The sequence below is a fragment of the Anopheles arabiensis genome, chromosome 2, assembly GCF_016920715.1.
Source record: "Anopheles arabiensis isolate DONGOLA chromosome 2, AaraD3, whole genome shotgun sequence".
In the NCBI taxonomy this organism is placed as follows: domain Eukaryota; kingdom Metazoa; phylum Arthropoda; class Insecta; order Diptera; family Culicidae; genus Anopheles; species Anopheles arabiensis.
Window position 1 is genome coordinate 7,868,900 of NC_053517.1, and position 243,793 is coordinate 8,112,692.

General features: G+C 46.9%; 5 protein-coding genes across 17 annotated transcripts; 2 read left to right on the forward strand and 3 right to left on the reverse strand.

Annotated features, from left to right (window-relative positions):
- Positions 1-17,323: 17,323 nt before the first annotated feature.
- LOC120895664 (actin, muscle-type A2-like) lies at positions 17,324-19,065 on the reverse strand. Of its 2 annotated transcripts, none has more exons than XM_040299200.1 (3): positions 18,944-19,065; positions 17,868-18,846; positions 17,324-17,777 (listed from the first exon to the last, which is right to left on the reverse strand). In XM_040299200.1, exons 2-3 carry the CDS (start codon positions 18,790-18,792, stop codon positions 17,572-17,574), a joined length of 1,131 nt encoding a protein of 376 aa, XP_040155134.1. In that variant the 5' UTR covers positions 18,793-18,846; positions 18,944-19,065; the 3' UTR covers positions 17,324-17,571. The 2 variants fall into 2 exon arrangements, with proteins under 2 accessions (XP_040155134.1, XP_040155135.1); XM_040299201.1 differs by having other exon boundaries at positions 17,868-18,842; positions 18,944-19,050.
- A 48,824-nt stretch (positions 19,066-67,889) lies between these two features.
- Positions 67,890-73,305, forward strand: LOC120908516 (cyclin-L2-like). 2 transcript variants are annotated; one of them, XM_040319586.1, is made up of 4 exons: positions 67,890-68,301; positions 68,704-68,888; positions 71,037-72,161; positions 72,256-73,305. In XM_040319586.1, the coding sequence occupies exons 1-4, from the start codon at positions 68,014-68,016 to the stop codon at positions 72,623-72,625; spliced, it is 1,968 nt and encodes a 655-aa protein (XP_040175520.1). In that variant the 5' UTR covers positions 67,890-68,013; the 3' UTR covers positions 72,626-73,305. The 2 variants fall into 2 exon arrangements, with proteins under 2 accessions (XP_040175520.1, XP_040175521.1); XM_040319587.1 differs by lacking the exons at positions 67,890-68,301; positions 68,704-68,888 and adding an exon at positions 69,288-70,452.
- A 719-nt stretch (positions 73,306-74,024) lies between these two features.
- LOC120908515 (tensin-1) lies at positions 74,025-231,424 on the reverse strand. 11 transcript variants are annotated; one of them, XM_040319575.1, is made up of 23 exons: positions 231,350-231,424; positions 230,368-230,598; positions 180,584-181,028; positions 175,541-176,590; positions 112,911-112,958; positions 109,789-110,169; positions 109,272-109,399; positions 106,045-106,269; positions 105,406-105,956; positions 97,310-97,849; positions 97,094-97,156; positions 92,376-93,513; positions 82,219-82,308; positions 81,938-82,136; positions 81,158-81,550; positions 79,471-80,655; positions 78,919-79,094; positions 78,084-78,200; positions 77,311-77,803; positions 77,131-77,239; positions 76,921-77,053; positions 76,733-76,831; positions 74,025-76,659 (listed from the first exon to the last, which is right to left on the reverse strand). In XM_040319575.1, the coding sequence occupies exons 3-23, from the start codon at positions 180,647-180,649 to the stop codon at positions 76,494-76,496; spliced, it is 7,350 nt and encodes a 2,449-aa protein (XP_040175509.1). In that variant the 5' UTR covers positions 180,650-181,028; positions 230,368-230,598; positions 231,350-231,424; the 3' UTR covers positions 74,025-76,493. The 11 variants fall into 11 exon arrangements, with proteins under 11 accessions (XP_040175509.1, XP_040175508.1, XP_040175510.1 ...); XM_040319574.1 differs by lacking the exon at positions 231,350-231,424 and having other exon boundaries at positions 230,368-230,710; XM_040319576.1 differs by lacking the exons at positions 78,084-78,200; positions 231,350-231,424 and adding an exon at positions 78,638-78,700 and having other exon boundaries at positions 230,368-230,707.
- Positions 231,425-233,139: 1,715 nt separating this feature from the next.
- On the forward strand, positions 233,140-237,083 carry LOC120894035 (ubiquitin conjugation factor E4 A). Its single transcript, XM_040296370.1, has 3 exons — positions 233,140-233,400; positions 233,489-236,184; positions 236,259-237,083. Exons 2-3 carry the CDS (start codon positions 233,517-233,519, stop codon positions 236,708-236,710), a joined length of 3,120 nt encoding a protein of 1,039 aa, XP_040152304.1. The 5' UTR covers positions 233,140-233,400; positions 233,489-233,516; the 3' UTR covers positions 236,711-237,083.
- A 21-nt stretch (positions 237,084-237,104) lies between these two features.
- LOC120894036 (mitochondrial inner membrane protease subunit 1) lies at positions 237,105-238,183 on the reverse strand. Its single transcript, XM_040296371.1, has 2 exons — positions 237,954-238,183; positions 237,105-237,873 (listed from the first exon to the last, which is right to left on the reverse strand). The coding sequence occupies exons 1-2, from the start codon at positions 238,053-238,055 to the stop codon at positions 237,220-237,222; spliced, it is 756 nt and encodes a 251-aa protein (XP_040152305.1). The 5' UTR covers positions 238,056-238,183; the 3' UTR covers positions 237,105-237,219.
- Positions 238,184-243,793: the final 5,610 nt, after the last annotated feature.

The following is a 243,793-nucleotide window of genomic DNA, read 5'->3' on the forward strand; positions in this document are numbered from 1 at the left end:
GCACATATTAGCGAACCTTAAGCAGTTGCGTAAACAGTGCAAACGATCGGCAAACCGCAGAGAATGCTCCCACAATGTTCCAGTACGCACAGGTACGCACATTGCTGCCAGCCTGTTGGTTTAAGCTTATTGCTCGAGTGAAGCAGCAACAAAGTAGCGGTTGCTATGACAATCATGATGAGAGTGTGTGCAATGATACGAAATTCCAGCTGCAAATGTTATTCGTACGCCACACATCAAACGACCAAACGGCTCAACTTAAAGTGTGTCTCGGTTCGAAATTGCTGTGGGCAGGCGTAGCAACAGCAGTAGCAGCAACAACAAAAAACGTACGTGATCAATAACGAGTGGGTGCGGGAAATGTCGCACAAAAACAAAACAACACCAGATGCTGCCCAAGCATGGTAGGAAGGCGCAGGGAGGGAAAAATTCGCATCATGTACATCAAGCCGCGGTAGAAAGCCGGTGAAAAGGCATCATGTGTGATGCAGAACACATGTACGGCCTGAAGATTCTCATCGAAAGGTAAACTTCGGATACCACATCAATGAGCCACCGACGCGACGCGTACTTGAGGAATAGACACACACACTCGGTATTTCTCGGTGCATACTCTGTTTCGTCAAACACTCCCACGCCATGCCGATTCGGTGCACTAGATCAGATCGACAATGGCAATATGCTGTAGGATAAACCTCTTTCTCCCACAAAGGAAGGCAGCGAACCCATTGGAGAAAGCGTTGAATCGAAGTTAGTATTCTACCGTACCGCCGGGACGCTTATGAACGGGATACACATGTTTTGCTCCAAAAGTACTGCACCCAGTCTGGGGAAGATAGTTATGTGCAATAGCAAACGAGCACCGAGTCGGCGTTGCCACGCCACTGAGATTGTTTTCTTTTTGTGTTTGCTCTCTACCAATCATTGGTGTGGCTGGTAATGTTGAAGCCTGTTTTCGCTCACAGTCATATCGGTGCCTTCTATAGGAAGCTTCCTTCCGTGGACAGAGCTTCTCCTGATACTTCTGCGGCTTTGATTAGGGGAAAGTAACGGCTGAGACTGAGACGTACACGTACATATCGCAATTGTGCACCATCATTGCTTTGATTTTCGACCCAAGAAGCATCGAATTCGAAACGAACGAGCATCGGAGGCATCGTATTTCGATTCGCAAGAGTTAGAGGAAAATGATCGAATTTATTCGATGAGTTTTAGAGCTCGCTGCTGAGAACAAACGACAAAAGCTAAGGTTTTGCGTTGAGGTAGGCTTGTGGTGAATAATGTATGACTGCATTACCTAGAAATCATTGTTCGTTTCAATCTGTTTGCTTCATTCCAAGAGTTTTCCTAAAATCCTCGATGAAGTTTGCTGTATGTTTTTGCTTTGTAAAGGAACGACAAGAATGTGTCATATATTTTTCTTAGAAAACTGCACCTATGACACTTTTCCAAACATCCATCCAATATGTATAATACATAGAATGCATAAGAGTTTAATAAAAAAAAAAAATCACTCCACTTTTGCCCTGTATGAAATATCCATTTTCTGTTCCTAGTAATAATTTCTCTTTTGGCTTCTTGAAGCATTGCTACCTGAAACAATCGTTAGTGTGAGCAATTTTCATTTTACCGAGAAAGGCCTCCTAAAGATTCTTGTCCATTGATGATTACACAATACATATATTTAAAGTAAACAATCCGATTCAGTAAACTCATAAGGCATTGGCAAAATGGTTACCAATTTCTAATGAATGACGGCAGGGATACTTATCGATTTTGGGTTTAATCTCCCTTTATACCATCACTAACCGGACCGATAGACGTATCAGCCGCCCACTGGATCTCACACTTTAGTACAAGGGTTTGATTCTGTGAAAGATTGCAAAAAGAATATCCCCAAGGTACAGGAACACCCTGATGCACGTCATACTTGAAGCCAAAAAACCGAATTCTTCAACCACTGAAGATCCTTCCAGGCTCTAGCACAACGCTAACGATGTTGGGAAACCTCTCGAGTTCGCACAAGCAAACAGAAAACATGTTTTCGTTCATGATCGAGCAAAATCAATTCGCACGATTGAGTGAAACATTGCTTCTCGGCTTGCAGTGTGTCTAAAGAAAAGTGCATGGAAAAAATGCAATCTCCCGTTTGATTCAGTAAATCCGGCCAGCCATATATTGCACACTTTCGCTAGAATCAGCGCGCTCACTTGCGATGGAGCAGCAATCCGCACGAAGGATGGTATGGATTCGCAGTAGCAACTTTTAACCGTGCTCTTGTAGTTTGGGGCGCAGCGATGTGTGCAAACCCCTTTCCTGCCAACTACATTATACCGGAGCGAAACGTTGAAGCGTAAAATGAGTCAACGCTGTCGTCGTCGCGTGGTAAAGGGATGAATAAATTATCACGCCCGGCAGCAAAGCAACCGGGTATGAATAATCACCTTCATTCGGTTGGTAAAGAACTTGTCAGCCCTGCGCCAGACAAACCCACGGCGAGGCAGCACATATGATGTGGCAAACTGTACGTTCCACCATAACTTTACAGTGTTTAAAATCGCGCTGCTAAAATTTGCTCACTGCCGCCCTTACCCGGGCTCGCTATTCTTATCAGACATTCCGGCTCGCTGCCGACACAATTAGGGGCAAGTTTTTGGGGAAGGCCCCCCACCTGCAGCTCAGGCACCAACAGCAGGTGGAACAGGTGCGCCTGGTAAATGGTGGTAAAAATTCATTGATAATTAAACTACTACAATGAAACGCTGGAAAACGGTCGGGGGTGAAAAAAGGACGCAAAACCGCACTAGCCACTCACGCGTTTCGCCTTGTGGTCGAATCGTGAATCGGAATAAATTAGCAGCCCAACGTACGACCATCGCGAACCCCGCCCGCCCGGCGCAGCGGTGTAATATTCTCAAGTTGTTTTGGAAATTAAAAGCAATTCTCAAAATACCGGCAGCAAATGAACGGCGGAGTGTGCAGGGATAAACTCACCGCTTTCACCTCGAAGGATTGTTCCCTCGGGTGTAGCAGGTGTGCAGGCACACAAAAAGCTGCACAAAACACTGACCACAACACTCTTTCGGGCTCAAGAATTACCACGCTGAATGTAAGATTAAATTACAGTCGGAGACTAACACTCCGGACCGTCGTGCTTGCTGCTCTCCACCCGCGCTACATCGTGAGTTCATTATAATAATCTACAAAACAAATTGGTCACTAAACAAGCGCAATCACCACTCCAAAAAATACGTCCCACCTCCCCACGTTAGGGTCAAGACTTAGGTAGGATTAAGACCCGTTTTTAGGGAGCATAGCACAGCAGAGGTGCCAACTGTGCCGGTACAGATGTTTACAACACGATGGGGCGTGCTGTGCTGCTGGATGCTGCGAAAGTAGCAGAAAGAAAGGGAGAGGCACACTAGGAAGAACAAAGCACAAACCACACTACTCGCTGTACAACCACTCGGTCTTAACACTAACAAGATAGGAAAAAACAGTCCGATAAAGTACCAAACACATAACATAGTGAATGTTCGTTCCGTTTCCGACATTATTTCCATTTGGAATTTGGAATCCGTGTTGCTCTGTAAGTGCTCTCGGCTCTTTGCGTTTCCTTGCTGCACAGTTTGCTCACTGTTTCATTAATTTTCCACCCATTCGTAAGGATTGAATTTTCTAGTTACTCGCCTCTGCTACCACCACCACAAACACTCCAATTTATAGGATTACAGGGGAGCCTATTGCGTGGGATGGAGAGGGTGGAAAAACGCTTCCTACAAAAATGTGGTAATCACGGGCCGCAATGTCTACGCACAAATTTCGTTAATTCTAGTCACATTTTAAGCGGTTAGTAGTGGAATTAAATTAACTTTGGGCGCTTTGCTTTCCAATCTCAAGTGAAGCTAGTTTTGTCGATCATTAGCGTGTTACAAATTGACTGCTGTGTGCGATTCTTGGAGAAACGTTAAGCACTGCTAGAATCAAGCAACAAAAAACGAAGAGCGAAGTTGAAGTATGTTAAAATGAAATCCGGAACCGGAAAGCCACGCCGTCGATGCTTGACCAGTGGATGAGAGTTCCGATCTTTCGACCGATCCTAAATCTGGGACGATGGGTGAGTGTGTGTGTGTGTTGTTTTAATTATTGCAACCAATTTAATCAGTTCAACTGAGCATGACTAGAATATCATGTGAAACGCTCTCGAACGGCCTGCCCTGTCCGCTGCAAGGCACGAGCATTTCGCGATAGCCACAGCAACCCGTACAAAACAGGGAAAATACACCAATACACTCAACACACACACACTCACACAACCACACACATTCATTTATCGGTATTTGTATGCATACAATGTGTGCACAACTTAGCCCCGGCGCTCACCTTCACACTGATAATTAAACCTAATTGTTTGCTCTATTTTAATTAACTGAAAGCAGTTATCCTTGCCAGAAAAGCACTGCCGGGCTGGCCCGGTGGCTTGCGGATGCGCGATTCCAACACTCGGAAGGCACTGTCTCTCACTCGCTGTCGCTCTCAACCTTTCACTGACATTGCCCCATCAACCTCATCAACCTTTCCCGCAGTGCTTGAATTCAAACACAGAAACACAGGTAGCGATGGAAAACCACCGACTCCGAGACGGACTCGGCATGGCACTGGTTGCGTGAGCAGTGCGGTGCAAGTGGATTTAATCTCACACGCCCGGGACACACCGCACCGTTTATGACGGACACAACGGAACAGGGCGGCACAGGACAGGACCACTTTTCTTATTTGCATACAAATTTCCACACCTCGTCCAGTGTGAGGAAAATTTCGTGTCGAATGTTTATTCTAACCGAAGGATACAGTCCTGGGATGGAGAGGTGGCACAACGGGATGGGGAGGTGTGACGGGGAGCGACCGTTTATTTGCAGCAGGTGGCCCAGCTGGGTGTTGCGGAACCGCTGCTCGAAACAATCAGCAAACGGACATGACATGGCGTCCGAAACTAACGCCTTCGCTTGCCGCCGAAGAATGGTTAATTAACTCCTGTCAGCAGCTATTTACATGTGTCAGCTAAACGGTTTCCTCCTTCATGGCGAGTGTAGTACGTGTTGGTGGTGGTGGTGTTGTTGTACCGTCTCTTGAAGACCTGAAAGGGTCGGATCAGCTGGACAACTGTTTGCCGGCAAACCAAACCAACGGGTCAGGTGAATGCGGTGTGTTTGAGATAATTCCACCTAAACCTATACACAATTAGGATTTTGTTTAAAGAGCTGACACAAGGGCGTAAATTGCTCATCGCACAGAGACTATCCTCTCATTATATAAGCTGGTGCGTAGTAGTAAGGTTTGGACGTGGGAGAAAGTTTGACACGTTTAGTCATTGCTAGATATGTTTGTTCCGAGAGTTCTAGTAAGTTTAAAATTAAAATAGTTGATGCACAAAAACTACAGATTCGCTGTTCAACTTCAGCAATACAATGCACCCAATTCCTAGAGATTTGTGAAATGTTGTTTTGAGAGTACAAACAACTGCAGTCATCAAAGTTTACAAACAGCCCGATTCACTTTCGAACCGCATTGCGCCAGACAACAAAGTTACACAAAACCTGTTCTTTCAATGTCCTTCCAATGCTCTATAATTGTGCAAAGTAAAGCTCCTATCCGATAGCTTCTCCTAATCGTGCTTCAATAAAAAAAAACCAAGAATATTTCCACACGTGTGCCGCAATATCTGACAAAAATTGAGAGCTTTGAAAAACGATAAACACATCTGATCACCTGATTAAAAAAGTTTTGCTTCGATTCTGTGCCATTTCCCAAGCTGCAGACAAACAGCGCTCGGGTGCGGAACAGATTGTGTACGGATTTAATTGAAACGGTATGTACTGGCTCTGTTATGACGATACGCAAATTTGCTGCTATTTCTAATGCAAAGCAAGTCGATTAAAAAGCGCCTATTTAAAGAAATTCAAAGTTGCAGCTGCTACAGTTCTCTCATGTGTGCATAATGTGCAAAAATTGACTTAACCATCACAAAGAAAACATACCGCCAATAATCCCTACTGTTATTTCACTTCACTATCTACCTTAGCAAAAAAATATGCCACTGAACTACCTTACACAAGCAGCATTTTAATCTCCACTGAGCATATGCTGCCAATTTAATCCTCGGAAAAGTAAAAAGAAACTTCTAGCATGAAATGAGGAAATAACGCGTCATTTTTGTGTGCCCGAGGGAAAATTCGATTTGCGTACTCATTATGGTTCATTTCAATGGGGAAAGAAATTGGCAAGTCGGCAGTTGAGAAATGTTGTGCCCAAGTACAGGTGGGAATCACTACCTTCCGCCCAATAACGTGTGGGTGTGGGAAAAATTTAGACAGCAGCAAATAATTCACCAGATTCGCCCTGACCGGCACGACTAATCACTTTCCTCCCATCTGCGCTAGGAAGAAGAAAGAGAACACAACGATGACGACGATCTAGCAAACGATTTATCGGTAGCAATAAAGGCTGTACCGGTGGGAAAGATTAAGTTCATGAAACTGTATGCGGGGAAGCAGTATCCCTGGAAGGTAAGAAAGCGAGCTTCGAGGTCGTGGCGTCTCAAAGGAGTGATACGATTTTAAAATGAATATTAATAGACTGGCAAAATCTCTAATCTCGTTGGATTGAAACGATCCACCGGTCGGTGGGCTGGAATGAAATTCATCGAAATTGAAGCAAACGAAGCCGCCGTGCAGTGGGGCGATTCAAGGTCAGCAGCATCAGGGCGACTACCATGGCGAAGGGCACCGGAAGTGCACCGTAAACACAGCGCAGTTGCTCTTAAAATAATACCGAAATGATTGCTCCTGAAGTGATATTGCCCCCATACTGCCGAACGGCCCCGATGGGGAGCGAGCTCACTCCAGTATCCCCGAAAGATAGCTCATTAAAACGCAATGAAATGCAGCGATATCGATACGTTCTCCTGACCGCGCATTGTGGTCAATGTTTATTAATTCTCGGTTAACCGTACGGTAAGCTCATTCCGACCCATATTATTCCACTTTGCCCGAAAACTCCAAACCTGCACAGACACAAATATTTATTCAAATTCACCTGACAGGCTCTTTTTCCTCGCTGGATATTTCTCTCTCACTCTCCCCCTCTCTCTCTCTCTCGCTCTCTCTCTCTCTCTCTCTCTCTGTCTTTCTCTTGCTCTCTCTATCTATTTCCCAGGGAACATCGGAACTGTGTGCGGTTATTTATTATCGAGCACCAAATTATCCTATCGTTTTCTCCGCCCCCGTCACCACTTGTACGATGTGTGTGTGTGTGTGTGTGTGTGTGTGTGTGTGTGTGTGTGTGTGTGTGTGTGTGTGTGTGTGTGTGTGTGTGTGTGAATCTGCCTGCTTCATTGCATCATGTTTGGAGGTCATCCATTCAAGCTAGCAGGCTTGGTCGGGGAAATGACCAACCGATCCGGGCAAGTTGGTTGCATTTATTCGCCCGGAATGGGAACTGACCGACGGTGGGAAGGTCGCAAACGTGTGCCGTTGCATTTGACGGTGGCGATCAATAATGATGTACAGCGTGCTGTGGTGGTGGTCGGTGCATTGCGTGATGTGGCTACCGAATGTTGTTGCCGATGTGGCTTGCGGGTGGTGCCCAAACCGGCGGCAACGGGTTTGCCCAGCTCCGACGGGTGTGGGAATTAATAAACGATTGTTAAATTATTTTATATTTATTCAGGTGCGTCCCCTAGCCTTTCTTCCTGCGGAAGTAGCAACGGAGGAAACCTGCGGAAAACCTCAGCACGATGATGAGCTTTCGCTAAAGCAAACAGTACCAGCGCATCCCGGCCTGCTGTTGTACAATTCAATGTTGCATTTTTAATTTAATTTATACCAAATGGCAACAAATAATCCATGCAGGTTTAAATAATGTTTGTGTTTGTGCGGTATGCGATTGATATTCCTGTTTTTATTTTTTTATTATTATTCTGCGTTGTTGTTGTTGTTGTTGTTGCAAGGTCAATGCCGCGCATAAAATGACAGCCACCTGAAGAATAAACAATACAGAAAAAAGCATTATAAGTGTTGCAGGATTGTGTGGCAGGGAAAACACTTACATGATCTTCCAAACTACCCGTGACCAACCGAAGGCTTTCTACCTCATTAAAACATAATCGCCATCGCTGCTAACTAAACTCCAACCACTACAATCCCTTTTCCATTTCCTTTGCCTCAAGAACATGCGCTTCATTCCACTAGAGGATGGTTCTGGGCAGGGCACTGTCAAAGCAGATTTGCATAATCTACACGAAATAATTCCATTATAACTAAAATCACGTTACACACTCGCATTCAGTTTTTGTCATACAGTCACGGGAATGGGGATACCGTTGTCTGCGAACCGGAACGGGCGACAACGTCCAACGAAAGCTTCCCGAGCGCCTGCAGATGAAGAATGAAGCTAGGCTGAAGACCTGCAAAAAGCCTTAGGCATCTTGCGCTGCTTGTTCTCGGTGCAGTGCCGGGCATACGGCCAGCACAATGATGATTGCAGGCATCCAGACTACCAGGCATAGGACTTGCGAGGAGGGACAAAAAATCAACCAGGCATTTCTCCAAAGCTGCAGTAATGCTTTTCAATGTGCCATGCATTCTTCGGAGTTGGGGAAACGTTGGCTGGGAGCTTGTGGACATGGTTAACTTGCCCGGTAGAAGTGATGTAGAAATAAACACATGTTAATCTATAGAGGAATCCCCTATTTCAACTTTTTTATCAACTGGTGTAAGAGAAACTAGAAGAAATGTTTAAAGTGCCCGTCACAGATCAAGTTGCTGGTTTTAAGAATGCAATCACAAAAGCATACATTGAAGATGACTTAAAACTCTGCTAGTTTTTTGTTAGTTTCTCTTGATGTTGTGCATTGCACTTTGTGGCAAAAGTGGTTAAATATTTAAGAAGCTAACCCCTCCAACATTGTCATCTAATACTTGAAACTTTCGGTTTGCATCAATTAAGTTTTGTATAAACAATGATAAAACCTTTTTTAAATATGGATATTACAAGGTCGAAGTATTAAAGAAATGCTACCAACATTGTTTAGCACTTTGTAGATTTGTATAAATTTAAAACAGATTGTAAATTCATGTTGAGCTCTCGTCAACTCATCAATGAATAGTTTAAAAATGACATGCTCCTTACAGATTGTAGGGGACACCTTCAAGATACAACCATCAGATACAACCAGCGATAAATGTGCTATCTTAACCCAAATTAAACCCATTACTTCTAGCCCAAGCTAAGAAAATCCCATTACTTCCCGGTGCACAACCACAAATCAAACAAAAGCAATCATGCTCAAAATTGGCTCGATGTAGATATTACAGCAAAAAAAAACGAAACTTTGATGATATAGCACTATTAATTTCAGCTCCAAATGCTTCCCCAGAGATGTTTGGCGAAAACGCTTCTAGTCTCTTATCAAACACACGCCTGCGAATGGGTGGCGCATCGGTCCGACCTACTTCCAAGTTTTACCTCCATCGTTAGGCAAACTATTAAAAAATAAAGTCCCTTTATCTCGCTGGATCAAAGGCAGCAACACACGAGCGTATGAAAATGCCGGCAGAATGGTTTCGTTCTGCAAGCGGTTTGCACAACTTAATTAATCCGCTTTAAGTTCCGTTACATACTTGGCTACTTGGTTTCCGGCACGGGCAACAGACACACTCGTCCGCCGCAAAACCATGGGCGTGCCGGGACGAGTCGATAAGTTTCGCAAACTTTATCTACGGACGATGCTCCCGGCCAAGTGTTCACTCAAAGCTCTGCTGTGGTCAAGAAGCCTACCGATGGGGCCATTAAAACTTATCAATGATGACACGGAGTCGGGACCTTTTGGGGGGGCACAAGGTATTTTAACTCTGCTCGTAAACAGGCGCATAAAACATTCGGCAAAGGGAAGTGAACATCAAACAAGCGCTACTGTATTGTATTGTGTTGTGTTTGAATGTTGGTATCTTTTTAATTAAATAGTAATAGTTAAGAAAAAAGGAACATCTACGAGGAGAAGCTAATCTACCAACAACATTAACGGGAACCAGAAATGGTAGGATTTTTCCAACATACTAAAGCTTTCTATTAACATACTAACAAGTGCCCTGCATGCTGCACCACACTCCGAGTGATTAGGTAAGCTGTATTGCTGCCACCGCTTACCTATACGCCAATTAGAGTCCACAATGGACGGTGTCGCGTGCCTTGTTGATGAATATGCAATCAGGCAATTAAGTAATAATTTGCGGTAAGTACGTCAAATTAATTGAACATTAATGCACCATTATGCTAAGTTCGCGCTCGTGTGATGATTAGTCAACACGCAATTTGTCAGAGGTCATTGTAAATGATTTTGTACACACGCGCGCACACACACACTTTGGACAAGGTGTTTACAGCTGTTGCAGTGATCAATCGGTCAACTTTTTGCAGACCGCATCGCAGAGCATCGAATGCATTATTGATTTTTTCAATAAACGTTACTAATGCATAAACCGTTTGACAGAGCGTTTAGGGGTTGAACACTGAAAATGTGATGCATTTATCGCTATCTGCTGCTCCACGGTAGTTGACACAATGTTGACCGGCAGCATTGCACCGCAGTCCGTCAAACAACCCGCCCGTTCATCCTCCCGTTCATCAATAAACGAAACGCATTGCGAAATCGAGTTTCGCTGACCAGTTCCAGTTCGCTTTGCCGAAATTCAATAGATTATGCAAAACTTGCCACACTTCCTGGCCATGCGGACTCAACGTCCGCTGTCGATACATTATAGAAGCGTAAAAAGAGAGTGAGGGCGTAGGCAGCGAACGACTGGCACGCGGCAGTTGTATTTTATTTGTGTGCGAATTAAAATATTAAATTTTCATCCAACGCGCTTGGATTAAATCACGCGCCAAGATGAGTTTTCCTACCGCCTGCTACACTAGTTTGGGCAAACAAAGCCAGCGAGAAAATCATGCCGGGAAACAAATTCCACCACGCGTTTTCCAGTGTGCGCGAACCATCGAACGAAGATGTTTGCTGATTGCGTTTTACGGGGAAAGTTTTGGGGGGGTGGTTCGCGTTATTGGCGATCTTCGCTCTTCTCTTTCACCTTCCTGTTCGTTGGCTGAGGCGAGCTTTCGGCTGAACGCGCGACCGTTGGAAAGGCGTATCGAACGGCGTGAATGTTTGATGCAATTTTCCTGCGCAGCAGTTCACTGTTTATGATAGCAAGAAGCAACAAACGAATATTCGTAGAATAAGCTTATCGTGTTGTTTGACTTAGAATCGAAAATATGTGCAGAATGTTTTATGCATTGCGAACGAAATTGTGTTTTAGTTGAAGTGTTGCAAAGGTTTATTATGACGAAACGCATTCTGGCAAAACAATCAGTCTAGAATCAAGTCGCATAATAGTTTTTTTCAAATGTTCTCAGGCCTTTGAAGTTTTGGAAGCGCTTTCAGTTTATGTCGCAAAATTTTCCTTTCCGGAACGGCTCGGTATTCTGTTATCCTTGTTGTATAGGTATTTCAAATATATTGCATATTACACAGGTCATCATCAATTAAAACTAACGATAATTTGCAGTTAAAACTAATCCCGTGTCCTGCGGGTAAAGTGTCGGAATTTTAAAACCAGCTCAGCAAAACATACTCACTTTACAATAACATCATTCATTTTTCAGCCCTCTTATCGCACAGCCAGAGGTATCCACAGCCACAAACTTGCCCTACTAATTCCCTTCCCTCGCCGAGTGTAAAACAAAACAACAAATTTGTTTACATCGTCAGTGCCAGTGCTAACGAGCGGTCGCTGGTACTGCCGCGTTCCAAAACTTCTGCCACCAGCCAACTACTAATCTGCTATTTTTGTGTGCTGCTCGTGCTGCAGCGCTGGCCGGCATTAACGCTCTGTAGGCTTGTCCTCTGTCCACCTGCACACCCGCCCACAAGGATGATGATTATGTTTTAAGAATTTTTAAACAACTCTCTGCTACAACGAGGTTTGTTAGGAGCTTCCTGTGCTAAACAAAAACGGTACCGCAAATTTGGTACTTGATCGAGCAAAAAGAAAACAACTTGCGAGCTCCTTCTTTCCTTCTTGTGGACTGCTACCCCCGGGGGGGAGATGTGCCTACCCGGAGAAGCTCCTACTATCCATCCTGCGGCCAGCCGGGCGATTCTGGTCAACTGGCTTGTCGTTCGATCGCAAGAAAAACCCTTCTACGCGAGGCGACACACGCCCAGTGCACTGGTGCCGGGCACTAACAGCTGCTCATAAAGAATGTCTGTTTATTTTGCATTATGCAAAAGATTTTTCGCCATCCGTTCGCTGGCGCTGGCAAAGGGTGGCATGAAAATATTCTTTACGGCTAAAGCTCAAAGACGCTTGCCGGCGAAAAGCTTTCCCCTCTTGCAGCGCTGCTCGCTCGTACCGTTCGCCTTGTCGCCGCGCGCTTCATGCTCATCCCACTATCGTGCGCGCAACACTCGCGTCCAGCCGGGGAGAGTTTTGCAAGAAAATCTATTTTAGGGAGGGTTCCTTGTTCGAGCTTTTGTGCTGCGTCTTGTATGATTTTGGTTGCATTGGTTCCACGCTCCACTACCTCCCCTCTTTTTGAAGCGTCGGGGTGGGGGGAATGGGTATGGGGGTTGAGATGAATCCACCAGCCCCCCACCACGCTAAGCCAAATGTCTGTCCCGAGATGAGCCGGGTCTAGCAGCGTGTCTTTAGCAAGCTCTCCCCTCGCCTTTTGCCACCACGGCGACACAGCCAATGTCAGTTCGCTATCTTGTCAGCGCGTAAGCCGGCAGCATGAAGTCCTTTCCAGAGCCCCGCGTGCTACACCCGGCACTGCTGCTGACGGGCGAACGTGTTGCAGTGGCACGCAACACGCGGAAGAAGCGTAGCAGCAGCACCACCAAAACCGAGCGCTATGCCAACGCCACGATAATTGAGCTGCCTTTCAGCTTTGAATGTTTGCGAAATTGAGAAAAATGGTAAGCGTAGTGTTCCATAAAGAGTGGGTTTATGCTGATGCTCTACAGCACCCCGTCTTCTATTCCGTCCGCCCGCGACACATTTCCATTTTTGCTCTTACCCGGAGCGCTAGCCGGAGACTAGCCGGAACACATCACCCAACACGCTCCAAGGAGTGGTTATCCCGGGAAGTGAACACAGAAACAAAAGCAACAAAAAAACTAACGTACAGCGAAACAAAATGGGTCGGTTTTTCCTTCCCTACCCAAGCTCATTTGCAAACTGTCACAGGCGTCGCTCCTAATGAGCAGATTATGTTTTCCGGTTGTTTTATTTAAGCAATTTAACATTAGTTTCAATCTGAATTAAAACACAACCCCGTAGCATAAATAAGGTCAACGGGCAATGCGTTGCCACCTCCATGGGTGCTGGGTGTGTGTGTGTGTCGAGGTACCAGAATGACTGGCAGTTGAAGTGCAAGGACACTCACAATGGCGAACTGATGCACCGAGCTAGACATTATTGCAACCCATGCACAAAATGCATTTGTCAGCTGTGGCCAACGATGACTGCCCAAGCCGGCGATCCCTACCCCTAATGACTCACAGGCACAGGGTGTAGCACACGCCGGAGCAGGAAAGCAAGCGGACGGACCGCAGTGTGCTGCTGATGAATTGCGTAGGGAAATTGTGCTGCAGAAGAGCGCAGCACCATACTTAATTTATGAATCATTTTACTACATTATGTATTGTTTTTTTCCACCAAGGGAGCGGGCAAGAGGATTTAGTAAATAAAACTCAAGACACCATTAAATAAATTAGGAAACGAAAACGAGTTCCCGTGCCGTGGAGCAGCAATGCAAACAATTCTTGACGGAGTGCTTCCTACTCGGGGGTTTGCGTTAACTTCACCGCTCAAACAGTCCGAACCGGGCCCGACTCGAATCAAAAGTCTAATTATGATAAATTACATTAAGCAACACGTAGCGGACGCGCTGGGTACGGGGCCCAGCGCTGATGATTTATGGTTGCCGGTAGCAAAATGGTTCAGTTTTCGGCGCTTGATGAATGTTTTACCGCCCTGTCCTCCGCTTTGAACTTTCCAGCTGTCCTTGGCGTCGGTTTCGTGTTTTTTTCTCCAATCTTGCCAGAGTCTTGCCAAACCGGATAACGCTACAAATAAACAAGCAAACAGCAGCAAAAAATCAATATCGCAAATTGTGCAGTACAATTGCTCCTCAGTGGACCCTCGCTACCGCTGCTACTGCTGTTTTCCCATGGTTTAATAGGTTAGCGACTTGGTGAGGTAAAAATAGACCATCCTGACAAAGAAAGAACGTGTTAAAAAAACACACACACACACAGGAGAAAATTGTTAAAGTTTAATTCAACAGTCTCGCGTACACCTTTCCAAATTGCCCTCCTTTACCATCCCCCGATCCACCCCCTCGATGGTCCCGAGGCGTAAATCTTAAGTGCTTTCGGTTGGAAAATGAATGCAAAAGCGAACCCGAGCGAAAAGCACTCCGCAATAGCTCCAAAGGGCTGCGATTCCTGCTAGCATCTCTGTTCTTTTCAGGCTGTTTTCTTCACTCTGTCTCTTTCTCCCTTTCTCTCTCTCTCCCTCTGCTCTTCAGCTTCTTTGGGGGTGTTGGAGAAATACTGCTGCTCAGAGGTTTGCATAATTCAAGCACAGGTTCATTGATTAAGCAATCGTCTAGCTAAAGTGACGGCTGATCGGTGGCAGTCGGTGGTACGGTACGGTGGTGTGCAATTTCTCCCGGCTCCATCGAAAAAGGTTATCTTTTATTTTAGTTCGCACGCGCATCCCCAAGTAAATGATGAAGGACATTCCCATTTCCGTTGCGGTGGCAGCCGGCCACGGTCTTCTTGCAATCCGTGCTCCCGATTGTGGGCACATCGTGGCACAGTAAACATGTCCTGGTGGAAATGGGAAATATTATAATAAAAAATGCATTCGCTGATTGGAGTTGGGAACTGCGGCGACGACTCGGTTGGTTTTTAGTATGTCTGCGGGCGCCCATTCATTATTTGATTTGTTTTCATTTCATTGTGCTGAGTGGCTCGGTGGCTTTTGTGCAACAACACGGCACGGGGCAGTAGTACGAAGGTTTTTGTACTACTTGTGTTTTTTTTAGTAATATTAGTGTTTTAAATATTTCTTTTACTTCATAAAGATCCCTCGTGACGTTTGCTATAAATAAACAAAGGGGAAAAAACAACTCTCTGAAGACACGTAATAAAGTCAAGTTTCAAGAGCATACAAAAGCTATAACACGAAGAAAACAACACTTTTCTATTATCTAGCACTCCAACAACGGACTGCACGCACCTCGTACGAACGGATCATCGTTTTCTGGGACCAAACAGTGTAATCCCCAAGTATCCCCCGGTTTTTGGCTCGAATTTCGTGCACAATAACCGCTAGCACCACACTGCCCTTAGTATCATTATAATCGTCTATTCACTATTATGGCACACGTTTCTTAACAGCGTACGAGAGTGCCAAACGCTCGAGTGCTGCCCGCCGCAGAGAACAGTAAAGCTAAATGGAGTCACTTTTTCTTATTACCGGCGGGACTTGGCGCCACGGCGAAAAAGGATTACCTTTGTTGATCAAGCGCTGAAGCGCCGTTTGCAGAACGCTCCCATGAGCTTGGCAGATAAGGGGGCATCGTTTATACTGAAGCACCGAGGCATCCCTTTGTATATTACCAACCTCCAAAAAAAACCCACAAAAACTAAAACGAAATCTAAAAGAGTTTATGAAAAAGGTCATGAGAAAGTCGTTAAAAATGAAAATTATTTTACTTCTGACAATCATCATCCCCGCTTGACGTCCTAGTCTGGCACGGATGATGGGTACACAAACGTTAATCAGAACTGACAAACCGATATTGGGTTTGAAGTTGTTCCATTGCGATGAATGGCAAAGTTTTTCGGTGCATCTCTCTGACACACACACACACACACACACACACACACACACACACACACACACACACACACACACACACACACACACACACACACACACAGACAAAAGCTGAACCGAGAGCATCAGAAATCGAAACGATTGCTTGCTCTGAAGAAACGATTGTCCAACCGATTCGATTACTTTCAAATCTGCCACCTCCGATTGTTGTCATGGCGAACGTCGCCGAGACGAACAAGGGGAATTTTGATAGCATTTTGAGCAGGTTAACTTGCAGTTTGAATAGTTTGTGTGCTCGGCAAGCAAACTTGTCACTGGTTCAAAGGTCTATGTTCGCCCCTTCGCCACAGTCAGCGGTTTTGATTTGTTTGATTAAAATGTTTGAACGGTGGAGTTTTATCTTTTCAGGTTTAGGACAGTTTTGGCTTTCAAACAACCGCTTCAATTCGTCGGACTTTCAACAAGCATCAGAATGTCCGAATCACACAAGTTACCCCGAGACAAGTGCATCGGTAAAGTGCAGCCCGTGAAACATCGCTTTGTGGTGCCCCGCTCATCAGTGCGTACGCGCACCCCGTTCTATAAATGTAATGTGGCAGATTATTTTTTTCTCGCTCTCGAAGGCCCCGAACCTGGTAATGGTAAAGAGGCGAACGTAAACATTCCACAGCTCCCGGTGATGAAATGCCACATCGTGCACACCGCAGCTGTATCTGTATTGTTTTGTTTGGCAGCTAAGGCGAGAAGAGAACGTGGAAGCAAACGGGCTGTACACTTCCATTCCCGAAGGCACACGGCTCCCGACAGCCCGATGTCTTGGCTGAGAGCAACAAGGAAAACAAATGCAATGCAAAGTGCGCAATGGCACACGACACAGACGCACACGGCGGCGGAAAAGTCATCTACATGAAATTAGCATTATTCGGTGCAAAACGAGATCTATCGGCGGCATCCACACCCGAACTTGTGGTGTGGTTCGGCAACTGTGCCATCGCGCTAGCCTTGTCTCGTCGCAGTGAGGTATTGTTTCACGTAGAACCAGCCGCCCAGCCACCCGATAGAAGAGCCAATTTTCATTGACGAGTAGCGCAAAAATAACACTATGAAGTACAGCGACTACCAAGCTGAGGGACTCGATTGCATATGGATGAAAGCCCTGGAAACAGTTGTTCGTCACTTCGTCACTTCCAGCGGCTGCTGTTCAACCGACAGGGTGTACCCTTGCTTCTAAGCTGAACTCGACGGTGGTGATATAATTTACATACCTTCACTCTCCCAATGCGTTCCATCCACCGAGTCCGGGTTCCAATTGAATTCCTCCTTTTCCCCCTTTCCCCCCCCCCGCAAGAACAGTATGATGTAATCAAAAAAGATATATTTACTTCGCTAGCTACTCCCGAGATGTTACAATTTCAAGCTTTAAAAAAATATAATGATGTAATGTAAAAAGAAACAGAGACGCCACACCGCACACGAGCATCGTTTCGCGCGAGTAGAAAATAAATTGAACGGCGGGGAGGTTTTTGGTTTTTTCTTGGTGAGTTTTTGTTTGGTTTGGGTGGGGGGATTTGGGCTAGGGTTTGGTGAGCCCAGATGTTTTGTTTGCTTAGAAGCACTTGCGGTGGACAATTCCTGGGCCGCCCTCGTCGTACTCGTGCTTCGAGATCCACATCGTCTGGAAGGTGGACAGCGAGGCAAGGATGGAACCACCGATCCACACGGAGTACTTACGCTCCGGCGGGGCAATGATCTTGATCTTGATGGTCGACGGTGCGAGCGAGGTAATTTCCTTCTGCATACGATCGGCAATACCTAGAAGCGGGTACATACAGAGCGGAGAATGGTTAGCAAGGGGCAGAGCTCGATACGCACCAAGAGGCTAAAAAGCTAGAGGACACCTACCCGGGTACATGGTGGTACCGCCCGACAGGACACTGTTGGCGTACAGATCCTTACGGATGTCGACGTCGCACCGCATGATCGAGTTGTACACCGTCTCGTGGATGCCGGTCGACTCCATGCCGAGGAAGGACGGCTGGAACAGGGCCTCCGGGGCGCGGAAGCGCTCATTGCCAATGGTGATGACCTGTCCGTCCGGCAGCTCGTACGACTTCTCCGACGAGGACGAGGCGGCGGCCGCCTGCATTTCCTGCTCAAAGTCGAGCGCAACGTAGCACAGCTTCTCCTTGATGTCGCGCACAATCTCCCGCTCGGCCGTGGTCGTGAACGAGTAGCCACGCTCGGTCAGGATCTTCATCAGGTAGTCGGTCAGATCGCGACCGGCCAGATCCATGCGCAGGATCGCGTGGGGCAGCGCGTATCCCTCGTAGATCGGCACGGTATGTGAAACACCATCGCCCGAGTCGAGCACCACACCGGTGGTACGGCCGGACGCGTACAGCGACAGCACGGCCTGGATCGCCACGTACACGGCCGGTGCGGCGAACGTCTCGAACATGATCTGTGTCATCTTCTCGCGGTTCGATTTCGGGTTGAGCGGGGCCTCCGTCAGCAGGACCGGATGCTCCTCGGGCGCCACGCGCAGCTCGTTGTAGAACGTGTGGTGCCAGATCTTCTCCATGTCGTCCCAGTTCGTGATGATGCCGTGCTCGATCGGATACTTGAGCGTCAGTATACCGCGCTTGGACTGTGCCTCGTCGCCCACGTACGCATCCTTGTTGCCCATGCCGACCATCACACCCTGGTGGCGCGGACGGCCAACGATGGACGGGAAGACGGCGCGCGGCGCATCATCACCGGCGAAGCCCGCCTTGCACATTCCGGATCCATTGTCCACGACCAGTGCTCCCGCATCATCGTCACACATCTTGAGGCTTGCTGTTGAGTGCTGGTGCTGCTACACAAAAACGGCCAAGGCTGGCTGGGCCAATCGAAAACAAAAAAAAGATGTAAGCTTTCCGCACTGCGTATTTGCACTGCACCAAGAACCGAAGAACAATCCGCGCAAACCAACTCACCTCAACTGAAACTGATACTGCACGCGATATAAACCGACAGCTACAAGGCGGTGACTGAGGGCCAAAACTGACGCGTGCCAACTTATATACTGCGGTAGTAAAGATCGAACGCCATATCACCATTAAAGGATCGCACCCGATCGGGCGGAGCCAAGAGACCCGAACCTCGGTGTTTGGGTGGGTGGCGCGGAGGGCCATCGGAAGAAGGCCGCCGGGGACAGCCCCGGGATGCGTTTGTCTCTTGCGAAAATCGCACCGCATCCACACTCGCATCCGCCGCACATACTCAGCGCCCCAAAAATAGCTCCAAAATAGCAGAAGCGGTGCGCGCCGTCGATTGCGGCGTCTGCCGCAAGATGGGTGCGTTCGGATGCGGATGATAGTGCAGATAAGAGCGGGGTTGGCAGCAGGACGGCAGGATGGTAAGGCACATACATTGCAGGACGGGGTGGCAACATGCCGAGGAAACAGATTAATGAAAAACGTCACGAAAATAGCATTATAATAGTGTGCAGCGAGAAAGAGTGTATCGATCAATCGAATCGATGTGTTTGTAGCAGCAGCATTATCGACTGCCAGTGCATTCAAGGCACAGGTTTTCCACCACAAGCTCAGCTATGTGTGTATGTGTGAGAGAGAAGGTTTGCACTAGGAAAAACACAATCGATCTATCATCGAAGGGGCCCCGATATGGCTCGAATCGATTGTCTGATCGATCGGCGTGCCAAGCGCCGCCAAATCGGTCAGCTGTTTGGCTCCTTGAATGCCTTTTATGGTGCGAACTCGAACGGTGAGCGATCGAAAGACATCACTATTTCACTTACACAACTACGCCAGCTAGCAAAGGCACTATTCTGCGCAAACCCGGCTGGCCAAATTGGCGTGTTTGCAATTTGCTACACAACTTGCTGCTAACAACATCGCTCGTTGCGCCGCCATGAATAAGCGTCGTTGTTGCGATTGAGTATACTCTAGTTAGGTTGTTTTTAATTTGGATGAAAGCAGCGAAAGCCCCGTTTCATACCGTGCAAACATAGTTTGTTCTGGCAGTGAGTGTGTTCCGTTCCAGCCAAAAACACAACGCTTTTCTCCAAAGCGCCAGTGAATATAATAGAATTCAATTTCACCAGTGTAACCGAAATCGCTCAATATCCGAATACTTTATAATCATTCGTAACGAGACGCTGTTGAATATTTTGCTCGGGCGGGGAGGGAGGGGGTCAGAGGCTCCCCCTTTGTGGCACAGCGCAGCACGGAATAAAAAAAAAGGATGCACCAAAAAGTTGAAGCTATGTTGTCATACATATTCAAATTCCTTTCCGCCCGGTGGTCGTGCCCGACCCGTGTCCCCAGTCCCAGCCCGGGCTGTGGGCTACCGGGAATGCGCATTAAAGCGTGGCGGCAAGTGTTGTACCCGCGTGTGTGCGTTTGAATATATATGTGTGTGTGTTTATACGTGCTACCAGCTACCCCACCAAACTAATAAGCACTGGCGGTAGAATGGAACCCTTTCCCCGAAGGGTTTTTGCTTTGATGGAATCTTATGAATCACTCAGCATTCCGAAATAACATGTCAACCCTTTTCATCCAACCGTTTGCTGGAGCGGCGGACAGGCGGACCCCCGCGATAGCGCTTGGGAAGCAGGGGAAGCAATCGCAGACCAACCAGACACACTAGCAGCGCCATTGAATGGGAAGCGTGTTGATGGTTGCCCGGGGTATTCCTTTCCCTTCATTTTGTTCGGTTTTTGTTTTCGTTTCTTTCTATTTCCAAAGATCCAAAACGGACGCTAAGCTACCCGAGCTCTCGTTTCGTGGTGGTTCTTCACGCTTAAAGCCCTTTTTAATATGGCTTCGACTTTTAATTTGCATTCATTTGGTGGGTTTGTGTAGCACAGTTTTGTTGCAAAGTTTGCTCGAGTAAATGACGGAATGTGATGATGGGAAAAGGGTTTTTTTTTTTTTAAATTAATCGCTCAATGGTGACCGGTGGTTGTGGCGATGCAGGCAAATGTTCGAACTACAGTAAATTAACATTTCGCTGTAGCACATCATTTCATAGATCCTTCATCCTTTCAAGTCGATTTAGTATCAATCATATCGATTCAATGCAGTTACTGATCAAACTGATGGCTGATAGCGTTTTATAAAAATAGCAAAAGTATATCAAGTTTCATTTAAAATGCGATGAGCATTAGACTGCGAACTGCAATGGGAACAATGAGGCGAGTTTGCTGCTACTCTCTAGTTGTCGATTTGTTCCAGCAGCATGCTTCAGCTGCAAGGTTAAGGTTATGGTCAACATGTTTGTGAAGTTGGTGGATATTCGAGTAAAATCTGTAAACCCACAGCTGGCAAGGTGTCAGCTTGCAAATACAATCGCTAACGGGGAGGGGGACAGTGTGCCAATGTTCGCACTACTTTTAACACGTAAAGAGAATTTCACGAACGCCGGGCGAGCTTTCAGCATGAAACTAATTAAGAGCCCCCTGGCTGGCGAGCAAATCCAAACCCCTGCCAGGCATGGGTACGTCCGACGGGAGACAACCGTCCGACAGGGTCCCGCTTTTGTCCCCGGCTATAAACGATACTGTAATAATAATGAAATTCACAGTTCATTTATCACCCTGCCAACAATATCTACATCATGCATGATGACCATTTTTGAATGCGCTTTAAAGAGCTGTACACAAGTGTGTTTGTGCTGCCTGCCAGCTCGTGGCACATAATTTATCGTCTTCACTCTCACCCGTCCCTTTTTGCGGCTTTCCGGCGACGGACGAAATTCGGTGTGCCGTTGCGTCGAGCAACACGGGGACAGTTCTGACCGGCCAGCGCTTCCCGTTCCAGCGCTCACCCTCCACTCACCCTCGTTTCCTGCAACTGCCGTGCGCTCGCCCTGCGTTTGCGTTAACTCGCTCTCCGCCGTCCGTTCGCTTTAATTAAAATGATAATTTTATTTTGTCGGTCAACCGTTGCATGATTCATGCTGCGTATCCTTGCGTCCTGCCCCACGATAACATAGATCGTTCCTGCCCGACAAGGTCAGAGACCGTCGGGCCCTGGGCTGGAAAGCTTTCTTCTCTCCCACAGCAAAAAACCAAACAAACAATCCAGCCCAGTTCCGGTCCGGTTGGTCGTAGCTGTCGTGCTGTCAAAATCACCGAATCAAACAACAAGTCCGTGCCCTTAACCGGGCCCGGGCGGCTGTAAGTGAGCCGCACTCACACACACACACAAAAAGGTGGCGAAAAATGGTCCTCAACCGACTCTCACTTAGCCTGCCGACACCTACCGCAACCAAAACGATCGTCACATCGTGTGATTGTGTGTGTGTATGTGTGTGAACGTGGCAAGGAGGACGGGGAGGCGCGGACGTAAAAGAACAACAAAAAAAAGGATACTCACGGAAAATACAATATCTGGCCACTGTCGGGACCAGGCCGATGGGCAAAAGGTAGATGTGCCATTTCTTTGGCACGTAGCGCTGTTTGTTTTCGCTTCAACACCCCTTCTTTCCGCTCGCTGCAGGCTCAAGGTATGGTGGGTACGGGTGGACAGGGGGTCGTGAGCGGGCACGCAGGTATTTACCGTGGCCTGTCAGTCAAGCCGTTAATTAAAAACATATTTCTATGCCAGCTTGTTTTAGCAATGCTCATTTGGGAAGCGAGCGTATTACCCCGCACGAAAGACACACCGCGTTGGTCGTTTGTGTTGCTTTCCTTTTCCTGTTTTGCCTGAACGGACTGACGTAGGCTACTTTACCGTTATTTGTATGAAGTGTTGGGGTATACCTTTTTTGCCAGTGTCCCGGTTACTTTCTTACTACCTTTCAAACCACTGGGAGATTTTTTTTTTTTTTTGGGACGGCCTCCCTTCGTTTCACGGGGCCCAAATTATCGCCCAACCTACGCAAGGGTTAAAGCGAACTTTTCACCTGTCATGCTGAAGCGAGCGGCTTCGGAAACAGCAGTGAAGCAAGCAAGGTGAGCAAGTCCTTCCAAGCTCTCTCTCCTACCCAAGAAGGGAAAACCGCACACAATCACATCGCGCCCGTTACGCGCACAAACGGAGCTCCTTTAACGCGCTCGGTTACTTCAGCTGTATGTGTTTGCAGAATGAAGAATGGATGGCAGTGAATACTTTATTCTGCACAAAATTTATTGTACTCGTACTCCATACCCAAGTGTTCCAGGCGGATGATGGATGGTTGCGGGAGGCACCGAGTGGCTCCCCGCCGTTGCCGGGCGGGAATAACGGAATGGAATTTAACAACAGCATAATTTGAACTGATAGAATGTGCATATTTCAGCAGCATCGCTCTACGGAGCCGACTCTACGGGCACGTGCCACGCACGAAGTAAATATTATTTGATTTTGTTATTTATGGCTCCTGCCGGTGGATTCTGATGGATTCACGGTCTAGGCGATGCCTGGACGAGCGGTGGTATAGGAAGGTGTAAATCAGTGCCCATCCCGTGCCACCGTAGGCTTTTTATTTATGCATTTTATCTTCTTTCCATCCCCCGAGCAAGAGTGCTGATATGGGTGGGAGTGTGTGAGTGTGTGTGTTGAAAAATGTCTTCATTTAACTCGAGCAATGCATGGTAAAGTAGCCGTTTTATTAGTGGTTTATTTATGTGCTGGTTTGAGTGGAATCCTACGATATGTAACACTTTGCGGTTAAGTAACCCACCACTGCTGCGCCGAAGACGTAAATGCTGTGCTGTGTGAGAACTATTCAAGCACATTTAAAGGTAAAAGTGAGACTTAACACATGAAAGTATAGAAAAAGACTTCATTCACTTGAAACAACTCTTAAAAAGAATAAACTATCAATTATTTAATAAATAGATTTTTCCTATTTTCATCGAAATGATTCAAAAGTTTAAACTCAAATTAAACCAATTCGACAGAAATGTATTGACCATTTTGGTTATTACACGCATGCTGATTATTTCATCCTCTATCCCAACCACACATCCCGTACTTTACAACATGATCAAAGACACTTGCTGCTACACAATACGGTGAACTAGAAATTCCCATTCTTGTTACCCGAACCATTTATTTCCATTCTCCGAAAGCCACCATTCGGCACCACGATTTGCGCTGACAATGATAATGATGACATGTCTTCCGCATCGTTGCTCCACCGCCCTTCCGACATTTACCAACCTCGGCGTGCTGCGTGTGGAATGTAGGAAGCGCCACCAACCACACATTAGCGAGTCGAGAGGATGGAGATTTGTTGCCGATCGCATGGAACCAACACACGCACCCATCTCAACACTCAAATGCCCCGTGGCCGATAGATACCGGCGCGCAAATAAATCACATTATGCAGCGTTAGATCAACCGGAGCACCGGATAAAGGCGGCGGCAGCGAGCTGATCGGGGAGGGTAATGGTTTGCGATGCAGCGCGAAATATGAGGTGCATTATTTGACTAAATACGGCAACAGCCTGGCAGCAATGGTGGCACGATAACTTCCACCGAACTGTTGGGGTCCACCTCTTTTTTTGTCTCCACCCTCACGCACATTTTGTATACCTCGGCATAATTAGATCTCGCGTGATGGTGGTTTCGGGGCTGCAAAAGGTGCTGCCGCGTTTAAAATGCGCTCTTTGTTGCCAGGGCGCCTGGGCCACTCCGTCCCTTCAGTGTGCCGGATTGAGTGTGTCAATATGCGTGACGCTACGAGTAATGAAATTATTATCGCTTAGCCACAACTATTTTCCTATAATTAGCTCTAGCGACGGTGCGTAGCAGGCTGGCGGTTTTTTTGGGGTGGGGAAGGTTTTAGGCGGAGGGCAGTGGTTCGGTGACCAACATGCACCGATCGCCGCAACAATGACAGCACGCGATACCGCAAAACCGCTTCGCTCCGAACCGGCGAGAGGCGAGTGGACGACGGTTGCTCAATTTATTATCGTCAACTAATGGGAAAGGCAAATGGTTGCAGCGTAGCTATAACAGCATTATGAATAAGCTAAGAGCATCCATCAGATGCTGCATTATTTCAACAGAAAAAGCTTCCAGTGTCTTGTACTCAATTTAATATCAAGTCTATGGATTTATGATTTTATGCCATTCCCTTTTTTAATGCTCCAGGCGGCACAATGTGCACTCTAAACAATTTCATTTCGTCAAACTGCTGGCCTCAGATCCCGTGCACGTTGCAACGCTGGCTTACCTTTTTCAATACCTTTTTAATCGAGTTTTTATGCACCCTCTGTCTCTCTAGATCGCTAGAGGCTTTTGGCGCTTCAGGTTGGTCGCCGTCGAAGTCGGAGTGGCGGTGCATCGTTTCGCAGCCTCACACACTGTGTGCTAATTTTAGCAGAGTCGCGTGTCAATTGCATTCGTGTTTTGCGTTAGACGTCCGCACCGCTACTGCCCACCGTTCCCGTGCGCGCCTGACAGTGCTTGACGATCTCGTTCGAAAGCGATCGATCGTACGGAGTCAAGCGCCGCCACACGACCGGCGCGTGCTGATCGATGCCAGAACAATCAGACACATTTGCTTCGGGCGAAACCGGTGGATGCATTCTCATGTCGTTTGTGAGTGTGTGTGTGTGTGTGTGAGTCTACGTGTCTACGTGCGTGTGAAGGGAACGTGTGCAACAACCACGGGCAATGCTATGCTGACCCTTTCGAAGGCGATGGCAGGCGCGCAGACAAATCGCACGCTAACGATTAATCTTTGATCGGGCGTCTTGGGAGCGAAACTGTGTTGGCGAGAGCAAAGTCAGCAAATATTGACGTTTCAGCTGATTTGGATGTTGGTGCCTACTTATTCAGACAGGTCTTTCCAAAGGATAGCCAAAAGAATCTATAAAATATGTAAAAAAAACAACAACAACAAAATCATGGATTTGTCACAAATTCCATCCCATCAATCGTTTTATGATGAAGGATGCGAAGATTCGTTGTGATGTTGATACTTACAGTCTGCTCCAAAGGTCCAGTATTTGATCAAATTAGATACGAAGTCTTTTGAATCTTTCAATTCTGGGTCAAATATATCGCAGGTTATGATTCTTTAGCTTACCAACACACAATTTAAGGATTCCTTTTGATTCTCATCATCCAATCGTTCTGCCCTTGCGTTCAACATCGCAACTAAAGCCTTTATAAACCTCAAGAAATGAGACGAGCACTCAATCATTCTCACCTAGAGTCAGGAACTTCAACCAGCCTAGAGAGTACCTTCAAAGACATTCATTATTAACCGCCTAATACTTATCAATGTGTGCGCTTCACTTCCGGATACTATTTGCCAAACACTCTACATTGTTGCCATTGAATCAAATTGCTCACTTCCGATCGAACGCGGCCTGCACGTACAGTACCCGAGCACCAGAGTGTCTACATCCCGCTCGCCGCCCGTACGTTCGACAAATAATATCAATCGTCATGAAAACTTTATCAACCATGCAAATCGTTGCACAAATTGCTCTTGTTGCATTGTTTGCATCCGTACGTTCACCTCTGGCAGGGTGAACTGGGGCACTCCATCCCATCTTACACAGGCAGCCGAAAGATGGCCTGAGCTGCGGCCTGAACGAAAATTATGTGGCCATCATTTTCCACCACTATACACACACACTGGACAGGGTCAACACATCAACCGCCGGGCCGGCTTGACCGGTGACTCATTGACATACCGGCAACACTCCATTTAGGGTGTACGTGATTGCAATTTCCGGGTGCCGAGAGCGAGAGGGGTGTGCAGCGAGCACCGTCAGGAACGATTTCCTACCCCGGCGGGGTCGATTTACACTTGTCAGGCAGGCGCACGATGATGACTCATGTTAGCACGTCGTCGGCATTGCTGTTATGTGTCCTAACCGGCGGCGCATCGTGTACCATTTTTGCTACGTGTGAGGTCGCAGCACATCGCCCCCCGCTTCTTCTGCCCGAGGGTCGTTATGGGCGGTTGTATTGAAACAACAATAACGTCTCAGTACCGGTACGCACCATCTCTCAACAGACGGCAAGATTTTGATATTCCAAGCATCGATGTGCCAGCCTCACATTCGAATATGCCTCCGAAAACCTACCGTAGTTGACAACGGAAGCGACACGATGATGACGATGATTATGGGACAGCTTGAGCCCAACCTCACTTACATGCACACACACATGCACGCAAACACACAAACGGTTTCTGTTTTTCGTCCACCAGCATGTTCCTGCTACCGGCGAATCCGGCTGACAGTACCTCAAAAACTAACCTCCCCCAAGAACGGGTCAACGGTCCGGTCCGGTACGTGGATCTATTTATTTACCCATCCCCATCGCTCGCTGGTACCACCACTTTCGAACGGCGTCCGTCATGAATAATCACACAATGTCACGGGTATTTGGAGCGGTGATTAATGACCGACCATTCATTTTCATTTGTATCCGGTGACCACTCCGATGCGCTGCAGCTCATAACTTCAGGTTCGCCGGGACTTCAATTTTCAAGGCCCATCAACACCGAACGACTGCACGTTTATGACCAGAACGCCAGTGAGAGGCCTGCTGAATTGAATTAGCTTTCTTGACAGCTTCTTTTGCCCCGTGGCACGGGTGGACAGTAGCAGCAGCAGCAGCTCCCTGTCCCGGAATGTTGGGAAAACTTTAATTGTTCAAACAAATAGCCGCCGCTGCGTGCACGCACACGCCGGGCTGGGCAGCGTGGGAAGCAAACGTACCACAACGAACCACCCCCTTGAGAAGTGGAGGGGAGCCCGTTCCCGTTAATATACAGCATCTTTCCGGTTTGCCAAACTGCTACCGAACTCCGAAACACTCCGAGCCGGCCAGCGTTTATGGAGCGTCGTAATGATTTTCCACACAATTTAGTTTCTCGCCACGTTGAGCATAAGTGAAAGCATACACATACACACCGATACCGATACCGATGTCGATGGTGTTTGATGCACTGACTGGCATTCTGGCTCGTTCCTCTCCTTCTCTTTCTCTCTCATTTTTCGAATAATCCACTAGCACGGTTTGGTTCGTCAAATTGAGTCCCGTTTTCGTCGCGCTGTGTCGGCGTGCCGGAAAAAGGTGATGAAATTTCCGCTCCGGTCCGTGCCGCTTTGGGTTTTTTTACGGCTCATTTTCCATTTATTGCACCAGCCGGAAGCAAACGCAACTATTTTCCATATTTAATTAATCACGTTCAATTACACCATGATAATTTGATCGTTCACACCAATGGGGAGAATTTGCCTCTTCCCTCCCATTAGTCGGCATAGATTGGTCTGCCCTAGAAGGTACTTTCATGCACCATTTTCCATCGCTGGTTTTGCTTCTTTGCTGGTTTGTTTGCTCGTGTTTACACTTGAACTAGCGTAACGTAGCTATCCCAAAAATGCTGCCTCAACAAGATTCACTCTGCCTGGCGCTGCTTTACTGCTTTTACCGCTGAATGAAGGAAGCTCGGCTACTGTTTGCTGATGGAACGGAACAGATCGTCGTCCCATGGTGTGCGTGTCTTAATCCTAGCTAACCCTTAATCAAAGCTGTAGAATCGGAACGATTTGAAACGGTTCCGGTGGTAGCTAACGTGCTAGTGTTTGTCTTCCTTTCGTCGATCGTAAAAAGGTGTGAACAGAGTATGTGTGAGTGGGTGTTTGTTTTAGTGGGTTGGTTAGGTGTCCAAAGGGAAAAACCATCTATCTTTCGGTAATAAAGCAGCATGATGATGAACATCCATCTGCTATGGTAAAGAAACATTAAGTGTCCAATGGTGTTTAGCCTTGAAGACACAATTCTACCCCTAAGTAATAGTTGCTCTACATCCCAATGCAGTTTCGTGTGTAATGGACTTATTTCTGATATTTGTTTTGCCTCTAACACAGAAAAATTGTAATGTACACACTCCCACACAGGCCACCAGTTAATAAGTTTATTGCCACCGATGTAATACGAACCATAAACAACTACACCCTTTATCCTATATTGGACTGAACACGATTGGAAAAACAAACCTGCCGCTGGTACAGCTTTATTCCCTGTGTACATACAAGCACCAAAACCCGTTTAGCAGAAACGGGCCCAGCGTCGAGCGGCCCAGCAAAGACGCCTGCCACAAGGAAATGTGTCACAAACAACAGGCCCGACCAGCTCGAACGTCCGCAACCCGCGCAGCACCGGCGTGTCAGCCCGAAGTAGGCCTCATCAAAAGTTCAATAAACTCAGACATCTTTGACTGGCGTTGTTTTTCGTTCCGCCGGCCAGTCGATTGGATTGGACTGGATTAGAAAGAATAACAGCGTGCGTTACAACAACCCTCTCCGTGTGCGCTTGAACGGGTTTTTTTTCTCGCCCGCTGCGGAAAAGCAAAAGCGATTGGAAGCGAGGACCAATTTTCCCCGCATATATCCGGTTAACGATTTGACATGCACAACCTTCCAGCCGTGCAAGACGAACGATGACGACGACGACGGCGGCGATCCACCTTACACGGTATGCAAAACCGAACGAACGTTAGTTTTCAATTTTGCCAGTTTTTCCTTTCGACCAAACCCCACTTCCCGCTTCAGTTTCAATCCCCGAAGCCCGTCCCGTCCTAAACAAGCAGGAAAAGGTTCTCCCGGCCCAGCTCGCTCAACCCGTTCTCCCGTTCATCGTCGGTCCATCCACACCCACAAGACGTTCCATTTGGCCATTCCCGCTGCAAACTACCGACGTTGGATTGGCGCCATTTTTTTTTTTGCTTCCTTTCCACTCCACTCCACGACAACCCTTCGATGGCATTCTTTCCCGATGCGTAGACCTGACGATGGCGATGCCGTACCGCGAATCTTGCGTCTTACGGCGGTGCAAAGCCACCGTTTGGCTGGAATGTAAAGCGGATTTGCCCGATAACCCAATATTGCTTATTTGTGTTGATTTACTCAAGGCTCATCCGGTTGTTGGAGCTTGGTCGGTTGGTTGGTTGGTTGGTTTGGTGCTTTGGGTTTGGCTTTTTCGTACGCAGCAGGGCTGTGCAAAATGGTCCATCCACACACACACAGCACTCTGCTCTGAAGGCGGGACGGTAGCCGGAACCGTTCAATTGATTCCTGATTCCCGAATTTATTCATTTATATGCATATTTGTCTCACGGTGCTTCATGCACGCTGATGAATGAGGCATTGGCAGGGAAATTGTAATGGCGGAATGTTGGGACACGGTTTGGGGTTGTTGTTGCCTCGGCACAGGTCACGCTGCCCCAGCACAGTCACAGTGTACCGGGAAGGCCCCACCATTCCATTACCACGGTCCATGGGCAAACGATGGAGCACTGGAAATGATTCGCAATGTGAGTTAACTTAGCAATAACTTTATTAAATATGAACCAATCAATCACGGGCGTGGGCTGCAGCGTTTGGGAAATGGGAAACAGTTGCGAGTAGAAAGGAAGAACGAAAAAAAAAACACACAAAACAGGCATGTCATTAGCATTATTTACCTCTGATTGATTTGATTGGAAGCATTTTGATTTACAGATTGAACGCTTTACATCTTGTTCGACACAGTTTGAGTAATTGATGAGGTCACTGTTTAAGGCTGCTAAGCTGGGATGAGCCGATCTTGGTTAATCGTCACTCCAATTGCATTAACTCTCGCCTTTTTTATTATTAATCAACTAATTAATAATTACAGATACATCATGCGCGTCCGTTTCAAAACAACATTGCCCGCAAGCTTTGAATGTTTGAACAAGATCGAGCTCAATCGAGTAACCCTGTACTTGACGTCAATAGTCCCGTATCGTAATGAAATACAAATCCGAATGCTAAAACACCCATGCGTCTGGATCATCCGGAGCTAATTTGAGTGCTTCTAATTCCACTTCAATTAATCGCACCAAACATCCTCCAGCAAGTGATTAACTCTCACACTTAAAAATCACAAACACACACATGCACGACAAACATTTCAGCTAACACAGAAGAAGTGCTACTTGTGCCGGGTAGCAGCTCCCATAAATAACGCTGACGCCTTCAAACCTGTCGATATTTGTCACCACGCCCGGCTGGAAGCATACCCATACCCGGCCACCCCGCCGGAAGGAAGACAAAAGACATAAGCGAAAGCGAAAGACAAAAGAACCTTTCCTAAATTAAGATCGTACCATAAATCTTCTCGCCGCCTGCCCTCTGCATGCATGCTGGATGATTGTTTTCTGTTTCATTTCAAACAAAAGTGATACATTCCATGTACAAACATGGGATCATCTAATGCGTCGCCCAACACCTACTACACCATCCACTCACCCACACATACACACACACGTCCCCCTGCACCCACCTGATTGCCAGTGTACCGTCAGATTATCATCATCGTTTGCCACCGGTTGTGTCTGACACGAGAGCAGATGCACACCACGTACAACTCATCCCCTGAAACAAGAGAATCTCTCATACAAACATACACACAGACACACACAGAGGCTCTGGATGGGTCGGGAAAATATAATCCTGCTAAATGTGATCGATTGTGTCTGCTCTAATCACACGTTCGTGAGCGGAATGATGATATTAAATCCATTAAAAGTCTATTTCCGTGCGCCTTTCTGCTCGGTCTGCCTGTGCGTACATCATTGGGAAGTGGCCCGGGGGAAGGTGCTGCGAGCAGATGCGACATTCGATGGAAAACCTGAGCACCGCAACAGCACACCATCTTGTTGGGCCCGTAAAAGGTCTGAAAACCTGGGGCAGCTTCTTTTTTTTTACAGCGTTAAAGACCATCAAACTAAACTCCCCGTGCCGGTTTGGAGCGGGAAGAATACGCCACGGGGCCAGGCAATTGAGATAACATGCCAACGGCGAGCGCGTGCACGTGTATGTGTGTGTGGCATGAAAAGTGGAAAACCAAATTCAAAACAACGGTTCAGTGGGGGTGAGCAACACCATCGCCCCTCCATATTTCCCTTGTGGTGCCGCGTGTGAAACCGTGAACAGCTACACCACCACCGTAAACACATCCCACATCCATCCATCCAAAACCTGGTAAGAAAATAAAATAACAAATGAAGTTGAGCAAACGTTGCTGGCTGGTAGAAGTGCTTGCTTTGAGGTTTGGAGGTGGAAAAAAGGCTAAACCCAGCTCAGCATAAATCATCTGGGCCTACGAGGGAGCGTAGGTGAGAGAGCGAGGCGGCGAGAGGTAAACAAACTCGCCCGTACCTCGGTTTGGAAAATGACGGGTTTGGAAAACCGCCGTGAAAACGATGTGTTTCCATCCATTTTCCGTGGTCTTTGTTTAACGTCAAACGCCTCCATTTGCGGGCCTTGCATCCGGGGGGTTTTCCATTCATCGTTTCACTGCTGCAAGGGAGAATGGGGAAAAGGGCGTGAAGGTTTCTAATGCACTTTCTGCTCGAAACCGTTCCCGTCGTAAGTTGCATAACGGCGCGGTAGGTCAAAGGCGTGTACAACAATGTACGATGAAACAGATCATGATGCGAACGATGATGATGATGCTGCTGCTGCTCCTGACGATGGTTTCGCTTCCAATCGCCCCACGGAACAACCACGGAATCAGCAGCAGCAGCAGCAACAGCATCACAAACTCATAACAATCACGTTGACGAGCATTTATTTATTTGTCTTCTCGCCTTGCCTGCAGCTCGTTTTAATCTATGCAGTCACTAATTTATTATCTTTCTCGCCTTTGGATTGGTTGAACCATCTACCAATACACACATACAGGAATGCAAACACACACACACACACACACACACACACACACACACACACACACACACACACACACACACACACACACACACACACACACACACACACACACACACACACGATGAACCATTGTCATTTGCTGCAAAGGAAAAGCAACTCCCTGCTCGTTCTCGATTTACGATAATAATCATGATTCATCGCGAGGCGGCCCCAAACGAGAACATCCAACACTAACCGACGCGTTGATTTGCTGACGTGCGTTAAAGAGCAGTTTAAATGGAAGAATCCCAAACAAAGCCAGACCAAGCAGCGGTGGAGGGAGATATGCAACTGTGGCCATATTTTCTGACCAATGCACATTGGGCAAACGCCTGTATAAAAATCGAAAAACCAACTTCATCGCAGGTTAACACCATCAAAGTGGCCATCAAAGTGTAAACTTTGTGTTTTAGTCCCAAATTTGAGCAATTTTTCGACCGAACATAAACCATCATATTTTAGTATATGATGGTTAGAGTTTGATAATTAATGTGTCGTTGGAAAGGTTTTTTGTCATACTTTGATGTTATGTCAGAATATTTTGCAAAAACTTGTTTTTAAAGTTCATAAATGATTGAAAATCAAACATCATTGTCGAATTTTTGGATATTTTCATGTTGGAGAGCAAATTTTTTTATGATTCGACTCGATTTTACTCGTGAGTCGTATATCATAGGAAAGATCAACATTTTTCCTACGTATTGACGTTGAAGTTAGCTGCGACCATCCCCGAAAATTATTGAACTTTTTCTTGAGAATAGCACGAGCGATTTTGACGTGTTGTTGTATGAGCCAAACACCACAAGTATCGAACTACCTGTCATAAACGGGCATTTGAAACAAACAGACATAAGAAACAAAGCTGAACAGAGAAAAACAGTTTAAAAAAGGTCGTAAGATAGGAATCAGCTCTTTTCAAAACTAACCATGGAACACTCGGCTTTTTTAGCGCGTAATACTTAAAAAATTGTTTTTAGTAAGGAACTTACTCCGCCTTTGTTTAAATTCTTAACAATAATTGTTGATGCTGTTAAGTACTACACAATAATGCAATGTTGTGAGTGATAATTATTAAGTTTTTTTTGCTGTCTTGCGATTTTAGTATAGGACTGCCCTGTATCATAAGAGCAATGGTATTGAATGAAGAAAAACTGCAAAAGCACGAGGAATTGATTTTCATCCCGGCGTTTGTATGGCCGTTGCCCACTGTGCAATGGTAGGAGAACACTTCTAGCGGTGAGGCATAAAACTCGACTTTTTATGGACTGGACGAGATTTTTATTGGAAACAAATTTTGCCTTTGATGGCGCAACGATTCCGAGCGCTGTCGCCGGGAATGCAAGGAAACGATGGATCCGGAAATAAGCTCTTTTGGGCAGAGGAATCTAGGCTGAGTCTAGTAAGCGCCCGTAGCGGAAATGTAAAGCAGCAACAAGTTACAAAAACCACCGTAAATAATCGCACTCTTCAAGATGGTTCAGCTCACTAGCAACGTGGTGCTTGCTTGCGTTTACACTGAGTGCATGGTGTAAAGTATATCGGTTTCTTGTTTTCACCTTTCCGTATCGTTCGTCCGGGAATAGCGATAAGCAACAGCATTATTTAATATCTCAATCAATCCCTTCTGCCCCGCCTAATGGCATTAATTCGCTTTGTTTTACACCAGGTAAGCAATCGAACCCGGTTTTAAATTGCTTATTACAACCGGTGCCAACGGGGCAATCACGGCTTTTTGATGCTTCGATCCCCGCCACCGTTCAATTAAACCGAACCCACGGGGATTGGATCTAATGCAATCTCACGGTGGCTCAAGGGTACGCCCCGGGACGACATGCAATACGCTTTTATTTGCAAATGACACTTCAAGGCAACACGCGAGCTCAACTCGAGCCTTTGCCATCACCATCACCGCCTCCCTTCCTGCTGCACAGTGCAGTGCAATCTCGGTACCGTGTTTTTCCAACACTAGCTAGAGCATGAGCTGACACACACACACACGCAGCCAGCTTCACTGGACGAGAGGCAAACCATCAGCCGGGCCACTTATGATGGGTGAGTGACAGGGAGTTGCATTCTGTCAGTTTCAGCAGCAGGCGCCGCGTACGTTTCGGTAAGTGGTCCACTGTTCTATCCGGCCAACGGCGTTCCATGCGCCTGGGTCGAGCATTCCACCGCCCGCTGCTCATGTCATGACGCGTACTACACCCCCTTTCGGGCTAGGTGGTACAAGAGGATCTCCAACACACACACTCACGTTGTCTTACAACGTGCACGCACAGCAGAAACCGGATCATGGGAGGCATCACATGCTGCTGCTACTGCATCCCGCACAACGATCCTCTTGTGCACCTCCAACAGCCACCATGCAACAGCAGCTTGTTTAGCAACAGCAATACCGGGCTGACCAGCGCTCGCAACGCTCGTCTGCCGGCGGGATCGCAGCAAAAGGCGAGACGATATTTAAATTTCCAACGATAATAATGCACACGCCGTACACCAACACGCCGTGCTAACGCGCTGGCAGCGCTGCAACAACGAACATCCCACGGCGCACGTACGAAGCGACGTCGCCTGTTGGGCGTGGAGCAAAAAATAGCTCGAAACCTTTAAAAACCGAACCTACATAAACCAAACGCTCGAAATTGTGTTACTCACTCCGGTTTTTCCAATACCCAGGTAGGTAGCTGGTAGGTCCCCTGCCAAGAGGGGGGTTTTGGATCGCTTTTATGTTGTGTGCTTTTATGATGCACCATCGCCACCCACCGCCATTGCCTCCATTCGGCCGTGGGATGATAAATAATTCAGTAGCCAAGCTAGTAGCGGCAGCAGCACCAACACTAGGGATGCATCATCCGTGCACTCTTTGCTTGCTGCGCTCGGGATGCAAATGGTACCGCAAGCCGTTTAACAGCAGCGCGGGGCGTGAGATTGGTGATGCAGAGAGGGGCAGACAGTCGGACCGAACCAGCTATGGGTGACTATCCGTCATCTCAAGCTAAGCTCACTCGAACCTGCCGCTGCTTGTGCTGCTACTGTCAGGGCTTTGGCGCCAGTTGTCCGAACATATTGAGTGATGTTTTAATTGAAGCTCTGCTCGATTGTGCGTTTGCTGAATGCAGCCCTGCGCTAATCCACCGCCCGGCCCGGCTACGGGTTTTGAATGACTAGCTCGCTGGCAGACTGACTGCGGATGACTGATACTTTAAGAACCTTCTACACACCGCCACCACCCTTTGGCAAACGCGCGCACGCCACTCTCGAGCCACTTAAGCGCAAACACTCGAGCAGGATCCACCAGAAAGGATCCCTTACCTTCTCCCCCACCCTCACCGGAGGGTGAAATGATGGACGCAAGACCTCGCAGCGCGACAGCGACGCGAATGCTCGAGACGGGCACGCTCAAGTGGTCACTGTGTCTTTCATCTCACAAACACACACACACACACACACACACACACACACACACACACACACACACACACACACACACACACACACACACACACACACACACACACACACACACACACACACACACACACACACACACACACACACACACACACACACACACACACACACACACACACACACACACACACACACACACACACACACACACACACACACACACACACACACACACACACACACACACACACACACACACACACACACAAAGACCGAGCAGACCGAGGGGTTGTGGCTTTTCCCGGCTAAGAGATCTCACTAATTAGCTCGTCCCCCTCCGTACCCGCGCCAGTGTGATTTTGATTGCACCATGGGATCGCCCAAACCAACCTGCCGACTGCTCCATCAAGTGGCTCCAGCCGTCGGCAAGGCATCAGCGGAAGGCATAATTTAATAAATTATTTCTCCACGATTAATCAACCTGACGGCCGATTGAACGGCTGAGCGAATGATCCTGCTCTTGCCATGCGAAGTTGGGTCGGTCGGAATGGGATAAAGTTGTACGCAGCAGGACTTTGCACAATGCTCGTGTGAGCTGTTATGCGCGAAATGATAGGGCACCGCTCCGCGATGCAGTGCCATTTGGCATGCCCGAAGGCAAAGTAACCAGAAATAAAAGCTTACTTTGCCTGCTGGGGGTTCGCGAGCGCACAGAAACAATCACGCTACCGGTATCATTTCAGCAAATTGCAAACTGCATTGTAAACATTGTGCCACAAGTAGGTACCGTCACGCAACGCCCCGCGGTAGAGTATTGAAATGTTGGCCGCATTCTTTGCTGAAGAAAACAAACACACACACACAGCCCAATTATCTAAACAAACAGTTTAAATAGGTGAGCCCTGGCAGCACTCGGAATTAAGCAGCACCGAATTAAACAAATTGCTGCTTCCCTTTCTGGAGGGATAAAGAAATAAAAGAACGTGTTTTTCCTTCGAAACGCACGGCAAAAGTGGTGCGGATTCAAACCTTCTCCGTCTAGCCGCAACTAAAGCTGAAGTAGGTCACTGCTCCCACCGGTGCACTGGTGTGTAAGGCGGCCCCCTATTGACGATGATTTGCAGCCCAGCGCTATGGTACAATAATTATTGCATGGGAGTGTGTGTGTGTTTGTTGCACTATCAAACAATAGCTAATGATAATGGATGCACTGTGAGGCACTCGCACAGCATGCACTTCCGTTCGCGTCCTGGGACGAGTGCGCCGAGTGGCTGCTTTTGCCACGCGACAACGAACGTTGTTTCCAATGTGTGAACGAACCAGATGGGGATACCATTGTGTTGTTGGGGTGGTTTAACGGAAACAAAAAAAAAGATTAACAGGAAACATTCCAATTCAAAAGCGAAAAACACGAGAAAGAAATATAGCGAAACGCAGCACCATTAACAAAATGAAAATGCTTCTTTTTATTTGTTTTTTTTTTTCTGGTAAAAATATGTATATCCAATATAATTTATTATTCTTTTCTTGTTGATCAAAACGTGAATAAATACTGCCGATAAAAATGAACCCCGTGTTTCACGCACAAAGAAATCGAAACCATGGTCACCGGTGGAAAATCCTTCGGGATACGACGCAAAGGAGATCGTTTCCGTTTTGTTGCGGAAGCGGGATGCGTCCTCTACTGCCGATTCCAATCACCGCACAGCACTCGTAAAACAAACAGCAAAGAACGCCACACACACACACACACACACACACACACACACACACACACACACACACACACACACACACACACACACACACACACACACACACACACACACACACACACACACACACACACACACACACACACACACACACACACACACACACACACACACACACAGAACAGCACTGGGCAATTAGATAAGAAATAAATTCCAATTTTATATCGACCAATTAGAATCAAGATCAACGGGCTGGTGTAATGACACGCGGACCACCAGCAGCAGCAGCAGCAGCGGAAGCAATTAAACCCTATCTTCATCGCGAGCAAACGTGATAGAATGAAAAACGTGCAGCTTTGCCCGGTTTCGCACGAATTCTACTGGGCCACACACACCGTCCCACGCCAGCCCGCCCGTCGCTTTCCGCGAAACGGAAAAGGGTTTGAATTCCCCAGCAGCGGTGCACCCCAAAAAAATGCGCAAAAAAGAGAGAGAGAACACCACACTGGAAATGGAACGTTTTTACTTTTGTGTGTTTTTTTAAATGGATTCTTCCTTTAACTATTCTGCTGCAATGCAATGGTTGATGTTTTGCACAACGAGTTCGATTCTTGTGATGCCGAGGAGTGCAACGGATCGGTCCCGCTGCCACCATATGCCAAATTGTGGAGCTTCCTGTGACCTCTCTGGAAGGAGGACACAGCCTTGCGCAAGGTGGCCCCACAGCTCCGCACTCGCTGTCGCATGAGAATAAGCGATAATCCAAAGTCTATAATAAAATGGAATTTAATCTAATGTAAATGTTATCGGGCAAAATGAAAACGCAGCACATCGCGCAGACCTGCATAGGGCGGCTCGGGAGTGGGACGGCCGGGGGGCGCGCGAGGTTATTGCGCTGTCGGGTGCGCTGTGGCTGTTTGCTTATCGGGTTGGCATAAAAGTCAGCGGGATTATGGATAAAAACCGTTGCGAGCTGGGCTTCGTGTGTGGGTGGGTGTGCTGGTGGCTATCCAGCGCGTGATGGTAAGCGGTACGATATGCGGTGAGCAAACCTGCCAATGTAACTACGGGGCATTTGCTGGATGCGTCTCTCTTTTTGTGCCTTTTTTCGCTGCTTCCTCCCGCCCGACCGTCCGAAGAACGTATTGAGGATATCGAAATGATTGGTAAGGGTTAGAAGAGCAAAAAAAAAGAACACCGATTGCTGTGAAATATATAATATTTGTCCTCGGTCGCTCTCTCCCCGCACCGCAGCGGCACCGTTATCGTGGATTTTACAATATGATCTCGGCAAGTGTTTCGCTGAAAGGTGAATTTGCCCAACCGGGCAATAACGGTGGCAATAAAACATTCCTCCGCCTCGTTTTCACCTCGTTCGTTCGGACCGATGGGTGGCGTTTGCATATCACCGAAACGAGAACGCTCCGCTCGGGATGGGTTAAACATTGGAGCCAAATCCTGTACGGTAATCTGTTGCACGTTTTGTCCACTGGTAGGGTTGCTGGTTTGCTAGTTCTCCTGCCACTGGCCAGTGAAAAATAAAAAGGTCTTTTTGTGTTAACAATAAATCCCCACCGAATTGGTGTTGTGTGCATGCATGTTTAGCAGGACTTTAAATCGTTTCTTTAGAGAGACGTTATGCTTTTTTCCACCCCGCTTGTAATGGTGGCAATAACAAGAGTGCTCACGAGTAGATTCAGGTAGCAACCGATGTATAAAAAAACGGCATAAAACAGTTTAAAAGATTGTGTTCTTTGTGGTCTTTATTTGTCTAAATGGTACAAATAAATTCAACAAGAAGTAACATTTTCCCGAATTCATTCACTAAAGGGCCTTCGACTCGTCGCTTTCTTCGAAACGACGGGGCGTGCCTGAGCCGTTGTCACTCGGCGACAGTTGACTAGAACTTTTCAAGAACGCATTCGAACAGTAACCATGTTCCGGAACCTGGAAAGTGTCGAGATGTCGACTGTCATGCACCTCAAACACAGGTGTTCACTGGAAGTTAAGCACGCGGAAGTTTCCACCTTTCTAGTTAATACCGAGACGACACATTCTTCAAAGAGGGACGGAGTGTTCTTCCTAAAACTTTGCCACAGTTGTGATGTAAAGATTTTCCTGGAACTTCTACTAGCTGACTAGTCATCTGAATAGCATATTAATTGCTAGGAATTTAATAGCGTAGCACGTCTCTATGGATTGATGGAAAAGCGGCTAGTTTTCAGTAAAAGTAATTAATTTTACTGTGCTGAATTGTATCCTAAAAAATAATATGTTTTTAAAGGAATTTCAATCCAAATATGCAGCGTAGTTGGAGGAAATGTGCTAGCTATTAAGCTAAAATTGCTCTTTTATTCCGGTTCAATTCCTCGAGGGCATCTGGTGCAAACTGTTACATAGTTGTAAGACAAGCTTTTCCAAATTATTCAAATAGCAAGAGAAGAACCTGTGAGATGCTGCATTAACGCTCACCGTATGATTCACATCGTCTGCCATAATGATGATGCAAATGGATCGACATTTTAATTAACGATCTCAATTCTTTCGCCGTAAAAGGTGCACCAAGTGTGCGCTCACCTCCGTTTCGCATCATGCTTATCAAAACATTAATTATTTTTACCTCATTTCATCCCTCTGCTGAACCCGCGATCTTTTGATGATGTTACGAAAAGAAACAAACTCTCTGTCGATTCTTTTAGCTGCCTCTTAAGCCCCTTGAGTTGCTTCCTACCGCAATGCACATCACTTTACCTTCCTTTTATCTGTTATTTCGGAAAACTAAAAAAAAAAAAACATAAAAAGTAGCAATCTTGGCAAATATGATAATGAGTAAAGTATGTTGTCATCGTGACGTGAAAAGAATACGGCTAATTGAAAAGACAAAACAAGACAGAATGGAACACGGGGCGAAGAAAACAAGCATGAACCAGTGTAATTAATGAGGTAACTTTCCATTAGTGAAGCTTTGCTGCACATTTTTCCACCTTGCAGTGGACCGCTTTTGCCGTCCACTTGCCACGCCTTTGATGGTGACGTGTGCCGATGCCGCGTAGTGGAAGCAGCGTTTCGCGAATTTATTCTACAATCTCCGCGCTGCTGTGCGGCAATGACTTGCACGTCCCTACGGCTAGGAGCAATTATTTTCGCTAAATTTATAAATTCCTTTTTTACTGCCCTGGGTGGGTGAAGGAAGGAAAAATGCACAAAAAAACACACACACACTGATTCGATTCCCATTCCGCTGTCTGTCGACGAAAACGCCTCTCCCAACGGAAAACGGAAGAAAAGGAAAGGATGATATCGATACCTACAATTAGAATGGGCAAAAGCAGCAAAAAAAGAACCCTCAATCTGACGCCCTTCAAGATGTGCAAGTCGATCACGGTTTGCTAAATGCGATTTTTTCCCTCCTTTACCTCGCACTTCTGGGGCTTGTGCTTGACTGGTGTCCGTAGGAAAGTTTAGCAAGCAGCAAACCTAAGAAAACTCTTTGAGAAGTTTGCGTTCTTTTTTCCACCTGCGCCTCCGTTCTCGCCCGCCACCCGCCCGTGAGTGGGTAATTATCCCTTTTTTCCCCGTGATTTTCGTCTTCCGTGGTTGCACAAATACAATCGGGGCCCACCGGTTCCGAGCGAACCGGACTGGATAGGACAGCACAGCAGCACTCGATGTAAAGTATTATTAATTATGCTTCCTGGATGGCTTCTGAATATTTCACCCGCAGACATTCGCAGTGGTGCTGGGCGAAGCTGGTTCGATTCGCATCCTGCTGCCCGGTTTCTTCCGGCCTGCCTGCCCTTGCTCGAGTCGATCGGGAAATCTTACCGATGCAAAAACCGATGCGGGGTGTTTTACGGTGCACGTATTCCGATCACACTGCTTCACCCGTAACGGTGGTGGCATTAAAATTTCCAACAATGGATTTCCGGACAGTCTCGGGATTCTCTTCACTCAATTAACCTTCAACAAGTCAAACCGATTGAACTAGTTTGGCATCGGACGGGTAGAGCCTGACACCCGGTTCGGCTTCTTAAGAAAGGGCTCACGAAATGCTGGCCATTCCATTCAGTTCCATTTAGTGCCCGGGTGGGAAGGTGTGCCGTGTACGTGCTTCCGCCTTTTTTCTTCTCCTTATGACACACATCTTCCTGACAAGACACATCCTACCGGGGACACCGATATTACCGATGCCATCTACATCTGGCACCTAGTTCCGGGGCAGCCACCGACCGAAGCAATGTAAAACAGCTCAAGCATGAAACCAACCTTTTACTGATTCGTTCTTCATTTGCTCATCCCTTTGTGTGTAGTTGTGTCTGTATGTGTGCGGGTATGTAACGCTTCGACCATCTGGGAACTATTCTGGGTGAAATCCCCTTTCAATTTACAACACTCGAAACCATTTGTTCTACAGCATCTAATTTGGTATTCAATTCCCATCGGAAACCACTGTCCCGAAGTTTTCCACTACTTTCGGGCACATTCCCTGCCTTTCACTTTGTATTTTTTTGCTGCTTCTCTGCGAAGATGGCACCTCATGTATGCTGCCCATTCGTTCGTTTCATTACACACACACACACACACACGCACGCTGGTCGAAAGAATCCTGATCAAGCAAAACCTGTTCGGTCCGCACGACCAGCAACAACATCAAACAATAAGCTTTCCACCCAACGCTTGTTTGCTTGCTGTGGGACCATCTTTCTCAACCGCTTTCGTGGGTTAGACGATGCGCATCACCCAATCTATCTCTCTCTATCTCAATTGGTTCGTATGTTTCCAGTGCTGTGTTGCTGTATTGATGAATTCTTCCGTATGTCCTTAACCTACCTGCTCCTTATTAAACTACCCCTGGCTGCTATGAAGCTTCCTTTACCGTTCCTGTACTGCAAGCATTTTCCGACCACTTTCTCTTCCATCTGCTTGTTTGACCAAACGAAAGCAACCCTCAAGGAAAAATCCATCACAGATCGAACTGTTTGTTTGGGAAAGTTTCCCCTCCCCTCCCTCCTCCATTACCGCCATCTACGTTCTGGGCTTTATTCTGGAGTAGTTTGTTTTGGTAAGCAAGTGGGAAGAAAAGAAGCAGTAGTATATACTACGTACTACGTACGTTACAAGCATCAGTTTCTTTTAACTTTTCCAAAGCGGTGCGCAGATGGGTCCGTTCCCGGAGGGTGAGAGTTGGCCGAGTTCACGAGCAACCAACACGTGTGTACTTTTTTGGGGCACATCAAATAAGACCAGGAGCTGTGGGAAAAAGTCAATTGTTGGACCTTTCGTGTCATCCCGTAGTTTGAGTTTATTTAAATTCTGGACAGGTAAGAAGCGAAGATAAAGGTTCCGTGTAGAGTACGATGGGAGGATAAAAGAAATATTAAAGATGATATTTCGTCGATTCATTCTAAGAGACTTCTTTCAAATACTTTTGCTTGACATTTTTTAAATCTTCCTTCTAAGACCTTAGCATTCCTGCGTATCAGTAACAATTTTGACGATTCGAACTGTTTATGCTCTTTCTGTCTGACTGTCTTATCAGATAATGAATTTCTACGTCGAAAATTTATATTATTGTTCCAATAGAAACATACAAAACCACATCATCTTGCTTCCCCAAACAAGTCATACCGTCCCAATGCTCGATGTTCCACAAAAACTAACTTCTTCGGCAGTCGTAATCGTACAGAAGATAAAAATCACTTGAAAAAATATCTCCTACACGCAAAGAAAACACTTCTTGACAATCGAACCAAGCGCTCAGACCAGCAAACTGCTCGGCTCGAGTGGCTCGAAAGGTGCTTCTAAGCCCATTCTTTCGGAACCGGGTTCAATTGATTCGAAAAAATCATCATGCCAACGCCGCCACGGCCCTCTGCACCTTCCGAGACCTTTCGAATCAGTTCAATATTTGGTAATAACGTTATGATTTCATTTACCATAAGCACTACGTGAGTTTTTTATTTGATAGACTCACGCTAAGATTGCAATTTCTGCTTCAACTTGCAGACTTCGGTCATCGAAGTGGCAACATTTTACCGGTTCGTTGGTAACACTTTCGCTTCACGTAGCTTCAAAGCGGGGAGCGTGAATAAGTGAGCGAAGAAAAGAACGAAAGCAAGAGCAGAGTACGACCCAACCCGATTGCAATGTGGCCAATTACTACCGAACAGCTAACCATCGTGCTTTAATCAGTTTAAGAACTTTGTCTCCACTGCTTCTTCTCCTTCTTCTTCTTCTCTTTGCCAAGGAAGGTGCACCATCTTGCATCATGGCATCAACGGGTGGCCACAACCCAGACCCACACCTACATACACACGTACCATTCCTTCGGTCTCTCCATCGCTCCATAACCAGTCAAACTTTAGTCATCTGGTGCGAGCGGTGTACACACCCGCGGTACACGCCTGCCCACCCATCGATGGATGGGCATCTTGAGATTTGAATTAATTAAACTTTTACGCCACGAAAGATAAGCACTTCGCATTCACAAGTGGTTGGAAAACTTTCGCCTCTTCCGGGCGGCACCTGGCCGCAATGACTTGCCGGACTGGTGTTTGACAATGCGCCAGCTGTCGGTGGGTGGGGAAACAGGGTCCGACAGGCACGGTGCTGCACGGTGGCACTTATTTTATTGACAATTACCAGTTCCCCTTTGGTTTGGCTTCGTTAGCATAACGTCAGCTTCCCCTGTTTTGGACCTGTGTGGTTTGGGCCGTTTGCGAAGAGTAGAAGAACCCGTACGCGTCATTTAAAAAAAAAAATACATACAAATTATTATTTTATTCAAACACACGTGAAGGTGGATGAAATTTGGTGCACAGCAAACGTCGTGACGCTCTTTGGCAACGGTGCTCGGGACGATAACGTTAAACAAATGAGATTGCTTTTCAATTATCTTGGCCGTCGCAGTCAAAGAGGCAGGCACGTGCGCTACACTGCAAGAACGTTGCGTTTCGAGGAAAGTTTTTGCCCAATTTTTAATAGAAACGTTCAACGCCGGTCTAGCTGGAGGCAATTGTTTGTGTTCCTTTGATATAGCAAAACTGAATTCTTTGAGTCAGCACGAGGTAGAGAGAGAGGGAGAAAGAAAACCGCACAACTAATTCTGAACTATTTGCAATCGGAATTGTTTGCCTGCTGGAGTCGAATGCACATACTAATTGGAAACAATCCTTTTTTTTGTTTACTTAAAAAAGTAAGTTGATCATGAAATGTGCATACAAAGACTTTTGCTTTAGATACTTTTGGTGTTAAATAATGTTGAGGCACAATGCTACTTTTTTTGTAAATAATTCCGTCAAACTACTATAAACCACCAGGCTTCTCCATTGTGTTTATAGTTCTTGTTGAAGGCGTTGTTGAGCGTTTTGTTGTTATATTTTTAATTGAATCAGCAATATGTATTAGTATATACCACGAAAGAACCTACGAAGGTCCAGTTTGTCCAGTTTGGTAAATATCCTCTATTGAAATCCAACAGCCACCAGGCTTCTCCATCGGTACACGTGGCAAGGGCTTAAAAAATTTCAATTTTTTTTATTTCTTGATCTCATTGCTAACATGGTGACGTTTTTTGTTTACTGTTTCTATACATTCTGCTTGACAAAATCTACTTTAAATGCAGTTTGTTTTTCCATCTAGTCAGATTCAAATCTGCGAACGATCCTGCGCAACGTGCCTTATTAGTTGTACACATAAACAGTCTAATCAGAAGGCAAGCACTTATGAACACACTTACCCGTAGAGCCATTAGTAACACTTACTCACACCGTCTGCTGCTTAGCTACTGTTGTGGAGCGGTGTTTCCGTACTAGGCGCGACACCGCCTAATGGACTTTACATGTTTGGGCTACGCTAAGATTCTCCACTCCGCCATCTTTGAAGGACAGCCCGCTTGCAGCGACTCAAGAGCTTATACAGGCATTTCCCAAACAAAACAGGTGCTGAATGATAACGAATCGCTTGCATTAGCAGGTTGTGTACAATGTTTCATCGGATGGAACACGTGCTTTACGCGAGCAGCAAAATACACAACGGTTAACTGGGCCCGAAAAAAAGCTTACCCCGTGCAAATGCTGCTGTGCCTGCGCAAACAAACAGCGCGCACGGATTCGTCACAGCCATGCAAATATGCTTCCAGCTTGATCCATTTCCGACTAACAAGATCCACAAATATGCTCACTGTAAATCAAACATCTCTAGCCCCTGACAACGCCACACACTAAAACCAATAACTATTAATCAACACAGATAAAACGCACACACGCAAACATCTATGGATACAGTACAGTCTGCAGACTGAAGTCGACAAGAGTCCCCAACGCGCGCTCAACGTACGACAATTTATCTAACTTTGCGATCTTGCGTCTCACAGGCACTCACCAAAAAAAAGGAAAAGCAACAACAACAACAACAAAAACAACTAAGCAACACAAATGGCTGCAAAAAAACGACACCACAACAACCAGTGTTTTCATAAGTGTTTTCACTCCCCCCCCCCTCCCCCCGTTCCGAAAATGATACAAGTTTGGCTCACGAGCAACCGAACCTATCGTATCATATCAGTCATCATCAGCGTCACTTTCTCGGAGCGGCAGTAGCAGCGGCAGATACGGTTGTCATCTTATCTGATTACAGCGGCGAGCCAGTTCCGTCGCTAGGAGTTGTACCGACACATCAACGCTCTTATGCCCTCGCTCGCTAGCTCTCTCTCTGTTTCATTCCCCCTGTGTTCTGTGTGACAGCATCAGTGTGCCATATCGGAGAAGGTTTCGTTTTGCGCGCGCGGTATGTTCGCCAACCAGCCTTGCGACATCGTTCGTGTCGAGTGACATGATATCTGTGCTTTAGCGTGCGTCTCCTCGCGATGCGGACGAAAGGGAAGAAAGCACAGAGGAGAATTTATATGGCGCGGAGTATTAGCACTGTAGATGAATTTACAAAATCCCTTGTCAGTTTGGCTGAGCCACTGAGGCTGACGTTGTAGCCTGACGACCTCCCGGTTCGGTTTTGTGGGGCAGATGGCGGCGGGCTTTTGCCCTGGCTCCGAGCGTGCTGATGAAAGCTACAACTTCACAAACGAAAGTTCAATCTTGCCTAATTGTGTACCTTAAGCCTAGTTTAGCAAAACGTTTGCTGTAGTGGGACTATTTTGTCACGCTTGACGATAGGCCGTATCTTTCTGCGAGCGATCAAATACTGTGGGATCAAGCAGCGATTTTAAACAAACAAGTGTCAGCTCATTAAAAAACATGTTGCGCTAAGACCGCAACCAGAGCCAATTATCCCAGCAAGCAACTTAAATAAAGCTGTTCTGTTTTGTAGCTTTAACAACAATGCCCTTATGGTCAAGCACCGAGCGCCCAGCACCAAACAGTAAGTAAGCATGCATTATTCAACAGCGGGCACTGACTGGCAGGTTAGTCGACGGTAATTACTATTCCATTTTCTCTCACGCTCCAGCAAGGAACTGCCCCCAAACATCCACAGTGCCATGTTTCGTTACTCAATACTGGGAAAAAGGACACACACACACACACGCAAAAAAACAAACAAACGTACCATCAACGTGTATATTCATTATTTCCCTATCAAAACCGGCACGGACAGCCGGGACAGCGTTCGAGCTTGAACGCACAAGCGGACAAACAGCACTTATCTTTCATACATGCGAGCTTTGCATTGCATTGTGCCACTCCCACCGCACCGCAAAAGGGGTTGATAAAGCTTATTTATGAAAACTGCAGCCCGACAGTTGGCAAACGTCTTTTGCTGCTCGTTGAATCGTGCAGCATGAATGCATCTCCGGGCTCCGGGCGCAAGAGGAACGTTTCTATTTGAACCGTTCCTTGCCTTCATTTAGCTCAAAGATACTCATTTTCTTTACTCCCTCTCTCCGCCGAAAGGCGCAACCCCGGGCAACAAGGGCAGCAAGAAGCGTGTGTGCAAAAGTTTTGCTTTAATTTTTGGGATCCCCGTTCCCATTGGTGTGTCGTTTGTGTTTATCTCACCACTGTATGTGAGTTCCGGGAATGACCTCTTGCTTGCCGCTTTGGAGAGGCGGGATGGGAGTGAGACATTCGATGAATTTCACTCGCTTTCTCTCCTTTCACATACAAGGGCGAGAAAACAGGGCATTCCCATCGCACAGGAAACCCCCGCTCAGCAGCTGCCATCTTTTTCGGTATGTCGATTTCATAAGTTTTAAGTGCTTTTCAAAGTGATTTTAAAAGCTTCCGGGAGTTTATGCACTTCCAACTTTTGGCCACCGGCTTTCGGCACATGTGTGTGTTTGTTCGCCGTAAGCTAATAGAATAGTTTTATCAGCTCTAGCGTAATCTGCCCAACCAACACGATTTCCAGCACGGCGTCGCGGCGCTTTTTGATGCCGGAAGTCGGACGGCAGCCGAGCGTCCGAGGTGGCGCACACACACGTACCCATATGAGGTCTGCTCGATTGCGTTGCGACTCGAGCCGTCTAGATTCAAGCACGATTTTTGCGCGCACGATTGAAAGAAAATCCTTCCCCGAGAGAGTGTGGCTCGGCTAGGGATGCTGCAGGGCCTGCCGCCGTTGGCTATAATATACCTCGCGTATTAAATGCTATTGCTCATTAGCTAATGGATAATTTCGGCTTTGCGGGAGCCAGCACGCGAGGTGCACCGTGTCGCCGGTGTGTGTGGGCAAACGGCATATTCATTTCATTTCAGCCGCAGCACCAGCAAAATGGCCGCAAGCGAAACGCAATATTCAAAATTAATTTCACTCACCAGCGGGCGAACGATGGAAAAAAGCGTGCAAGACGCAGGCAAAGGAGAGATAATTCCATAAATGATGATTTTGCATGCTGCTGCTGCTGGTGTATGTGTGTGTATGTAAAGAGAGAAAGTTCACCGCTGCACGGTGGCAAATTAGTGCCTTACACAAAAGGCTCTTCGAATAATTGTGCCCGCTCAGCTGTGCCGAGGGTGCCACGTGCTGCCGTTTTTCCGCTTCTCTTCGCGCATCAACCGGAACGATTTTTGTAATGAATTTCTATTGAATATACGATCTGCTGGAACCATGCGCGCAGGTGAGACGCAGGCGAAAGCAATAATCCTAATGCCAAACGTCCAATGGACTGATAAAGACACAGAAACGCACCCGACCAAACAGGCTTCTTGCGCCGGAAAATGGCTTTCCTTGTGCTTGTAATCTCATCACCAGCTCCCACAAACCACACTCACACATGTTTGAACATGGCCCGCTTAGTACGGTGACTACTGACGCTTCCCCTGCCCCTCTCTCCTACCAGTGGCGGTTTTATACTCATTTTAGTGCCGCTCCTGCTACTGCGATGATCGTAAACAATTTCACCAAGGTAATTGCGTTATCGTGATGTGCTTACTGGCAAACAGCTTTCGGACCCCGCGGTGGGAACGGTGGACCCCTACAAGCGAATCGCACTACACGCTAGCCTCCAAACAGTTTTGTTAAGCCCACATTATTGCTGCCTGCTGCTGGAGCGCTGATTCCAGCAAACACAGCATCACACAGCAGCGCCTCCCCGGCCACCAAACATTCTTATCAACTCGCCAAACCCTCCCCCCCAAAACGGACGTCCCGTCACGACGAAAAACCGTAACATGCTTGTGCAGTGTGCGAGATGTAATCTGAATACGAGCATACCTCGCCCGAGACCACCCCGGCAAGAAAGCACGTGTTCTTGTCGTCGCCTATCTAACCGTTCGCAGCCATGTTAGAGCCACTCGCCGGTACAAGCGTGCTGCAAAGTTTGGCCTGCCTGCTGGTCCTGTCCCGGGGACGCTGCTCCTTCCCAGTAGCCGGTTTGCCGGTATTGATGGAAGCTGCCGGAGCCCCGTTCACAAGATGCTAAACGGGTGAGTTTGCACCATCAAGCAGCCAGCTACCATCGTTCGTGTGTCGGTCAACTTCGCTCCTTGTTCTTGAGCTAGCGACCTTGAGCTCTTGCTTCCCCGGGAGCAAGAGCTGTTACCCCTCCGCCCCCGGGAGCAAGCGTGTGAAGAAAAATAGCACCACATACATCTAATAATTTACAATAGAAAGAGTTTAAAAGCTTTATCTTGTTATCCGTACGGTGCACGGAAGGCGACCCGGGCACCGGTGCGGTACTGCCGGTGCGATGCGGGGCAAACAAAGTTTAATTTTTATTTCATCGATTTTTCCCAACTAGCTGCCGGCTTTCTGACTTTTGCCAGGGTTGGGAGTCGGCCTGCCACGCAAAAGAACTTTCCCCCGTGCCCCGTTTTGGCGCAGGCGAGCGAGATCCCCCAGGCAATCCTTTCCCTCCCTGGGCGAGACACACCCAAGTGCTGGGCGCTTATCGTACCGTACCCCGTTCCAACTACCCATTCGCGTCTCCGCCGGGCAGGTTCACTTTGTGCTCCACCCAAAACCATCATCATTACCGATCGGAAACTGGCATTTTCCGACTTGTTCCTCTTTCATTCGCACCAATCTTTTACTTGCTCTATTTTCTCCCGGATTTGTTCCCGGGGTTTGCGACGGACTGGTGCAAAAAAGTTTCCTTAATCCCCGAGCACCATCCCTTTCGCTTGGTGTGCGCTCTCTTTCCTGTACTCAACGTACAAAGAAGGGAAGAAATCCTTCCCAACCCCGAAAAAAATACACGATAAAACGAGCAAACGAGTAAGACAATAACGGATTACAATTTTTCAACAGCTTTCGCTGGTGCGATTTGCCGTGCAATACACACTGGAAACGGAAAATTGGAACTTTTGCGGAAGGTGGAAATTTTCCACCAACGAAACGTACCAAAAGGATTTGAAAAGCAAAACATCGAAAGTCATAAAGCGTTCGCTCGTGCCATGGGCCGCCCCCGCGTACTTGCGACTGTGAATCTATCGACGAAGCAATTTCGATTGAAGCGATGGCAAGCGGGGGTTAAAAACATTTTAAATAACTTTAGGTAATCTTTTTAACATGTTTGAAAAAAAAGGTGAGTAAAAAATGCACGAGCTAAATGCTGCTGCCCGGTGCAAATATCAGAAGAACGTAATCCTTTTCCCTTACTTTCGGTTTTGCGTTGTTTGTGTTTGGCTTCTGGTAATGATTTTTTTTTTGCACTTCCCGGAAGGTAAAACAAAAGCTGCGAAGCTCTTTAATGCCGGTAACAGGTGAAGCAATTGTTGGGATAAAACTTCGCAGTAATAAATACACACAATAAAAACATGTTTTTTAATAGATTACGCAATTTCGAAAACAATCATCAGGTGCTTTAATCGAATCAATTCATTTTTAAACGGAAACCAATATAACCAAAGAAAAACAAACAATGTTACGACACACGCAAACAACAAATTGGAGTTGATACAATCTGTCAACAACCAGTACACCACACCGCGCAAATTACCCGAGGCCGTCAAATTGTATAATCGTTAACAAATCTGCTCGCCCCATCTCTCGTCGCACATTGCTCCACATCATACGAATTTATGCGTTATCATCAACACGGGCAGCGGTGTTTGTCTGGTAATAAGGCGTCGTAAAGCGATTTCTCGCGCGGTGCTAGCAAGAACTCACAAAACAAAACCCCAAAAAAAACACACACAACAACACTCTCCTCTCCAAATTCTAATTATGAAATCATGTTTCTGTCGAACCCCACATGAACTCGTCCACCGGCACACAGCGATGTAAGCTAGTGCTGGAGGTGCGAGCGCAACAAGAGTAAAGCCATCTGCGTAAATTTACAACCATTAAAGCGATCGCTCGACGCGCCAGAGCAATTCATAACGTCAGGAAGCGTATGTGCGTCATGGCGCCGCGCCACTCTAAGACCGACATCACCTTTTGCCGCAGTTCTGCCATCGTTGTACAGTATAAACGCGCGCACACACACACACACACAGCCTCGCAGGAACCAATTTAACTCGGTGTGGTACGCCTCCCCTGGCGTGGCACAGCCCGCACTCCCCGAAGCAGCACGATCGGGAGGGCTTTTCATCATTGTCACACATAAAACGTAACATGCGTTCAACCGGAAAACTCATAAAATATTCAAACAACATCAATCAACCAGTAAACACACTAAATCAAATCGATATACCGAAAAGCTAGGGGCCGGGGGGTGGGCTGACGCAACCGGGCTCGGGTGGCTTTGCTTCACTTCATTATAAAACATGCCCACATTCTTGCCGCGCTCCTGCCACCCCCACCCGTTGGTGGAGCTTCTCGTTGACTTTGCTTCTTTGCCAAAGTTCATCCCCCACCGGGAGCGAGACCTCTCATAAAAGCGGGTTGAGAAAATCAAGGAAACAACACACAAAAAAAACGCAACTCACCGAACCGTATCAAAAGACGAGAACGTTTGGGTGGGACACGAAGAGTGAGAGTGATTTTCCCGACCCGCACCACACTGCACCGGCCCCGTTTTCCTGTTGATTGCTCGAAGGGAAACTGAATTCCTTTTGTTTGCTCATCCCACAAACCTTCCGCTCTGCGTGACGCTCGTGCAGTCGACGAATCAATCGAAGGAATGTAAATTATTGAATCCTATCCACGTTCGGTGTACTGTGGGGTACTGGGCCGAAACAACCCTCCCAGCACCGCACACGATTGAAGTGCCTTAAATCCTGGCGTGGTTGTTTCTGTGTGTGTGTGTGTTTTTTTTTTCATTCCGTTGGCGTATGTTATTAAAAGTTCAAGCCCACACTTGAAACCAATTAAGAAGCACTACGACCGTGCATTAATTTCACATCGTGCCGACCGCTCACGTGGGTCACGGATCCCCTTTAACGAAATCAATTAATCAACACCGAAGCGTTTGTGGCGTACACTTTAATGCGCTCCCGGTGCGATTGTGGTGGAATGTTTCCGACGATCTGACGATTGTTTCCTCGCTCGAACGTCGGCCATTCCTTCCGGGGCGGGCGGAAATGGAACGTTCTCACACGTAACGCCTTATTGCGATGCGCATTTTCCTCACACCAAAGCGCCAAAGCCGTAGAGTAGTGTAATGGATGTAAAACAGTCCACTCAAACGTCACTTTCCTGTGTGTGTTTTTTTCTTCTTTGCCTTTTCTCCCGTGCTTCCTTTCCGAAGCCAATGCACTGCCGCTTTATGTTCCCCATTTGTGCACAACTCGCAAACCCATTGCTGGCGAAATTAAAATCAATTCACTTTGAATTCTTTCCCCTTCTCAGCGCACACAAACACCCCGGTCCATATGCGCCAGCCAACCAACCGTGAACCATAATTGTCCATTAGGCATCGTTAAAAGATGGAGTTGAAAATGGGTTCTACCCGGGCACCGCCTGCAAAGGGCAGGGACGGGAACAGGAATCCCGTGCATAATGATACCCGTTAGCCGTCTCTGTGTTTCGTTCGCCCTTCTTTTCGCTTTCTTGCGAATCGTGCGCGTATGCACAATCGCTACATTTTTATTCAAATCGTATTCATTTCATACCAACGCGGGAAGACAATATGCTAGCGCTAAAAGGTAAAAGCATCGCATTTAACGACGTTGGGGGACGACATTCGGATCGAGCTGAGCGCGCACATTGCACACTGCGTGCGAAGAAAGCGTCTCTTTGCGCTTGTGATTTTCACCTCAAGTAGCCCAATGAAAGCATCAAGAGTCGGTTTCGGTACGGCTGTACGCTATAAGGAAAGTGGCAGAAGAACAGATCCGTCCGTACCAGTCCGGCAACTTCGTGAGGGCAAATAAAGAGGGACGGGTGCCCCTTTTTTTTAAGCTTAACCACTACCCGGCTTGCCTTCTCCAAAAAAGACCCACCGGGGAAAGATTGGCAAGCAATAACTGCTTTTCTTCCCTCACTCACACACACACACACACACACACAAACCTAGAGTGTAGCGCTGGCGAAAAGGAAACGATCCATTCCCCATTATCTACCCATCCTTAAGCGCTAGTTGCGCCGGGAAGGAAATGTTTGATGGTGAGCCAGTGAAAGGCCGTTTTCCCCAACCTCCCCAAAACTATCAGTTTCTCTAGCCGTGTGAAGCTGTGTGTGTGTGTGTGTGGCGAGGCCACTACTGCATCGTCTTTGAGTGGGTAGAGAACGTTTTGCCTCTTTCTTTCTTTTTTAATGTGTCGCACTCACTACGCTATTCCCGGGAGCAAATTCTCTCGACTCCTATTGAACGAACCGTAAGGCACCACCGGCTTGTACCGCCAGTACTCGTACTCGTGTGCAGCATCAGGAGAAAGAAAAATATTTATAAAACCAACTGCACCTATCCTGGAAAATCACACCAACAGTGTGGCGCTTTTAGGGTAGTGCTTGCTCGGTCGACTTGGCAACTCCGGGGTTAGAGCGAATCTTGTTTATTGGAAAATAACGATGGATGTTAATAATAATGTGCATGTACATGTGGAAAGGCCACCCAAAGCCGCACACAGAGCCGTACACGGTAGGGAGAGAGCCAGAGAGTGCAGCTCCTCAGATATGACATCAGTTCTGGGTGTTTGTGTTGCTGTGTTCATCTCGCACCATTCGTGTCTCATGTTGCATTTGCAAGTCGTATCCTCGTACCCGGCACTCCAGCACATGTTATACAGAAGGTTACAAAGCAAAATAAATAAAACACACAACTAGACTTTCTACTCGTTCTTCAAGTGAAACCGTCAATTAATGTCAACACAGCACCACAAACAACATATGCTCAACATGGCGATGAAGAGAGCGCCCGCGTAATGTGGTCTTGTAACGAAAATGAAGTACTTTTTTGAGCTCTTTTGTATGTTACATACGGTTACACAGCGCTTTTCTGATCGATTTCGTCATATTTGCATTTAATTTCAACATTATCGCTTTTGATGTTTTGCTGTTGCTGCTGTATGTACGTCATGCATCAATACACAGGCCTGCGGGAAGCTAAGGCTTACATTTATGCTGTGAGTTTGAACATGGAGTTTTTGTCTAACATATATGGGTTCCTACCTGATGAAAGCGTTATGAAAACTAATGTCGAGCTTGTTTAAACAGTATTCGAGAACTATTCAACTTTGAGAAGCTTTAACAAGGTAAAGAATTATTATTTTAACCAGTAAGTTGTTCTCTAAGTTGCCATACATTGAATTGTTGACCAATATTGTTGCAATGTATCAAAATGTGCCTTCATCTATTTTTTGTTTGTCCTGTCAACCATGTAAAAGAAACATTTTATTTAACTTTGTAGGGTTTTTCCTAAGAATCGTCCTGTTTTTGTTGTTTGTTCCACACTTCCATCACCATAATAACAACCCTTGTTTCTAATTAAAAGGCTAGGCCGAAAGTAAAAGAAACTAAACGAAAGCCAAACCCTTCCTGTTCATCGTGAAGCTCCGTAGAAAAATAAAAACCCATCCCACCCGTGTTCGATTGGAAGTTTTTGAATGTTTCGGGGCGGAAAAATGCTTTCCCTTCAGGCCAGCATGTGTGGGAAATGGGCCCGGGCCGGGCTGAGCCCTCGGCCTCGGGAGACAAAGTTATAAACATATTAACAACCTCATTTCGCAACTGGGATAATGGCGGTGACTAAGTGGGATGTCGGATCCGGTTGTTTTCTGGTGTTGCGTTATTGCGTTGCCGCCACTCTCTTGCTGTCCCTCGCTTCCCACTATCGACAGGGAAACAGCGTCTTCCACGGGTTTGGTGAAAATAGCTTGGAATTGAAAATCGCATACCATTTTCGCGCCGTTGCGCCGCACGTGTGTAGGCTTAAACGATCGCGATGTCGTCGAGCGCGTGGTGCTGCTTATCGAGACCGGGCGAGCGAGGGAGAGAGAGAGAGATCTCATCGTTGACACCTTCGCGTAGAGCAAATTGCAATATGTTTGGGTATGCGGCAAAATACACAAACATGCCACACACACACAAAAGCTCCCCAAAATAACTACTTATCTGGCGTGTTTTGCGAATGGTACCGCACGAAATGAAATAAGTTGATCCGTAAGACAACAGCTCGCCGCAGCTTTTCTTACCCGTAGGCGGGCACAACAATTCATCATTGCACAAAATGGCGCACTCCTCTGCACTTATTATGTGCCTAGAATGCGGCGCGGGAAAAGCGAACCGAGCGAGCAGTTGCTACAGCTGTGATGGCAACGGCACCGGTTTGCGATGGATGGGAAAGCATTTGCATGGCAAAGACGACACTATGCCGATATCACTTGTGTATGCAGGTGTGTGTGTGTGTGAGTGTGCATGTGCTTTTGCGTTGGCTAATTGCTTTATCGAAAGCAAACAACTTATGCTAATGGCGCTTAAGCATGAGTTTTGCTTTGCCTCTTCCCCTTTTCCATTCATTTCTTTCGCAAGGAAGGATTTGCATTTCACGGTGGCACGAGTTGTGCGTTCTTGTGGTGCTTTGTGCGAGCCTAAAACAGGGTTTATTAATTTTCAAACTCTCCTGCAAACAGTTCCTACCCAACATTAAAGCATTAAACTACTTGCATGTCTTTGCTCCAAAACGTAATTTAAAGTATTTCCACCGGATGCAGCGCGGCCACAGCATTTATCGGCATCAGGATTGCAATCGACATCGCAACCGTACCCCAATGCCCATTACTCATGCCTTTGATTTATCCTCATCAATTAAGTTTCGCCGGAAATCGACCAACCGCGGGTGAGCTTATGCGCCGTGATGCCCATTTAAAAAAAAAACGAAGTCTGACGCACACAAATCGATTCGAAACGTCAGAGGTTAAAATCGAACTCGGAGCCGCGCTGGCACACACACACATTTCGCCAAATTGTCACGATAAAGTTTAACCCACCTTCCTCCGAACGCACACGTTGCAACAAAAAAAAGGAACGGGCGAAACGGGATACAAACCCGACGAGCGTGGCCGCCTACTGTAGCACCCCAACTTCGCACCGAGCAGCACGTAAGCCGAAACTTTCTTACCCATTAATTTATTCCATGTCATATTTAAACTTATCTCGTATTTCAATCGTGAAAATCAGCATGTATTATTCATTCCCATCCATGCAAGCGGGCGCGTGTGTGTGTGCCCGCGTGAGGCAAGGGGCGGTGACCGCGCCAGCATACGTGGGGTAAAGATTTCCATCACTTCCCACCGTCTGCATCTCTGCGGCACGCAAAAGCCGAAAAACTTTTTGATTCGTGTAATTATTGTTTAAATAATTTAAGTTGATTTCTGAACATCACGTGAAAATCCGACCCGGCAGCTCCGGTTGAGTGAGGGAAAAGTGTGGCGAACGTTGCCCTGGGGAACACGCCCAGCCCAGCCAGAACGTAAAGCACAAACACATTGCGAGACACACAAAAATCGGACACAAAAAGGATCCGCCAACAAAAAAATGAGCCGCTGAAATATTGTCCCGCGGAAAAAGAGAATCGAAACGCGGACATAAAAATTACGAGCCAAGGGCACACACACACACAAAAAGCGATGATGGAAAACGTGAATGCTGGGCACACTGATTCCTTCCCCCAATCAGCCTTCTGGCCACGCTCCGCGCCATTGTTCCGCGGAATTCGAGCCGGCAAGGGTGCGCCACGAAGCGACAAGTGAGCTTACACTTTTTAATATATATATATTTTGTGATATTTTTTTCCCGTCCATTTTCCTTGCGCCTTACTTCGTTCGCTTTTTCGCTACTCCATTTTTTTGTTTCGTTGTTGTGTTAATAGGCTTCATTCACCTCATCTCATTGCACGTGCACACGTGCAGGCGAATGGTAAAGGGACGCGCATTATTTATTGGAAATTAAATGTTTCATAATTGACTTATAATATGTGTCGCTTTTATTTTATGCTCGCGCTACGTTTTGTGAGTTTCATTCTTTTTTTTATTCTTTTCGCCCTTTCATTTTATTATTCTTCCCTCACTCTTCTGCAAATGGTAAATCCACTCATCCAGGTCGTAATTTTTGTGTTGTTCCTGGTGCAAACCAATTGGACCGAAGAAGCGGGTGGTCAGGGGCAAGCAAGCAAGTGAGCAGGCAACTCAGTCGTGCTTTTTTACGGCACACTTATTGGTCATATTTCCATCCCCAAATTTGTACGCCCGTCGCGCGGCTTCGCCACCAACGGTTCGGCTTGTTGCGTTGAAGTTTTTGTGATGATCCGAAGGGCGAGAAAAAGAGATGGGGGGGACTTTTTTGCAGCTGCACTTTACCAGATGTACTTCATGATTATTTCTGTTCTGGCGGGCGCGCTTTGCACGAATTTTGCTTGCTTCCGTTTTAATAAGCTCAAGCCTTGTGCTTGTGGAAAGCCGAGTACATTTTTCCCCGTACCATTGCCATTCTCTTTCATTTCAAATTTACCGTTACCGTATTGTGGAAAGTTTTTGTATCGTAAAAGCTGTGCCATTCGCATCGCCCGTGTTCATTACAGCGTTTTATGCCCGCCTGCCTGCCTGCCGCACGGGGTTCCGCCACGAGTGAAGTTTTGCGCTGTTGCGCTGACGGTTTGCCACCGGTATTTGGGGGGGCCGATCGTACGGTTTTGGTGAAATTTTGTGTTTCAACATTATCTGACCGATTGGGTGGATATAAAATATGTGTTGCGTCTCCTGCACGCCCCACCAATGGCACGGTACGCCGGTTGCATCGCGGGAAGCAAATTTGTTTCTCCCTTGCCCATTTATTTTCACAGTGACGACAGGTTTTTCCTGGTGCAATTTTTGTGTTTTTTTGTTGTTGTTGTTTTGGTTGTGTTTTACCTTCCCTGCACTGTATGCACTGTTTCATTCTCAATCATCGCGACACGTTTGACTGCCCGCGTTTTCGAGGAATGGGAAGGGCGCGCGCGAGATAGAGAGAGACAGAGTGAGAATGCTCGGAAATGATACGAAAATGGGTGCCCGGCGCAAGCGAAATGAAAATTATTTATTATTAAAAATTTATATTTATTGCTAGCTCAATGGTTCGCAAATTAATTCGATTCAAATAACGCTCATAAAACGTACGTACCGTTCGCGGTCGGCACAGATGCTTCAGCCGGTTGCCCACTACCACTGCTGCATCTTTTACTGGGGAAGCCGCATTCTGTGAGTGAAACGGGCTTATACTTTTATTTAATTTGCTACTGAGCTTTTTATTCGCCATTGGATCATTGGCCGTTTGCGTATCATTGATTTAATTTCGAGACAATTGTGTTTGTTTACTTTATAGGTTTTTTTATGCAAAAATGTATATTCATTTCGTTGACAGTGTTATTTGAAAAGTTGTTTCTTCTTCTTCTTCTTCTTCTTCTTCTTCTTCTTCTTCTTCTTCTATGAGCGAGGTTGTATACTCCTATGCCTTCAGTCTCTCTTTCGGGAGGTTGGGACATAATCAGAGTCATACCCACTCTGGCTAAACACTAGCCTTAAGCTGTGCTTAGAGATCTGAAGTACAGTATTCCACACTTCCTATGATCTCCAACCGCAGCTTAACTTTTAACCTGACAGACTCTGTCATATGGTTTGTACTTTCAGGTTTGTTCATGTCTCATCTTCAAATACTGTTGTCATCCCCCAGGAGCGGCTCTCACGCCACAATACTGCCGCCAACACCCCTGACCCACCACACGACTCCCAGGCCGAGCACAGTTGTTGTGTCAATAGTTCACAGAGAAGTTGTTTTAATAGTTAAACACGGTAGAAATAGTTGATTTGATTAGGATCGGTATCAGGATAAATGTATGATATTAAACGTCAATTGTTAAATAAATGTTCATTTTTATGTTCTTGATTGGCGCTGCATTAGCTAACTTATTTCTAAAGAATCTGGCCTTACAATGAAAATTACTAGGGAAACAGTACAGGTGTCGATTGACTTAGTCGATAGCGACAGCAAATAAGAGAAAGCTGTGACATTACAATGGAATGCTATATTTTCGTTCCTAGAAAAAGAATTTACTTCAAATTTACCAGTAATTTGAAAGTAACTAAATGGTAGATTAGCTGCTGTTAATCAACCGTAAAACAGATAAAAACGAAGAGCGATAATCTCATGGACTTTTCATGAGCATGGACGAAGACATGCGTGCAGAAATGTTTTTGTAAGAATTAAATCAATTTCGAAGAATTCCTTCTCAGTTTTCGCGACAAAACTGTTGGAGTAGAGCGTTTTGCATTATATTGGTTTAGAAACCAATAGCAACAGTTGATCCAGCTCCCGGCCTAGGTAACGCCGCAATGTAGCCAAATATCCCTCGGTCTTCATTTTCAGCTTCCGTTGGAATCTCAACTCGCCCAGAGTCGTCGGAACCGAGCTTTTATTCGATGCTCTGATTGTTGTCTTATAATGGCAAGAAGTTGCAGATGATGGAAAGGACTTATCCGACGTCCACAAACTGAATCACGCAGTCCGTTTCAGACACTACGGGATGCAGTTTTTCGATCGCACACGCTTCTAAACAAAGTTGCTTTACCTTTTTGGCCATCACGGCTAGAGTTCGACTAATAGAGATATGAAATTTTGTTTACTGACTCATGGAATACTGTTATTGAAAACGTTATTCCCGTTTAAATAGTGCGGGTTAAGATAAACCCATGAAAAATTGACTAGTATTCTCCATTTTTTTAATGCAAACGTTATTTGTGAGCTTCTCTCTGGGACATCAAACGTCAACATCAAGTTCCAAACATCAGCATAACATTGCGCATAATCGAAGCTTGTAATGCATTCCCAGAAAATGTATGAACATTCAACAAAGCTTTCAGCTACAATAAACACTCATTGTAATTGTTTCTATCACCATATCAAATGTCATTCGTAGAATCGTTACCGCATAGTAACAAAAGCACTATTCTCTGCAAAACTAAAATAAACACCCTTAACACCACCACTCAACTTTAAAGTGCGTGCCCGTTACCTAAGCCTCGCCAGGTCGTACTGGACGGGTAGTGAAAAGAAAAAAGGGGTATCAATAGAGTTTTATTTATTAATTTTACAATACCGGCCTCCATCGAGCGGACTACGAAGCGTACCGTAATTCAATCGTGCTCACAACAATAGCTAAAAAAACTTTTCTCTCTCTCTCTCTCTCTGCAGTCGCCCCAGTTGGATGCTTGATGCAAACAGCAAACCCATGCTGAGGCTATTGGCTGCTACCCACACGTCCCGTGCAGCGTGTCCCGAGACCGGGGGGTAAAAAAGAAAACCAGGCGACTCCATGGTGACATTTCAAAAGCGATCGTTGTTGTTACCTTTTGTCGTGCGCCATTGTCGAACGGTAGCTACTAGCTAGTATCATTCCGGCGCACTCTGTTTGTGTCTGGCGGGTTTGGGGCGGTTGGTGGCAACAGGTACGGGGACGGGGATTTGCCGATGTATACCGACCCGACAATCATATCACGAAAAGCTCCACGTACAGCAGGAACAACCGGGAACATGGGGAGAGCGAGGTGAGACTGAACACCGTTCCATCCCGAATGGGTGCCAACATTTCACTACACAAACACTCCAACTAACCGTAAAAGTACGCGCGTTCGCTACCACACACACACACACACACACACACACACACACACAAGGTGGCGCAGGGTGATGCCTGCCAGGCTTTCTGCCCCGGAGGCGACTTCGGGTCGAGATTGCAGAGGACAAAGTGTGCGACAGTAATCGAAGACACGGCCAGGAGCCAGGGCCGCACTTCAAGGCAAACTCTTTGGCAAGGCGACCGTGTGGCGGGCGGCTAGTATTGGGGCGAGGATGTTTAAGGAACGAATCGACAGCATTTCAATAAACAGAAACCGTGAATGCAAATTTCAATTTCCAGCCATTCGTTGAGCGTGAGCTCGCGTCCCTTAACCGTCCCTGCATGCGCCTACGACCTGGCTCGATTTGTTTGTGTTTCCTTTTTCGGGACGCCAACATTGTTTGGCCAACACTGGGATGATGCTTTGGGCATCCCAAGCGGTGGACTATTGTTCGCCCCCAGTGTTCCGATTCGGGTGATGCCTGTATAGAGTTGCACGGGACTCGAACCACAAGTACGGCACGGCCCTTGTCTTCCCCCCAGTCGGTACGACCTCTTTGCGGCAGGTTAAAAGGAAAATGAATTCCGTCCATTCGGACGGTGGCATTGGCACGGGTGGGCCGTGTTTTGTGTGGCGCTGTTTTGCCACACACACACACACCACCTTAAGTCAACAGCTAATGATGATGATGATGATGCTGAAAGCTGGGGTTAGGGTGGGAAGGAGAAATTCAATCATCACAGTGAACACAAGCTGAGGTGTACCGTGTTTCAAGCATGAAATTGAACTGAGATTGTATGTGTTCCTACGATCAGGGTCGTTTTTCTTTTTTTGCAGGCTTCTCAAGGAATTCCTTTGATCGCTACTGGGGCGTTCAAGTCAATTGTGCTAATTGTGCAACCGGGCTGGTGATGAACCGGACAGATCGGAAACGCAACGAGACCGTGCAATTGGAGCGTCAAATTTAAACAAACGAGACAACCTGTTTGCCAACAAGTAACAAGTTGGCTGGTGTCAACCACCAACCTTACGTACTCCATATCCACTAGCAGCTAGTGATGGAGAGTTTGTTGCAAAATTTCTCGGAAAATTTCCCACTCAAACAACGTTGGGTACGAGTGTATCTGACAGCTTACCTGCTTATAAACATTCACTATTTCTCGAGCAAACCTTTCTTACTGCCCCAGCATTGCATTCGCTGCAAGACGGACTTTCGATGCATCCGACAATGCAACAGTCAATGAGACGTCTTTACCCGGAAACGAGCAACATTCGGTCAACTTTCTCTGGAGGGAAAAGATGATTGCGTCTTATAATATTTTCATTTTAATATGTTACACAAACGTTGCCCTCACAGCAATAGATGGTAGTTTGTCACACAAGGCCACACAAGCCTTTTCTGTGTGACTTGTCGCATAATATAATTCCTGTACTAAGACTACATTGTTCGCCAGGGTTTCTTATGCTGAAAAATAATACAGCTCGGTGGAAAATGCTTAAAAACTAAATCGATTTCTGCTAACCGTACCTCAGGCACAGATCGAAGCCCGGTTGATTGCTTTCATTTGCAGATAAATTCACCTGGCCCGGTAATGCTAACCATCCCAGAATCCTCTCCGTCCATGGCTCCGTAGTGCGCTCAGCTCAATAGCTCGAAGCAGTTCACCCGGAGCTGGTGGAATATTGGCAAAATTAATGAAAATACATTTTCAAATCGAATGAAGTACGGAAAGCGATGAGAAGCAGTAGAAGGTGAAAAAAAACTCTCACACACACAAAAATCCTACCTTTACCACGAAGTGTATTTCTTTTTCTATTGCCAAGTTCTGCCAGCCGACGAGTCCGTGTGCCTGTGTTTCCGTTTCCGGGCGGAGCGCAAATTAAGCAGCGATCGTTTAAAGGTATCAGCAAGTAAGGCGAAGTAAATGGGGACTCAATAGGAAAGAAAACCTTTTAATCCCCAACGGTGTAGCCGTGCGCCTGTGCGCCGGGCCTTTCTACCCGAGTTTGATGAGCAGCGGTAGGGTTTTTTTTCTTCTTCTTCTTCTTCTTGTTCGTCCTGACGCCTGGCCGCTGTACGAGCGGTGTCGCGTAAAAGCCGTCCAACCTGCTAGCACCCGGCATACACAGCTAAGCGGGAGCTCATTTAAAGGCACTATTGTCAATCGACACAAACGGGGCGTTGGGCCTCCCCCCCGGGTGCTCGCAAAAGGCGGCACCAAATTGGAGCCAAATTTGGCCTAAGGGCTGCCTTTCAATCCTGCCTGCCTGTGCCTTTACAGCTCTCCTTTATCCAGCCTCTTTCTGTTTTCTTCCCCCCGCATCACAATCGCACCACAATCGCACCAGGATGATCCGGGAGTGAATGTTGAAGATTATTTGCCAAAGATACAATCATATAATGGAGACAAGAAAGCGAATTTCGGGCTAGAGAGCCACACACACACGCGCGGGTGTACAAGTGAAAAAGAAAAACGAAACGAAAATCAAAACGTTCTTCAAAACGGCTTTGCGAATGATGTCGAGAGTATTATTTCTTTCCGTTTTCGTCCGTGTTTTTTTCGTTCTTCTAACCCCTCTACCCCCCCCCCAACCCCCCTCCGGTGGCCCATTCGGAATCCACTGCCCGCCCACACGACGTCAACAGTTGGGTGGGCTTAAAAACTCATTCATTACATCGCGGAGTTTTGCCAACGATGCTGCTGCTCTAGGCCAATGTGGCGTAAGACAGCAAGTGCTTCAATTGCGTTTGCTTTTTCATTTAAATAATATTAAGCTAAGCTGGATCCCGTTGAAGCTCCCGGAGGCTGCTGATACGTGTGTACGTGTACGTGTAATGTTCGCTTTTGCTGCAACAGAGCTTTTCCGAAGGCTGGTTCCACCAAAGTCAAAACCAATCGACTCCGACGCCCACAGAATCGACTTTTCCTTCGGTCGCCGTCTATCGCTGGTACGCATTTTACGTTTAATTAATACTTTAACACGCACTAGTTCTTCCGAACGAATGGATCAGTCAATATTTTAGCAACCCATTTTCTGTGTGCATTGACTTTTTTCCACAAAATACAGCACCAAGCCAGCCACAAAGAGAAATGAAAAGTTTCATAGAATTGCGCAAGAAATTTTAACATTAACTACGATTTTCTGTCCGAATTTAATCACTCGCGCTCAAACATTCCGGAATCAATTAGTGTCCAATATTTCCATCGAATCGAGACGACCCCTCCCGGGCTCAGCGTGTGTTCATTTTCGGGAAGTTCGCTTTGGTGCCTTTGCTCTCTATTATCGCTTTTTATTCGTATAAGCTGATTAATTTGACTGAATTAATTCGTTTCGGTGGTTTTTCGCTGAAACTGCTTCCTCTAACGCTTACTCTCCTGCGGTCCCTGTATTCCCCCTCCATGTCGTGTAAAGTATTTATCGTTTATGTGTATTGTTGATTATAGGTCGCACTGTGTTGCTTTAAATTTCTTCGTCAGCATCGTTAGCCGCTTGTCTTACTGCGACCGTTTTGTACTGTTTCCATTCCGACGTGGGGGGGATTTTCCAAACCACAAAGCTTCAGGCTGTCACGGCTGCCCCACCCCCACGCTCCCATTAGCTTTCCCTAGGGAAAGAGCACCAACCCCTAGGAACAACGAGTTAAATGTAGCACCACCCACCACCACCACCATCAATACCACCAAATTATGATGAGCTCAGGCAACACCAGAACACCAGCAGAACCGCCAAAGCCAAAGCTGAAAAGAATTAATCCCAAACTTACGAGGCGCAAATAATTGGACTGGTGACAAAAATCGAAAAAACGTCCGCCAAAAATAACCCACCACCCTCCGCGGGTGGCTTGAAACGATCCATTAGGTTATAAAATCAGTTTCCCGGGTTTAACCGAAACCGTTTTGCGTCTCCGTGGGGTTAATTTGCATGCCAGTGGTATGCTCGCCTTGGGTGGGGGAGGGATTGGGAAGGAGCAGTGGGCCTCGATGGGCAGAGCAACTGATCCAAATCATTATGAATGGGAGCCCGTTCTTCAGCATAAGTAGCTCTCTAATTTGTTTCCCTCGCTCCGTGTCGCTGAGCTGGGGGAGAGTTTTATTTGTCCTCTTCTCTTTATTGTGAGTCCATCGCCCTTGGCAATAATCAAAGATTTCCCGGTGACTCCCTAACCCCCCACACAGTAGTGTCGCTCATTCGACACGTATATTTGTGTCTGTGAAATTGTTTTTTTTTTTTCGTTCTTACCTTCCACCCCACTGGGAATGTGATTAAACGATAAGGGAAAAGAGTCCTGCCCGGAAGAAAGATGATGAACAGGAATCCCGGCCGAGCCATTTACTCACTAATACTCTTCCCGATGGGGAAAACTCCCATTCCGTCGCGTTCAACACTTATCGGTCTTCTGGTTTGGATGCTTCTCCTCCATTCGGTATTTAGGTTTGTTTTTCCCTTCTTTTCTTTATTCTAGCAAGGTCCTACCTACCTACTTCACGGATGTGCCCCTTGATGTCAACGCTCGGTCGGAATGCCCTGGCTCTCTTGCTGTCTCCAGTGTACACCGTGTTCTGATTTAATTTGTTACCCGTACCCTTTCGCAACCCAACCGACCGACGGGCCATCAGAGGCAGCTGCCCTTTTTCTCAAGTAAGCCATCTTGCCCATGCCATCCACCTAGTGCCGTCTGCACCAGCCTGGCGAGGACACAAACCGTTCTAACGGGTCGGCACATCTTAAGCACACTCTTCGACCAATCGAACCGGTTGAGCTCGATTCAGCATCCCGCGTCTCCGTCTCCGGTACGATGACGGTACGGACTAAATAAAAATGAGTTTTAATTAAAATGCTGCTGCATCCTGGGCCCCCCTGGTTCGGGTGCAGAGCTCGCTGCTGCTATGCAAAATGATCACTGTTACTGGCACCTCCGGTAGTCTTTCCCGCCGTGTCTCGGGTGTCATGTCACCTGTGGAGAGGCGCCGGAAGTTGGAACCTGAATGAATGAACGTCTCCACCTTATCGATTACACACCGTGTGCCGCGTGAAGTGAGGAGATAGAGTCGAGTTCCGACACACAAAAAAAGTCTTCCTTTTGTGGAACTATCACAATACCCACCGAACCCTGCGGGATGCTGGGCAGACTGAATCAGAAGGACGAGGTAAGAGTATGCGATAGAGCAAAGATGTCTCCTGCCACCATCGCCATCGCCTGCTGTGATGTGCTTCCACGCTTTTTGTTGCCATTCTTCTGCTTTCTTCTTTGAACTTGTTTGGTTCACGCGGTTGGTGGGTATGCAAAACGGGCGCCCGAGGGCTTACATAGGTGAAAACTAATTAATTTGTTCGGAAGGCATTAGGAGGCAGGGTGCTGTTTGGTCGGTGTGCTGCAGCATATCGTTAGCTGTTGGAGCGTTCATAGTAGTGATAGATGTGTGTGATTGCACTAGACAGTTGAATATCGATAGTAATGGATGCATTGAGGGAAACGTAAACGTTGCAACTGCACTTAGGCACAATTTGAATATGTTCCTTCGAGGTTTTGTAGAATAAACACATCGTTGGATCTTCTAATACATCTATATGGATTATTTTTATTATACTTTTTATGTGAAAACTATTTTGGATTTTTCGAAATTAGCAGTTAAGAAGTAAAGCCGGTAAGGATGGAGGAAGGATGGAGGATGGAGGAAACCGGCAAGGATACAAAATTTCAAAGTACTTTTACTACTTTTTCATAGATGGCGCTACCAATTCGAGAGATGCACAAATATCTCTCGATTTTTTCCCAAAAATGTGCTACATTAAATGGAAAAACTAGTTTCATACTACTTTAGTAATCATAAAGACTACCAACGTTGAAGTAAGCAAAAGAAAAGATGGAAAGCGCAAATGAATTATCAAAAAATAATCAATATAGCAAATTAACAGAATTGATCTAACGTGGTCTGCTAGGTAAATATGTTAAACGAGATAAAACATAAGCAGAAAATACAAATAACAATCAGAAATAACTCTCTTGTGAATTTTTCAAAAATCTCAACGTTTAAATATGAATTTCTTTCCCTTTCTGTTTAAAATCAATCCGATCTAATCACTGCAATATGCAACTGTTGTAAGGCTCCGCGTGAAAATGCACGCCTTTTCTATTTTTATCGATAGCAAAAAGCAGATTTACGGTTGCTTAATTTTTATTATGTATTAATGCTGCTTTGTTTGCTCGAGAATCGCAAAAAATTAGACAAAAATGCATTTTCGGTGTGTTTTTCGTATTTATTGCAGTTCCACACTGTACGCGAGCTCTGTAATGTCAACAGCAACTGTCACATTACGTCTGTCACCGGGAGGCACGACAAACAGAGTGACCAGAAATACCGATTTATCTGTATTCCTACCGATTTTTTATATGCCTACCGGTTCACAGATGACCGCCCTAAAATTTCCGATCTTCCATTTATCCAAATCCAAAGCTGAACCAAATCTAATCCATATCTTAGATAAAGGATGCATATTCTCGTGAGATGGAACTTTCATTTTGCGCATTAGCACACCCCCACCCCATCCCTCTTAAAACTTCGTGTTAAGTTTCGTGTTTTAACCTACCGAAAACTACCGATAAAATTTAGATGCGCCTACCGAAAACCGCCAAAATAATCTGGCCACACTGCCAACACCACCAAACGTGACAGCTCGCTCAATCGTTGGATTTTCGCGAAGAAGCGAGTCAGGCCTGTTCCCGTCGTTTCGGAATTGTTTTCCCCCGCTTGATGCGTAGTTAAGGTGTGTGGAAAGTGCACGTTACAATCATGAGCGTGAGTAAAACAATCACTGAAACGGTTACCGCCACCGGCAAGGCGGCGTCCGCCGTGATAGGAACCACCCAGTCCGCGCCAGCGACGGCCGCAGCACCGCAGCCCGTCCAGCGCCCATATGGGAAAATCGTGCTCACGCTCGAAAACTGTCTGCTTCCGGAAGTGAAGCTGGACCAAACCCCGTCCCAGAACGATGGGCTCGATCGGGAGACGGAGACGGATCTGCGTATCCTCGGGTGTGAGCTGATCCAGACGGCAGGAATATTGCTAAAATTGCCCCAGGTAAGCAGCGCTCGCTAGGGGTGAAGTTTCATAAGCGCTTCTGACGCCATCTTGTCTTGTTCGTATGTGTGTGTGTGCGTGCGTGTGAGTGCGAATGTGAATTTCAGCTGCTAATGAAATGATGCATTTTAATGCTGTGAATGGGATGAAATTCATGCAAACCTCTCTTTTTTCCTGTGCCTCGACTGAGTAGGAAAGAAAATTTCTTGCCAAAAAGAACTGAACGCTGCTTGCCGAATGACTTTGTGGTTTCATTGTTTGCACTTTTTTTGTGTGTGATTCACCCAAATGCCAGCTACCGTCCCCACAACCAACAACCCCCATCCTTGACTCCGCACCATGCGAAGTGTCCTCCACAAGCTCGGCACGGTTGAATAAAGCATTTCCTTTTTTACATTTTAGGTTGCCATGGCGACCGGGCAGGTCCTATTTCAGCGATTCTTCTACTCAAAGTCCTTCGTGCGCCACAGCATGGAGGCGACGGCGATGAGCTGCATCTGCCTGGCGTCGAAGATCGAGGAAGCCCCGCGCCGGATCCGTGACGTCATAAATGTGTTTCACCATATCAAACAAGTCCGCAGCCAAAAGTAAGTATGCCGGGTGCCGATCCGTAACCGATCCGCTCACCCCTGTCACTGTTTCCGCAAGCAACACGTCTGCTGCTGCTGGCCCCTACCGCAAAGCGACTTCTATTAACTTATTTCACTTATAGTTTTGTAGGTAAGACGCAATCTTACTCAAAACTCTATCTCCTTCTCAAAGCAACGCTAAGCGCGCAAAGCTTTAGAGTACAAAAAAAAACAAACAAAACAAAACAAAAAAAATCCAAATTAAACATACAAAAACAAAACATGGTCTGAACAGAACAAAACAAAACAAAATCCATCTCTGAACACACGTGTGTGCGGCGCTGCGCAGCGACGAGTATCCAACTGCAATGCAATCGGTTGCGAGCCAGCACGCTCCCAGGTTAGTTTAACGGAATCCGCGCGCGCGTTCGTGTGTGTACGGGACCTTAGCACCCCAACCGAGCCGAATCGAACCGTAAAAGCAATGATGGGCTTCCAATGGAAGATGGGTGCCGAAGAACAACGAGAAGAATCACTGACTGTGCGTGCATCCACTGACTGATCGTCCGTTAATATCGTTGATATGTACCATATGCCGCAAAATGTGGTGGTGAACAAGGTAAAACATTCCTAAGTTGCATCCACGTTTCAGCAGCATTAAAGCGTTCCCAAGCCGCCTTGGAAGAGAGCCTTCAGCATGCTGCAGGAAGACATGCGGGACAGGCTGGAAATATCGATCGATCTCGTCCATGCACGCGCGCGCCACCTTCCCACCCGGGAGCACATCGAGCTGCTGAACCACGCTTGCACTGGCGGATCAAGATTCTTCCCCTACCCCACTGGAACACGGTGCTTGCCTAGATGGTCTATTCATACGGGAAAAGGAGAGGAATTGGGAGGAAAGCAAAGAAACAGAAACCAACATCAACCCAACGGACGCGCGTGCACCCGCCTGGGAGAGTGACAAATAGTAGCAGTTGCCTACCTCTACTACTGTTGTGTGGCCACGACGATTGTTTGTGTTTCTTTCTAACTTCTCTCTCTCTCTTTCTCTGTATTACCCATTCTCGAAGCATGTTCTCGAATGTTCTCTTTTTCTTTTTTTCTTTATGTTTTTTCTTATCACTGATCCGTCTCCGTAAGTAAGAGAACCGTCTAGCAGCAGCACCGCACGGATATGGGAGCGATCTTGCGAAGCTCATCCCTTGCGACAGTGGTGGCAGTTGCGATGACGCTCAGCTTGGGCAGGGTGAAGTGCGCTGGTTTGTTGGAAGAGTTTGAGCTCGTGAGACGGAAACGGTAGATCGGTATTTCCGGTCGTCGTAACCATTAGCGGAACAGCTGATGCTTATCAACAGACAGAGATGCTCATCGAAGAGAGCTCGCCCAAAGAAGAAGCGATCAAGAAGACCGGAACGGCTTGGCAGGATTGAAGATACTATCGGTGCGGCTGGTGTATTGTAATAATGTTGTTTTTAAGATATTTTTTAGTATTTTTTGGGCTCCACATGCCGCCAACACGATTCCGACTGGGGGACAATCGGTTTGTAGTGGGAGGAAAGTGTGTAGTCGGGTGCTGTTGGTAAGTTGGCAGGTAAATGTATCGCATCCCGAAGATCACTGTGTGCTATTTATCTGAAAAAAAAGAAGAAAAACATGTTCTATTCCCTCGACACGATTACATCAACTTTCTTCGCACGAGACTTCCCCATCGAAATGTGGTTTAACTTCGGGATCGTGTTAATGATTCCCTTTAAAATTCCCCATTACAATTGCCTGTTTTTGATTTAGAAGAATTGTTTTTTGAAGCTTATAGTATATCATAACCGTGAACAAACTGCATGCAAGGCCCAATTCCAACCGTTTGATAGCTCTAAAGCAGCCGCAAAAGCGCGTGTAACGAGATGATATTTTTGTTTTGTTTTGTTTTGTTCATAGCAAATTTTGAAATCCACCACATCAGAGGGGGGTAAATTTCAAAATTGAAGCGCTTAAAATGCGAACCAGCTGGAGGAAAACCAATCACAAAAAAGAAGAAGCAAAATCGCTAACGGATCAGAGCGGTGGCGGTTTCTTTCTTCCCCTTTTTTCTTTCTCTCCTTACCCGAATGTGTTTTTTTTTCTTCTTGCTCTGCTATCTTTCTTCCTGTGCGCGACACTAACTAGGCCACTGCTACCGATGATACTGGACCAGCACTACATCAACCTGAAGTCGCAGGTCATCAAGGCGGAGCGGCGCGTGCTGAAGGAGCTCGGGTTCTGCGTGCACGTGAAGCACCCGCACAAGCTGATCGTGATGTACCTGAAGTACCTCGAGCTGGAAAAGCACCAGAACATGATGCAGATGGCGTGGAACTTCATGAACGACTCGTTCCGGACGGACGTGTTCGTGCGCTACCAGCCGGAAACGATCGCGTGCGCGTGCATCTATCTGACCGCGCGCAAGCACAACATTCCGCTGCCGAACAATCCGCCGTGGTTCGTGATATTTCGCGTCAGCGAGGACGACATGCTGGACGTCTGCTACCGCATCATGGCCCTGTACAAGCGGGGCAAACCGAACGCCGAGCTGCTGGAGGAAGCGGTCGAAGCGCTGAAGAAAAAGTACCAAGAGCAGCGCAAGAAGGACCGGCCCGAGGCGGCGCCGGCTCCGGCCCCGACCGTCATTACGGTAGACCGGAACAACGGGTCGCACAACGCTTGGGGCGGGTTCATTCAACGGGCCATCCCACTGCCCCTGAATCCAACTGGAGCGGCGGGCACTACGAACAGCAGCGCCAACAGTGGGACAGGCGGCGGAACTGCAGCGCCCACCAGTGGCAGCAATGCGAACAGCACCGCCGGACTGAACAACAACGAGCCCGACACTGCCGGAGGAGGGACGGTGGGCGATGGGAAGAAGCGCTCTTCGCGTTCGCGGTCTAAATCGCTGTCGAAATCATCCCGCTCGAAATCGCGCTCGTTGTCCCGCTCGGTGTCGCGGTCGCGATCGCGCGGCTCCCGGTCCCGCTCCCGCACATCACAGTCGCGCTCGCGCTCCAAAACGCGCACGTCCCGGTCGCGTTCGCGCAGTCCCACTTCCCGCTCGCGGTCACGTTCGCGCTCGCCTCACTCGCCGCACTATTCCACCGACAAGAGTGGCGGCGGCGGCGGCACCAGAAGGACGTCGAAGAAGACGCGCCATCGCTCGCGCTCGCCGGCGAAGGTGTCGTCCTCGGGCAAGAAGAAATCCTCCCGCCACTACTCGTCCCGTTCGCCATCGCCCGACTCGCCGCAAAAGTACAAAAAGAGGTAAGAAGGAATTGATTTTTGTAAGCTGCCGAAGGAAAAGTACTGTTCTGTACGGTAAAACTAATGTTTTTTTTCTTAATCTTTTCGTTTTTAGTGACAAAAAATACGATCGTCGCTCGGGCAAGGAGGACCGAAACAATGACAATCGCTACACTAACGGCGCAGATCGTGATCGCGGCGATCGCTCGAAGGGAATGAACCACACCAACTCGTTCGTGGTGGAACACTCTCGCCGGGACCGCGATCGCGACCGTGATCGAATGCGATCGGACAGTGGCAAGGTAGGTGGCGGTGGTGGTGGGTACGATCGAGACGACTACAGGCGTACCGAGAAGGATTACCGGGGCAATGGAAAGCACGACAAGTATGGCTCTAGTCGCCATAGCGATAGCAGCAGTCGACATCGGTCATCCAAGCACGAACGCGATCGATCACGCGACCGTGATCGAGACCGTCGGCGATAGAAACAATTGAAAGAGAAAGATAGAGAGAGAGAGAGCAAGAATTAGACAGAAGTTATTACATGCTGCCATGTCTGTACGAGTAAATTATACACAGTTGCATTCACAACTCTCCAGTGTGATGGAATTACAAAGACAAAATACACAAACACACTCATCCCCCACTTAAACATGTCCGGCACACACTCAAAATCGAGCCGAAAGGATGTGTGCCGAAGTAGCTTTAATTTTTCTGGCCCTCGGGTGGCCATTTACAGAATACCGGTATTCAATCGTGCATCGACTCTGTTCTTCTTCTTTTAGTTTTTAGAAATTTTAGTTGTTTTTTTTTGTACAATTTTTACCAACACACCACGATCTGATGTGGGATAGTTAGAGGCAAAGTCAGACACACCGTGGTGTAAGGATGATAATGATTCATTCATTAGCCAACGCTGACACGAGAACTGAAAATGGAAAGCGTTAGTGTGTGTGTGTAGCATTATTATCACGACGATTGGTGAAATTTACTAAAAGAAAGTAATAGAGCAAGGAGTGTAAAAATAGATTTTAAACTAAATAATGATAACGACCAGCAAGGAGTTAAAATGAAATCGGAATTGGAGAAAGAACAGTCCTTCCTATATGGCAGCGGACACGTGATGGGTTCAAATAAAGAAGTTAAAACTGTTATTTACAATCTACGTTAACGTTAACATGTCATTTGCGATTGGAAAAATATCCGAATAGCGAGGAATTCGATGACAGTATTGCAAGTTTATTGTTTCTTTTAGTGGTGAGAGCTCAGAATTGTGCCTACCCGATTCCGATTCCGGAGTTGACTTCGGAGCCGATTTCGGCATCAGCATCAGCTCTGGGATCGGAATCGACCTGGGAATCGCAATTTGCTTCGATAGCGGAATTGACTCGAGAATTGGAATTAGCTCTGGAATGAGAATCAGTTCTTGAATTGAAATAAGAAGTTTCAGAAGCAAAATCAGTCTGGGAATCTCAATAAGAATGGATCGTTTACTAGTAAATTTTGAGTCTTTGCGGTTATCAATACGTAGCATCGTTATTATTAGGATGACGAAACCGACTCCCATTTCGGAGCCAATTCTGGAGCTGATTCCGGAACCATGTCCTGATCTACTATCCGGAATCGATTCCAGATAACTTCGGAGCTAGCTGGAATTGATTCTGACGAAAACCCATTCATTCATTTTCCCCATCACTACGTCTTTTGCTGCCTGACTTGACATGGAATTAGGCTTGAATAAATCCATATTGTATCAACAAGGTTACAGTTAATTACAAGGAATGTCATCCTTGATTTGGTCCTCATAATCTAGCGCCTTTCCGGCCATACTCTGAATGCCGTTTCTTTCATCAACTCACTGTTTCAAAGGAAAAGAACGTCCCGTTTTTTCGTAGTGTTTCGTTTATTATTTCATGAAAATCACTGTACCTATATACAATTACAGTATTAATCGAATCATGCATGTTTGAATGTGTTAATAATGGGTTGAGTGGGGTTTTGTCGCATTTTGCGCGCTCCTGGAGGCAAAGGGAAGCCTCTCAGCAAACATCAATAACACGTCATACTGTTGCGATAGAATAATTTAAGTTTGATTACATTAGAAATAATTTAGGAAAGCTCTTAGTGTGCTCCTAGTTAGCCGCCCTTGCAGCTTCTGTGCTATGCTTGCGAGAGCGGCCACGGGAAAGCTACCGATAGACGGAGAATGGAGCAACAAAACATAATAGATTTTTCATGCTTTTTTAACTGTATAAAAACAAAACGTGTAGAACGATTTTTTTTGCGTTGTGCGTGTTACATTGTATTATACTTGCAGGCGCACGAGAGCTGCGTTACCTATTGCTTCTGATTTCCTTACACTTCCTATAAACAACGACTAGTGGTGAATGTGTGTGTGTGTTTTTTTTTTGTTTGCTTTTTTGCATTTTCCTCCAATTGCCACTTATTGTGGGTGTAATGGGATTGTATTTTTTTAATATTATTTCGTTTCTTTCTGTTTTTAGTACCGTTTTAGAAACCTTTTGCATTATCTTGTAACTTGCTTGTAGCCTTTGTCACTGTTGTTATGTTCCGTGCTTAGTACAAAATGATTCAAACCGTTCTCTACACGTGAGGTTGTGTTATGTTGTAGCCTTATTGCTAGACGCTTTGTTTATTTTAGTACCTGTTGTTGTTGTGCTGTCGACATAAATATATTGCTGTGTTACTGTCTCTCATTAATCTCACTGGTTCAACGTACACTTTTTTTGTTTATTTGCTGCATGTTTCGTTAGCGATGAGGCACGCGGGTTTCGTGATCTGCTTTTGTTTCCTTCCATCTACGCGCTTTTCTTCCATCAGATTCATGATACAGTTCCGAGTGTGTTAGATGCTTTCGGGTCAGTTTTGCTTCGTTTTTATCATCATTAAGTGTGATCGTAAATAAGCTACTTACGCGTTCATACGATAAGCACTTAGTCGTTCGTTTGTTCTAAAAGTTATCTGTCCTTCTTTTTCCTACCTTTGCCAGCGAAAGCACGCAAAGCGAAAAAAAAAATCATACAACGATCAATCGTGTACGTTCAGAATTGTAAAATAATCTGTCAATTATCGCTTTTAAAAGGATAAACAAATGTTTCTTAACGAAAAGTAGAAATATAATTTTGCCGCGGGCAAGACGTGTGATAAGCAATGGGAAAATGGAAAACACTTAAAGTGAAACGTATGATCAAAGCTTTGTGCGCTGGACTCTATCAAAGGCCAAAAGGAGAGGACCGACCGAAATAACGTTCGATTCGTTGTTAATGAGCGCTGGTGCTAGTAGTAGTTGCAGTAGTAGTAGCATGATGTGTGTTATGTACTTGTTGCATTAGTTTAAGGCGCTGTGCACATTCGAACAACTAGAGCAATAGGTGCGTTCGGATGGACGATGGAACACAAAAAGCAGAAAAGAAAAACATCGAACCGCGTCCCTGCCAGGGGGAGCAAACAAAAAGCTTTGCTCGGCCGATATTTAAAGATGTTATTGTGTGGTGCACCTTCTTTATCATACGCTCGAAGTGGGGGAGTTGGTTTGATTTCTTCGTTACTATATTTCAGATTATCGCACCCACTACACACTATCTAAAACAACGCGTGTATTAGTAGTTGGCGTGTGGCTCTCACGAAAGCACTCCACTGTACAAAAGGCTAACAATTTGTTTAACTATTATTATTATTGATTTTTTTTTGTTCTCACGAAGGAAACGCAACGGAAAAGGACAGCAAAGAAGTAGTGTATACAACCGTGTGGGAGATAGTCTGTTAGTGTAGGGCGTTTGCTATCGTTTAACACATACACAGCGAAACTAATGGGGAGAGACTGGGTGAGATGATGGGGTTACATGGATGCTGCCCTACGCATATGGCTAAATTATAGTAAGTAATAATTACACAATTACACAATAAAATGGTAGTTGGCGGTTGTTCTTTTTTGCTGTTGTTGTTGTGTGTCGTGAGTAACAATGGGCGCGCCACGTGGCACACGTTCAAAACGCACCGTGTTAAGTATGGTTGTTTTAGTATGCTGCTCATTCGCCTGTGTGCACATATATGCGTGTGCCGTCGTGTACTACAACGGGTGTGCAGTGTTAAAACGTTTACATCCTGCCGTGGTTTAATTAATGCGCGTTTCGTGCGTTTTCGATCCTTGCGGTTTGCGGGTTTGTTTAAGTTTTATTAGTACAACAATATGCGCTTTTCCACTGTTCTGTACGCTTTCTCTGTTGTATTGTTTGCCATACGACGACAGTGGATGCTGTGTTGTGCATGCGTTAGCGGCTCTGTATAATTGTGCCTAGGGCGTACATCCCGGATATATGCTGCTCATTCTGCTCAGATTGCTCTGGTAACTGCGGGCTGCTGACTGGTACCGCTGAGCACCTTGTTGGCAAACTGTATGATGGCCGCCGCCGGTTGCGTTGGTTCCAGCTCGCAGAACACGTGACACTGATTGTCGGCCGACGAGGGTGACCGCTTGGCGACGAACGCGAACATACGTCTGGAAAACAAATCGATAGATAGTTGGGTGTTACTGTAGGGTCAGTTTTGGAATGTTGAAGCGGGACTCTTACTTGGAAGCGGGAATATCTCCCGTAGTCGACTGGATGCTCCATCGACGATCATCTGGATCGAGCGCACAGAATGACACATTGTTTGATGGGTAGTGTCGCCTATAAAGAGAGAGAGAGGAAAAGATTGTCGAGTTAGGTCAGCTGTCGTTTCTATGAAGAATATTACGACTTCTGGACGAGGGACTAACCTAAAGAACAATTGTCGCGTGTTGTCTGTCAGTGTGATACCCTGCAACGAGGCCTTGAAGTGCACTTGCGTCGGTTTGGGAAGAGGCCGTAGTGCAAGCAACGAACTGACCGCCTTCCTTATTGCTTGAGGTCCTGTAGAAACGAGAGAAATGAGGAGTTATACAATGTAGACATTAGCTAAACCCCTAAACCGACATCCTCAGGCCTACCTGTAAGTGACTCTGTGTCGCAGGTGAACAGGTACAGTACGTTACAGGCTGCACCCTGCTGTAGTAACTGCTGCTGCGCCGGTGTCTGATGCTCCATCTGTTGAAGTTCCTGTTAAACGAGATCGCGGCGCGATTAGAATGTGTTGTCAAGAAGATCGGCCGTGTATGTAGCACACTCACCATATCGGGGATGATCAACCGGCACGGTAGGGCTAGCGGCGTAATCGAATGCTGGTACACCAGCGCCGACAGTGAGGTGAAGACGGGCTCGTTGGCGCAGCCCTTCAACCGGACGCCCCGGATCGTCGGCTCGACCAGAAAGTGGCGCACCAGCTCCTCACTGTTCGGGCCGGTGTACTGGACGCCCGGTGGCGGATGGTTCACCTTCACCACCAAACCGTACGCGTTGGCGAAGGTGGTCGAATCGCGCACGATGAACGTGCCCGGCGCCGCATTGCGCAGCAGGGCGATCGCTTCCTCCCGGCTAATGTTCGGCTTGTACCAGTACTTGGAGGAGTCGCGGGCAAACTTCACGAACTGGGGGGCCACCTCCTGCGGTTCGCTGTTCGCGTTCGAGGTGGTCGAGTTGCGGCGCGACGTGTAGCAGGAGAGGGTTTCGTTCTGGTTGACGAGCTCCTGGGTCCGCTGCTGGTTGCCACTGAACAGGTCCTTGCTGCAATGGTGATCGGAGCAAAGGATATTAGAGAAGGAGATATTCGGAGCCAGCATTATTGTAAACCACTCGGCATCGAGTTCCCGATGCAACGAGCGCTTGACGCGAGAAACGAAACGACACTGAACAAGATCACACACACGTAGTAGTAGTAGTTGCAGTTCCCGAACTTATTTTGGGGGTTATGTTTGGGTTAGTAGTGCTACTTCAACGCCCAGTTGTAGTGTTAGCAGAAGGGTTAGCACGCAATCAGCAACAATGATGCTTCACTACTACTCACTCATAGGAAAATGTACAACCCTGCGCCCGTTTTTCAAGGACCGGTGCAACGCACTGAAACAAGGATGCTTTGGCAAGCGCAAGCTTCTCGAGCTGTTTAAGGAGGACATTTTTTCGGCTGTCAGGTGCAGACGCACGTGGGAAAGAGTTTAGAAAGATCGGAAGAGAAAGCGGTTATAGGTGTGGTAGGCATGTTATGGAGGTCAGTGCGTGGACATGATCGTGTTAGTGAGCGATCCAGAGTAGTTTTGTTTTGTGTTAGAAGTGATGGTTGGCAGTATCTAGCCAGATATGATAAACCCATTGTAAGCGTGTTAGAGCTGGCGGCCATGACGCCTCCCTGGGTACTACACAAGATGGCGACGGTTAACGGTGCAAATCTCGGTCTCAGTAGAGCAGTGGGGATCCTCGGGTTCTCCTGTTCATTCCCGTGCACAATACAATCTAAACTATTGAACCACAACGGAGCGCTGTGGAGCACAACACAACGACACACACACACACATACGCAATCCTCTACTGTGCAGTAGATTGAAAGGAAGTAGGAAGGCTAACCTCACGTCGTACGTTGATACGCTGGATTTCTGGCTTCGTAGCGACCAGGCAGAGTTATATCTTCTGGAAAGCCCCAACATTAGCGCCAACACCCTCCCAACACCACCAATATACCGTAGATGTGAGTTGTGAGTGTAATGGGAGAAATAAAAACGAGTTTTGTAGCAGAGTGTAGTGTTTGAGGTTGTGTCGTCGGAGTAGCTTGTTGACACTGTGTTGTGTTGAGGCAGTTCTCAACGGTGTTGTCCCCTCTTTCCCGAGAAAGTCAACCCTACACTTACCGTTGTGATGTCGGACTCTTGGGTGGCAGAGCGGGACTGGAGGTACCATTGCTCAGCCCGTACGGTGTGCGTGGCGTGACAGGGAAGGCCGGCGTTTCTGGCCGCGGTGATCCACCCATCGGTGAGTTGTCCGGCTCCGTTTCCGAGCGGTACGACGAGAAGGATTCTTCTCGAGCCTGGTGGAAAAGAACGGAAGTAGAAGCGTTATTTAGGGGCAGATTGTGTATCCTATCCAGGAGTTCAGACTTCAGACAGCCCTTGGAGGATGCTTAGCTCTTCCTATGTTTCGAATCAATCTTGAATTGTGCACTCTGTTAATCATTAAACGCGTTAGTATGAGTCGCTCTATGGATGATGTAAAACAAAAAAACACATAGCCATATACTGCAGAAGGTAGTACATTGAAAGCATGCTACAGAGCAGAATGAGAATGAGATAGTACGCGTAATTGGGATGGATGAGCAAAACCTTTGTGCCGAACGCGTCAGCCTGCTGCGCTGTTGGTTTCTAGAGAGTGTTTGGGACCCAAATGGAGTTTGCAGAACACGTTACCTGATCGCACCAAGAGATCGCATTGCTGCGTTCGGACAAGCTAGGCGAAATGGATGAGATGGTGCTGTCGGTTTCGGACGCGATTCGTCGCACGTGGTTATTCATTAGTAACGAATGATGGGGATGATGATGGTGGTGGTGGTGATGGAGTTGCTGCTGCTGCTGCTGCTGTACGTTCGGCGAGCTGTTTTGTGACTGCTGTTGCTGCTGTGCAGCGGCTGCATCGTTACTGCTCGAGCGACTCGCACTACGTTGGTGTTGACTACTACTACTACCACCATTGCTTAGCGTGTTGAAGCCACCACCAACGTTCGCCAGCTCCGAGCCGTGGGTTGGATACAGCCGATAGTTGCCGTTGGTCGTGGTAGTATCACCCGACGACGAGGACGAGGAGGCGTTGTTCTGGTGCTGCTGCTGCTGCTGCTGATAGTGGTACAGCAGGTGGTTGCCATTGCGCTGCTGCGTTTCGCTCAGATCGTACTCGGCCAGATTGGCCAGCACGTCCGACAGTTCGGCCGACGGATGGAAGGTGGGCCGCCGCTGCTCGGCATAGCACAGCACCCCGTTGGCGGCGGCGCGTCCTTCAATCTTGGCCAGATGCTCTTCCGTAACGTCACTTTCGAGCGCCAAGGAGGCGAGCAGCTTATCGAGGGCCAGCTGCCCATGGCCACCAATCGCACTGTCGGAGGAGGAGTTTGAGTGCCCATTACGCAGTCGCTCACCATTGGTGGACGACGGTGGTGGTGGTGGTGGCTTCTCATCGACGCTACCCTCCGGCGAGGAGGACAGCTCCATCGGTTCCTGCTCGCCATTACGGTGGCAGCCATTTTGGTGGCGTTGGTGAGCGTTCGGCGTTGGTGGATGATGATGATGTTCATGGTACGGCGTATCGATTAGATGATGCGTTTGATTAATGTGACCTGCACTATGATTGCTAGTGGACATGGAGGAAGCAGACGAGGAGGAGCTGGTGGTAGTTACACTGGAGGTAGTAGTGTTAGGGCTAGTATTGCATGCGTCCGGGCCACCAGCGGCGCCCCCCTTCATCGACATCGGCTCGGGCGACGCAACGGACGCGGCCGCCGCCGCACTGTTGGTTATTTCGTTTAGCAGGTTATTGAGCTTTTCGCAGTTAGCGAGATTGTTCAGACTGTGTATGTTACTGAATATGATCTGTTCGGACTCCTATGAAATGTATGATCAGAGAGACGAGGAAGAGAAAACAGAAGAAAAAAAAACAAAATGGCATAATGGAACATAAATCAATGAAACATTGGGCGATTGTAGTGGTGGGACTTGGGTGGAGTAACATGGTTGGTAACTAAAGCACACAAGTTAGTATTAGAAGCAACATGAAAAACAATTTTGTTAGGACACACAGACATACATACAAATGCAAAAACATGATATAGAATTGGCAAAACATGTAGAAAGAGGCTCAATATAATGAAACTCAACAAAAATTACAGGAAAAGATACCAAGGAATGAAAAAGAGAAGAAGAATTCCGAGTTGATTGACATCAGCGCTATGGCAGAAGTACGTAGAATCGCCGACAGATACAGAAAGAACCACACCGGTAGGACGGCTATTGTGTGTTTGTTAGCAGGTCGTAGAGAGGAGTTACGTAGCACCGCTCGGGACTGTATTGGAACTGGCGAATTATGTACTGGTGGAGCAAAACCTACCAATCGAACCTGTCCGTGTTTCGGAGTCGAGTGGTCCTGCTCGGCAAGGGACAATAGTCCGCTGCTGCCGTTCAGGCTGTTGTTAAGTTGCTGTTGCTGCTGCTGCTGCTGATAATGTGCGCCATTGCCGTTGACGTGCCGATGCTGCGGTTGGGGCGTTGCGTGACCATTGACCGGGCTACCGCCTCCATTAACCGTCTGATGATGATGGGTGATCGATACCGATGTGTTGTTGGTGCTGCTGCTGCTGGTGGTAGTGGTGTTGCCGTTGGCCGCCGGTACCGGCGACGGGGACGACACCGCCGATGGCGATGGTGTGGAGGATGAAGGTGCTGTTTGGGCTTGTGCAATGTGACCGTGCGGTGAGGCATTCAAGATGGAGAGTGGTGCATTCTGAGCAAACCAAGTGCGTGCAGTTGATGGTAGTGGGGTTACGAGCATTCATCAATGTTTCGTACACATGGGATGACAAGATATATATATTGTAAGGTGAAATGAAAATCATAAACTGTCGTAACGTAGTAAACAAGCGTAATAATTCAGAGAAAACTGGTTGATCCGAAGAAAAAAGGCAAGCCATTTCTTACGCTTAAACTAGGTGTTCACACTCACACAGAGTAAAATACGTTTTCTAAATACACACGCACACACAAAAGAGTGCTACGGCAAACACTACTTTTTTCAAATGAATCTTGTGGTCTTGCATTGAATTTAGAATTTAGAAAAACCCCCTCAAACTTCGGGAGATGTTATGCCCCTTTTGCCCTCGATACTACTCACCCCAATTGTCTGGAGCTTGGCGTTGTCGTGCGCTCGCTGTACCGCCACAAACGGCCGCTCCGTCGAGTGGGTCCGGGTCGTGGTAAGCGTGTGATAGTTCCGCTCGTTCCGCACCGGCGACAGTGTTTGGCTGCGACGGTGCGTCGTGCTGTACGCATTCTCGCCGGCTGTCGGGAAGGCCGGACTACCGTAGTTGTAACTGTTGGCAATGGAGTTAATATAGCGCTAATGTTGCCAGGACCGCTCCAACGCTTCTTGGCCGGCTTTGGCCTGATGCTTACCTAAAACTATTCGAATGTTCCCGCCGCTGCTGCTCCCGGCGTGCCCTTAGCTTTTGCTGCTGTAACTGGAGCCACGACTGGCCGGATATTCTGCAAAAGGGGGGAATGAAAGGAGATGTTTGTTTGTCTCAGCATAAAAACGCGTCTACTAGAGCGTGTACATGCATTTGGTACGTCCATCGGAACATTGGAACACTGCCAGGAAGTGTTTGGTTATGATGTACACGAAACCCGGATACACACGATCCCCATCATCCCGTATGCTGGTGCTCTTATCCTTTTGGACGCGTTTTCCATCCATTAGACGAACGGAATGTGATCCTAAATCATTTTGCTTCGGTTTGGCACTGCTCCAGCAGCTGTTTGACCCTTTTTCCCTTCTTTTTAGACACTCTATTTCGCCTAATCGACATTGGCAGCATGCTTTCAACGCGAAATCACAATCCCATCCCTAAAAAGTACTCAAAAAGCCGTAAAAAACAGCATTGTTTCAAAGAAAAGAGCGCATACTCTTTCAAGCAAAATTAGGAACAAAACGAAGCAAAAAGCTGTCCCTGGGAGTGGATTTCTCTGGGAGAAACATTTGCAATAAAATCCCTATTTGGCTGTAGGAATTTCGGCTTTCCCCCTTTTGCATTCGCCGCAGTTTGGGTAAGAAGTTTTATGTCCCCAAAACGGTCTTAATTTGCACCGCTCCCTCCACTTCATTGGCAATGAGAAGAAAGTCGTTCGGAAATCTCGGTTCGGCACAGCAAATGGGAACGGAGCAGCGCACCGCCGCTTTACATCAAATGCGCGCCCAAGACTGAGTCCGAGAAGCAAAAAGTGAAGCAAAAACGGAACAAACCTCTCTCGGAACAAGCCGCCGTAAACGGCAATTGGTGTCACAAACCGCACCGGGGTCCCCATGTCCCCGGCAGCCCCAGAGGCAACCAAGTACGCTATCCGCCATGATGGACAGCAAAGTCTGGTGTAGAGCGCACAGGGCCCAGCAGTATCAATTCTTGGTCAGTTGACCAAGTACAATCGGTTTGCGCAGTGCCAGTGGACCACAGAACGGTATCGGCTGCGTTAGAGCGTGTGTGTGTGTGTGTGCTCGTGGCAGGGTATGGGGAAAGTGAACCACGGCGATCAGTTACGGGGATCGGAATGTGGAAACTTGTTTACCTTCTCCCTTTTGCCAACCCCGTCGCTGGACGCTCTCTCTCTCTCTCTCTGCCTCTTTCCACAATCGGCATGATCGAATAAATCCTGTCCCGCCCGTGTACATCTGTTCTGGAATGTAACGTCAACAGTTCGGGACGCATCGAAGGTCGTTCCTGCCCAAGTGGAGGAGAAAAAGTGTACCACATCCGGGAGACACTTTTCCGGCAGGCAGAGTGCGCACAGCACAGCATCTTCTTTCCCCGCTAAGGGTTAGGAGACAAGCTTTAAAAACAAAGTGCAGCAAGACAAGCGAGTGCAATGGGCCATTGGGGCACCATCCCCCAACAGGTTACGCACAGGTTAACGTGTGTGATTCATTCATGCCACCCCACAACCGCGTCTCTGCCTTGGCGATTGAAGACCTCGAATGGAAAACGACGGGGAAGGGAGGGCCCGCAGGGGAAGGGGGCGTGCGTGCACTAATTTTAGCCGAACAACAAAACATTAAAATCGAGAGCAATCGTCCGTATGGTCGTCGCCTCCGTGTAGCCCATATGGCGCATGTGTAATTGCGATCGGATTAATCATCAATGCCGCAAGCGAGCGAGTGAGCGTGCGTGCGCGCGCGCGTCTTCGTTTGCGTATTTGGGTGCGGCTCGGAACGCCCGACGCAGATCTGTGTGGAGGGCGTTGGAGTGCTTGAGGAGATCCGCGGAACCCGTGATTGCCGTCAATTTATTTAGTTACAGATTTACGGTTTGCAACAGTTTCCAAGCAAGCGTGATGCCTCGAACTGCTGCCAACCGGATTCCCGGTGTGTCGGAGATGAGAAGAAGAAGCAAAGGAGGCGCCAGTAGTATAGAACTTGCTTGGGGCTGCATTCAATCCACAAGCCAAGGAACGATCGAATAAATTTACCACTCTCGAGGTGAAAACACACACTAAGAACGCGAGCGTCCGTTGCTGTATGGTGAAACATCAGTTTTCTGCTCCACCTACATATCTCGTTTGGCAACTGCGTGGCGTGGATGGGGCATAAACAAACCCGGGAGCAACAGAAAAAAAACAGCAAACCCACGCATTCTGTAGCGTTTGATTCTTAAAAATCTCAAAAAAACGAGGGATGCCGCGGATTCGTTGGGACGACAGCACACTCGGCACCATAAAAAAAGGAACCGGACGAAAAATACTTCTCTAACCATCAGGCGGACGCAAACGATCCGATCGACGGTCGGATCACTTCCGAAAGGTGTGGAGGTGAATTAAATTCTACGGATTGCGTGGCATATCCGCAAGCGAAATATCGCCCACTTGCGGGTCGGGTCCCTCAATGACCCTAATACGGCCAAGAAGCGGTGGCTGGTGTGTTTTGTTTACATTCGAAAAAGGGGAGATGAAGAAAAAACCTATGAATTGAGTTAAAAATAGTGGAAAGCGAACCCTCATGCTCCTGCCTCCTTCTTTTTGTCCCTGATTTTCTCACAGAAGGCAACAGAAGCGTGTGCCTGTTGCCTTCCACCCTCTACGTTATCGTGTTATTTTAATTTGTTTTTTTTGTTCTTTGACATTGGCGGTTTTGCGTGTTTGAGGGGCATCATCAAAACTGAACCGTTCGTCATTTTACCCCAACTCAACTCTTTGATCCATCGCTTGGAAAAATGGTCAATGGCGACGTTCATTTCGTTGCCCTCGGAGCGCCAGTAAGCCAGTGGTCAGCAACATGAGCGCGTAATTTACTGTGTTAAGTGAATGTATCTTTTATTTCGTTTTTTTTTTACTTTTTCATTTCTTTATGTTTACTGTTTTAGGTACTCTGCGCAACACATGGCTGGTCACTGCTCTTGGAGATGGCAGGCAGGTACATTCGCCTCCCCCATTACAGGTACGTGTACGGTTCATGGTTACATGCAGGGACTATTTTTACCTTCTGTTTTAGTACTTGCATCGCCTTTTTTAAAATAAACCGTTTGCGTAAGGAAAATTACGCGTTCGTGGGGGGTTGTTCGACACACGTGTGTGTGTGTGTGTGCTAGCTAGGTTAGGGGGCATTGCCGCCTGCCAAGTTACGGGACGCCACAATGTGTGGGATTTCTTTGGATGACTGTGATCGTCCAACGCCTAAATCTATTTGCCATTTTGCCCACACACGCACACAGAATGGAGAGCATCCCGAACCACCAACCATCCACCAGGGGAACAAAGCGCCTTCGCGAAACGGAATGGATCTTCAGCACTCCCCCGTCCGTCCATTGTGAGGCACAATTTATTGCAATAAATGTGATCCGTCCGATCGTAAGTGGGCCAAACGATTGAATGGAACGTTTTTTTTTCTTTCTGTCAGGTCAGGTCGAAGCAACAAACGATCGAATTAAAGGTGATTTGTTTAGCTTCTTTAAAAGGTATGGGCGAGCAGCGCGCCTAGAAAGTGGAATATGATTGGGTTTGATGGGAATAGGCATAATTTTTCCGATTGTGTATCGTAAAACCGTTCCAATTATACTTCAATCCTAACGTAAGCGCCAAGAGCACGTTCCGTGGTACAGTTTGTTGGTGGACGGCTTGACAACACGCCCGTAGTACGTTCGATACTCAAGTCAGCCAACACTAACGGACAGAAGCAGAGAAATCTCTCAAGACGAGGAGATCATCAAATATCGTACGGTCCAACAACGTGTGTGTATAATCACGTACGCGATCATCTCGCGTCCTTCGAGGTATATCTGTCCGGGCTACGATCGCAATCTCACAGCTGCCCCGCATCCAAGGACTTGTTCGCCAACCGGATGATACGGCTGGAAGCACTTGTGCATCGCGCGCAGAGAGCAGTGTGTCACTTCCGCTTCATTCCCAGCTTCCAGCCATCGTTTGTGCGTTCAAGAGGTCTTTACCTAATTTGGCCAGTCGCTTGGCTGTTTGGAGGTTAACCGGAACGACGAACCAGCGCCGCCCCAGCACTGCAATATCTAATCAAGGAAGGTGTACACAGTCACAACAACACTACACTTGCTCTCCCGATCGCGCCGTGCTCTGCCATGCAAGTGTTTTACTTTTGCGTTCAAGGATGTTCAATGACCGTAAGGGACAAGTGTGTCCGAAGCGAACGGGGGGAGCGGGAGGAAAACTGAAGGTCAGACCGTGCCGCGTGTAATGTGCGTGTAGTAGAATTTCTCGTCCTCTTCTCACTTTGCAGGGACAAACGCTCGTCGTGATTTACACTGGCGCCAGGGCAGATGTGAGTCAGTGTTTTCTATAATTAAATGACCATAAAGCATGCATGATACCCACATTACTACACGAGTATCTAGGTTGCGATTCCCTTAAATGAGTCCCGCAATGGCCCATTTGGGGTGTAATAGGGGTAGCACGATTTGAATGGGATCATTGAAATCCCCATATACAGCGCTTTAAGCTGGTTGGTAGTAATGCAATTCCCCGGACTCGTCTCGTTGACTTGGATGGAGCGAGGTACGCGGCAAAGCCGATAGACGTTGCAGTTTATGTACCTATTAAACGTTATTGCTATTTGACGTAATAGATGTGTTGTCCCCAGGTGGTGGTCAGTTGACCAACCGAGCATTACAAAACGGCTCTAGGGCAGTGGGAAAATCCGATCTGATGTTTAACGTCAACTAGTAGGGGGAGGCGGGAAATCGATCAAAAACGCATCAGCCTATTTAGCATTTACCAATTTAATTGGGCATCGACGCTACGCAATCGATAAATCGTCAATTGACGTCCCACTTTAGATGGCAAAACAAGGAAAGTGTTTTTGTCCCAGATCTCCGTACGACGGTCCGAGATTAATTCGATTAAAATTGTGCCAATAATAAATGCCTATTGTGCAGCGGCCTACACAGACTCTTTCGAGAGGGGGTTGAAGCTGGTGTGCGCTGACGGGACTGCTATTTCCTGGAGACCTTGGGACGCAAATACCAGTTTCTTGTTTGGGATTGGAGCAAATTAGTCGCTTCTTTAATCGAATGCCGCGGCGGCACAGGTTACCACAAGGCACACGAGAGCAGCAGTCTCAGCTCAATGTCAAACTGAGACGCGTTCATTGAGCCTGTGCTGCGAGCCAGGTGAGCCGCTCCAGAAGAACCCATTTTCCATCCCGCTGGATGCCCGGTTGACCCTGGCGCTGGTCCGAGTGGCTAGTTTTTCTCCCCGTGCACCAATTGGCACACTCAGACAGGATCTAGCAGGACCCGTTTGTCCACGGGAGCAACATTTGATGACAGATGGCGCCTGGCGAACACACTCTCACACAAACAGACACACACACGACAGCGCGCGCAAGGGGAAGTTGGAGTTGCGAACGTATCAAGCACAGTCCGTTGCGTTACGATCACTCTTCGGCTTACACCGTGCGCGCGCCACCCCTGAACTAGTCCGCCTGGTCGGTGGGGGTGATATAATGCGCGCGTCTCCACCCGCAGCAGCTCCAAAGCGCTTTTGAGACCGAATCTCACGTGAGTTTGGTATGTAACCCATCCTCCTATTGCTGTTCTTGGCTGTTGTTTGGCGCCCTTCCGCGTGCCCATACACACCACAATGTGATGCCCATAAATAATAATAAAACCCCGCAGACTGTGTGTGTGCGAAGGAGGGGGGAAAATGGCAACCCGAAACGGGTCACAACACCGACGTCGTGTGAGAGTTGGAGCGCTTTCAGGAGATCGAATTAATATCCGAAATCCATTTTTGGGCAAACCTCGGGGCACGGTGCGGCGGTGTGTCGTTCTCGGAATGTTTCCTCCTAGGCCACCCGGGGCACGATCTCGGCCTCGATCGAGTCGAATAAATGGGGGGGGGGAGGGGGTTTCCAACTTCCCCAATCCTCGGGATATCCTCCTCCTTTCCCATCAATAACAACAAAAAACTGAAGGTATCGTCCACGGTGACCTGTAAAGTAAACTAGACGAGTTCGAGGTCTCTCCTCGTTACAGGGGCGGGCGCGAATGATTTACTTCTGTTTGACGTTTTGCTTAGCGCGCAACTGTGTACGTAATGGCAAAAGGGAATTGGTTACACACGAAGACGCACCGCAACTGCCGCCGAAACGAATCTGTGTTTGCTGGAACTGCTCTTCGCCGCCGAGGTCTTCGATAAGAAAACAACAACCTCCCCTCCAGAGACAATGTATCTCGAACGGGGGTGCTAGCTCTCCAACGGCTTGGATGCAGTTGTTTGCGCTGTGCGCTTTTAGCAAGTGATGTAACCGCACTGCACTGCACTGCACTGCACTTAAACGACCGTGCTGCTACACAAAGTGTGTACCTGATCTTTGCACGCTGATTGCTTTGCGTGTACCCCACTTGCCGGCGAGGATGTTATCATTCGCTGCAGGTTAAGTGGGCTACAAATGTTGAAGTTGGTATTACTATGTGGTGCTTGTCCCGCTTTGGTGTAATGTAAGACTGGCACAGAAGGGAGCTTTTACAGAACATTCTACAAATCTATCCTACGCGACCTTGTCCTAGCATTCCGGGGCACCGTAATAATACTGAAATTCCTCCAAATCCCTTCGAAAATGCTGCAAACGGCATAAAGATTTGAGATTATCGGTCGGCTTACCCTGTCAATAGATAAAGGGATGCAAACATCCGACACACCAAAACAAGTCGCCGCCGACGTCTTGTGCCAAAAGTAAGGCGCGCTTATCAGCTTTGTCCGCCGGGACAGGAAACCAGACAAATGGGGATGGATTTGTTTGTGCGGTTAATTTGCTTCCTGTGTGTGTGTGTGTGTCTTTGGAGCGTCCAAAACTTGACGACTTGATGCTTTTAGTATTCAAATTTTGTCCCACAACTCACCTTGCCGCTGCTGAGAGGGTGTTAATGATGAAGGAAAAGGCGCCTCAGAAACCCACTCGACATATGGCACCGGGTTTTTTGAAGCTGTCCGAGTAAAGTTCAACAACCAATACTAGTCGTTTTTTTTTGCAAAACTTGTGTCACGTCCCCAAGATATCTTGGCTGTGGAGGCGTTTGTCAACTACACAGTGAAACGACCCACACAGACCTGTTCGGTCAACTTCCGATGGCACTGCTAATGGCATGTCAGCATTAAACAATCGATATACCCGGTGGTGGATGAGGGTTGTAACACAGCATTGCGTCTCACACACATCGGAACTCCCGCCAGCCCAGCTGTTTGAGGTCCAGGCACGTCATCGTTTCCGATTCCGAGTATTGATTATAGTCGGATCGATCGGCAACTCGGTGGCGTGTGCTTGGTTGCGTGGGGCGATCGCTTGCCCGCGGCAAGAATTATCGATGGACATATTTAGAATTTTTATGAATGAATTCTAGCCAATGCCAAGGTGAAGTAGCGGACGCGGTTGACGTTTGCTGCGGCGTGGGATGAGCGTCAACGATCGTGGCAATGTGCGTTGCCCATTTCCGGACAAACGGGGATCAGCTTGTGTGTGTCAATCTTTGAGCAACAAACTGAGCAACAGAGGTGCGCGCTTTGGCTGTTGTGCACAGCTAATTAACAGAAAACCTGTTTCCAACCTTTGTGTTTGTCTCTACGGTGTGTTTTTTTTTCTTATTTGGGGCCGCAAAAGAGCGCCTTCGGGGTGGAACAGGAGTGCATACACAAAGTGCAAGTGCTCTCTTGTGTCCTCTGGTACAAAGGGAGGAGTCGATTTTTATTACAAAACCCCCATGCACCCTCGATGCATCACAAAAACAACAAAGAAACGCATGGGACGGAAGATGCAAATATCACTTTGAGCACGCGGACTTGGAGCTCTGCACTTGGTCCGTTTGCAATCGCGCCTACAGCGCGCCTTTGCCTCAAGCGAGCCGGTTCGTTCAACCTGCCCTGGCAGCCTTTCGCTAATGAGCCGATTTCGACAGCTTTTATTTCGTACGTTGGAGCCACCGAACGTTAAGGTGGTGGTTCTCTGCGCTACTCAGCCATAGTCTTGGGTGGACCGGTCCTATCCAATCAGGCTGGAAAGCCCCAAACCGAGAGTGTGGGCGCACGGGTAAGAGCGAAAATCGGCATCGCCGCTTGCACGAAGAATTGCTTGGACTGCATGATGTCATGCAAAGGTGGATGATTTTTTTTTTGCTGGTTTTGGCCCGCGAAACACTCAGTCACTCAGCTGCCTGAGGAGAAGATAAAAGTTCGGTACACTTATCTGGTTGATGCAGGAGCGGGTGCGTCACCAATTGCAGTGCTTCTCAACGGATGTTTTACCGTTTTTTGCTTTGAAGTTTTCTCATTTCTATTCCTATCAAGCGATTTAAATCTATCAACAAACGTACAACCTTCCGCTTTTTTAGGTACGCCCTCACCCCGATTCGATTCGCCCTTCGGGTGCCACCCACCACCACCACACGTGTTTTGATATGTGGCCAAAAAAACACGACCACGCTTGTGCGCGCGGATCGCACAGTTCTTCGCACCGCCCCAGCCCACTTGCACGTTTACCCGTGCGCATGTCTCACCGGGCGCGCGCTACTCTACTTGCCCTTAAACGTACCGCCCACACGGAGCCGTATGGCGGCCGCACACGGGCAGTGCAAAAAAGGCACCGAAGTAGCCGCCGCCGCACCACAAATGTTTATTCTTCATCATCCATCCAAAACTAAACTCCGTTTCGGTCAGTCCTCGGCCGCCAGCAACCGTGCAGGGAGCTTCCGGTGCGATGAAGGGAATCGCGAGGGGGGATCCACGAGCATGAGGGAGAGGGCCATTTGACTAACCTTGAATTTAACGTAAGCAGAAAATTTCAAAAACTAGCGCACTCAGGGTTCTTCTCTATTTATAAATTCCGCCCCGTAGCGAGCGATTCCGCCCCAAGAAAGAAGAAGGGCATCGAGTGGCGCTGTGGGGAGGATGGGATCGTAAATAGTTCACCCCATCTGTTGGGGTCCTGCCCATCCCTCCCCGGCCATATGCTTATCATGGTTGGAAGATGGTTTGACGCAATTTAGTCTGGCGCGCGCGCGCGCCATGCTGATGGTTTTGTTGGCGGCGCACGATTCGCTGTTTGGCAACATTGCGAGTTTGGAAAAAACACTTTTTGCTTTGCTCTGGGGTGCTGTATCCTTCCGGAGAGGAGCAGGGTCAAGATGGAAAGTGAAACTTCTGTCAATTACAGCCGCTCGGGTGCGGAGGACGTCCCCGTGTCGTGGCAGTGATCCTCGCGCCAAACCAAGATCCCGCAGGTCGTGGCAATGATCCGCGCCCGATGGTACCGGTGCGTCGGTATTTTTGGAACGCAAGAGACGCCACACACTGGTGGATGGATGTGTTCTTCGCAGCCCGCTGTGCTGTCCAGTGTCTACATGCTGGTGTAGAGTTCACATGGCCAAGGTGCACGGCATGGCAATGGTATTTCCGCTCCGACTTTTAGACCAACAGACACACACACGCACACCTGCGTTCCAAAGCATCCGTCCATTACTCATGCACCACGTGAAGAGATGTAAACCATCCCATTGGGAGGACGTGGAGCTCTCGGCGTGTGTGGTTTACTCTACCTTCACAGTCTAAGGTTCTAGTAGCGTGTCACGGCTCGCAGACACAGTTGAAGGTGCTTTTGCTTGGCGGTTGTTGTTACGATTCGCATAAATTAATGAACTCTTCACCTCTTTGCCGTCACGCTAATCAGCACACACTGTGTCCTACTGTGTCCACTGTTTATATACCACATGGCCACATACCACCACACCGGTGGGCCACACAACCCCTCTCAAATGCAATGAGACCGCAATCTATTTGTCTGTTTTGTTTCTTTTCGCACTGCACGCTGTGTATATCACCTTGAAAGATCCACCCCCAACCCCCTCACACACACACACACTGTCGGCATCTACCGCTGTAGACGGCGCGAAGGTCGGGCTTTTTCAATTTCACACAAATTTAATTTTAGTATCCTTTTGCCTCCCGGATTTACCGGGGGTTCAATGTTCTGGTCACAGAAAAACACACACATACACACCCTTGGGTTGGTGGGTTATCACTAGGAGAGCACGGTTTCCGGTTGCACTTACCCTTCGTTGGAGAACTGGCGTCCGAAGCTGCCGTCCATCGTGTTGGAGCGCTTCAGCGGTTCGTGGGCCGGGTAGCCGTTCGGAGTCCCAGCGCCGCCGCCGCCGCCCTGCGTTGTGACCGTTTTCACCGTGTGATGCTGCTGGTAGGTCCATCGGCCATCTCCGCTGCTGTTGTTGTTGATGGTGTCACTGACCATCATGCCACCACCGGGCGACTGATCGCCGATGGTGTACTTTTCACTGAGCACTTTTTCGCGCCGTTCGCGCAGCATCTCCTCGAAGTCGTTGCGGGGCAGGGTGCCGGCGGTCTTGCGGGACGCGGTCGGCGTCCCGAGCGCCTTCCGCACCATCGACGGGCTGGACAGGCCCGACTGCATCTTGAGCATGGTGGCGGCCGGCGGCTGCTGCGGCGTCCCGGTCGCCGGTATGTTGCCGTACGTGAACGGGCGCGAGTCTTCCCGCGCGTGGTACGGGATCTGGGCAACAGAGCCGGTGCCGCCGTGCACCAGCAGATCGTCGTCGTCGTCCGAGGTGAACCGTTCCGATGCTCCCGTGGTCGACCGCGCTGGTCGAGGGTACGCAAGCGACTGATGCTGGTGGCGCTGCACGCTCATGATCAGCTCGCGCTCGGCTGGCGTCAGATTATTGTTATTTATATTTTGCAGCTCGCGTTCGCGAATCGTGCCCGCTGCTGCCGCTGCTGCGTACGACGGGCCACTCAGCAGTGGCGTCTCGCGGCCACTCTCGCTCGGCGGTGGCGTGAGCGTGGTCGTCGTGCTGGACGTTTCGTACATGAGCAGCTCGCGCTCCTTTGCGGCCGCCGCCGCCGCAGCCGCCGTGGCGGGCGAGTAGTCACTCACGGCTGTGAGTGGGGTGCGCGAGCGGGCGTCCTCGCGCTGCGGCAGCTGGGCCGAGTGCGAGCGCTTGATCGTGTCGGTGTTCGTGTTGACGAAGTGATCGTTGGGATTCTGATGATGATGGTGGTGATGATGATGATGATGTTGATGCTGTTGTTGCTGCTGCGGCTGCTGCGATTGATGATGGTCTGTTTGGTCTGCTTTTTGGCCAACGTCCGGGATGCCCTGCACGGTGAGCATCATATCGGACAGCAGGTCGTCCAGCTCCCGGTGGCGATCATCTGGAAAATAGACGCAACGAAAATAAACAGCATAAGTGGGGAGGTAAGCCAACAGCTTCGCACGGAAAGGAATGTAGATCTGAGGAATTGGAACTTCAAAGTCTTGAAGCTAATGTAAGAGTATTGTGCAAGATATTGGGCGCTTAGGTATCTCTTCAAATTTGCTCTCAAAGACTTCTTCTTCTTCTTCTATTTGGCATAACGTCCTACGCGGGGACATGTCGGTCTATATAGGCTTTCAAGACTTAATTCATTATCACGCAGCCGGATAGTCAATCCTTGCTACGTGGGGATGGTCCAATCTAGGCTTGAGCTCATGGCGGGCATGTTATTGAGTCGTTCGAGTTGACGACTGTGCCACGGGACCGTCCCAAAGCTTGAGATGCTCTCGAAGACATCTAACTCCAGTACCAAAACTTTGAAATCTATCTGAAGCTCAATGTACCTGCGTCCAATTTTTGCACCTCAACAAGAATTCAAATTGAAGTTGACAGGTTAATTGGAAGCTTGGTTGATTTCCTCCCCTTCCTTTGTTGCCTGCGTTTTTGCGACAATAATCCGGCGTGTAACGTGTGGGTTGAGAGACAAAATGAGACATTTTTAGTCCTCGCCAAACTCCCACCTTTCCAGCAATGCGGAGTAACACCTCACTTATGAAATCGGGTGCTTGGCGTCGCGATCAGGTCCCGTACGAATATGCCCTTATTGCTGGACGCAAGTCACCGCAGTCGTGTGTATCTCGCCGGGTGTGAAAGATTTTCGAACTCCCGTACACACTTAGGCTTAGGAGCGGCTCCTCCCAAGGAGGGGGAGCTCGATCACCAAAAAGAATCCGTTGACTATATTGGCCGTTTGCGCCGCGAGCGCAATCAGGGACGGAAAACGATCCAAAAACGTGTGTCAACCGTGCAAGCCGTGGTATGTACCGACCCGGGGGGGAGGAGCGAGCGCTTTCGAGGCGAGTCTCGCTCCAAAATGGATAAGATGGAAAAGACCACGACGGGATTGCCATTTACACCTTAGCGCGGTGCTGGGGACACCCACCGCTTACTGAGCCGGCTTTCGAAACTCGGCAGCGATACACACACAACATTGCGGCTTTTCACACACTGCCCCGGCCCAGCCGCCACTGAAAATCACCTGTCTCGGCAGTGGTACAAGATACATGTAATTAAAAATCGTGAAATTATTCCAAATATGTGTGTGAACGATCAAAAACGGAGCGAGAGAGGGACGGGACAGCAGCTAGAGAGATGTTCACATAATCGAAGCGACTACACCGTCGCACACTGTCACTGACCACCTCTGTCCTGGGCGAGAAAAATGGAAAAACTGTATCTCCAACACCAAAAGTGCACCCGGATCTTTGCCGCGGTACGTCGGTACGAAAAAAAAGGTGAGAAACTATGCGCGAGAAAAAGGCCCTAAACAAGCTCTAGTGTGTGTGTGTACGCGAGCGCGCGCGTACGTGGATTCGCTCGTCAAAACTTCATTCCATCGGTGCGCCCCGCTGCAGGATGAATTAATTTATGCTTTTTGGTGTTGGGCCACTGTCGCTGACGGTCTCGTTATGGACATTGCGTTAGGCAACCCTTGCGGTGGGATGACGGGCGGGTGACAGACGATGAAAAGTGTTGACTTTTGATGGATGAAATGCAGTGTCGAGTTCATATATTGTGTTTGTTTGTTCAAACTCTTGCCGTTAACGATGCACAACTGCTTGGGAATTGATACGTTTTAAGAAAAAAAGGGCTTAAATAGAGCGGCTTAAAAAATTGGAACAGTATGTGTGATGAATTAAGGCCTAAACTGACATCCATTACTCTTTTTGGAGTCATTTTTTTTTGTGATACGGCCATCGGTTGAATGTAATAAAGAAAAAAGGCTAGCAAGAAAGGGATACATTCAATGGCATCTATGCGATCCCCATTAAACACTTTTGGTGCCCGAGCTTGCAAAATGATAATAAACAGGCATGGAAAAAAGGCCTTGCCCACAAAACTTTAATAATTCATGAACTGTGAACCATCTGGACCCGTGTGCGGACGTGGCTAAAGCTACGATTTACTTCACAAAAAATAACAACCCAACACCGCTCCCCCAAACGCGCTTGGAAAAAAAGCTAAGCGACGAACCATTTTTCCTATCAATTTCACTTTCTTCCACGCCTCGGTCCCATAGATTGACGGTGCAGGCATGCACATACGAGACTGCAGCAACAAATATCACTCAATCACGCCTTTAGCCCGTTCCCATTCCCTTCCCAAACGACACGACCGACGACCGAGGACAATGCTTCACAAAAGGTGTTTATCGGGTGGCAATGATCGACACCCGGACTCGAACCACGCTTGCGGGACACTCCGTTCGAAGTTCCGTCCCAAAAGCGTATGCATAGGTAAGAACGAGGAGCACGTGGAGGAGGCGCGTGTGGTGCACCAAGATTGGAGAGCAAAAAATGAAAGCCCGTCAACCGGTACCACCAAACACCATGCGCGCCCGGTGCATTCCATTCCATTGGCGAAAATCTGCCCCGGCTTGGTGTGTAGTAGCCGCCGCGGCCACCATCACCACCACCACGCCACATTTCCAAGAATCGATGAAAATCAACGCGGAAATAGGTGACATCTTTTTCCCGAGCACGAAACGGAAGGTGTCTCAGGGCCACGGGCCAGGGGATGGAAATAAGGACGCACGGCGGTTTGTGTCGAAACTGTATCGGCACAGTTAAGCTGTAAAAGGCGCTGACTTCTTTCTCCCGATGCGGTTCTCTATAAGCGACCGTTGCAGTGCACGGTCGCGATGGGCTTTACTGAGATTGATTTCTCTTATCGATCGTTTACCAGGCGGCTGTAGGGGCCGGAACCGTTCGAAGGGTGGAAGGGTGGACCCACACGATCATGAAAGGTGTAGTTACATAAATGGACGTACGAGATCATCGGCTTGGCTTTGAGGAAAGGTGGGCTTGCTGTATGCCCCTGGTGAGAATACGTGTGTACTTTGGAGCCGAGTACACGGGCCCCCTCCTCGGTAGCTTCTCCTCGGAAGGCTCAGTCCCGGCCAGACAAGCTCCCATAAACGGCGACACCGGAGACACCAGTGCAGAAGATACATATGCCAACATCCTGCTGCTCTCCCGTGTAGCCAAAGTACCGGGAGATGCTGGAAACCCTCGGTGCCTGAAAGTCTTTCACCGTCCGGCCGAACTCGTCCACCATCTACTGTGTACCCCATGTTCCCTGCTGACATCCACCTGAGCCGTTGCCGAGGGAACACTCTCCTTTCAGTGTCGGAAAATGGAAGCTTGATTTGAGAAGGGTTTTGAGCGCTAACCACATTCAGGCGTCCTTTTATGGCGACGACCAGCTTTCTGGCCGCGCGCGCGAACTTGCCCCAACGTGCGCTCCCACTGGAATCTCTCTCGCTCGCGTGTCGTACTGCAAACAAACCGCTTGGAAGACCTTCCCAATCATCCGGAGCAGATGCTGGAATCTTCCCCCTTGTGTGTGTGTGTATCTCATGTGTGGAGAAAATGCAACGCAGCAGCAGCGGAATGTACGTCCTCTCTCTCTCTACCTACCTTGTGGACTAGCTTGGGGGCTCGGAAAACTTGACGGCGAAACGCTGGATCCCTGTACGCGACCTGAGAGCGGTCCGAATGTCCCAAAAACGATGCAGAAAAGAGATGGAAAGAGACAAGAACACGGCGTGCGCCAGTGATTAGAGAGGAAGGCACGCAAAACCACCCATTCGCTTGTCCACGCGAGGAGGCTTTTCGTCAGCGCAAACAACTTACGATTAACTGGGCCACTGCTCGAGATGCCCGAGTCCATGGACACCGTCAGCGGACTGCGCACCGACTCGCGGCCATCGACCTGCTGAGCGGACGGTGGTCTCGCTTTCGTACCGCCGGGCGTCGCTAGTGTCGCTCCGGGACTGCCACCATCGGGTGCGCTGGCGACACCCGGGCTGGCGCTCTGGTACGAGCTGTAGCTGCTGTTCACGCTGACACTATTGCTAGCACTCGACACGGCCCTAACACTCCTGTCCCCGAACGCTGGGCTGGCGGCGGGTGGCGGCGCAAGCGCAAACGGTACCGGCGTACTGCGGGGCGTCCCGTTCTGGCTGAGATAGATCGAGTTCGGCGTCTTGGAACGCTCCGGCACCGGGGGCGGTGGACCGTTGCCGTTCAGCAGCAGCAACGACTTGCTGCTGCCGTTGCTGAACTCGGCCGGCGGCGAGATGAGGTGCGTCGTTGCCGTCGGCGACTTGGGGCTCTTCAGTATCGTCGCGTACAGCGATCCATCCAGCGGACCCTGCGTATGGCCGGACTCATCTGGAGAGTATAGAGAACGAAGGCGAAAATGGTTGTTCACTCGCAGGTTGGAATAAAGCACACACACACAGACACACACACGTATATACAATTGCACAGAATGAACACGCACACACACACACAGACACACTGCTAACTATGTTAATGGAAAGCTGTACGAATGGTGCAAGATTACACGCCCGAGAGGACCTGCTGGACGAACCCGCCAACGAACACTGACCCGCGCGACGCTCGCGATGGATCAAAACACACTACACATCATTATTGTTACACTCGACGACCTTCTGGTGCGTGTTTTTCCCTCCAACGGATTCGAAATCGGTCCCGCTTCCAAATTTGGTCTACTTGGAGATCTTGATTACCTTCCGCGGTGTGCGCGAGTGCCCGGTGCCGCCGGTGCCACAGAGCAGAAGCGAAGTGCGTTGCGCGGTTCGCGATGCGAGTAGAGGGGACCGAGAAAAGCAGCACGAAAGTCAAAGTGTGGGATAGTACTGAAACGGACGGTCAAAAGCGCTGCATGGGCTAAGGATTGCAAAAAAGGGAGAAACGCCGAGATTTGGACAGCACGCACTCTGTGGATTATGATCGGCGCCAGGGTTGTGTATTATGTGTTTAAATTGGTAACTCGGGATCAAGATGGGATCGGATTTCGAACAGGCAACCCTGGAAAAAGTCCCGACAAGGCGACAACGTCATGCTACAGTTTCGGCACGTCTGTCTAAACACAGATTCTTCCAAAATTTCCACCCCGCAGGCAAACTGGTTTGCTGGTTGATTCTTCGGAGCCCGATGACGACAAGAAGACACATACACACACCAAAACAAAGACGCAGAAATCAACTGTGTCAGATCAACATCAACCGCTGTTCGGACGAAAGTAGACATAATTGAGAATGATTAAGTCGATTATCGATTACAAAAAAGGAATAAAAGGTACCGTCGTCGCGTTCGCCGGTCCGAACATCATCTCGGACGCTCGTGAACAAGCCTTCCACTAAACGTTCTTCAAATGCAAACGCGGTCGAACACCACCACGACCACCACCCGCGACTTCTTTTGATGTAATGCGACGGAACGCTTGCTAACAACGGCTCGCCACACCATAGGTGTGAGAGTGAACAGAAAAGAGCTCTGTTTGCAAGATGGTCTGAAGAAGTATTAATTCCTTAAGAAAGCGTTAAGATGCGATTGTACGAAAGTGGCACTTGGTGTCATTTCCACTAGGGAGCGCGTCTTGGGAGGCCTTTTCTATACAGAGAGACAAATTTGTTGAAAGCATCAATTTTACACGAACGCTATACAACTCTTGCGTCTTGCTTGGCAGGATCGATAATGTTTGGAATGGACCTGTCAAATTATTGATTGATTGCGAACGCATCTTCATAATTAGAGCCTTAACGCAATGGATGATGTGGATGATTTATAGCTGTCATTTGGTGCATTTTCTTGATGGGTGTGGCATCGAATGGCTTCGTTTTTTGGGAGGAAGTGCATGAATGCAAGATCAAAATGAGAAATTATGTGAATAGAGCGAAGGAAACACACTGCAAATAATCAAAATGCGAAGCAAACTGATACGAGGAGCTTTGCAAGCACAAGAAGAATGCCCTCAACCGATCAGATCTCCTCGCGTCCGTCTCTGGACGTCTCTGGTGCCTTGTGAATTGCCAGCGAGTCAAGTGCACCTCAGTGCGAACACACGGTGTAATTAAGCACCCAAGCGAGCAATATATTAATCAGTTTACCTTTTTTGGACCAACCTATGACGACATGGTGATGAAGTTTCGAAGCAAACACACGAACACGTCGAGCCCACCAACGTTGACAGCCCATCCACGGTGGACACGGGCGCGAAAGTTAGTACACACCCGACAACGGAAAGGAAGACGAAGCGGAGGAAATTTAATTTAGAAAATGTTGATCGAAATTTTGTGCGTTCTTGTGGAATGGTTCCTGCTGGAGGGGTTTCGCTTTACAGCCCTCCTCCCGAAAGTGATGGTACAATTTTTGGCACCGGCAATTTAAAACGCCCATTTGTGAGTTTACCAAATATTTAAATCGAAAACGCAACTTCATCCCTCGCAGGAACGCACAGTGGAATGATTCCGCACCGCACAACGTCAACGCACTGAATTGGTTGAACTCTGAAATTCAACTCCCAGACCTTTAGTGTACGCTCTGCATAAGGCTATCCCTGCCGCCTAACGAGCCTAAAAGCTGCCAAACTTGTCCCTCGATGTTCGGTTGCAGATTGGTCAGTGGACGAAGCACCCAGAGCCTTTAAACTTCTCTCGTGGATATACGACTAAAAGGGGGTGAGACAAAAAGCGCTGCATGTCTGCAGAAATTGTCACCTGGAAAGCGCTGGTGCCGTCTGGTGTGCGACCTTTCCGTTTCGGAATCGGTTTCCCCCAATCAGTGCACGGATTCGTGCCAGAGTAGTGGACACACAGCCACACACACGCGCGACATACTTGACACCCGGTTGTGTATATCTTGTGCAAAATATCTCGCGACGACTTACTATCCCTGCCCCAGCCAAACAACTCCCGTGAGAGGGTGCTGCGCGTGGTTCGCAGTTGCAAGAGTTGTTTGGGGCGTAGGTGTGACTGGACTTTCGCCCATGTTGCCTTACCGCCCAGGTTGCACTTCCCGCCTCGTTTCCCCCGCTTGCATTCACACTTCCAGCGACAGAACTGGCACTGGGTGGTGCTGCCGTGCAGTGGTCGGTGAACGGTTATGTTACCGAAATAGAATGCAATACACTTCCTACGGTGGGTAGGTCGTCGTCGCGACCGTTGGCAACAGATCGAACCGAGTCGGTGCGGTTTCAACAAGTAAGTGAAGTAAACAATCCCGCATATGCCCGCTCGGTCAAACTTTCCACGTTCAGAATTGCTTCAGAAAGTTGCTTTATATGAGCCAAACAGCGAGACTTCAAGGCTTCAGGATATTGGACTTCAGGCTGTTTTCATAAATGTTCTATCTCTCTTTTCTAATGATCGAAGAGTAAAAAGGCGTGTGCTACAATCGATTCTGTGGCAACAAGAGGGGGGAGGCAGAAGAAAGTTTGGAATGTCCGGCTCTAATTATTAAACCGGTTGCGCATTGGCAACAATAACAAATCACAACTCGCGCAATAGCACAACCTTTGTTCATGACTTTATTTATAGAATATTGATCGTGCGTCGAACCATTAACCGGCCAAATGTTCCACAGATGGTTGGGGTTGTGGTTACTTAATGAAATCATCATCACGCAATGGCTAATATTACCGCCAAAATGGAGGTTTCGTTTCGACCGGATAGTTGGGTAATATTTTGCTCCCTTCTTATCATAACTCTTGATGTTTTTTTTTTGGGGGGAATGAGGCTACCGGTTGAATGTGATAAAACACGCTGTCTAAATACAGGCCGAATCTACAAGTGGTTTGACGTCACACTACGACAACGGTGCGTGTTTGTCGCAACATAAATTCATGTTCCCCATTCCGGCCTACTGAAAATAGACACTTGGGTAGAGCATACATATGCCCGCAGCGTGCTGTTGTCTAGGGCGGGATTGCTACTCAAAGTTAATCCACTGACCCGGTGGGGTCTCACAGTCAGTGACTGTGGTTCTCCTTTACACTGGTTCTAAAAACATGACTAAACATATGTACTAAATACGATATTTATCTTCACTTAAAACGATTTTTGATAACAGAGCACCACCACCGCATAGGACACTTACACCGTAGCATTTTGTCTCCGGCAGACAAACCGTCAGCCCTTTCCGATACACTTTTCTTCCACCAGGGTAGTAACTGCTATCGATTTTACTCTGCTTATCGAAAGCAGCAACGAACACACATTTGCACTCAATCAGACATTGCTGCAAAAAAAACCCGTTCTCAACCCAGTGATGACACATTTGTTGGACCCCGAGCACAATGTGACTTTGCAGACTGGTTGTCTCGCATTATCATCGCGATTTTTCTTTGCACCAAGTCCGCCCAAGGGGGCTAGGACACAAACATTCACTATCTCGGGACGTTAGGCCATTTTCCTCATAGTGTGCGAGAACTGAGAAGAAGAGAGCGAGAGACAGACAGGGACGGGACACCGGTGACACAGTTTCGTTGACACACGCACGCCGAACCACACCAGAACGCGACCAGGGAGCAACTCCCGAAAGAGGAACGCACTGCAACGCACCGAAGCCCGTCGTTTGGCGAGACAAGCGGCTAGCAGTTGGCTGCGCGCACGCTAACGACGACGCCCGGGAAGATATCCACATGCGCACGAAACCACCCCATCTCTGGATTGCGTATCGAACGCACCGAGCGCGCGGTGAAAAGGGGAGAGTCTCAACGCACGGCGAGTTTCCCCGGCACGGCGAAACAGTTCCCCCCACGCGCGTCAGTGGCTACGACCATCGAGCGGAATTGTTTCTAGAGACACTAGTTGGGGGAAGAGTGGAGTTGAAAAACAGAAAACTTCAGATTCATATTTCGAGGAAAGAAGCTACGAAACATGACACTGGATGTGATTCTGCGGTACCAGGGTATTGCCGAGAAGATTAGATTAGATTAACCATGTGTAAACGTCTGCTTAAACGTTTGTCTAGCAATACCTAGGGTAATTTCTAAAGGTGAACTATCTTCAAGGACGCGTTTGACATGAATTCTCGTTACGCACTTAAACATGTTTGTTGCCTTAATGCTTCAATAACAAACACCTGTTTAAGTTACGAATGCCGCAAAATAATAATCACACTTTGCCGTGACCACTAGTTGTGCTTGAAATGTTTGTTAAACATCATAGCGCCACCACCAAAACATCGTTCCGTCGCCAGTCTTAAGACGGGCCGCTTTTCCGGATGGCTGGCAACGTTTATGATTGCACAACTCTCAAAATCTATGATGCCTAACATTTTCTCCATAGTGCTGTGCTGTGCCGTGTGCTCACGGGCTGATCAAAATGAAGCAATCCGGCGTTCTGGTTGCCTTCGCTGCCGGCCAAGCCAAGCCAATTGTACAATGAAGCGAGGCCGGGAGAGCGTAACTGGAGCGTATCATTAATGTTTCCCGACCTATACACAACCAACGGACGAGAGACCGCGCTGTTTATTTGTTGAATCTTACGCATTTCGGGTGGATTAGACATCAAATACCGGTTGGTTCGGGTCCTAGAGAGCGAAAATATGAATATTTTGCTTTTTGTCGCTGTAAAATGTGCTTTGACAAGGTCTGAGCTTACAAAAACGCAATTTGCTTCTATCTGTTTACACAGGAAGGATAAACTTACACACCAACAAGGCCTATCGAAAGTGAGCAGTGATAGCATAAAGCAGAAAAACAGGAAAAAGTGAGATACACTTTATCGATTTCGCTAAGCAAACTGATGGCATAGATAAAACGCCAACATCGGAAGTAACCCACCATAAGGCAACGAACAAACCTGCCCATAACGGCGCGGTGAAGGTTATGCTCGTCAATACCGCCAAGGCCGAAACACGCGATAATCTTCCTCACCATCATCATCATCATCCTCATCATTCGTGGTCGTCACCCGATGCGCTACTGCGCTCGCCACACCTACACGATGCGATCATAAAACAATCAATCAATAAATTAACCTTTCCCATGCACACACATACACTAGCATTACTTGGCAGTGTTAACCTTTCGCGCTTGTTTAGCGCTCCAATAAATCGATCGTAATCATCGAATGCACACACTGTTTACTGGGGCAACATTAAATTTGCGTTGGGAAGGGTTGGGTCTGCGTTGTTGGTAACACTGTTTGAAGAGGATCCGTGTTGCCCACCACACGGTGTGTTATTATCCATTTAAAGTTCTTACACAACACGATACGCGTGTGGCGTTAATGTTGAATTGGATGTCTTCTTGACAAACAGTAAAGTGCCAACGAGAAAAAAGGTATCTTTCATCTTTCGCATAGACACAACATATTTTTGTTAGAAATTAGCCGCTCTATGATTATGTGGCGTCAGCAGGAGGGGGAGTCAAAACGAAGGTACACAATCTAAATTTATACTACACCCGAATCTGAACAGGAAGAAGAATTCCTGCAAATAAGCATCATAATCTGTAAACAAGCGTATCGTTAGGCCATTAATGTCCCGAAGAACGCCACTTTCTGCGGTGAATGAAAGGCGAGGCGCGAAGATTGAATCGCGAACACGCCATCCAACAGCTGTTTTTGCAGGTTGATTAAACATTCGCATGACAGTCAATCCAAGGCGGAGCGAGAAGTTTATCAGCTCAACGGCAGCACCGACGTGCGAATGGTTTAAGTTTGTAACGCCGGCCGATGAATCATCATGCCCCCGAGAGTACGAGAGTGTTGGTATCAGTGTTTTGGTACAGGAAGAGGAGGAGATACACCCGAAATAGCGCCCTTTCGTGGGGGTCTAATGCGCGGTAAAACGGAAAGTAGTGTGGTGGTGTTGGTCTAAAAATAGCCCCTCTACGTACAGCATCAATAAATCAAACGTTTGTCAAATAAATTAGAGTGAATTAATTACGCACTCTGTAGAAAGATATCGGTGGAGCTTGCCCCTCGTGGTGGTGTACTGTGTACGGCTCCGGGTGAACGCTATTTCCCAGCCTACAATTATGCTGAGATCAGATTTCACTGCATGGTAAAACATGAATAATGGATGTAATTGTATCGTGTTTCGCGCATTGGAAAGGTGTAAAAGGCGGAAACAATGTCATCCTTCGACCCAAATGTTGACCTCTCAGGTGAATCACGTTACAGCAACGGTACGGTTCGGCTGAGGATTTTACAAATGGGGGTAGCGTTTAAGTGTTTTGATCGCTGCTCAACGACGGATGAAGCTATTAATGTTGTCTTTGTTTATAACTCGTACGCGAGAGCCAAAACCCTGGCAAGTTCCTACTGATGTGGGGCTGGTTGACAGGACTTCCGTGGGAAGAGAGACAAATCGGTTGTTTATCTTCTAGTAAGTGATTATGAAACCAGTGCGCGATACTAAGCAAACTATGTTGGCTTGAAAGAGGATCTATTCCTGATGTTTCAAAGAAAGCTGCACAGAACAAAGCTGGAACATAACGGAAGCACTACGAACAACATCGAATGACTGCAGGAAATAAATAAGTGTATTACTTTAAAGCATGCATCTAACTGAATGTTTCAAAAAATAAGAGATTTGTAAAAAATTTAGAGAAGACGAATGTCGATTAAGATAAACATTTTCAAAATTCGACCACGATTGTGGATGACTAATGTCATTGCAAAGTTATTACATAACATAAAATATGTAAACAAATGCAATTTAAAAAGAGAAATGTTTCAGTTTGCAAAAACATCATTTTGATGACTTGAGCAATACTACACTACAGAGCAGTACTCCTAGTGATAGTTAAGCTACACACTGTAAATGTAATCCGCCCAAAAGTATGCAATCCGCATTACATGTCGAATGTCGACTTTCGTCTCAACGTCGACTGTGGACTGTTCTTAAGACTTTTTGAAGTGGTTGCGCATAAAATTGAAATCTAAATCGATAATGCTCACGATTCTTACCTTCATTGATCGTTTCCAGCAGATCACCGTTCTCCGCGATCGGCTCTATGCGCACGAGCGGATCCTGGAACACTAGTATCATCGGCCGCTCGTTCGGCACGGTGTCGAAGCAGAACGTCATCCTGTGCTCGGCGGAGAAGCGCTCGTCTTCGCACGCGAAGTCTACATCTCCCTTGGTGAATTGTACTTCCTTTTCGGTTATGGCACATGTGTGAAATTGCACGGACGCGATCAGCTCCTTCTCGTACGTCGCCTTGTTGTTATTTGGTATGATCTGGTAGCAGCGGACCAGGATGTCGCCGCGCAACCGCAGCGGATGCTTGATCTCGTAGATGAAGTGCCGCGTCGTGATCGGTATGACGTAGATGTCGGACGTGAACAGACACCGGACGCCCTCGAAGATCTTGATGAAGCTGCGCCACTCGCTGTTGACGGTTATGGCACGGTAGTGCAAACATGGCGGCGATTCGACCCGTATCGCTTTCAGGAAGAAGGAGGACGAATTCAACTTGATCACACCCGACAGCAGCCCGGAGAAGTATTGAATGTATCTGGAAGGTGAAGATAATAAGAGAGATACATTATAAGGACACTGTCATAGATTTTCAAACCATGGCTGAGTTGAGTTCCGTCACTTACCTCCTGTGGGAAGGAATGCGCAATGGACCGGCGACCGTTTCCAGAAACTTTTGCATCGAGTAGATGTCCAGATCGAGCCAGGTGGGCGTCCGCCGCCCATTGTCGGTACCGCCGGGCGAAAGGGAATTTTTCGAGTGGCCGCTAGCTTGCGGAATGTTCGAGCCGCAGATTTTTTGATACTGCAGGTACGCTGCGATCGCCGTCCCCAGCCGATGTTTATCTTCCCTGTAACGAAACAAAAAACCCAGGATTCGAAAAATCAACAACAGCACATGAAATGTATAAGAGAGTAAACATTCTAATGGACGTAATGGAAGAGGGCTGAAACTGCAACTCATGCTGCGACCTTCCGCTTTTTTGTGTGCCGACGCACAAGTGCATCAAAGCTGCTGCGCGCGCGCATGTCGTGTTATAAATTTTGACACGTCAATTTGCAATCCGTTTCATCCCATTGATGCTGCACACAATAGTACCTATCGTTGGCAAGATCGTTATTAGGGTAATTATTATTTACTGATAATTCAAGGCAATTCGCGTGAACGTTTCGTCGAGAAATCGATTTCAGCTCGTGTGGGGGAAGCGAAGTCTTGAAAACCTGAATCACGAGTGTAAAAAGGAGGTTAATAACTGTTAACTTCCCTGAAATGACCCCTCTTGCTATCTTCGCCCAATGCTTAAAAAGTGGTGCTGACAAGTTAAACCAAACTTGAGAAACGATTTCCTGTTGCGTTGCTGCATGCACCCTGGCGATTGGAGTGCCCAATGTGCTTGGCACTTTTGGAGTAAGTGCAAATTAAAGCATTCGCACGAATCGTTTCGGGTGAGAATGGTTGCCCAAATTACAGATTTACCGTGGCGACCGGGTACAGAGAGGGCTTAATGTGCTATTTCCTGTTCACATTTGGTGTGTGCACGCTCTTATCACGGTTTGCGCATTGAAAAGAGAAATGTTATCGGTCTTCTGTTGGCAGTCAAAAATATTATAAAAAAAAGTTTTGGCGCTTTCATTAGCAATTACCTGTTCCAAGCCAAATCTGACAAAAAATGTATTATTAAAACGTTGCAAAATTATGACTTGCCCGTCTGCTTGGCCGAACGGGTAATCATAACATTCTCACATTCCGCGATGTTTACTCGTCCACCCAAAACAGTGTGGTTCCTCGCCTCTTCTCGTGCGGCACACCAAATCGTTTGAATAAGATTATAAAAAATCAAACGCCCATATTCGCCCAGCGCACACCGCAACGAACGTTTCGAAACGTTTGTAACAAAGCACGGGGTTCGCTGTTTTTGCTTCCTTCGCTTGAAGGAACCGTGAGATATCCGCAACTACAGACTACCAAACCAAACTGTAATCTCGTCACAATCTCTAAAATCCCTAAAGCAGCTTGTGTTTCTTTTCTTGCCCGATGTACCCACTTTCTTATCATCAACCAGGCCCCCCGGTCAATAGTTGTGTTGTTTGCCGAGCAGGCGGAAAAATTGATTGGTACCGGCAAAAATCGTTACAACCACAAAACTGATTGCTTAAAAAATCTATGTTCATGCATTATTTATAAAGGATCGCGAAACGGCACTCGCACGGACGCCCCTTTCCTCCACGGTTTGCGAAAGTTTGCGATGCGTTCTCTTTGTTTACCGCAGCTTTCGCCCTTTCCGCTAGCGCCAGTGTTGTTGTGTTTGCATGTTGCATACGCTTACGGTAAAGTGTGTCTTCCGCCGGTGTGGAGACGACGACAAAAGGTAGCAACAAATTGCCGTTGTGCTGCCCCCGCCCATGCTCCTCCACCAAGCCATCGATGCCGCATCGATCGGTTCAAGGAGGGGATGTGGAATGACCAGAAGCTACGGCGAGGTTAAAGCACAATACCCCACAGCAAGAGCGAAGAGAATGGTCGATGATTGACCGGCCGTGCGGGATGGGTTGTCCGACGGTTGGTGGTTGTCCGATGTTAATATTCGGACACGGACACGTTTTTCCTCGATTCGGAGATTTGATTACTGTACTGCAAATACCGTCCTCGGTACATCTTGCACGCCCTCAGTGCGACGGTGGGGTACTACACGCATGAAGCGCCAGTTCGTGAGGTGGCATACATGTCGGCGTTTGTGACTTTTTGCGTCGTCCACCACCGTGCTTGGAGGGGGCTTTTTTGCTGGCAGGGAACAATAAAATGCGAACAAAAACGGCAAAAACAGATGTAAGCCAATAAGCCGGCATAATGCACCTTGGGTGCATATGCATACCGCTACAAAAAACACGCATCAACTACGGCGAGTTGGTACGGTTTTCCAGTGCGCGGCTTTTGAATTGGCCGTAAATATTCAAATATGACACTTTGAGCCATTTTATGCTAATGGTGTGTGCTGGTGTGTCCTACAATGTTCTTGGCGGTGAACTTTTGAAAGCCGATGACAAGCAACTGGGTCGTCAGAAGTTTGTCACCACAAACGAACAGAGTTAAAAAGACTTTTCAAGAGTAGAGATAGGTCACTCAAAACGCAGCTCTTATGACGAGCTACCCAAGAAGTTTAATTAAATCAACATTTATGTATGCTTTGATGAGCTCTAAAGATATTGGATATATGTTCCGAAGTTCGACAAAGACCTTTCAGTCCACAATTCTCAACGGCATTCAAATTTAAATTGATAGATTATTTAACCCACAAGGCGACCGGTACAGATCCGAAGAATGAGCACCCGGTAATCCGACAACGCTTTAAGCCGCTTTTAAGTTTAAATTCCGGTGGCTTGGGTAAGCATTGCCTTTTCTCTCAGAAGCCAGAGGTTCTTGCCACCAGGTTAAGCTTTTTAAAAAAAGACTAGAAGATGATAAGAAAATAAATAAATACAGATAGTACAACGAAACCCTGAGGGACTGCGGGCGTGCATCATCATCATCGACGATCGGGTGAATGTTTGCCGAGACAACATGCCAGAGCAAAGTGCAAAGGGGTTCGTTCTTTCGTTTTTTTTCTTCGAATGCTTCAAACCCCTGCTCGAAGGTGGTCCCTTCTCAAGTGGATGACCGAAAAAAGCGCAGCCCCCTTTGCACACATATCGCCGTCACGCAATCGATGCTTTCCCATTGACGTGACGGACGTGAGTGTAGGATTACCGCCGCCCGGACTCCGGCCGGTTGGGGGTCGCTCTCAAACACCGTTCGGTCACCTTTAAACTCTGCCGATCCTAACACACAGCCACACACGTATACACACGCACTCACCTGTCCTGTAGAACGACAATCTTTTCCTTCCCGCTGCCCAGCCAGGAATCGATGTATTTGCACAGCTCGCACAGCTTCTCGAGCGTGATGTTGACGAGACGCGCCTCCAGATCCAGTATCCGGTAGTTCTGGAAGATGGACAAAGCATGAAATTAGAAGCGAGCTAAAGGACAGCACAAAACCAGATGAGGAAATGCCTCCGAGAGTAAGCAGCTAGTAAGATTGAGTGATTATAAAGCTAACGGATAATGAGGTGGACTTATATTGCCGTGCTGCGTACTGTTCTGCGCTCCGAGAGCTTTCCAAACGACGCGCTACGCAACTCCACTTAAGAAGCTTATCCTCGGCTTCCTGTCAAGCGGCTGCCAAACAGAGTTGCGAATGGGCGCGCGCACCGAACGCGAACGTTCCGGAGAGTTGGACGCATTTAATTCAATTATCCACCATCCAAAAGCAGGTGAGATAGCCGCGGCCGGCTTTATATGACTGACAGGACAGGATCGCGGCCCATACCAACCTGCTTATGCTTCTGTTCCAGCATGTTGATGAGTTCGCGCTCGTGCTCGTCGACGGGCGGCGTGCCGTTCGGGGCGTGCGGTGACGACGAGCCATTCTGAAGCCGCCGGGCCGGTAACGTTGACGCGAGAATCCGCTCCGTCACGTAGTTTAGCCGGAGCGATTGGGCCGCCGGTTCCTCGTCGATTCGTACGACAGGATACGAGTGATGCTGTAGTTGCTGTAGCTGCTGCTGCTGCTGCTGATGCTGCTGTTGCTGCCGGTTGTAGTACGGTTGAAGCGAATAATTATGGTAATGGTTGTTATTTACATGGTTCAGGTTTGTGGTTGGCCTGGGCTGTTGCTGCTGCTGCTGCTGGGCGTTGATCGTATGCAGTGGTAGCTGGCGAAAGAGAAAGAGAAACGAAGATGCCAAATTATTCGTGGAATAGACGGGGTGTTCCGGCACAGACGAGGGATGTGATTTCGCTTTTCTTAGGAAGCGCGGCAATGGCAGACAAGCGTGGCGCCCAAATTTGGAGCACGAAACTTTTTTTCTTTCTCAGATAGCGATCTCTATTCCCTTTAGGGCTTTTATAGTCCCGTGCCCGCTTTGTTGTTGTTTTGTTATTCCGGTGGACGCTGCTCGTTTAGCTTTTTCCCCATTTCCAAACCATCAGAATGCCGTGACGCACCGGTTTTTCTCTATTTTATAGATTTACGACCACTCCATCATCATCATCATCATCAGCAGCAGTACCAGACCCAGCACGGAGATTAGTTTCCCTGTCTCTCATCGGCATGCGATAGTCCATCATAAAATGTCACGTGCACATTTTATGCTTGAAAGATCCAGAACGACGATGACCCTATCTCGATCTAATGTGCCAGTAAGATTGCATCAGTGGTCGGTTCTTTTAAATGCCAATCATAAATCGGGACATACGGTTTACCGCGCATACTGCGCACCGTATCGGCGTGTGTTCGAAACGCGTTGCTTTTATATGATCTTCCCCTGTTGTCCAAATCGTCTTAAATCGAGCATCTTGACCGATTGCTGAGCCTGAAGTACAAACCCCATTAGGGCATCATGTGAACCTATGAGGCGATCTTCTTTACAGTTATAGATTTGTTCCACAAAAAAAGAAGAATGAAATACGCCCCAGCTAACCGATCATTACCTTGCTGGACCTCGGGACGCGCATGACCCCAAAATAATGATCGATTGTGGTTGGGTTTGTTTCCCGAATCGGACCCGGACAACGCACAATAATGATGCTCTCCTATCGATATGGCTGCGCGTTTGTTGTTTGTTTGGAACCAAACCATGATCAGTACTACTCCCTCTGTTCAAGTTACCGATCTTCCGACGCGCAAAAGCGAAAGGAAACGTAGTTTCGAATACAAAACGAAATTGAGGCGAATTTATTTGATCAGACAAAATTGCCCTCATCCTGCCAACGTTTGGACAGCTCTGCAAAGGGTACCGGTAAAATCCGTTCAATCCGTTCAGAGAGTTAAGGGGGTTCAATGCATGATAAATTGGACGATATGATGCTACTTTAAAGGGGATCTCCAGGAATAGCGCTAATGAGCAGTGCTTGTTTTTGGTGTGCTTAAAAAAATGAATAAAAATTGAATGTCTATACGTTCTGAACAAATGCCAAGCAATGCGTTTACTGCTCAACAACGTGGGGCCTCTCTTCCTGCCATTGCTTAGATTGCAGTGAAACATTTACATTTTACGATACTTTGTTAAGGCTTCCATAATCCGTCCAGCCCCTATCCAACGAAGGCACAAACGATGGTTTTGCGAGGAAGCATTCCGCAACCCGACACTGCTTACCTTCACATACATAATGGAACTATTTCATTACCATAATTTATGGTTGAATGTGTGAAACAGTTACAGAGCGTCATAAACGGACTACACGATGGATGGCTAGTTGGGTACCGTTTCTTAAGTTGTTTCAGATCATACTAGCAGGTAACAAGCTTCCGTCTTCCAGACGGGAAACCCCGGCGTAATAGTTAAGTTTTATTACATACTGCTTGTTATACAACGGTGATGATACTGAATGGAAGATGAGTTTTTTTTGTCATGTTTCGTAATTATTAGAATATAATTTAGGCAAATTTTAAACTTCAATTGCCACAATAGCCATCATAATGAAGGCAATCATTCAGCCTGCGACTAACGTTAGTACCTTGACATGTTTTCACTTTGCAATTGTTCATGGTTAACCTCTCGTTTGAAGTGAGTTGAAAGTGAAATCTCCGTCTCAGACGTGATCAGCATCTCACTGGCAAGCGAAAAGACAACCAAGCAGACTTGGGACATGGCGAGTGCAGTCGGGTTGTGTCATGCAAATGTACATGTAAATGACATGATGAAGCTACGTGATCACCATCCTATCCGTTTCGTTTCAGAGACAATCGAAAGCATTGTTGAAGTAGGATTTTCTATCAAGGTTGGGGATGTTTGTTCAAGGAGAATTTAGCAAAACGAAACCACCACAAACAAACAAAGATGCAAAGAGTGAAAAACGACAATCAACAAACATTTAATGCTTATATTTCATTGTATTCCCTTAACTTCCCTAGAAAGTGAAATCGTATGTGCATTGTCAATGATTGACATTAAAATTCGCAAGTTTTTAAAGTAAAGTAATTCCCATCAACAACTGTGAATCAAACCTAGCTCGTTGAACTATTCCAAAGCAAACATAAACCAAGTGAAGAATTGATGAAGTGAAGAAGTGAAAAAAATATCTTTCCTTTTGGCACTACTTCAGTACGGTCCGTTTAATGTGTAGACCAAATAAATCATGCCCACCAGAAGGACGGAAAATGTATCCAAAGTGTGAAGCTAATCGCACCTCAATTTAGATGATCGTCTAGCACATTGACGCGCCCGTTTCCTGAATGATGTCGTTCATGGAGAACACAACCCTAGCGGCAAAAGTTTACCCTCAACGTCTAAATTAAATATAATCTCAAATGATGATCTAAATTTAATTACAGCTTTTGGCTCGCGCAGAGACGAAACGCTGTAATCTGTCTTTGAATGCTACTCTGTCCGGGAACTTTAGAAAATGTGTATCCTAAACAGTGCTTACGTAGAGTTTCTTCATCTATACTCACCGAGTTGTACTTGTTGATTGTTTGCTGTTCCTCTTCCCGGCCATTTTTCTGTAATCAAATAAAAATGAAAAAAGGCAAATTTTAATCACTTGTGTCACACTTTAATGATGCAGTACATGACGCAATTAAGCCCACAATAACCGTCTGATCATCCTGCACAAATTGATTAGGAATTATGTCAACCTGTTCTGCCGTTCTGCCTTTAATGTGCAGCGCTATTTACATTTCTTGTCTTGCGTAACAGCATCCGATCCGATGGCGATGGAAGCAAGCTATAGCTATATAATACACTGTGTTCGATTACGTCCGATCGCGTCATAAAAGAGAGATCGCGCTAATGAAGCTAAAGCGGTCGTATGGTCAATAATACGAAATAAAATTGCAATTGCACTGGCACATCGAATTGTGAGACGCGTGATGATGGCGGTTGGACCAGCCAAACAACGACATTCCAGCGAGTGCGCCAGTTCCCCCGCGAGCATTGCAGACATTAAGCATAACAGGGCGGATACGTAAAGCAAAGCTGAAACGGAATTTGCCGTGTCGAATTGTAATTTTTAATCGTCCGCAACATAGTTTAGGAGGAAGAGGAAGGACGTAAAGTGCTAAGGACGGAGAGAAGTGACACAAATGAAGCGAAAACTGCCACCGAAGGTCGAGAAGAGGAATGTTTTTGCTTATGGTAATGAAGTTACTCATTGATTAACTTCTGCTATACCTTTGGAGCTTTTTAAACGAATTATTATCCCTCGCATAAGATCAGTTCGTCCTTCTAAAACCGGTCCAATGTTGGCTTCTGCTGCCGCACGCCGTCAGAAACGATCGGTTCAACTTTTATCAGTACCGTCCGTCCGGAGGGCCATGAGTTCATTAAAACCTTCCAAACCTTAGCTCAAGAAATCCATCAGAAGTTGCAGCAAACTTCTCGTTTGTAAGAATGCTCGGAACGTGTCTTCCGAATGTTGTGTGTCTTCAACCGTGCACACGCACATGCATTTGTTTCGCGCTCAGCACTCCTGATTCACGCATGTGATTAACGGTAATGAATGTCTTACTTAGTTGTTCTGCTTCTTTCGCAGTTACTTGCAGTGGAGCGTCTTCGGCAAAACTAAAAAGCTATTTCTCTATCCCTCTTTTGCTACCAAAATTCGCTCCTCTTGCACTAAACTTTTTGCTATGCCATTTTAGCGTATTTTCTCTGCTAACTTCTTGGTATCTTACGAAGTGCAGGGTACGGAAAGTAAAAGATTCGTTTAAATTTTATTGCGCCAGACTAAGAGGGGTGCAACATAAAAATGCAAAGCTCCAGCAATTAGGAACGCCAAAATTGCCTCCACGCAAACGGAGTCCATATTTACGGTTTAGCATCTTAAAAATTCGAGAGAAAATAAAACGTAAAAGCGGTAAAAAGTTTGAAAACAAAAAACCTGCAGCAAAAGAAAAAAGACACGCAAACCCAACCGTGACAGGTTTATTGATCCTCTTTGCCGTTTCAAAACCCGGCTAAAACAGGCTCGGAATGTCGCCTCTCTGCTGGGGTTGTGCTGCACATGCGGTACATTATCGGACATTCGCATGCAAAGAGCTGAAATATGAAATTCAACCATCGCTCGTGTGCAGGTTTTAATAACACTGCACAAAACGGGGCAGTAAGCATAAAGCTGCGTACGCGTAAATTGCGGTTCGCAGTCTCGGTTGATCACGATCGAGAAGGGCCGCAGCAGCAGCAGCAGCAGCAGCCGAGTAGATTCTTGCTCCAAACTTGCGCGATCCTCGAACACGATCGCGAATTATTACGCCCACGACCGACCACTCTTGGTGAACTTTCGGAGTTCGGCGGAAACTGTGGAATGCAATCCCCCTCTCTCTCTCTCTTTCTCTCGGGGTCGAAAACCCTGAAAGCGCTTCGGGGTACTTTGGGCAGACCAATAAAAACGCAATCTCCACTGGGTACGAAAATTGTAGCCATTTTCTCGCTCAAACCATACGCCAAGACACGTTGTCACACGCAAACGTTGGAATTTGGGGAGGGATAAGAAGGGACAGGCGTAGACAGGGCGAAGGCGGCGACGAAATATCACACTTGCATAAATCTCTTTAGAATCCATTGCGGTGGTAAAGTTATAAATCAGCAACACCGCAGGGCATTTCGGTGTAGCCGGTATATTGTTTTTTTGGAGGCTTGGAATGTTGGAAGATTGGTTTCCGCTCCGATGGGGAAGGAAATTTGTGAGGTAGACTCAAAGCAAGACACAGGGCAGGCTGTTCCGCAGTCATCACAATGTCAGCAATACCCAGAATATTGGGTTTGAATTTGCTTCATCGGGACGATGAAACGACGTGTCGCCATTGGCAGCATGTTTTGCATAATTCGCGACATTGGACACTGCCGGCGAGAGTACTCGGGGGGGCACTATTCGGATGATGTTTTTCTCATTAACCTAACGGTCACGCATGACCACTCTCCAATGTCCAGCCAATCCAGCCTCGCGTTGGGTCAATTAGCTGGAAACAATCTACAATGGCGACAGCTCCGGTTCGATTGCAAAAGCTGTGGTAACCCCCTCTTGTGTGCATATGTGTACTTCGAAAAACGGGGAAAGAGATTTCTTACAGAGGATCATCGTACATTTTCCAGGAAAAAAGATGCATGCAGCACCGTGAACGCAATCCGGTGCAGGAACGTGGTGACGGAGCAGCGCGGCACGGTTGGATCGTTCGTCTCGTCGTAGTGATCATCGTACATCCCTTCCAAACCCTTCCCGGTGCGTGTCGTCGTCGTCGGGCGGCGGTCTCAGAACCAACTATACCAACACAGCACACGATGCCTTGGATGGGCTAGCCGACGCGGGACAGCGTCAACGAAACGAAACGTAAACACAACAGCGCTTGTCCGGTGTCCGATGGTGCCAACGACGCCGGGTCGCGTACATTTATTTGCCGGTGCCAATTTTCGCTTGCTCAAGCCAAAAGTTGATATGTTTCCATCGGTTCACCGGCCCTCTACCGCCCCGTCTGTGAGGTAAGATGTCGCTTTCCTTTGCACTTTTTATTTCTTGCACAGTATGTTGATCACTCGCGCGGGTAAGTGAGAAGTGGGTGTGTGTGGATGTGTGTGTGTGTTAGAGTATGTGTGATTGCTTGCCGCTCTAACTACTGCCCATAAATTATCGATCCTTTCGCACTGCTCTCGGTGTCACTGGACGGCGTTCGACGAGTACGTGCCGGTTCATCAAACCATTAGATTTGCCTTTCCTTCTTTTTAGGCCATTCCTCAGGGGCTGTTGTTGTGCGAGGACGATCGCATTTTATCGCTTGATTTGCTTGTAAAACTGCAGCAACACCTCTAAATCACTAGCCTATAACATGCGGTGAAGCGATATACAGTACAGCTCATGACAATTTCAACAACTCACACGTTTTCAATGGCACACGATCTCACGGGCGAAGAGGTATATCTCAATAAAAAAAGTACAAACAAAGTGTAAATAAACGTGATGAAGGTGTATGTGTGGAGGACGCTATACTCCATTTGCCATCGGGCAATGTGACAATATTCGCACCTTTCCGTAAAAGGCTATGCAAATTATGTGCTCAATTCGATCAACATTAACGGTTCAGGGTTCGTAACGAGCTAATGAAGCAAACTCAGCACTATTCTGTACATTCAAATGGGAAGACACCGTTATTTGTGTTGGAGTGTCTTTTTTTCATTGCTTTGAGTTACGATTTGTGTTGAGAATCATGTTTATGTTGTTTTGTCTAATTGCAACACAAAGAAACGCGAATCAAAGTATCAATGCAGTCTTTCATTGACGGGATCATGATCATGAGTGCAATTTTTCTCAATGTTATTACTACACACACTTTTTTGCTACTTTCTTCTGATGACATTTGTTGTCTTCCTGTTCTAATCTCTCACGTGCGCTAACAATAAAACGGAACAAAATATGTTCAAGTTATTTCTAGACGACGTTACCGTTCGTCCGTTCCTAATTCACGGTCAAAAATACACTTAACTTCAGAAACGGTGTAGTTTAGCGACATTAACGATTGTTTTTGCTTTGCAATCTTCATGTCCGCACAACGTAGAAATTCGCAAAGTGAAGAACCACAAATAAACAAATCACTCGTTACGATTGCGCTGGTTTCGCACAAATGCGTACGAGCGGACACGGTTGCTTTCGTTTTTTTCCGTTATGGGTGCTTAGTTTTGCACATTTTCGGCATTTTTGTTTTCTTCTTCTGACGGGCGTCGATGCGTTCTGAAACGATTTCACCAACTGTGCTGCGAATGACATCATCTGTGGGCCAAATTTAGCCAAATTTTGACGAAACAAAACGGCATGGAAAAGAAATCAGCTGAGCTTGAACTCCCCTAACCAAAGGTTTGGGATCGCGTAGATCTGTGTGACTAGAAAACTGAAAAGGGTAATCGTACACACAAAACTAGGACAGGCAATGATGAGATGAGCACACGCATTCGCACTATTTACACTGTGCAGGGCCGGCCAGCAAACGCTTGGCTGGCAAAGAAACGCGTTCGGTTTTACAAGTGCCCTCGATGGGGAGCGAAAACCGGTCGAATTAGCTGACCTCCCGTTGCTGTGCCGTGGATTCGTAGCGCAAAATCTAAACCGAGCTAACCGATCAAAAGGCACCGATCGCAGAGGGAAAAAGTAACGTTACACGGGGCATTGCACATCGCTATCGATCGTAATCATCGAGCTATTAATCACTTGTAACATTTGACCCACTATCGGTCCGGTCTATCAGTTCAGGGCTTGGGCTGTGCTTTCCTTCTCGAGAGATCGCCTATTAGAAGGATTAATTACATTTTATTAACACTTCCACTATTTACACTGAGCGCGGCGGGCAGACCAAACGTGGCTGGCGAGGCGTTGCATTACGCTGCGGAAAGATGCAGCGCACGGTTCTTTCGAATGCACAAACGCGTCTTTAGTGCGCAAACATTGCCCATTTTTAACAGTTAATTTGAAACCCCTAACGAAAGAGGGGAAAGAGTTGTCCTCACGTACGTAAAATCAAGGTAGAAAGGAATGGGATGGCAACACCTTAAAGGGACACATACACACACCCAGCTATTAAAGGGGGATTAGAGGAATCTTCATCTTCAGAAGCACTAACTGTCAGCAAATAGACTCTCAAGCAATATGTATGTACAGCTATGTCCAATAATGTCCATCTTTTGGACAGTTGTTGAACTGTTGTTAGCGAACATCAAGAGGCACACAAAACGCACACACGCACACACTCGGGGAGCAACAATTAGCACACCATTAGCGCCCCGTTTAGGCGCTTAACGATTTATCCAAAGACAACTAATAAGTCCATTTCGGGTACCGTCGTGCTGCGACCGGGGACATTGCGACAGATGCAGCAGCAATGCAGTTCTCTGCTGCAGTGCGTAAGGAGTGCTCCCATAGCCGTGGCCGGGACGCACCACCGGTTTGGGGAGAGGCCTACTAGTTTGGCGTCCTTCCAACAGACGCTAACCGCAACGACGCTAACTCACACCACCATTCTGCGCACTTTCTGCGTACTTTGGAGTTAACCGTTACCACGTTTGATGGACTTTAGCTTCGTAACGTTTGAAAGTGTAGAATCGGAGATTATGAGGTACACTAAGTTGCGAAAATTCGAACTACAAGTCGTTTGAAAAACAAAATGGAAATGGAAGGAAAAAAGGTCGGTAGCACCGGGAGACGTGTCTACGCGCTAGGACATGTATCACTGCACTGCGCTAGGTCAAAAAGGAGATTCGATGCCGTTTCCGTCCGAGGGGCAAGGTCCCCGTCCCTGTCCTCGACATTGCGTGCGAAAAGGACAAACTGACACACTGAGTGCTGCACAGTGGAAACGAATCAGTACTTTCAGCGGTCAAGTTTCTTCCATTTTACATACTTTTGCATCAATATTTATGTATTTGGGGGTGTTGCTTAGTCTAAACGAAAGCAAAATCTAAAGAATCCGTGCATTTAAAGTTCAATGTTCACACAAAATAGGCATTCTTTAGAAATAATATTCTGTAGAAGTGCCGATTTGGTCCACCCTGTACTGTTCTACCATCCACTCTCACACACACAGTATCAAAATACCGGCGTCGGTTTGTTTTGACGGATTTTGAAGCATGCGCGCATGGCGTCCTGGTTGCCGTTTTTCCGACGACATTGCCATCTCTTTTTTCCTTTGCGTGTAAAACAACTACTGTGACCGATGGCATTAGACGCCGAGAGAGCCGTAAGGGAAAGTCCGTAGACATACCATGGGCCATGTGCTTGCGAACGCAAACTTTCTCACCCGATAATGTCAAGGATGTTCAAGGCATCGTTGAAGGATACACCAATGGAGCATGTGCAGGAGAGTCTCAGTAACAACGAACGTACAAGCATCTCACGAGAATGTTTGTTTGCTAAGTGTATGATCTCACCAAGCACATTTCCCGCCAAAAGTTTCAAAGACACACAAGTACCTGTTGCTCTCAGGAAGTACAATGATTGCTAAAACGCTTTGTAGCGCAGTTATTAGTTATTAAAATACCTTTGATTTGCGCGTTCAAAGGTTGTACCATTTAGCTCCAAAGCCTTGCACGACGATACCCTGTGGAACAGGTTTTGCGCAGTGCATGCACCGCTCCTCACAGAGGTCCTCATTAGCGTAGAGGGAAAATTAAAATGCAATCAACAAATTTGTTGCAGCCGGCGGCACGTATCAAACGTGCCGCGCATGGAACCGCATTGTACGAGTACGCCTTCTAGTGCAAATCACCTTCACCGACGGCCAACCACCAGCACTGGTTTGATCACCGCTTGATCGAGAAGTTCGACTAGTTGGGTTTATTATTTGCATAGCTGCACGCAACACACCGCTAAATCAACGCTTCCAGCCCGAACGGAAACTCCATGATAAATAACTCTCCACCGGTGGGGAGGGCTTTTAATTTTCCACCGTCTCGTAGCATCTCAGACATCGCAGCCCTCGATCGAGGCGTGATATGTGCGCCTTTGAGAGAGAAAAAAAAAAGAATTCTTTCGCCAATTGAAACTGCTAGTAAAGCGGTACGGGGTAGTACATACCCCTGTCACTTATAATCCCTAGCATACCTTCGCTAATTCACTATTGCTGTTTACTGTGCTGTTTATCAGTTTCAAACACACATACTCCTCGCAAGTCCCATTCAGGTGCGGGAACTGCGAAAAATGTAAGCAAAAAGATACGCTCACTCACCACGTTCCAAAACTAGGGCATCAGATGGTGCGCGCGCTCACGCCTATGTGGCAGGGTTTGGGGTCGCTTGGTGTCAAATCGAGAACTGTTTGCACCAATTAGTTGCTTAATTGATCACTCAACTCTGACACGATAAGACGGTCCCGAGGAGGCGATCGGTTGTGTGATTTAAATCCAGTTCACTGTGCACATAATCTCGCATTCCGCATGGAGACTGACCACCAGAGCACCAGCAGGTCTATGTGTGTTGTTTACAGGAAAAGCCTTTGGCGATAAGCAAAGAAAAAACTTGTCCCAAGCCCCCCGGCTGGGTTATCTTAATTGATCTGATTGGGAAGTTGGCCAGGGCGTTTTTACTTCTTCTTCTTTATGGCTACAAATTTGCCTGTGAAAGGAAGAGTTCGCGATACCGCCAATTCCAGCCCATTTGGAGGATTAACATATTTGGAAACGCCAAATATGCATACATTATGGCCGTTGATAAATGGTCCTGTTATGATTGGTGTCGGTGTAGGCAAGATACGAGAAGGCAGGCGAAAAGGTTTATTGGGATGAATATAACCAATCAAACAAAACGGAGGGAAATGTGGCTTTGAGCATTCAATAATATGCAAATGCCAAATATTTCAGCAACAGGTGTTCAGAAGTGGCGATGTTGCAAAGGAAACATATTTATTAATCTTTGAAATGTTTCGTGCGCCAAACCATTGCCTAGAGATTTCCTTATGGCCCATGACATACAGATGAGATCTTAAAGGTTGCGCCGCATACTCGCGATCGTCAACGATGCAAATGTGACAAAATTCACCAAAATGGCGAAGTGCATCTTGAAACCTCATAGAAGTGAGATTTCGCCTTGGGTTTTATCTGTCTGATGTTCTCCAAGCACAAATAAAATCACGAAACCTGAGAACCAGTTCGTAAGCCTGGTTTTTATTTCTCTGCAATGGGCCAAACATTTCCGAGAAAAAAAAAACAGATTCTTGCCGGCCGAGCGAGCACGCTGTTTGGAATTTGGGCTACTTGGGCAATTTTTGGCGCGCATCCAGCACCGCGAGGAAGCCGGTTTAAGTTTTTTTGCTTCTTGGGGACAACTTGGGACGCAATAAACAACAACGCTGCTGTACACCGCACCAGTTGGAAAGTGAGAGAGACGTGTGATCTGTCAACGGTGGCATCTTGAAATCCTGATGCGCACGAGCGAGAATGCACACCAAAAGAAAAGAAACGTGCAAGTGTGTGGCGGAGATGCACCTCGATGACCTTGAGAACGATCTTCTCCGCACGCTCAGCCCACTGTCACCTGGCACGACGACGACGACGACGCAGGCAACCCACTGTCAAGGCCATTAGACGGCGTCATCGTAAGTCTTGCGGGATCTCTATCCCACAGCAGAAGCTGCTGCATCTTTCTGGCCTGATGGTGACGCAGGACGTTGATTAACGTGCTCGTTAGATGTCATCCCGCTTCCGACGGAAGGGAGCAGCTGATCGTTAAACAACGACACGGGCGTACGTTGCGAAGATTATCTACATTGTTCAGTCAACCATTTTGTAATGGCGATAATATTTCATCCGCGCCTTGGTCTTGTGAACCTTGTGAAGAGCGAGAACTCCCTTGAAATGATCTTGTGCCTCAAAGCGAATGCCTGATGCGAAATTCATCACGCTCAAACATCTACAAGTACCATCGCCGTGGACTATCGATTAGTTAGAAAAAAACCCCTTTTCGAACATCAGTTGGAAGAGCGCAAAGCCTGAATCTTGAGATTGTTTGATGTTTGCTTAAAAACACCCAAGTGCCAACGGCACAAGTGCACATGGCCCCGGCAGCCATGGTTGCACAATCTTTGGGAAGCGACTCGTGCGCTGAATTGACTTAGATAGTTGCGCAGTGCGCGATAGCGCCCGCGTACGAAACTGTTCCCGAATGGAGGCAAACGGTACGGAATCGAATCGCCTTCCCCGGTGTGTGTGCTCATTGACTCATCACTAAAAATAGACACCCGATTCATGCTGCCTGCTTTGCCTGCCTGGTGGTCAGTATGCGATACGGAAGAATAAAGCGCACACAAACGATTTGCGCGTGTTTTGCAAGCTCGCGTCGATTATCATTCTGCCGCGAGACCGAGGGCGCGAGAGAGCGCTTGGACAAACTCGATGAAAAGCTTTGTGCTTCTTTAATTTGTCGTTAATTTTTCTTCGTTCTTCTTGTGGCAGATCTCTTTTTGCTTGATTTTGCTTCTAAGAGACAAGTAAGCGTTGCGTTGTGCCTTGCGGTTTTAACTTGACAGCCACGCGGAAGAACGTTTTTCCCGCAGTGGGAAGATTATAAAATGGCAAAATTTTTGGCGAAGGATATACGCTTGCTGGGTAAACGCGACAAACAAAAACTCTTCAAACCGGTTCCTGCTGGGTTCCCACCTCGCATTGTCATAATTTTTCGCTGTCAGATCGTTAAAACCGATTTTGCATAAATGAGCCGCACCATGCTGCCTCTGAGCAAAAGGGCACACACTGCGGCCGAGTGACCAAAGTGACCGGCGCAATAGGCATTCATGATCCTGCGCTGGAGAGAATGGACTGCTGCTGCTGCCGCTGCCGCTGCCGCTGCAGGTTGACACTGGCTTGTCGTGTCATCCCGCGATCGTCCATGGAACTTGCCAAACGACTTCGCGCGTCCTCCGGGACGCCGGGATGGTGCTTAATGCAAATTTATTTTTTATCTACCCCATGCACACCGTTCGCGAGAAGACACCCCCGGTGGCAGTGCATCCTCGAGGTGGTGTGTCCTTTGCGCCGAGGTGCAGAGAATGAGGCACCTCGGCAGCCCACCAAAGAACCGGCACCACAGCGTGCGAACACATTGGAGCGCATGAATGGATTCTTAAATGAGGCAATTTTTCAGCGATCCCCGCAACCGTTCCCTATTTGCACGCGTATGATCGCACGGCATCGCATTGCAGCCTTGTGCGTGTTCTGACCGGAACGTTATCATGTTACGCCGGCGTACAAGTCAATTGTGCCGATATTGACATGAAAAATGGAACGTCTCATGTACGGCGACAGCAGGAGAGAGAGAGGGTCTGAGAGCTCAGGAAAAAAGGTTTCCTCTGCTTGAGGCGCATCTTGGCCGGGTTATGCTACCTGTTTGTGATGACGCTGAAGCCCATTTTATCTTCCCAGCCTGGAAAATATTGATGTCTATTCGGTGCGGCTAATCGACAGTTAATGGAAGTTCCGGTTTTTGTGCTGCGTGTCCCTATTTTGCTACAACAACAAATCCCAGACTGTTTGCGTCATCTTGTGGGTGCAGAACTTACACTTCTATATGGCGGTGGTTTCAAATGTGATAACATTAGCTAAAGAAAAGGGCATATGAAACTGTTAACGTTCAAAGTTAAATCATTCGCGAGCTGGTCTGAAGGTGAAATTATTTATCAGGAAATTGTCGTGAGTCGTGTTCAACACATACCACGCACGCACTATCGCACGCATGCCCAAATGATTGATAGTGTTTAAATTGCCTACACGACGCATAACGCAACTCCGTCTAGACCTCCAAATTATTCCGAATCGTGGGGCGTGGGGCTGAAGAACGCAATGGAACTGATTTGTTGACAGCTCAATTTAGTGAGCGTCCGTAATTGGTTAGCAGCAAAACAGTTATCCATGACAGGTTACTAAGTTACCAAATAAACAGACACTTTTGTTAGGTGAATACTTAGTCTCAAAGATCTAGCAAGATCTTCTTGTTTGTTTTCTAAAACATACATAAGAGTAGCATTAAAGCTATCGACACATCCAGCACCCTGCAGCGATACAATTAGTAGAGGCATTTGTCTCAATCTAACCAGCTCAACACCTTCCAATGTTGCCTCCAGCACCTGCGATCGGGGCTGTTTACTTACAAAAGTGATAATACATTGATATCAGGTTTCTCAACCCCTCAATTGGATTACGTCTCACCAAATCACGATTCTGCTCAATAACGACCCATCGATAGCACACTACTCACCCCTTTGCCACATCGCTTCGGCCGACCACCCTGGAGCGAGTGACCCATGACATTGCGAAAGTCGTTCAATCAAATGCACCGCCGTTCAACATTCTATTAGCGACCGTCGCAGGCTTCGCCACTCAAACTGGTTTCCAATCGACCGTGCTGTGGCGGTGGTGGTGATGGTGGCTATCAGGCATGATTATGGTCACCTGACAGCAGCGGGAGCCCACCAAGGTGTGTACCTTAATCAAGAGCAAACAAACATCGTACCCTGGCCAACGTGTGGTCAGTCAAGGCAGGGTAGGAAACGGGAAAGAGAACACAGCTTGTCGCCGTTCCGTTTGGCGACGGTGCGCAAGCGACAATTAAAAGCAATTATAATCGTAAATTAAGCCTTCCTTTTCTTGTACCGGCGGCAAACAGGTACGCGACCGCCTTCACGAAGGAACCGCCCCAGAAAGGGTGTCTTATTTAACGTATTCAAACAGCGCACAGTAGTGCGGGTTCGAAGGGCCGTACTTCCGATTGTTGTGCGCATTCTGTTCAGCATGTGCTGAAATGAATAGGTGCTTTTTTTCTAGAGCACACTGTGACAAATTCGCAGAAGCCATACCCTGCTAATAAATGATCATCACAGCTAATAGAAGGCATCACTGATGACACGTGAATTTATTGCTGTCACTGCCTTGAACGCACAACACAACTAAACCCCTTCATCAAAGTGCGGAACATCGGACGGACGCAGCCGACCCTAATGCTAGTGATTTGCAGCGCTACAGCTCCAGCTATTAAACGGAACAAGATTGCACTGCTGCTGCAATGCTACCTCCTCCAACGCAAACCGCTGACATCACACACTTTATGAAGAATTGTTGTGTCTTGCACAGATCATCACTGCGGTATCTGTGTTCATCTAGTGTTGTAGTTAATTACAACACGGTGGCTCTAGCGCACACGCAACATGTTAGACGAAGGTTGCGTGCACTTGGCGTGCGCGGGTGCCTGACCTACGTACTACAAATTAATTGCTCGCCTCATAACGAGCGATCGTGCGCGATAATCAAACAAACACACAGTGCGATTGGGCACGGTAAAAAGAGTGACACGCGGGTGCTAATAGTATACGCAAATAAGCGTATTATAGGGCATCCTCGTCGAACGCGTGAAGTCATGTTTCACAAATAGTCCACCAAATAGTTGCCACCCGTTGCACGCGCCCGTAGCGCCACACCGCAGCGTAAGATGACCGTATGGTGGTGGAACCAAACAAAATCATACACCACCACCATCATCATGTACAGCAGTGACAGCAGCTGTCATGAACTTTTGACACTTGCCATATGTCTACGCTTGCCAATGTGTGTAGGACCAATCAGTGGGAGTGGGAGAGCTCATTTTTCATCTCGATCGGCTGAGGAGGAGGCCACCCAACAAGACAAATCACGATGCTGCCATGCGCGTGTCCACCGCGCCCGTGTGCAGAGGTCGGCGACAACCTGCAGACAGGTTGCAAATTTGTCCAAGACGCGGACGGGCTTAGAAAATAAAAGATTGAAATCGTGTCTCACACGCATTACTAACACGATCTTCACCTGAGGCTTTGAAATTGATCATATTTAAATGTCAAATTGGAAATCGTACAAAACGATGTGTCCAGCCTCGTTTCGCTTCAAAGAATCTTGGGGCCAGCAGGTGAAGCCTACCGCCGCCCCGATCCATCCGTGTCATTAACCTGCGAAAGAAAATCCAATTTCAACTTCATCATGCTCGGATCAATAATTCAAACAAAAAAACGGACAAGGAACCGGTTCTAAGGGTAGACTGGCTGCGGGGTTTGAGTTCCCGGCCATCAATCATGGATGACCACACCGGGAGACTTCAGAATGCCACACCCTGAGCAGCAGAAACCTCCCTGCCAGTTGGGTAACGACCTCACACACAAGTTTGCAGCCATCGTGACACCGTTTCTGAGCAGGGCAGCCCGCTTTATCGCTGCTCCCTTTCAAGAATGACCTTGTGGAATGCACTGTATCAAAGCACCGACAAACGCCCTTCTCCACCCCGAGGATGCCCAACTGCAAAATCTGAAACCGTTCCGCAAAGGTAATCAAGTTCCGATGAAATTTTGAACGACCCTTGGGCGAACGCTCATCACACCAGCGCAACCAAAACCCAGCATGGCCGAAGGGATCGCTAAGCAAGGTGACGGGCTAGAGGAAAGCCGAAAAGCTTTTAAAAATCAAAACATTATCAAATGAGCTTTGCCTTCCGTGTAAGGGCTTCGGGCTATGGGTTTGCGGGGCTGAATGTGGCGAGGTGTGGCCATTAAAACTCATCAGGGCTAATGATTGGGTCGCGTGTCCCTCCGGGATTCCAGCCCGTCGGAGAGTAATTATAAGGAGGGGCGCCCTTTAAAGCGGGTGGAATAAAAATGGGAGCTATTTTCCAATCTCGTCAGTTCGTTTTTTTTTCACTCTTTTTGGTGGGAAAACGGTAATTTGACACTTTCGGCGGTATAGTTCCTTCCCGTAAAAGGTTCGTTTGTCGTGCGGTGATGTCGGCGACACTACGAATCGTTTCGGAACGGCTGCAAAAATTTGCTGCACGGCTTCCGAGGTCGGATACCGGCATAACACCGCGAAGGGGGAACGGGAAAGCTCGAGCTGCCTGAAAGTAAACCCAAGATGGTTCGCTGCGTGACCGATGACGCGGTTTTTCGTGAACTATTTACTGTGAACGATTCCTTTGCGGCACGATTCTGCTTTGCGGCTTTGGTGTTTTGTTTGAAGTGAGTCAATGCGGGGCGGAAGGCACAAACCGTTTTTGCCCAGCTGCCGTAAAGCGAATGCGTGTCTTTCAACTCGGGAGGATTTAATTTATGCTAAAGATGGCAATGGCGAGAGTTGGCGGGACGCGGTTCATGAGTATCATGTCTAGCCATTATTGGGTACGCCACATTTGCGCAATCTCTCGATGGGTTTCCGTAATTTGCTTCTTATTTTCAGCGAGCTCCGTTCCGGGCGACGATTTATTGATTGCTCTTACGCGGATCGCGACTTGATTTATGCTTAAGTAGCGCATACATTTGCTTGCCTTTACCTACGCTATCTCCGATATTTAATGTCGCTGCAAAACGTACGATGAATCACTTTGCGTCCCTCTTGCTGATAAGCGTAACCAATATTTAATTGCAATGAGTCAACGCTGAAAATATCAAACATTGCTGGAATGGAATTTTGTTGCAAATATTCCCAAGAGGAATGAGCATTTCTTCATCAAAACTCGGTCCATTCTAAACATACTAGCTGCTTGGGGCAAAATAATGGGTGTAAGAAAAAACCCGCGAATAAATCACCGTCCGGACCTATCCCAAAACCTCTCCGCGAACGTATGGGTCAAATCACGTCAAATTACTATCATTAGCCCGTGTAAGGTGAGGCAAGCCAGCTGGTGCGTATCGTCCTCTGTCCGTTGCTGGCACCGGGCACCACTCGAGCGTGTGGTGGGAAAGTCTTTTAATAATATTAAAATGAGCTGCGATTTCGTTTAGCGGCATTCGCTGGCATTAGCCGCTGGGGAAGATATTGAATATCAAACTCATTAGATTATGCAAGAGCGGGAGGATTTGTGGGAGCAGGCAGTACGAATGGCTTTTGATTAGCCTTGAAGGTTGCGGAGGTTTGATTACATTTCAACTCTGGAACGAGCCCCATAGGGTCGTTTAAATATCGGCACAGATTTCCATAGTACATCTTTAATGCATTAAAGATATTAAAACTGGAGATGCTAGTGATAAACTGTGAAGCTATTGGAAGTATTTCTATAACGCTGACTCTTCCAGTGATGTGATCAGTTATTTGCGGATGGTATTCATTACTCATGGTGATATATCTAGTGTAAAAAGCACTCAAAAAGAGCAAATAAAATACCCACGAACTACACAGATGATACAGTGCTCAATTCGCAGTACCAAGAATTCGTATCCGCAACTGTTTACATCATACACACCTACACACATTGAAGCGGTTGAAGTGTGTTCCATACGTTTCACCACTCCCTAAACATCCTCAGCACTCTCTCTCTCTCTCTCAAGAGAATCTTCCTTACAGAATTTACATCACAACCTCGAAACATTAACCATATCACCACCTCTCTCTCCCATGCCCAGTCAGACAATACGCATAGCAGCAAATCCAAACCACTTTGTCGGCAAAACTACACCACCAACAGCACCGCACCACCACCACCACCAAGGCACTGCCATTCCGTTCTTGCGGCTTGAGTAACGAAATATTACAATTATTATTTGCCATCTCAGCAGCCGCCGCAAAACGCCAGCCAACAGGCCAATTTCATCTTTTAAACCGTTTTTCTACTTCACTGTCGGTTCTTGGAGGAGGAGAAAAAAGCAAAATTGAAGCTGGGGCGCCCGCTTGCAGAACAGCATAGACCATCACCAGCGCTCGATTGGTAACGGCTAAAAATAAGTCCAAGTCATGCTAGAGCAATGTGCGCAAACAGCTTCCCGTCCAGTTCGTATTCGCTGGAGTTTCGGGATCGAAAGGTATATCTAATTAGCTGGCTACTTTCCAGACGCATTCGCGTTCGCTACCCACCTCGAGAAGGGGATGGTTTTGGTTGAGTGAGCGGTGTCTACGGGTGTCGGGTTGGTTCTTACACGTAAGGCGCGTGAAGGTTCGTATTACCCTTGGATAGATACATCTCTTCACTGCGGGTATTCTTGCACACAATGGGGAAAACATTTTGGACAAATCGTAATATTCAATTCATCGTGTTCTGTTACGCTTTGATTGCACAAATTGCGAATAGATGTTGATTATTTTGAAGTGTCAAACAATTAGTTTTATAATGCGAGAAGCAATTTATCTTGAGGACTGGAACCGGTCGATTTTATGCCATATGGTGCAGTTCTATGCATGCACCCCTTATAGTCGCTTCAAACGGGAAATAAGTTCTCTTACATTTCCCTCTTCACAGAACGGAAGCACACACACGCAATTCAAAAGTAACGTACACATACATATCCAGCAGGGGTAGGTTGCATTAGCATCATTAGCAAATCCTGTAGAAGACGCTAGAACATCTCACCACAAACTCAGCCTCAAAATTATCATAATCACTATGCGCACACCTGGTCCCAGGCAGTTCCGTTCATGCCTCCCGTGAATGGTCCCGTTTGTTGTACTGCGGGCCACATCTTCTCCCACCTGGTTCTTAGCACAAGCTCGTTCGTGTGTTTCCGTGTGTGTTTGTTAAGAAAGAGACATGCTGCTGAGTGGCAATCAATCCATCAACGCGTTGTTTATCCGCGAAACCGTAACGCAGGACACGCGCGAGTCCTTGTCACGTTTGTCAACCGAACATGAGCGCGTGGTTTCGATAACAAGCTCCGGAGTGCCACAAAGCATGCGTGGTCATCAATTGATTGATAAGTATGGGGTGAGGGGCGTTGAGAATTAGACGACATTCCTTCGCTTCAATTGTCATAGTGACATAGAATTTCGATATTTTTCAAGCAGTACTCTCCTTTTTGTACATACAGTTTACTGGCGCCTCTTTGACAATGTTGAAAAATAGGGGACGGGATTCTTATTGCTTAAAAGACAAAACAACAAACCCGTCGGGTCATCTTGGGTAGGTCCAATGCTACCGCTTATCTAACATCAATTTAATGCATGTCCAAGGACAGGTGCCGTAACTGTCTACTTTTTCAAACGAATCTTACGTAAGGGAAGCTTCGCAGTGATCTTCGCATATGCGTACATCACAACCGATGCGCTAACTTTGTTTCTCCGGGTCTTGTATCACAATGGAAAGATCTTCAGGCAGGTAGGAAAAGGCTACCTCATGCAGAGGTTTCCGAGATTCTTGGAACACGCCGGGGCAGCAGCAGCGACATTTACGATCAACCGACCTAAACCGATGCCAGCCTGGCGGTTAGTTTGGCGTGTCATAAAATCATAAATTCATTTCCGTTTGAATAAGCTTCTGAGGGGTTTGGAATTGCTGCAGACGGCATGAACGAATCTCAGATTGGAATAGTTTGTGTTATTTTTTGTTGGTGTGTTGTTGTTGTTTTTTTGCATAAAATCATATCTTTGAGTGATTTTGTATGTTGCCGATTGAAATGATGAGTGATCGAATGAGGTTCTTTCCGTCTTTCGTTGAACGGAAGCGAAGCATTAAGGAGAAGACGAGTGGTTGATTGAACTGGTCCACACGATTAGAATAAAAACTAAGAATGGGATCAATATATGCAATTTGTGTCACACCAAACCACAACCAACATGTTACAAACTAAGACAACGCACTATCAAAAACTCAAAACAAATAAACAGGTCCAGGCGTATGCTTACCGAGCCGGAGTAAGGAAACATAACACAATTTTGCAAAGAAACAAACACAGCAAACACAATAACAGTTTAGCAAAACTACATTCCGCAAGAAGAAGCTACGAAAACGAAATAACAAAAGGCATAAGGTAAATAAGCACCAAAATGTTAAAATCGCACGAACATGCCTCTCGGTCGGTCAACTGAGCAAATACACGCCATTTGTTCTTAAGACAACGGGGGAGCAAACCTTCCAATCGGTTTCGGTGGTTCGGAAACCGTACAAGAAAAAAGAAAAAGGAAGAAACGCCACACCTCAGCACGTTGCGAAGCGGTCCCAAAAATTTCCCGTCCCCGCAACAGCAAAGACATAACACAGAACCGAAACGTTGGCTGGTTGGGAACGTGATTTGCATGGTTTATTAGTATTTAAGCGGACGACTGTTTTTTTGGATTCAGGTTTTTTTCTTTTTAAAAACTATTGAGCCCATGGGTGTTTGCTTGCGTCAAATACTTGGAATCGAATGGACGCTTGGGACATTTCCGCGTGGCACTCCGCATAGGGGATTCCGTCCGTCGTTTGCGCATTCCGTAAGGGAGTCCACAAAACCCATTCCAATTCATAAGTCCAGTATGATCATGTTTGCCCGCAAACATGAGCAGTTAAGATGTAAAAAACCAGTACCTTCTGAGCTTGGGGATTAGTCAGAGGTGCGTTGCGCCACACAGTTTAGAACTCGACCGTGAGCCGAATGCATAGCAGGCGTACACATAATTGTTACCTTCTTGGAAAGCGGGCGGAATCGGTATTCCCGTTTTGTTTTGTACAAAATTTGACAGGTGTGATTAATTGCCAACAAGAGAGCTGCGGGCGCTGAAGCTGATTAAGCGGCTAAAGCGGTTCCTACCGTGTCGGTCGTAGTCTGGGTTGGCAATGGAAGGGAGGTTTGTCACATCTTGTAAATGTTTGGGTCATCCCGCATGCCGACGAGGTTGGATTAAGGCAACAGTAGCCTTCAAGCATAAAACTCGCAACAACAAGAGCGGCATTCAGGCCTACAAGCAGATTCCAAAACATTTCAAATAATAACCCACTTTAGCTGGAGACATACGCAATCGTTGCCGTCCCTGTGGCGTTCCACTCAACTGACATTAATTAATTGAATCACATACGCACAGCAGGGACTTGCAGAGTCAGAAAAAAGGATCTCTTTCACACGATACTGCAAAGATCTCGTCAGCGGCAACTGTAAATCGACTCACAAGTGAAGCGTCGTAAAGAGGCAACAGATATATCTTTGAACAAAAACGAAGAAATGTGCACACAAATTGAATTCTTTTCCCGACGACGGCCATCATCTGGAAGAGCAAAAACGGGTGGTTGCCATGAGTTGCATTCCAGTGGCTTTCGTATAGAGACAGTAGGAAAAAAAAACAAGTCGTAACCGATCTCATCACTACGTCATCAGCGAACCCATTGGCCTATTCGTTCAGACATTCTGGCTGGATCCAGTAATCTATAGCACGTGTAGTGCAACTGTTTGTGCCAGAAGCTTCCTCAAGATTTTCTTTGCAATTTCAGTACCAAACACTCCGCGGGAAGGAACAACATGACACAGACGATCGTCAACCCCGAAACCACATGCCAAGAATGAGACATGAGGCGGGGTTCGTTGTGTCGTGCAATATGCTGCGTTGGCCTGTTGAAGAGACATATGACCCAACAACATCAGGCTACAGCGCACACAGACACACCCACATGCACAGGGCATAGGCATACTTGAAGTAGTAAAAGTGATTAGTAGGTCAGTTGTCGGTTCTTTCTGACCACGATCCACTATAGTGGGGCTGTTGGGGCGGGTAGAAGGGTTTTGTTTTACTGCACATGTCGTGAAAGTGATGTACCGATGTTTTTTTTATGGACAAACACGAACCATTCAGATCTAGATCCGAGCGATCCCGGGTAACTATTCGGCGTTCAGACACCAGCGATCGTGTCTACGCTGTTACTGTCCTCGCTTGGCGCAATGTATTTACACTATCCGCATGCCGATTGGGACTGAAAAACGAGCAGCCATGAAAAGATGATCTATTTCATTAGTTATTTTCAAAACCTTTGTACGTCCTAGTTGGATGAGTGTTCAAAAACAACGCATTTCCCCAGGCCCACAAAGACACACACACACACGCATACTAATGCTTTCCCATTTGTATTTCCCATCGCTTGTTTGTGGCTCGTGCTCTCGGTCGGAATCGGTTCAGAATCGGTTGAATAATTAAACGCATTTGCTTGTAAATAAACAGTACATTTCCTCGGCATTATATGCAGCCACAGTAGCGACACCGCCATGGGTGTAGCAAACGTAAACACACCGAAAATGCATTCCTTCATTCAATTCAAACCCGCGGTCGCAAACGACGCATCTATCCAGGGTTGAGGTTGGTTTTGGGTGTAAGACTGGGTTGAAATTTGTTGTTAACCACTCTGGTCCGGCTAGTCAGACAGTTCGTTTGTGAAAAATTAACACCCTACCGACTCCGTGAGGCTAGATGATGCGGGTGCGATCAACACAAACTTCTGTTTCCCGAACGTTTGTCCCCTCCGTGTAGCGTACCTTTTTCAGCGTGCTGGAAAGACTGAATGACTGCGAGTTGACTCTTATCATGGTGAGGCTGCGCTGCTGCTGGCTGCGTTGTCTGGCGGGTTGGTTGGCTTGATTAACGACTACCCTTCCTTTGCCCGTATGAAGCGGACCAAATCACAACAACAACTGCAACAAAAACCTTTGCTTCTCTGCGGATTACTCTTCACGCACGATGTGAAGTGGCGAGAATGGTTTCACTCGGTCATCGCCGCTGGGCGCTGGTAGCGATTTGCTGCGGCGATTTTCTTCACTCACTGCTAATCAACCGACACCGTCACCGCCGAGGGTTGTACCGCGGGACCGAGTATTCTGTTTTAACTAGCGAGCCGCTATAAGCATTCCACCGTCCGGGGCACTGATAACCGCACAACCGAAAAGACACCCGGTGCCCGGTGCACAGTATTCTGCGGACGCTTTTACGGCCGTCCAATCGTGCTGTTGGTGTGGGACGCGTCAGAATTCCGATCGATTGGTTGAAGTGCGGTCGAGAGTGTGTTTCAAAAATTGATTTTTACTCCCGGTTGTTTTGCTGGTCGATTTTTATTCCTTCACTCACGCACACGGCCGCACACTTGATAAGGGCAACAACATATCGAACTGCACGTAAACAAAAAAAAAAACGAGGGCACAGCAGCGGAGGATTGATTGGTCCGATAACGGTGGGAGTGGAGGGCTTGGAAGACGCTAAGTACGCCAATTTTTTGTAAGAAGGGGGTTGTTAATTTTGACGCTACGTTTTCATTAGTTGAACCACACTAGAATCACACACGCGAACATCACAGACACGAACACACTAAGCGATAGTAAAAATAGGAAGGAACTACTACTTCAGCAGAAGCTGCGGATGACTTCGGTACCACTTTTTGCAAAACTCGGGTGCTGCGTTGCTTGGTACAAAATATCCCCACAACCACCAGCAAAGCTCCAGCAGGAAGCAAACTGATCAGAACTACAGAACTTAAAACACAAACACACACACGCGCGCACGGAAGTAAGGGGGAAGAGAGAAGCGAGAATTTACAGCACTACACTACCCTAATTACATGATTCTAGATTTCGCCGCCCATAACTCGCGCCGTTACAGCACACACTTTACACGGGGAAGGCAGGATGCAAGTTTGAAAGTCGCAAAACGGTTAGAAAACGGGACGCGCGCCTTTACGTACGTACGATCCGTTCAAAAGACTCTCCGCGAATGAGAGCGAACGGTTCTCTCCGGTGTGGTTCGACCGGTGGCAGGACGTTCAGAAAGCTTCTCATTCATGCCCCTCTACACTGCACTGGTCGACGGCAGCGTGCAATAGCAAGAGTGTCGAACAACGGCTGATGCGCATGGCTCGCATCGGGAGCAAGAGAGAGAGGGTCGATAAGACGGTACGCTGAGTTGGAAAACGTTTTGATGTATAGCTAAGTTATTTTGGTGGAGTTTTAAAATGCTAGATTAGAATGAGTTTAGCTGTATTACCATGAGTTATCTATGTGTAGCCAAACTTACGAACAATAATAAATTCATTCAATTCGAGGTTTATCGTCTTAAGCTCGTTATGATGTTTGCTTCCAGGTGACAATTAAAACCGCTTTTAGGTTGCCGACTGATTAAAGTCATAAATACCTACACAAACATACGAAAGCATCGACTAGCATAGCAGTAACATTTATCAGTATTTTGTGCCCTGAGGTAATGGTTTACTTGGGTGGCCCTAATTGCTAACATGTAGTTTAAACCATTTTATCTTCATGATAAAGTTATTCCCTGTTATTATAAGCTCAAGTTTATGATCTAGTTTCGCAATGTGAGTTGAAATGATCTATAAAGTTTGTCCGTAATTTTAGGTATCAAAGCAATTCAATCAAAAACATTGAGTTGAAATTGCAAAAAACGACAAATCGGAGTTCGACACCCTTTTCGTAGGGCGATCGTGCGATCCCTCCTCTCCGGAACAAACGCATCACCATATTCTCTCTCACTTTTTTGTCCATCTCTCTCTCTCTCTCTCCCTCTCGAGTGCGCGCGCTAAAACCAACCCTTATCCACATGTGTTCCGCTTAACGCCTGGGAAGGCCTGCAAGCCGACACGTTTTACAACATCGATGAGCCAGCCAAGATGAGCCTCTTTTCGCGGATCGGTTTCATTGCCCTTTTTTACCCGATTCGGTGTGTTTTATTTTCTCTCCATCTTTCGCGAATGTGTTGCTGCTAGTATAGGCCACTCTTCAGTCTTAGGTTTATTCTGCACTAAGAGTTTTTGTTTTTCGGTGAATTGACCAACAGTGCCAACCACCGGCAGCGCTGCCCCATCGGTTCGGATCCATTTCTTTTTTTAATGGACGAAAGTTTATCCAGAGTCCGATGACAGCCGCAACGGGAACGGGACCATGCGCACAGCAGAATGAAGTAAGAAAAAAATCGCTGACCACGATCATGTTAAGCGTGTTCAGAGAAGTGCCAGTGGAAAGAAAACATGCACGAGCAAAGGCCGAAAAAAAAAAGCGCAAAAACACTCATACGGACACAGAGAGTGGAGTTTACGGTTCTTGCTGACTCTTGCCATTCTATGGGATCATTATACGAACCACTGGATCGTTGGTTATGTTGATCTTTTTTTCCCTTCCTGTTCGCAAAAACAAAAACGCACATACAGATGGTACAAACCGTACATACAAACACACGCACACACACATATATACGAGCTACTTGTGTCGTAACTTGGCAAATAGATTCCTTTGCCATTCCTTCGCTAACCCATCACTTGCTCACTGGCTTGGAGCGTTAGAATCGCTCACGCAAATCGCTTTCTCACGTGCTCATGACACTTTCCGCAGGAACTCGCAAACAGCTGGACTTTTAGTGGCAAGGAAAAAACTCCCAAGAGGGGAGTGTAGAAGCAGGGCGCGATGGGCTTTAAAGTAGGAAGTGCGATGGTGGACACGAGATCGGTTAAGGTCGTGGTGTGGAGAGATCGATGATGAAAAGAATTCGCCAGAAGTTACTTGTTAGGACGGCGTCCATCATTCCTTCGGAACATACTTTGCGTGATGGTGTTTGACGGTGGAATATTTTATTCCCTGGCACACAGACATGCGTGACTATGTTCCTGTGTTAAGTGCAGAATTGATACGGCATCCACGAACCAGCGTCGTATCAAGTGGGACTTAAAGAACGCTGTCGAAATGATGGAGTGGCATCTGTAAGCATCCAGTAAGGAGGTGAAGCCTTTTCAGATTCGCCAAAAGGTGGCTGGAAACCAGAGGCCATGTAGCAAAGTGTTGCTCACACACAGTTAGGTAAATATGATTGAGTGAAGGGAAGTGTAAACATTCGCACCTTCGCTATTAACGTTCTCAGCGCGTAGCACATTAAAAGGGGGAGGAAAATGAAATTTCCCTTCCAAGTTGCGCGGTGTAAATAATTTCTTTATCGCATAAATAGTGCACGTGTGCTGAAATGCTTTCGATATACTTACTTGCTGCTGAGCGATACTGTGTGGCACGCTAATTGCGTTGCAAATTGCACTTTCGTCACATGCGCCACTCGTGAACACGCTCCGCACGAATGTGATGGTCAAGGTCGGTGCAATGAAAGTGTTGTGCCAATGTGTAGCAATGATTTCTTATTTTAAAGATAATATTTTAGTGTGCACTATTTCTAGCCATGATGCCAACAAAGAAGCTACAAATTATTACCTCGCGTGAGACGAGCTGCTAAAAATATCTTCAACTAGACTGCAAAACAACAGATCATCGCAAAACAAATAAGATTCACTCTCGTTTCCCGTTTGCGGCTGCCACACCACCGAGTCGCAAACAGCTGTTCCGATTAATAACGATCCTGCTCGAGCTGCTCGATGGCAGCAGGCGTGGGAAGGGCTTTGCCGCCCCTTCGTCCGAGCAGAAGGGGAGGGCACACACGCTGATTCATCCTTCAGCAAAGGCGCCTTTTTTAACGCTTTCAACTGGCAAAGCAAGGATGACAACCGCTTGTACGGTTCGCTGATTATCGATTTTCCAATCGAATAAATAGAGGAACAGACAGTTGAGGGGGTGGTGGGTAGTGTTAAAGCTTAGTTACCTTCCCCTCAGCTTCAACTCAGTCTACAATGCACTTTGAAATGGAGTAGAAGGAACGAATCTGGTTAGAAGATTTGTGCTCCATGATTTATGTCAAGGCCGGAACAATACCGTACCGCGAAGGAGCAAATTTTCTTGCGATCGGAGCCCTATTGCACAAATCACACGGTCGGTTGATCGCTCTCCTTGGTCGTGGAACGGCCGCAGGCGACACGTTAATGCAGTGTGATGGATGGCAGCGTGTCGGGCTGGCAATGAGTTAGAGAGACAGTCGCAGCGAAGCACACACACACTCGCGGAACCACAGAACAGACCCCACTGGTGGCAAGTCCGCTATACATGCGATTGGAATTCCGTCGGATCGGGATCACCATTCCGAACTGCATCTGGAACGCATAAGAACGGTTTTATAGCATGATCTGCAGCCACATGTGCAGTGGATGAGATCATGTCCGAAAGAACCGGGCAGCAATCCAGCACTGCCTGAAGCTCCCATCCTACTCGATCGCGTGCATTCCTGAGGGCCTATCCAAATCTTACAATGTTGTGGAATTGGAACATACATACAGCCCTCCCTATCCCGATGACATTGCTCTTTCTACGTGTTGTTTGCTGACTTACAACAACGCCCACCTCACAGCCATCAGCCACCATTAGCTGTTGGACAGTTTTGGCCCACTTTTTCCCAACGCAACGGCGTACTTTAGGCGAGATGGGCAAATTACAAATTCACGATTCCACACCTAATCAATCATCTTTCGGCAAAGGTGGGAAAAGTGGTGGCTGGGAATACGCTTTCCTTCCAACACGATAAGCTAGCCGGGGAAAAAAACGTGGGGTTTAGGTTCAGATGGGAGCTTGCAAATGGGGATGCAAATGTCAGAGACAAAATGAAATTTAATTATTTCATTATTTTCATCTTAGTTTGGCGAGACGCGATGATGGTACTGGTGAACCGTTCAGCAATTTTCCAAAGTTTTCTCACACTTTTGAGGGATTTTTTTCGGTGAGCGAGGGCTATCATTCATTTCGCCAAACAAATTTGATTAGCAAAATGTCGAACAAATTGCGCACCTTATTCCTTTTCCTTCTGCGCTACGGTCCTACTTTAATGTGCAGATAATGTTAACGCACAAATAACGCGAAAGGCGTATGGTAGGGACTTTCTCTTCTCGACGGAAGTGTGCATGAAATGAATCTTTAGGTGGTTGGAGTTAGATGTTACCAAAGTAACTGCATTACCTTCGACTTGGTGTATGTCGTTTGGAAAAGCAATGGAGGTTATTGGACAGAAGTTTATTGATTGATCGATGTGCGCCGCTCTGTCAAACTTGTTGCGTATCAAATCGATACTAATTACAAGACCGATGTCTAAAATGACGCTCACACTACACACAAGCCCTTACACAAATTCCTCACTCGTCGTTAGTGTTTGGCTGGGTGAAATACATTCGCTTCTCCTTGTACCCTTTCTTGAGATGCGATTAATAATTCAACACTTTCAACCAGCTTTAGATTAGCGGCGTGCGGCAAACTAACGACGACAGGCAGGCGTCATCGTTCGGGCGGCGCATCATCGTCGCATTCTTCGCCAGCCATCAATTTCGTTGGAAAATGCACGGCTTTTTTGCGGCGCTGTCAAAAATAGCACGAGCCCTGTCAAACAACGCACAACGCGTGCAGGGAACCGTTTTCGGGAGCTGTAGCATAATGCTGTTGTGCGTCAAACAAGCACGGGGAATGGGTTTTCTCGGAGCAGGAGCAGCAAACGGGGAATAAATATCCGCTCGACGGGAGCAAGAAACAACATAAAAGCCACATGTCAGCGGTATGATGAATCAAAACGATTCAATCAAAATAGATTATATGTGGTGCTGGTGGTGATTTTTTTGTTGTGTTTTGCGCTCTTCGCCTTCAAACTAAAACATCTACCGGGAAGCTGGGCAGGATTAGGCGATGATCGACGGTTGTGTTAGCGAACGGGGGTATGAAAGTTCACGTAAAAGAAGAAATTAATACTATGCAGCAGAGGAGCAACTCTAAGCGAATTACGCTTCCCCTTTAGCGAGAAACGGGATGTGCGATGGAGTTCAGTACACCAGGTACCACCTTGTTAGAAGAGACACATAATTACCGCACTCGAACCGAAAGCAATCTTCCCGCCAAAGTTGCTAAACGAGGTGTCTGGTAGGATTTTATTGCACCTGGAATCCAAGACTCGCCGGCTCCGCTGGGTAAGGGGAGTGAGCATGATTAGACGAGTCGCTCTTGGCGATGTTGGCCTGTAAGACTTTCTAGAACCACACCAGCCTGGGCCAAGATGATGGTGTTTAAGTACTCTCGTACGTCCTCCGTTGCAGTTAGTGTTATTGCTGGTGAATGGGGAAGGGTTCGCGCGTTTGATCCCATCTTTCATTGCGTTTGCCAAAGGTCGTGCCATGATTGCGTTTGCCGAAAGCGCGTTTTGATCAGTCTAATAGATAGTGGGTCGCCGCTGCAAAACCAGTAATCTAGCCTTGAAAGAATGCTTTTTCATTGCCGTTAGCCGCGCGATGCCGAGGGTAGAGAGAGAGGTTTGGGATGAGCACTAGGCACGTTATTACTCAATTGAACCGATGCCTCCGAGCAGGTTACCGTCAGGAGTGGAAATTGCTGCACACAAAAGCACAAGAAACTCATTTCAAAACTGACCATCCTTCCAAAGAGTTTTCTTTTGCGCAGACTACGCCTCGCGAGGAAACAAAATTAAGGTCACGCGAAACGTAAAAAAAAGTTCCTTGGAATGCAGAAGGCAAATGCAAACAGGAAAATAGATTTACGGCCATCATAAGTATTTTAAATCATTCGTAATTCGCAGCATCGTCTCACAAACGACAGCTGAGTCTGTACGGGCGAGTTCCCAATGCCAGTGTCTCATCTCGACACCAACCGGGCTCGTATTCCAAACGGCGATGCATAGAAATAGGACGATTAATGTTTGCAACCGGGTAGAATATTAAGACTGGGTCTGGGTTTTTAACAAGCTGTTTGTATGTCTCCACCACGCAATCTTGTAAAAGCGTAGTATAAAACACTCCGAGGCGAATGAGAGAGGATAGAGAAAGAGAGTAATCACAGCTGACAGCGCACAAGCAAAACACTGCCCGGGATCGATCGTGATCGTGAACTTCGTGCCGTGAGACTGGCGAGAAAAAAAGACATTTAATGCTTTTACGGCAGCCCTTCCAGACCGAGCAATTGTTTCATAAATTATAATTCTGTCAGTTTATTAGTTTTCGCACATTTGCTGCGTGCAGAAGCAACGGGATTCCCTTGGCTTGCCAGAGAGCCCTCTCTCTCTCCACATGGCGCTCGGCGAAGGTGAAACGTACACGCAACGAGAGGACATTATCTTAAGTGGCAAGATTCACCGTCCGCGGGGTGATTGGGTGCCAAAGTCAACGTTTTGTTTATCACCTCCGAGTGCCTAAGAGTGGCCCCAGAGTGGCTAAAACGAACACTTGCTGCGGGATCGTTCGAAGAGGGAAGTTCGCTCGAAACTTACTCGAAAAGATGGAAAGGATTGCAACGCGCGATCACGAATAGTTCGGTTTTTATGGGTTTCCACGTTTGAAAAAAACACACGCCACGAATGGCAACGTGCAAAAGGGTAAATTCCTGGCGTTGGGTTTCGGCGTTTTTGATTAATTATTTAGAAACCATTTACCCTGAAACACTGGCCAGAGCGCTGACGTCAGCGTTTAATAGTGTTGATGACAGCGGAGTGTGTGTTTAGAGTACTTTGCCGGAAATGTCATAGCATAAAAATATCCGTGACGCTAGGTTTGAGCATCGAGCGCTTGCGAGCATCTTGTTGTGAGTTCGAATCTTGATTGCCTCAGTTACTTCACTTGGCCGAACGAACGTGCAACACACTGAAGAGCTTGGCCACTCTCGATCGGTAGTAGCATTGGCTATCGACCGGTTGATGATGTAACGATTTTCCAATTGCTGGTGATTGTCGAGTGTCTTGGTAAGGGAACGACACATAACAACCTGCCGGACACGGCAGGGTAGCTAAAAAGCTCATGATTAATAGTGCACTATCGGGAGTGTATCGACGGAGTGCGAACCTGTTAATGGGTCGGCGCTTAGTGATGTGATAGCTTTTACGAGACGTATGCTAATCTGTTATGATGGTGGGGATCATTTTTCAATCGGCAGCATACACCCGCTCTCCTCCAGTCGGCAATGAATTAAACATGTTTATTACGCTCGAATGCTGTTGCATATCTAGCCGGGGGGCTAGTGCAGTGCATATTGAGTGAGTGTTAACAATATCGTTTGGATAGATTAATTGAACGTAGATCTCCTAACTTTTCTGTTTCGTACTTACGAATTGTGCTCAAATAGACAGCGTAACCATTCTTACCTGAAAATGAAAAGAAAGAAAAATGATTAAATTACTTTAAAACAAACGAATTAATGAAATATAATTGGACTTATCGAAGGAGAGCACTTGAATGAACAAATTCCACACATACGATCCACAACAGCTACACGGAAAACTTATTTGTCTATGCTACCTTCACTGTATCCAAGGTTCCAAAAAGTACTTCAGATTTAGGATTTATCGCACAGAAAATAAATAAACATACATTGCAGGACCGTGCCAAATTGAAAGCCCGGTCGGGAACCAACGTGTGGCCATACCAATACATTTATCATGCACCAATCGTTGTTACCATTGTTTACACAAGCACCACTAGACACATCAAGCACAGGGCGATTCGAAACCCAATCCAACCTGCGTGGGTTGAGGTGGTATTGCGGGTGTGCTGTATGCCCGGCCTGATTGCGACACCAGTCGCTCTGGCTGTGCGTTGTTCAGGAAGTAGAAATGTTCTCCTCATGCGGGTGAATTTTCAGTGTGAGCACGAGGAATGTGTATCCAGCGATCTTGTGCCGGTTTGTAGTTGATCTGCTGGGTTAAAACACACAAACAAAAACGATAGAGATAGAGAGAGAGAGAGAGAGAGAGAGAGAGAGAGAAAGAGAGAGCTATCGCGTACACCTAGCCTAGGTTCACGAACACTGAACAACAAAAAATCGCACCCCTCGGTGGTAAGGTTCATGAAGATTCGACGGAAGGGAGACGAACTTGACCGCTTGAAATTGGGTTCTGTTTGTGCACGGAATATGGGATTCGTTAAAAACAACTTGCAACCGTTCCCATTCCGCGTGGTACAGTGAAAACGAACCTTTCCCTGCACTCCTCCCGGATGTGAGAGTCGTGACCCTTGCCGCTGCTTCCGCCTGTATGAAGCAATCGGTTCGGGTTGGCACAACATCTCAAGCACGCCCGGTGTGATTCTTGTCGTTTTTCACCATTACGCGAACCTCATAGCCAACGCACCTCACCCATTTACCCAGAAGGTAAACAGTGAACACGCACTTTAATCAACCAGTCAATCAGCGAGATTTTTTACCCCCTTCAGTTTCAACTCGGATGTTGCATAAAGCGTTCTTGCTCCCCCTTTTGCTGTAAATCGGTTTGGCGGCTAACAGGGTAGCAGAAGTGCGGCGTACCATTTCCCTGCTCGATGACCTCGAGAATAACTCCCGGAGGTGAAGTGAAATGCGCGTAAAACGTCGGGTTAGGGCAATGGGCTGCTGGAGAGTGATATCTGTGATCTTCCGAGGTCATGTGCTCTAGTGCGCCTGCTTGTGTACGGCGATCGCTTGACCGGGCGGCAATGATGCCATTAGGGCATCGGCGCGCAGGAAGGAAGGATTGGGAAATCTAGAATGATGTTTGATGAAATTTATGTTCATTTCCTTTGGCGTTTCGTTTTTCTTAGCTGACGTGATTGAGTGATGGCAGCTCCGTGTAGTTTCAATGTATCGGGACAAAATGTCTTGAAAATTAAAACTCCCCAGCGGATTGAATCGGTAGCAAAGCGGGTTACAAATGCCACAAAATTAACATCTGTCAAGCTTCCGTCCGTGTGTTCGGCCCGGTATCCCTTGGAGGTCAAGCTCGAATGACACCCATTTTTCAACACATCTTGAACATTGAAAGCAACCACTCTACGCCCAAGGGGGACAGGCAGGGCGAGCTTAATCGGTTATTATAAATCACCACCATCGTTTTCAACTCCATTCTTTTCGTTCTCTTTTTGTCATAAGAGAGAAATTGACCTTCGGATTAATTGTGGCTTACTGTGCGCGGCGCACGGGCCTGCTACCGGGCTAACTACGCATGCCACCCATGGAGAGATTGAATCTCCTTACCTGGTGTGGAATGTGAATGGGTTTTCGATATGGCGAGCGCAGCGCGCAGTCCATCGCATGGTGGTAGGTCAGCAAAAGTAGAACACGTACGCCCTGGCCAACATGCATATGACCGGTTCTGGGGATCGTTCGTTCGTGTGCATGCCAAACGATTTATTGGTGAAAATAATGCCGGGAATGTGTTTGGCATGGGTGGATTAGGGGTGTACACTTTACCCCGAGACCTCCTGCAACGTTTGGAACGGAGGGTAGCGTTGCTGTAGCAGTGTTCGCTTGGGATCGAGCGTGTGTGTGTGCGTTGTTGTGTGGAAAATGCGAGGATTAAAGGATTGAGATACTCTCCTGGTTGTAATTAACTCACATTGGAGCATGCGCCGTGCTTAAACAACATTTTTCATTTCGGTTTTAAACTAGTTGGACATCTTTTGCATTCGCCTCCGGAGCGGTGTACAACTTCATTTGCCGATAGGAGTAAAACCACCTTCCCCGTGGCCATTAAACGGCGATCAATTTAACGACCGTCTCGAAGCTTTGATAGCACCCATGAAGTGACATTAATGGGGTTTCGTTCCCTTTTCTCTTCCGCCCAACATCTCGTTTTTGGAGGCGGACCCAACCGACCTCCAACATTGGCGTCTTTGATCCCGTTTCGAGCTCTAGCGTTTTACAAAACATCACAAGCGATAGTTGTGTTTTTGGAGTGAAAAACCCGTTCTTTGGTGCCGTCTTCGCTCCAGAACGCGCTCCTGAGCAGCGCCGAAGCTATCGATCATATTCTTTTTATTTCGCGCGGTCGTAAAGTTTGAACCCAAGGGAACCTTGCGACGCATACCAGATCGCCAGAACCTTTCTCGTGGCGACCTCAGCTGATTGGGGTTTGCAGTTCGTGCTTCGAAAGTATGAAACATCGTGTGGCCCGGCGCTCTAAATATAGTCGTCAAACGGTTTACGGCCCATCATTAATCTGCGTCATTCCTTTGCCAGGTTTACCACCCAATGCTGGGCATTTTATTCTTCCCGGATTTTATTTGCTCCAACATAGGAATATCGACTCTAACTGCTCTCCAACATACTGCTGCTAGTTAGCATCAGAAAATGGCCACCAGATTGCTGGGGACTGATTAAAACCGATTCAAACGGTTTTTTTTTTCGATCGATCGTCCAAAAATCGTCCGAAAGATGTTGATTGCGACTCGATAGTTTGTTGTGCGGTGTACTTTCGGTGGAAGAAACCGGCCAGGAGTGGGAAGCTTAGCGGATAAAGCTTTTCACTTCCTTATTTGACTCAATTATTCCTGGCCGGTCGGGGTAGATTAGGCTGGTATTATGCTGCCCATATTTGGAATAGAGTACTACCCACAGCCGCCGCATCATCACTACCGTGCAGCCGCAATCTGGCAAAGCGGAATATTGCCGAGTCTCCCGGTCCACGACCATGACCGACCGCTTGAGGAGAGAGGCTTGTATGAGTTGGCAAAAGCGAAATGCTTGGATTAGCTAAACCAGTTGGGTCGAACGAGAGTGGCACGAATGGCTCGCCAGTATTCAAAGAGCCATCCGAAACTGCCGACCACCGTCAGCGCATGGCTGAGGTCGCCGTCAAAGGTCGTCGAATGTGGTCGAACGTCGAATGCTTCATCCATTGGGGTGAAATTGACTCAGGTTCAGCTATGTGCCGCTCGAAACTCACGTTACTAACGCATGAGCTGTAGGTAGACTCGATCCACCTAAGAGGGTCCACTGTTTGTGTAGGCCGACGAAGAAAGGTCAGTATCTGTTTTGAAGAATCATCGCGTTTACTGACACCCTGAAGTGATGCCTTCTCCAGTGGTATGATTGAATCGGTTTTAGACCATAATGTTAATGGTAAACACTGAGCTGCAAAAGATGCTAATCAACCTGAAGGTCTTCTAGCGTGCTGAAGAAGAAGCGTTTTATTTATTAAAACAATCCGCCGCATGATGATGTAATCTAAGCGATTACTCATATTACGCCGCCGTAAAAGATGCAGATCTTGAAATATGTTGCAGATGCGAAACGGTACCTTCTTCCATTTTGTCTACCATGGCCGTGTGAATGCGGATATATTTTCCGTTTTTTCTCTAGAAACTATTTCTACTCCAGCCAATGAGGTACGAAAGCACGCGGAGCTTTTCATGCTTTGATCCGTGCGATCCCACATAGCGGTTGCATGCCAAAGCATCAGAGGAAGCCGACCGTGTAGATCAGCCAGCGCGCGTACGCCAACATTCCAACCCCAACAAACACGACCTGACGTTCGACGTTTCGAGTCCAAATGTGTCAATCAGGTGCGTTCGGAGGAGGCCCAGGAACGCGGACCATGCTACTGAACCGTTCCCCACCCCAAACGGGGTTTGTTCAACGATCCAGCACGCTCGATGGTACATAGAGACACCCCCGGGGGTTAGGGGACGCAACGACCCAGCGCGGCTCATCAGTCATGTCACGGCGATCACCAAGGACCGCGTGCTATCGGATCCGTTCGGTGAGATATCCGTGAGAGAGCCTTCCGACCGTCTACTGGCGTGTGTGCGATAATGCTGTTACGGTCAAGTTTATCATGTACCCCGATTGCTCGTGTCATGTTCACGTTGTTTATCCAAAGTCCTGCTTTCCACGATCGTCGAACTACGCGACCGGGCCTCGCGTGATCATCTTACGCCGGCAATAAGTTGGCGAGAAAGTGCACGAGATGATGATTTATGTAGTAGTAATTCTACGTTCAACTGCGTAGTGTCGTTACTTGCGTGTTGTTCATTTTCCTGGCGATAATTTTGAGATGGAAATTTGCTGACCGATTGCACTCAGGTGCCTTGAGGTCATGCTGCCGTAGTGGTTCCGGTCGTATTGCTGCTTTCGATACAAAAGGTCACAAAAGCAACCCAGTAGACAACAGGGACGGGAACTAGCAGAACGACATCAAGCAAACGCCTCTACCCGATCGCAACCAGAACACTGCACTCTTCGGTGTGTGGTAAATAGCGTAAAAACATCATAAATCTAGCTGTTAAAACTACCCATCATGCATTATCACGAACCGCTGACACAGATTGTTGGGTGAAATATGCGCAAACAGCGCAAGATGCAAAGATTGACGGCTGTGCATCGTCATCGGGAGGCGTAGGGGTATTTGAGGTGACATTAAATCCTTTCAGCGAAGAAGAGAGGATTACGGTGCTCACACGAAGTGTCTCGCCTTGACGGAGAGTCTGGCGAGGAGTACCTTTTGACACCGTTTTGCAAAAGGTGCAGTAAACTGTTTACAGCAACGATGTTTGCAATAGTGTGCTAGGACGATGACGAATCAAACGCTGGCAATGTTGACAGTGTGGTGTGGCGTGTTGTTGTTGTTGATTGAAGATGTTTCACATTTGAAAGAGGTTAAACACGATTTGCATAGCGAGGCTACATTTCTGCTACAACATACGGGTAAACTTGGTTTAGCAGGATTGGAAAGAAACGATGGCGCATCGTGGTGTAGATCGACTCCCCGCGGTGGGAAGATCATTTCCATGACTACTGTAAACGCCTGCCGATTGGGCTGAGATCCCGGCAGGGAGTAGCGATTGCGATAAGGCATCCCAAATGCCTGGTGGCTTTCCACCTGGAGCGCAAAGTGTCATGAGGATATAATTTACGAGTCTATTAGTGGGAAACAATCAACCATGACGACAATGTGACCGAGGCCAGATCGGCACATTTCTTTTGCGTCTTCATTGAGTTGGCGTTGGCTTCGCACTACATAAAGGCGAAAGAAATCAAACTAAAAACTCCCAGTCGTTTAAAGGGGTTCCAGCACCAAAGCCACACGTTGCAGTGAGCAAGAAAAGAAGCTTTAGATGCACGGATAGATTACAACTCCCGCCGTCTGAGCAACATTTTCTGCAACATGATGCCAGCTCTACTTGCAGGTCTTTGATGGTAACGAACGCTCCCTCGGGTGATTTGGTCTCATTGTACACAGACAATCCCGCAATGTACCAGATAAAAAAGCAACGATATTGTCCTGTTTGATTGCGAGATAAAAGAGCAAAACAAGACAGTAGCACCATGAATAAGGCGTGATTAAATCACCCGCCATCTCTGATACGAGCTAGCTCACAACGATATTGATAGCTTTTTGTTCGTTAAAACAGGATTGATAGAAGCGAAACTTATGCTATCAAACTTTAATCGTATGCACAACGTCCCAGAAACTGGTCTGCCTCTCAGCCATTAAACGGAACCTCCCGGGTGTCCTTCGGTGGAATTGAATGAGCTTTCTTTGAGATCTGAGATTGTTAACACCATCGAGATTATGTGTGTGTGTGCGGATTAGACAAACTTTGGTGTATCGTCTCTGTCGGTCATCTTAAACCTCTAATCTTCGCCAGGCACGAACAATTGTCAAAGCATGAGCGCGCTCGATTCATTTGAATAATAGATGTAAATTGCAAACGAATAGCCTGGGAAGTTTGTGCTCGGACGACAGAGCAAACAGAAACTAGTTTGAACGTCATCGAAACAGCAAAACACTCCTTCAATTATCACACACCTGTGCGTAAAGATTGTTGAGCGTATCTTATCGGATAGCAGGATGTAACTTGTGAACTATTTTATGAATACATAATGGATTGACTGGCTCTGGTAGAGTTTTGCGAGATTACTGAATGATGATGAAATTGTTATTAATACATATGAACTCATGACAGCATATTTACGTCTACATATCTCACCGAGCTGTCATAATTTTGAAGAAAGCACAAAGACAATATTTTTGATAACGGAAATGGCTTGTCCGTAAAACAGTTTTACGTCACAGAGCGTCGAATATTAGTTCAATGCCAATCAAATAGCTACAGTGGACGTAGGTTCACGCTCCATGCCGTATGCAAACTGACCATTCTACAGCATACTGTTAGAACAGATATCTGTGGAAAAGAAGAAACACGATCACATCCACAAATAAAACATCCATACCAATCACACTCATGCTCAATGTTTTTAAGCAATCCCGCTTTGTTTACATAACGCCACAGCTTCTCCCTCGGGCCGCAGTTGCGCCCGCCCACCAACTGACCGTTTCCCTTGTGTGTGTGTTTTTTATGGATGCTACAGCTGTGAGCGCAGATTAAAACATAAAACTGCTATGCCCACACAAAACACGGCGAGCCAGACAGAACTGGGCGCAATAATGCGTTATACAAACGCGGGAAGGGTTGAATGGGTGATCGATTTGTTCCGGCCCTAGAAAGCAAACATCTAGACATCTTCTAAAATGCCTTTAGTTTTCCCCCTTGCCGCCACCGCACACCAACCACTATTCACTGACTATGGAAAACAAACACCGAGCGCCTTTGGGACAGGGCGAGCTCCAATATTCCCACATCTGTTTCATCTGTTGCGCGGGGCGTACCTACGAGACCTGGGGCAGGAGATGGGTTAGGTTTGGTTTTTACTTATTATTCGTTCATGCTTTACTGTTCCGACGCAACCGGCAACACGCTTTTTCCTTTTGGAGATGCGTTTCCGCTGCCCGTTGAATGCTAGATTTTTATCACAAACTTCCATTGCCGGCCTAGCGAGCGCATTCGACTGTGGGGAAAAGGATGCCAGGAATGTGGGTCTCCCTTGGAGGGATCTCTGTACAACAGCTCTGTATCGATTCCCATCGACGGCTCGCTCGCTCGCTCGCTCTCTCTCTTTCTTTGTTGCGCTTAATCAGTGGGCCAGTCGGTCAGTGAATGGTCACTGCCCAACGGCTAGCCGAGATGACCAGGCGGCGGGTGCATTATGCTTCGTGCCACACTGTACCGTGTACGGCGCGATGAAAATCGTGTGCCTCACGAGTACCCGACCGACCGATCTATGCCTTCCAGTGCCGCACACGGGAGATGGGGTAGTAGTTAGAGGAAGGTGATTAATTTGAGATAAATTTTCCAAACTCAAAACAAAAAACAAGGCAGCGAAGAATGAAAGAGTGGAAAACACAGGCGAACAGACCGCCGCAAGGAACCATTTCTCCCGAGCTGGTAAAGCCGGCACGCGGTGAAGACAATTTAATTTTCGAAGCGCTTAAAGCCGCGGGAGGAAGCAAAATCAGCGAACGAAATTGCGCGCACGGTGGAGAAAAATCGAAGGATGTCCCGCTAATATGCACAATGGTTTGCCGCTATCGGTGAGCAGGCATCACCGTCAGGCGGGTCAGGTTTAATGGTTCGAACAGCGGTGGAATCAATCGCGCCCTGTGCAACATCTAAACAGAGAGTCATGTGAAAAATATATGAACAAAAGTTTTGAAGTACGTTTGGACAACTTGTAAACATTTTTATTCAACAAATTTTGTGTAACTATTAGATTGATATACAAACAATCAATTTGTAGATTTTATAAAAAAAACTATATCAAAAATTTTAAGTTTGTTTACTTTAAACGTTACTTTAAACAGGTAATGTCAAAGTAATCATAATTTACAAACAATTTTCTAATGAATTGAACTGACCGAAGAGTCCTCCACACTACCCACAGTTGAACCACACTTATCCGAGACACATGGATTGAAGCGTTACCGTCATCACAGCGCCATCTGTAGGAAATTTCTGAAAGCATGCACGTTGCAACGCTTTGCTCACAGTTAAGCGTTTCAAAGGCGGATTTTCGTGTGCGGACGAACTCTTTCCACTCATAATCGTCACGGGATTGGGTGAAAATTTAGATCTTAATGATGTTTTATTGAAGATTGAAGAAACTCGATCACCGCACCATCAATTTCCTTCTTCATTGCATCACAGTGTGCTTTCTATCTTCCCAAGTGATTAACAAATTGATTGTTGTATCAAATTACACCCCAGCCTTACAAAGGCTACAAAACAACCCATCATGTATATGAATGTCTTAATGTATACATTTGAAGACATTCCCGCTGCCCACTTGGAAAAGGGCATGAGGAAAGAATTACATCAACTGGACAAGACAAACAGACACATCAACCGCACACGACCTTCGATTTCTTGGAAACACTTTAACGCTTCATTTCGACCACCATAAAACGCCATCAAGGACCACGGATGGTTCAATCTTTCACGGGGTGGGTGAATTTAGCTCTCCTCTCCCCTTCTTGCCGATTGGATTTTCCATCGAAGCTACCAATAAAGCTTCGGGTAATAAATTGCCTGAAAAACTGTCCATCAAATAATGCGATCGTGGATGGGCGCACGGGAGGGCGTAGCAGTGTGTCACTTGATAGCCGCTCAATTTCAATCTGTTTGAAAGACGAATCAAAAAACAACCACACAGCCATCTAATGCTGAAGGTAGCTGACCATCGATACGCTACGAAAGCAAACGGCCGGCTCGGGACTTATCAATCGCGTGACCGTTGACCGCGCCCTATGCTGGAGCCGTTGTCAAACATGAGAATTCCCGCTGCTGTCACTCTGTGCACTTTGCCATTGTACGTAGCTCCCGCAAAGCATGATGGTGGTAAAATCAAACTGTCAAACTGATGTCGATGCCATATTTCAATTTAGGGCTCAGTGGCGACTCCCGGTGTGTTGATATCGCTGCCACCGACACATGGCCACCCGGCACGAGAGACATCGGTACCGGGCATTTACGATCCACCTTGCGCAAGGTAAACAAACCCGCCCGTAACCTGAGCCCAAACCCATTTCAAACACCGGAGCCGGTAGGGGACGTTGTCCCCGGGCGTTCTACCACTATCGCTTGCACACACACACATACCTTGCGGAGCTCAACCCGAGCGTACTCGGTCTCATCTAGGTCACTGGCGACGCTGCTGGCGGTATCGGTGAAATCGCTCGTGTCACTGAACTCCGACCCGACCAGATAGCACGGCTCGTACGGATACTGCTTGCGCCGAATCTGTACACCGGGGGCCGCCATCCGCTGCTGCGGTTCACTCTTGCCATCGTCCGCACCGCGCAGATCCGTGCCCGGCCCAATGCTGGGCGTAAGCGTGCTAACCGACTCGACATCGGAGTCCGCTGCCCGCGCCCGGTCAGGCTCGTTGGCCGTCTTGCACCGCAGATCGTTGTTGTTCGCTTCGATCGCGCTCGCCCGAAATGGTTCCACCTCCGAGTTGGGCCGATGATGGAAGTCGACCGCCACCTGTATGTCCTTCTGCACGCTGTCCGGCTCGTCACTGCTGATGACACTGATCGTTCGCGGTTGATTGCTGGACGAGGGCGACGGTGCCGCCGCCGTTTCGTCTGCTCCACGGCCGGATATATCACAGACCTGCACCTTCGTTTCATCTTCCTCTTTGGTTTCCTCCTCCTCGCGCGACACCTCCTCGACCGATTTCAGCTCCAAGCTGCGTCGGTTTTTGCGCTTCTCGGCGATTTTGCTCTGCCGGCGCGGTATCCCACTTCCGGCCGGTTTGCGCGTATCCTTCGCCTTGTAGGTGTTGGGCTTCTTCTGCTTGCCCAGGAACGACTCTTCCGGGCTGTCGATCACGAGCGCTTCGTTCACCTCCGTGCGCGGCTTCGGCGAGGACGGTACACTCGGGGAGGCGGCGCTCTTCCTCGGCGAGCGCTGTATAAGCCCCACGACGAGCGGGAACGCGTACAGCACATCGCCCTTGGTCAGCTGCTGGAAGATGAGGTACGAGGTATCCGTATACCGCGCCTTGCGCTGAAAGTGGTGGTGGAGAGGAAAGTGGGGTTAATGTTTTTGATTATTATTTAGCGGTTGAATCACTCCAAATGTTCTGTACTGTCACTCAAACGCTGTCAACCCATGTGACACTGTCAGCGCACACATGACAAAGTGATTTACATGCGATTTAATGGCACATTTAGCTAAGACAGCTGAAGATTACACACAAATCCATGCTGCAAGAGATAAGAGGCACCCAACCGCCGCTACTGTGACGGTTGCTTTATCAAAGCCGTGAGGCATCGGTTGGAGGTTTTGCAAATTTGTGCGCTGCAAGCGTCGTGTGTTCACTTTGAGACAAAAAGCTTCTGCCAGGGCATGGGTGACCTAGTGTTTTTGAGTTGTTTGCGTCTAGGGACACGATTAGACAGCAGCTGTACCAACACACACATGTGACAACACTATCTACAAGCCGGGCTCATGCGGATGAGCTCATGTTACGTTCGGCTTAAGCCAACCCATCGTATTGGATCCATGTGCTCGTCTCGTAATGATCAACAAAGAACGAGATTCTTCTGCTCACTGCTCAATGTTCTCAAAGGGCCATCATTCTTCTGGCCAAGCATTATAATTAATTGCATACTTGATGTACGAGATTGTGCCGCTTGGTATGATGATGCGCCCGTGGAAAAAGTCTCCCCCTGTGCGATGATCCTACCCTATTGCCTGTTCGTGACAGAATAATTCAATTGAGCTGATGACGAGGTGGACGCGTACCAGTAGGACGACCCCGATGAAAGCGCCGTTTTATCGTGCTGCAAAACTCATCAAGTCTTTCGCTTTCTCTCTGTCTCCACCCGGTCTTATCCACCAATCGCATAAATGTGCCAATTGCAAAGCATCTGGTCAATGCATTGCGCATCGTTTAGTGCATTTTTACTGGCTGACCACACGCATGTTCGCAGTAGTTGGAATGGAAAAAGCAATTGGAGGCTGTTTTTTTTGCTGCGTTTGCAGTGTCTTCCCTTGAACCACACTATCGGGACATGTATCATGTTGTTGATGTACGTGTATGTGTGTTTAACGCAGCTAAATCTTTCCACTGGAGACCCTACGCAGTGTTTCCTTGGGACACGGGATGCCCAATCTTCCCCAAAGGTGGTGAAATGTCCACAGCGCCACAGATACCGAAGGGGCAATGGAAATGAGCGGAAAAGATACTTTATTTAATGGGTTTTGGAGTTTGCTTTCCGAAGACAAGACACAACCTCTCCCATTTTCCGTCCCTTCCGATTGTGTGAAGATGCATCGGTACCGAGACATTGGTTACCTTTTTTACTTTTCTTTATCGTGTGATTCCATCGGGCATAAGTAGTAAAGCGTCCGTTGGCTTTCTCACGACCAGATTCAAATCCATTCGAAGGTGTGCAAGTCTGTCCTCTATCTGTAGCTGTCCGAAAAAGTGCACACACACCTTGAAGCTCCCTCGAGGGGGACAACACATACACACTGTTGTCTGATGTCTGATTACCGATTTTAGGTAAAAAGGGTAAAGTACACGCTCTCGAAGCGAAGGGTGTAATTTTCTAACACACGACGCAACCACTGCAAGCGCGCTGCACCTTATGGTATGAGCATTGGGACACGAGCGAAGGGTTGAGAGCGGGCAGGCACGAAATGACCATGTTTATGCCGTTGAGTAACATTATTTAATAATTGCTAATTGGTCGTTTTGGGATGCAGAAAAGGATGGTGGGATTGTGAGCGTCGCTTTTCACTGTCACGAATCGAATGAAATGCCTGCTCCGCGTCATGAAATGCCTATTTTGGTAGTTGATTTGTATGGACAGTTGGCGGAACACTCGTAATTTAAAATTGCAACATATAAGGTTCGTCCTAAAAGTGAAACCTCCATCGAAACATCCCTTACAACTCATCATGTGAGAAGATGAGCTTATGCTGCATGATAAATAAACTTCCCGTTTCACTACCTCCGCACACCCTTCGCTTTCCGCCGACTTTTCACGGCTCACCGTTTCTTGTATTTTTAGAATAAAATTTAAACGATTTCCGTCGATTAAGCGCAGCCCCGGAGGCCACCCGGACTTCCACCGCAACCGGGCACTGTGCGCTTGTGACTTTGGCTCGCATCGGCGCGCGCAATAGCGATGTGCAGCTCGGAAATAAGATACAGTCGATCGTAAAGAAATCAACATCATCGTCACCGTCTCGCGGAAGATGATCGTGTCGGCCTTTCGACCTTCTTCCAACGTCGCGACCGCACAAACGGAAAGCAAATCGAAACACGCACGGGTGAGAAAAGGTCCGGCGTCCGTATAAGAATGCGCGTCCCGCCATCTCTCCCCGGTGCACCCTTCTCCTCTCGGGTGCGATTGGGGATAGTGAAGGAACAATATTTATCTTCCCCCCCAAAAAAACCGAATGTAAACATATTACCGACATTATTATTATCTTGCTGCTTCCTGTACCTTTCCTCCTCATGTTGTAGAGTGCATTTTACACACACACACACATATATATACAAACACGAACCGTCCATCGGCGGATTTGAGGAGAAAAAACCCCCCAAAAAACACCATCGACAATTCTCGAGAATTACTAACGCACATACAGCATACACCGGAGCAATGCATCTGTGTGCAGCAGGGATTTATGCACTTTGCGGCGCGCGGTACACGCGTGCGTACAAGTAGAAACGCAGTATGCCCCTTTTCTTCTCTCGTTGTGTTGCGGATACCCCACGGACAAGGGGATGGCCAGAACGGAGCCGAAGAAGCGGCCTTTAAAACAAACGCGGCCCCAAAAAACTACACGCTGCTTAGCGGGGCGAGCATTAAAGTTTTGCTTTTATCTTGTTTTTTGTCTGTTCATCTCTTGTAGTCTTTTTTTTCTTTTCTTCTTCTAACATTCGATGCACCCCTCTCGCGTGCCGGCGGCCGGTCGACGTGGGGTCGGAGAGAATTAACTTGTTGAAACAAAGTGTGAAGTTAATAAATTTGTAGGTTTCCTGTTTCCCGTTCCTCCTGGGCGCATATGCACTCGTTCAACATTATGTTTTCTTTATCATAAAAATGATTTTTTTTTTCTCGAGAGGTTTTTGAGCTTCGTTTTGAACAGAAAAAAGATCTCTTTCCAATGAAGAAAATGTTTACGGGAAAGAGTGTCGGGAGAGCATATGAAAGACACGCTCCGCAACAAACCCAGAGAGCAGGGAAAACTCCACCGCGAGCGTTTTGCATCTGCTTCGTAGGGCCCGTGTAAATAGCACTCGAGACATTTGTCATCGAAATTAAAGATAAAAAATGATAAAGAGAGTGCTGCACTAGGCGCAGAGACGCGTAGACAAATTTATTGCTTTTGTCTTTCCTAGCCCTCTCCAAAAGGTTAAGAGGGCACTCGGGTGCCTTTTTTCCATCGCCAGCAGTGAAAACAGACTGCAGACTGGAAAATGTAGATTTTATTCCTTTTTTTGTGGGTTCGCTGTAAGCCCCCCCACACACACTCACACTTATGTTGAAATAGTGAATGCATGTCTGGTGGTCGGCTTTGATAAGCCGAGTATGTGTGTGTGTGTGTGTGTGTTTGTGTACAAGGAATGATTGATGAGTCGGTATTTTGCTTTTGCCTGAGTAGTGTATGATGTAGTGCCCGACGCCGAATGCGATGTAAACTATAAATCCCTTATGACATTAACCGATCGATACATTCCTGGAACCATATTCAGCATGTATAATGTTTTATGCTTTGCTGTGGAATTGAGAGGAAGCAGCTTTGCTTTAGAATTTGTATTTACGCTTTCAGCAGTAAACACTGTTCTGTCTGCATCCCTGTAATGGGCTCCAAGCTGTAACTATTACTGAACCTCTTAGCATGTAAATAAGTTATAACTAAATGTTGCATAGTTTCTGGAGATTTATAGCATGAAAAATCATCCGCAACGACCCCAAAAGATAAGACCTAAGTGAAAGCCTGATGTTGGCCTTTCTACAGCTTTCGTGCATTTTAATTATACAGAGCCTATTCTATTCAAATTTAGATTATTTCTCAAGAGTAGTTGAATAAGAGGCAGATTGATCGCGACATCTTGCATCCTATTCTTCTAAACATTTCATTTTTTATGACAAATTGCTGTAGTACAGAACATTTCATTTATGAGTGATTCAAATTTAAGGATTTTACTCTGTTTGAGTACTTACCGATACATCCATTATTTTTAGCAATCAGTATCACTACAGTTGTCACTACGCTGATAGTCTCTAGAAGGCAACATTTTCATCGGAATAAAGCACAAACATACGCTACACTGCGACACTGCACTGTTGCACTAACGATAACGTTTCTTTTTTGCATAAAAGTTTAACTTAAAGCACAACACACCAGTTAAAATCACACAACACAAATTGCTGCTGTAAAATAAATTCAATCTCGTTAAATAAATTACACCGCTTCACACAGTTGCCGCCCAACGTTGGTCACAGTTTGGTGTCGCGACGTTCACGTTTCGTTTCTAGTTCACGCTCGTTATTTTGCGCAAAACAACACTTCCAACACACTCAACGCAAGCAATGAGCAACAAACAAAACAGCAACCAACCTATCAATCCAAGCCCGCAAGAGCCGTAATTCGTTTATTTTGTTTTTTTTTTGCAATTGCAACGGCCTGGTAACTAGCTTTGCCCCACGCTCGCAGCTGTCCATGTGGGCGATGGCGTTGTGGGCGAAACAGATTTCCGCATTCCGGAAGGATTGTTTTTGCTGCTGTACCTAACACTCCCTGTACAAAGATCAAGCTCCAAACGAGGCAGCGAAATAAAAAGTGTTCGTTTTCCCCCAATTTGCCCCGTATCGATTAGCATCGGTAATGGATACTGTCAACTTGTAAATTCATCAAACGGATTGTTTGCCCACTGTGTGTGTGTGTTTTTTTTTTATCCACTACCGTGCGACATTAGGAAGAAAGGGGCACTCCGTTTTGGAGACCTCAGCAGTGCGCGCTTTGTTTCCGTTCGATTTCTCCACCAAACAACAAAACCAGCCCGAAGGCGACCGTGGTTCCAGCAACGGCAAACGCCTCCTCCAAAGCAATATGATAATGAGTGTGTGTGTGTTAGGGGAGGAAGGAGATGGTTGTAAAAAAAAATCCCAGATCGTTTGTTAGATCAACTAATGTGGGCTTTTTTCGTGCGGAGAAGCACACAACCGCACAACAAATGCCCACCCCCCCGCAAAATGACCCAAAGTGGGTGTTAACGCTGTTGACTGATGGTTTTATGAGAGTGCCACTTTTACCACACTGGTGAAATGTTTCATTTTGTTTGTCATTTCATACACACAATATTGCCACTCTGGGCTTCCCACCGAGGAATGTGGAAAAAGAGATTTGAAATTGGATTCCATATCACGTGCGATTATTAGGCTCTCTATTTTCTTCCCCTTTTCAACGCCAACCCCAAAAACAACGTGTTCTGTGTTCTGTTCAAGGTGTCCACCCCTTCGAATCTGAGACGCCGCTTTACTACCGGTAAATCGTAAAATTTATACCCTTTTTCTATGCTCTCTCTCTCCCTTTATATATGTCCCGTTCTCTCTACCTTTGCCACCCTCCATGATCGCGTAAATGTGTCGAATACGGATCTAAATTTAGGCAGACGCGTACGAAAAACTTCCGATGCTGGCCAAAGATATGTGTGTGCTCTCGCCCCGTCTGCATGCGATGTCTAATTTCCGCCAGCCTGTCAGCAGCGAAGGCACGACACTATTTTTAGTGGAAAACCACCGACGTGTGCGCTTTGTTTCCGTGCCCGCTGTAACCCCCCCGCGGTAAGGGCCCGACGAATGGCGCTTAGGCGCGGAGCGGAAGGGATTTTTCACAAGCTGCACACATTTATTTGGTGAGATTAAATTAAGTAGGTGAAATGGAGCTGTGGCGCGTACTATCGGGCTGGGGCGCTGCGAGCGAGCTAAAATGTGGGCTTAAAGGGGCAAATAAAAAGGCATGAAATATTTCCACTCACCACCACGTGGCTGGGGAGCTTAGTTTTTCTTGTCAATGTCTTGTAAAAAGATCTTCTTTGTCGGTGTGTGTGTATCTCTGTGGGTTGTTGCGTGTGTCCGAACGAAAAAAGCGATTGCTTCCCACTTCCGAGCACCCATAGTTGTATTGTAGCTTCAAAACAACTTCAAAATAAACAGAAAAAACAGGCAACGTCTGCAAAATTACTTCAAACAGACTAGTACGGCACCAGTACCAGTTTATTTCCAGCACTCTAGCTCAACGCGATCACGTCACCAACCTGTTACTCTTCTGATTCTAAGCACACTCGCACATGTGTTCACTTCGCCTGCTCGCTTCAATGAATGAGAACGGTCATAAAACACAGCACCATGGCGGCGGCAAGCGACTAATCAAACGAAAAACAGTCCCCTTCTAACCCTTTTCCCTTTGCACGATGATGCGATCGTACGGAGGCGTACACGGTGGTTTTAGTGTAATGAATACGAGTGTCTGTTACATCACTGTGCAAACTTGTCATGGCGGCAGTGTAAGCCCCTCGTCCGCTTTCCCCCAACGATTATTAACTCTCTACTCCGGCAAGACGCACAGCCGGTACGGATGACGAACGATCTTCAATACACTTCGCGAACGCACCACCGTCGGTTCACGATCAATAAAATTATCCCCGCCCGAAAACCCGAGTTATAAGTTTGCAATTAGACACACTAATCTGAAAAATTTAGACACAGGCCAGGCATTGCTTCTTCGAGTTGCCCTCAAACGGCTTCTGATGGTCGTAAAAATGGCTCGTCTCGCCTAACCGCAGCACCCAGACTCGGTTCGGTTGCGTACGTGCGGTAGCAAAACAGTAGCACGCAGCACTTTGAATGATGTCACTTGAATGTGCAACCACCATCGCACAAGTACCCGTCATCTTCATCAGCTTTGAAATTATCATCGCACGGGCATCAATCTTCGGTAAGCAATTGAAGTGAAACTCGCCAAACTGACAGCCAAATCCAATTAGATTGGTAATCGTCTAGCCTCGCGTATTGAGGCACTGGCGCGCTGCATATCGATACAGCCAGCACTCTAAGTGCTGTGGAGTGTGTATTAATTAATATTTCCCCGAGTATTGAGAGGATGAGTCCATGTGGCGGCGGTAAGAAGATAGCTCGGAACCCGATCGTCAAAGGTCGCTTCGGTAGGTCAGATGTATTACGATGCTGATGAGTCCAGTCCGCGAGTCGTGAAGGGGATAATATATCCTACATGCAACGAAGGCACACTTGTTGATGCAGTGTCCAGGGGCGTGAATTGAATTCGATCCTCGTATCTATGAGATGGAACGATCGAGTATCCGAGTAGATCAACAAGGCAGTTAGATTGAGGTACTTCAGCAGTTAAAATCGACACTATTCGCTTTTCGATAGAGAGCGCAAGATATTTACCACCGCATGTAGAATGGACAATTTAGACAGAGAGAGAGAGAGTGAGACTCTTCGCTTCTTTACGCTTTCGTCAACGACTCTTGTAGATTTTTTACAGCTTACCTCTTTGCTGGATCAAATCGTATTGAATTAATCAGCAGTAAGTGCTTCTGCTAGGAATAAATCTGTGTGTTTACCTTTCCGTATCTAGCAGACTCCGCTCAAGCAAAAGTATATGCAAGGTACTGCCAATAAACATTGTGTCCACTTTATCACGCCTATCGCATGACAGCTGAATAGTGACGAATGAAAATGTGTACGCCCTTGGTCTCACGACACAAATTGAACTGTGAGTGATCTGGTCCTGGTGGAACCATTTCCCACATCTGATTTTTGCAAAACACCTCCGCCGGGGCACATACCTCGCACGAACGGGGAAGTAGTATTTGTCATCGTGATAAATGCGCAAGAGCGTGACTGCTATCAAAGATCTAGCACCGAAGTGCTGCAGCGTGGCGGACTGTCCCGTCCCAAACCCTGCAGATCACATGAGGTAAACCATTTTGTTGATGCAAGAGCCGTGCATTGGTGAACGACACCGCCGACGAGGATCTACACCGGTGGTTGCTTTTGCTAATTACTGCTAGCACGCTGGGGCATCCACTATCTCACGTTCCCATTTTTATGGACCAATTTGCGTCGGGCGTGATGGAAGCGAAGCCACACCAGTGTCACCTTCTTGCACACACACTCACACGTTCGCAACCAGCGCCAAAAACCGGACTGGCGAGTAGCCTTAGTGTCTGGACCGCAGCCACATCTCCTTCCCAGCGACCGGGAGGAGGGCGTACAATTACACACAAAACCGCAACCCGCAATGGCATCCGACTGCACATGCCTGACTGCCCCTCTGATGACAGCTGAACGCCTCATTGCGAAACGTCACGTAGCAGCGGTAAATTACCGGCGGAGGTCCCGCAGGATCATCCCCAGCTGTAACCGTCGCAGATCGCTAGATCCAAGCTAGATCCCTTCGCCGATTGTGCCAATTACACGTGCTGCGCGGACGGTTGAAGCAATCAGCAACGAACATCACCTCGGGGCTTGAAAGGTATGACCCCGGAGGGCTTCTGTGCGGCTCATAACCTGCCGGTAGAGATCACACGACGAAGAATTGCGATCACAAGTAGAAGTTCGAAACTGCTGATTTGTTTGTAAACAATGTGCAGCAGTTGTAGTGTGATCTCGCCTCCGGAGGGTGTCGACCCGTAGGCGCACTCCAGTCTGGGAACGGAAAGCTATGCCCGAAGTACACACACACACACCCAGACGGCATTTCTTTCCTGCCGTGGGTTAGCAATACCCCTGTTTGTTTGATGTGTGAACGTTTTAAATTTGATTTGTTTTCATTTGCCGGACTCTTGATCTTCCGCTCGGTGGTAGGTAAGATTAAACGGGAATATGGAGCTGGGCCGCCTCGTGAAGCCTTTCTCCCGCGCATTGAGGCCTGCCCAAAGGAAAGGGAGAAGACCTGCCGATGCTTTTGCCATCTCTTTTCTTATTTACTGATCTCAAACCAAGACAAAACGGTGTGCCTCTAGAGGGAAAGGGAAAAAACACTGAAATCGGCAACGTTTGCGAGCATCAGCGTGCTTTCTGTGTGTGGTTGTGTGTACGTGTTTGGGACTGTTGTGCTGCATCAGCACGAAAGCAACAGCAGGCTAGCGCTGCAAGCCCGCGTGGTGAAATTTATTGAGTAAGATTCTAATTGAGATAGGGAGCCGAGTTGAGCCTTTGTACCGTGAGACGTGGCGCAGCGCTGTTTGTGTGGAGCTGCGCTTCCAACCCTTTGCAAGAAACGCTCCGTGTAAGTTCCCTCCCCATCATCCCGCGGTAGTTTCCGCTCCGAGAAGTGGTGGCCACCCGTCGATCGAAACCATAAAATTGCCATCGTTTGCTCGGAACGAACCGAAAACAAACGGATCTCTTTATTTATTTTCAAATTGATGATCATTAATAATTCGGTATTATTAAAGTTCATTTGCTCCGGTCGGGGTGTGCACTCTCGCCGCTCAAAAGTAGTGCCTTTCTTGGGCCATCGGTTGCGCTACTTGACTCGCGCTCGGTTGCTTGTTTTGCGAAACTTCACCGTCTCATCGTTTTCCACAACACTTCCTCTACCCCTCCCGAATTCTCTCCCGTAGTGATGTTGACGTGGTTTTGGTAAAGGAAAACTGGGTAGTCTGTCCGGAAGCGCGCTAGCTTCGTAAAAGGGAAGGCGCAACGTCGAAAAATTAGGTCTCAGAGGTCGTAGGTACGCGCACCTCCCCTACATTGATAAAGCTTCAATTATTAATCACAACCAGGCACGCAAATAACTGTGATGAACAGAAAAGGGTGGATTACCTTTGGAAGGGAGAAGAGAGTTCTGGAGAAACCGTTTTAGCCGTAAGTCGCTAACTTCATTCAGGTAAAATGCTTTCTTCCGGCGGATAACCTCTAACTTTCGCAGCACTTAACATAAACTGTATTGTACCTTCTACAGTACCTTTTTTTTCAACCGAAATAGTTGGAGATGTTCAAGCTCTTGCATAAACACAATTGATTATTCTTGTTAAAAAGTACAGTTAAATCTAAGAAATGAAATAATCTTGAGGTTTTTAACACAACGTTGGAATTACACAAACGACCGATCGCGGTGTACACTAAAGTCGTTCAAAGCCTTAGCTCACAAAAACAGCAACCTCTTATCATTCCGGAATGTAAACACCAACAAAACGCGCCACGTTTTGCAGTACAATAAAGGGGGACCCTCAACCAGCCCAGACAACAGAGAACTCGCCTCACTGTATCCCAAAAAGGTGTACCCGATAAAGTCAGTCCCACCCTACGTTCTTTCTGCTAGCGCACCACCACCACCGGCTATCAAGAAGCAAATAATTAAACTATCCTCTCAGGCGATTGCCCCAACGGTCAAATATTTGCCACCCTGGCCAAGGTAAGGTGGTGGTTTCGCTCTGCCAGACGCGTTTTCTTGCGCGGATACACCTTGTGATGTGGTACATAGAAAAAAAAACCTTGCCATGGTACCGTGGTGGAGCTGGCAAAGTATCGCGTGCAAAGGATGGATTCCTAATTAAATTAAGTCTACACCAGCGCCTGGTAATGGTGATCTTATCTCCTGTGGCACTTTTATGCCCGCACTCGCTCGCTTCGTGGACATTCCTTCACGCGTTTTGCTAATTCCGTTCATTCGTTACCAGCCAGGGTCCTGAGAAATTTCACATAATACCGGGGTTTTAGCAAGCAAGAAAGATTAATGCGTGTTTGGAGGAGTCCATTTAAAAAAACCAGCCTAAGTGGGAGGAGAAGTGTCATAAAAATATGATCGGAAGTGTTAAATGGACGGGAAGCACTATCAAAAGGTTAGATGATTAATCAGGCGATCCCCTTCGAATGTGTAGGCTCTAACTGAGACGAACGAAGGGTAGAGCAGCTCATTCGCTGCTCTCGCATCGTTTATTTTGAAAATCCATTTACCTTCCAAATACCTGTCAACCTGTCATCCACCTGTCAATCATTCGGGGTTTGTTTACAGCAGCAATTGGGCGTAACTTAGTTATTGCTAATTGCTCCCGGGCCTGACTTCCGATAGTTTTGCTGAATGGCCTTTTCCAGTTGGTTGCAAAGCAAGTTTCCCTTCTTCTTCTGCTTAAATCTGATCGCACAAGCGGTCTTGATAGGAGCCAAACCTTCAGATGAAGCTTGCAGGTGGAATGAATTTCCACTTGATAAGGCTCTCTAATCATCGAAAAAACAAGCCTAATTTGAAACTGGTTGGCAAGACTTATTCGTTTGATTATCATCACCAACTCGTTTCCGATGAAAACAAATCTTCCACCGTTGAAGCATGACGAACAAAACTCAAACACAGTTCGATCGATCGAGCGCCACTTGTTACTTTCAACCCAGTCCCGCCCGACTCGCCCTCACCATCCAGGACCGGGTTTTGCAGAGAGTCCCGTGGCCTCACCACACTAATGAGCCGCCGCCGTTTCAGCTCTCAAGGGCTTCGAGTTCGTTATTATTCCGTTGCATTATCGTGGGCTGTCAACCGCTTCACGCTTCTGATCGACTCGTTTGGGCGTTTAGGTGAACAAAATGCACGACCTGCGGAGGCAGCGCAGACGAAAACAACTGAGGCCCCCTGAGCTCCAAAGCGTGTGTCTGCTGTCGGTGGACGTCCTTGAGACTAATTAAAGCGAGAGCTTTTCTTATCCATCATACAAAACTGCCCACAAGAGCTGAGCGCAAATCGGCGTAAAAGCAAAAGCAAAATACCGGTCACAAGTGGCAAAGGTTTTGAGTCAGTGAGCATAGAAAGCCAAACTCAGACATCGGACAGACTTCGGCTTTGTTGTGGTGCGAGATTCCAGCAGCAGTCGCCCGTTGAAAAGGTGAAAAAATAACACAAAACTTCGGCCAAACAAATCAACGAGCTGCAACGTCTAACAAGCCACCTTGCCTGGCGCGGGAGTTGACAAGGGCTGACGTGATGATGACGACGACATTAACTACCAACAATTTCATCGTCCCAACGTCACCAACAAAGGGGGATGGGAGAGTTTTGGAGAAGGGGGCTGCTCGTTTTTTTTTTATTTCGGTCATCAACTCCAACCACTTCATCACCCAGAAGAGTACGCCCAGCTCCTCCTGGACGAGTGTATAACAAATACGAGTGACCTAGCCGGAGTGTTTACAACAAGTTCGGGAAAGTCAACAGCACATGCCAACACATCCTCTCGCATGCTTCAGGGCCTTGTACACAACACTCAAACATGAGGAAAACAAAACTTGTAACTATTGTCCACGGTAGCGGAGCCTATTGAAAAGATGCCAAGCTTCTGGTCTCGCTTTGGCCACTATTGTCCTCCTCTTGTCAACCAAGTGGCCGGGATTGCTACCGGCACATACAAAAATCCCAGCCTCCCCAGCCGGACCTAAATCGTGCCCATTGAGTCGTGCCCGGCGCTCATGTAAAAACACTAAAATTACTGCTGAATAACTCAAAGTAGGCCAAAGGGTGCTCGTTCCATGGTACTCGCATACGCCAGTTCTTTCAAATGCCCGTCTGGATGCCAATTAAGTGAAAATTCATCCAACTGGGCATCTAACCGACCGACGAAGGAGGAAAATCTCGCTCCAGAAAGTGGTGTGTGCCCTTTGGCAAGCTCGTGCAATACCAGGCTTGCAATCGAATGCAAATTGTGTGTGTGTGTCTGGAAGCGTGCCACTAGTCAACGTCTTTCACCCACAACAACAGCACGCGATTGTAGCCTGAGGACATTGCAAGCAAATGGTTATGTGTGGGACGTTCGCTTTCCAGCACAGCCTCTTGCCGGGTGGTATTCATAGAACTCGCGCAAGAATGAATTTTCCTCTGACTCGCGGGCAAAGTTGATGTGTACAGTGCGTCCTCCACACGCCCTGAGATCCCATCGATCATCATTTATGCCGTTGCGGCGAGGAACGTAACGCGAAACCCATTTTCCGACCCAACAAACTCTTAACCGACAATGGATGTGTGTTGACTTTCCTCTAGGTACGCCCCTATCGCTCGGAATGTACCGGAACACTAGCAAAACGTGCCAGAAATCTCAACACAAACACACACACGCACACACAGCAACAGCAACAGTCAGAAAAAGTATGGAACATGTTAGATGATCCCGGAACTATAACTATGCGGAGATCTAAACATAACCTACATTCGAGATGCGTTCTACTGCTGGCGACCGATTTCCACCGTCTGGCTACGCTTTCCGGCCGTTGTGGTCAGCACGTCAGGCAGACAGGCGCGTGTTCAACGCACCTTTTCCGTAAAAATACGTTTCACTCGAAAATGTTTAAGCTGGCGCCTTGCTAAAGCGCAGCCAGGAATAGCACTGACTAGCAGCGATGCACTGAATAGCTAAGGAGCAGCAGCAGCCGCAGCAGCGATGCAGAGCAGAGGTGTGCAGCAAATTCAAGCATACATAATTTATGTGCCACTGTAAACATATCCGCAAAACTCATCCAGCATCGTTGCTGTCGCTGCTGCTGCTGCTGCTGTTAGTGCTGCTACTTGCATTACACTGCCTGCGTCTCCAAATCTCGGGGCACGATAAACAGTGTGATTAAAAGTTCTTTGGCCCTTTTGGCCTTTCTAGGCTACAGGTTTGTCTGGCAGTCTAGTGAAGCGCGGTGTACTAGGTTTCGGGAGGAATGGAACTTGAGATGAGTGCTTTCAGTGCCGTTGACGAGTAGCAGAACAAGTTATCTGGTGCAGTTGATGGTTAGAAGTGGCCTGCACCGTTAACCAGATGCTGCAGTTTTTGTTGCTGGTTGATGCTGCTGCCCTCGTGGTGTGGCGAGAAGGGCACACGATGAAGTGCTGCAAGTTAAATGAACTTCTTACGTATCCTGGACCTTTTGTAACGGCGTTTTGCAAGAGAGAAAGAGCGTTCCAATCAAGGACTTTGTTGCTTACGCTCTTTGTATGAAGTGGTGAATACACGTATTTATAGTTCACCACATGTGAAACAACGTCGTTTTGGTCTAGGTTCGTGCCATTCTTCTCGGATCATAAACCAGTTTTACTAGCAAATTTATGTATTCCTAAATGTAAATCATCTCATCTTTGCCTCCCACCCAATAAGCTACAAGAAACCGATGAATGAAATGGAAAGGCAAATAGTTCATGTTTCTACCTTATCCACACACACACGCGCGTTCCAAACAGCTTCTAATAACTTCAGACCCCACGTTCTCAACACACCAACCACCAAAAGTTGCGCAATGATCGTTCCAGACGATTACGAAGCAAGCGCAAGATAATAAGAGCAATTTCGTTAATCATACTTTAATGAACCTTGAAACCAACACGCTGGTACGCTGGGAGAAGGGAAAAAATCTGAAAACCATCACTACATTCTTCAGGCTCTAACACTTTTTAAAAGGCAGCTCGATTCGATAAGGATTTTTTAGTTTCCTTCTTGTACAGCCGGATGCCATCCCAATCGCGAAAGGGTGGGAGAGAGACAGAGAGATAGAAGGATGTTAATTGATTCTTGAAATTCTTGTTTTGTATTTCACACGCCGGGCCAGTGAGTTCGATAGGAACGTTCAAGAATGCCAGGCTAGAAAGAAATCGCCATATAACTACAGCACACTCTAATGCCTCGGTGGTACCTTCTTCTACAACTCGTTCACTTCAACTTCCGCCCAGCAAAGGGCCGCTGTGGATGATAATTTGCGGGGCGGAAGTACAAAATTTACCTTGAACGAAGAATTGCTTGAAGAGAGAGTGTGAGAGAAATACAATCGGACTAGAGCAGCCTGTGTCTGTGCTTCAATCAACGACGCCTTATCGCAATTGTTCGAATTTTTCGACCAATTCCTTATCATCTGCCGTTCGAGGTCAGCTGCTGCTGCTGCTGCCCGGATGAATGTATGTAGTTCAAAAGCATACGTTTGTTATCTACTGTAAGTGAGTCCTACGTTTCACCACACTGTACGAGTGCCCAAGTGATGCAATAGCCGTAATTGGGAATCCCGGACCCCGGACTCCTCCGTTGAATGTCGCATTTTGTGGGTCAATCCGTAGCGTACTTTTAATTACTAAATACCAAACGCAAAGCGGTACCATCCTCGTCTTCCTCGCGTCTATCGCCAGAAAGGTCTTAGAACTTCAGACCTGGGACTGCTGGCTTGGCGCGGCCGACCAGGAACTGCCAAACCAGAACGCATCGATTTGTCAACGGCCGTCTGCCGTCCGCCTTTCTGGTTGTCTGTATTGCGATGCGGTGCCGTTTTTTTTTTTTTGGTCCTCCGTCTTATCCAAAGGTCCACCACGGACACATGAAAGCGTGCCGCCCGGTACACCGTGCACACCACGGTTGTAAAGGAAGTCGTTTGGTCGCCATTAGGCGAGCCCGCGCACCGTCTACGCGACATGACTTTGTCACTCTCGCGCTTGACAGTTGCGCACAGTTGCGGGGGTTTCGACCGACACCAAGTGCTCTGCATTTACTACATTTTTTTGCCTCGCTTGTGCGGCCCTTGATCAGTTGGCACCTTGCGCACGTGTGCTGCAGAGGAGGGGAGCGCGTGGAGCGCCCCTCCTCTCGCGCCCAGCAGTTGCAGGTGAATGTGCAACGGTGGTGCATTTGTGTGCCGGGGTCCGGTTGGCAAAGGAGACACACACTTATGGCTGCGTGCTGTACCGGGAAGCAAAAGGTGCGCTCATTCTAAGAACCATCTTTATTTTATTACCACACACACACGCACACACTGTCTCGAAGCTGTGTTCTAAGCAGTTCTGCGCAAAAAAAGGTAAGATGATTTATGACGACTTGACGCTTTTCGTTTTACTTTCCCTAGCGGTCGCAGAGGACAGTTCAAACCCGAAGAGGTGCCTCAGACTGTAAAGTTTGCACTTGAAGAGCACAACATCAACAAAAAAAACCCCGCACCATTCAACAATGAAACAAAACCACCCGGCACACACGGTGCGGTACTTGCCACAGGGGCAGTTGAGTTGTTTGGCGCTGCAACTTTGCAACACACCGAAGTGTTAGGAGCGCACGTGCGTACAAGCCTGAGCGAGTGTTTGTGAGTGCATGTGGTATTTGTGTGGCCCACTCCCACCGTTAGCACAGTTGGCAAACGAGAACCATAAACCACCCCGCGCGCGACGATCGGTCGGTCGGTGGGGGCCCCATAACGAAGTGGGCCGATATGTATGCGTGTTTGCGCGATTAAAAATAGAACCCAGACTGGTGGACCAGGCCGGTGGACTTTTAAATTTATCGGTCCGAATAAGTGTGCTTCGAAGCGTTCCCGATTAGCGCGCGGTTTGGCTGGGCGAGGATGACAAGACAGAAGAAGAAGAAGAAGAAAAAAAGGTGCTTCTGTGTCTCCTGGTTCCCAACTGCCACACATTCGAACCCAAGCACCACGCTCGAAGCGTAACACCCTTCCCCAACGGCACGGAAAGGGAACAAATTCAAACACAGGCAAACCAACCACTGGTCTGAGAGGCGGCAGTGTCTTATCCACCCAAGCGATCGCGCCAGTGTGGCCAAAGTGTGGCGGCAATCGATGGATCGTTTCGTTCGTTACGATTATCGAATGTCGTCTTCCTCGCCCATTTCGAGCGCAGGGAACGATTTCGAAATCTCCAAAAAAACAAACTGACCCAACTGGCGGTGGCCCCCACGCACGCTCGGGACTGCCGGTGAATGGCGCGGGCGCTCGCGACGGTTTTCAGGTGGGTGGGATCGCTAAGAAGCCGATCGATACGCCATCCGATATGTTGGCCCAACATAAACATCATAAACGCGCTCCCCCATGCCCGGCGCGGTCCCCTTTTCGGTGATCACTTTCGATCATCATCGAGGTGTCTGTTTTTACTTTCCTTTTTAAGCCTCCGTCGTGCGTTTATTACTTTTTTGTTTAGGTTTGAATGTGGGGGGGGAGGTTCGTTCGATGATAACGGGGTGCTCCTTTTCCTTTTCGGTTCGGTCGTAAGTTTCTTAAACAAAAAATGGATGCCGCCACTCGCGCGATCGACAAGGGTCGCTTGCGAAAGCTCCGACTTTCACCGTTGCAGGCGGGCGGACTAGCACTTCCACCACTACTAGTATGCATGCTGAGCAAGGGAGGCACAGAAGAATGGAAAATATTCACCAGAAGAAACACAAAAAAAAACAATAATAACTTCAAAAAATCGACACACAAACACACATTTCAATCGCAGCCTGACGCTAACTGACGCAATTAATCACCCGCTGTCATAACGCCTGTCGACGCCTTGTCAGCAGGAGAAAAAAGGGTTCGCACTTCCTTCCACTTTCGCACGCGCTTTCGTGCGAGCAACATGATTCGCGCAAACATACACGCGCGCGCAACGCCGGGCACACGGAAGAAGAAGAAGGGTGAGAAAATGGGCGATCGTCGAAACGTTGTCGATAAAGCGTGCGAAGGGCCGAGCGGGAAGGTTGGCGGGCTCTTCTACTTTTGCTACACCGATTGGTACACAATCATGTAAATCACACTCACTCACACACTGTACAAACAAATTGCTGTGAAAAGCATAACAAGAAAACTCATCTCATTACACAACGGCGTACACGCGCGCGGTTTTACACACGCAGGCGTTTTGTTTTCCAAAGACACGAGTGCGTAAGAGTGTCACACCAGCATGAGAAGCGTAAACTGCGCGCGGCCTATCGATCAGTTATCGATAACGATAACGCACTTGAACATTTGCTGCTCCTGGCTGCACTGTACTGGTGTGTGCCGTGTACCTTATCGCGTTGCTACCTTGCACACACACATACACTCACACAATCACACACGGTCAAACACACTTATCAGCGGCGACGACGCAAGCATTTTAGTCGATCTCATGCCAAAAACATGCCGCGCGCGTCTCTCAACATACAGCGGCGGTGCGCCTTGGCCGCGCTCTGTTCACGCCTTCCACGCCGCGGCACCGTTTCCACCAACGCTCATACAACGCACACTGTAGTACCGAACACCCCGTGTTTTTGCGCGAACCGGTCGGCGGTACTACTTACCACAGGCACAAGTGTGTAAGTAGGCGGCTGGGGCGAAGAGCGCGAGAAACACAAAAACGAACCTAGCCGCGGCAACGAATCAAAACAAAGTGCGCGTCCTCCGCGCGCGTGTAGCTTCTTTTGCCGAGAGCTGCTGGTAGTAGCGGCGATGCCGAGACGAGAAACGCTCTCACCGTGGGCAGGGTACAGTGGGACACCGTGTGGTCATGGGTGGCGCAGTCCGGTATGAAAAAAATATACATTTTGTGCTTTATTATTGTGAACGATGAATGTTTTAATTATGGTGTGTTACGAAGGGGTTTGCAGCATTTTTGTTTGATTTGGTTTAAAAGTCGTCTTATTAAAAAAAATAATCTAGCGGGCAGATTTGGCGTCAGATTTTCAAGCGCGTAATATGAATCCCCAGTTTTCACTAAGTTTAACTTAGAAAATTGAAAAGATTCTACTGTTAACTGACAGCTATAGCATAGTGGGTGTAGGTAGGCTTTTATCTCTTCCCACATGAACAAACGAACAAATATTACATGTCAAAGTACGGTTTTACACTGTGCCATTTCACTAACACAACATCTTCGATAATGATCTAAGATTGGTGATTGAAATCAAATTATATACGACCGATTACGTAGAAACAAAGCGAAGCCGGTGCATGCTGCGCAGCCAAACTCAACAACGGACACACTCTCACCATCAAACGACCGTTCACCTAACTGCCAAATCATTTATTTGCTTTTTCTCTATAGCGAATTTATTGAATATCTAGGAATAAGCTCTTCTGAATATTATACCAACTTTATGTTATATATTGCTACACGTCGTCCTAAACATTGAATCATTATGATCACATCCTTTCCAATGAAAACACAATGCATTTATTCGTGAAAAGTATATTGAGGTTATACAATCGATGTCTGTAGGAATCATGATTTTGTTTAGGTTAGTATTAGGTTAATTTCACTCCAGAGTTTTTTTTCTTGAAACACTTTTTCTCTAATAATTTATCGTCCTAGCTTTTAACTGAAGTAAGTGAATAATTATACAATCAATGCATTAGTGTAATTATTGTGCATTCGACGTAAACATTCCGTTATGTTTTTTTTATTGTTACGCAAATTTTCAACGAATATGACGAACATGTCCATGATTAAGTTAGTAAAAAAGTAAAAATAAATTGCTAAAAATTGTCGAAATGTTAAAAATTTGCTTTTATAAACCCGAAATGAAATGTATAGTTTAAATTCAATTTTAAAGAAAGAAACTCTTGCTTGAATCATGTCCCGCACCCGATTCACAGTGCGTTGGCTATGTTCAGCGTGCTCGCTTCTCACACGAGCATACAAATTCCGCTCTCTGCTGCTCGTGCTCTCGCTCTCGCTCTTGCTCTCTGTCTTTCTCGACAGCAAGTGTGTACGCGGTCGCAGCCCACAGCATATGCGGAGGTGTGCAGCGCTTCCAAACGCGGAACGATCACGAGGGGGGCTCGTCAAGCATCAGCAGAAGCAGGCGTGCGGCAACAGTACTTCCTCAAGGGCTTCCGACGTGGGACTTGAGACGCTCAACAGTACGGCCATCATCATCATCATCATCATCATCACACCATGCAAAAAGCCATTGATAACTGGTATGTAAATCAACTGATAAAGCAAGAAGATAGATTAATCATGCCACAATAAGTAGTCCTATAGTGCAAGTGTGCGCAAGTGTTATGCAAGTTTATCAAAAAGACTCAATCGCGTACGTTGTGTGGCGTGTTGAAGTTAATGTCACTAAAATAGTCACACACTGTTGTTACGCAAGAGCAGAAGAGCTCAACCGCGCTCAGCCCTGCATCAAACATCCCGAGCGTTTCCCGATCGTTCGATCTTGGTGTATGTAAAGCGCAAGAACAAAAAACCACCACGACCCCGACCGCGGTACACACAGCCAAATGCAAAACGGCGGCCCGGTTCGTTCTGCCTGCTTTTTGCGCCTTCCTTCGCGTGGACCGCTGCTTTTTGCCCTTCTTCCGGAGAACCTTCCGGTGCGCCGTATGGTAAAACTGTTGTGCGCGTTGTGCACATTGCTTTTCGGCTCTTTCTCTTTCCCACTCTCCCGTGCGATGCAGAACAGTCAAATCTCGCTTTGTTTTTGGTTGGAAACTTGATCCGCTCGACAGGAAATTAGTTTTTGGATTAGCCGGGCCTAGAACACGCGGCCGAGGTGACGCATTTACGGAAGCTGGCATTTTTGGTGGGGACGCCCAATTGGCGACGATGTGAGCCGGCAGCCGTACCCGAGAGCGTGACAAATCGATCGGCAATGGAATGCCGTACTGCCGCGAGGCTGAAGGGTCTGTGAGATGCAGATCCGGTTGGAAGGATCGCGGACGCGTCCACATACAGTGTAAGCAAGAGAGAAGAAGAGGGAGAGAGAAAGAGATAGGGAGAGTGGTGGTGGACGATAAGTGCATTTATTTTCGTTGCTTCTCCTTACTGCGGCGTGCCACTTAACAACTCTTTTCGGGCAGAAGCAGTGGGCGCACACTTTCAAGCAAGGCAAGGCCCTTCGGCCGAGTGTGTGTGTGTGTGGGGGACTGATGCAGCGTTGGAATTGGCGGAAGGAGCGCATGGAGATCCCAACATAACAATCAAAGTGCATCGGAATGTGTGTGTGTGGAAGTGGGACTTTTCTTAAGTGCAACACTCTGGGCAAGGAAAAGTGCTTGTAAAAGTCGCGTGCTAAAATAAACGTTGCTGTGTTGCTTCCTCGAAAGTAAATGCTTTCAGCATACACAGACCACTGGGAGTGGGTGTCGTGCATTAATTTGAAATCGAAAAAGAGCATGCCACAAATGATCGAACGGTCTTTTAATCATTCCGCCTCTAGCGGCGCATTAAGAAATGGAAGAAAAATGGCACGTTTTAATTGAAACTCCACTTCACAGTGAGAAGAAAAGACAAACCTAAAGGAGGCTCCTCAACCACCGCAAAGGGGGTGGTGGTGGTAAATTGAAATCCATATCGCACACAACAAAATCCGATCCTTTTTCCCACCCAAGTGACACACTAGAAAGTGAAACATAAACCACCGAAACGATTCATTCCCAGCGTTGCACTCCGCGTGCGCGCTCACGCCCCGTTTGACATCGTTGCGCTCCCTCAAAAGAGTACAAAAAGAAACCATAAACATTTGCAACATTATTCCCTTTTTTCAGCACAAATCCGACGCGGAGCAGGAGGGAAGGTTTGGTGCGCCTTTGCTCGAGAGAAAACGAATCGATTTAACATCTTGCTGCTGCTGTTCCGCTTTTTCTTGCGGTCAGGGCGTCAGGTTATGCGCGGTTTCTTCGAACAAAAAAAGGGGGGGGCACAAACAAAACAAGCGTAAGCGTCTGTGGTGCAACGCTGAAACATAAAACGCTCTCCCACCTTGCATCCCTCCCTCCTCACCAAAACCCTTTGGGATGAAACGCGCGTGGAAATCGAAAACTTCCCCCGTGGATGTAAAACGTATTAATAAAAGAACACACCACGCGCGCGCGCACACACACACACAGTCGAAGAGAAACGTCCCGACCCAATTGGAGAGGGGGGATGGTTTTTGGGGTGGGCAACGGCGCCCGAGGATCGGGGGATTGATAACATTGCATTTTATGAATGGTAACCACCTCCTGCCAAGCACACACTAAAGCAAATAAAAAGCAAGGGCACCATTGCTGCACCAGCGCTGTTGTGTCAGTGTATGTGTGTGTGTGTGTGTGGGGGGTTTGTTTACCCGTGCTTATGCTTACCTGGGTTGGTTCATTCATTCATTTGGCCCGGTTGTGCTAAATCATTCATTCATTCGCCAACCAACATAGTACACTGTTCTGCGTGCGTCTCGGCCGGAACCGCTCCGATCGAGCCTTACCAAGACGGTTTTCTGGACTCGAGCGACTGGATTTCCTTGAATGGCAACCGGCCCCACCTCGCGTCTGTCGAACTTGTAATTTGTTGTGCGAACCACCGTGCGAGGAAGAGGAAGAAAGCCGCGGTGCTGCACCTCGCTCCGGTTTCGATTGTCAACCCGCGTCAACGGCAATGTATATGGAGTGTAGGCGAACCTGATCTCCGGCGCATAGGACCAAAAGACGACGCTCGTACTGTGCGCAACGAATTCATCCCAGTTTTGATAGCCTGTCATGACGTTCGAGTTGTGCAGGGGGAGCCAGAATGAGACCGTGATTGGGCCGTCATGTCTCCGGAGCAAGAACTCGTTTGGCGAACTTTACCTTCTTGGACGAGGACTTGTGCTTCTAAGTCCGCTATTGCTGTTAGTCTAGTTTCTTTCTCTTCATATAAATATGATGAATTCAATGAATAAGCATTAAAGCTTAAAACATTGCTTGACTCAACTATTTTTTTCCAATTTGATTAATGCAGTCAGTTATTTTTTCTCGCCTTTAAATATGAAGAGTACGATCCCAATTTGCTACACACTCTGCTGGAATATTGAAGCTTTCCAAAATCCAAGAAACGGGGAAAAGAACACATATGCAAGTACTCATGTCCGTACTTCATGTTTGTCAAAGCCTTCTCCCCTTGGCAGCCTCACCTATTCCCGGTCCCGGTGGAAACGTTATGGCCAACGAGCAAGTCACGACGTAGTCCGGCACAACGTTTGACGTGTTGTTGATTGTTTTCCTTATTACCGAGCCTTTCCTCTTCTTCAGTTTTCACGCTTACCGATCGCTGACAACTAATCGATAGGAAAGGGAGGGGTTACAGGGAAAACAAGATCCAATGTTTGTTTTAGCATAAAAATCACGCGAGCAGCACAAACGTAATGCATGTGAGAACAATATTGACAGCTTCTAAGCAAATAGCGACCGCGAATGGGTAAAAGGTAGAAAGGTGAGGTGCTGTTTTGGTAGAATTCCAGTATCAATGTACCCGGTTGACTGGATTTACTGTTTTAGTAGTTAGAGTACTTCGTTTTGTTTTTGGTTTTGATCAGCGTTCTCCTGGTTTGAATAATGAAAAATACATAATTTGCACAAAATACACGAAAACAATAAATGCTTTTATCTAATAAAAAAAAAATCTATTTTCCCTTTTTCAGTTGCATTGAAAACTGGAATTGTGTTCTTCAGCGTTGAAGCTTCCCGCCTTTTCAAACACAGCCTTGCCACAAACCAATGCAACGCTTTGCACCAGCGCCATCTATTATCAATCAAACAAACTAACGAAGCGTTGCACAGTGAGCGAATGTCGCTCTTACTTCGTTCAAAATGTTACTTTGAAAAGTGAACCACTTTTTTATGCCATTTCAATTTGCTCTCGCCACAATATTATGTTTAGTGGAACTTTAGTAACTAATTTAAGCATTTCCACTTACCTTTTCTAGTCGCACGCACTGCTGATGGCAGGTGAAATCGCACACCACGCAGCGCAATCCAATGTCCAGATGGAGCGCCTTGTGGCACTGCTGACACAACCGATCGTACGACGGTGGCAGAATCTGGAAAATGTGCGTAAACTTTACCGCCTCAACACTCGCCACCGGCGGTGCTTCCACCAGAAAACGGGTAAACTTTTTCGTGTCCGCCAGCAGGCGCAACTGTGCCTCCCGGTGCGCCTGGTCGCTGGCCACCGCGGCCGCCGTCGCCCGCGTCGCCTCCGATCCTACATTCTTTGGTGTGAGCGTAATGATACGAGCGTCATGGAAATTTTGACCTCGCTGGGGATTGGCATTCAGCTGTCTCAGTATCTGCGACGGATCTTCGTCAATGAACGGTATGCTACCCTCGCTGCTGCCCGGCGCTATGATTTCGTTCTTGTTCTCGTCAACCGGTGCAGTCGCTTTGCCGTCGCTCTGGACACCACCGTCGTCACAGACTTTTATCGACGGCACCACGACATCGTAGTTCCCATTTCCATTGCAATCGATCTCATCCCTGCCGGCGCCGCTTTGCTGATGTTCCAGCGACACGTTTGCCACCGTTTCCGGCAGCTTCACCACAATCTGCTGCGTGGTGGTGGTGGTCGTTATGCGACGGTCCGGCTTTGGAGGTGGCTCGCCACGGTCCGACAGCTTCCGCTGAGGCTTCGGTGCGCCCTCCGCCGCTGCATTGTCCGGCTTTTGGGGAACGGGCTCGTCAAAGCTAAACTTGACCGTGTTCAGGTGGCGCGTTAGCTTGTCGTTTTCGGTGTTGCGGGTGTAGGTCGTGCTCTTGAGATTCGAGGACTTGAGGCGCGACTTTTGGAGCAGCTGCTGCTGGAGTCTATCACGGCCGGCATCGTTCGGAGGCTGCGTCTCCTCGCTGCTCTCGTTGTCAAAGTCGGCGTTCCGGTTCGGGGCCAGCAACCGTTGCTCGAGTTTCTCCGCGTCCGATAGCAGCGGACGTCTAACGGCGGGAAGTAACTGGAGCTTCTGGGTATCCTCCGGCTGGAATTGGAAAATACAGCGAAAAATCAATACAGTTCAATCTTTTACTCACTGTCAATCGCATTCTTAAGGGGGGAGAAAAAGTAGTAACTCTACGTCAAGAAACAGTTTAAACCGTAACTTTCACCGATAAACCATTTCCACAAAGGGGTTATTGTTCCAGATTTTGCAATCATATTCCCTGCACAGGGTACAAGGCACAGAGTACAATTTTCCTGAATCTCAGAGCTTCAATTTCCCGGGCAACAGTTACGGGCAGGGACAATTGCACATGCTCGTAAATTTCCTGTCCGTAACAGATTGCAGTCGGACGGTCGTTTGATACACAGACGGCCCCAGCAGCCAAAAGCCAGGAAAATGGTCTCCCGCTTGACCGGTCAACGAGTGGCGATTCGGTTCGTTCTCTTTCGTGGAACCCAAGAGCGCACTCGAAAAGCCCAGCACACCACCGACCACGATAATCAGACATCGAACGATTGGGAATGGAGATTTATGGACACTTACGACACTCCCGATGGTACACGCGGCAACTGGTGGACCACTAGTGGACGAGTGATTAAAAAGTTTCCTCTTTTGGCCCAAACGTATAGGGGTCATACTGGGACAGACAACAAAAAAATGGAACATACCGAGCCTTGGCAGACTGAGTTTGGGATGCTCAGCGGGACATTCAAAATGGACGGCACGTGTCTGAGTTAGGATGGTCATATTTGTCTTGCTTGTGCTGGAGTTATTTGTTGTAGAAAGTAAAATATGATTTGCAACTGAGCAATAAGTTCTTTTCACAAAGTTATGCATGTTCAATCATTTTGATTGAGAAGTTTGCCGGGCTATCGTATTGATTTTGGAAACTTTGAATGCATGAATTACCCTAGAACTTGCTGACAAGCACCCATTTTTATTTGTTTGTTCACAACTTCCCAAACGCCACCAGCTTCCATTCATAGTATTGATTAACGCACTACCATCAAACTCATCGCCCTCTGCCAGTTCTAGTTGCGTAAACGCACGCACTTTACTATTGAATATCCATCATAGTTAACGCAGCGAGAAGGGCTGAGTGTATTGATTTGCGGCACACAAAACGGCATAAATTGAGTTTAAGTGATGTGACAGCATTTCTGTGACAGCGACAATAATCTCGACACTCTACACTGCTGGTTTGGGGGTTTGCGTTCTACTCAATGTCCCAGTCCCAACCACGATGCGCTGTTGTGCATCTTGCTTCAATCGACACTTGGTGATGCTCTTTGTGGCCGAGTTCTTTCCCTTCTCTTAGGACGCGGGTAAAAGCAGGTTCTCATTTCATCGGTATCGGTAAGAGCTCTGTGTAAATCTGTCGTCACCTTTTCCTTTTTCGTGCTCACTCCCGGCAGCTCAGCTGATACAATAAACTTACACGTGACCCGGAAAAGAGCGCTTAGGAATGGACTCAACCAAACACAAGTTGAAATACTGCCGTATTCTATCTTTTTTTTTGTTCTTGCTAGTTTCACCCTTAGCATACACGCATCCCTCACTGACGGATTTAATGTAACGGCAGTACCGATAATTGATACTTTCTTTGCGCGTTTTTACTGAGTTCCGCGTACCACTGCTGCGAGCCACCGGTAGGTAAATATTTGCTTTTCGGATATTCCCTTCCCACGTCTTTGGTCGGTCTGATTTGATGCATCATTGCTTATGCAATTAGAATTTCTCGACTCGTTTGTGGAAACCTAATACTTGAACCCGGTACCACCCGCTCGTCATCCGTAGGGTGTGATTGTGTTGCAATGCTCTTCCGAAGGGCTAATCCTGAATATCCGTAGGTGTACGCTGTCGGCAGGAAGCATCGAAACATTCCGCATCCGAATCGAAAGGGAAAGTTTGAGAGTGGAAGAGGGGAAGAAATGTGTGGAAGTAAGTTTTGTTTTTGTTTTGCCAAACGCCAAACTCAATCTACGTAAATGACTTTTCGCCTCTGGGGCAGGGAGACATCTACAGGTCCGCGCACTGCTGGAAAATACCATCTGCTTCCGACTCGAAATGGTTTGGCCTTGCTTTGTGCACGGTAGCGCACACATTGTGGCGTATGGGGGATGTGGGATTGAAAAAGGAGATAAAAATTAACACTAATTGAATTTTTGAAATCATTCGATTTGGTTCGCTTCAACTGGTGGCCTTGCTTTCGTCTTGTTCTTTATTTTTCTTCGGATTTAACGATAATTTGAAATGCGTTTTTCAAGCATTTTTTAACGATGATATAATAAACATTTTACTGCCGTTGATGTTGGATTAATGTGGCCCAAACATCTGTAGAGACTAGAAAAGAAGTTAGAATACCTTTCATGATAAATATTCGAATGTATCTATTACATATTCATTCATTAAAAACTGTTCTATAAAATCATTTGAAGCCATCAATTTTGGTATGTCAAATACAGGATACAAATAAGGTGCAGTTTTTGGCAGTAAAACAATATCCTATTCCTAAAAGTTTCCTCTTCTTGGAAACATTCGTTGCTCCGGTTTCCCACATCCGTCAAACCCCTGCACAGCGTGAAAGAATTGGCGTTGAAATTTGCAACCTTTGTGGTTTGCAAGACTGACCAGTTGCGGCTTCACGCAGAGTTCTGCTGAAAAGTGGGATGGGAAAATCATGCTGGCGGCACTTTAGCAAACACATCGAGCGGCGAAACGGGCCAACGTCTATCCCGTTTTGACCGATAATTGGATAATGATTCGATCGATCTGCTGACATGTGGCTATGATATATTGGACCGGCATTTGCCGAGGGATAGAGTCGTCTCTGGTAGATTTGCTTTCTTCAAACCGCAACGAGCGGTTGGTAAAGAAAACGGTGTGTGTAATTTCCGGCCTAGCGCAAGGCACGATATGGTAGAGTGCCCAGCTGTAAACAGAGTCTGCACAACACTCCGGGAAAGCCATACCATACCGCACCGGTAATATCCGTGCGAAAGCCGCATGATGGATGTATTACTTTGTGGCTTTTGCGAATGCTGCGTATGATTTAAAGATCACGACCGCAAAGCTGTGTGGATCGTGTTATGCTACACCTTTTGCGATTCAACACAGCCGTATTTGCATCTTACGGGTTTCGCACACACACTCTTGGGCCGAATTTCAGTGCTTTCAGTTTCAACAAATAACAATTTTTCTTTTCAGAAAGACAAATATGAGTCAGTTCTCACCCTCCCCACGAGTAGCATCCTATAAGACCCCAAAATCTAAAAGTATGTAATAAAGATGGACGGTTTCTTCTGTCGTCTGCCTGCAAGCTGGTAATTAACTGTCAAGGATACACATAAATAAAACCCTTGATTTACGCCCCAGCAGCGGGCATACATTTTGCGCGTTTCCATTGCACACTTTCTTGGAGATGTATTTTAGAACGATGGGCAGGCGAAAGCAATCCCAAAACACAGCAAAAAGCCCAAAATCTAGGTCATCCGCATCAAATAGCACCGGCATCAAGGCTGTGCTGCTGCATATACGGTATGTGCGAGGCTGCATCGAAAGGAACCTACACGGGCAATCGTGAATGGATGATTGTTCGTTGTGAATGGGAATTGCAGTGCCTGTCATTTTCATTTTTGCACGACGCAAACCTCATGCCTTGCGTGGGTGGGTGTGTTGGGGGTGAAAATGCTGTTAGTCCTGTCCGGATGTGTACTTGTTCCTGCGTTGACAACGATTTCACGAGTGGTTGTTGCATAAAATGGTAAAAATCTTTGCTGGATTGACAATAGCACAAGGAGGGTAGTGCAAGATGTAATTATGCTTATGTGGATCATTAAAGTGTTAATATGCAACTGTCACTTCAAACTACAAAGTGAATTAATCCGCGCACAAACCAGCGAGTTGGCCCTCTAATCTCTTGTAATCTATTTTAACGAGCCTTACTAATTGCTCTCATAAAACACTAACAGTAATCAAGTAATGTCTCCTTATTTATTACAATCGTCGCTGCACTCGCTCGTTGCTACTCACGTTCAGTATCGGACTGCTGATTTGGGGCCGTTTTTTCTCCTTTGAACAGAGGCAACCCCACGGCATCTTACGGTGGGTGGAAGGGTTGCCACTGTCCTGATTACGCACACACACACACACTCGCACAGCTCACTCCCAGCTAGAGCGGCTCACTTTCACAGAGAATGTTATATGGGTTTGCACGGAACAATAAGAACACAAACTGACACAATGCGGTACAAGTCTTTTCCGAATGCACATACCGACAGAAGCGTTTGTGTCGTTTCATTGTCTAGAGCTGTTCGCTCCTTTCTCCCGCAGATGATTCTTTACGGCGTGTATTGAGTTTCACATTTCACTGTCACTTTCATTACGACAACAGGATATTGTGGTGAGGTGTTGCTGGTAAATGTTCTATTTGCGTTTGCATCCTTGAATTTCGTACCATGCTCTTGGGGCCATCGAACTGTAAAGAGAGAAAATATAATTGAAATGTTGAAGATTATTGTTTGCCTTAAAAACTTTCAGACACGAAGTATTACTTATGCTTATAATAATTCGAAGTTTTGGTAAGAAATCGTCCCAAAGACTCGATGTGGAGTATAAAATAACATAATAAAGCAGATACTATTTGATCCAAATGCATTATTCACCTAACAACGCTCTATCGTCAATCTAATTTGCTAAACAAGCAACTATCTCTATGTGTGTACACACCCATCATCACCCCATCAGCATCATCAGCTTTCACTGCTAGTTCAAATAACGCCCTAACTAATTGCACCGTAAGGTTCATGTTGTAGCGACCTTAGCCGCAACAAGTTCTCTACACAACCGGCTACGTGTAGATGGAGCTGAAGGCGGCATCGGCGGCATGTTCGGGCGGCTGACACTCAGCGAGAACATTTTATGAGAAGAGAGTGAGAAGCGATCGAGACGAGCGAAGCGATGGCGAAAAAAGGCCATTCTGGTGTCGGTGATCGCGGGATACGGTGTTAAAGTAGCGGGATTATAAAAATAAATTAAATTAGTTATAGTTCAAATAAATGAAAAGTTAGTTTTATTTAGTAGTTAGAAATAGTTTTTATCGGTAATTTAGTGCTAGTTGTTTCATCTGGTGACAGCGGTAAAGCGCATACTTAGTAGCGCAAATAACGCTAATTCTGGCTGGTGTATGAATCAGGTATAGTGGTGAAGGAAAAAAAAATTTTTTTGGGTAAGTGGTGAAGGGAAAATCGTAGCTTGTTAGTGATTAAGTGATAATTAGTGAAATAAGTGTAAATTTTCATTTTTTTTTTCTCAACAAGTTTCCTTAAAAGTATCAACTTAGTAATAATAAGCAGTAAGAGGTAGTTGGTACAGTAGTTTAAGTATCATTTTTATTAATCCTTCATTCTTTACGCTTACGTAGAGGGTAATGAACCCAAGGGTGTTGGCACTTAGGAACAGATCTGTTCAGGTTCATTCAAAAAGTGTAAATAATATTAATCCATCATTACCGCAACTAAACTCCACGGCAAATAGTGAAAGTTGTCTAAACACACAATATAATTACCAAAAACGCCTCCAAGTTCTCAAAGGAGAATTATTAAATCAAAGCCTTGAAATCGATAGAGCGTTGAACGCGTCATTTTCAAAAATGGCTTACGAATTCCCAACGGAAAAGGCAATGCTATGCATTCCTGAATATCACGGAGCTGCAAAGGAATTAGATGGATTTTTATTTCAAGTGGAATATTTTGCGAATCAGATACCAAGAGGCGAATCGGAAGAGGATTTAATTAGAACGGTAATGTTCAAATTAAAAGGAAATGCTGCTGGATTTTTCAGTCGCATATTAGATGATACGTGGGCGAATGTTAAATTAAATTTAATAAAGCTTTTTGGAGAAAAAATGAGTGTAGAAGCCATTTTCCAACAAGTGGAAACTTTGCAGCAAGGAGTCAATGAACCATTCACTCAATATAAAGAAAGGGTGGCAAGGTTAAAACAAAATATAATGAACATCGATACGAAAAACAGTGAAGATTCTTACGCACAAAAAAATTTAAAAATTCACTTTTTAGCCGGATTAAGAAACCCAGAATTGCAAACTTTAGCCAGAACCAATAAACACTTGGAATTTGATGACTTGTTGGAATATCTGGAAGATGAAGTTGTTCAAATCGAACATATTCGGAAAATTGAGGCTAGACTAAATCGCTCGCAAACACCGGTACCAAATAATGAATATGATGAGACCTACAATGCGAGTCAAAACAATAGTTTTAATAATCGTTCAATGGGCCACAACACAACGTATGGAGGAAACCAGCCCCATACACTAATGAATAATAGTAGTGCCTCACGCTGCGATCATAACAACACTAACAATTTAGATACCTGTGATTTTGGTCAACCACAACATAATAGCACTACACATAACCAAAATAACACTAACTTCAATTATGATGGTCAACCACAACATAATAGCACTACACATAACCAAAATAACACTTACTTCAACAGTAGTTTAGCTCAGCCAAATAGATATTTTGCATCTTATAAAAATAATTATACACAACATCCACGAAAACACTATTACCAAAATAGAAATCAGTACACACAACCACCACAACACCATTATGAAAACACCTGTCCACCATCATCACAAAACTATTATGCACATAAATTTTCACAAGGGCCTTCTCAATATACTTACCAAAAGCAAGCATATCAAAACATGCATACAAAAAACTGATACAAGGAACACTAGTTGATTTTAACACTAAAACTAGTGTTCCCTTAAAACAAAATAACATGTTTTCTGTTGGTTTACAAACAGAGACGTGTAAGGAGACGAAGCAAACACTACACAGTTCTCCCATCGATGAATGTGAATCGCTTAATATTGAATGCACTAGAGACGGTAGGTTAATGGCTAAAATTTTGTCGCAAAATGTAAATAAGAAAATGGTGAATTTTTTAATTGATTCGGGAGCCTGTTTCAACGCCTTGAGTTTGAATATAGCAAAAGAGCTAGGTTTAGATTTTATGAATCACAATGATAAAGTAACTTTATCAAGTTTCGATGGATCCTTATCAAATTCCATCGTCAAAATCACGTCAAATGCACACACATCGCACCATCCACTAAAGCAAAGCGATACGTTAAGAGCTTACCAATCGGGACGCTCTCGAGACGAGGAGTGTTCCAAAGTTATTCAGCGTTAATGCGCGAAATGTACATAAATATGTGTATTGCACGTACTGCACAAATACTGTTTGCAATTACTGATTCGCTAGTGACAGCGTTTACCATCGCAAGCGGAGAAAGAGTACACACAACGCCAATACACACACGCCTTCATTCCGGACGGTGACGATCGACGATGATGATGCACACGCCATCCTCACGTTTCTGCATTTATGTCGTACCCCTTAAATGGCGATATTTCTCGTGTTTGATTTTGGATGAGAGGGCGCAACGTTCAAGCGCAAGCGGGGATGGTGAATTGCTTCAGCTAAAGTGATTATTGATTTGAAGATAAACATTGCCAAAAAGAATTTGCTATTTTAATAATTGCTAATCCGTTTTTGATAATCGATTTGCAATTTTGGGACACGGTTTAATGTCTGTTCGCGCCACTATGTGTGGTGGTGTGGTGACTAATCTTCATACCATACCCCACCCTCGCTGCCTTAAGATAACATCAATTTCCGCGAAAAAAATCGTATGCAAAACAAATCCTTGTTCAGCGTGAGGACTGGTACATTGTAGCTGGATTTAAATACAACATCTTGGAGCCTCCGGAACAGTCTCCCCAACCACCATGCCTGCTCCATGTTTTGCCATCATACTGCCATACACACCGCTCTGTAGCTAGCCGTTCCGCACATCTTGTCAATCGTACTAAAGTGCATTTTTGCATTTCTATTGCTGTTTTGTTTCGCTTCACACGATCTAACACCCCCTTTTTAGCGTTTGGCTGACCGTAGCGGCGCTACCACTAGCTCACGTATCGTGTCCACATGTCGTGAGGGAAGCATACAAGAACGTAACAGCGAATATACACATACGCTGTCTGGCACCAACGTACCAAGCGGGTCCAGCTTTTGAAGAGTTATTTGCTTTCATTTGTCATGCGCCGTAGCTGGCCGCATGCTGGAGCGAATCTGCCATACGAAACTGGCAATGGAATTCTTACCGATCGGTGGTCGGTCGCCTGACAAATGCAACCAACGGTACAGCGGGACTAGGTTTCTGCCTTGCGCGCATTAGAAACTGTCTGTTTGCATTTTGTGGCTGTTCGTTCTCAAAAGAATCACCATTTACCGACACATACGACCGCGGCGGGACAGCATAGTACTGGCGAGAGGACAGTTGTGTTTTACTTCAACTTTTTTCTTCTTTCTGAGACGCCTTCCGGGAGAGTTGGAATCTCGGCGGTATAATCTTCCCGATACATCTCGCTCGTACAGAGGCGGCAGAGCTGCACCTACATCGCTCTAGCAGGAGGATAGCATCAACACTACGTGCTCTCGAAACGCGGCTTAATCTCATCGTTTGCGATTCGTGCCGCACTGCCGATGGATAGCGGCCCGTCCTCTCGAATCGATCCACGGCCGCCCGGCCAGACCCGATGGGATTGACTTTTGCTGTCAATACATATCATTGTTCCCGCGTGAAGGGCTCTCGCGGAATACGTGTGGGTTTGGAGAAAGTTTGCTTCCAACAGCGGGCCGGCGACGGAGCCCGCCCAGCTTTCGTTCCCAGCTCCCCACTTCGTTCGATTTTCGTTTATGGGTTATATAGCACAAACAGTAATCGACACATGCGGCGTCTGCACGTTGATTGGAATCGGAACTCCAAACACAGGCACACTGGGAGTGCTTCCAGAAAGGAGAGTGCCTTTTGTAATGCTACATTTCCGGCAAAACCTTCAAGACAAAAGCTATCTGCGTGGGATGAAGCTGGGCCGTGTAGCGGAAAGCCTCGATTGCAGCGAAGCTCTCTTCGTAAACCCGTAACCATAACACTGCACATTAAATGGGTGAAAACGGAGCATAAAGACGGGGTTGAGCGGTTGGGATTGATATAAAATGCAACATTCAATTCCACTACTTGACAGTGTGATTATAGCAGCTGCCATGGGAGAGGGTAAAATAAACACAATAAACATCAAACGAAACTGGTAAAAGGTGCCAACGTATCTAGCTCGAGGTGTTATCGTAAGTAGAAGGATAAATATTAAGAAAAACGATCTGGAACGTTTGTCTATCATTTTTGAAAAGTTTGCCACATTGCATGACTAAAACTGGCAAGATGAATTCTTCAGACGGACTACAATTGAAGAAAAATAGAATCATTTGTAAAGAGTAAAGGATTAACATGGTTGCATTGAAGTATTAACAACACATGAGTTCGATTATCTTGGCCCCACAAAAAAAAAACAGTCAAACTGATCAAGACAAACGATTCTCTAAACTCGGATAAATTGTGACTTAATCACATCCAGTCGTTTGAAACATATTGCACGCAAAAAAAAAAAAATAATGCAATCAAGCCCTCGACGCATTCCTTCGTTCGGAAGAAAAATACAAAACGGCTTAACATGAACGTAATAAATGTTCACACTTCACTCCGCCTGACAGTGACGGCTTGACGGGAGGGAAGATGTATGAAAAATTAAGCAAAAACTTCAACCCAAAGATCGCTTCCCGGTTCCCGGGGCACACTGCATCCCGGCTCGTCGTTCACAAACAGACAACCCGGCCAAACACAAAGCAGAATCCGGGCGAACACAAATTACTTGCACATTAAATGCTCATCTATCAAAGGGGAACCACCAGCAAAGTGCAAAGTGGTTTTTCACTTTTGTTATTGCTCTCGATTTCATTTTGGGATGTGCGCGGTGGCACAGGCCACTGGTCCACACAACGCCATATGCATACCGCGCGGTCGCAACTGAAATGCAATACCGACCCGAAAGGCGGACGGCGTCTGTTTGTGGGTGCATGTGCCGGAATCGAATGCACAATTTATTACATTTTATAATTCATTCCAGAGCATCAGCGCTGGGATTTGGGAAGCCGAAATATATTGGACGGCTATAAATAACTGACAGAAACATCAGCGTGCGTGCGAAACGGGTTGGATATGCCAGGCCCTACCGAACAGGATTGGAGCGTGTGCGCGTGCAAAGATGAGAATATTCTTAATTTCGAACAAATGATTCAAGATAACAGATCAATTACATTAGCGATCCGGAGGGAAAGGAACCAAGAATGAGAATTAAACAATACAACAATTTTGATGCATTAAAAACATTGGGCAAAAGCTCGTTATTGCAACTGATCAGATATCGAAGATATGATGTTCAAAGTGTGGGTTTTCCTGATGAACGATAGTGTGCCTCGTTGCTGTCCTCTTTGTACGACAGCAACAAACACAAAGTAGTGGGTGCAGCACAATTGTTTTACGCTCAGTTGATGGAGTTCATTTCGATGATGACCTAACGCATGATTCCAAATTCAGATCACGGGGAAATGAATTCATCCTCAGTTTGGTTCGGGGGTAAAGTGAAGATTGTAATCGAAGCACACCCCATCTTTCCCCATGCAGAAGATGGCTTAAAACACTAACAAATTACATTTCACGGCAAAACAAGGCTATCAGATAGAAGGATTTATTTGAATCTAAATGGGTTTTGGGGTACTGGTTGAATGCATGAGTCAGTATGGCATTGAATTGAAAAGTTGGTGACTTTATTTTTATAGAAAAAAAAAAACAACACACTCTAATGCTACCCCAGTCAAAACACGAAATGAGCAAAGTTTGTGGTCCACCCCGCTGACAGAGCGATTATTTCAATCAACATCTATCAATTAACTAATGAGTGATTGAAGGCAACGCCAACCGTGTAATTGGGTCGCGCGCGCACACTGCTAGCCGCTTGTGAAGCCACTAATAACGGTGGGCGCGTTCTCGCACGTTGACCTTCCAAATTAATTTACAGACCACCAACACCACCCCAACAACACCAACAATGACAAATCGAATCTATCCGGTCGGCTGCATTATGCTCTGGCGGAGACCGGGCCACGGGTGTTCGGGCGTGCAAAAAAGCCATAAAACTGTGCCTTCTTGTGACTTTCCGCCTTCAGAGATGCCTTCGCAGACCTCAGACATCAATGTCGCAAACAGTCCAGGTGGTCGGCCCGGGCATGTTTGCCAGGTCAACCGCAACATCGGCATCGGGGTGATCAAGCGTCACTAATGATGGAGAAGCGATTGACGTACGATTGGATGTAAACGACAGGCCATGCGACGCAACTCCGCCAAGGAACTGAGGTGACTTTTTGGCGGGTGGCGGCTATTTGTGAGTAAATCTGTGCGACTCTCTGTGCAAAAGACTTGCTTCTAAAGCCCACCCAGAGCATTATCCGTTCGGGTGCATCTTGTTGTTGTGTAATAACGGAGCCGCCCTGTTGCAACTCGCTTATGAAACACGCGCCGGAAACTAAAGTAAACTAAATACATCAGGAATACCAAACCTCCCACACGGCGCAGTACCACGAACTCGTCTTCTCTTTTATTGTGTGTTATTAGGCCAAACCGAAGTCCCGAGAAACGGTTCCTTCATTGAGCAATTTTTCCCATAGTAGGTTCCCTTCACAAAAAAGCGCACTCTAACGCAACGCCTTACTTGGTGTAACAGTCAATAAAACAAACGGTTTGTTTATCCCGCACACAGACGGGCCCGTTGTGTTTGTGCGCGCGGCTGACGCATAATTAACGAATGCATGCGGCTTCTTGCTGCGTGTGTAATCGGGGTATTTCGATCAAATGCACCGTGGTGCCAGCCGGACTAAGAATGGGCATGTGGGAGGGCTAAAGCGAGAGAGAAAGAGTACCGAACCCATACGGACACTTTTCCGGTGCGATTGCAATCGCGCAATGCCTCCGGGAGTCGGCGTTCGATTGGCGACGCCAGAATTACCAACAAACAGTAATGCGCGCTTCATGGGGCGTTTGTGGGGAGTTGGACGGGATGCTTCTTCCTTGCCGGAAGAAAATGTAAATTGCCAGAAAAAAGAGCAACACACATCTGTGCTTTTGTGCCTGGCTAGGCTAGAATTTCTACACCATAAGAACGCATGTACAGCATCAACTCGGGAAGTACGTTCGTGTGTTCCGAGACTAGTGTTGTTAGTACACACTGGTTTGTGGCAGAGAGTTCCAGGAATGCAAACACTGCAGCATCGTTTTTCCTTCCCTTTGGAATGAGCAGCTTAACACTATGTCGCTCCTCTTTCAACTTTCCACCGAGGCACCGGGAACGAGCCGAGCAGATATAACAAATTATCGGCCAGCCGTAGGGCCGCGGTTAAGGGTCGGCGTCCGTTGGGTGTTGTGTGGAAGAAAGAATGTGTGTGTCCAGCCACTGTATCTCTCAGAACTCAGGCCGCGTCTGGAAGCGTAATTTTTCATGGTCCCATATGTGTGGCAGGGTGGCAAATGCGGAAGTATGGCGCACTGGCTCCGACCCAATGGTCCGGTCCGCTGCATGAGAATTGGGTCAGTTGGGATTGTAAAAGAATGAAGCTGAATGGGAAAATAGTGAGAAGGGGTGTAGAGTTTTTTTTTGCTTTTCTGTGTAAATCTACATTTCCGGGATCTTTTAAAGGGAATTCAAATACGCATGTTTGAGCAATGTAAGGCATTAAATTACGCTGAACATTGTTTATGCTTTAATTGGATTACTTTTGGATCAAAGAATGGTTCACCTACTATGCTACAAAGAATTTTTGTTCTAAAACTGTTTCAAAATAGGAAGAAAGAAGATATTTCATATTTCCAACTATGAATTGATGATGTATTTGATATCTGAACAAATGATACTGTTTAAATTATCTGGACCATTTCAAGTTGTTTCTAACGCTGAGCGTTTCTAGTACTTTCCAATATTTTATGGGTTTACAGATCGTTCCTAAGGGGAAACATAAATTTTCCACCCAAGCATCAATTCCTGCTCCTTTCTCTTAACGCTATCTTTTGTATGTTTCCTTAAGAGAAGTGTTTCCCATCAGCGTTCCTCTTCCAAAGCCGCTTAGTGAAACCCTTCAACAGTAAACGGTCGCTCCACAAAAAGATCCGAACCGGCTAGTTATCCGATTTGTTTTTCATCCGCAAAATTTTGTTCAATTAGCGAACGAAGCGAACCATCAAACGGTCCATCATTCAACAACCACAAGCAATCATCAAGTACAGTACAACGCTGCTCGGCGCTAACAAACCTCCCAAAATCACACGACGATATACACAATTTATATGATATCTCATTCTCTCGGGAATCTTGCCCCGGGAGTTTCCACTGTACCTGGCCCAACGCAAAACGGTCACCCTGCACACACACACACACACATTATGATTTATGTTCGCGCCGGTACTAAACCGTGTCCTACGTCCGACCGCCGCAAAGGAAATTGATATTTGATAGGCTATTATTAAGCTGAACACCTTGTCGGTGTACGCCCGTCCTAGATTCCAAAATAGTCAACTCCGATCGAACGCAACGCGGGACCGACCCGGGCGCTTTGGTAATCGCAAAAGCCGTGGAAAAGTTCATCGAATCGTGTCGCCGCTCGTTGTGATCGATTTAACAACTTCGGTCAAAGGAGGGCAGGGAAGGAGCGTAAAAGAAAATCTCCTTTTCGGATTGGTGGGCTCCCTTGCCCCTCTCTCCAGAAAGAATGGGAGCGAAGGAGCTTTACGTGCACTGTTCCGGAAATGGAAAATCGGTAAATACGCCCTGCTTCTGGCACACAATGTATGTCCACCCCCTCCCTTACCTGTGACGCTTTATCGGTGTCAGTGACATTAACGAGAGTCGGTCGGAAAAACGGGTTAAGGCAATCCTTTTGGCAAACGAATTTCTGCCACCATCTCGAACTCGACTCGACTCTAATCCTTTGCTCACGACCTGCTTACCAACAGGTCGGTCGGCGTAGCATTATTACCGGAATGCTACGGTTCAATGTACTGCGTTGTGGTGGAGTCTCACCGGCGGAGCACCGAGCACGGTTGCCATTACAATTATGAGCTACGTGCACGTAGGTTACCGTGTGTTATGTTTGTGGCCTATGGGTGGTGGGTCTGTGCCGGAAGCCATACGAGGGAAGGAAAGGGAAAGTGAAAGAAATCCTAACCCCGTGGGAAGGTGCTAATGTACGTACAAACGGTATTCCTACGGCGAAGGCATGACAAGATGTACATTTATTTTCCATTAGGAATTCTTTCCTTATTTATTCATTTGGGCAAGCCGAAAGGCCAGAAGAATGTGAAGATTTAAATGCTTTCATTGGGCAGCTTTTAATTCTACCATCCGTTGGGCTTTAATTTACTCGAAACGGTTTCTGAAATTAAGTCATAATGTTTAACTTCTTGTCTAAGAGAAGGGATCTCTAAAGGTATATAGCTTCAAGCGTACATTGTAAATGATTTATCATACATCACATAAACCTTTAACCAGGTGCCAGAAAGTGTCCGCTTCGAGAATGTGTGTGTGTGTGCAGAAGATAACGGCTCACTCGACATAAACATGGTCGAAAGAGGCAAAAACCGCACTGACTAATAAAAAATATCATAAACTCAACCCTCTGAAGCTGCAGGGGCAAAAAAACCCAGTACATCATCTCACACATATAAGTCTTTCCAAGTACTCACACACACACACATGGAGCGAAGGGTTCAGGTAAAGGGATCGCGTAATTAATTACCAAGCTACCACTAATGCAATTTTGCATTGATTAGGCCTTCCCGGTGCCATGTTTGCGTGCTCGTGTTTTGCGCACCGCGGGAGCATTCCACCTTCTCACCGACGACACGTCAGTCGAAGTCAGTCACGGATTGGCGACATGTTAATTTGGAGCGATTGTCACACTCGCTCGGTCGCGGGCGCGTGCTACCGCCGATGCCTCTTACCGCCGAAAGCTTTCCCAAGCGAGTCCTTCCCCTTTCGCGCGGGGAGATAATTAATGACCTCTGGGTGCTGAATGAAACGGCACGGTGCGGGCACCACAGCCACACCAAAACGGGCGTGTAAGCAGAAGCAAACACCGTGCAGCTTATCTGAGATTTTTGGTCTGCATCGGGCTCTCGGTAAGCGCCTGTCTGTCTGTGTTTTTTTTTGCATTAAACGTGGCGTTTGCTACGATATTCAAATCAGCACGTTATCTGATAGTGGCTGGAAACTGGTTGGCAGGTGGTTTTGTTACAAGTATGTAGATGCTGTGTTTCGATACTATCACTGCGAACGCGACAGGAAGGTACATCATTCCAACAGTGGGGCAAGATTGTCATCTCTGGCGTGTGTGGAGCCATTCGTATTGCTAACCAGAGTGAAGCGACTTTTTTTTTACATAAGCATTTAAGGCACAGATTTTCGTGTACGACTCAAAATAAAGTAACATTGTTTTTTTTTCGGTTATATGAAAAAGAAATGACCTCCCAGAAGCAGCAGCTTTTACAGCTGCTGTCAAAACAATGCATCATTTTTAGCCCCGTGTCCGATGCTTAACCAGATGTGCTCCTGTTTATTTGTTTTAAAGATCAATTAGCTCTTTTAAGCAATACACCAGGCCATACCACGAGTACGTAGCAAGAGCTTAAAAATGTTTGGTTGTTTTAGTCAAATCGCTTCCGACGCATAAACCCATCAGAACGAGTTTTTTTTTTTGCACATTATACGTTTGAGCCTTTCCGGTATCTATCAAGCATGTTTTTCTGAGCACACAAAATCCCTTTTGAAATTTTTCACACATTACTGTTAGGTCAACAGCTCTTCTGATTGCCTTTTTCGAGGTCATCGTAGGACTGCAAGAAGCAAAAGAATAGAGAAAAAAAACGTGTTGAATTTGACGGAAGCATGATGGAAAACAAAACGCAACATAAAAGATGCTCGTCAACAAGCACGGCGTCCTTTACCATCGGCTCGATAAACAAACTGTGATTATCGTTGATGAGGCGCGCAACGTTGCCGAGAATTCTTCAAGATAAACCCGAGATGGCTCTTGAGCGACCTTTTGGAATTTCAATTTGAATTGAATAATCAATTAACGACCGCCATGAACACAAAAAGCATTCACAACAATGTCCCCGCAATAAACGTGTTGACATGGTTGTGAAAAATTGCAACATTCATGGGTCGCTTGAAAGGCGACGACACGTGCAACAATAGCGCTTGGGGTATACAAACACGACCCGATAACTTAATTATCGCAAAAACGTAAAACTCGGTAAATAAAGACAAATCGTAACAGCTGCAACGGTACGCACCCGATACGAATGCGCATCCCTTATTTTAGTTGAATCTTTCTTCCCCGACCTATAATCGAACCCAAGCTCTGCACAAAACACACCATCGCACCGGGCAAAGCGCAACAGAAACCATTAAGCTTTGAAGTATCAATTGGCAAACAACGGTATGCCGTTAAATGGCAAACGGCAGCAACCCCGCCGTGCCGTGTATCAACCCATTTCGTGTCGCTCTAGATTCCCGAATGCGGCCGGCCGGTAGTACCCGATCGATGACGAGGCGGGCACGCAGCGTGAAATGACAATAAAATTTTAAATCAAATAAATTTCCGCCCGTCGCCGTGGGTTCCCCGGACCCTGGACTTGGACCCCGGGTCAACAATGACGGGTACGGGTGCTTCCGCTACGCACCGCAGGATGCCAAACGACGGTGATGGGCCCTAGGGGTAATGTTGTTGGTCCGGTACCATTTTTGGGCACACCTAATTGCGCGGGTGTGCTGTTGTGCGTCGACATTGCGTCGCGAGGATCGACCGTAACGCAGGCGGTTCGAGATCGGTCCGGGAGGGCATTTAAATTGAATAATCACCCTTACGGCATTTGATATTTGCGGGCCGATTCACCTTTTACCATCGCGCTGAGCTTGATCTTCACAGATGCACTCGTTCGCAACGCAGGCATAAGGGCCGGGACAGCCCGGGAAATGAAATCGCGGCGGGGAGCTCTAATGCAGCGTGAATGGGTCGGCTTTTGTGTGTTGAAAGGAGCAGGCGATCAAAGAATTGCAAATAGCAGGGATAAACAACAACATATGTGTAGATTTGTGTAAAAGGAAGGTCGCCGACATTGATCAGTTCGACGTCCTATTGCGAGACGTTGAACAGTATGATATGTTCTATGCATTTTAAAAATTGTTTTTCTACAAATGTTATTGTAATTCAAATGCTTTATTTTCAGTTATAATCGTGATCATGGCAGTTATAATTCAACCAACAGAGAGAGAAATGACATAAACGGTCAACAAAGACATATTAATACTACCCAATCAACAACTGCACCAAATACCCAAATTTAATAAATTCATGTCTGGTTTGCTTGTTCAAACAATTGAATTATTTCAGACCTGTTTTTACCCAAAGTTTCCAACCAACAATTTATCAGTCCCATTGCAATCAAAGTTTTAACATTTTCTAAAATGTTCAAACTCCACTTTGAATCTGTTTTTATTCCTTTCCACACATTCATAGCAAACGCTCCCTACACTTAGCGTCATTTGCATTATTTGACCCCTGATATGCACCAAACTGCGGAGAAATTCCATTAGAACTATTCAAACACGATGATTACTCGTATCTGAAGTACCCCAAACAGTGCGACGGCATCTCGAGATCACGAACTGTTAACCACCTCATCCGCCCGTACTTGAGCTTCCTTATCCGCCACACCAAAGAGACACGGAGCTGCTGGGAGTTCGTTTAACAAGCTCACACAACCCACAGAACGACACAGGAGAGCTGCATTTGATGAAGCGCCACTTTTTGTGCGATCTGCAATGTCCGGGCCTCCGCTTCTGGAAGGCGCTAGTGTAATGTAGGTGATACTCTTGACTAATTTCGTTTGCACGAGTGGTGTAGGAGTGGCCCTTTCCGAAAAGGGCCTGCTCCATTCGATTCGTGTGCATCGAGGCAATACGCCTGACAGCTTGTGGCACAAAACGGCCAGTAGAAAGTCTAGGCCGTGTACAGCCATTTAAACGTGTTAGGGTCATTAAGGTGGTACAAGATTGTATGACCATTGTTGTGCCAGTTGTGCTCAGTGGAATGTGTACCGCAAGCTCTACCACCAACCGGGAGAAAGGTTCTGCAAAGAATGGTTACAATCATGTTTGGCCTACTTTAATGTAAAATGGAGCGGAAGGTCTACTCCTAAGTAACTGCAGTATAATAAATTTATAGCACGATTGCGCGCGTATCAACATAATTTATAACAATAATTTACGCTAAAATGTGACCAAAATAACTCCACTTTCTAAAATTGGCCGCGTGTCCCTGTGGTTGCATGTTGCTCCCTTTCCATGTCGTGCTAATAGAACATAATGCTTACGCTTATCGCGTCCACTTTATCAGTGCAAATCGTAACCTTTCCGTGCCGTTCGATCACACCTCTTTGCCTGGAGGGCGGTTCACGCTAGTAAGCATGTACATAATTCAATTTGGTTCAACAAACCACCCAACAGCTTCAACATTAAAAACGGTGTCGGTATCATTTAATCATCTAAACCCTTGCCCGGGACCGCTTGCACGCAATCGTTTCACATTGAGGTAGTTTTGTTGCTGCTTGCAAGCTGAAGGTTAGTGCCTGGTTCATGTTGGTCTCGACCTTTTATATAGATCTCACAAAAACAAAACAAAAAAGTTTGACTCTACTTGAGAACTCTTGTTTGGCTTAATTAATTCCTCAACATTGCCCGAAATCCAACCAGAAAGCATGTAAGGTGACAACCAATAAATTTGAATCCCGGTGCTGTCCTCGCCTTCCTTCTACGGTGGTAGATGGCGAATATTATGCATCTTGGGGCTTGCTGCAGCAGAACGGCCGCACACAGCCCGGTACTGCACCGCGGAACGTTGTTGAGATAATTTATTAAGCAAATGAAATCATCTGAAAGGAAGCGTGAACATGCGAATTTCGCCAAGGTACGTGCTCTGTATAGCGAAGGGGGAAATAAATATAGAAAGAGAAATGGCAAAATCGGCAATAAGGAGCGCGAAAAAGATGTAAATGAGACGAGAATTCGAATCATTTCAATTCCATTCCGTTTTTGTTTTGATTCGATTTTTTGCATTCTTTCGTGTGGTGTTTGTGAATGGAATAAATCGCAAATTTATCGTTGCGGAGTTTTACTGTAAATGGACTCAGTCTTGATTTGCATGGGAACACCCTTTTCTCGGTTATTTATGTTCGCTAAAATGCGGATCAATAATCGTGCTGATACGTGTTGTGGCACTCAACACTGGACAAATTAACTAGCAAAGGGGAAAAAATTTCATAATTTCCTGTTTCTCTCTCCTACATAAGGTGCGCTCAAAATGAAGACAACCACTAATCGAAGCGGCCTAACAAGACATTTTCAAGACAAAAACATTTTTTCCGTTTATTTTTTCCCGTTTTCCACTAGAACGGACCAGCTGGTCGAGCGTCTAGGGAAGACACCAACTCGACACACTTTAAACGCTGCCGTAAAACACCAAACAAAACCTCCATCCTGCTTGCTCCCACCCGCTTGATCTATGGTGAACGGTACCGGGCAGCAATAAATTAACCTCCACTTTCAGCTCAACTTCTGTTGTTTAACGAGTTATTTATTGGATGCAATACCATCATGAAGCTTAATTGATTACAGCGTTGCATCCTCCACCCTGACCGTGACCATGGGCCCCACGGAGTTGCAAAATTCGCCCGCCTTTTTCTCTTCCATCTCTCCAGCCCGTCCGTTCCCTCCTGCTCCTACTGCTCCCCAGGGCGTATTACGATAATTATTTCGAGATAATATTTTTACCCTCAAGCCGCCCGTCGACCGCCGAGTTCTGGACGGTGAGCGCAGCCGGCTTTCGGGTTGCAATCGGAAACCTGCACAAATCGTGCAATCGTGGTACTTAAAAGGCACGTCCTATAAATTACGATGTGCTTGCGCTCGCAGCACAGTATCTTGGCACGAGCGACTGGGACGGGCAAAAGGAAGGCACTGGTTGGGCAGAAGTGATAGCATTTCAATTAATGTTAAGCCGTTTGCAATGCAGCACCGGTAGAAAGCTCGTCCGGCGGGCGGAGAGGATCGCTGCCACAACGAGGACGATGATGAACCGTCGGCCGACTCCATGCGGCTTCTGGTAGTACTGGTAGTTGTTTGTCTGGGAAGGGATGAAGCGAAAGTTGACGGCAATCTAATGGAGGAAGACGAAAAACTGAACGATTTATAATCGGACCTGATCGGAACGGGACTGGAAAATGCATTCTCGCTCTAAGTCAACGATATAATTATGGTCCGGGTAACTTGTTTTCTGATTCGTCCCGCGCACTCAGTCAATGATTGACGAGAAAGGTTGGGTTTGTTCCATCCAGCTTTGCTACTCTGTGATACAAGCTAAATCAAAGAAGGAAAAAATGGCAATAAACGTGTCACACATTCACATGACACGGTTTTGAACGCTTCTGGTAACAGCGACTTCTGTCTGTTTCTAATCTAGACCGCCCTCAACATGCTTTATTTCACGCCTTGATTATTCCGCTAACCTTGAGCACACAGTCTCCACCTTCGAAACTAGGCGGAAAGGAATTTTTAGAGATTTCCTCTGATTATCATCTACCGCTTCTATTTCTTGTCTTCCTCCTTCAAAGCCCTAAACCGTGTCTGTTCCGCATATGTTCCCGTCGAACCGAACAAAACGCCACACAGGCGCATAACATATTCAAGCAATCACATCCAATCTCGTGGAGCTCTGCAATAAAATGAGGCGGCATCCGCGCGCGAACAAGGCTGTCGAAATCAGTGACACCGTCGCTGTGTAGGGTAGGTGCCCACGAAAGACCCGAACCGCGAACTGCTCCGGCACATAAATCAAGCCCAGTCCCTGCTGTGCGCGAGGGGCATGATCCTCCACCGCGCATAAAGTGCTTAAAAGATTTATATTAATAATGATAATGTACGGCCGCTTACAGCCCAATCGTTGAGCTTTGTCTCGCGACGAGCACGGGGCGAAAACGGTTATGATAAAAAGGAGGATTTGCTTATGCTGGTGGATTTTGCTTAAGACAGTTGTTTTGGAAGCGTCCAAAGATGTGTTCCTTTTTGCTACGCTCATGACCGTGACGAAATGAGTGATAATAATAGCAAAACATAAAATATATCTAATGTAACATTTAAATTATGTTGACGATTGGAAGAATTTCGTTTTCCATCAACATATACAACTGATAGATTATCTTTCATAAGATGGACTTCGCCAGATGTCACACTTCTGCATTCCGTATCGCCGTCTTGAACTATCGCAGAGAGCGGAAATGTTAGCCTGCACGTTCCATGTTATTCCGTGCGCGTGGTGGCTAGAAGCGGAAAAGACTAACGTGATATTTATGTTGAAACAAGCCCTTTCTCTAGGTTCCCATGTTCCTCGTCTTGACTAATAGTCAACGGTTTGACAGACTGGTATTGAATAATTTATCATACCATTGCACAGCAGCACGTCGCAGGGATAATTATAAGGTACAAACTTCACGGACGCTTGGAAAGTCAACGCTTCAACACGCCACGAGTGCGTTTTTAGCGACAACAAATCAAAAACCGTTCAGTCCGATGGACCTCGATTGGTACGATGTGCGGAGATTTATTGGTATTCCTGTAAAGTTGCAGATCAAGAAAAAATGCGTTTCGCTTTCCACTCTCCGTTGCCAGGTTTGCCGTCATTCTGTAGAGGATATCTTAACACGACCTTTAATGGTAGAGGAGCTGGTGGAAATTGAAGATTGTGCTCGAGGGGACTAGTCAACATTCAACCGGTTCCTCTCGATGGTTTGTAGAATAGTTTGCAAGGACGATATAGTGACGAAGGGAGCAGCCTACACAGACAACCAGTCACACACACACCCGCTACGTTAAAGGTGAAAATTGAGTTGTGGGCTGATATTATGATTTAATCCATATTTTACAATTTTCTCGTACGTGAAGGAACGTTTTGGCGATGGTTGAGTTAAAGGGGTATGGTCAGGAAGGTGGTGTAGATTTATGAGAAAGTGATGGGCACAAATTATTGGTCTCAAAGGTCTAGTCTGTGTGGCTATGTATCTTCTACGATGAAGAAGTTCGATGAAGAAGTAAAGGCACGAAGAAGGCGCAGCTCGTAAAACAACATTTGCGCTCATATTTAAGTATGATTTTGATGTTATTTTTTTGTATTTTTATGTTCGTAGAAAAGTTTAGTGAAAAAAACCCCAGACATACATATTTTGCCGCACTCAGATGTCACAAAACTTGTTAAAAAAAAAAGACCACAACTCACACTCTCGTTTGCTCCAGCCCCCAGACACATTAATAATGCAATCGGAAAACGCGAAATACCATCCGTCGCGGGCAGCGAGGAGGAACAGAAGTCGCCGATAAATGTTCATCACCCGGCTCAACACTGGAAGTTCCTAAGTCCTTTGGTCGCGCATACCTTCCCGATGCTCCATCCCGCCGGTTTGCCCCAAGACAAACCGGTTGTTGCTCCGGTTCCGATACGATCGAATGGAATAATTTTAAACTTCGTCACGTTTTCGTTCGCTTTCTGCAAAGCGGTTGTTATGCATCCTCCTCCTCCCCCCAATGGCCTCGTAGCGTTGGGTTGAATTCATTCATAAAACTTTTGCACTGCACTGACTCTGCTTTCGGCAGCGCGCATCATCGGTACGCAGTTGGAAAGCTTCCGAGCGTGGTGAAGATGCTGAGAAAGCGAGAGAATTTTGCGATAATTTTCACCCAACTTCCCAGCTCCGGCAGGGGATGAATTCCTGGAAGAATACTTTTTAAGCCGCTTCTTAAACAATTGTCTTTGGTTTGCCGTCGTCGGTGCTCATCGTACTGAGGCGGTGCATTCTTTCACATGCTGCACACTTTTGCAAGGAAGGAATGCGCACCCGGCCTGTATGGAATTTGCGATGGGGTGATGCAATTTGAGGAACCCGTTGTTTGCTGTTAAATAGATCGTCTGTGTGTAGAAGTTGAGTTGTGGTTTAGCTAGAAGCTATAGCGGCAAATACGTTGTATTTTGTAGAGGCTACAGATAAACAGATTGTTATCTGAAGAAAATATAGTTGCATTAAGATGCTGAAGTCGACAGCTCAAGCAAGCAAAGGAATGTCCTATCGTACAGCTCCTTTTTTCCCTCAGAAACGCTTCCAGCCATCGCAATATTGTTGCACTACATTATTACCATTGTTTCACCGGCCAAACCAGTTCCTCACTTTCTACACAGATTTAACGTTTTCTTGGTTTCAGCAGATGGTTCAGCGAAGTCACTGTGAAGCCTTCAGTGTTTCCCCACCAGTGCAGGTTTTGGCTGGAATCGGTTTTCATTTTAACTCCACTTTATTACGACAACACATCGGGTGACATTCGTTCAGCGGTATAAACAACAGCACAACAAAAAAAAAACTACAACACGCACACGTACCGGTTCCAAACAAGAATCCTATCGAATCCATAAAAGGACATATTGGACAGGTTGGGGGACGGTTTTGTGTCGTGCGTGCGTAACACCGGAGGGCTAACAGTCGTTATGTTTTCAGGCTCGCCTCTCATCCCTCATCGGTAGGCAGCCGTATCAGATTGCAAAAAGGGCCAGAAATATGTCACCCTGGCAAGAGGGGCGATTTAAGGCTTGTCTGCACCAGTTATGTGAGGCGTACAAGGTGCCTTCCATTCTTACTTTCACTTTGATGAGATCGTGCAAATCGTAGCCCCAGAGCAATCCTTCAATCAGAAAAACAACTGAAGCTGACCGATTTAGCTTCGATCGATCGGCTAGTTTAAGCTTGTGATTATAGGCTTACATCAATCAACTTATAATTGCTTATTTCTATTATTATTAATTTATTTCTGTACTACCACAAGAAGTGTTTACCTTGACACAACGCTTGACCTCAACTTAACACGTGCTCGAAAAGGGCAAATATTTGAAAAGGGGACCCACTCCGCGCCGACCAAAACAACTAAATTGAAAGTAATGTTGTTGCCGGACCCAACCTCTGGCCAGCGCAAATCCTCCCCCAAAAATGGCTTTTCCACGCTGGTTTTACATTAAAAACACTCTTTGCGCGCTGTGGGTTGCTGGTATTTACGTATAAATTATGTTAATGATCTTTGCGTCGGGCGTCTTTTGCGGGCAAGCTTCAAGCATCTCCCGGACGCAAGAGTTTTGCGGCCGGACCATCAGTGCCTCCGTGTCGCTACCGCTCTTATTGATTATGCAAATCTACCGCGCACCGGCTGTAAACATAATGCGTCATAGCTTCGTTCCGCTTTTGCTTCATCGGCTCATCGAGAGCTGCCGTCGTCATGGTAACAATTTGCGCTGGTTTTGGAGGCAAAAATTACTCGCAGTGCTCATTGAAGCACTTTTTTATTGCATTGCACATTTCTGTCTATGTGTGGTGTAGTGTTTACTTTTTCGTACATTGTATTCGTTAAACATTTTTCTTCAATTCCTTGATTTCTCCTTAAAATGGCATCCAAACGCAAACAAGCTCTAAATCGTTCAAGTTCAAAATCGAAATTTACAAAATCGGCAATACATCGAAAGCGACCCGAAAAATCGAATGGTGGTACGGTTAAAAAAACGATTCGAAAACGACGCCCTGCGCTAAGATCAACTTCCGGCGTTCTTCGGGCAGCACGGCCAAAGCGCCGTACCGTGCTGCTGGATGCGTGCAACGTTTCGCATTATCAAAACAGGTTACCACGGTTTTCTGTTGAGCGACTTGCCAAAGCTTTGGAGTACTTTGTGGAGAACGGGCACGAGGTTTTTGCGGTGTTCCCCCGGTTCCATCTGTACACCGGCCAGTGGGACAATGTGGACCGGTTGCAAGGGCTCTACCGAAAGAGTTACATCGTACCTACCCCTTGCAAGGAGTTTCCGTGCGCGAAGTCACAGGTGTATGATGACCGAATCCTGATGGCAATCGCCGCCCAGTACCAGTGCGCTGTGGTTTCGAACGATCGGTTTCGGGACGTTGCAAGCGAACATCCCGATTGGGCGTTTGTTGCTGCCAACCGTCGCTTACCGTTCGACTGGGACTCGAATGGGCGCTTAGCAATATACAACACGGACGCTCTTCGTTTTGATTGAATGAAAAATACATTTTGAAAAACGAATCTTTGGCGATTTTTATGTTTTAAAACAGTTTTAAGCCCCGTTCAACGCACTAACACTGGGTGGAGCCGATCCTGTGCTGGGCTGCATTATTGTAAATTTTCTCACCCAAATGATAACACCAAACCAATTTTGCACATAAAATTGCCTCTAAAAGGCAAATACTTGTTCATTTGATCTGCAAGGCCTTCTTTGTCCTCGATTCTTCAAGCCGAAGCAATTCGATTCCAATGCATCATGGCGATCGATGTGTTCGGACAGCCAGGAATGTCTATATTGTGGCGCGACGTGTGACCATATGGCGTAAGGCTAATATTGCATCGGACGTGCAAGAATGTGTCAACTACAATTTGTGTCATTAGTCAGTAAATGGGTCGGGATGGAGAAATCACATATGTTTCCTTTCATTAAGCAAATGCAGAGAATATCACATTTTGGACACGAATAAGAGATTCTTCTTCCGCCCGTAGCCAAACATCAATACTGAATGCGCTTTATTGAATTGAAACCCCTAAACTCAATGTTCTATGTAAATTAGCTTAGCTTAGCCCACTGACCTAAACAAAGCGCTCACGACGACGTGGTGGTAGGGGCAGCTGTAGAAGAGCATACAGCTTTTTATTCCATTGTTGCCTTTCAATCACAGCGGACAGTGCTGGAAGCGCAAATCGAATCAACCCCTCGCACAATGTCCATTGAACTGAATCCGTTCAAATGATCATAGAGTGGCGTAGTAAAGGGCCGCTTTACCCTTTTATATAATGCCCTTTTGACTAAGCTAGGCGTACATGTTTTGATGGAGTATAATGAACAGTTTCGACCGGTTGGGCGGTGGTTTAAAACCACAACCACCCTCCCTTCTGGCACCGAACCTGGCTAGATGGGGCGAAATTTCCAAATTGCATAGTTGCACTCATGTCATGTCAGGGGTAAAAGTTTGCAATCAAACCGATCGTTTTAACCCAAATTCTTTCGGCATTAGCAGTGGGGGAGCATTCGTGATAAAGAATGGACAAAGGAAAGCTCCCGGAGCAACCGATCGATGCTAATTGAAAGAAAGCACTTCCGATGGCCAAAAAAAGGGTAACCACCACCTCCAATCAGACATTTGTGGCAGAGAGCTCCGGGCGAATGAATGGAAAGATTTATAACCAACCCATTGAACACTCCCGCAACAACAAATAAAAACTGGCACAGCTAGGTGGGTGGGAAAAGCAATAGAAACGACTTTCCTTTACAGAACGACGATCAAAATCAGTCCCGTTAGTTGATTGCAGTTCAGCCGATCGTAAACTATCGCTCGACCGGAAGTAACGGGTTTGGGCGGATGGCAAACAACAACCCAGCTTAAACGAGCTGCGTTACTATTACGGCTCAGAGGTACTAATCTACGAATTAGCCCTCCTTTTGCGGCATAATGAACGGTGTGTTTAGATCGGAGTCCGATGACTTACGCGTTGAACACAAAGTAAACATAAAGTTCCCCATAGCGCAATGCTGCGGAATGCGAAGAATTTGAGTGCGCTGTCCCTTCGTTCAACTTCCGGTCGCGCCAAGCTGCCACGGAAAGACAACGACGTGTTTGGTAGTTGGACATGACTATTAGCTTGACTTTTGGTTAACAGATTCTTCATTATGCTTATCGTGCGTATTCTATGTTGCCAACGATAACATCACCGTTGATAACGCTCCAACAAACTCAAGGTGAGTGCGATATAAAGTGATAAATGGGCAATGGAAAGAGGTGCGCGACTTTTTTTTACGCAATCCTCTCTTTATGATACCAGCATAATGACGGAGAACATAAAAAAGTTCTCCCCCCGAAATGAGCTCTACATCAAATGGGTTTTTTTTTCAACAGGATGCTGATGTCACTCAGCAAGGCGCCTTGCGCGATGGATACTTCTCAGAATTAATTCTCGGCCAGATACTTCTTCCGGGCGGCAATCGCCTTTCCCTCAGTACGCTGGGCAAACCAAACCGAACGAAATTGCATTGATTTGTGGAAGGGCCCAGCTTCGTCCTGTAATAAATATGCAAACAATTACCCAGCTGCCGCGTGTGCCGATGCCGAGATATCCGTGCATGCGATTTAACTTGCATGTCGCCGCCAGCGCCGCACCGCACAAGCGGCAAGGGCGACAGACAAATTTAAATAAACCGTCCATAAATTTGTAAATGTTTTCTTCCAAAACCCCCTCCAAAGTCTTCTCCGTGCATAGCGTGATGCACTTTTGTGTCTGTTTTGTTTCCTCCGGCCTTCTACGGTGCATACCTATGCATTCAGAAAATAAGAGAAAAATACAGAGAAAGAGAGAGAAAAAATAAAATATTAATGAAAGTGCATAAATCATTGTTCGGTTTCGGTGGAATTTCAAAACACGAGAAGCCGATAAAAAACACACAATTAAGCAAAGAAACATGTGGAGGTGGCGCAAGCTGGTTACTGTCGTCCGGGTTTTATTTTTTCGCTATTCCACCGGGACACCGGGAAGGTGATCGAACAATTGCCTTTCACTCCCTTGATTCGCACAGTGCGCGCACCGTAAAACATCAAAAGACATTCAACAAATCTTGCACTGACTGGTAGGTTGGTTGTCTTCGCTTATCTGCTTCCTGAGAGTGTGTGTGTACGCGCGCGCGCACCTTTTCATTGCTTAATGTTTCGTAATTAACACCGTGATAGCCATAAATTCGTACACCCAAAATGGTCAAACAAGTGTCTGCCGACACACACTGTTGGTCTATGTTTTGTGCAGTTCGCAGCTCCTGTATTGGAGCGACGATCGATTCATTGCGAATGGTGGTGCTGAGTGAAGTTTGTCCTTATGTTGTAGTGTCCCTTGTCCCTTGACTCCCATTCCCGGTACAGGAATATGTACAACCCGAGCGTAAGCATTAATTTGCGGCACAATACATCGTTTCGATCATGGTTTGTGCGCTCGTGATTACCTCACACGACTTCCTGCCTACAGCCGAGAGTCCTTTTTTGGGGCGTATGACATCTACCGTCCAAAGCGTCCGAGTCGTGTCTTGCTCAAGGCGAGGTTAAAATTGTAACGACCCAGCAGATACGAAATACCTTGTTTCACTCCCACAAAAGGACATCAATAATTGAGCACCTGAAAATGAAGTCATCACGCCTATAAAGCTTGGTTATGGGTAAACCGTCAGCTTTTATTCCGTTGCTTTATTTTTTGCAACATCAAAACCGCCCATAGGTACTCAATAACTACGTTCTTATTTCCATAAATTGTCCTGCTTTCTGTACGGAACCGTTGTCGAAAAGGAGAGGTTTTAAGTCACGCGCATAGGGATTTGCCAAGCAGTAGACAAATGACCAAACAATCGTTAGGAAGACATCGTTTGTGCGAAACAATTCTCCCCAAAGACGTCGGTTTGCCGGTTCATCAAATCAACATAATCACCAAAAAGAAAAGAAAAGAAATGCTCCCCTCTGAAGCAACCACTTGGGTCGGTAGATCGTTTGTACAGAAATCTTTTATTTGTAGCAAACTGACCACCAGCCACCAGCCTGCCAAACCGATACCTACAGCGACGCTGCCGCCACCTCACGTCTCAGCGCACAACCAAACGAAACGGAGAGGTTGCCCCGTGAATACTAAATGCTCTGTTACATGTTACCCTGCACCCCGGTGGCGCGGTGGCGGCAAAAAGGGCAGCCGATAAATCCGACGTTTGACACCTCCACGGTTGCGTGCACTTGACTGACAGCACACACACGCAAGAGGCAGCAACGCAAAATCGGTCGGAAAACGGGAGCGCGAAAGCAGTGTTGCGGTGCTGCGTAGAAAAGAAGCGCGCTTTTGGCGAACGAAAGCCGGCTGTCACGTCAGTTGCACTGGCGGCAAGAGGTCGGCCGGTGATGGCGTTTGTCGGTGTCGTGAGAAAGCTTACAGCTGGACTAATGCTACCGTTTGTGTGATGATATTGACCAGTAAGGTTACGACCGGTATGCTGCATGGAATTGAAACGAGAAGTTTATGGCAGTCCAATGTTCAGTCAGTGATTTTATAATCATTTAAAATTAATTTTTTTTTATTTATTGAATATACTCTAAACACTCTTTTCTCAGCGTCTTATGACACCAACTGTTCCCACTGAAAACCATTTAGTGTAGACAAACTTTTCTTCCACTTCATTTCATGTTGTTAATTAACCTTGCGTGTGTGATTTCGTTTATCGTTTGCCCTGCTGATTCATAGATTCTCATAAACGAGCCAATTACTTTAGCTACGTGACGTTATTCGCTCGGTGTTCTGCATGTTTCTGTTGTGCTTCATGCTTTATCACCAGCAGCAATGTCTAAGAGTCAGCAAGTATGTTTGATTTCGCGCAAAATATCGATACGTGATTCAAATGTGGAAACGACAGCAATCGGTTCCATAGACAAAGAAGCGAACATTTAATAAACACATAGAACAGCACACATAATTGAGGGTCTGTCTTCTTTCATTAAGGTTTCCTGCTACGGTTGCAAGCTTTTACCCGCGCCTCTGTATTTACTGAGAAGATCGATAAACGGTACTAAAGGGTGGCATTAAGCATGAAAATACCACACGCCTTACGTACCAGAAAGCTGGGGCTAAATAAAGCGGCTGTGAGCTGCTGTTTAATTTCCTATCATCATAAATAATAATTCAATTAATCCTATCTTGTCTGCGTCGGAACGCTTGGTAGTAAATCCTTTGTGATGGAGCTTGAATGAAGAAAAATCTATAATCAAGAATTATTTCCATACTTTCATCAAGATTTATTTATTTTTCGCGTCTAGTTCCCCTTCAGAGGAAAAGAAGTTAACGTTAAACCCATTTAATCATAAAAAAAAACAATGCTATATTGGAATTAATATTCCACAGCATCTGAAAAGTTTTTCAACATTTTAAAAACAAAACTAAGCCCAACCATTCCCTCGTGTCGTGTCCTCGTCTTGCTTCAAAGCACCATCAACCCCACTGCCCGCCTTCCTTCAAGGGATAGTGCTCTGAAATAAACCATATCACCAACCAACACCAACATGGGCCGTCCTTTGATACCATAAACGGACTGTCACCCGAGGAATGATGCCCGGAAAAGAAAGTAACGACACCTAAAGAGAAAGAGAAAAAAAACTCAACCCCATACGTACGCCACCCCATACGACAGTGCCTGTCAGCGAAGATTAGCTGGCGAGATGGGGCGGTCGGGTGAGATCAGGGCGAGCGAAAAGCAGATGAACATAAATCATGTATCATGCACGCGTGGGGGCTGCTAGCTAGAAATATTAATTACACATTCCACTTCCGCGACGCACTGTGCCGCTACATACTCTGCCATGTGTCCGCCCGGGTGCTGTTCGAGCGAGTCGGAGTTGGAAGTGTTGCCGGAACGGATTTGTTGCCGTACAAACGCATAACAACTCTGTACGGTACGGACCGATGCGGTGCATTAACCAAAAGGGCACCGGTGTGTGTGTATGTATGTCTGCGTGTGTGTTTGAGTTATGCGGCGAGTAAAACCCACCCAATCCTTCTTAGTTCATAACTTTGGGGCAGCAAGAACACAAGAATGGGGCACGGCTCCGTTTTCTCCAGCGAACTACGACCAATTTAACTGTGCACACTACTATAATGATGTATTGTTACATACGGTCCCGGAATGATCGGTTACATGTTCTGATGGAGGAGTTCAGTCGCCCTCGTCCGTCGTGATTGATGATCTATCGTATGCCGACGCCATCGATCGCACATCGGTCCGGTGGACGGTGGATTGCCTGCAAGCGCGTTAGTGAGATGAAATCGGAACACAAAAACCGCTCCGAAATAAAAACGGGACTTTGTGCAGCAGTACAGACTCGTACCGGGCGGTGAAATAATGCCACCTGTGTAATGCAACCGGCCATTTACAGCATCATGCGGTGTGGTTAAACTCTTAAAAGTATCAATTCATATCTCCACTCGAAGCGGACCGCATTTAACGCTTCTACATGTGAAGCGGTTTTGTTTATTCTAATACCTCAAATTCCCATGACGGTTAGCAGGTCGACGGCTTAGTGTTGGTTTTCCTTTTTCCAACTTCTCTATAAGGGTTTTTTGCTCACTCATTGCTGCTGCTGAAGACTTGAGACAAACCATTAGAAGTCAGATGGAGAACGGGCTCCTCTGTTGCGCTTATCATCAGCGCGTTACGGCAAAACGAATGAGACGAGGTACTGACATGTTCACGGTGAGTGCTGAGAATGTAGCAAAAGACGACCTGTTCGTGGTGCGGCCAAAACAAAACGCTTTGCCGGAGAGTTCATCTTCCACCGCGGGCCAGGGCTGGAGATGAAGCAGAACGCTATAATTAACATATCACATGCTTTTATGAGCTTTTGAACCGTTCTAACGGTTGAACGGTGTTTGAAGAATGAAATTGTGCCTTTGTTAGTGCATAGCGCTCCATCTCCACGCTGTTGTGCGCTGCTGAGTGGCGCTAGAGAGTGCACACTATCTCGAAATTGGTTGCACTGCAATAGCCGGGTAAGGGAGGGTCATAAGAAAGCGCTACTTTCATTCCACCCGCAAAGAGGAAACTGCTTCTAGCGAGCAGCATCTGCTGACGTACTAAACGAAACGCCTACCATCTGATTGACAACGTTCGAAGCGTTCAAACCTTCTAATGAAATATCCAAATCATGCATGCGGACGACGCAGAGAATGCTGCTTTTGGTAGCACTCTTCGCGAGCACGCAAGTCAATCACCGATCAAGAGAACGCTCGAGTGGTACTCGGGATCACGCATAGTTTAAATAGGCAACGATTTATGGGATTACTTCTTTCCGTAGCTGTTGGCCATTGAGTTTCTATTTGGGAGCTGGAATGCTTACAGACAACCTTTTTTGTGGGGGAATCGAGAGCGTACTGTTTATCAACATTTTTTAATGGACATCTTAAACCATTCATTGGGCACGATATTTTACGATCGTGATGGGCAAATGGTGCGATTATCTGCCATCCTGAATTTGAAACAAGACACTGACAATTTGCCCACTTTGTTTGGTCCGATTCGTGAGATTCTTGAAGAATTCGGCGCACCATTTTTGGGTTTTTAATCGTTCCTCAGTGACTCTATTGGAGCATCAGCGTGAGCAATAGAGCTTATTGCTTATTCAAAAGATGTGCAAACGGCACACTGCCTTCACAGTGGAGTTTTTTTTTTATATTTTGAAGCAAAAAAATAGACAAGTTTAAAGCTCGCTCGCTTAAAGGTCAGACGATATGACATCACTTTGAAGCAACGATTCTGCTTTCTGGAATATCTATCAAAGATTGCCGAGATTCACTTCAACCCGTCGACTCTCATTCGCTGAAAATAGTTGATGAAATTAAACGAAACCCACTGGCAATTTGGTGCCAACAAAAAAGGAAGCCATTACTTTCAGGAATCGTAGACGGTTTTTACTCCGTTCCGTTTCGTTGCACATTCGGTGACGCGAAAGTTGCTCGCGAGTAAGCCAAATCACCAAACTCGGTACTGCTTGTGTGCGACCTAGACGAACCAGAATTTGCTGACGAAAAGCAGGGAATATCTTCGTCGGGGAAAGCAGAACGGGCAAGGGCCTTATCCAAAATTAAATTTTTCACCATTTAACGTTTCGTGATGGCGTATCGTAGTTCGCAGTCGCATTCTGTTGAGCGTATCATGCACCAAGCACCATAATCAAACCGGCACAATCGACCGATCGCCACTCCATACTCCATGCGCGTGTGCGTTCCAATGTCTAGCGTAAACGATAAACATGACGTGGACAAGACATAATTGTTTTTTAGCTTTACCAGAGTTTTCTGAAGCGTAATGAAATTTAATTAAAAATTAAATGGTTTCCTGACCTTTATTGAATGTTTTGGAAAGCTCTTAGATAACCGGTTAAAAAAGTTTGGGTTTAGTTCGAACGATGATATATTATTGTGTATTAATCATTTGCTTTCACGATTAATTAAGCCTGTATAACAAACCAGTGGATGCTCGTCCAGTCAATAGTTTGGTTTGAGAATAATATTTATGTCAAGCAATTTCCTTAAATGGCATTTAATATGTTTTGCACCCACTGGAAACCAACTTTCACCTTTTTGTTGTCTTGCTGTCTTTCTCCCAAAAACTCTCTTCCTTTTTTATACATCAATCCTATCCCCCCAAAACCCCCCTCTATTCTGGTGCTAATGATTCAAACTTCCATCACGAGACACGAGTAACATCATAATAAAAACCCTTCGCATTCATTTAAAAATTTATGTTTTTCCGCAACAACCGCCTCATACCTGCACAGCACACCTTGGTCACGCTTCCTCTACCCAGCTAACCGCTGTCACAACATTAACAACAGCTACAACGACGCGCTTAAACATTCAATAGACTTTGGACACGTAATCTTTTCTTTCCACCTCTTGCCAGAAAAGCGCATGTAAATAATAAATTAATTTCCAACAGTCAACACTACGACGACGACGACGACGAGAGCAGCACGGCAGCCATGGTGGAGCATCCTTCCTCGCTCGCAGTTCAAAACTGCCCAAGCAAGAACGACCCCCACGGGCCGCAATAGGGCAAACTATCGGGTCGCAAGAGACTGGGGTAGGGCCCACTTAAGCGCGGCCAAAGGGGGGGCTTGTGTTGTGGTGTTTAGCATAATTTTAATGCTCTCCATTATGCCTGTTTGATGGTAAGGTTAATTTGCATAAAAATCTGTAACAAACGATGCGTGTGCTCAACCAACCGGCCGGCCGGCCAGATCCACAACGGTTTTGGTTGAGAGGTGCTGTTGCTATTCCTATTCATCGCATGGTTTGGTGTTACAAACAAAACTTCAAACAAGCAAACCATTTTCGAGTGTGTTGATGCCTCCACTCGTTCTGGTAATAATAGTTCCAGCTGTCAGACAGGCCCTATAGTTTTCGATTCTGACATTCCGATCAAGTGAGGAGCGGTATTAAGCGCCCCATCGAAATAGACACGGGGCGGTGCAACGAATGGTTGATTATGATTTATTATTTGGACAATGTTCTGGGCCTAGGCACCGGGTTTAGCGCTCATGAAAACAATTGTACTGGGACGGTATAATTCACGATTAATTTACATGCTCCAGCATCTGACAATCCACTGGGTTTGGAAGGGGGCAGTAAACGGCTGGGCGGACCTGTGGTGTCAAATTAACACGATGGATTCGGCGTACGATTGGGTGATTTAATATGCATTATTTATGGGTACGGCTAATTGAAACAAAAAGGGGTACTATTGTACACGCCACCGATTTTTGGTGGGCTGGAACTACAGGGACCGAGGTAGAAAAGAACAAAACATCGTAATAAAGCGACCATAACCAAACAATTTAATGGGCTTAATGGCAAAGCAAATGGGATATTTGTTCATTAAAAGAGGGAACTTTAAACAATTATACTTGTACACATTAGAGAACCAGTAGCAAGGAATAAACTGCAAAACCTATTATACAGTATTAGAATTAAGCCAAAAGATGTTTTACAGTTTCAGTGCGCTGCGAGGTAGCAGTATAAATAATTGAATCTATTAAATTTGATCTATAATTAGTTTTTATAACCATGTCTAACTATTTGTCCGTAACACACACCCAACATTGAGCCATGCGTATCAAATCGTTACGATCGGACCATTTATGCGCCACGACCCCAACGTCATTACCCGACCACAATGTACGCATGCACGCGTGGAATTAGATTATGTTTGTTCTGCTTCATAAAGCATCCATTGGATGCATTTTTTTTTTTGCCTTTGATTGCCCTCTCTCGCAGTGTGGATCGGTTTCTGATCAGCTTCTAGATCGTTTAACCGAAGTTGTCAACCGCCTTTCGACTTCCCTCACGACGCAAGCCGCCGTAGGACGTAAGAGTTTGACAATCGTAGCCCAAAGTCTTTTCACTAGCTGACCACCCGTCATTACGTTTCAGCTGTAATGATTTCTCCCCTCATTCAAGTGGCCTATCGTCCATCTGCGGCTACGAGTCGGAGCTACAACTCCCTTCCCGAAATACATCGCACCGCGAGTCGGCCCTTTATTGAAATTATTTATTGCTAATAAAAATAATATTAACAACAATAAATGTCCCCATCAGCCCGTGTCCATTTGGACAAGAAGCCGACGCTGTCGAAAGCCGACCACAAGCGTATTGAGGACCAACTGTCCACTTGCTGTCAACCGTCAGCTCTGTCTCGAATCTCCAAGAAGCGCTGGAACGTGAGCTCCCGGTTCTTTCGGGCGATGCATGCAAATTAGCGTCCAAGCGAACGAACCGAGCTTTCAGACTGACTGCAGGTACGCACTGATGGTTTCTGGGAACTTGGAGGGCTTTTTCTCAACTCAACTGGCGCTCCTACGCTACGCCACCCTCTGTAATGACCCTTTTAACAAACGCATCCACAATTACTCTCGCGAGCCACCATACATACAGCACCCACACACATTTGAAGGGAATGAAAAATCCATGCTACCGTTGGAGGGATGTGGGACAGGAAATTCAACGTACTACACACTCTCTTTCGTATCCATTGTCGGACAGTTGAATTGGGCACAGGCTTTAGGCACACTGCTGATAACCATCAACCTTTTTTCCATTGCTTACGTTATTAATATTTCTCCACCCATTTGAAACCCCCTGCTTAGTCGTGATAGCATTCCGCTGATGGTAATTAGACAGCTCTCCGCTTTCACCAGCCCATTTGAATCACTCGCAACGGGGTAAGAATTTTACTCCCATATGACACTCGCCGAAACACGCACGATCGATATCAAACTGCGGGGAACATAAACTTTTGACCGAAAAAAACACTGCTTCTTACAATCCCCAATTCGCGTACGATGACGCCCGTATGGCGCTCTAGGCCGTTGTTGTTTAGTCAATCTTGTTTCTTCGAAAAGCTGCAATACTGAAGATCTCCGAAACAGATGGCCACCAACGGAAATAAAACAATATTTCGACAATAAAACCAGTGGACCCCGTGGAATCAGGGCTGTATCAGGCATTTACTTTGATCCGGTTCACCCGTTGGTTTGCTTTTGCCCCCGCCCGAGTTAACTTTGCATTTTATAGCAACTTAATTAAACTATAAAAATATTATCTCTCTTCTTTTTTACGACACAACCCAACCAGCATGAGCATCACGGGATAAGGAGTCAGCGACGAACGAAATAAATGGTGGGTGTTTCAAAGAGAAGCAACAAGTTGCCGGCTTTAAAGACATTCGAGCCAACTGATCGCTTTGGAGATCATCTAAAATGTATCAGGCTGTTAAACTACTTGTTCTAATTTCGTTTGTTAATCAACTATTAGGAGAAATTAATTTGATCCCATCCTAAGTGGCTCATCCTCTCCCATGCCTAAATGCTCAGTTCCTGTGTCGCTTTATTTATGTTTGTTTCCTTTCGCCAATTTGTTGCGCTAAACTCTGCTTGATTGAATTTATTGCTTCCTACTAATGACTTCCCCATTTTTCACAATCAACCCCGTCCAAATGCAGTCTCTATTCCTAATTTGAAAGGTAGATCGCACTAACTAAACAACACAAAAAAAACCTCACACACGAACGAAACGCTCCCAAGCCTGATTGAAACCAGCGAGATAATCAAGCTTAATAAACGATCTGAATGATCGGGGCGCTGCCTCAGGGGTAAGGCGAACTGACCATCATCAAACGACCAAAAGGTGATAATGGTTTACCACACCAAAACAACATACAGTCGTAATCGTCTTATTCGTACACCGCAAGCCGCGTCTTCTGATCTTTTATCCATTCTTTTCGTTTCGTTCACCTTCCCAGTACGTGTCTTATCGCATACCAAAAATCTTCCCTCTGCCGCATGACTTTAAGCTGTTCACTTTGCTATGCTGGAAGTCTATGTTGGGTATTAAGCGAAATACTCTTTCGTCTCGCAGTTTTCTTAGCTGAATGATGCTAGAAGAAACAAGAACCATCGAAAGATGAGAAGAGTGAGTGCGTTACGATGCAAAAACGAAGACTTACCAGCATAATTACCAAAGGACACTCCTTTCCGTCCAAAGTTTATCTGTTGCTCTCTGAAGCACCATCGGCTTAGCGTTGGACCATAACAAATAGAAAATGGAGAAGCCCATTAAAAGCCATCCCTGTTATGGTTAAGCTCGGCATAATACCTTTTCGCAGAAGAACTTCCTAAGAACTTCCTAAACCCGTGATGGTACACAGTCCAAATACCAACAGCACAATTCGCTTTGTGGTGGATCGCTTTATGTATTTGAAGTCGTCGATCTTGTACTGCCGCTTTTGCAATGGATCGATGCTTAGTTTAGCCAATTATACCGCGACCGCGAGATCCTGCCGGTTCACTGATGGCTGAAAACAATTTAAGCAATCGAAGCTGCTTAAACACCAGAGGAAAGACATATCTATTTGATCAGGGGTTTGTTTTTTTCGATCGTACGCACAGTTGGAATCCACTCCGCGTATAGCTGTGCGATTGGGCGCACGCCACTCGGTCTTCGATAGTGGCAAGCCTTCGATCTGCTTCATCGAGACACTCGCGTTCAAGAGCATATCTGATCACTATCACTACGACTTTTGTGCTGGCGTTATTTTGCAGTGGATACCAGTATCATGGTATCGATCAGTCCGCGCGTTCCACCATTTAAAGAGAAGCGAAACGGTTTAATTCCATATTCTCGGATCAACGCGAAGAACCACTTGGAAAGCGAACTACGCAAACGCCAACAACCACGCAGGTGAGATGATGATGAATGAATAAAATGGAATATCATTATTTATTCCACTGCCACAAACTGGCTGGCGCGAGACAGGTCGGGTTTGTTATCGTCTCGGTACAGAGGGGGTAAAACTAAACGATTCGTTTAAGCGTCCGATCAGCTTGGAAAACCGGAGAGCAGTTCCCTAATATGGGGCTCGGAAAGTTTGGATAAAACCGAGTGAATAGAATAATGGTACGCATAAAAATGGGTTCCGCACATTATATCGCGATCGCACCCTCTGATCCACGGATCGTCTGAAAGTGATCCACCCAAAAACCTACCCCGCCTTTCGCGCGGATCAACCAACAAGCCAAAGAGCAAGGAATGCCGGGCAAGATTAATGATGGAATTCACATTAGGTAGCACCGGTGGGAAAATTGTGTTGTCGTCTGTTGGTCGGCTTTACGAACCGTGCAATCCTGTGCCTTCGTCTGAAGGAGATTAACATTGATTCTGTTTGGTTTTGGGAAAAGATCTACTGTTCTCGCATCTGCCCGCATCACTAAAGACGCCGCCTACAGCCTGTACGCTGAGATCGTCAAACGCTGGCTATCAATAATCCAATAAACCATCGGTTTGCGGTAAGAAAGGCTTCCACCGTTCCGAATTGCTACTCCTAGCTTCGGCTCAAGGTTTTTATGCTTATGACAAATTTATCAAACCGTGGCAATCGTTGGCCCGGCTTCCAACGGAACTTTTACTCGTTTTGATGGATCAATGCGTCGCGTTCGGTCGATGTTTCTAGTCCAGTTCTAATCGGACTAAAGCTCTCTTTATAAATACATCTCAGATCAGATGATGCTTTCTCTCTAAAGCATTCTTCAATCAACGATTGTCGCTGCTTCATCTTTCAGTCGCTCTGTTATGCTTGTACGTGGGATTTTTGAAACATATTTTCTTCTTCCATCATGCTTTCAATACCAATAATATCAATATAGCTATAGGCGATATTCTTGTTCGGTTGCCAATGGGATGTGTTTCAATACAATTAAATTGAGCAGAAAAGTACACACGCAAAACCGTAAATATTAAACTTTATCCAACCATTTTTGGAAGGCGCGAAAATCCAATTTTCTTTGTTTGTCCCATCCGTCAAGGCAGGATGCTGCTCTTCTGCAGGCTGTCGTCGTGGAGCAAAGTCCCTACTTCCTTCCTAGCATGCTTATTCACCAGTTTTTGTGCGTTCTCTCACCTCTCGTTCGTTGGACACTTTACCAAGAGGGGGCATGATTTATGAAAACACTTTTCGCCCCTTCTCCCTTCATCATATTCCCTTCATATTGTCTAGTTCGTGGAGCAATGGCGTGATATGCAGCGTTCGGGAGGTCCCCAAAAAACCGGGCTGAAAAAAGTCAATGATTTATGAAAACGCGCGCACCCTAGCCTACTTGGTGGTGCCAAAAGCTATGTAATGAACCGCCAAACATACCGTGCTGTAATCTGGGCCATTGCGGTGCGTAAATGAGGACGGGGCTCTCGAAGCGTCACCCAGTAACGTCACCGGGCGACTGATTGCATCTGACACCGCATGAATTTACACGCTCCGCGATTCGTGACTCGTGCGCGTCGGGATCGTCTCGGGTCCCGAAATTCCCACCGGAACGGACTTCCCAGAACGGACTCCCTCAAAACAAACACTCTCAACTTGCCCACGGAACTTGCCAAATCATCACCTTTTCTTCAACAATTGAGGGGTTCCCGAATGCTTTGAGGCTTTGACAGCTCCCCTTGGCATTGGGAGACTCGAACGGTGACGAAGTGTTTTGGCTTTGGCAGTGTTATGACGGCCAATTCCGGCGGCCCTAACTACCCTCGTGTTCGTGTGGCTAAACATGATGAATAGGTGGCCGGGTGTGCCTTTAACGATTCGAATGAAAGCTAACTTACCCACTGCATTGTATATTAAGTTGCGTTTACTTCTTGCTGCTCCTAATATTTATAATCATGTTCGCACATTCAATGCCGGGATTAGAAGAGTTTAGGAAGGAAAGCATTATTGGAAGCAATCAAAACATCTTGACCACACAACCGTTAGCCTTCGAAGAATAGCAGTAGGAAGATCAATATTGCACTTTGAGCATTATGTTTGTGCTGTCCATTTTGCGTCCTTGCGGCATAATACCATGCTTTAGCAACGTCTTAATGGTTGCTGGCGGCTAGCAATTGTGCCCAGCAGCACGAACAGAAAGCTCGTCCCACACATATCCCACGGGGAAAATGAACGTTTCTTGTTCCGCAATAAAACTCTGCCCTTGCTGTCCACCCACCGGAGAAAAATGTCCACAGTCGACCACAAACCGGACACTCGCATCCCATTATTGCGGTGGGGTTTGACATCGTAAGGATATACTGTCGGCAATATGGTAGCGTGTCTCTGTGTGTGCACTTTTATGAGCAGTTCCATTGCAGTTGGTAGTTCCTAATAAAAGTCCCCGTCTAATGTTAAGCAAGTGTAGCAGTAGCAGCTGTACCTACGCAATGGGATACTGTGCAATGATCTGAGGAGTTATGCTAGCACTAAGCACGAAGCTTCATGACACTACGACCTGCATGACAGGAGGAATTAGCTTTTATCATCCTTAGCTTGCGTATGAATACAAGTCCATAATATGAAAGAGTTGTGCGGAGAACAAGCATTTTCATGAATTCTTCAAGAAGATGAACTCTTTGAGGTTACGTGTGGAACGTTTTCAAATAACATTAAGTTGTTTCACTGTTACAAAAACTCAATAAAGCAGACACCCGTTCTCAGCGTAAAATCAATTCATCTTTGTTTTTCCTCAAACTCATACTGGTGAGTGCACTCAACGGAAGCCAGCAACGGATCGAATTACGCATCGACGCTTCTTGGCTGCTGCTGACCCGTTAACGAAAACGTCCCGAACGAAACAAGATATCAGATTAAAGGAAGAAAAGAAAACGTAAGCTCCTTCAAGTGTACTGACAATTGAATCGCCGCTTTTGACCATAGCCAAACTCCTTGAAACGTCGGATAGTGTTTGATGTTTTCCAGTGCACGATTTCATGGATGTTTTGCGCGACTATAGCGGAAAGCAATCAAGTAGGAGCTTCTCTGGAGTGTTTGCGGATAAAAAACCACGAAGATATCGTTTCTCTATCCACAGACACTGAAGATGTGTCTCGTTCATGTTTAATGAAACTGTTTCAAAGATATACATTGCACCCTGTTTTCAATTACCAGTGCCCATTTTACAATACCTACAGTTTAAAACAAACAAACTTCTCTCTGGTGGCATAAACTATAATTGAAGCACACTGCCGCTAGTCAGTGCTAGTAGCAAAATGAATTAAAAACTTTTCTCTTTACACCACACTGCAGTACACGGCAGTGGTGGCAGCAGCACAACAGGCCGCACCCCGGGATCACCCTTTAGAGCACCGAAACTGCTGGAAAAAGTCGTTCACCTCCCAATTTTTACACTCTCGTACCTTCCAATTTGTGCCCGCCAAGAAACGGCGCGTAAACCGTAACGAGAGTAATGGCAAATGGTGCATAACCTCTCGCTGGTCCCTCGGCTGGCGTAGAGCATCAGGGGGAAAAAACCACCAAAGCAAAAGCGGTCGAAAACGGCTGGCAATGCAATGTCGCGCTCGGTGTTGTGGCGTCAGCTGGTTGCAGGGCAAAAATTGGCAAACTCAACCAGCTCATAATCCTACAGAGACAATGGAAATATCCTCCAAAGGGGGAGATGAAATTGTTTCCCGACTTCCCGATGGCGATGCTACTGCTGCGAGGTATTTGCAAAGTTTTCTTCCTGTGTGAACCGTATTACTGTTCAAAACAACGATAGAGCAAACAGTTTTGCTGCGACTGCGACTAGTGTGAGGATGCATTGCAAGCATCCAGTGTTGGTTGGATGCATTAGTTGGTGGAATGTTACAAACGGTCATTGTACTGCATCCAGCACAAGACCAAAATGCTACTGTTGATGTGTTCGTGGTACGACAAATGAAATACGTTTAATAAATAACTATACATATTTCAAAAGCATTATCCCTTTAAGCAGATCCCACAGCATGTACCCTCACCCTCCCTCTAAAGCCCCCAAAGTGCCCATCAATTGTGTTTTGGTAAGAAACAACCAACGAACCAAAACGAAGCAGCAAAGATCGGCTGCTGTGTCCTAAGGAAAAGCCGGACCCTTTCCCAGAATTAATCACGCACCAATCAGCAGCGTGTGCAAGCGGGATGATGCGGGAGATCAAATATCGCCTCAACGGTCCAACCCGACCCGAAGATCGTCCACCCTTCGCGTCCCTTCGCTCGTGTTAACAAATTACCCCCAAAAGCCACTACACGGCCAGAACAACCGGCAAACATTGTTGTAACTCCCGGTCGATTAAACGCTGGACCCACCTCCGGCTGCCACGGCCGGGAGAGCCTCGAAAGCAAACGAGAAGATAAAATTAATTTACTGTCTTTCGACTCCAACACTCGGTTACTTGTGTTTCATCGCTTAATTTTGATTGACACAATCAGCAGAGACGCCTCCCAGCTGCGATGGGCGAAGCATCCCGCTGGGCAGTCGGACAGCCTCCAACCGTAGGGTTGCTACTGCGCTACTACGGCCCCCGGTAAGGATCTGTATCTGATCTCAAATCTAAGGCTTGTTTTGTTGGGCGCGAAGCATCCGATCGTGGTGCGGGCTGCTTAATAGTCACACTTCTCGATTTATCATACGCCTTTTAACGATTGCTCATTTCACCATCGAACGGTTGGGCATCAATTTTATGGGTTCGGTTCTTCCTGGTTCGAGTGTGCGTGTATGATACCGGGAAGATGTTTTGGGAGCTATTTTAAAAAAAACGGTACATCCCAACGGCGTTTCCCTGCGCTGGACCGCAACTGTTTCGTTGTTGCACGATTTTGGTAGAAAACATAAACGCACCTTATTCGTGCATGAGGTACAGGGATCGAAAAAAACCGCTTTTCTTCGTTGCCGACGAGGTAAAATAATTGATAATGAACGTGCCCCAGCGGGGTGATCTTCGATGCGTTTTCCGTACCCTCCGTGACTCTTGCTCTTGCCGCCCCACAGGACCTCATTCAAAAAGAGGGTGTGTACGGGTGGCTTGTTGGACAGGAATAAAACACAACACACACACACACACCGCAGGCCTATTATACGGGCTCATCACGAAGAAGTCATTTGTTATGGGAACAAATGTTGCGCCCATGTTGCGTCCAACTAGCTAACCCTGCCAGCCCGCGTCCTGCGGTTGCCCAACGCGCACACGGAAAGGTCGCGGAAGGACGGATGGCATATTTTAGCCATAAAGTTCATTTTCTGTAGCACATTTTTCCTCCATCGCTTATTCGAGGTTCTTTACCCCTGTCTCGTACAAATTTTTGACGTATTTTAGGGTTTATTTCGTTATTGTTTTTGTTACATTTACGATCGTTTGGCCTCGTATTTTTTTGTCGTTGTTCAGGGGCATACCACAGGGAAGTCATGTCTGTCATGTCCTCTCGGTGCGTTTTGCTCGTAGTATGTTATTATTGTTTCCAATTTTGTTTAAATGCCTGTTTGCAAATGCACCGTATGTTTATGGTTCCATTGTCTGTCCGGTGCATAAGAGTGACTCATTGTAATGATACCGGTCCGGCATGTATAACTTTCATCCCAGAGGAAAGAAAGCATATCTTGCAATTAATTGTGGTCATTTTCCTGATTGCAATGAAAGCGTCTGTATCGTACCAATTCAAAGACAACAAACTTTCCACTGAACCATGCAACAAATCATAATCAAAAAGCTAGATTAAGATTTAATGAAAGCTCACCCCTTCCTGGTCTGCCGTTCTGCTGCTCTTGGCGCTTGGCTTGCATCCGAAAGAGTATCGTACACATAATTCCAGCCACATCGAAACACCGCTCAACAAATCACAGACAATGGCTGCTGCCTCTTCCGGTCGGCGCCATGCTACTGAGGGATACGTAACTTTTATTTTACTACCAAAGCTTCGGCATACCGAGCAACGAGCCTTCGCCGAGTTGCAGAATCGGGCAGAAGTGGCGCATGGCTGCACTAAAGACGGTCTAGATAGGAAGGATTAATTTCCGGTGCCTGTGCACTTATTCTGCTCTCTCTCTCTCTCCTTCTATCTCATCCCTTAGATTGGACAATATTTATGCAATGGCGTTTTGTAGTTTCCCGTGCTCAAACGATACAATCGTACTAGCGACAATGGCCGGCCAGCTACTAAAAAACCATTACAGAAGCCTTTGTATCGTGAACGAATGGGGGAAAACTGTGACAAATTCGTACAAAAGAGTTTTGGTTTCAATTCAAAACCACTGGCAAAATCTCGGTTAGTGAAACATTTAGCTCAAAACATTACGAAAAATTAGTTCTGGGATTTGTTTTTGGCAGGATAATGATGAATGCTACTTTGCGGGATGAGTTTTTGCTTACTGTAGGCTTAAAAAAATTGGAATACTAATGGATACAAACAATACGTTAAATCAGAGCAAATGGTTTTTATCTGAACGCTCCTAAGAAGATTGTAAACGCTCACAAGGATCATCAAAAGCTGTAGCAGTAACACTTTGCTTATTTACTTTCAACGTGTACTGAGTACCACAAATTCTATGTTTTCTTCTTCTTTAAATTGGACATACAATGCGCTCAAGTTATGAGTTAGAAGCAACTTTGTAATCAACACAATATTTTCAATATTAAACATGATTATAACATCCCTTCATCCAAATGCGCCAATGCTGTACCAAACTCACGACCACCATCATCAGCATCACTTACGAGCTCAGCGATCTAATCGCTGCCCACCCCTCACCCAACCCTCGCTGTAACATCTTGTCTGACAAATTGTTTTTCCTTCCAAAATAGAAACAAACATCTACAGCACAAAAAGAAAGTGATACTGATGTTTGATATTTGATACGTTCCCCGTCTTTCCTTCAGCTCTCTACACGAGGGAACCAGCTACACACAACAAACATGTGTGCCGACGCCATCCATCGCCATCCGGAGCCGATTTTAGATTCGCACAAAGATAATCGCCGACCAAGGCAAGCCGGGCAACATCGAACCAAAGGACTCCTCACTCGACACCCCGACATCACCACCCTTCGACAACAACAACGACAACAACAACACGACTAATGACAATGTTTCAGCTTTCGACAGCTGACGAAAAGGGGCGGCAAAAATTCAAACGGCACCCAAACAATACAGGCGGCATGCGGATTGACCTTTCTCCTGTCGGGATGAAATAACAGCAGCATGATATCGGGAGCGTCCAGTGCAGCCTCCAAGACAACGGCCACTCCACGGGGGAGTAGTGGTGTTGTTGTTGCGTTTCCCAATCGCTCAGCGCGGATTTCTGCGTATTTGCATACGTGTTCACGATCATGTTGATAAGAGCAGAGTGGAAAGGGTGAACAGAGGACAACAAAAAAAACGGCAACGACCGTGGCGAAGGATCGTGGGAGATGGCATGGGATGTTATGTGGCAGCAAATTGGATTACCCCCGAGGTCGAGGTGGGATGAGGCGCGGCAACCCTTTGCTTCCATTTTAGGAGTTAGCAAATTAAGAAACCATCCTCCTACCTTGCTGCTGCTGCTGCTGCTGCTGCTGCCGCTGCTGACACGCTTCACATTGCGAAGGTGATCTTTATCTGTCTTCACCGCAAGACGCAACGAACGCTTTCGTGATCGTTTTTTTTTAAACCCTCACGTTAAGCATCTTTGGTTTCATTTCCAATCGAACTCGACCTGAGGAAAGGGGGGGGGGGAGGGTGATCAAAATATGGCTAAAATAACCCTCTAGAGGGGTGAGAAAGAAAAAAAACACAACTCGATTATATTTCGATGGCAAGCGCCACTGGGAACGCGTATCATGGCGTCTGCGGAACCGGAAAATTAATTCGATTCGCATTAATCGTTGTAATCGATACTTGAATGGGTGCGCACACTGTGACGGGAACGATTTGTATCGTTTTTTGTGAATGTGTGTGTGTGTATTTTGTTCTTTCGTGGGGCTGTTTTTGGTTCCATTCATTACCACCTCGGCGCAAAATAGTTGTGATTGGTTCCATGGGGTTCGCGAGGGCGACACAAGGTTAACTAAAGCCACATGCCCTTTTGCTAGGTTAAGCCGAACAAAACCACTCACCTTCGGCACACGGAGGGTTTTACTCCATTGCGATGCGATCATGTGGCGCGCGAAAGCTGAAGGTCCCTTGTGCACCGCGTCATCCGTCTCACGCCCAACCGAGCAGGTGATGTATGCTAATTTAATTGGAATTAATTTGCAAACAATTTCTCGCGACAATGACAGCGCTGTCGTGGCGGGGTTTTACTTTAAATTTGGCACATTTTTGCCTTGCTAGAAAACAGCACTAAAGCTCGACTGCGGTTGGCGACAGGCAAATCCACCTAGCGATCGAGCTTTTGTGAAGGCTCCTTTTGAGCGTTGAAAAGACAGGCCCCCGACAGGCTCATGCGATTGATCATGATGGATTGGAATCTAAATGTCTTCTCGCAGTACGAACCAAACGACAAGCTTGGTCCATGCTCAATGGACACTCTTTTTTTGTGTGTATATCTATGCCCCATGGTCCGTGTTCTGTCCGTGTTTTTGTCCATTTTCGATTGATCGATTGATTTGGGTGGTGGCAGAACGTAGAAACAAAACCCCCAACCTCCGAAGCTTCATGCCAACAGTCTATCGGGTTGTGGTGTGTGCGGTCACGACACAAGAACTAGGATATTTGTTTAAGCGCAAAAAAAAACACGGACCTTTGCCTAAGTTGCTTTCTTATTTCTCCTGGTAAACTACCCGATCACGGGTCCCTAAGCACAGCTTTTGTGTGTGTGTATGCGTGTTTTGGAAATTTATGCAACTCTTTTCGTGAAATAAAGCAAACCCCTTCCCAAAAAACTGAGAAAAGCAAAACTACACTAGCCCCAGCCAACGGAAACTTCACGGTGTACGGCAGTAAGTGCCCCAGAAAAAAAGACCTTAACCGGAGCTCGCCTTAACACGCCACTGCCAGAGAAAAAAGAAGTCTCGAGTGAAAATAGTGTCGCAGCCCCCCAAAAAAACGGCTCGCCGGAGGTATCATTAACATAATTTTATTAGGTTGCACGATGGATGTCGATGCCGTTGTTGATGTGTGGAGTTGGGGGGGAGGGAGGGGGCATTGCCGAGGGAAGAGAACTTGAGTAAAAAAGGGTCCAAACCCTGGCAGCCCATGCCGGGTGGGTGGGTGTGTTTTTGATGTGCGAGGTACGAGCGTGAGTTCCTATTCCCTCTTTCGTTTCTCCCACTTTGGAATACACACACACACACATTTTCTTCTTGTTTTATTTTCCCATCGAGTGTGTGTGTGTGGCGGGCTGCGTTTTTTGTCGCCATTTTTATGGCTATACATTCCGCAGCGCACACACACATACTGGGCGAACGAGCCTTCTCTGGGACCGTTTGACGGCAGATGACATTTCCGTGAGTCCCAAATACGACCCAGGCTGCGAGCCATTCCCTAGGTTGGTGTTCGCCTCGGCCGGGACTGTGTGTGATTTTTTGTTGGTTACCATCCACCTCCTCCAGTAACCGTCCACCCGTTCAGCGGATGCTCTCAATTTCTCCACCCAATTCAAAACGCGGCACGCCAGCGCCGAGCGCAGGAACCCATTCGAGGTAATTTGAATTTCTTGAGCAATGACCGAGGAACACTGCTGATTGGCGCCCCGACCGCGAAGGTATCAACGGTGCTCAACCCGAAAGCACTGGACGGTTTTGACGGTGCGGTCCAACAAAAACGCGCGCGATACGCCGTTTTCATGCGGATCATAAATTATGACCCTAATAAGCAGCAAAAGTTGGCCAAACGGGTGATTTATATGATGCCCTCCGTGCCTCACCAGCAAGCTCCGAAACGCTTATCGGAGCGAAGGGTAGTATTGTTATGAATTATTATTCAATTACGCGGACGAAACAGAACTCCAAGTGGGAGGGCCTTCTTTGGTGAGCCTTGCGTTGAGATTGGAAAATGGACCCTGTTATCAAGACGGCGCATTTAATCAGTAGCAACGTTTGCCAATCTTGCGAAGAAGCCAACGATCGGTACTTCAAACAGTCCAGTACACAAAGCACAGTTTTTTCCTGTGACATAACATTAACTCATCTCGACCGGCAGAGGGCCACCTCGGAATCCACCGAGCGATCCGCATTTGTGGCCTCCGAGAGGCCCTATGCGGTCTGGCAAAACCCATAAACTCCAAATCTTGCCGCAACTCGCTGCAGACGGAAATCGTCGCTCATCGGCAGTGCCTTCGGTAGTAGAATTCGAGAACCACACGTCGCTTGATGGGAAAAAAATCCTCCCCGGTTCCCCCGGTCATGCTGCGCCTGCTAAGAACTATTGGGCCCAAAGTACCGACTTCATAAAACAAACAGCTCCGTTACGCTTTATGGCGGCAATAAAGATCAACATATCACTTAAAAGCATGTGTTTTTACCATTTCCGTATGCATTTCAATTAGGAGTATTGGCCAAGAAGGGGCTAAACTCTAGCCAACCAGCCAACCAAGCGATGGCAGCAGGTTCGTGTGGCTTTTGTGTGTGACGCAAACGCAACTTTACGGGCGTATTCTTTAATTACTGCTCTTCACTAAACAACCAAACCACCATCATGAATGAAAGCAGCGTTGTTTTGTGATCTTTTGAAAATGAAACACCTTGACGGTGGTGTTGCACTTTTTCCCTTCCGACTTTTAATCACGACGTCCTTTCCGAATGGGGTTCCTCCACGTTCGGTGTTGCATTTTACCAATACGGTAATTTGAGCCTCACACTCGGTCCACAACCCGTCCAGAGTAATAGTTCACATCCGGATCCATTCCACTCGAATGGTTGTTCTTTTTTTCATCTGTCTCTTTTTCAAAGTCGCTCAAAAAAGGGCCCGCAGTGCTTGGAAGGACCATCTGTTTCGGTTTCGTTACGGCTCGGCAACTTCCAAAACCCCGAAAGCGACGTGCATATCGACGTTGATGACTTTTACACACCACCATACGGGATCTACATTCTTCCTCATTGTGCATAAAGGGCATATACAAAAAAGAGAGATAGAAAGGGAAGTGAGAGTGAGAAAGACCTACAGACCTTGATCCTTAATCCAGGGCTGTGAAGTTGTGTTAGGTTCTGTTTTTGTTTTCTTCGCTTTTGGGTCCAATTTAAACCTCGCTACGTGCGTGCGTGCAACGCAATCCAACAGACGGGACGACCGCATCATCCTCCGCAAGGGAAATAGAGTTGTAGCTCACGCCGATCAAATCTAAAATCCGGATGTGGCCCTTTTATTTCAAGTCCCCCTTTTAAATTCTCAAGGTAAAGGTCACCCCGATGACGGCATGGGAAGAGAGAAGAACGGCGCGAGGACGTGCTGCAGCTTGTCACCGGCGGATAAGCGTTCCGTCGTTCAATTGCTTCTGAATTTGTATCCAAGTTCGGAACGATTTCATCAACCGAATCCAGCCACCTTCCAGCAATCAGTGCAGCCGGCATCAATCATTATTCTAATTATCTGTCCCATTCATGGACCGCCTTCGCCGCTCGTCTGATTCGTACATCGTCCGCCACACAGCTGCCAATTATTCGTTCCTCGCAGCCTGCGTGGTAATCCGGGGAGTGATGACGAATTGCATCACAAGTGTGTGGCGTGTGTGGCGTGCACTGTAAATTGCACCGGGCATGGACGCACACCCGCCACCTTACGTAAGAAGTCGCGATCATGTGCAGTTGTCAGTGCTAGAGTGCTGCATGTACATGCACTACACTTGCCACAAACACCAGCATCTTTACACCTCGCAAACCCAACCATACGAATGATGCTCTATCTCCACTCCACAGCTGGAAGGGTTTAGGTTTTTCTCTCACCACCACCAGCACCGATGACGGGATGAGCTCATCGATCTGGTATCTGGCACCGAGCACACATCGCTGCTGCTTCAGGGGTTTACTAATTTGCGACAAACGATTGACATCGTTATGGGTGTCGAATTGGCCTTGCCGCTCTGGTATGTGTATGTGGCCCCGTGTCGTTTGGCATCGATAACCGAGCGTTGATTGCATTTACCACAATCTGATTTCGATCCGATCAGCACACGACGACGGCCGTTACCCTCCGAACCCACCTTAAGCAGGACTTGGTGTATATGTGTGTGTGTGTGTGCACACGCGCTACCGGAAGCAGCTCAATGTCGTCTTCTGGAGGATGGTTCTTGTCCTACGGCGCAATCCGTTTTATTACGCCATTTCGTGCCAACCAAACCAAACAAAAAAAAAGCAAATCTAGGTCCCCATTTCCTCAGAATGAACTTGCTTTTGGGTTTCGGATTCGGACGAGCATTGAAGAAGCTCTAGAGAGCTGGTCCACTGGAGACTAGCTCCAAGGCTGTATCCGCGAGCATCAAGGGACCAAGGGCTAACCTTCGCGCAGCACTACCACCGACAGCTGGATGCAGAAAAAACAGACGCACATTTTTCTGATTTATTTATAAAAATAAAACTCCGGCCGGCGGCTGGCGGAGCTGCCCCCAGGACGGGCGGGAACGGTTCCGGGTTGTGATCGAAATTTCGGGGCGCCTGCTTTCTTCGCCCGAACGCGTCATTTCACCATTGTGTGCTTTGTGGAACTATTTCTCTTTGTGCAATGTGAAAGAAATTGCTCAATTCCCGAGTGCCCCGGCAGGCAGGCAGTCAGGCAGGCATAATTCTTAATGGTGTAAAATCGTTTACAGATGTCATATGGTCCATGGTTTTGTTTGCTTTTTTTCGACTGTTTTGGAATGAAAATGAGAACTCGGCAGTGAAAATACAATAGCAATTAAAATACAAGAAATACATCCGATGTCGACATGACTTTCATCGATTGATTTAGCGTCTGGTTTCGGGGCAGTTCGCGGTTGGAATTTCCGCAGACCCAGAAAAACGGGCCAACCATACCGACCTTCTGCAATCGTCAGATATATGACGCACTTAATTAAAAAACTTCCAAAACTGTTCCGATAGCGTAGCTAGTGGTAGCGAAACTAAGGCCTGCGTTTATAAGAACCCTCCAAGATCATCCCCGTTTGCCCCATTAATGGGTCAGCATCAGAGAGCACAAGCGGCGGCACGTCCGGCGAACAGACCATAAATGATAACCCTACTTTATCGACAGGGCCCTTTTTTCAGCTCACATTTTCCTTCACTTTTGTGTGGCTTATGTTATGAATCAATTTATGATTGCTCGAATGTGTCTGGAACGAAAACAGATTGCCCCCACAACGTTTTCGATAGCGCCGCACGCGAATAAACTAACTATGACTAAAGCTTGATCTAATCACCAGTGTATGTGTGTGTTTGTGTACACAGTATGTGGTCCGTTTGATCCATCGTATTGCCTAAGCATACGTCACTTTTTGACGGATTTCAAACAACAAATAAGGACGATCGGTAGCCAAACAGACTTCCATTTACAAGGGTGGTAAGGTAAACAGCGAACCTCTCCACTGTTTGACCCACCCATGTTTGATACGGTTAAAGGTGACGTCATCGAGTTTTTCGGGATAAACAAAACAAACAAAAAAACTCCAACATGCTAGACACAAAAGAATAACAAATTGCAAACATTACCCCCGTCGGTGGGGCATTCTCGTTAAAGGCTCTCCAAAATTCAACGCTTCTCCAGAGCGACACTGCTGATCGATGATCGGCAAGCAAACATTCAGTTGTTCCTGCAGTGCAAACAATTCGCACGCCTAGACACCTTTTTAAAGGTAGATTGGTTGCCGATTGGTTTGAACAGAAATGCCATCTCGATTGACCTACGCGGTCGACCACCCTGGGGAACTTGGGGGGATTGGCTGGGGATGATGGATTAGACTTTGTGTGGTGCGACACGCGAGTGGAGATAGATTCCTGGTACTACGACGCGCACTTCTCCAAGACCTTTCAAAGCGGTCTGCTATACTCTGGACTGTGCTCTTGAAACTTGTTCTCGAGTCGTGCCTCGATTCTAATGCTGTGTCGGTGCCAAGCCAACGTTTTCTTTCAGGTACTTCTCACCGATACCCACCGGTCTGCACAACGCCTGGGCTGAAGTGGGAGCTTTTCGTATACCGGCGCACACACACACACACACACACACACACATTAGTTGAGGTTCTCTCTTAAGCGAGCTTTGGAGTACGGTTTGTCGCCCTCGCCGGGTCCCAAGGTCAGCCAGTCATCGCGTAAAAAGAATAAAAAAAAAAACCTCGCCAAAAAGTTATGGCATAGAAGCCCTTCCAGTGTTGTGATTTCGATTTTCGCATATCGATAGAAACCTGTGCAAAACATCCTGCCGGCAATGGCAATACAGCTAATGTGCGGCAAAACAACGCAGCCGTAAACCGTCGAATTAGATTACAAATCAGTGTGGCGTTATGAGTGCGCAGAAGGAGCTTTTACAGCCTGAGATGCCTTGTCGTGTGCGTGCCTGTTGCAAAGATTCAGGACGACGGCCGGAGTTAAACTCCTAACGTGAAAACCAAACCAAACACCAAAACCAATCCTCACGGGAACACGTGCAAGTGGAAAAAAAAGTCTTAGCTCGCAAGCAAAAAAAAAACAAAACAAATCCTCTAAATGACGGGCGAGATGTCAGTGGGTGCTTGTGGCCGGGTTATTACTGGAATAGAACCAGAAACACCGATCGAGAATGCATCCGAGCGGGATGGCGGGAAACGAACCCGACCCTGACCCGTGCAAGGCGCAAGTATGAACGGAGGATAATAGAAACCGAATAGAGACTATTGAGCGAAGGTCCACTTCCCATATGGGATTTTGGGCTTCATCTCGGCAATAAGCCGCCACGGGACATGTGTTGTTTGCCGTACGTCGCTTCTGAACCCACTCTCACACACACATGCACACACCCGCACATGTGCTCTCACACACAAACGAACGGTGTGTGGAGGGCAATCGGAGCTTTGATGTGACGCTGACTCTGACTCTGGTCGATCCGTTCTGTGATTTCTGTTCTTCAGTTCGCCCCGGTTGAAAGGGAAAAAGGGGTAAAAGGTATAGAAAAAGAAACGCAACTGCTACACACCGCGATGTATCTAACGCCAAGCACGGGAAGAGGTTGCGGGGATCTAGGTCTACCGAAACCGAGGTTGTAGGAGTCGTAAGGAATGGAGACAAGAATAACAAAATAAAACACAGAAGAGAATGAAACGAAACCAAAAACCCGGATATAGAAAAGCTTTCTTTTTCATTGTGTGCGCAACAAGGGCCCCGATTTGGTACGTGGATGTTCAATTCTTGAGCTATGATGCTTGAAAAGAATGCTGTCTTTGAAAAAAAACTTCTTGTAGCACTTGTTTTTTTTTTTTCAATCATTCAAAAAGTCACCACAAGAGTCACAACATTGCATTATCATCGCTTAGGAATCGAAACTAATAATCAGTTGGCGCTTCCGTTGGATGAATCATGTGAACACCCAAAACTAACAAGGGATGGCAAATCCTTCTCATTAAACTGCAAATTCTGGTTTGATTAGGAGTTTGAAGAGGACAAAAAAATCTCGCATTATAAAAGAGGAAAACAAATTTACACCACTATCAGCTGAACTTTAACGATCAGTGTAGCTGATAAGTGTGCAAGGGATGCCAGGAATGTCCAACGGGTTAACGGATTGCTATCGCTTTTCTAATGGTTTGATTTTATTATTAGAATACTAACCCTACCAAACGGGAATGCAAAACATGTTGTTTCGTTATCAAAAAACATGAAAACTTACCTTCTTATTTTTTTTTAATCGCTAAGATGATCGATCATTGTTGCTGCTCCGCATTCCTGTGTCGCGTATAATCCGTTCATCCATTCGCAAACACCGATGTAATTATTACACAAACACTGTAAGCACTTTGTAAAGATGAGTAGATTTAATCATAATTCGTTTCGCTTCTTACACAAACCGGAGATGATGATTGGTTGAGTTAAATTTAAACGCACCGAAAACCTTTCAAACCTGCTCAAAAGAAGCTTACGAAAATAAGAGACAAACAACACACACACACGTGCACATTGAACATTCACTTTTGAAACCATGCATGAACATTGCACTAATTAAAGTAAAGCACTGTCACGATGGCAGTAATGATTTGTTTTGTGGGAAAACCAAACCCTCCCTCTCCCTGCTGCTCTGCCCTTTCATCCGGCCACCATGAATCAACACAATCGAATCGAAGCAACCGAAAGCGTTCCGCTGCCGGAGGGGCACTCACTCACCCCCGACCGGCGTTGGCCATTAAATGGAGACTGATTTTCCGCACAAGACGGAGATGCGTTGTGTGATCTGAAGGACGTTACCGAAAATTTAAAATTTACAACACTTTACCGGTCTTTTTTCTTCTCCTTTCAAAATACGCACACGCATTGGTTTGGTCGCGACCTTGACGGTTTACCGGTCTACGGATGAGCAAAAAGTATCGACAGGGGCTCGAAAGCGCACAATAACAAACAGGGCCGAACACAGAACAAAAAAAAAAAAGAATTACAATTTTCGATCGTATATGTTTGCACTCCGTTCACCGATTTTTCCTAATGGGAAAAGCACACGGACGCGATGTTGTTAGCTTCAAACATGTGAGCTTATGACGTATCGGCACGCAAAAGGGAGCAATACGCAACCCAAACAGCGCGTTTCGTGGGAATGTATCGGAAAAAAATGGGATCCGAACCGGGCCGGTAGATTAACATAAACACGGCAAAGTACGTACGCGAGCTTTCGGAGAGTATCGCCGTGAGCGAAACTGGCGTTCACCCACCCATACTTGCTTCAACGACGGATGGTCGCATACTGAAAACACGAACGCTACGAACACAACACAGTGTGCGCGTTGTAAAGCTGGCGCGCGTACAGTGTGTGGCATAAGTATAGATACGTTGTGAGTTTTTGAAATCGCTAAGGGCTGTTCGCTGCGTTCAGCATGGATGTGTCAACATATTTTACAAAGAAAAACATAAACAAACAGCAATAATGCCTATTATTTATAGGTTCAGAAGTAATTATAATGTCAAATAATAACTGTGAACTATTTTAGACACAACTGGAAAGGATTTCAAAGCATTTTTTTTGCTTTTGTATAGCATAGCATAGCCAAGGAAAAACTGTAGCTCGTAATGTGCTCATTTAAAATCACATACTGATAAACTAGTTAGAATGACTATGACCAACGTCACTCGCCAGAGGAAGGTGGATGGAAAACTCTCTCCTGGCTGATGGGGTGATGGCTTATCTGTCTCCTATTCAACCTGGCGCTAGAAAGGGTCATCTGGGACGCTAGTGTGGAGACTTCGGGAACCATCTCCCATAAGTCAATCCAGATCCTGGCATACGCTGATGAAATAGCCATCATTGGTCTACCATAGGATAAAGCAAGCGGCAGAGAACCTCAGATTGCAGATAAACGAGGCAAGGAGTAACATCGTGGTGGCATTTTGAACTGTTTGATTTTTGTTTGATGAACATTTTGACGGTCCCGTAATTCTCGTTACATTTTCTGTCTCTTTAAGATAAATGTCTCTCTGAGGCGAATATTATCTAAGCTGCAAATACGATTTGGCACACGAAATGCTCTAAGATTAATTTTCGGGAGACAGTTTACAAAAATATTGGTCAAAGGATGCCATGTTTTTCCGTGGTTTCTTGGATACTTCATAGCAACACTTTCATTAACTTTCCTCAACATGAATATTCCTCTAAGCTGACAGTCGCTCAAAGATTCATCTTACCGCAGGACTCCACACAGCATAACACGGAGCGCAACATAACAGCTGACAGCTGCTAAACGCTTCAGAAAACGCTTTATTGACGGTACCATGTTTTGAATATCCTTAGTAGGCCGCTCATTTATCGTTGAAAAGCTACCAACCTACTGCGATGACCGACAGTTAATGAAACGCTTTACCTCCTTCCTCAAGCGTTTTCTCAAGCGTTTGGCAGCTGTCGGTTGTTATGTTGCGCTCCGTGTTATGCTGTGTGGAGTCCTGCGGTTAGGCCGCAAATCCTCGAATGACATTTCATTGCTATTAGGATTAACATCCAAAATATACGCGTTTGAACTCAGCCACGTTCAAAGCGCTTCGTGTATTTCGATATTTAGAGGGTCTTAGATATATTTCGATGTATGTGCTTTCTAGTTGGCATGTTTATCAATTAAAAAAAGAAAATAAAAGAATGACAATTTTCTTAACAGTCCATGTCATTATAATGATTTTTTCAAAAACCGGCTCTTCATACAAAACGTTTTCTTTTAATTTGAACTGTCAGCCAACTATTGAGCGTTAAACTAAAAAGCATGGCAACTAAAACGGCTTATTTTATTAAACCATTGATTTTTTTAAACTGAATGCATAAATTCTTTTGAATTCATTCGCATGAACTGAACCTCCATCGCAGCACGAGCTGTTGTTTCTTTCTTGCACGCAGCTGACAACTGTCAAGCCAACTGTGTCAAATTCGGTCATGAGCCAACCCGACTTCCAACACATCTCGGTTGATGTTTAGTAATCTGACAGCTGGCACGGGGTGGGAGGAGACAAATACGAGAAAAATTACAACTCATTCGTCTGCTCGGAGTCGTGAAAGTCATGAATGAAAACAAAACCATCGGACGAAAATGTGCACAGTGCTGTAATATCTAAACCAAATCTCTCTTTCCCGCCGCAACGCATTCCACGTAGAGCAGACGTAGTGCAGTGTCTCATTCTTCCAACCAAATTATTCCAATTACGGTATATCGCTTTGTGTTGTTTAGCTGCAATTAGGGTGAGTGTGCTGAGGAAACGGGAGAGGGGCGGCATTGTTCTATGCGCTCGAATTGATTGTATCGTTTGTTCCCCTCGTTTCCCCTCAGTGAGCTTGCAAAAAAAACTGCACATCGAATGGCGGAAAGCATGGATACATCACACAAACCGAACCCGCTGGAGCAGAAGACCAATGCGCACATCGAGAAAATCTTCCTGATCACGCTGAACAAGAATCCGCAGAAAAACAAACAGTTCGTGTACGTGGAGGACGTGGCGCAAGGTGTCGACAGTGGGCTGCTCGATCTGGACGTGCTGGAGCAGGCGCTGTTCGAGCGGCTGATGCTGCCCAACCCGTCCGAGTATCTGATACCGAACAACATCACCACCTCCGACACGCCCCAGATTGCGGAAACGAAGGCCATCCTCTATCTGTACGGCTGTTTCGAGCGCAATGAGAAACCGGTCGAACCGAACGACAGTGTCGCGCTGGACAACCAGCGCAAGATGAAGGCGCTCATACTGCGCAACGTGTGCACCTCGCTGAAGCAGCCGGAGCTGTACGAGGGCCAGAACCTGTCGAACCAGCTGCTGGACATTTTCAAGCAGTGCAGCACGGACGACTACGCCGTAGCGGGCCGGTTCGTGTCGGAAGCGGTGAACGAAATATTCACCGACACGGAAACAGAATCCGAGGGGTTCGCAATCATTCGCGGCATTTTCGGGCCCATTTTTGTGGTCGTCATGAAGGCGTTGCGGGCGGCCTCGCTAATCACCATCGAGTGCTGGGTGATGCCGTTCCTGCAGGTGTTCCCGAGCGACAAAAACAACCCCCGGCTGGCGCTCATCTTTCTCGGCTACACGACCCCGCCGCCCGACTCGGACGGTATCAAATATTCCGACTCCCTGCTCGGCCAGCTGCTGTCGCTCTCGATAATGCCGCGCAACCACAACGGGCCGTACGAGTACTACGAGAACCCGCTCACCACGAACCGGTCGGCGGTGGACAGTCTGTCGTCGAACCTGTGGAACTACACCAAGCGGCATCTGGCGAGAATGCACGCGTTCGTGAAAAGCTTTCTGCTGCTCGGCGGCACCGTGCGCAGCAAGATGCTCGACTGGATCGGCCGGTGCCTGCATGCGAACGTGCCGCGCGGCCAGATCTGGAACACGCACCACGGCATGGGCATGTTCGGCAATCAGACCACCTCGCCCGACGCGTTCAGCATCAATCTGGCCGGGGTGCTGTTGCGCCTGTGTCAGCCGCTGCTGAAACCGCAGCTGAAGGTGCTGATCGTGGACCCGACCTACTGTGCCGTGAAGGAGGCGGACAAGGAAACCAAAGCCGTACACATGCTCGACGCGGAGAAGGAAACGTGTCTGCTGCCGCTGGAGGACGACAAGGAGCAGCGGCTCGAGGCGGACCGGTACAACTTCGTCACGGAGTGCTTCTTCATGACGCACAAAGCGATCGATCTCGGGTACCGCGTGTGCATCGAGAAGTTTTTCCGCATGAACCGCGAGCTGCACCGGCTGCAGACGATGTACTACGAGATGATGTCACAGAACGGTGCGGACGTGCCGAGCGATCTGATGCAGATGGTGTCCTCGCAGATGCAGCAGTTCCTCTGCCTGCAGAACGTGCTGCTCGAGCCGGAAACGGACGAACTGCTGCTGCAGTTCTACGAAGCATCCGCCATCTGGCTGACGCAGCTGAGCGCGCGCGAAGCGTCCCAGATCGACACGCTCGAGCCGGCGAAAGGGTTCTCGCCCCAGACGCAGCAGCCCGTCAATCTGCCCCTGGTCGGGGTGGCCGTGTCGCGCGTGCTGAAGTGCATTCCCGAGTACATCATCGAGAACATCGTGGGGTACTTGCAGTTTTCGCGCCACTTCGACAGCCGCTCGCTGCGCGTCGACGTGGACGCGCAGCGATCGATCTTCACGATGATACTGATCTTCATGGGCAGCTCGGAGCGCATCCGCAATCCGCATCTGCGCGCCCGGCTGGCCGAGGGGCTGGAGAGCCTGCTGCCGAAGGAGTCCGAGCCGGCCGGGTTCAGCCTGAGCGCCACGCTGTTCACTAACCATCCGCACCGGCTGGAAATCATTCCGAACCTGTTGCGCGTGTTCGTCAGCATCGAGATGACGGGGCAGAGCGTACAGTTCGAGCAGAAGTTTAACTACCGCCGGCCGATGTACGCGATAATGGACTACCTGTGGAAGATCGACGAGCAGAAGGAATGCTTCCGGGCGCTGGAGCGGCAAGCGATCGAAAACATCGAGGCGGAAGATCCGCCCATCTTTCTGCGCTTCATCAACCTGCTCATCAACGATGCGATCTTTCTGCTGGACGAGTCGCTGAGCAATCTGCAGCAGATCCGCCAGATGCAGGGCGCCCAGGACGCGGGGGAATGGGAATCGCTGGCCCAGACCGAGCGGCAGCAGAACGTGGCCAACCTGCGCAATCTGGGCATGCTGGCCCGGTTCGACAACATTCTCGGCCGCGACACGATCAACATACTGCAGCTGCTCACGTCCGAGACGAAGTCGATCTTTTGCCATTCGTCGATGGTCGATCGGGTGGCGGCCATGCTGAACTATTTCCTCCTGAACTTGACCGGCCCGAAGAAGGGCAACTTCAAGGTGAAGGATAAGCGCGAGTTCGAGTTCGATCCGGCCCGCACGGTGCTGGAAATCTGTCGCATCTACGTGAATCTGTGCGAGTGCGATGCGTTCTGTTTGGCCGTGTCGCAGGACGGTCGCAGCTACAGCCCGCAGCTGTTCGAGTACGCGGAGCAGGTGCTGAGTAAGTGGAAAGCAATTGTCTGGACGGCTTTTTGTGTTTTGCAAAGTATAGCCTTTGTTTTTTTACCATTCTAGCCCGCATCGGTGGCGGCCAGCTGATTGGGGAGATGCAAGAGTTCGCCCAGAAGGTGCAGCGCATCGAGAAGCAGCAAAAGATTGACGAGGAAGCGCTGATCGATCCGCCGGACGAGTTCCTCGATCCGATCATGTCCTCGCTCATGGCCGATCCGGTCATACTGCCCAGCTCGCGCATCACCGTCGACCGGTCGACGATTGCGCGCCATCTCCTGTCCGACCAGTCGGATCCGTTCAACCGGTCGCCCCTGACGATGGAGCAGGTGAAGCGAAACGATGAGCTGAAGGCCAAAATAGACGCTTGGATGCGGGAGAAGCGTGCCAGTCATGCCGCCACGTTAGCTGCCGCAGCTGCTGCGACAAAGGGCGGTGAAAGCAGCGAACAGCCCACTACGCCCGTAACACCGACGGCCGTCGCAATGGACGCAGACGAAACGGTCGAGAACCAGTAGTAATAGACACACGAGAAGTAGCGCAATGTTCTTTCCCTCCTCACTACTAGCCAATTTGCTGCTCCCGGTCGTCCCCCTTTCCCCCCCTGTACTCCCCATTCCACACTCCAGTGTCTCGGCCCGATTGGAAGCGTGAACGTGTGCTGCATTTTGGTTTTATATTCAAATTTAAGGTAGAGTTTATACACATGCGTTTGTGTTTGTTTTAGTTTTTTATGAACTCTAAACACTTTAGATAACTCTGTGTGCGTGTTCGAGGGTCGGGGAATCTTTATCGTATAATTCAATGGCACATCATCCTCCACAGGAACCCCTCCCCCCCAATTTTTAGCCTCTTAGTATGGAATACAATAAAGAAAAAAAGCGAAACGGATGTGAATGGGTTTCTTTTTTCTCTCTCTCTCTCGATATTTTACTAACTTAACATTTAATCTAATATCTCATAGCAGAACAACACGGGCGTCACGGGCTATCACTGGGTTAGCTTTGTCGCTCTCTCTGTCTCTCCCTCAAATAAACAGCTTAAACTCGCTCAAAGGCCACAGACGGCAGACGGCTCGGCTCTTTACCAGCCCAATCGGCACTGGGCCGTAGTTGCGCGAGTCGGAACTATTCTGCACATTGTCGCCCTCGATCCACAAGTGTCCCCGCGGCACAATAACAATGCTCGTTCTCGGTTCCGGATGGCTGTCCTCCTCCGGCAGTATATCCACCCCCCGCCCCTCACCGCTCATCGCCACGCGTCCCGTACCGTCCTGCTGCTGTTGCTGCTGCTGCTGCTTCGCTTGCGCTTCCTCCACCGAGTGGCTCACGTAGTCAACCTTTTCCCGCAGCTTGACCATCGCCTCGTAGTGCTGTTGCGCTTTCGCCCTCGGCAGGTGTCCATCTGCGTCCAGCTCCAGCTCGCTGCCACTGTCGTTCGCCAGCACCGAGGTGTAGATGGTGTACGTGTTCGAGAGCGGGTTCAGGTTGAACGATGCCCGTGTCATGATCCGATCGCCCGGCATGCCGATGATGCGCTTGCACACGTGCTGCACCGGTTTGGTGGGGCTTTTGGTGATGATAATATCGCCTCGCTGCAGTTTGGCGAGGCGCGGGGTAATGCGGTCAGTTATCAGCACGTTGTTCGTCATCAGGGTCGGTTCCATCGAGGGGCCAACGCACTGCGGAGCGGGAGATAGGTTGTGCAGGATTGTTGGACGATTATGTAAAGGAGACGGCGGCAGCGGAACAGATTACTTACCACAACGAAATCGCCCAGGTACTCGAAGGTGCAGTGGGTAATGCAGCCATACTGCACGATGTATCCACAGATGCCGAGTGCTTTCGAAAGAAATTTATACATTTAAACGGGTATCGTGTGTGTATGGTTTATGCTGCAAGCGCAAAATTAGTTTCGTGGACTATTTTCTGTTCGTTCCCGGGGGCGATTTGTTTACAAAATCGAACAATAACAAAGACAGCTGAGAAACTGTCATCGAGCCCGTACAACATGGCGAGGATTTTTGACACGTTCAAGTATCGCTGCATCTCGCTCATTTTCTTTATCCTTCTTTATCGTCTCCATATTTCTTTAGCCGCCTTATTTTTGTTGGCCATCTTGAACTCTTCAAAACCCTCGTTCGAAACGTAAAAAACCGTCACAACTACTTACAAAAAGCATCTCCAGCGAGGAGCTCACGTTTTTGTCCTGCGGGAGATAACGCCGGTGTTCGCAGCCCACTGCATTACGTTGGCGTTACGCGTAACGCCTGTGACCGCCGACCCAAGCAGCACTTTTGGTATGAGCTTGTTTAGTAACCCTTCAGGTCGGGATACACGGAGCGTAACCGTTAGAGTAATTTCGATTGTTAGTAACGCATTTGGAGTTGGTTTGCCGAAGCATATTGCATTAACATTCTGGGCTGTTTTGTCAATTAGATTACCTTTCCGCAAATTTTACTCAAACCCAACGGAAAAAGTAATTCAATGGATAGATTCAAAATTATTGAATGCTATTGAATATTATTGAATAGAAACTTAGCTCCATAGCTTCACTAGTTTGCTCAATAGAAGGCGTTTTATAACTAATCATTATATTGCTGTGGTAAGATCCGTGGGTGTCACCACCAATGACCATTATTGAAATCTAAATTGGTTCAGTTCAGAAGGTTCACATTGGAGTTTAGTATTTAAACTATTGTTTCGCCGTTCTAGTTCTAGCGATGCATAGCTTCACTGCACAATCATACATCTTTACAGAGGAAAGAAGAAAACTCTCAAAGGGACGAAATCTCCACTGTGTCGCTATCCCACCAACAGATGGCGCCAACATCATTTTTGATAGTTTTAGAATGCATCAGCCGTTTACCGTCTGCTAAATGATTTTTTTTATAGTTCTTATAGTTTGATAGCCCGAGCCATTTAGAGCCCGTTCTGTGGTCGTTTTGTGGATTTGTGGCACTTGGGGTGTTGAAACCCACGCGACCATTTAAGGTTATTTGAATTAGAGTGTTACAATTCACATTACAATTTGAACAATTTTGACGAAACACAATACAATAAAAGTATACCACGAAAACAGTGTGCAATATAGTGACAACAGCAGAGTGATCCACTGAAGAATAGAATCGTTCACCGATTTGTACGGACAATTGTTTTTTTCTTACCGTTAGCTTACAATATAACATAATGCAACACGCAGCCTCCAATCCTAACATTCCGCTTCAACACACTGCAAACACATATTTTCCACCATTGCTTCAATCCCAGCATAAACCAATATCCTGGCTTCATTAAGAAACGCGCCGAGCGCCATTTAATGCGCCATATGGCACCGTTCAAAATTCGCATCGTAACAATATCACCAGGTTCTTCAACGCCCCAAATCCAATTTGTACGCGCGTTCGGTGGGGGGCTGGTATTTCCATTTTATTTTTCCTTTAGTGAGCTGCTAGAGTCTTGAAACAAATTTAGGCGCAAACACGTACACGCGTAACGCAACCGACACATGGAAGGTGTGTAAATCAATCACTGTTCGTGCGACGTTTTCCGGGTAGCGGCCAATGCCACAGTTTACAACACCCACGAGGGGGTAGCGTCTATTATCAGCTCTCACACGCCGACCACGTTGCTAACGGCAAGTATGCAGTGTGTGAGGAATGTGAAACTAACATACTCTGTGCGGCCGCAACCGTTCCAAGTTGTGATGAAAAGCTGTGGTCTGTTAAAGCTTCACCGACACTTTTTGGAGCAAAGAATTTAAGGGGAGTTTAACAGTTGCTACGTCCAGCTTGAATTAAGCCGAGAGGAAATCGTTTTATCAATCGAGTATCAGCAAATAAAATAGGTCAAAAACGACCGGAAGAGAATTATCCCGCTGGTCTGGAGTGGGAGGAAGAAGCGCCGGCAGGAGTCACTTGATGAACAACTTCATTAACTCCAGCGTTCAAACGTTGACATGACATTTCATCATATGGATATGGATCAACAGTAACCGGCACCACACACGGCACGCAAGATTTCTTTTGAAGTGCCAAAGAAAAAGGGTAAACTTTTGTGAAGAGGGTAAGTGCTATCGTTTGTCACAACACATTAAAAGAGAGCTTTTTTTATTATTCTATATGTCATTCATATTAGTGACCTTTTTCCCTCCTGTTCATACGAACTGAAGTTTCCGTTCGGTTGTCAATCATACGTGTCCGCCTACGGATCCGCTTACAATCCGTGGACGCATCCGTCCGTCAGCCTGTCAAGGAGTTTAAGGGGGTCCATTCCCACGGTTCCATTTAAGCTGAATTCCATTACTGCCCATTTGCGGCAAATTCGTTCGTCCCAGCTAACCAAGCTTAATAATAAATAAACCTAAACTATCGCTTTCACTCATCCTCATTTCACTCACTCACTCACGGTCAATTAAATCGCTGTAAAAAGTTTGGCATCAGTTAATCCACCTCGCATGCCAGCGCTGCATCGTGTAATGGACACATCCCCGAGACCGCCAGTATCGCTGATCGTTACACATTCCAGCAGATCCGGTCGAGCGTGCATTGCTACCACCCGGCTTATCTATGTCCTGGTACTGGTTTGGTCTGGTCTGGTCCGGTCTGGAGTCTCTGGTCTGGTTTTGGGGGAAACATTAGAAAGAAATGCATTGTCCCCGTTTCCTGTCCGAGTGGCCGAGGAGGTCAAACCGCTTATCGGCGCTGGTCACAACTGCAGCGCATGACGGTTTTTGGCACTGTTACAAAAGTTCGCTTCGAAAGTGAGGAAGAAATCAATTAAAGCTCCCCTTTTTTGGGGTTCCGTCTGTTCGGGAAATTGGGAAAGCGCTGCAGCAATGCGACAGCAATGGTGTTTACGCCGTACACAGTAGCGGTGTTGGAAAGCATCACGATATTAAAACGCTTGCTTTAACACATGTACTTCAATAACATCGCAGATTTACACGAAGCTATGGACATGGATTTGGCTTCCCTGTGCCAATGCACTATAAAAGCGCGAAAAGATCGCTTTGAAAATCGGTTAAAAGATATGTTGCTAATAATGCGTGTACCACTCCGGGGCAGCTGGCGGCAAATAAAATCCAATGCCTCGCCGTCCATACCCATCGGAGAAAGGTAATTATTTATTGATGTCAGTCCGTTAAGCTTAAAAGCTTCTCCTAACACTGCTGCTGCTGCTGCTGCTGTCCTGTAGCCGGTGAAGCGACTGGCGGACATTATCGGGATTCCATTTTGCCGTTCAATCCCTGCCACATTGCAAAAAATCGACCCACGGACCGGGTTCTTTCACGACGGAGAGGATGTGTTTCTGTGGCTGTGTGTGTGTGTGAGTGCATCTTCTTTGCGAGTGAGTGCGAGTCTTGACTAAGTTGCTGCTGGGTGATGGAAACCGGTCGCTGTCTATCCGGACGTGCTCTACCCCATTCCAGAAATCCGTGGCAAAAGTTTGCAGGGATTAAAACCACCGCCGATAGCGCCTCCAGGTGAAGCTGGCACTGGCCACTATTCAACTGCGGCAATTGAACTCAATGACGAGCGGGCAGGATGGGGAGTTGGCGGAGGACTGATACTAAAAAAGGGTAAAAGGTAAAGCTTCTTAGAACTTCACACGAGGGAAGGATTTTGCCAGCAAGAGTTAAAACTAACAAATCAACACCATACCCATGGTTCCTGTGCCAGTGTTGGCCGCGGGTAATGAAGTTTCGTGGAAACACAGTAACAAGACTCGAGTGACGGTTTCGTTCGACTGTTGATATAAACAAAATAGTTAACTTTTGTGCTTTTGAGTAGGATTCTTACACGTACGATACCGACAATGGGAAGCGGAAGGGAAACGCGAGAGTCGGTGTTGATGATGATTAATTTATGGTCGATGGTGGAGGGCTACCCCAAACGTTTAATTCCATTCCTTCGCGTCTGTGGTATGGCGCCTTAAGACTGGGCGGAATGCCGAATCGATTTGGATGGATGATTTTCCACACCTCCTCTCAGCGTTGCCAGCCGGTGCTGCCACTTTTGAAATGTCTTGAGTAAGGTTGGCAAACTCCTTTCTTTACATTATGCATTAACAATCAACCATCCGTTCCTTTTGCAGTGGTTTCCATTTAAGAGCAAGACGATATCGGGAATCGATCGCAAACAAATATCCCAATAACGGGCCGAAAACCCTCCGACAGTGAGGAAGCGAAAGGAGTTGGTAGAACAATGAGCTGTGCAGGCGAGCAGGAGGGTGGTTGAATTCTTCGCTCAATGGTCGAAAGATTACGTACTCCTATCATAGACCGCATTGAATGGAAACGGAATGAGCGAGAACGGATAAGAAGGATATGGGTTATAGCGCTTCTAGCAGTCGGAACTAGTACACCTTTTTATGTGTTTGTTCCCGTGCTTAATCAACCGTACAAGCACACTCACTCTTTCTTACTCTTTCTCCCGCTTTTATTTCACTCCTTGTTCTTTTTATTTTGAGGGATTTTTTGTTTGGTATCCACGGAATGAAGTGGATTTACGGGCAAATGGTCTACAGTGGGATTGCAGGAGCACAAACAGGGCGCAAACAAACAAAAAAATGGCCCAACAACGTCAAGCTGTTTGGTCGTCCAGAATGGAATTAAATATTTACCGGGGTGCACTATTTGCAAACAGCTAGAGGCGAGGGAAAGGGAGCGAGGACAGCAGTGAGGCGGTATTAAACGATATTTGATGATGGACGTGTAATCTTGGTTGCTTCATCGGGTTGGTTTTTGCTACCGAGCTTTACATACTGTTCAGTGATGCTAACGAGGAAAAACAATGGATTTACTGTAAACGTACGATTATTATTGGCTTTCGAATAAGGAGCGGCTGGTGCGGAAGCGTACCCAGAAGGTGCACTTTATAATTAACTTTTGGCAATGTTTAAGCAAGGAACAAAAATGAGCAATACTTAACAACCAGTTGTGTTACTTATTGCATACTTTGAGGCGTAATCATCTGCGCCCGTCCAAAGCGCCTGTGATTATGCAATCTACCTAGCAGCATTATTTCTAATTTGAAAGGATGTTCATTTATCATACCTATCTGAAATGGAAATGGTTGAAAATGTTGTGCCAGCTCACTGATCCGGCAGCAGGAAAATCATACCACCGCCTAACAGTGAGGTGGTAATGGGAAGTACAATGTAGCATGTTTTTAGGCAGCAGACAATAATTAGCTTTGTTCATCTATTTGTACATAAATATTGGCGCTGTGTCTGCTGTGATTGATTAATTAAAATTCTGTGTTACGCACGATTTTAATTGTAAACAGAACGAAAAGCCTATGCTATCATATGGCAAGAGAGAATTTAAATAGTGGCTGGTTGATGCAGCGAGGTAAATATTGTTGCAGATTACAAAACAAAAAAGGGCAGCAAACAGCTCCCGTGATTTCAAATTCGTTTTGCACACTTTGCTGTTCCAAAATGTTGTGTTTATTTTACAGGGTCATTTTGGGCAGCACTGATCGCAAACAATTTTTCCTGCCATTCCACTTTTTTTTGCTATCCAAATGGAAAGCGATGGTAATAAACGTTGGCAAACAAATGCACCGCAATTAATGAGCTAATGAAATCAATTAAAAT

Bases quoted from the DNA above. Each gene is read 5' to 3' on its own strand.
- LOC120894036 (XM_040296371.1), bottom strand. From the start codon at position 238,055: ATGTATAAATTTCTTTCGAAAGCACTCGGCATCTGTGGATACATCGTG. The intron at 237,874-237,953 runs GTAAGTAATCTG...CCCGCTCCGCAG, and splicing joins ACCTGGGCGATTTCGTTGTG to TGCGTTGGCCCCTCGATGGA.
- LOC120895664 (XM_040299200.1), bottom strand. From the start codon at position 18,792: ATGTGTGACGATGATGCGGGAGCACTGGTCGTGGACAATGGATCCGGA. The intron at 17,778-17,867 runs GTAGGTGTCCTC...ACCCGCTTCTAG, and splicing joins CGGTACCACCATGTACCCGG to GTATTGCCGATCGTATGCAG.
- LOC120894035 (XM_040296370.1), top strand. From the start codon at position 233,517: ATGGCGGAAAGCATGGATACATCACACAAACCGAACCCGCTGGAGCAG. The intron at 236,185-236,258 runs GTAAGTGGAAAG...TTACCATTCTAG, and splicing joins GTACGCGGAGCAGGTGCTGA to CCCGCATCGGTGGCGGCCAG.
- LOC120908515 (XM_040319575.1), bottom strand. From the start codon at position 180,649: ATGCCGTGGGGTTGCCTCTGTTCAAAGGAGAAAAAACGGCCCCAAATC. The intron at 82,309-92,375 runs GTAAGTGCAACC...CCCCTTTTGCAG, and splicing joins CGCCAGTTCTCCAACGAAGG to AATATCCGGCCAGTCGTGGC. The intron at 82,137-82,218 runs GTAAGCATCAGG...CATTGCCAACAG, and splicing joins GAACATTCGAATAGTTTTAG to TTACAACTACGGTAGTCCGG.
- LOC120908516 (XM_040319586.1), top strand. From the start codon at position 68,014: ATGAGCGTGAGTAAAACAATCACTGAAACGGTTACCGCCACCGGCAAG. The intron at 68,889-71,036 runs GTAAGTATGCCG...GACACTAACTAG, and splicing joins AAACAAGTCCGCAGCCAAAA to GCCACTGCTACCGATGATAC. The intron at 72,162-72,255 runs GTAAGAAGGAAT...TTTCGTTTTTAG, and splicing joins CCGCAAAAGTACAAAAAGAG to TGACAAAAAATACGATCGTC.